The sequence below is a fragment of the Salarias fasciatus genome, chromosome 12 (assembly GCF_902148845.1).
Source record: "Salarias fasciatus chromosome 12, fSalaFa1.1, whole genome shotgun sequence".
NCBI lineage: Eukaryota > Metazoa > Chordata > Actinopteri > Blenniiformes > Blenniidae > Salarias > Salarias fasciatus.
In genome coordinates this window covers 19,917,177-20,147,762 of record NC_043756.1, presented here as the reverse complement: position 1 = coordinate 20,147,762, position 230,586 = coordinate 19,917,177, and the positions used below count along the sequence as shown (strand labels likewise).

Below are 230,586 nucleotides of genomic sequence, written 5' to 3'. Positions count from 1 at the left end.
TACAATAAAAGTATTTGATGGGGGGATGAAGAAATACCTGTGTCAAAGAAACCCCTCGGTGAGGTTATGTCCAGCTTCCTATTGGCTGAGGGGGTCTGGGTTTTCCATGCAAAGAGGAGGAGCCTGCATATCACTACACTTCCGCACATCTGGTGCCCAGTCTGTGAACCTGAAATATTCCTGCCATGCCTATTTTATTTCCATCATTATGCAGATTCTTAAAACAACAGCCACAGTTCGAATGAAATAAAAATAATGTCCAACATACAAATGTAAAAGCCAGCCTTGAAAGTGATCATCCAGAGTAAACACTGTAAAAACCTGCCAAGATACAACACATAAAACACAAAAACAATGCAAATCAGTGAAAATAAGCATTTTATCAGTCATGGGGATGGCTGTTTGGAACTTCAGGCACCAATTCACATCAAAATATCTCATTAAACTGAATTACAATGTAGATGTGGAGATTTATTGTATATTAATCACACTGAAATCAAATTATTACACATTGAAAGCCCTGGATTTTTTTTTCTTCGAGAAAACCTGTTCTGCATGAACGAAATCTTTAAAAATATCACTTTATTGAATCTACACTAAAGCTTTGAGCGTTTTATTACAATAAAATATGTATATCTGCACAACCGCATATTTGTAAAAACACAAATAAAACCACTAAATTCCTCATTTTTAAAATGTGTTGGTGAAAGAACAGTCGAAACCTTCGACTTCAGGACGATTTTTTTATTTTTTGTATTTATCCAGTTGGCACCACATAAGGGTATATTCAGATACTTTTTGCGTTGATCAGTATGTGGCAGCAGGGCTGAGTGGGGGCTGCCGGAGGAAGAAGGCCCTGTTTGGAGACGTCTCTTCCTCTTTCTCTCTGCCATCTTTGCAGGTAAAGTTGCCAGAGGGATCCCGGGCTGAGGGAAGTGGTCGAACCCTCCCACACGGTGTGATGTGTTCTCTGCTGCGCTCCGGGCTGGTTCCTATTCAAATGTGGGTCAGGGGTGAGGAAGCCTAACGTCATAAGCTTGCAACATGGCGTCCCGAAGGCTGTGAGATGAGCAAGAGGATGGTAAAGAACGCTTGAGAGCAGTCCTACCGATGTATTAAGGTATTTATAAGAAATTCCCTCCGGTTTCAGGTGGATTTGTGACCGAGTTACGGAGCGTCCTTCGTGCGCGTTTTGATCGGGTGGTTTTTTTCCTTCCTCTACAGCTGCTGCAGAAACCGCACGGCTTTTCGGTGTTTTTTTTTTCTCCCCTTCTTTCCACGGCGTGCCAACAAAAAAAAAAAAAAGGTGCCTATTCTGGCTCAACCAGCCTGCTGGGCAAGCGGAGAAAGCCCACGTTTTCCGCTCGTGTTCGTCGCGAGTGGCTTTTTGGAACAAACGGCGCGGATCGTTCGCAAATGTTGTGGCGTTTATTTTGGTGTCGCTTAGATTACGAGAGATGCCCCCGCAGGACGAGTGTGTACCAAACGATCACCAGGCTGGCAAAGCACATCAGGCGTGAGAGGGGATCCACGCACGGCTCGTCGCTCCGCGTTCATCCAAATGTCCCCATATTCTTCACATCTCCGGTTTGTAATCCAGTGTGATCGATGGAATTGTTTTGCCACGATGTGAACAGATGAGCGGAGCTTTTTAATTTCAGATCGATTCCTATCGTGTAAGCTCAGTCGACTTTTTTTTTTATTCTCCTTCAAATCGTCATTTAATTGCGCTCATCGTTAATCGAACACGAAGCGATCTTGTGGGTTTTACGCACAGTGTTTGTGCGCTATCACTCGATAATCTGGAAATGTAAGCAAATGCAGTCGCTGCGAACGGTGTAATCTGAATTGTTTATAAATAGGTTAAGCCCCCTTGGTTTTAGGTATAGCTAATTAAACGCGATTTAACCAAAGTGAGTTGTAAACACACCGAGTACAGTGTAGACGCGGTTTATTCGTGGTTTGAAAACGTTTCCACGGCTTATATCGATGCAGCGGATTGTATATGTCTTTTTTAGCCTATAGGTGGACCAGTGCTATACATCGACCATCTTTGTGATCGGCTACAGTGTGGGTGTAACGTTACACTGTGACCTAAAACTGGCGTGTTTTCATAGAAACCGATATGCGGATATCAATGAGGGTCTGGCCAAACCGAACGGGGACACCTCGGCGGCTCGACCCTCCGGTTGTTAGAGGCTGCATTTTCATCAGGCACTTATCACTTGATTGTTTATCAAACAATGCATGTGGTCAGATGTGAAAGCAGCGGCCCTGCTCCTCGGGTGATTAGAGTTGTTAAAGTACCAAGGGGCACGGTGATAATAAGGCTCAGGAATGTCAATAAGGCCTGTTCTTTTGACTGGTTGCTGTTTTTCTTCTTTTTTTTTTCACCCCCACATCTAAATTTCGTGTCTGGTAAAACACTTTTCCACATATTCCTGTTCCACAGTTCGTTGCTTTAACTGAGCAACACTTAGAGTTAAACCACTTGGGTGAAGTGACACTTTAATAACTCTCCAGGTAAACATTTGGTTGTAATTGCATGAATGTTTTGCTTTGTTTAAGCGGTCTTGGTAGGAGCGATGTCATTTAACTATAGAAATGCATGTAAAATAATGTGTGTAAGGGGTTGTGTTTGCACTTGGCACAAATTTTTTCCTCCACAAAGCTTAGGGAAGGTTTCAGTAATGCTGATTTCACGTCATTGTTTTCTAACCTGTTGTGTTGTTCTGTGTGATCCTGCTTTGCAGGGTGCAGCAGCCTATAGTATGTAGATTACAAGGCGTCATTTAGGCCGGTTACACCCAGTCAGAAGTGGTTCCAGTTGTCAGTGGCTCTGCCTGCTTGGCCGTGACTATCCGACTGGTACATCACAACATTCACGCTGACAAGCACTGGATTATCAGGACTAGTTTAGGCACATCTGAATACATTTTACACTTTATCTACATGATCTAATTTGTTCATGCCTCTAAAGCTGGAATAAGACTCTCGGCTTTACGGCCTTAAGCATCTGATCATCTTAATGCTGTATTTGTTGCAGCAGCAAAGCTTGAATACAGTGTTTGTGCGCCCACTGTCTTTCCAATCAGTCTCTCAAATTCTGATTAACTTAAGCATAGAGATAATGTGTGATTAACAAATCCTCTATGTCCAATAGTTAAATAAACACCAACAGTGTATTTTTGTGGTTAAGCGGCAGCTAAGCTGTGATCTGCACCACATTTAATTGTTCACCCTGCCACAGTCTTTTATTGTTTGGTAACTTTTAGAAGTCTGTTATCTAATAGCGTGGGTAAAACAAGTTCATTTACGTCATTAAAGACACCGAGTCATGTCAACTGATCAGTGTGACTATAGTCTTATTGATTACAGTGGTCCACAAGCTCTGGCCTGAAGGGTAAGGCCTGCAATGTGTGTCTGTGTCTGTACGTGTGCCTCATGATCCTCATGATCGGCAGCTTGGTCTTGCCTCACCCTCCTTGTTTCTTCCACTTCTCAACACACACACACACACACGCACACAGACACACACATACAGCATCCTGTGAGCACTGATCGTGGCTTACAGTGGCATGTGTGGGCAGCCAGTGCTCCGCAGTAAGGCTACTTAGGCTATATGTTCTGCTGACGTGCTGGACGAGGACTTATAGATTGTGCTTGGCTACTCAGATCTGCCCGCTCTGTCAGACTGTGCCTTTTTGAGGGCAGTTTGGTTTGCTCAGTGTGGATAAAGCACCTCGGGGCAGGGTTGTTGTTGTTCTTTAAGGAGAAGAATGTGGAATGTCGTACTGATAGCCAGAAGGTTATGCAGTGTCTAAAGGGTAGAGAAGGAGGAGGCGAAGAAGATGAAGAAGAGGAGGGGAGGGGGTGGGTAGGGGCAGCAGCAGTAGCAACTCTGTAAAACTTGAACCATTCGGGACCGTCTCCGTCTCCCTCCTCGCCCGGCATGCCTTGTCCTTTAGCCAAAGCATGATGACCGTGTCATGTGGTCTTCTGCTTTTTTTTTTTTTTCATGTTTATCTCATCAAGTTGATTCTCTCAAGACAGAGGCCACTTTATCACGCCAGTCGTGCGCTCATGTGAGTAAAGGGGTTGATTACTTCAGTTTGGATGAGGGTACACCCCGTGTTACAGTAATGTCGATTTAAGTGCTGCTTTTATTGGCATTGAATGTCCCGAGTTGTTTGTTTTTCAGTCATGTAGCTTTTCCTCAGGTTGTGCTGATGATGAGCTACGAAACACAACACACTCTGTCGTGGCTCTGTGTTTTATTATAATGTAAATCATCAGTTAAAAATCTAATAAATTCCATGCTTTAAGCTTAATTTGACTTCTGTGCACACACTTAAAATGTGTGTCCATACAGGCATGAGACCGTTGACACCAACGTTGTCTGCTGAAACGCCAAAGGAAATATGATATCAGCTAATTTGTCATGATAGAAAACAAATGAGTAAAGTCAAAACATCCATCAGACGTCACTATTCAAGCATGATAGGGTTTGACCTATTTCTTGTCGACGTGTTTAATATTTTGGCTGTCATTGATAATGGAGGGAATATAATACAAAAACACTGAATATTCATTTAAGAGAACTTTAACAGCTTTGTACACAAAAAAGCTGACATGTGCCAGTAAACACAGTATATCAGGAAGGTATTTAGTAAAGGTAGTGTAGTCTGCTCATTCATGACTGATTTTGTGATCTGGCCTCTTGTCTTTAATGCTGAGCTTTTTAATCATAACAGTGAACCATGTCATGTTGATGAATTGTCACAGAGTTACGAGGAGATAACTGGCACACTCCCTGTAGTTCATGCTAAAGAAGGGAAATGCACTCATGAAAGAGAAGCCTTGTTTTTGTTTTTTTGCTCTACTAGATTTAGCTGCAGCATCAGTGATTACCTCCCGCTGACCTCCAGAGCAGGAGAGACGAATCATTCTCCGCTGTTATGATGTAGAGACTCGCACTACCGTTGCTTCGTTATAGAAAGGAAATCATTTGCACTCACTCTTTTGAAAATATCGTCAGGGAAAAAAAAAGCAGTTTCCCTGAGAATTGAGTGTGATTGAAGGTTAAGTTTTTCACAGGGTTGGTGTGTGTCGCCTTTGCGTTCCTTTGCAGTGCGGTACTGGCACATCTGGGGTGTACAGCAATTACTGCCCCCCCTCCTGTGGTGAAATGAGCATGGCTCTTTTCATTCCACTGCACCCTTGGCAGAACTTGTTTGTCTGCAACATGGCTGAGCCGCCTGACAGAAAATGAGTCTTAATTGGAAGGTTTCTTCCCAGACTGCTGCATGCCTGGTGCAAAACGTGCACTCCCTCCTTCACTCTCGCAACAGTATGATCGTGCACCTGTTCACCAGCATTGTGAATTGAGAAATTCATAAAACAATTCAACAGGAATAAGACTTTAATTCTGGTTGCCTTCTTTTTTCTTTTTCTTTTTTTTTTCTTGGCACACGGGTATCTCTCCCGCAGTTTCTCTGAAAAGATTCTTTTCAGAATTGGGTCAGTGTCCAGAATTCAGCAGTTTCTCAGCATCACGGCCATTTAACCGTTTCTCATAAGAGGCATGAGTGTCGACAGGTTTTTATTTGCAGCCAAGACTGCAGCAAGTGGTTTCACTTGTTATTTCGCCCTTGGTAATTTCTGTAGGAAAAAAAAATAGACAAAAGCATTTGGCTCTGCATGGAAGCTGTTCCCTTGATGTATTTGTGAATCTGGTAATGATCGCTTCCATTGTAAAATTGCTTTGGATGCAACGGTAATAGTGTATTTTCTGTGACTAAGTGGCTTGGATTCTGTGTCTGACCAACAAATGCATTGCCTTTTTTGTTAATGAAAAAGGATGGTCGTCCTATTTATTCAAGAGTTGTATAAATCATTGCATTACTCGTTGCTCATGTTCAACAGAAGCCTGACTGACATTGTTTCTCATTTCTAGTCGTTCTAATACAGCCTTCCTCGTGTTTGTGTAGACAAGTGAAAGTGCCTCTGTGACAGAAAATACTGTGTTGTGAATGGAAACAGTCATAGTGATATCATTTTATAAGTAAAATAAGCATTCCAAGTTCCACATCTCAATAGCAGACTATTTGTGAAGAATAATTACATTTTACCTTCCTGCTGCAGAGCTTGCCCATAAACAACCCCACCTTTTAATTGACTTCAACCTTGCGAGGTGAAAACATCGCGTGGAATGTAATTACTTTGTAATTAAATTTGACTGTAGATATTATTTTCAATCGCCCTGTTGTAATTTCATTGTTAAGAGAAACCAGTTGTCTGTTTTTGTTGGCACAATCAAACAGTCACTGTTTAAAAGCGGACTGGTGTCTGAAATCGTGATGCATGTTCGCAGTGAGGTTTGAGGCTTTTCCTTCAGCGGCGCAGATATGACCGTTATGTAAAGGAGCGTGTAGAGTAGTTTGCCGAGAAGTCCAGCTGTTTGGGTTAATCTCCTCATTGTGTTGTGGGCTGTTCTCCTGCTCGCCGCGGTTCTGTACGCCCGACCGTTTCAGTACCCACGAGCCCTGCCTGAATCGGCCTTTACCCATGCAGCAGCGCGAGCCCTGTTGAAATGGCTCAGAGGTGGTTGCTTGGTGTTTGTATTTCAAACTGGCTTTGTACCATCCCCCTAACCCCTCCCCCACTCCCTCTGCCCACCAGCATATTCTGTGTGTGTGTGCTGTGTGTGCATGTGTTTAAGTGCACTGTCCCTCAGTGCATGCTCACAGGGAGGCCGTTTCGCTCCTGTACATGATTGCCTTTCATTGCCTACTTCAGTCTGTCTCTCATCTCTGCCTGCTCTTGCAGACTGTGACAATTCTAAAAATTCTGTCCTTCATTTTCTTCAACCAAGCCACAATGAAAGAATACCCAACAAGAAAGCAAGTGTTTTTCTTTACTTTTTTCTTTTAAACTTGCCCGTTCTTTTGCGCCGGTTGTTAGCAGATGACCTTTCACAGTAGTAGGGTGTGTTTTGTTATTGCGCCACAGGACTTTGCCTCACCTCTGCCCTCTCTCTTGGCTCTCTACCCTCTGTTCAGGAGATTAGTGCCACAGCCCACTGCGCTCTCGGTCACCTTCGCTGCATGAACACCGGCTCTAAACAGTTTACTGACTCAATGTTTAATCTATAAACTCCTTGTTAAAAAAGAACGCACTGACAGGCAGCATTGAAATAGGTCCATCCTGATCATCCTAATTTCTAGTATAACCAGTGAAATCCATTTAAAACCAACATTTATTTACTCCCCAGGGCATTTATGACCCGCAGTAGTTTACATTATCCTGATCATGTCTGTCACTTGTATGTAAACATCCCTGTACTCCTTCATTCATGAGCTGGCATCCGGGAGGAGAAAAAAACTGTCATGGCTGAGACTGAGCAGTAAAGTGTGGTGTTTTTTTTAAATGAGGCTGCCCCCTCTATCATTAAGCCATCGTTTCTGAGAAGGTTAACACTCCCAGCAAGGTAAGCTGATCCTGTGCCTATGTTTGAAGGGCACCGACTACCCTGGTCTGTTACAGTCCCAAGCCCAAGGCTGGCTGTGGATGGTATGTGGTGGTATATTTGGTCGGAGCAAGTCTTGTTTCTTATGACCCTCTTGACCACCTATCATGCCATCCCTCACCCTGCATGCCAACTAACAGAACTGGCTTCAGAATCCAACTCTGCAAGAAACTTTGCTGGCCTACTGTGTAACTTTATAGTCATCTTGCATACTGGAAACGTCTTGCTGTTCCTGTGGGATCATCTTCTTTCGAATGGATCGTCCATCCCTGGATTTACACTGTAACTGTGTAGAACAGCCAAGAGCTAGCACTGGAAACGTTTCCGCAAGGTGCAGCGAGGGCACGCAGAGCCGCTGTGTTGGTACAGGCCTGTCGGTGCCCTGTGTTGTTGTGCCTGTTTTCCTGGGCAGCATCGCTGGAAGGGGAGCCGGGCCTACACGTGTCCCACCCTAGCTGCATATAGATCAGCCGTAATCCATTAGTAGCTCCCTGGAATCCAGCCGGCACAGCACAGCACTGAGGGGAGGGCCAGGGAGCGAGGGTAGCTGGTGGTGGGGGGGGGGGGGGGGGGCGTCGAGAAGAAGAACGAGGGATGAGAAGAGAGGAGGGGGGTGGGGGAAGGTTTTTTTTTTTTTTTTTTTTTTTCCCCCCCTCCTGAGCTGGCTGCTCCGAGCCCAACCCCCTTTTATGTTGGACCTGCTGGAAAAGCCTCTTGAATCCCCCGTAAAGCCCGCAGAGGTGTGTGTGTATGTTAAGAGAGAGACTTGAATGATATATGGCTTCCTGGCTGGCATCGTAGCAGAGGCCCTCCTTTCTCTCGCAGCCCTCTTCTACATTATCGCCTGCGGGGCTGAGCACTGGAGACTCCCGTTGCACAGTTTGCAACAGATCTCAGCTCTCATTCACAGTCAGGGGGGATGGGGGGGGGGGGGGGGGGGGGGGGGGTGTTCCAAAGATGTGTCTGCATGTCCAGTGAGAGGCTGGCGAGGGTGGAGATGTTATAGAGAAAGGTGGAGAGGTGCAGAGAAGGAACGGGGGGAGGGGAAGAAGAGCATGAGGGGAAGTGTCAAACCAGAGGAGGCAAGCCCAGGCCTGGGCCCGAGAGTAATGATCACTTCAGCTGATTGTATCAGCTAGTCTGACTGTGACAGGGTGGGCTTTGATACATCAGCCAGCCATCTCCAGCTCGCATTTTTACTCCAGTTGTTCTTGTACCATTATTGCCTATGACTCACAGTTTTTATAAAGATAAGGGTTGAACAAATTTCATCTTGTCATTTCCTTCATTTTGGCTCTGATTGGATATCGATGGCCAGTTCTTAAGAGATTTCGTTTAAAACTGCGTGATGTTGGATATCACTTAATGCCAATTCAAAATCTTAGTATCCCAATTTAATTAAAAAATTGAAAAGACAGTTGTGAGGATTGTACTTAAATATACTTTGTGCCTATGTAGCCTTCCGTGTCGATTGTTTCCTGTAGAACAAATTAAACTACTAAACAGGTGAGAGATGAATATTGTAGAACTTTATACTTTCTATTTTTGGTCAGTATATATCTTTGAAAAAACATGTCTGCATTGGATTTTTGATCAAACTCAAGTTTGGGATTGACGGCTTTTATGACAGTAAAGTGATTAATGGAACTTTTGATGTCCTTGAAAGGATTTGGGATGCTTTGGTCAGCCGAGCTCAGTTTAGGAACTACTGCTCTCCTTCCTGCTGTGCATTATGGAACATGATTTTCATTAAATCTCCCAGTTGGCATGGGGTTAAAATGGCACATTTGCACATGTATTTACAGCTTGAGTCGAGCATTTCACTGCATTACTGGGTAATCTCTTGTAATGCGGTATACCCTGCTGTGGTCAGGGGCATTAAAGATGTGTGTCCATTTTCCAAGCAAGTCCAAGGGTTTTAAAACACAGGGAACATGAGTCATACACAGGCTGTGCTGCCTCAACCATGGCACACTATTACTTCCCTCCACCCTTCCATGTGGCAGTAAGTTTTTTGTCGTAAACTGTATCTAGTTTCAGAAAAGAAATGGGTTGATGTGGTTGCAGTAGGTCATCGGCATGTAGTTTATCAGTGAATAGCATTCAGCTGTCCTATTTCCATAAATGAGGGCCTCTCTGGGGGATCAAGTGATGCTGTCCTTGTCTTTGAGCCACACCCTCCCCCCTCCTCCTCTGCCCAAGCTCTTGTGTAGTTTTACCTGCTCAGGTGTCACCTAATCCCTACCCCTGGCCCTGCTGTGCCACCGACCCCCACCCCCAGACAATGGGGCAAGGCTGACATTACCATGACCTAATGGAGACGAGAGTGAGCTGAGTTTCCAAAGAGGGCACCCCACTGAAACTAGAGTTACTCTGGTGAGATAGGGAAGAAAAGCTGAGAGGAGGCACCTTAGAAAAGTAGTTACTTTACCCTTTCTTTTTCTCCACCCCTGTGGCTTTTGTACCACAACAGTGGCGATGTGTACAATCAGAACTTGATCCACGCAGGGTTGCAATTTGTTTAAAAAGGAAGATGAGAGGGAAGGAAGGGTTCTGGTTTCTCAGCTTCCGTGTGATTACGTGGCACGCTGTACTGACAGTTTGCCAATTTCCCCGTGAGAGCTAAAAGCTTAGATTGATGTAGTCACAGTGTGGGTGTCAGAAGAGATGCATTTTAATTGTTGCTGTGTAGTTTACCTCTGAGACTCAACTGTGAGTTAAAGTACTCTTACACAAAACGTAACGTTTCTGAGAAATATTTCTGTTTTTGTATGAGAATCTATTCATGCAGCTTTATGTATTTTTGTCGAATTTGTTTATTTTTGGTTTTCTTTAGCATTAGTATATGCAACAACCTGTCATTAATAATCATATTAGGTGAATACTGCTGATTTTCCTCAGATGCAAACCCAACACCATCTTTTTTTTTTCCTTCTTTTTTTCCCCAGGTTTAGGTGGTGCTCGTGTAGGAAGAGAGAGTGAGAGAAGGACAGAAGGAAGGAGGAAATGGAACTGCCAAATCATGCCAAACAACTGCTGCTGCAACTCAACCAGCAGAGAACCAAGGGCTTCCTGTGTGACGTTATCATCGTGGTGGAGAATGCACTCTTCCGTGCCCACAAGAACATCCTGGCTGCGAGCAGCATCTATTTCAAATCTTTGGTCCTCCACGATAACCTCATTAACCTCGACACAGAGATGGTCAACCCCTCTGTATTCAGACAAATTCTGGACTTCATTTACACTGGGAAGCTCCTGTCCTCGTCAGACCAGAGCAGTGAACAGAACTTCAGTGCCCTCTTAACCGCAGCCAGCTACCTCCAGCTCCACGACCTCGCCGCCCTGTGCAGGAAGAAGCTTAAGCGCAGTGGTGGGAAACCCCTCCCAGGTAAACCCTTCACTCCAGGTCCCCTCAGCCGCTTACGCCTCAACAGCCAGCGCCTTTCCTCCTCGACCCCTGCTGGCCCCAACAACCACTATCCTCCGACCCCTTCCGATGCCGACCAACCTCAGCCAGACGAAGGCCTTCGGGACAAACTCTCAGACGATGAGATGTACATCGGCAGCTCTGGGAAGAACGGAAACGGGGAAAAAGGCAGCAGTAACGGTAACCTCAGCAGTGGAGGAAGTGCTGGGGAGCCAGACCTCGGACTGGACCTGTCCAAGAAGAGTCCCACCTCTGCGGGCACAGCCACCGATGCCCTCAGCCCGCACAGCATCTCCCAAGAATCCCCTCAATCTGCCTCAGTATCCACAACCAACAGTGCCTCACTGGATGACTCCTCCACCACCCTCCCAGGTGTCGACACCTGTGTCTCAGAAACCATGGAGCTCAACTCCTCTAAAACCTCAGAGGAAACCCAAAACCAGGCCGATGGGCCTCCGCCGCAGAAAAAATCCCGACAGGGTGCTCGCAAGAATGAGTGGCCTAAGAAAGAGGCGTCGGGTTTGAAGTCTGAAGATCACGACAGGCCGCTGGTTAACGGGGTGATTGTGGGTCCTAAAGATGGCCGCTCTTCTGGGATTGGAGGAGGCGGCGGCAGTGGAAGCTTTGCGTCTGACCAGTCGCTCCCGTGTAAAGATGAGGAAGACGGAGGAGAGAACGGCCGGGACCACAGTGACGAGAGTGGGCAGAGTGACGGAGACAGTGCGGGAGGTGGAGGACGAGGAACCAGAGGGGGACACCACAGCGCCAACTACGTGTACCGGCAGGAAGGTTTTGAGCCAGCATTTGGAGACAACCTCTACGTGTGCATTCCCTGTGGCAAAGGCTTCCCCAGCTCGGAGCAGCTCAACGCTCACGTGGAGACACACACCGAGGATGAGCTCTACATTAAAGAGGAGGGAGGGACCTTTGTGAAAGAAGAAGACGAGGAGGAGGCAGAGGACCTCTCAGCCCCTGTGGGTCCCTCCAACTTTGGCTCTGAAGCCCGTCCGTTCAAGTGTACAGTCTGCAGTAAGAGCTACAAAGATCCGGCAACGCTGAGACAACATGAAAAGAGCCACTGGCTGACCAGGCCCTTCCCCTGCAACATCTGTGGCAAAATGTTCACTCAGAGGGGAACCATGACTCGCCACATGCGTAGCCACCTAGGCCTCAAGCCATTTGCATGTGAAGAGTGCGGCATGCGCTTCACACGCCAGTACCGTCTGACAGAGCACATGCGCGTCCACTCGGGGGAGAAGCCGTATGAATGCCAGCTATGTGGGGGGAAGTTTACCCAGCAACGCAACCTCATCAGTCACCTGAGAATGCACTCCTCGCCCTCTTAGAAATGCATCAAGCCAAAGAACTCTGGGAATAGAAAAAAAACCCGAAACATTGCTCTACCTTTTTCCATCTCAAAAAGCAAAGAAATGCACACATGCACATTCACAACCAGACGCATACACACACACATGACCTCACACGCACACAGACACGCACACAACCACACACACAGTTCTACGAATTGATTCCAGTTTACGATGCCCTGGCTAAGTGAATGATGTAGCTGTTAGCCACACAATGCGCTCGTGGTGATGGTGGGATCTTGTTGATGCAAGGATCAAGTCATCGTTTCTGTCAAATGACTGCTCACCTCTCAGGAGTTCTAAGAGGGACAATTTGCTCCTGTCTCTCTCCAAAGTCACAAAGCCATGGTGGAGTGGCATGACTTCTGGTCTGTTAAATGTGAATGTGGGTACTGATATAATGTCAAGCCCCCCCCCCCACCCCACCTCTCCTTCCCTCACCTCATACCGCTCAGCAGCCTTCCTCTCCTCTACCTTTTGAGCATTGAGTTGTTCAGATGGTTCCTCAAAAAAAGATTAACTCGAGTCCCCTCTGTACTCCAGCGCTATTTTGACCAAAAAAAACCAAACAAACAAGAACCCGTGCAAACAGTACTGGCAATAATTCAGCAAAAAGATTATTTTATCCCAGACAGCTTTATAGCCTGCGTGGTGATGGGTATCTGTATGTAAGAGGAGGGTTAACTGGGTTTGGGACCATCTCCATGCTTTAACTGAAAGTCCTGAAGAAGGTTTATGGTGGGATGGCATTGGATAAAGTTTTTATTTAACTATATACAGCAAGAACTCAAAGTCCTCCTCCTACGGCTGTTTGCGTTCATGTAGAGGAGATTTTCACTGTTTTCAGTTTTGCCTGCTAGTGCCGCCAGGGATGAGTCCTGGTTGGAGAGATGAACCTATTGAGGTACTCGTTTTACTTAAAGAAGTTGTCATGTTTCAGTGAATGTTTAAACTGGAAGGTCTTGGGATTTTTCTTGTGGCGGGGAGGGATATGGGTGGGGCGGGCGGGGTGGGCGTGCTCATGGGGATAGGGAGAGGGGTGTTTTAGACTGAACCTTGGCGTTCACTGGGTACGTTTATTTTTCTGTCTGTATAGCTTTCCTCCCCTCAGAAAAAAGAAAAGTCTATTTATATAGGCTTGTGACCTCGCTACCTCTGATTACTTTTACAAACTCTATGTTGATTAGTTGAAAGCTCTTATGTAATTAATTGTAAAAAGTGTGTAGATTATGGTAACGTTTCACCTAATGCTTTAACCTGCCCATCTCTCAACACAGGTTTTTAATGCTCATAGATTTTACACATTAATATTGTTTGTAGCTGTTGTTTGTACTTGTCAGATATAGCTTTTTGGGCGCCCTGGTCATTGCGGTCCCACTTCAGAGTGTACTGTAGCTTCCTGCCTGGAGCAAATAGTGGCTAGTTGGTTAGTTTAGATATATAGTGTTCCAAAGATCTTATGAATGTTGAGGAGAACAGAGCTAACTAACAGACATTGCTAGACAAGTTCATAACCAAAGTTTTTAAAAAAGATATACTTAAAATATATAGCATACTAAATTATTTCACTTTTGATTTCTTTTTGCTGTATAAAACAAATTATGAATTATATTCTATGTCCAGACAAAGAAATCTTTTCTTTTGATGGAGTTTTGGCCAATGACTCTGAGACAGTTTGCAAGGAAAGCTTGTGCTGATTGGTGGGCTGGTATGATGTAAACTTTGCCACCTGACGTAACTGGTAAAGTTTAAAAACATGTTCCCCTGGACATGTTTTTTTAATTTTTATTTTTTAATTGTTTTTGGTTTATCCAGAGTCCTTATCACTTTATATTCCCTGACTTTAAAAACAGGACTTAATGACATTTTTCTTGTTCTGTTCAGACCAAAAAAAAAAAAGAGATAAAAACTACAAAAAAAAGACAGGAATTATAATCAGAATTTTAATGTGAAGTTGCTTCTTAGGTTTTTTTTTTTTTTTTTTTTTTTTTTTTTTGAGCCAGACTTGTGAAAACTTGTAATAAGAAGGGAGAAGCAAAGATGCACTGGACAGCTGGACAACTCGTTGGTCTCCTGCAGCATCATTTTGTTTCTGATTGTATTCCATTTAATTGCTGAATCATTTTAAATTATTTTAAACTGTTTTGAAGCTTTACCTCATCCGAAGCAGCCACAAGTTGGGAACGGCCCCTCTGTTGTCTGTGGGTTTCACTGAAGCCTGTCCAGTGTATCTCCTCTTAACAGTCCTGCTGTGGAGCACGATCCTTCACTACAAGTTTTTGGTATAGGCATTCCTCTATTATGTTGGTTTAACTGTCCTATTGATTTTATGTTCAAATTCCTCTTTTCATCCTCATAATGTTATAGTCTGTAAAGCGTTTGTCATTGGGATGCAGCTACAGTTACACACACACACCGCTGTCGTTTTGAGGTACCTGCGTCCTGGACTCCCGGAGTTGTTACTTGCTTATGTTGGTGTCTTGCTGTTCAGCAGTTACTGTTTAGTGATTGCATGGTACATCTGTATTTTTCACACTCCCCAGCCCCTCGCCCACAAAACATGTTATTTATCGCCTGATGCATTCTTGCTTGTGACCTCTTCTGACTTAAGAGGGAGTCCACAATGCATTGCCTTCAAACGTTTTTGTACTCGTCAGCACTTCTTGCAACGCAGCGTAACGTCTGTAATGCAAAAGGTCACGTTTGTACAAGAACCTCTAGCCATCTCTGCAAATGATTTTGCATTCGAATGCTTGCTTGTTTGACATTACGAAGAAAAAAAAAAACTACGAACTCCAAACTGTGACCATACTACTACTATTACTACTACTACTACTCGTACTACTACTATTCAAATACTTCAGGGATTGTTCTGTATCTGTGAATGCAGACTCTCAGCTACATTTGTAAGATATTGCATTGTATCAATTTCTCTGTATTTTAATCATGGGGAAAAAGCAAAACACTAGTTTCATATTTAAGACGAACGGGGGGGTACTTTTTCAACTAACACAAAAAGCCTTGACAAAGGCGAGGCAGCTCGAAACAAGTCTACATTTTAGTTAGTAACACAGTATGTTCAAGAAATAGTTGCAAAGTTGTACAAAGAACTAAGAAAGAAGAAGAAGAAGAAAAAAAAAGCTCATACCCAAATCCACAAACTATTTTTTAAACCAAAGCACATTTGAATGATTATGGAACCATGTGTGGCTCTAAAAAGAAACATATGTATTTATCTCATTGTTTACATAAACTTTTACAGTTTTACAGACCTCAGTCGAGACTCGGCCAGTCAGGGATGCAGTTTTGTGTGTGTGTGTGTGTGTGTATGTGTGTGTTTTTATTTTGTCTTTGATGGGGTCTTTTCCACAGAGGTTGCTGCCAAAACAAAAGCATAGCGTTAAAACACGGGGTGAACTACTGCATATTCAATGAAGGGGAGGGTGTGTGGTTAAGGGAGCAAACCAGCCTACCCTACCAGCTGGCTTTGGGGTGACCCTGTGCCCTGATCCCCCCCTCCTCTGCCCTCTGGCCTGTCTTCAGATGGGACCACAGCAAACGGGGGGTGGGCAGTGCGTCCTTGACGTATTAATCAAAAGGCTTTGTTAGTCAGGGTCTTTTAGCTCAATGTTGTGTCTCTGTGTTTACCCAAAATGCACTTGAGGACTGCCTCGGCTGCTTGGGTCTCTTAATATGTAGGAGTGGGTGCGTGATGCTTGAATGGTTTGGGTCGTAGTCTAACATGGTACATCTCTGATGCTGGCAGATCTCGAAACCTATCTGGAGAATGTAGCTTTGACTTGTTCACTGCATGTAAACGGGCTCATCTGGTAGTCTTAACTGTGAATGTTTGTTTTTTTCCCTGCTTTTTGTGATTTTTTTTTTTTTTTTTTTTTTTAAGCTGCCTGTGTTCTGTGGGTAAAAGCAGCACAAACCTCTGGCTGGCCGAGCCTCAAACAAAGTTGGTGCAAACACTTATTGACAGTGTTCTTTTTTATCAAATGTCTATTGTCAGTGATGAATGTATTTATTTCTGGGCCTGCCCTCACCTCTTCAAAGAATTTGCTCAGTGTGTGAGACTGAGGTGGAGGCAGGACCCCCCTTTTTTTGTTTTGTTTTTGTTTTGAGGATTTCAAGCTGAGAATCAAAAATGAGACACAAAACAGCCATTAACCACAATCTGTGAAGTTACATTCTTTTGTGAGAAAAGTGATTTTATTTTTTTTTTTTCTTTCCAACTTAAAGAAAATGGTCTATGGCATTTATCTTCTCAGAAATACCTGGCAGTCTGTAGGGTTTTGATTTCATATAATTCACTTAGGGTGTTTTTTTTTTTTGTTTTGTTTTGACCCATGCGTTCTTGGGTTCTCACTGCATGACTGCACACAAGGGGAGTTGAACTTTAACCCCCCGTGTGTGTGTGTTTGTCTGTGGACACGGGCAGGGCGCCGTCACTGCCTGTGCAGAGCGGAGGCTACTGTATCTTCTCAAGCTTGCTCTCCCTGGGTGTTGCCATGCTGCTGACAAACAGAGAAACTTTCCACACACCTGAAACATGCACAAGAAATACATCTCCACTGAATGATCCATAGTGCTCTCTCTTCACACATGTTCCATTTCTTGTCTTAAACCACTCGCCACTTCTTTTCACATCATGTAGTTCCTTTTCGAGTCTGTTAGTTCCACATGGGAGGATTTTAGAAACGTTGGATGAGATAGCTTTACTAAGTGCACTTTGTATGTTTTTTCAAAAGCCTCTGGGAAGACCTGGATGCTCTCATATCAGTTCCGCTTTTTTTTTAATTGACGGTTTTACTCTTCGTCTCGCTCGTCTTACCTCATCATTGTTGTTTAAGATTTCATATCATTATGCAGTGTTCAAAAAATAATAGCTTTAATATCACATATACAAAGCTGGAAACTCAGCTGAGAGTCTGTGCTTGACTCGAAACGTTGAAGTGTCACCCAAGTCTCTGGTTTATTGTTGCTGCGCTTCTTTACCGTCGTTACTTCTACCATCTTCTCCAGGCATTTTGTAGAGTTGAGGGGCAGGTCTGTCCAGTTATGGAGATGTTCCTTCTTACCTCGGCAGACTAAACCAAAGCCAGTTCTAAAATGGCTGCCAGTGCCGTTAAAACCCTGTTTAAGCTTTATTGTCCCCTTGCTTTATTGCAGGTACACCTGACCCCCTGCTTCAGCCCTTTGGCCCCTTTGTAATCTGTTACTGGGTTGGAAACTGTGTTCTCCACTCTGCTGCGTTTTTCAGTATTTGCTGTACCTCCACTGACATTGTGCAGTAAATGTCTTAAAACAAAAAAGATACACCAAATTACCTCAAACTTTCAGTGTTTACAGAAATGTGCTCTCTTGCCATTGCATTTCTACTTCTTTTTGCCGTCCATCTGTAACCAAAATATCCTTTTTGAAATGGAGTTCACAGCAGCATACTTTCATATGTGACTTTTCATTTTCATATGTATATGGATTTTTTTTTTTTTTTGATGGCACAGTTTCACCTTGATGTGCACTACATGAAAAGAAAGACCATGATTAGCTGCTAAAGAAAACGGAGTACTTGAAGAGTTGATCAGTGGAGCTGCGCATGAAGTGAGTGTATCGAGCTTCCCCTCTGGTTTTCTTCAGGAGCAGCTTCTCAATAATGTATCAGGATCCATAGGTTGAGAAGCTCTGGAATGGACATGTAGGGTCCATGTTGATGAATAATTAAAGGCAGAGAAGCCCGCCCCTTTGGCAAATACACTTTGCATGCAAAGGTGTGCACACCCAGGTGCATGCCTGCTGGCATGCATATGCACAAACTTCCAACAGTGCAAACACGGATACCATCAACTCGGCTTTAAACACTACCTTACATGCACAAACCACAGTATTTGAGGTGAGACTCTGACCCCTTTTTTGTGGCTTTTGGCAGCACCCAGGCTGGGCTCTCTTTATCTCCACTCCTCAGAGAGCTCGTATTCAGGTCAGGGCCACCGCCGTGCATTGCGATGGGGCTCGAAAACTCAAAGTGTCATAAAAGTGTAATACAGCTGACCTCAGCACTCACAACCTTGCAGTCTTAATGTACAGCAGTGAGGAAAATAAACTGTTATTTTATGATCTTTTCATTAAAAGCTTGATTGAAAACCACCACTGGACCTGACTCTTTTTAGTTGTGTGTCTGTCTCTGGAGAAAACCTCTCATTGTGTTGAACTGGTGTAAGAGATCCTGTTTGCAGATCAAATCTGATGACAAACGTTTCCCACCCAGGGAGGCCACGCTTTCGTGTCTCATCCCTTGTACTGCTTCTATTCTCACTCTGGGTGCATTCATGTACACAATATGGATGTTATGTTATATTATGATATGTTGACTTGATTTATAATTAGAATTTGAATAAATTCTGTCGGTGCACATAGAAAATATGCTGATCACCCAAACCTGAAGAACAAAATGGCACTTCTCAGCCAAGAAATTTAGTAAAGCTGAATGTTGGTATGTATTGTTTGACATTGTCACTGACTACCAAACTAGGATTTTTTTTAAGTCAGTTAAAAGGTACTTTCATGTGAATGTGGTTTTCTTGAACTTTGTCTCCTGAAGGGTTTCTTTGTGCCACATAACACTTTTTATTTTGTGTTCACCTCTGCAGTGCACACACGCACATTGTGTCTTAGGGCCTTTGTAGTTGATCCTGTCAGACCATTTCATATCTCTCTTTAAAAATTAATTATTCTCAACTTGTCACGCATTGTTTATTGGCATAGCGTCTTTGTGTTGCCACCTTTTGTAGTTATTTATTGCCTTGGGTGATTCAGAAACAGACTTCAAGAGGTACTGTGGTAACAAAGAAAACCACACAGATGCCAAAGATGGCATCTGGCTATTCCAGCACGACTCGTTCTTGGAAGCAGCTCTCCTCTCCTGGAAATCAATGTGTCTATTATTTGGCCCACCGCTCTCGGTCACCTGTAATTGTTAGATGCTTCTGCTACCATCCCCACCTCCCGTATAGGTTAAAGCCAACTCTGGTAAACACTGGGCCATTTCCAGCCGCTTCCCAGCCCCCTTCCCCCACTGTCTCTGTCTCATATTCCTTTGATGCCATGGCAGGAATGCCCACGGCCATGGGCTGTTGACCCGTCAATCACTTGCAATCAGCACACACTTGCATAGATCACACATACTTGTTCAATGACACACCCTCCTTGAGTATGTATATGAGTCTCTTCAACCATCTTGCCTGTCTCTCGTCGTCACTTCTCACTGCTTTCCCTTCCATTTTGTGCTCGCTCTGTTTCTGTCCTCTATCGGGTGCTTGGTCTATAATCTCGCTCTTCCTTCTGCCGCCGTCTCTCCCCATCTTTTATCTGTGGTATTTCCCATCGTCGCCCTGGTTCGGGTCAGAGTGTAGGGAGCTGGCACATTTATTTCGGCTTTGTGCCATTAGTATTGCTCTGTGCCCCTAGAGGTGTCACATGCTAAATGACCCTGAATGGGGGTCGCTGAGAAACAATGGCCTTGGTGTCGATGGCCCTACCCTGCCCTCCCCCACTCGAGCCAAGCAAACACAATAGTGAGAGTGGAAGGGGAGTGGGTGGGTACAACATGGACATCAGGTCTGAAGTGCCTGTTTGCCAGTCAGGGGCTACCACTTCTTACAAACATGCAGGAACCCCAGTACATCCAAATCTGACTTTTGGAGGCTTTTCAGTGTTATCCAAGGAAGAAAGGCATTTCTGGAAATGCCCCCCACTTCTCCCCAGCTTCTTTTGTACCGGTGGGTCTGTGAGCACGAGTGGAATTTACCAGGGTCTGCCCAGGTGGATCCAGGCTTGCCTCTGCTCGTCTGAGATGGCTCTCTATAATCTGAGGAATGTGGATGAGGTGCCTGGCCTGCCCATATTGGGCGAGGGAGATGGACAGCGTCTGTTATAAGTGATACACACAAAACCAACGCCCTCCTTTATCTCCCATGCCAGATGACCTTCTTGTCTCAGAGCTGATATTAAGCAGATGGAGCACAGCCTTGTCATGGACAAGGGCTTTGTTTGAACTTCTGAGAGAAGTTTGGCATTTTTGCCAAAGCACTACCTCAGATTCATCCACACATTTCATTTGTGTTTGCTCTAACTATAATGCTGCAGAAGAGTGGACAAATAAGACAGCATGTTACCCAGAAAAATGGTGGTTTTTACCAAGAGAATCAGACCATTGGAGGTAAAATGAACTTTTGACATAATGTTAAACTGGATGTTACCTTCACACTGAGACAAGATTGTAATCTCATAAAATTATCATAAAAATTATGATTGAAAACAATCACATCATCTGCAAAACATGACAGAGGCGGTATGATGTCTGGCATTGCGTGGCTGCCAGTGGCGCTGCGTTGCTGTTTATTGACGTTGGCACACATTACAGAAGCAGCCAGACGAATTCTGAGGCGTTCAGAGATTTATTGCCTGCTGAAATTCAGCCAAGTTGATTAAGCAATGTTTCATAATACGGATGAACAATGACTCAAAACACTGAGCCAAAACAATCCAGGTGTTTAATAAAGCAAAGAAGTGGAATATTAATGTAAATATGAGTTGGCAATAAGTCACCAGATCTGAACCCAACTGAACTGTTTAAAATTCATTTTGGTAATGTACAGAACTGAAATTATAAAGACTTTGTCCAACTATTTAGGGCTCCAGCTGTATACAATTGGACTGATTAAATTAATATCACCTTTATATTTTCATTAAAAAAAGTTAATACTATTAAAATACAAAACATTTTTATGTGAGATGTGCTGTTTATTGAATTCGTGCATTCTTTATATAAAAGTTCTCTGCAGTCAGGGATTATCCATGATTTAAAACAGAAGGGAAAACTGTAAGGACTACATATGCAGAAACTGCAAGCAAATACTTCTATTAGTTCAAAGTTGATGTAATTGGAGAAAGAATCTACCAGCTACCTCCAAACCCACCCCCAGGAGACGGTGGATCACCCACAAGTAGAATTTATGCATTCTGATCATGTGTGCATACACCTTCAATGTTTTGATGCACATTAAATATTTATAGTGTGTTGAATTAATGCTTTGGAGGCCCGGGTTGTCTGTACAGCCGTTATAAGAGGCTCCTGCTATAGAGCAGGTGGAGAACCGGTGAAATGTTGATTCACTGCTGCTTCCCCTCTGATACAAAGCTCTGTCCTCTCAGTCCCCGAGTTTCAGCGCTTCTTCTCTTTTCCATAGTTGCATCTTTTCATCTTCCCGCCTCTGCCTGTGGGGCCAATGCTTCCATCCATGCAGTTAACTAAGCCCTCCTCCATTCTTCTTCTTCTTCCTCGGGGAAGAGGGCAGTGGATCCTGTCCCAGTGGGAAGACGTGTCTTGGCACAAATGTGCAACGCTGCAGGCAATGTATACATCTCCATTTGTGTGGGATTTCATTGATTTTTCTTTTTCTTTCCGCGGTGTGAGTGTGCACTCGTGTATATATGTGACAACACCTTGCCTCAGCGTTATCTCATTATTTCATCAGACGCACAGATGTTTCTCTGAAAGAACCGGTCTCATGATGGTGCAGTACAAGGATACACTCACTCCTTCATCAATAACCCATCAGTATTGATGGAGGCTGAGCACACTCTGAGCATCAATACCTGATCTTAAATTCACTGGGTCTGTTTATGGCGCACAGGGAGGATGTCCAAGGCCTGTCTTGCAGCTATGTGAAGAGCACAAGGCCAAAACCGTGGCTGTTGCTTCCCACTGTTTCAGCCACCGAAGCGGTTTGGTCACCGTCTTCTGGAAATTGTGCTGATATTTTGGTTGGAAGTTAAGTTTACCTCATCCTTGTTGAAATCCTCTTGAAATCCAGGTGCAGCTTCAGGCTTCACTTTCACTGCAAAACAAAATACAGTACCTACTGCATGTATCTGTATGCTTCTTTTCTCCCCTTTTCTTTCACCACTCAAGAAATTAATCTTTTTCTCTCTTTTTGTGGCCTTCCTTTTTTTTTTTTTTTTTTTTTTTTTTTTTTTTTTTTTTACTCTTTATTTTATGAGGCCTCAGCCTGAATTGAACCTGGAGTGCTGAGTCACGGAGCGCTTGGCGGTGAAAGGCAGAGAAAGAGAGCAGGGAGCGAGGGAGAGATGAAGGAGAAAGGGCTCGGCAGGTGGTGGGCACCGCCGCAGCTTCAGCCCGCGGAGTCTTTTCAGCTGGCACACAACTGCTAGGCTGCCACAGAGGCCCTGCTTTCCATCAGAATATTCCCCCTCTCTTCCCCCTCTTTAAACGATAAACGAGGAGAACAGGCTTGGGCCGGAATAATAGGATCCTTTCTTTCTGCCTCTGCCATGTGTGAGGACAGGAACAATGGCCGGGACCGGGAGGGGAAATGATTCAAAGTGAGATTTTCACCTGCTGCCTTCAACCCCAGCTCTGCTCCTTTCAGAGGATGCTAATGCCAGTTCATTTACAGAGTAGTACTGTAAGCTGTAACACACACACACACACACACACACACACACACACACACAGAAAATACACAGTCCTTTTTTCTCTTTGTGATGGACAGTTTAGATTATTGTGCTCCAAGACGACCATTTCAGTAATCATGCTCATTATCATCATTATCCCATTTTCAGAGCTAAATAAGAATTAGAGACGGGCTTACCTGCTTTACAGTGTCGTCCTTTTCTCTCTTTTGGTGTTTTGTTCAGTCAGAATGGTTTTTCTTTTATTTATTTTCTCAGGTTTTAGTTTGGCTTTCTTCAGAGAAAAGTGTTAAGCCTTTAACTCAGCTTTTTGTGTCACCCATGAATCAGGAAATCTTGTTTTGGAAAAGTTACTTTAAAGAACTTTTAAAAAAAAAACAAGCTTGCCATTTGTTTTTATTTTTATGTCAGTTCAATTTAAGTTTGTGATATCTTGGCAAAAGATGGGTCATAGCATTCTTTTTTTTCATGTTAGCCAAGTTTTAATTAACCATTAAAACATGAATCATAATGATTTTACAAAATAAGGGGTAAAAATTGATCATTAATTCAACCAGCGTCTACTAGCTCCAGCAGTGGATTTTACTGAGGATGCATGATAAAAATAAATGTATTGTTTTAAATTGTAATTCACAAAAAATCGGTGATACCTTACAGTTCGTAATGATAGATTGCAATTGTTAATTCTGCGTATTTTGACTTTGACTCACCTTTAATGTCTTCAAGGAGATTATGTAGAGTGGGCTTTGACTTGTAAGCAACACAGTAATTTCTTGAAAATGATCCTATATAATATTTTAACATAATAAGCGTCTCTCGGCAGAGATGCAATTAACAGCTGGTAATTGCATCTTGTAACCAATAATGGCTGGTAATTGCAACTTGTTTAATTCAGTGAAGAGGATTGTGTTGAAAATATCAAAGCTGTCCTCATGATGCTCTGCTTTGATTATGAGGTCTTCCACTATTTCTTTTTGACTTTATAATAATGCAGCACCTTCAAGTGATCGGTGGTGACAAGGTATCATGAGGACAAAGATATTTTTTTTCAGAAAACAATCACTGTCAATGTGTATGGGTAAATTCATTTGCCCTCTCATTTTCCCCTTTTTGTAATGATGTGCGTGTTTTTTTTTTTTTTATAAAGGCCATTCCTCTTTCCTGGCAAGTGAATTAAAATTTGCTCTAATTTATCATTTGCGCTCCTACTTTGAGTGTTAATTAGAGTGTGTGCATAAACACTCTAATCTCACATTGAACAGAGACAATCAGCACAGATAACCTTGAGTGGAAAAATGCAGCAATTACATTTCGGGTCGCTGCAGCAGTGAAACAGAAATGCTCATTAAATTACAGGAGTTGAACCATAACATACTTCTGTATCATGAAGTCATTCAACAAACCAAGTTAAAACAGATCCGAGCAGCCGCAATAACACTATAGGTGCTGTGTGATGTGCTCAACATGCCAGTTTTAATGGTTGCTTTATTCTTTAATTAGTAGTTGTTTCTGACCTGATACAAATATCAAAGGCATCCATGTGAAAGAAGAAAAAAAACATGAAATTTCAGGGTAGAATACATTAAAGGGAACAATGACGACAGCATGAAAGATCCTTGGGAGATCAGGTACTGTTAGGAGATCAAGCAGAGGCTCTGTGAAGAGACACATGATTCACTTTCAAAGAAATTCCTCTTTTTCCTTTTTACTTCCCCATTAAAGTAAACTTAATGCTTTGCACAAGGCCGTCTGTTCAAAGGCACAAAAACAGATTGTGCATGCTTATTTCGGGAGGTTCAATCATAAATTTTGTCCTTTAAGATGAAAATCTATTCAGGGTAGCTGTCGCTAATGTGGTGGGAAATGTTAGATGTTGCAGACCTATGGATGCACTGATATGCAGCTTATATGCAGTGACAGCCACAATGGAATAAATGACTGACATAAATGGTGACAGTGGAGTATCGGTGACGACACGTTCTCACTGTGTGTGAGTGGGCTTCACCCTACTGGTAAAAAACACACATTTGAGGTTAATTTGTGTCTCTAAAATCATCATTTGGTGTGAATGTGAGTGTGTTTTTCCTGTGATCGACGGCGACCTGTCCAGAGTCAGCTGTGATTAGATCCCGTGACCCCCGTGACCCTGAGTTTGATAAACCCCTATTTAAGATGAATGAAAATGATTAAAGCTTTATTAACAATCAAGTGAAATATTCTCATGATGAAAGACACCTACTCTGTAAAATATATTGTATTTGAACAGTATGAAGGAACTGGAGCACCCAAAGGTGAAAACATGCAAACTCTACACTGAAACGCCTGAACTGAATCAGGGATATTAACACTATGATGTATCTTTTGTTTGCATTACTCTCATTTTGCTTTAGTGTTTTTGGATCCATTGTCTCCTCTTCCTTTCCTCGTTTCGTCTCTTCCACACTGTGTGATTACATCAGGAAAGCCAGGATCCCTCCTTCTTCCACTAACCACTTTACTTCATGCCCCAGCTCCTGCTGTAATTGGACACAATTTGATAGGCTTCTTTCTTTCTTGTTTTTTTTTTTGTTCTGTCCTCTTTATTGTTTCTTTCTCCATCTTGACATTCTTCCCCATTTTGTAATATATTCTGTATCTCTAAATCTTTGTTGCCCTCTCTTGAGCCTTTCTCCTCGGCTCCCTGTTGTGTCTTTACTCTGCGTTCAAAGGCGGATGAAGAACAGGGACAGACGAGAAGGGAGGATTCAGAGACAGGTAAAGGCTGAGTGTTCCAGGGTGGGAGGGAAGCTCCCTGGCGGCATACAACTACACCCTTTGCCCTAAAGCCACCAGAGTGCATTGTGGGAAAGAGGTCAGTCGCAGACTGACTCAAGGGACGCTTGCTCTGTTCCAAACAACAATAAGTGATCTTCACGCTATGCGAGCTGCCACTTCGTTTTGGATTTGAACTTAATATTTTTAATGTAGGATAGTCTAATCTCATATTGGGTAGATTAAGACATTTAAAATATAAAGGTGGTGACAGAAAGTAGAGCATCTGTACAATGATGTTTGTTTGTTTGTGGTTTCTATCAAGAGGGAAACTGAAGGCAGAGGAATGGGTCCAGAGCTCAATGTAATTTCCAGATTTTTACCAAAAACTATCATTCTAATCATAACCTCAGAAAGTATATTAGATAGCTTTTACAAACCCTAAAGTCAGTGACCACACTCCGACAGGATGCCCATCTGCTGAAAGCAGCATTTGACTCACTGTTATAGCGTATCAGAAATGCACTAAAAGTCATTATGCCTTTGTTCTTTACTTTATTGTAGCAAATTATGCTGTGTTTGCTCAGGCATGACAACCTGCTTTCAGGAGAAGTGGTTGTTAACGGCTGCCTGCGCAGTGGCGTAGTGGTTTGCACTCATGCATCATAGCGAGAAGGTGCCAGATTTCTTTGCTGGGTTTGTTCACCCTCCCTGCGTGTGCATGAGATTTATGCTTAACAGCAATCAGTGGGACGAGGCTTTCATGGTCACCAAAATCAGTATTTTTTTTTTTTTTTGTAGAGTGTTTAGTTTTTATAATACGATGTGGATGGAGAACACTCGGCTTTTACCTTAACATCAGCATAAGATATTTGACTCAGCAGAGAGGAAATTAGTGAAATTTTGAAATGCTCAGATGGATCGGTGTGTCAGCCAGTTATTTTTTTTATCGAAACGTTTGCCCCCTCACCTATTATATACTCCAGTTAGCCCCCTTCATGCACAGTTGCATAAAATCCGCAAATATTACCGCAGCCTCACAAAGAAGGTTGCACCTACATGTAAAACGAGCGAGCTCTCTCGGCTGAATAGGGTCATTTTTAGATTGAGCGAACATGAAACGGGTCTAATAACCTAAGAGCAGCGCCTGACCCTGTAGTCAACACACTATTACTATGCTAATGCTTACACAGCAATCGTGGCGGTATTGTCTGTTGAAGGCTTCCTTTAGTGTGTGCATTAGAGTGGGGGGTGAGCGAGAGAGGCTGCTGGATGTAATGAGTGTACATGTGTACATGCGTGTGCATCACAGCGCTGGTTTGCTCTCGTGGAATCAGATACTTCCGCGTCTGATACCTTCCAGGAGATAATGGATCCCACGGTGGACGAGTGAGTGGCAGCTTCTTGCAGATCTCACGGATTCATCAGCACCGCCTTGGCTCCCAAGTTTCTCCATGCCCTCCCCCAAGCATCCTCTCCTCATCCTCGGGCCTGTAGTGATTGGCTGGGAGCGGGAGAAGATGTTATAGTGTATGAATAATTGAGTAGAAGGAGAGGAGGAATGATAGAGGGATATGTAAACTGACCCTGAGCAGGCCTCACCCGCAGCCAGCCCTGCCAAGGAAACCACCTTCTGCTACGCCAAATATACACGCCACTTATTAGAAGGGGATGGCGATGCTGGATTTCCCTTTGAAACATGGCGCTGGATTCCTTTTAGAGCGTGCGTGGGTGTGCACGAATGCATGCACCTTCATTCAGCCAAGGGTCATTGTGAGGTTGCATTGCACTTACCCTTCCTTTCCCATGAGACCATCACACACTGCAACTGTACATGTCCACGCGTGAGCGAAACAGAGGGAAAAGGCTGTGTGTGTGTGTGGGTGTGTGTGTGTGTGTGTGTGTGTGTACGCACGTGCAAGAGAGTGGGTGAGCAATGAATGAGTTTTATGCCCTCCTGGTTTCTTTTAAGGATCCCAGAAAGCCACAAAGGAAAAAGAGATTGTTGCCATGCAGGCTTGACCCTATTCAGCTCCTGAAAGATGTGGAGTGGCTCCAGCGAGGGCCGGCGCAGTCAGTCAGACTGTTTGAGGCTGATGGGCACTGGAGACCCTTAAAGGCAAGTAAACACACCACACACGCTCTCACCGTACCTTGTGAGGTTGCCATGGTTTCTGGGGAATGTCGTTGGGCAAGTCGAAGCACATCTCTGGTAATTCCACCCTGCCTGGCAGCGATGTTTGTGTGTGTGTGTGAGAGAGAGGGAGAGAGAGAAGGGGGGGTGGGGGGGGGCGGGGAAGCTGTGTGGCATGCAGGCAGGCAGGCAGGAGGGAGGGTAAATATATGCTGTGGCTTGCAACCTGCGAGTGGATTTCAGATCTCACTTGGGTGGAGGACGATGAGCTGATCTATTTAGTGTTAATATGTGCTCCTGCAGCTCGATCAGTTCTCCTCAGATGAGCATAAACCAAGTGTGGATGACAAAGCACGTCATACGAGGGACTTTGCGCAATTGATTACAGCAAATATTTCAGCTTCTCCTCAGTGTGACTGGTTGTAATGTCATGTATGGAATTAACATTACAGGGCTGCAGTGTTAATGATTATCGATCTGGCGTGGCAGTGAGACTGCCGGTCATAAGACCCTCCACTGTGCTTCATCTGCTGGTCACTTCTTCTCGAGTGGCCTCTGATGGCTCTTATTCAGGAAAAAAAAGGAAAAAAAACAGCTACTCCTGGCTTCTCTCTCTGCAGCTCATTACTCCACAGTCATCTGGTGACGGCCCAGCTCTGCTGAAGTCTTGAATGTTTCAGCCTATCGCATGAAGTGCTGTTTATGTTGTGTAACTTTTAGATATTGTATTTTCGATCAGTTGAATCGTCTTGCCAGCTATTCTTTAATTTTGATCTTTTTTCCAACTACAATTAGTAGACTACCTTTTTGGGTTCATCTACAATCATGTTTGTACCATTATTATTATCAAACCGCTGCTGACTTTCCAAATGTCTCTGCACTTAAAAGATCAGTGGAAATGCAGTGGATTAAGAGATCAAGCCTAATGCAGCAGACATGTATTGCATCTGTACTCTGACTGGAGTTATCACAGCAACTTTTACACCTTTCTAGTTTACAGAGGTTGAGTTCGGTTTATTTGTATCACTGTGGGATTATTTGCGTTGTTTGTGTTCAAGTGGCAAATGTCCTGAGATAGTTTACTTAACTAGAAGGACAGATGTGTAAACAGATGGATTCACTGATTTAAATCAACGGCTTTTGACGGTGGGTTTGACGGACATGCATGTTTGTCACAGAGGGATCTTCAGTGTTATTCATTGTCAATGAAACAATTGTTTCATTAGTGACCGTTTTGAGTATGGCATAGTATAATAAACGTAGGACAAAATGAAAGCTATAAACTAGAGTTTAAATAAAAACCTTAACTGACAAGCTAAATAAAGTATTATGCAAACAAACTTGTGAAACTATGTCCCTGTTATGTTTCTTCCCTTCAATCAGCCACTCAAGGCCTCTTCTCGACAGCTGACTTCACCTCTCTGTGTTACCTTTATTATGTCGATTCTTTTTTATAGCGGTTACAACAGGTCACGAGCCAGTGTGAAGAATGTGAGGAGCAGGGAGGACAAATATTAGTGTTGAAATGTTGGGACTACAGGTGAAAAATTGTCCGAAAAATTCTAAAGTTATTTACAAAGATGTGAATTATCTAGTACATTACAATAACAAAGAATTTACACTCAGTCATGTAAGTATGTAAGTTATGTCCTAACTGTGTGATTTTCTTTATTTAACAAGAGCAGTGATCAAAGACACATGGCGTTTTGGCTTATTGAATGAAACACCCCTATAAGCTGAATTACACCACAATACTCTATTGTTTGCAGATGGCATCAAGATGGCAGGAATGAAAGCGGGCAAGAGTGAAATATACAGATGATCCATGGTATTAGTCAAATGGCAACACCTAATGGGGAAAATTCCCAAGAAGCGTTGTGGCTCTTTGAGTCATGCGAGCCTTTTACTCTTTGCCATCAGTGATAGAATCTGGAGAAACATGGAGTTCCACAACTTTTTTTTTCTTTTTTTTAATTGGGGCCATGGAAACAAGCTCATTTTAGTTTTCCATAAATATGCTGTTTTACAAGAAGGCTTCATTTCACATCTGAATGCAATTAAATACACAAATTAGGCAGCTGACAAAGTCCTCCCAGGACATCATGCATATGTAGATACAATTTGTTCTCAGTATTTTGGTTTCTCTCTCTCTTTTTCTCTCTCTCCGTTCTTCAGCTGTGTGTTTATGCAGCATGCTAATTGATTTTCATAACACAGACCTCAATCTGTAAGACTTGCTGACTGGAATATTAAGAGGAATACACAGAAATGTTAAAACTGCACAGTGTTTTGAAAGCATCAAAAGTCTTTCTGTAACAAAGAGACTAAAAACACATCAGTGTTAAAGCCAAAGCTTTAAAGTCTCAAAGTGTTGTTGCTTGTATTTGATGTTGTATGTACCTACAAGGCGACTATATCTCCCTTCAAATATATACCAGCATATAGCAGATGAAGTGGTATGTGTGCTCTAAACACACACACACACACACACACACAAAACGATGCATAAAATCAAGCTGGGAAGTGGCCTCTTGACTTTCAATGTTGAGCCAATAAAAGGCAACTTCATTATGGTCTCACCCCGAGCAATTGGACAGTTACACTGTAGCAATAAGTCGACGGGCAATAAAATCATGGGCCATACCTCAAGGGGACAACTGAATGCACACACCGTATATGAACACACACACGCACACACACACACGCACACACACATACTCAGACATGTTTAAGGCTAAACTCAGCATTTTTGGAGTGTTTCTTGAACTGAAGCATTTTTCCTTTTTGTGTTTCTTCGGGAGTGTGTTGAACCTCTTACCCTCAAGCCTGGACTCCATGACCCTACACCACATACTGACAGGGTTTGCTCCAGGCTTTTTTGTGGCCCCTTTTTGTTTCAGTGTTTAAAAGGGGTCCAGCTCTGTATCTGTGACATTACGCTCTAAACACAGACTGCGCTCACGCCAACTCCCTGAAGCACTGATCCAAAAATTGCAGTTGTTAAATAGTGATGTAATTTTTTTTTTTTTTTTTTTTTTTTTTTTTGTGCTTTCTACCCTCAAGTGAACAGTCCCTCAGTGACTTTTCCTGTGAGTTTATGCAGACAAGCAGGATGCAGAAAGAGGAGGGAGATGGGTTTTCCTGTAATGACCCCACTCAGTCCATCTCAGCAGTTCTCTCTCCTGGTGGGGTCTCAGTGGCCCTGCTCCCTCCAATCCACAGCACCCACCCTCGCTTTCCTTAATCATAGTGACCCAGCCCACCTTGAGCCTATGTGCTTTAGCATACTCAGCAGTACTGTGGTAAGCAGTAATCAGCCTATGGGTCTAAGCCTCTGTCCACACCGGCCGCCTGCTCTGTTCTGTCAACTCATGCCAGTCAGAGGGATGAGAGCTCATCATCGCTGGATCTGCCTCTTTCCCTTTACGCACATTTAATGAAATGCCAATAAATACTGCAGATTTTTTTTCAAGACAGACGATGAGCCACGTCGTTTAACACTCTCACCCTGCAGATAAACTGAGTGTACAGGATGACGGTGTTTGCAGAGCGGCACCACCATGAGTGTGAAGACGGAGTGAGACGTCTGCGCACGTGGCTCTGCAAACACACAGAGGAAGACATCAATTTGCACAAAGCTTGAAACCGGTAGAACAATTGCAAACTGCAGCATTGTTGTTGAAAAGCTCTCTTAAATGTCTCTCTTGAATGGGTTCACATCACAAACTCCTAAAATCTAAGCAGAAAACTGTTTTTTTTTTCCTTCAAACATCAAATACCTGTTCACCTGACAACTAATACAAGCTAGTTTCACTGACTCAAACTTTTAGCTTGTTCCTTCCAAACTAATTGTCTTTATAGTTGTTCACGCTCCCTGACCGTGTGATGACGACATGCTACGTGCCTTCAAGCGCTCTGCTTTCTGCCCACTGATGTTGCAGTTTCTTTCACTGTTTAATTGAATCAAATCTATCACATTGTTGGCACTCGTGTTTCAAACATTTGGCAACGGCCTGCTCAAGGTTGCAAGTTCGAACCGTGGGAGGGGGGAAAATAACATCTCTTTGTGTAGATTTTTTTTTCTCTCTCGAGATATCAAACATAAAAACACATGCGTGCATTTTTTTTTTTTTTTTCCATTAGTGTTTGCACCACCAACCTTGGCACAAGCTACAATTACACGGTATCTTGAGGAAAGAACCTGCACACAAAGACAGTGGGGGTGGGTGTCATTAGTGTTGCCACAGCAACCTCCATCAACCCCCTTCCTCATTTTATGAATTTCTCCCGCTAATCTAGCCCAGATACAGGGAAGCGGCGGTAAATGATTTATTAACAAGCTGATGGAATTACTCCTGATCATCATTCATGGACATTAATTCTCAAAGTGCTCAAATGTGACATTGGACATGCACTCATTTGCTGTACAAATAGGCATTTACTGGTTGGGTATTTACAGGGGTCATCATTACCATCTTACGTTGGTTCACTTTCATTTAGCACACAGGATAAAGGAGCACAGCAGCTGCAGTGTTATCAGATTTAATCATCTTGTGCTCACTGTGTCACTCAAGGCTGAAAGCAGCACTGAACTGTATTTACTGTACAGTGTGTTTAGTTGATGTGGAATATGTTTTAAAAATAACGATCCAAACAAAGCCTCTGCAGGTCTTTAACAGGACTTTGAAATCTCAGCATTGTGTGTTATTTGCTATGAATACTAATAACAGAGTTCGTGTAAAATGGGTTTGGAGCAATTTGGCTATCAGGCTCAAGCAGCAGGTGTCTCCAGGAAATTATACCGCTGCCCGATCCATATTTACGTAAACGATGCTCAAAAATACACTGTAGCTCTTTTTACCTGCAGTAGTCAAACTCATAGATACAATAAAAACAATGCCTTATTGCCATTGTGGGGATACAATAATATCAGAACCATATCAGAATATAAAGCAAGACGGACCAATTTCTTTACCTATAAACAGGCTCCAGATTAAATATAGGTTATTTCACTATGGTTGCTTTGAAGCTATACGCGATCAGCCTCAGAAAAAGCACTTCCTTGCTCTGTAAAAAAAAATAAACAAAAAACAAAACACAAAACAGTTAAGCAAACTTCCACATTGAAAATTCAAACTGTATTTTATTAGGTCACGATTTTGTGCACTGTCATGTTATCTGACCCATATTAATCACCAACATGTTCATTGATAAGTTAGTGCAAATTCAGTGCTGAATTCATGCTTGACGGCCTGTAACATATTGATTCCATTTCATTATAGGAGGATGAGGATGATAATGATGACACCTTTTTGCATCTGAGAGCAAGGCACCTTCATTTACTGTGTGAAGATTTGTTCTTCCTCCTGTCACGATAAAAGTGTATTGCTGCAAGTTCTGATGGCTGATGTGGTAAATTGACATTCCCTCTGATCGTCCTCCTCTCCCTGTCCGTCTCACTTCATTCCCCCACTAACATCCTTCCACATATCAGGTGATCTCCTTCTTATTCCATCTCTTTCATAACCATCACCACCCCCTCACTCTCTCTCTCTCTCTCTCTCTCTCTCTCTTTATCCCCTCCTGCTCTTACCCCTTTCTCTCCCTTTGCTTTCTGGCTTGTTCATTAGCCTGACAGGAGAGTGCTGTTAATCGTGGTGAGCGGAGGAGGAAGGTGAGAGAGCCCCAGGTCCATAATGGGAACCAGCATGGTGCATATGGTACATAAACACATCAATGCTGCCACCTCGGACGCCCTATAGAAAAGGGAAGAAGAACTGTATATGTGTGTGTGTGTGTGTGTGTGTGTGTGTGTGTGTGTGTGTGTCCTCTGCAAAACAGCTATTATCATGACCATAATGGGCATGGGGTGCAGACATGACTGAGAGCTGATCCATCAGATATCTGGAGAGAAAAAAACAACAATGATCAGCACCTGGACACATGTTCACTGTACTGTACACTGCATGTCTTCGCTTTGGATGCTCTGCAGCTGTTCCATAATATGCACTAAACATATCATTAAGGCAAACAGTATATCGGAAATCATGAACTGATCCTTGCATGCACTTAGCAACACATGCATGTGAGGTTAATTGGTGACCTTAAATTGCTGGTCGGTGTTAATGGGAGCATGTGTGACTGTCTCTCTGTGTTTTTGTGACACTTTGTCTTGGCTGTACCTTGTCTTCACCTATTGCTAGATGGCATCAGCTCCCTGTGACCCTGGTGGTTAAATTGATGGCTGCATGAAAGCATTTAGTGAGCTGGAGCTGCACAAACTCATTTCGGTTTTACAAACGGACATAAACCACATGGTGACATTGTAACGAACCTCAACTTAATTATCAAGGATTAATATTGCTATCAGCACACCATCAATATTGGCTGTTGTTAACTTGGAAATAAATTGTTATTATCTACTTCAAATTTCTACCTATGTGACAGCTTATTTGAAGGTAAGGGCCTATTAAATCTTAAAATATCTGATGGGTAAAGACTACATTACAAAGAAGATGCTTTATACTGGTTGCTGCAGTCTGATGGATGGATGGATGGATTGTTATTATTAGGGTTATAAATTGTGATACTCAAAGTCAAATCAACAAACACAATGAGTGACTGTAAAGATGAAATGTATGGCTTTTAAATATTGCCTAGACCGTTGCCAGGTAGAGCTCACACTTTTTTGCAGAGCTGTGTCTGCTAACAAACACACAACCCCCGATGTACCAGATGTAATCAGGTTTGAAAGGGAGTCTGAACAGAAACAGGCCTCTATGTAGTAGAAACCCAGGCAGCAATTACTAATATGAGGTTCTGTTTTATCTTCCTGGTCGTATCATTGTAAAGCATCACTCCTTCTGAGACAGATATCAGCTGAAGCTAGGTAACAGATAACGCTGTGGCTCCCCAGCTGTGGTGTGAATATGTGACAATGACACCATGGAGAGAGATCATGAATAACCTTTCTTATGAAGCCTTCATTAGGACGTGTCAGGGCTGTTTGATTAACATTAATGGGAGCGGTCTTGATTTCTCAACCCGTTTCTTTGGCTCCCTCGTCCCTCTCTTTTCTCTCCCTCCCTGCTCTCATCACCACTCCTCCCTCTCTGGTCCATCATGCGCATCATTCTTCTTTAACATAAAGTCATAGCTTATTTTGTCTCTTTTCGGTCCTGTCACTCCTGTCTTCGCTGAGCTCTTACCTTAATGATCCTCACCATCCACTCCAGGAGCAATGCCAATGCAGAGCTGCATGCAACCCCCTTCCCCCTTCACTCTCAGTCAAACACCTGCACCCCCCTCCACTCCTTCATTTCCTATCTGCTTCTCTCACTCACACCTCTGTACTCCATTCTTCCACTTCCCTCTGTCCTCACCTACATCGCTCTCCAATCCCTCCTTCTTTTTGCCTTAATATGCAGATAAGTCCCTCCACTCTCCGCTCTCTAGACCCCTGGTTGCTGAAAACCGTGTGGTCCACCTCCATTCATCTCTGTCAGACTGCATTAGCGCCATTAGAAGCACGTACGTACACACAGTCCCCTGGTTTGGTCTGGTAGGGGGGTTGGGGAGGCCATAACAGCAGGCCTCTCGAAAGTTGGCCAATGAATATAGATCACCTAGCTATTCTCAAGCACTGGGGCCCTGAGACCCTCGCTGGCCCTCTGGGACTCTGAGCCCTCAGCCTGGGTCAGACCTGCTCTATGTGGCCATGTAGACAGAGCTTTCACCAACACAGGCACAGCGCACAGCTGAATTTGCATGTGTGACTTTGCATTTAATTAACAGTTAATTTTACAAAGTATATGTTATTGATCAAAAGCACATCTCATTTTAAGGGTTTTATTGATGTGATAGATGATGGTATAATTCTGGCAGGAAACAGGAGTCTGTGGAAGAGGCCAGCAGCTCCGGGTTTGTTTTTCCTTCAACAGAGCAGATGGCAAAGGGTCAAATAAATCAACACTGGTGAAAATCTTTGGACACTGGTGAAAATCCCCACAAGGACTTTTGTTTAGTTTATTCTATTTTGTTTTTTGTTTTTATAACTCTGTACACTGAAAACTGTATCTCATTCTCTTCATGTCATGTGGTTTAAATGGAAATAAAAAGAGTTTGAGTCTGAAATGGAAGTGTCCTATCCGGTAACTTTCCCAGTCCACAATTGCATGAACGCAGCTTTAGTCTGTGTTCAATTCGCTCAGTGACAAAGAAAATATCTGTGATAAAAGGGCATGCAAAGCTTCCACAGTCTTTCTTTCTTTTTCTCTTTCAAATTCAGAAATATGTCCAACCAATGATTATTGATATCAAATTATGTTCAATTCCTACAAACACTAAAGACTTATTGGATGCTTATTTAGTGATGTAAACATTTGTTTATCCTGTTTTATTAAAAATTACAAACAGGAATTGGAAATGTGTTTTCTGTCATTCTGTTTCAAATAATTCAGTGGTCATAAAAAGGAGATTTCATATGTGACTAATTCCTCAGTGAGAGCAGGCTACCAGCATGCACTGCAGCATTGGAGACAGCCTCTGTCTCCATTTGAATAAGTGCTGTGGCCCTCACATTCTCTCTCTCCTCTCTGTATAGTACTGTAGCAGCTGCTTTTACCTGCTCTCCACATGTATGCAGCCCACAAATAAATGGAAGGAGTGCTCTGCAGGTTGCTAACAGGCACTTTGGGATATGCGGGGAATGAAAAACAGACACAACAGCTTGCAGGATGCACTGTACAAAGCCAGAGGTTGTCTCCCTTTAAATGAACACAGAGGATAATCCCTGGATGTGAAAACAAACCCTGCATTTACATGCTCACACAATTATATTTGTAGATAATACCATGTATTGTTGAATGTAATGTGACCTCTGTACATACAGAAGAGATCAACACCAGATGATCAGGCTCAAGTGCTTGGGTACTGCTTGTGTGCATGTGCATGTGCATGCGTGCCTGCGTGCATGTGCTTGTACGTGTGCATTTAGTTCTTGTCTTGTACTGTTTACCAGGAGAGACTTGCATGGCGCTAGGCTATGAGCAACTGTATAAGAATGCAAGGCTGCGTGTGCGAGAGAAATCAGGAGTAAGTCTTCCCTCTGTACTACAGCTCTGCTCAGCCATGTGCCACTGTGGACAGGTAATCTGTCTTTCTGTATTGTTGGACTTCGTGCTCGTGTGCCCAATCCCCTGCAAGCATGCAGTAGGCATCCCAATCTGCTTGGAGAATTACTAAACCAGCTCTAAGCTCAATGCTGCTGTTCCTTGGAAACACCCACAGAAACAAAGAGGAAGGGTGTTCTGGGCCTCATGTTCAGCCAACTGTTATAATACAAATATACTCAGTTGAGACATTGTCTTTTTCTTGGAATAAACAAGTATTGTGATGTTAAATTCACTCTTTAATCAAATTTACATTTTATACCTAATACAAATTTAGCCTAAAATATCAGAAAGCATGTGTTTATGTACTATAAAATGGTGTTGTTGCTGTGATCTTGAGCTAAAAGCATTGGATCACCCTCCCTTGATCTCATTAGGTGCAAATGACCCAGTTGGTATAAGCAGCTTGCTGATGAGTTTCCCGCTCTGAGCACTAAATGCCACCAGTGTGGAAGAGGGATCAAGTTAGAAGAACCAGTACTGAGTGGCCATAGTCTGAGCATGGCAAATAAATATATGATTTATTTTCATTAATTTAGGAGTTGTTTAAAGCATATGTGAGGTGTGCAATGTACCCTGAGATTACAGATTGCATGCGTCTGCAGATTGGCAACTGCAAAACATCCGAAACAGTGCAAGAAAAAGAAAGCAAGTCAATGATTTAAGATTGATATACACAAATCAATGTTTTTAAAAGGGAAAAGAAAGGTCATACAGTTTGACAAAATAGACAGCAAACCTGAGTTCACTGAATCTCATGTTACTTGTTCAAAGTTTAGGTCACTTGGGTCAAAACAAGGCTGTTATCATGTTTGTCTCTGTGTTATTGCTGTTTGTTTTGAATGAATTATGAAAGGCTATTTGCAACAATGAGAACTTGAGTTCATGATAAATTTCTAATCTGATGACTGCGTTCATTTCTAGAGTGAAGTTAGAAGTGGGGCAAAACAGACTGAAACCGAGGACAACACATGCACCACTCAGCCTCCAGGTTGTCTTTCCTATTTGTTCAGACATAGGCGCATATTTGCTGACACACAAGTAGGCACGCACAAATAACCCGAAACCCACCGCACGCAATCATTAGAAGAGGCAATGCTGAGCCTGCAGCAGTTGATAAAAAAACACACAATGTCACTAACCAGCAACGTGAATATTATCTCTTTAACACTGCAACATGGTAATTGTGTTTGGTCAGACCCCGAGGTAGACGGTGCCACAGTTGAAGGCGTTTCATCGTTTCTTCAAGAGGCAAGGTTGCCATCCAGCGATGACTGGTGTGTCCCAGGGCTGTTTGAGATTCAAACATAGACAGTTGGACTGCTCACACACCCACTCCGAACATGCAAATATAAAGGGAATGGCCCCAAGGCCCTCAGGGGGAAGTGCAGAGGGTAGCTATTAGAGAGAAAGAGAGAGAGAGAGACTGAAAAGGAATAACACATTGCAGAGAAAACGTAGCAGGAGGGAGAAAATGAGTCACATTCCTCCATGCCAGGGGACTCATTGCTGCAAAGACAATTACTTCCCTATAGTTGACAGTGTGAACAATGCAAAGCAGCAGATTCAAACCTGTGCTACAGGTTGTCCTGCTGAGAGCTGTGAGCTGTAGATTATGCCTCCAGTGAAAATAACTGCTGAAGCCATTCAGAGATTTTTATGAACGTATAGGTCTGCATGCATGTGTGCACATCAAAGTGTATGGCGCGTTGTGTTTACATGCACTGTGTTCTGTCGTTCTGCCTCAGCACGGACGGCCTCGCAAAAAAACAGCTGGCACATGAAACAGTGATCGTTGTGAGCTTACATTAAAAACAGCCGTCCTGCTCAGGTATATGTGACACTCCCAAAGAAAATGCAGAGAATCTGTTACTTCACATGTGCCAACTTCACTCAAGGCATCGTGAAATACTACCGGCCTGACAGGTGCAGTCGCAAGATGCAAATGATCTAAACTATGTTAAAGAGTATATTTGCTTCCTACAGAACAGAATGGGTCTGGTGTCCATGACAGTTTAGCTGACACGTCATGCACACACACATATATTTATATATATGTATAATAATAATAATGCATTGGTTTTATATAGCGCTTTTCAGGACACTCAAAGACGCTTTACATTGCATTATTCATTCACACCATACTGGGTGGTGGTAAACTACTATTGTAGCCACAGCTGCCCTGGGGTAGACTGACGGAAGCGAGGCTGCCAGTCTGCGCCATCGGCCCCTCCGACCACCACCAACCATTCACTCTCACAACTTTCATACTAGGCAAGGTGGGTGAAGTGTCTTGCCCAAGGACACAACGACAGTTTTACACCTGCGGGAGCGGGGATCGAACCGCCAACCTTCCGGTTATAAGATATATATATATATATATGTATATATATGTATATATATGTATATATGTATATGTATATATATATATATATATATATATATATATATATATATATATATATATATATATATATATATATATATATATATATATATATATATATATATATATATATATATATATATATATATATATATATATATGGGCCGCACGGTGGCGCGGTGGTTAGCGCTCTTGCCTCACAGCAAGAAGGTCCTGGGTTCAAATACTGGCCGGGGCTCGGGGCCTTTCTGTGTGGAGTTTGCATGTTCTCCCCGTGTGTGCGTGGGTTCTCTCCGGGTACTCCGGCTTCCTCCCACGGTCCAAAAACATGCATGGTAGGTTAATTGGTCACCCTGAAATTGTCCTTAGGTATGAATGTGTGAGTGAATGGTTGTCTGTCTCTACATGTCAGCCCTGCGACAGACTGGCGATCTGTCCAGGGTGTACCCCGCCTTCGCCCACAGCAGCTGGGATCGGCTCCAGCCACCCGCGACCCCAAAAGGGATAAAGCGGCAGTGAATGAATGAATATATATATATATTATATATATATCAATCATGCGTGGAGAGTTAACCGATAATACTTTTAGCATGCAATTCCATGATTTGTCCATGCATTGCATCTGTGCGTGTGTGTGTGTGTGCGTGCGTACGTGCGTGCGTGCGTGTGTACGTACGTACGTGCATGATGAGAAAGAGAGAGTTGTTGCCTGCTCCCTGACCTCTCTCGTGTAAACACGGACACACTCCGACGAGGTTCTGAATGGCAGTGATTATGAGAGAAAGCTCTGTGCCACACACACACACACACACACACACACACACACACACACACACACACACACATTGGGAACTCTGCCAAGGAGGGAAGACCTATGGAGCAAGGCTTTCCCTGGCTTGCTGCCAAAGCTCCGCTGACAGAAGGAAGAGGGGAAGGAGAGGAAAGGATTGAGAGGAAGTGTGGACAAGCGGAATCGAAAAGGAGGGAAGAATGGAATTAAATGGTAAACAGAAACCGGGGGAAGAGAAATGGAATGAAATATGCTGCACAGTAAAAGTACGAGAGAAAAAAACTATGCCATACTGCTGAATTAACAAGACACGGTTGATGGAGCTTTCCCCTTTAATATGATTAAACCAAGCTCAAAAAATGCAAACTCCTTTATTGATATATAACACCAAGGGGAAAAAGAGGTTTTTTTTATTCAGGCACGCTTAAAACAGCGAATGTTTGAATTTGCATCCCCCTTTCTCACTTGCTTTATCCCACTTGGGGTCACAGGATGCTGCCGCAAATTAAAATGAAAGAGCGTCACCGATTGATGTTACATGCATGTTTTTGGAATGTTGGATGACCACAGAAAGTCAGAGCATCCAAGGAAAATGTGAAAACTCCACACAGAAAGACCTGATCTGGAATCAGGTCGCAGTGTGAGGTGAGAGTGCCGATCAGTATACCACCATGGAAGCTTTCATGATCTGTACATTATGATTTTTATGCTGAAAGAAGCACAGAAAATTGTAGATTTAGCAACATGTAAATAGATTTTAAACCGCAGAGAAAAGAAAACTCGAAAATGTGTTTTATATCAGGGACAATATGTTTCTTTTATATATATATATATATATATATATATATATATATATATATATATATATATATATATATATATACACATATATATGGGAAATTTTTTTCAGAAGCACTGGAATAGTGTGACACAAAACCAGAAGATGAATGGCCGTCACGAGGAATTTTCAAAAAGTGAAAACAAGCAAACACCTCCGCAGTGCTTGGCCTTAACGTGGCGAGACATGCGAGCAGCTGATGACTGGGAGCCGAGCATGAGACGCTTCAAAGGTGAGGGATGGGACGAGGAGCTTCGGAGAGGGTAGAAAGGGGACAAACAAGGACAAACAGGCAAAGATGTTTGTCAGGGTCACGCGCTGTTTGCCAGGTCACGCTTTCCCTGTCCTTTGCCCGTCTGGTTCTTTATCAGAGACTGGCTCAGCTTGTCCGCTGACTGCAGATGACCACCGGCTGACCCCCGTAACCTCCAATCAAATCATGTGATGGCTGTATTTGCCCCAGGACCACGCTCAGCTGGACACACTCATCTTCCAACACAGGAGAACTTTATGAGTTCCCCTCAAACAGCTGAGTCACGGTAACGCCATCCGACGAGGACGCTTCAGGTCACCGCCTTATCAAGAGACAGTAAATAATTGACAAGAATTGTGGGTTTTACCCTCATCGCTGTCGTTTTTCGGTACCTTCAAAGCCATGTATATTGTTGTGCGCTCCAGTGAGATATGGACTTCAAAGTCTTACCCTCCACTCTGATCCTATTAAGTTTCATACTCCCTGTATCCAATTGACAGAAGTCACGATTAGTCTTAAGTCATCTTCCATCAATGTGACCTTGACAACCTTAGAGCTATTAATAGAAAAGGTTTCCTGAGATTTAAAATCCGGACTATGACCTGCCGATAAAGTGAGTGCAGGTTCAGTCTGAACACACACACAGATGGATGTTACCATCAGCTTTAGGTCATGTGAGTTTCTGACAAATACCTGTATTTTCAGGCTTGAACTGACGTGTAAACAGCTAAGATAGTGGAGTTGGATCAAAACAATACACACTGTGACTATGTCGAACTCTGCAGGTCACATAAACTCTCTGATCACTTCGTGATGTGTTCTGATATCAAACAAGAATTTCATTATCTCCTATTTTCTGTTACTTCTTTCAGATCCACTTTGAATGGTTTAATTTAATTTACTATAAGCGCAAACTTTATTCTTTATTGAATTAACATATTGCTAAAATGTTGAATGTGCTCAATATAAATGCATTTCGAGCAGGTGTCCCCTCCCAGACTGAGTTCAGGTTTCTGTGGAAGCCAGTTAAATGGTGGCCTTCCCGGGTCTGCAGCTTCAGCTGTGTGTGTGTGTGTGTGTGTGTGTGTGTGTGTGTGTGCGTTCTTGTATTTCTATCCTTGTCGGGGCCAAATGTCCCCACAAGGATAGCAAAACGTGGAACGACGTGCCTTGTGGGGACCTTTTTCTGGTCCTAAGTAGGAGAAACAGTGTTTTCTTGACCATGTTGTTGTTACTGAAAAAAGTAAAAGTGCAAAAACATTTCTTTAGGGTAACGCTTTGTTGTGGTGTGGGTTAGGGTTAGGGTAAGGGTCAGGGTTAGGGGCTAGACATGAATGGGAGTCAATGGATGGTCCCCACAAGGATAGAAATACAAGACTGAGCGTGTGTGTGTGTGTGTGTGTGCGCGGGTGGATTCAAAGCACACTTCTTCTTTGATGCTGCAGAGCCACACAGACATCCTGCAAAATGGGGTTTGATCCATGTAATGTCTTTTTTAATCAGAGGTAATTGACACAGATACACCTTCATCATGAATGCATATGCCCTTGGCAGGATTCCCGCAGAGCAGAGCCTCCATGAGTCTCTTCTCTCACAGCAGATTGACGAAATACATTTCTGCACAGGAGGAAGAGTCACCAGCCATTTAACTCAGAAAATAACTCACAATTATATTGTAATTTTAACCTGGAGAAATTCTCTTTTAGGACTGAATCGGTCTGTAAAAGGTTAAGGAGAATCCTTCAGTGAACTTCTTCAGTATGAAACTGTGTTCTGATTCTCTCTGAGCTCCTTTTATTGTTAGTCTTTCATAGTTATGTGGGAACTTTGTGCTACTGGATGGTTCAATTAATATACAGTAACCAGTTTCTCCTTTTTACCCTCCAATCTTCTCCCTCCCCTGCTGAGGGGAAAAATGTGTCTCATTCCAATTTAATGCATGGCCAATTCCCACCTCGACAGAGCAGTAATTAAAATCCACACGCAAACCCCCATTCATCAGTGGAGATGACAGAAAGAGAGAGAGAGGGGAGGCGGGGGAACGGGGCTCTGTCACTGTACCCTTGAATTTAGGAATTCAAACCAGCTTGTGAAGAACGATAAAAGGAGAGTAGAGTTCAGGTTGATTTGATACATGCTTTCATTCTATCAACTCGTGTCTTGAAACAATCCCATATTTAGAGTGTGCCACACACACATAAATACATCACACACTTCTCAGTAATTGCAGCGCTGCTTACCTGCAGCGATATCGTCTCATTAGCAGAGCATCCACCACTTTAAGCACCTCCCTTTTTATTAGGCTTTTTTCTTTCCACCCCCTCAGTTATTACAACCCCCCCTCTATTGCACCCTGTGGCAGATTTTCTGTTTTGACAGAGGCCCTGCTGTGCTCTCTTGGCTTCACACACACACACACAAATGCACATGCACACAAAATACACACACAAAAACCCGCTGTATGACCATGACCCCCAGAGAGACCTGTGCGCAGCCACAATATCTTTCAGGGGTGCGGGGACACCAGAGGGGCTGTGGGAGGTTGGCGGGTGCGTGTGTGTGTCATTGTTTGCTGTCTGTGATTACGCGTGTTGCCACCAAGCAGCTGTTTGCATGTTTTATCCCGCTGTCCATTTACACATGGATGAGGCCCGTGTCTGGCGCCTCACTGACATCACATAACTCATGAGTTTGATTAAATTTCACAAAAAATGTACAAGAAAGAGTCAAGTCAGGACACCTGCTGCTCCAATAAATCCATTTTTTTGTCTTCTTTTTGGCTAAGAAAATGAAATCATACAGTTGGAATGAAGCTTGAGATGGCAGTTTTTTTATTGCGGCACGTCATCTTTTTCACCTCCACAGGTTTTCTGGCATCATTGTATTGGAAGAGAAGTGTCAAACTGAAGGAAAAAGCAGCATTTTGAAATGAAACGGGAATGCAATGCAGTCCTCGGTGCAGCCTCTCCAGCTCCAGTGTTGGTGGCATATGTCCAAGGCTTCTCACCCCCTCACCATCCACCCCTCGGAGCCCCAGTCCTCTCTCTCTCTCCCTCTCTCTCTCTCTCTCTCTCTCTCCCTGCAGTGGACTACACTTGAGCTTGAATGGACAGAGCAGGACTGGCAGCTGCCTGGGCCCTGTGCACCAGAAGCCCAGAGGAGGAAAGGGAGGGAGGTGCGCACGGCTTTTAATGAGATGCACAGTGTCAATGGCCACTCTCTCTGAAGAGGGCAAGAAGAAAAGAGTGCTCTCTCTTTCGCTCCACTCCCCACTCTTGTGTGCCCCTTCCTCCGGCTCCCTCTCTCTGGATCTTCTGCCCTCCTCCCCAGCTGGCGAGGGGCTTTGTTAGGCGCCAGATGATACCCCAGATGCCCCAGCCCAGCCGCCCCTTTCAGCTACATTCACCAGCCTCCCCTCAGGTCAGAGGTCACCACCGGGCATCTGAATGGGTCTCCGTGGCAACAGCGGCCATGGCGGTTGAGAGTGGCAGAGGCTTTTTGTTGCTGGCTGGTTGCTATGGATGGTGCTTAATTAATCTGGTTCATTCCAATGAAGAAAACTGAAAAAAGTATGAAAAATGTGCAACTTTTCTGCCTAAAGTGACCACAGGGCATAGATGTTCAGTATATTTTGTTGCATAATTTCACTCATAGGATTCAAAATGGAAATATCTTAAAGTGGGAGAACGAATATGGAGTCAGAAGGAAAGCTAATAACACCTGACAGAAGTCGGGCAGATATTTCGAGCACTTGTCCTGCGCCTGTTTGGGATGTTGAATTTTATCTGATCATTCAGCAGCTTGGTGATACTCTGGCCCTCTGCTGGACAGACACAGAACTGCATGATGCCCATAGCAGCCTTTAATAATGAACCAAAACTTCACACAAAAGTCATGTTTTAACATTTGGACAAGCTTTGTAAAATACTGTTTCACTTCACAGGTTTTGCTCTGTTTATTTATTTATTCCCCTGTCAGAAGGTGCAAATAACATTTTGAATTTAAGTCCAGAAAGAGAGTAAACCAAAGCGAACCAAAGAGTGTCCATAGGTTTGTACGGTCTGTATACATTCAAAGAGTTTAGTATGACTTCAGTGACAAAAATGCAGGAACTATGGCAGCGCAGTAGAAAGAGGAAGAACGGGAGCAGCAGACACAGCCAGGTGAAAGGTGAAAGGACAGTTGGAGGACAGCAGGGACATAGATCGATCATCACAAATCCATTAATATAGTTGTTTTGCCCTCAAGAGCCGTAATACTATCTAAATTCAGGCAAATAAAATCACGATGTTCCACCTAAAATGAGGGGGAAAAAAGTGTTTTTTGTCTCATTTTTCTGAAAGGAAATGAATTTCTTGTACATTTACATGTCTGCTTTTTTTTCTTTTTTTTTTGCTGTTGTTTTTTTGTAATCCTGTATCAAAGTGCAAGGTCAAACTTTGACTGATCCAAGAATTTCAGATCAATTTCAGGATTTCAAAGAAACACTGTGCAGTTCCTTGTTTTTTTCTCCATATACTGTTCTAAAGGTGATTTTTAAAACACAGAACAAAGTTGGGGTCTCTTTTCCCCAGAATCGGCTCCAACTGAATTGTGGCGATTTTTCTCTGCACTGATTTGAATCTCTCCTGGCTCGCTCTTCTTCCTGCAGCCTGTGTTGGTCACGCTGTCCAAACAGATCAAAGGTCACACGATAAGGAGAGGGCGAGCACTGGGGGCCCATTCAGCAGCCCGACCAATAGCATATTGCATGTGGGCATCGGAAGGAAAAAAAAGAGTGAAAGAAAGTGGAAAAGAGAGTGCTTTAGTCCCAGTGTGTGTCTTGACAAGCCCTCGCTGGGTTGTGGGAATGTCCTTTCTTTAAAGCTGCCCCAGAGGAGCTTTTTATAAGATTGATTTGTTATGCTAATACTGTATTTTCAGTTGAATGCGGTGAAATACATAACTGTGATGGACTTATTCTAACTGCTATGATGACAAGTGCTCGTGTTTGCCCTTTGTGAATACACTCATGTGTTTGCATTTACAAATGTACCCGTGTTTGTTACCCATTGGCCTTTAGCTTGCAGGTAAACATTGACTCTATGCTGGTTAAGCCTGCAGCACCAACCCCTCCCTAAAGTCATCACAGCATCAGATAAGGCGGCCCAGGGTCTCAACCTACTCGTGGATTCTTGGCATATGCAAATTCAAGTAGAGCAAAATGTCACCCGCCAACTGAAGGGATATTTTGTATCTTAAAAAAGTTACTGTTGCTTTTTTTGTGATTTCACAGCTCTCTTTTTAAGACTCAGTATAACTCTCTGATTCCTTGGCTGTCCGAATTGCCTACAGGTCTTTCTTTATCATGTGTTAATCTAATGTTGGCAACATCAGAGCAGCCGAAGCTTCAGCCCCTCCCTGTGATCTCTGGCGCCTCCCCAAGTGGCTCCAGGACCCCGAACTATTGATCGAACTAATGCAGTGTCACACATCATTTAATGCAATACATCTCCCATTTTGTAAAGCATAAGACAGTCAGAGAACTGAATTTTCCAGTCATTTTTATTATTTATTTTGAGGTTTTAGTTCAAATGAGAAAACTGTCAGAAAGACCAGTTGTCCATCTTGGATGAACTATTTTGTCTCTAAAGAAGCCTAAAAAAACTGAAGTCACTGTTCACTATGACAGAGAGAAACTTCCACGTGAGACGCCATGACTTTTAACTGCCTGCTGAGTCGGATTTCAACAACAAAATAGACCGATCACTGTGCGCTCCTGCCTTCAGGATGGCCCTGTGTTCTAAGATGACCAACCCAGAGACCCCGGAGCTGCGTTAATCACATGGGAATGATGCAGACCGGTTAGATAATGCAGCTGTTTTCAAGGTGACTGGTAATGTAGTGGTTAACATGACTCACTCTGCCAGTGGAGACGGATGCTGGATGCACGAGTTCATTCTACATTATTACAAGGCCTTTTTATGTTTGCCTTATCTCCTGTTGGTACAGTAACGTGGATGACTGAACATGTTTGAAAAATATAGAAGCAGGTCCCAAAATAAATCAGGACTCAAGGTGAAGGTACTTCAGTTTGAGAGCTGGTGACTCTCTGGTTCGCTGGTTTGACACTCTCTCTTCAAATACGTAGATATTTCGTGAATTGCTCTTTAAATCAAATGCATGAGTGCAATAGTGTGCTGTTATTGATCTTTGTGTGCTTAAACCTGCGATCTGTGATATTAGATCTCACATGAAGTTGGATAATGCAGGTGTAAAGATGGATGTATCTCCAAAGGCATTTGTACCAGAGCACGTTTTGTTCACATTAATGTCATTTATTATCGGTGCATAAATATTAGTGTCTCATGTTTTCTCCTGTAGCCGATCATATAAAGTACATTTATCAGCAAAATAAATGAATAAATAAATAAAAGTTGCAGTTTAACTGCTTGTTGTTTCTTCGCAATTGGATCAAGTTTGGTGTCCCTAATATTTTTTCGTATTCTTCACTATGCTGATGAAAAAGCTTTTTTCCTAATTGGCCTCTTTTAGCATCATCATCAAGTTTCAAGTGAAATGTGTGGTCATATTTATTAGATGGCATCTCTATTATCTCAAGACACTGTCACAGATCAAACTCAAAGCACAATTGTTGGTGGTAAAAGACAAGCCCATCCTCAACATTAATGTAATAATGAAAGATCACCCTGAAGGGAGCGACTCACTCGAACAAACTGGATCCACAACAACAAAACTCCAACTTACTTATAAGTTTAGAAATACTTGAAACATTTGAGTTCCAACTGCAACAATTCATGAAATCCATGAAATTAATGGAAATATTTTAGCCAAAACATGCGGGTGGCTTTTCAGTGAAGTCTTCTCGTGGTTTTGGAGGTATTTTCAGAAATATACATGTTTGTTGATATCATTGTAAGAATGTGTGATCAGAGATTGGATTTGGAGGCTTGTTTCTGGCCAATTTTATGTTTTTGTAAGCAATGTAATCAGTTATTTAATTTATATGTAAATTACAGCGTTTGCATTCGCTGCAGCTGCCATCTATTGCTGGAGAAATATGAGAGGAAGGCATCCCAAAGTTGGACTCCGTGAGGAAAACATCCTCTTTTTTTTTTCAAATGACCTAATCTACTCCTACATCTTTGCAGAGTTTTTTTTTTTTTCTTGAAAAGATACGACTTTATTCATCTCACATGAAGGATTTCAGCAGAATTCGTCTCATTACACTGCAGATGCAGGCGCTCTGATGCAGGTATACCTGGCAGTTATAAGCCAAAGAGCACACACATTCACAGTCATTTATGAGAGAGAGGGAGAAAAAAAAAGAGAAACCTCTGGCAGCAGCGACGAGAGGGACAGCCTGACTTTTGTGTGGCACTCGCTTTTCCCTTCTCCCACAAGAAATACACATCAAGGCTGCTATTCAGGGCACAGCAACCACTATTCCTGATTAGCTCCAGCAACTCATCAATAGGCCTGACTGTCTGCTCTGCTCCTTCGGACAAATGGCCCTTTCTGCTCAGCTGCGCTCCTTACAGCTTTAATGGCTGGAACAGTTCAGAGAACACTTCATTATTGCGCAGCACATGGCTGGCATACAGGGCTGCGGCCGCTCCACTTCAAGGAGCATGAAAGTGTCACAAGATGCCCTGCAGTTTAATACATGTGATGAACACAAACATATGATCTGGAGCTGAGCTGCATGTCTCTGTGGAGAGACACAGGAAGGAAAAAACATGTTTTCTTTGGTTTTCTTCCTCAAAACTTAAGGGAGTTAAAAAAAACAAAAAAAACTAAAATGCCTCAAAATGCAGATGTTGGATAATCACTCACATGTGCCGCCTGCTCAAATTGACAACCACCCACATGGATGCATGCACCATATTAGCAGATAATTCTTCCCACCATGGCTACATCTTTGTAAGCTGTGTGAATCTGACAACTTTAATCCACAGCTTTCAAAATCCCAGTTTATCTTCAACACAAATGTCAGGCTTCATGCAGCAAACCAATTGTGTATGATGTGTATTTCTTCTTCTATTGTAGTGTCTTGGTTGAGAGTTTTTATGATGTTGGTGTCTGTCTTTCTTTAACTCATCATTTGCCCTCTGTCAATGTGAAACAAAAAAGAACACATACTGCTCTTCAATGTAAGGACAGGGTGTGTATATTATTTTCAAATTTTAAGAAACTCAGCCTATATATCCGCTCTATATGACTGCTCCAGTGTAGTGCCTGGGGTGGAGCGAGGGCCTTGCTCAAGGAGCCACAGTGGTAACCTGTTGGCAGTGGAATTCAAACCTGCAAACCTTGGATCTCGTTATCGTCCCTGACTCCCTAAATGAGCTGGGGTTTTAGTCTTTACTATATATTTTAGCAAGTCGGAATCATTTCACAGCTCAAATAACCAGTCTGCTGCTACACACACACACACACACACACACACACACACACACACACACACACACACACACACACACAGTCAAATGTTGAATTTTAAACTCCGGGATCAGACTAGTACACCTGCATGACCACGGGGAGAAGCCACGACAGTCAGTGATCTGATCTCATCAAAAATACATCAAGGCGCTCCCCTCTGGATATCTGTATGCAATGAAATATTAACCAAATGGAGTGTTGAGAGTACACCCTCGTGTGACCATCAACATCTTTTTTTTTTTTCTTTAATTAGATATGTAGGCTTTTGATTGAAACCAGCGGCGTGCCAGCAGTGAGAAAACTAAAAGCAAGCTCAGCTCAGTGTGCTGTCATGGGATATGCATCCATCTCTCCTCGCCGCCCTCACTCACTCCATTTCTGACTAATTGTTTGGCCTCCGGTTTGTTGACTTGAGCTCTGACGGCTCTTTCCCGCAGGCTCTGCCTCTCCACTGCTGACGCATCCATCAGCCCATCCCCACAAACCTGAACATACTTTAAGTTCAGTCAAGTACACTGCTGAAGCTGTTTCTCCTTTTAAAGGCATATCAGTTCATCAATCACACATAATGGTTGTTGAATTTGTAGGTTGTAAATTTGATGAATTACTGGGGAGTTTTTCCACCCATGCCACTCCTGGATGTGGCTGTACCATCACGGCACACCCAACCTGCTTTCCCGTTAAGGTATCATTTCACATCCACGTCTCACGGCAGCAGAAACAGGCGAGAACATGCCGGCCTGAGCTTAAAGTGCTGCTCCTGTCAGAGGAGGGGATATCTTCAAACGCTCAGACTCTCAGGCCATGTCTGACCGCTCGCAGGCATGCACGGGGTCACACTCATTATTTGAGAGGGAAACATTTCCACAGCTTTGATGGCTGAACTCTGTCAGACATGGTCACTCAGTCACCCTCTCACTGTGGGAGCTGATGGCTCTTCAAGCCAGTCCTGCACAGTTCAGTCACTTTCAGGAGGCTTGGAAACATATTTAAATAGTCTCTGCTGCCTCCTGGTGGACACATACTGCAAACACAATGAAGAAGTGTGCATGAGGAATGTGCAACACAATGGAATAATTGTAGGTGAGTCAAATTTGATGAGAGTAATTATTTAATAACTGATATAATTATAGTACATTTGTAAATAATTAGTTTCACTTATTCATACTGCACCCCATCCTTACTGAAGAAAGGAGTTTCAGAGAAAGCCTGACAGATAAAATTTCATAAGTGCGATGGATCTGAAGTGATCAACTAATCAATCTGCATGGAGCTCAATGAACATCCTAGTAAATGATTGTTTTTCAGTGTTTCATATTTTTTATATTTTTGTCAAAATCTTTGAGAAATGTCCAACACTGAAGAAAAAAAAGGCACATTGCATGATGACCAATCCATTTGTAGCTACCCTGGATATAAATAAGAGGGGTTGTAGCTGTGCTTGCAATCCAAGCACATGTAAACGAATCGTGTGAAGATAAGCCTGTCTCGATTTAGTTTAAAGCTCTGCAGAGATCCATCCATCCATCTTCTGTCCCACCTAATCCTGAACTGGGTCGCTGGAGCCAATCCCAGCTTACTGTGGGTGAGGGCAGGATTCACCCCAGACGGGTCGCCTCTGAATCACAGGACGAACACTGAGACTCAGAGAAACAGAGGGGGAAATTAAGGTCGTCAATTAACCTCATGCATATATGGAAAGGTGTTTGAACCCTGACCTTAGGCAAGAGCGCTAACCACTGCACCATATTTAAAAAACAATACGCAATACTGCTGTCTTTGTTAAATAAATCTCTTTTATGCATTTTAAGCTATAAATCATTAAATATGTGCACATTAAAGTCCTTCAGATTGGAAATCTCAGGTGATCTGTAAAGTGTTACTGAACTTTTAAAGCAGCAAGACAACAGGCAGCTTATCTTTAAGTTAATAGATCTTTATTTGATTTTATATCTTTTGCATTCTCATTCAAAAGGCATGGAGATAGAAAAAGAGACAGAAAATGGTTCATGAATATAAATATACAAAGAGAGGCCAGATTTTTTTACAACCAGTAACATTACATGAAGGCTTAAGCGAGTCATATGAACAAAGGGGCACAGCACTTTGGATTACTGAAGTGATTTTCACCAAAAAAGCCACATTGGACACAGGCTACATGGTCGTCAACACTTAACTTCATGCAACTGCCCGACATCGAAGCTGTGCCTGACTGCCACCCACAAACAATAGAAAAAAGTTGAATTTATGTGCATTAGTTTTTTCCCCTCCCCCCCCCCTTTGGCAATGCAAAGCATAACATCAGTGTTTTCCCCTGAACTCCTGTGCAACACGTTTCCCCCACCCCCCGCCACTGAAACCAGAAATATGAAAACCCAAAAATCACAGACAGGTCTTTACAGGCAAGTGTCACTGTTACATACGAGACGGGTACCATGCCACTGACGGGAGCACGCCCACTGGTCCATTTAAAAGAGACGCACAGCAGTACAGTCAAGTACAAGATGACAGAATAGGCCACATTGGTCAGAACTGAAACTGGTCTACTTCGGCTACTTCAAGTATCCAATCACATTTCAAACCCCATCGAAACTCAACCGGATCCACATTCAAGGACAGTAAAATCATTTAAAATTGGCAACAAACTCTGATAAAAGTATTTACAGAACGTGCAGATTACCCAGAGTTTTTTTTTTTTTTCTCAAAGTACACAGAAGTCCAGATTCTAGTGCAAGATCATAAAATTGATTTTAATAAAAGAAAATAAATAAAAAAATTTTCAAGAAAATAGATTTCAAGAGGAAACAAAGCAGCTCGAGCTAAAAACATCCAACAATCTGCAGGAACAATGAGCCACAATCTTCAATGGAGAATATTAACACACACACACACACGCACGCACGCACGCACGCAAACACACACACACACACACATACAGTCAACAGAAGCTCATGCTCAGGCAGCAATGTTTAATATGGAATCTGGTTCTGATAATACTGGATCATGTCGTAGGTTCTGCTCCTGTAAGGGGAAACAAGAGAAGCCATCAGAGAAAGTCTTCTGGAAAGTCATGAAAAAATATAAGTGAGCAATGAGGAAAAACTCCACTGACCTGTTGCTGAGGAAGCAGTTCTGGATGACTTTGATGATGAAGGAAGCTGCGTCTTTCTCGCTCAGGCCCGGGTTGAATCGCTGCCTGCATGAGAGGAACAGGATGGAAGTGTGAGCCACAACATCGACTCACACTCCAGCCGCTCATTTGCACATTTAGACATATGAAAACAAACCCACTGGTATGTGTGAGTGTGTGCGTGTGCGTGTGTGTGTGTGTGTGAGGGTCTCACTTGAGCAGTTTGATGGTCTGCCCTCTGAAGCAGGGAAGTCCAGTGTCCAGCATGAGGTTGACTAGGGAGACCACTCCGTCCATATAGGGCCTGTTCACAAGACATCTGATCAATATCCTTAAATCAGTCATCAACTGTTATATCCCTCCTACACACACACACTCACCTGACAGCCAGGTATCCCCTCACACACATCTCCATGAACCACTTGAAGGGCGTCGCCTCCATTTTGCCGCCCATGATCATCACCATCTCGTCGGTCAGCTTGATGTCCGGCTCCCAGCCCAGGTTGCCACCGGGGGAGCTTTCAAACATGAAGCCAAAGTCTGGAAACACACACACACACAAACATGATGTTTAACAATGTATTTAAGATTCTGTCAGTATCACACAGGCACATGAAGATAGAAGGAAAACCTGTACTGCTGCTTATTTTGACACTCAACACATGAAATGCACTTTCAAGCATTTTTAAAACTTGATTTGTGGCAATTTCACCTCTGTAATATATAATATTTTGATATATCACCTGTAGGATCTTCTTGATTTGATGAAACAAAAAATATTTAAGTTGAACTGTAACAAATTTTAAATGTAAGGAACGTTTCCACAATATCGGAGATTGACCTGCATCACTTTATATTTCGGTACTCTCTTTCCTGGTATAGACTGTTAAACATTATATTCCATGTTTGCTACTATTGCTGCTTTTGAGCATTACTGCCATCTCATGGATGGAACAGGAACGATGTTTCATTGATCAAAAGCCCAGAAGCAACCAGGAAGTGAAAACTATGAAACTCCAAGCTGTAACGCCTCCATTTTCATGAAAAAAGTCATCTATAGAGAGAAAACACACAACTTCATCAAAGTAATTAGTTAAAACTTTCTCAAGAACTATAGGCAAGATGACACAAACTTTACAAAGGTTTTGGTGTCTTTTCTATTGCCAAAAACTTTCAAAAAGCTTTTCTCCTCGACTGATTTGCCTTTTTGAATGAGCAGATTTCTTTTAGTGGATGAATTAAGCCATTATGAATATCTTGAGACACTTTTATCATAGTGATAAAGTTAATTCAAGTTTAAAAAATATTTTTTTTCTTCACCATAATAAAATTTTGAATGTAGATTTACAGAAACAAATCCCCATATTTTCAGTTAATGATCAGACAGCAAATGAAGACTGGCCCTGAACGTACTGACCGATGTGGATGAGGTGGCCCTGGCTGTCCAGCATGATGTTGCCGTTGTGTCGGTCCTTTATTTGCAGCAGAAACAGCAGCAGGCTGTAAGCTGCCATACTGCGGATGAAGTTGTATCGCGCCTGATCGGAAGAAAATAAACATTCAGCTGAAACTGGAAGTGGATGCAACACTGTTGACTGACCCTTGAACAGAAAAGCCCTGATGAGGCTGTGAGAGCGAGTGTTTTCACCTTCTGGAAGGCCAGAGTGGATTCGTCACCGTACTGATTCCTGAAATAGTCGTACATGCCGAAGTCCGTCTGCCGGCCCAGCTGGTCCCGGGACTTGCAGTCAGGGATGCATTCGATCACGCCGCACTGTGGCGGAACGCCAGAAAGATGGGACAAAAAAAAAAACAGTTAATTAGAACAGTCAAGTAGCTCCTCGCAGGAAAACGAGGACATGGAAACATGAACTCACTCCAGGAGCCGTGGCGACAACCCTGTATGGAAAGACGTAGAGATCCAGGCCCACCAGCTGGAAGATGTTCTTGAACAGGCTGATGATCTGAAGAGCCAGCATGTCCTGTCAACACAGAGGAAGTGAAGGTGAGGAGAAGGTCGCTCTGGTAGGCTAGCGGTGGGTCAGTCGTCCGGCTTCTGAAAGTGACACCTGTCTGCAGTCATCTCCGACTTTAAAGATGGCCGCCTGCCAGCAGATCCTCTTGGCCTCCTCTTCGCTTTTGTCCTCATCCAGAGAGTTGGAGCGACACAGCAGACCTGCGGAGGAGAGGTTAAAGGATATTTACTTGTAAATCGCTTGAGTTGTTTGGGACACAAGTGGACCAGAGGTGGTTTAAGTAACAGTTCAACATCTTTCAGCACGTCTTCTTTGTTTTGGTTTGTTTTCATATTTACTATGGTGAATATATGATATATCTAAAAAAAACTACAGTTTATGGGTGGATTTGAAGTAAAGAAATATGTACAGCCAGGTAAAAAGGTTAAAAGCTGTAAAATTTAGACAGATGTAAAATGGTTATAAAGGGTAAAATGTTTCTCAGCAATAAAGACAGAACTAAAGCTACTTTAGTTCATTCAAATGAGTACCAACTGTAAAGTTCAAACCCACTTAAAGACTATTTTATCTCTCTTTCTTTTTCTTTTATTTGAAAAATAAGAGTTGCTGTTCATACATTTTTTGTTTTCATACGTTTTTTGTGTGACAAACTCTAAAGAGTTCCCATCTTTTCCAAGTGCTTGCACTTCATTAATTACCACCTTGAATGACTGCAACTGAAGTCTCCCTGAGTTGAAAAAACTTTACTTTTAGTTAACAAATGTAAGATTCATTCTAGGTTCTCTTGAGTTCGACTTCAGTTGAAGATACCTTCTTTTTCCAGCTCGCTGACGCCACACCGTCTCACTTTGAACTTGGCCAGGTAGGGAGCTTTGGCAGCACTGGACAGAGGCACGAAAGGGTTAAAAACTTTTACTTATCTGAAGATTAATGCATTTATTAAGACAGTAACACGAGCTTTATTGTTTTTTTCCACAGCCCACCTTTGCATGGGCGTCCCGGACTTGTAGTCTATGTCCAGCACTATGGCCTCGGGGTTGCTGGGCAGGTAGCAGCCCGGCTGGACTTTAATCTGGGACATGGCTTCCAGGCAGGCCCTCTTCCTCTCCTCCCCTTTGGGGAAAGGTCTGGCAGAAACAAACACAAGACGACAGAGGTTCCACACTGAAACACCTCCGTGACTGGGGATCACGTCGTGCATGGGTATCTCGCTGACTGCAGGTGACAGCCGCCGTTTAGTTAAGTCACTGGGGTAGAAGAGGAAAAACTCAAGGTTTCTCCCTCCGGTGTGTAATTAGCGCTCTAATGATGGCAGAGGGGAATTTGTGACCCTCTGGTGGGAAGAGGAAACGCTCTCTGTATGCAAGTTGTCAGACAAGCGTGAACGCCGGCGAGGTGATAGTCGGGGGCTGCGGCGGCACGGCGGGAGGGTTTTCCAGGACGGCGAATAATCGCAGTGACAGTGGAGAAAACATCGACTGAATAAATGAACAACAAAGGGATCAAGAGAGCAAAGCTCTGAGGGCAGGGAAAAGAAGAAAACAGCCCGTCTCGGGGGGAGAGACTTGTTATCACTTCATTAACACCTCTGAGATCGTCTAAACGTCCCGTTGAGCAGCCAGAAGTCCAGAACTTCAGCCTTTCCACTGCTGCTACTTCACTCCTGTCAAGATGATTTAACGTACAGTGGTCATCTTTCAATCAGACGACTGCAGGTTTGATTCCCCCCCCCCCGTTTTATGTGAAATCAGTTTACCATTGTTCAAAATATAAAGTTAAATCATGACTGAAGTGAGAATCTCATTGTAAAACAGTAAAGAGGATCAAATATGAAACAGAAATCAGGCTTTAAGTTACCACTATATATAACCTCCGACAGTGTCTTCTATTATCTTAACTACTGAAGTCCAAAAGACTTACTGAACTTTTCAGTTTCACTGTGAAAGTGAAACATTGACGTAGATAATCTGAGACTTCTTTTTTTATTGAGGTGAAAATGTATTCATACTTAATGATCGCCGACACGTTGGTGATCTTGTTGAAGAAGTCAAACTCTCTCTGGTAAAAGTCTTTGGCGGGACCCGACAGCGACCCCGTGATCTCCTCCACCATCTGCTCCAGCAGCTCACCGATGTCCGCTGCAAACACACACACACACACACACAGACAGACAAAGAAAGGAGAAACGCTACGTTCATCTCCATGTGTGAGTTCGGGTGTTGTCATGTGGAGCGCAGTGCGGCTGGAATCTCTCACGATCTTTCTGGCTTCCCTCCTCGTCCAGGTAAATGTTGGTCTTCATGTTCCAGATGAACTGGTGAGCCAGCAGCTGGGATTTCTGAGCGGCCCACAAGATGTACTCTCTCACATAGCCCATCTACACACACACAGCGGGAAAGAGAGAGCGTGAAGCTGTGTTCACGGCACTGAGGCGGATTTAAATCCACATTAAATATCTGATGTTCACCTTGTCGTAGCGAAGTGCCTGGACGATTTGAGGGATGTAGAACAAGATGGCGTCCTGCAAGCACAAGGAGAAATGCTTAAAAACTGACAATCAGCAACTAATCATAGTCCTAAATACAAATGTGTGTGTGTGTGTGTGTGCATACAGGAGGGAAGGAGCGGAGCACTTTGACCCCGTACTGAGCTGTGAGGGGGTGAGGAGGGTACATGGAGGAGAAGTATGACAGTCCTGTTGGCGGATCTGCCGGTGCCCAGCACAGGATGTGGCTGAGCTCCGGAGAGTCGGCGTCGATGGTGTGCCACGTCACCAGAAACTGAAGAAACAAAGACCAGAAGTAAGAATTTAATTTCACTAAAATCACACCAGACTGCTTCTACTCAATACACACATCGGTAATCAGATCTGATGGCGAGTCAACAACTGGCCTCTGAGGAAACTTTGTCGGTAGAGCGACTGAAGAAAACAAGTGTGAGACGTCAGAGAGGATCATCAGATAGCTGATGGAAGTCTTTGGGGATGGCGGCACGCTGCCTCAGTTGTTTTTTGTTTAGTTAACCATGAGACTCATTAAGAGTTCAACCAGGCAGAACTAAACAAAAAGAACTAAATGAAGCTGGAGGGAAGCAGTTTCTTTACGAGTAATTATTTCTCCAGTGATTAAACCGACGCCTCAAACCAAAACACAAACTACAAGTTAACAGATACAGAAGTCACAGGAACTTCAAGAGCTAAAGAATGATTACTTTAAAGGTACAGGAGATGTGGGATGATCAATGAAAATCTAAAAAACTTTGTTGTGATGAGATCACATCAGTGGATCTGCAGGATCAAAAGAGTTCATGTTTTCTCTTGTAGCCGACTTCCTCACCTTGACTGCCTCAGGAACGTCACACACTGCAGCGGGATCCATTCGCACAAGACGAGTCACCTCCGTCACGATCGCCTCTGTGTTTTTAAACCTGAAACATTAAAACATTGGAATTCAAAAGGTTCTCAATCGTTTCCTCAGAAGGAGACCACATGCTGCCATTCTATAGTCAATGTGTGCAGAAACTGATTTTCTCGGTTTTGATGACCTGGTTTTAATCTTAATGTAAAGCAATGCACATTATGTTCCTCTTAGATTTTTATGTTATTCTTGACAATTAATGTATGTATTCATCATATAGACAGATAGACAGGCCTACAAATAGATATTGATTATAAATTTTTGGATAGTTGCTTTTATATATTCTTAAAATAATGCAAATACAGAAATATCATTACAGAATAATATTAAGACACTGTCATATGTTGACATTTTCTATATTATTATGTCAAATATTATAGTTGTTCTTTTTGTCTTTCCTTTATTACCTTGTTAGTATTAAAACAGAAATTATTGCTATTCCTACTAAAGTTTTGTACTATTAATATATGCTTATTGCACTACTGGGACACAACAATAAAAAAACCTAACCTATTTTCGCACACTGGATCAATAAAGTCTATCTATCTATATCTTTTAGTCCCTCCACAAATTTGCGATCACAACAACTAATCTAAATTCAACGAATATCAATTAATTCTGCACCATCTTTCAATTTTAACAAGTTGTGGTAACTGGACAAAATTTCTGGAGTTTGGTTGAATTTAAATTAATCGTTGCGATCACTACATCACAAATTCCTGGAGGGTCTGATCTATCACTGACTTATGACTTAAGTGTTCATTCATTGTAAAACTGTATTTGCAAGACAGACAGCAAGTTCTGAATAATTTTAGACAAAATTAAAAAAACTCCACAAAAAGATTTTAGAGTGTTTTCAGCAGGTTTGGATGAGGTTTGTTCAGAAAATAAATAGGAAACGTTGATGTTGATGTGTACTGGTTTCCCTGGTGTACCTGGCGGGCAGCTGCAGGGCGAGGTAAGGCGCGATGCTCCAGGCCAGGTTGACGTTGTCCTTCCACTGTTTTTCAGTCAGACTGATGTATTTGGACCTCCAGTTGGCGATGCTGGTCTCCACCGACTGCTCGGTCGATATGGCGAGTTCCTGAGTGGATAGCGGGTTGTACCACGTCGTCAGCCTCTCAATCTCACTGGCCTGCAGAGAAATAACAGGTCAGTCAAAGCAAAATAAGAGCACAAAACATAAGTTTTTCATGTATAAATACAGTAAATACCAGCAAAGCCAGCAGAAGAGTCCTGCGTTTCATGTAGTATTTGTGCAGTTGAGAGCCTCTGTTGCTTTGCTTAGAAAGCCCTGAAACAGTGAAGCATGAGAGGAGTGTGAGCAGACGTCAGCCTACAATGTCCTGCTGTGGCCGTCTTGGCCACACTCGATAGAAACGGTGTGTTTTACCTGACTTCTTGGATATGGTGGACATCCCTGAGGACAGAGGGTAGGTGTTGATCCATCCCTGAGCCACCTGCTGCCTCTGGCCCACTGCTGCATCCAGACTGCTGCGGCTGTCCGTCACCGTCACCACGGACAGGCTGTTCACCGACATGTCCTGGGGATCTGCACCAAATGAAGACCCAGCCATCATTCTTATAGCTCCAGAAAAATAAGATGGAAACACTCAGAGATCACGTTCATGTTAAAATGTTAGTGAGACGAGCTCATGTTGACTTGAGTTTCAGTAAAACGTACATAAATATTTGTTCTTTGGGTTTGATGACCTACTTGTTGCTGCTCTGAACCAGTCACGAAGCTCTCTGAGTTCTTGGTCTAGAATTTGTGAATCAAATTGTAATGCTTGACGTCTTTCCTTCAAAAAAGCAGACAAACTCACCTACAGATTCAGAAAATCAATACCTAGACGACCATGTCTCAGTGAAACCTCTACATTCTAAATTCATCCTCTTATTCGTAATATAAGTGACATGACGATGTGGCTCAGCTACAAAAAAAATGACGCAGCCATCTTTAAAATTAAAGCCCACACAAACGGTGTGACGTCTGAAAATGAAAGAAGAGTTTCCTGAGCGTTGTACCTAGAGGAACCAGTTGACTGGCGGTCAGGTACTTCTTGTCGGACAGCAGGCTGGCGTAGAACTTGATCATGATGCTGATGTCTTCTCTCAGCCTCTTATCTGTTTGGGTGGGAAACTTGGGCGTGATGCTACAAAAAGACAGAAGATGAAGGTGTTAGTGAACAGTCGATCGCCTTAAACTCATGTTTTAATTATTATTAAAAAAAATCCACCTGAAGTAGTCAAAAGCCGTGGAATAGATCTTCTCTCTCAGCACGTTTCTGATGGTCGCGTTCGTCACAACATCAGCATGAAGGAGAGTCAAACCCAGAGTAAGGAGCCTGAAATGAAGTCATGACACAAGAATCGCAGATTTGTTATTGTTGCACTGAAAGACTGAACCATCTGGAGGCTGTGATAGAGGGACACAGTACCTGAATCTGGGCCCGATGGCAGCGACGTGCCGGTTCAGGCTGCTTTTGGCTCCTCCGACACTCAGAGAAAGAGACCGTTGCAAAATAGTGGTGAAGATCTCCACCTGGTCGGCACTGCTGTACTTGGCAATCTCAAACCGCTGGACAAGAAACTATAACAAGAAAAAGGAATAAAACACATTTAAACTCACATAAATTGAAATTCTCTGCACAAAAATCAAGAAAAGCTGTTAAACGAGAATGATGTCGAATATTTCCAACTTAACGACTGTCAAAAGCAATAAAGAGGAGTGTGTGGGGTGTGTGAACGACCTCTATCCAGAGGAAGTGAGGGATGACATCGGGAGCGCAGGGAGCAGGCTGACTCTCCTCTGAAACAGCCAGAGGCCCGGTCTCAACTTGAGTCTCTGAAAACAAGCCCATCTTACGCTCCACCGTCATCTGCCAGGCTCCTGCCATCTCACGCATGAACTGCAAAGATGGAGGGGAAGACAATAAGAACCAGGACACCCTGCAGCATGTGTCAGATGTATTTGAATGATTAAAGAAAACACATACTGGCACTTCGACTCCGTTGTGAGCAGCCAGGAGCCACTCCCAGCAGGCGATGGCCGTTTCCATGCCGTGCTCTGTGAACATCTTCAGAGGAGACCAGCACAGATGGTGAAGCAGCTGCGGATCACAGTCTGGAGGACAGAACACACACAATATAGAAACCTCCACTGCTCCCACTGTGGCTGGAAAGAATGATACACAATATTGAATGAGAAACGCAGAGTGGGTTACTTTTGGTGGTGATAAGCAGGGCAGCCATCTTGAACATGGCCTGGGTGAAGGCCTCTGGGTGCTTTTTGTCCAGAGCGCTGGTCATCTGATGGATCATCAGCTTGTTCAGATCCGACTGGCTGTGCGTGGCCTCCGAGAACTGGATCATGCCGGCCACCTGCACAACGCAAACAGGTGAGCTGCATGCTCAGCAGAACCCTTCAGCCAGAAGGAGAGGATTTCCCACTGTGGTTTACCTCTCCTGTGTAGCGGTTTCTCAGATTCAGTGACGCCATGAAGTTGGAGTAATCCTTCTTCACACACGCCGGCCTCTCCGTCAGCTGGGTCGTCTAATGAAAACACACGGCTTTAGCGTCACCGACGAGCAAAAAAGAGTCACAATCCAGAAAAGTAAAGTGCAAACTGCGACTGAGGTGATCGTGTCTGAGCCCTGTCTCTCTGTGTTTATTGTTCAGACCAACCTGGGGGAAAGCGGCCTACGGTTGTCCACATGGAGGAGGACAGCACCAGCAAAACCAGTTAGCCAAATGGGCAACCAGCCAACCAACCCACCCGTCCATTGCAGGTAAGTAACCAGGCAACCAGCAAATCCGTAAACCAGCCAAGCAACCAGGTAGGCAGTTCGGTGCGGTTTAATAAAGACAAAATACAACAAATGAAGCAAATGAAAAGACAGCTATAGCAGAAAGCAAGCCAGAGAACACGTAAAAACAGCATTGCAAGCAAAATAATGTCACACGGACCGGTAAAGCATGCACACGTACAGTACTGAAAACAACTAGACGGCTAGACTTCTGCTGTTGGCAGAGCTGAGGAACGCATTAAAACACAGTAACTGAAGGTGCACATAAGATACATCTCTGCCTAATATTAACCCAACAGATCGAAAGCAGCTAAAAGACAAATAGTTATCATGTTAAAAAGCCACTAATCTTGGACAAATGTTAATAAGCGACAAAAAACATGATATTTAGTTCACTTTCAGATTTATTTTTTAAGGTATGTTGTATATTCCAAGTTCACTATGCACCCAAAATATTCTTGCAACTTATTTATTCAAGATTTAATGTATCTTTTGTGCCCTTTAAGAGTAGGTTAAAATAATAATTTAAAAAAAATACATTCTTCACAAGACTGTAAAAAGTCATCATCCTGTTAGAAATGTTAATCTCTACAATGTTCAAGAGCAAATATGTAATACTGTTAATGTCCCTGCTGTAGAATAAGAGCTTCGGTGTGAAACATGAACAGGTGTGTGTTTGCGACTCACGCCCAGCGTGGTGCTCTGTCGGTTGTAGCCCGCGAAGTGCAGGATGCTCTCTGTGGCCATGGCCAGGCCAGTGTGCTGCGACAGCCCCGACACCCAGTTGTGATGTTTGTTCAGGTATTCCTGCGTTCATGTAGGAGTCATCAGAATGAAGAAAAGAAAAAACTCAGTTAAAAATAAAAAGTTTGTATGTCAATCATTATGTCAATGCAGATTTATTCGATCCCAGTAAGATCGACTGCAGTTTGCAGTTTGAACTCTGCAGTTCAATGCTTAAAGATGAGAACTGAAACTGACCTGCAGGTGAGACTTTGTGACAGAAGGAGCCCACTTCATCGCCTCTTTCAGGATCTCACCACAACGAGCAGCAAAGTCTTTCACTATGCTCTAGAATCAAGCAATTAAATACGGATTTAACTCAACTTTATTGAAAACAGGAGTGAAAAAAAAAAAAATATATATATATACATATACATACACATATATATACACACAGACACACAAAACAACAAATTCACTGAATAAAATTTTACGTTTTTTTCCCCAAAGCTTTTATCCATGTTTGGATAAAAGGGTCTCCATTCTCAATGGAACAAAATGAAAACTACTGCCTTAACACAGTGTTATGCTGCCCTCCGGTGGTCACTGCAGGAACACCAGCCTGAGCTCACCTCTCTGGCCTCGTACGTGTCGGGTACAGTGATCCTGTACGGGGTGTCGGGTATATCGTAGTACGGCTGATCCTTGTGGATGTCCTGAGCGAACAGAGGGAAAGAGATGCTGTTGATTAGTTTATATGCAAAGTTTATGACTACATTTGTTTAAGCACTCCCTATAATAATGCTAGCGTTTTTCCTCCCACATGGAAACAGGAGTAAATATTTGCTGGCTGTGTGTCACGCGGTAACAATGCTGTCAGCGCTCTGTGTTTACTTACAGCACTCAGAGACAGAGAGAGCGTCTGCAGAATGTCCAACATGGTCTTCAACACACGGCCGCTCCAGAGCAAATGGGGGAATCTAATTTAGACAAAGAGACATAAATACAAATACGCATCCAGGTCTGAATTATTATTATTTCATTGTAAACTGTGCAACCTCCCTCACACACACACACACACATTTGATTGGGAAGTAATTACTCTTGAATGGAAGCTGAAAGTTTGTATTTAAAGTACATCTTGATTGTGAAAAACAAATAAAGCAGACGCTGACGGATCAGGACTCACGTCTCAGCCAAACCAGAGAGGTATTTGTCCGCCACCCTGCGGATCCTCTTGTGTGTGTGGTTAAAGTTGACCAATAGGAACTGGGCGTGCCGCTCCAATTCCTCCTCATGCTCTTTGGTCTTCGGCTGGAAGCGCAAGAAACACATCAACTTTAAAAATAGAGGAGGTAAATAATATCCTGAATTCTTAGTGAAGAGGTTATATCTTCAGCTGTTTGCTTTTATTTGAAGACATCACTCAACTCACCTTCTCAGCCATCATCTGGAGGAAGACGTCAAACACTTTATCGCCAACGCAGATAATGCACTGCATCATGCCTGGAAATATTAGAAGGGGGATTCAGAAAACGGACTCCTTTTGTTTATAAATTGGTTCTCTAACTGAGGACACGGGCCTCACCGGATTTGTCTTTCTGAATGGCTTTGTCTTCAAAGTACCGAAACATGACCTGAAACCTGTCGGCGTCATTCGATCGCAGCATCCTGAGTGAGCGCAAAAAGAAGGGTGGTGTTACAACGCGGCCTCTTCACTTTGAAGGATCGGTGATGACAAAGTAAAACGTGAGCCGGCTCGTGGTCGCGGCTGAGCTGACCTCATGTATTCCAACCGGTACACGGAGAGCAGGTATGTCGACATGGCAAAGTCCAGCTTGTTGATGAGGGCAGATCCTTCAGGAGGAGGGTCGAGGAGGTTGCTGATGGTCGCCCGCAGCTCACTCAACTCGGCCTTCAGAACAGAAATTCACATTTTAGAACAGAAAAAGAAATAAAACCAGGCCTGCTGTGGCCACTTTACAACTATGAAAGTGCAGAGCAGGAACTGGAGGCTGTACCGGCGTCACTGTGTCGTTTTTCAGAGCGGAGTTGTATTGTAGCTCAGAGCGAAGCGGTTCTCCGCTTGGGAAGGTGAGAAGGGGAGACTTGGTAGCAATCTCACACACACCCTCATACCACTCCTCTGGCCAAAGCCCTGAATAAACCCAAACATAAACATCAAGTCATACATGTTAGAATACCAGCATCTCTCCGATTATTGCTTAATCTGCATTCATAATGGAGATAAAAGCAGCAATGTCTCCCTCTTCATGGTACTTTGAAAAGAAATCAAAGATCTAAGGCTAAAAGGACATCTCGTGCCATCCTGTCTAATCATGTCTGACAAAATGATTATGATCTCTAAACTATTACAAGACACAACAGGACATTTTTAAATTCCTCACATGCCACAGCTGAGCTTCAAGACATCAAATCGAATGTCTCAATATTGTGACTCAGCTTATGAGTCACCCGCTCAAGTATTAGTTCATTAAATTGTGAAACACAGAATTGAGGAACCAGCGTGACATCCACTAAAAGCAGTGTTTTCCTGGCTCACCTGAACCTTCCACAGCGAAGCCCATGACCACAGAGTACAGCCAGAAGTCTCTGAACAGCTTCTGGAGGCGGGGCTTCGCCTCTTTGATCGGCGGAAGCCGTCTGGTCAGCTGTGAAGTCGAAAAAGAAGGGAAGAATATAAGATATATTGGGTGTTTAATGCTGCCGTACTCAAAGGAACACGGTGCAATAAGTGCTCATAAAGACAAAGCGTCTTTGAAATAAACAGTAAAAAACTTTTTGTCTGCACACAAATACAGTGAAAACATTAAAAAAAGGAACAAATCAGCACATTATCTATAGACACACGACGTCGCAGTTTCACTGTTAATTATAAACTGCGTCAAAAGAAGAGCTGAATTGTGAAGAGTTAAAGATTTCTGTCAGTCAATGGACTTTTTGGTCTGTTTGATCTGGTCTATTTGTTCAAGAGAAGCCCACATCAAAGTTCAGGTTTGGATTCAATTCTGTGCTCTTCGTCCCACAAACAGACGCAACACAACAATCCGCACCAGAACACGGCGAAGGTAAGACAGAAGGAGTCTGCCGCTGATGAAACCAACGGAAAACAGCTCGAATTGTTGAATGTTGTTTCTTTACTTTTGGTATGTTTAACTAAATCATCCTGAACCCATGCTTCCTTCTGCCTCAGCCATCGCTATGTGGATCGCCGCTGCCGTCTCCGTGGTCTTTCTCCTGACCAGTCCAGTTCAAGCTGGAATAAAAGACCTCAGTTCCCACTTCCAGGATCCTAGCCCAGATCCCAGAGGATTCCAGCAGGGCGATGCAGTGGATATAGAGGCCATTCCACTGGAGTTCCACAAAGAGAACACGGTCACCAACGACCTTGTTTTCGAAGGCTTTGAGGATGATGATTACATTGATTTTGATAAGATCCTGGCTGCGGGCAGCGACGACTACATGTGAGTTTCACTCTTTTTCTTTTATTGGTGGTGGATCGCAAGAACTTCACATCACAAGCAAAAACTGATGAGTAAAGAGCTTCTTTCTTTCAAGTAGCGTATAGTGAACCCAGCAGAGTTTCATATCAAGTCACCCCAGGCTCTAATTCAGGGTTAAAGACCTTTGGGTAAGGAGTTTGCATGTTGTCAGTGTGTCCAAAGTTTCCTCTGGGTACTCTGGTTTGTCTCTCATTATCCAGAGAGGTTTTTGAGGTTAGTTGGTGACTTTAAAAATGCCCTGCCTTCTCCCTGTTTGTCCTGTGAGGGCCTCAGGACCACAAGTGAGGTGAAGCAATGGATGGAAATCTGTTAAATCGAGGGCAAATCCGCATCAAAATAGTTGGTTATGAAACATAGCAAGCTGGAAGAGTGTAAATAAGAAGGCAGCTATGAGGCCAAATGCGAAAATAAGGAAAGGATGATTTCCCATATTCATGATTGTGACTGATGATAAATTAATGGATGTTTTATAGCGAAGGCGACGAGATAGACGAAATCGCCACGCCAGCCCCGGACATCGACATCTTTGCCGAGCCTTCCGACCCAAAGACCCGCAGAGCAAGACTCCTGCGGCTCTTCCACGGTCGCTCTCGCCTCCAGCGCCTCAACATCGTCAACGCCCACTTTGGCTTCAACCTCTACCGAAGTCTCCGTAACGACGTCAATCAGACCGACAACATCCTGCTGGCGCCCGCCGGGATCTCCATCGCGATGGGGATGATGTCTTTGGGTGCGGGATCCGGGACTCACGATCAGATCTACAAAGCTCTGGGGTTTGCGGAGTTCGTCAACGCCAGCCACCACTACGACAACACAACGGTGCACAAGCTCTTCAGGAAGCTCACACACCGCCTGTTCAGGAGGAACTTTGGCTACACGCTGCGCTCCGTAAACGACGTCTACGTGAAGAAAGACGTCTCGGTGAAAGACGCGTTCCGCGCCGAGACGAAGGCCTTTTACTTTGCCGAGCCTCAGTCAGTCGACTTCAAAGATCCTGCCTTCCTGGACAAAGCAAACCGCCGCATCCAAAAGCTGACCAAGGGCCTGATCAAGGAGCCGCTGAAGAGCGTCGATCCAAACATGGTGCTGATGCTGCTGAACTACTTGTACTTCAAAGGTGAGAGAAAAAAGAAAAAAAAAAAGCACTTCTAAAAGTACTTTATAAAAATGCCAAATGACTTCTGTTTGCATAAACAGGGACGTGGGAACAGAAATTCCCCAAAGAAATGACTCACTATCGCAACTTTAGAGTCAATGAAAAGACAAACGTTCGCGTGCCAATGATGACCAACAAAGGGAACTATCTGGCTGCCGCTGACCACGAACTGGACTGTGACGTCCTGCAGGTGGGCGACCGCATGCCGACTGTGACAGTATCCAGATTTATAAGCAAGGAACCAATGCAGCGTATCAATAATGTTAATGTTTGCAGCTCCCGTACGCAGGAAACATCAGCATGCTTATTGTACTGCCCAGAAAGATCACTGGCATGAGGACCTTGGAGCAGGAGATCTCACCCACTGTCGTCGACAAGTGGCTCAAAAACATGACAAACAGGTCAGGAGGATCACGTTCTCAATACTTTTATCAGCAGACGTCTCGGTGTGGTTAATGGTTTATGCAGAAACGAAGATTTGACTGAAGAAGAAACGTTTACGTTTCCATTCAGAACTCGTGAGGTTGTGTTACCTCGGTTTAAACTGGAGCAGAACTACGACCTGATTGAGAACATGAAGGAGATGGGCCTCGTTGACATCTTCCAGGAGAGCGGGGATTTCACCAGAATGACCACAGATAAGGTCGCCATGAACTGGGTAAGTCAGAAGCAGCACGCATCTCTGAGTCACTCAGTAAACTGGACCAAATGAACCATTTCATAACGACGCTCTCCCTCTGCAGCTGAAGCACCAGGGGATCATCAAGGTCAATGAGGAGGGGACAGAGGCTGCTGCTCTGACCCAGGTGGGCTTCATGCCCCTGTCGTCTCAGATCCGCTTCACCGTGGATCACCCGTTCCTGTTCCTGATCTACGAGCACCGCACAGACTGCCTGGTGTTCATGGGTCGGGTGGTCAACCCTTCCCAGAGTTAGACAAAGAGTCCTGCTAAAGAGCTAAGAGGAAGATTCAAGAGCGCAGTATTGCACCTCAGACACTTCACTGATTTCAAGAGCAAAGGACTTTAAGCACAATATGCAAATATAACACCAAGTAACGAGGTTTCATGTGTATGTAGACGAATACTGAACATTCAAACTTCTCCTTTGTATTGCTCAAAGTGTCTTGAGTTAATGTTGATGAATATTTGTTATTCCTTTGTTAATTTTTTTTTATTGTTGCAATGAGGATTGAAGAAAAGTGGTCCCATTTATTTTCTGTTATTCCAACTGTAATAATATTACGTACATAAAAATCAATGAACACAAAATGCTCAAATAAAAAAAAACAGAAATTTTAACTGACCTTGCATTGTCACTCTTGAAAGAAATTGTTGCAATAAGGATACGTGATTGGTACTGCATGAATAACTACCTTAATGTATGAATCTATCGCTTGAAAGCAGTACACATACTGTGTGTTGTAGGTTTCTTTCTATGCTATAAGTCCTGAATGCACCACAACGCCAGCAATGATTCTATTGACCTGAACTTTACCTTCAGTGAAAATACGACTTGAAAAACTGCCTGTGCTTTCAACAGGGAACTGGCTGTGCAGATGTTTCCACTGCAGCTGACTGGGTAAATATTTGCTCATGGAGTTAAAACCTAACTAACACTTTGGATCCATCTGGAAGAACTTGCGCAAATGATTCAGCTGTACTCCCCGCTGTGTCCGAACAATAATAAACAGAAGATTCTTAAAAACTCACCACAGCAATCACTGGGATAAGGACTCCAAGATTTCCGGCACTGCTCGATGCCTGGGGAAATAGGGAGCTATTACCGACCCAGCAGAGCTTCTTATTGACTTCCTGTTGTGTTTAGATGTCTGTGGGTACCTTCAGCGCCGGCCCCTTGTCCGAGGCCCTCTCGCTGGCTCTCTTCCCCTCCAGGCCCAGTTGGACAAACAGCTCTAAGAGGTTCACCATGAGTTCATCCACCAGCTGCTCCCCCTGCAGGTTGGCGGCGATGTTGGCCAGAGCGTTGATGACGGCCAGGGAGCAGTGTCTTTTGGAGAAAGTCACAGAAACAGAGTAAAGAGTTGCACAAACAAAAGTGTTCACAATGGGCTGCAAAGCCTAATCCTGTGGCTTTGAGAAACAGATGTAGGGAATTACAGTTAAAATCTCCTTCAAAAACATGGCAGCAGTGAGAAGCAGTAACATAGCAGGTGATATTGAAGACTTTTCAAGAGACGCTTACGCCAATACAAAAGGGCAATTATCAAAAAAACATTTCAACCACAAGTTGCTATTGAAAGATGGAAAGCAGGATGTGGTGAGGAGTGCAATGCTCATCAGGAACACACTTTTCACCAATCATAACAAGGTTGTAAAATCCAGTCTGCACATCCTCTTCACTACTCTTTGTTCTCAACAAATAATGTGTCAAAAAAGTGCTCTCGAAGTGATTTACAGGACGCACTTTTGTGCATAGCAGAATAACTTTAAATAATCAACAAGAACAGTTTTAACTTCATCTCAACAGTATCTGTACATTGATCTGTAAGGAATCAAATGATTCCAGAGTCACAATACTATTTTGTACCACAAGGCGGTGTAGTGAGTCACGCTAGAAGCAGTCGTTACAAACGCTGGGAAATACCATATCCTTACCATATACCATCCATTATACAGAGGCTGAATCTCTTATTTTGCACCTTTAATGCATTTAATTGGTTTGTATTTTTTATGCAACTGCTAATTTCCCTTTGAGAGCTTGAGAGCAGACGCTGACCTGTAGCCGTGGTCTCGGTGGTCTTTAGTGGCCGAGTAGACCACGGAGCTGGCCTTCACACTGATCTGCTGGAACAGATTCCACACCTCCTGGTAGATGTATTGCTGTGAGGAAAAACAGTATCAGAATAAGAGAAACATTGTAGCTGAGAGTAATGGTACTGACAACATTCACTGTTTTATTAAAATAAATGATTAACATTATTAGAGAAAAGATCTGCCAATGTGAAGGATCGATATCAGGGCACAGGGGATGGTTATGTAAGTGATTTGGATCAGATGCATTCTCAGTCCTTTGTTAATTGCAACCTATCACAGTGTGGGTTGGCCGCCTGTCAAGAACACCTCATTACAGTCCAGTGGCGTGTCAGCTCTAATCTATTCTTAAGGCGCTGAGCAACTTAACAACAGCCAGCTAGTTTACAGTAATTACAATGTGTCGGCACCTCTGGCACAAGGATTTTGTTAAAGAGTGCAGTGGTTTTGAACAATCTAAATTCACTGAGTATATAAAGACTGTATATCTCTGAATGATCTAAACTTTAAGTAAAAGTGGAGGAAAATGCTTGACCGATGCTTGGCTTTGGTGACTCTGTGCTTACGTTTCCTGTGATGACCATGCAGCCGAGCTGGTCGACAATAAGAACGTCCAGCTGTGATGGAGGCTGGCAGAACTTCTGCTGAAGGATTTGTAAGATGTGCTCCATGACTTTAGGAGTGTCTCTCAGAGCCACGGCGATGTGGCCCAGAGCTCGAATGGTGTGGTCGGGGATGAGATGAGCATCTCTGGCAGAAAGACAAGTTACATTTTTGAAGCAGTTCAGAGAGAGGAATGTCATCTGGTTGACTTTTGTCTAGTTTGTTTATTTCTTAGTAGGAAATGTTTCTCACTTCTCATTCTCTTGTGAAATGTATAAGCGGTTGGAGAGACTGGCCAGAAAGGCTTCGACTATCACCTGATCCATTGTTAAACCGGCTTTGAGACATCTGTCAAAACAAGAGGAGCCAGAAAAAAAAAACATGACAATGAATATTTTAATAAATGTACATTTAAAAAAAAGTGAGAGTGTTTGGATCTGACCTGCAGATGTTGTCGATGGAGATGTCTCTGAGCTGCTCGTACATGGAGGGCTGGTCCTTTCTGTTTGCCAGCATGTTGAATGTGGACTGAGAATGCTCATTGGTCACATTGATCCTAATTTCTCCAGTGCCTTAAAAAAAAAATTGAGAGACGCAGTTAACTGAAAGCTGAGCACGCTGATGTGGAACAGCACATGAACCCAGCAGACTATTTTAAGTCTCCACTTGTCTGTATGCAGCTGCTTATCAATGACGGCTCTGTTCAGATCAATAACGAATGAGAGCTGTGTCCAACAATGACACCAGTATTGATGTATATTTAACATTGTGTGAGGCATGGTGCTCTTGTGCCCCTTAAACCAATCAGCTATGCTGTACTCAGATATGTTGAACATATGATATATTATCGTTTGAGATTATTCAGTATTTGATGCTGCTATAGCCAGAATTCAGATTTATACTACATGATGTTGTTCTCTATCTCTCTTTTATATCACTAGAGGTCTGTAACTTTTGAAATGAATCATTATCTGCAGTACATGAGTCATATACTATATACTGTATGCTGATAAATGTGGAACTCCTGAGCCCCGGCACTTTAGCAGGTATGGGGAAGAAATGATATGTATGTACCCGAGCTGTACTGGCTGTGATACTTGTAGAGTTTTATGAGGACAGGTGAAGGAACCACCAAGAAATCCCTGAGAGAAGTCGTGGCAGAGTGAGCAACTACTGGAAACCTCTCGCAGAGACGGCCCAGGCCCTGCAACGAGGGAAATAATGCTCATCAGCACTGAAACAAAACGAAATGATGATTTATATCATGTAACAGTTTCAAGGCCCAGATCTCTAACAAGCTCTCGTCTCATGACCAGCCTAATATTTAACTTTTATGGTTCCCTTTTCTCTCTGTGTTTCCACCTCTCAGTGTTATACCTGCAGGCAGCAGATGAGCAGGGGCATGTGAGCGATGATGACTTTACTGGAGGTTTTCGACTGTAGCTTCTCCGACAGTTTGGTGCATAAATTTTCAGCTCCTAAAAAAAAAACATAAAAATGCAGAAGAAAAAACATCAGTAAGTTGGAATAAAAACCTCCAGTGAAAATCAACACCCCCAGCATCCCTCGGATTGTGACGTGCGGCCACACTGAACTGCTGCTCACCCACTGCCACAATTGATTACCTTGCTCATCTTTGACGGCCCACACCATGAGGTCCACGCAGGCGGCGTTGGCTTGGCAACGCAGTTTGAGGGGGCTCTGTTCTCCCGGCAACCCCCCCGTGTCATGAAGAACCCGCTGCAGCTCTGACTGGCTGCTGCTGAACTGCTCCAGCACGAAGTCGTGCACTTCACGCACAAAGGTCGGCTGCAGGGCTGAGAAACAAGAGGCGAGCGGTGCGTTATATACACTATAGAAAGGGTCAAGCAGATGATCGATACATGTGGTGTTAATGGATCATCAGTAGTTTTGTAAGAGGCTTCACCTTTCATGTAATAAAGTGTGTCCCGCAGCATTTTGAACACACAGACGTAGAGAGGGTCACTGAAGGCTTTGTAATAAAGGTTGAGTCCAGGATTAGACTAAAAAACAAAGAAGACAACAACAGATGCAATTATTTAACTGATAAAAGCTTATCTTCCAATATGCATTTATGAGTCTTTGTGTGGCCAGCGGGTCTATAGTCACCTCTATGACTTCTGTCAGAGTTGTGTCAAGTGTTTTCAAAAAGGATTCAGAAACAAAGTTTTTAACCTGCGAATCATTGCACACAAAGAGAATCAGTGTAAATAAAGGAAGCTGACAAACAGCGTTTCGGTGAATGGACAGTCGGCTACTGCACCATGCTGAGGAGCTGTCGGAGCAGATCAATGGGCACCTCCACCTCGTTCTCTCCCGCTTCCATGAAGAGAGGAGACACTGAGAAACTGGAACTGACAGTGGAGAAATAATAGTCGGGGTCCACGGAGCTGCTGTCTGGAAGATAAGCACCTGTGGTCCAAGGGACAAAAAAAGAATGTTTGCCTGGGGATTTTTACAAACAATAGGCCTAAAATGAATATGTACACACATGGGTTCATACAGACAGTTTTACAATGCGTGTCAGTCTAGAAATGTTTACACATGAAAATATAGATATTTGAGCCCTCACTGTTAATTTAAGCTCGCTGCTGTCACCAATACGCCAGGCAGACTCGAGAGGATGAAGAATCAAAGTGACAAACTCGAAATAATAAAAGCACCCAGTGTTTCTTAAGGATTACCTTCAAAGTAATGTGGTCCCGGAGCTGTAGGAGAGCACGGTGAATGAACCCCCGGATCGGTAAAGACCTGCACAGGACATCAAATCAATCCGTTTGTTTCAAACTATCTGTCAAATACAACACACCACCACTGGAAATGTCTTACTCTCTAGCAGACATTAGAAATCTAATGATATTTTAGATCCACATTATCCTCTTGTTGAGCATGTCCAATTCCTCTGAAACCAAAACATTTGCTGACCGGTGCAGAGGAGTCCAGGTTGGTCCCGGTGCGTCGGCGCAGGGTGTCACTTTGGCACACTGTGAGCAGCGAGGACGGCAGAATCGAACGAAAGTCATTGAAAGATCTGCGACGCACGCCCTCCGTTTCCTCTGCGACGCACTGGGTCTGAGGTGAGTTTCTGGGGAACAGCTTGGACAGCAGTGCTTCGTCGGTGTTGCTGTAGCGGCCGAAGGCTCGAGTCATCCCAAGCAAGGTGGGGACAATATACCTGCATAGGAAAACTGCAGAGAGGAGCTATGAAGCCTTTTCATCTTGAGGAGACGGCTACATCACAGTGTAGTTTGAGTGTATATACCTTTGTCGTGATTATCAGGTATTTGGCACATCTCCTGTAAAGCCTGGATGACCTCCATTACAGTCTTTAAAATCTGTTGGGCAAACAGGAAAGTTGGTGTAGTATAGCAATGTATGCCAACCAGTGAAAAATTTACTTTCAATGTTTTTTTTCAGATGACCTCTTGTCGTGAGTCTGGGTCCCTCTGAGCCACGTCTGCCAGCAGGGTCACCAGACAGAAGCTGAAGTTTTCTGCTACAGGGAGGAATTCTAAACAGGGGAAAGGATGGAGACATGCAAAAAAAGGTATTAAAAGGAGCAATGATATGATGCAAAGACAAAAATAACAGGAGGAACAAAGGTAGGTCTGAAGTCTTATCTGGCTAATAATATTGGATAAGAGTGCTGTATGTGAGCTCAGTTTAGGAATGGACATCAGAAATATATGAGAATAGCTTTGTGACTACAAGTGAAAGCGGAGCACACAGCTACAGCTAATAAACAGAGGCCTTTGTCAACAGAGGAATGCCACCATAAGAGGATTCTTCTTACCCTTTCCCTTTTTCCCAGAGTTTTCTTCAATCCATTGGACCCGTGGCAGCCCTCTCAACAGGCTCAGCAAGTAGGAAACAAGCATGTCTTTGTGCTGCCCGAGTAAAGCAAATCATTACACGCTGGAGACAATGGCACTTGGCGGTATTGCACTTGGCCTAACAAAGGCTGATAAATCATAAATGGGATTTGTTGTTATTTCTGGAAGAAACAAATCTCTGTCAAAGAGAATGTATCGTTGCTCTGACACAGAACGGCCCACTACGATCTGACAGCAGAGAAGCTTTGCTCACCGTGTCTCACTGTGATGAGGTTATAGGCTTACATGGCGAATTGCGTGTCTAATCGCCATCTTAATCAGATTATGGAAATAAGCTTATCGTGTTGATATATGTGGAGTACTATGAGGGACTTCCTGCAAAAAATGGCATTATAGGAGTAATTAGATATTACTAACGAATCGCAATGCCATGATTTAAACTGTGGAATGTCTGGATCATCTTGAGTCCGTCATGTTGTCAACAACTGTCAAAACTGGATGTTATGAAACAAAACCAGCATGTAAAAAAAAAAAATAATAATAATAACTTTTCCCACACCACTCACCACCCACCTGTAAACCAGATTCCACCAGAAACACCGCCAACCCAATGACGGCATCTCTGCGGCGCACGTCTAAAGTGAACACTCCACGGACCTCCACTGGACACATGCATTGCAGCTTCTGGACCTGAGGGAGCACATTTTCGTAAACACACAAACACAACTTCAACCCTTTCATACAGCACAGATATCTGACAGCTGGGACTGATAAAATGCACATATGTCAAATGATCTTACTCAGGGGTCTATTATGTCTCTTTGCAGATAGTGGCACCAGAGAAAATGCCACAGATATACGTATATTGTTTTCTCTAGTTGCAGCACCATTATCTATTCAGTGCTCCAGCTGGCTGGGAGAAGGCAGGGTGCACCATGGACAGCTCAACACAGAGATTGTGTTACAACCATAGCTCTCATTTCTCTTTAAATGTATCAAGAACACACAAATGCCCAACAGATATGTCGCCAATCATGAACGGCAAATCCTCTGAGGGAAAAAAAGACTGCCAACCACTCCACACTGAGCATGCCAACTTTATGACATTTTTATTTGATCTGTTAACATTTGTTACTGTTTTATCAATATCATTGGGGTTTACTGTGGTGTAAATAAAAATCCAGCCGCACTGACAGTTCGTCCAGTTGCAACAGGTTAGGGACAGCCGTGTCCAGCAGGGAGCTGCTGTATGCCTCCTCTCCGTGTAAACCTGTTTGACTGCAGTGCTGATCGAGCCTGACTACTCTGATGCAGTAACAGGCGGCTCGCTCGCACGCAGCAGAACAAACTGCTTCCCTGACAGGGAAAACACACTCACACACACATACTCACACACACATACACAGCTGTCAAACGTCAAGTTGGGCTAACATATCAGAGTGAAGCCCTCGCCTGTGCGGAAGCGGAGCGACACCCTGAACAATCTTACTCAACATTGGCTAATTAACGTAATTGTATGTTATCTCGGGGCGCGCTTGGTTTCCTCACCGTTTCCACGGGCGCGGGGCGTTGGGCAGCCAAAGAGCGAGCCAGCGACAGTACAGTGTTGAAATAAAACCCTCTCGTACCACCTCCTATTGCAGACATGTTGACGCTCACATTAAACCAGCGATCGGAGAGCGCAGGGAGAGCGGGAGGAGGAAACCAACAGCAGCAGCAGCTAGCAACGGGAAGCCGCAGTACGGCAGCCCAGCAGGGACAGTCCTCCTCGACACACCTGGCAGCCTCCTTCTGAAAACTTTAAACTTTGTGTTCAACATCTCCATACCAAGAGAGCATCTTTCAGACAAAATAAAAATCTTCATAATGACACACAAATGGCCAAATGTGAACTCTTTATTGGACAAGTGACCACATTTGGCATTTCTTCCGGTTTCTTCCAGCCTAACTAAACTAAAAAGTCATGCAAAACGTTTGGACATGTCCCACTGGGTGTAGGATTTCTATGATTTCAGAAAATAATATTGGAAAAAAAATCACGTAAACTTTACACCTTACGTCAAATGCTGCAGGGGTGAGCAATTATTTTTTTTCAATCGCCACATTTTACTTACACATAACATAAGTTGACATGCATTTTGCTCAAAAGGATATACACCTTGATTTAAAAAAAAAGTCTGATTGTTTTCATGATTTCCTTGAGTTACTGTTGCCCCGCGTCCCTTTTTTCTCAGTGTTAATTTTTTTCCCATCTTTATTTTTCTTACTTCTTCTTCTTAACCACCAAATTTGTCAGGTAACAATTATTTTTTTTGGGGGGGAGGGGGCTAGTGTACAAGTATTTGAATCCATCGTACTTTTGAAAACGCAAAACGTAGCTTTTTACGCGATGACGTCACCACATCTGACCGGAAGTGTTGCGTTTCACAGTCAGCTGACAGAACCACAGACGGAGGTTTCTGCCACCGCGGTTAAAGGTTTGTTCGTTTGTTTGATCCACCCTGAATTTTTACAGTCTTAATTCAGATATCGTTTATTCCACGACAAGCAAATCGTAGCTGTTAGTCCTGCGTGGTTGTGTCGTTTGAGGGTAGTTATCGGGTTGGCTAACGCTCTTTACTAATGAGCTAGCCATTAACAAACTCGCCAACACCCCTTTGGTTAATAAAAACAACTCATAAAAGTAATGATATTTGCTGTGTTTATGTCTTTATGATATGACTGCCTCGTATTATTGGCTGTTACGTTTGTGAGACTTCGTGACAGGCTTGAATCATCACTTAGGACCTTTTCTGATGTGTGCGAGTTGTAGCTAGGTGAGGCTAACAATCTGCAGAAAAACAAACCGTCTGAGTAGCACGAGCAATGTCACTCTCATTGTTCTGTTTAAATTGTTCAGTGTACGGAAATCCACTGTCGGAGATACTATTGTAAAAAAATTAAAAGGATTCGTTTTGATCAAATCAGTTGTATACCACAAACTTGAATTCGCAATGAGCGAGCCTCTAAACTTTTTGCATATTTTACAAACTTCTGTTGGACATACGAGATCAGCCTGTAAAATACCACAGATCTGTATTTATAGTTTGCATAAGCGACTGATGACTTGCTTGGCCGCAAGAAAAGCAGAAGTTGTGTAACGATTAAAAAGTGGTAAAGTCACTTTTCGATCTACTGCAACTAATTGCAATGAACTAATGTTATTTTGTACCAGATATTAAAACGTTATGTGTTTGCTTTGCAGATGGCCTATCCTACGTCCCACAACCCCTTTGCAGATGATGACGATGAGGAAGATTTTAAGCCTAAGAGCCGGGGATTCGATGATGAACCGGATGATGGGATGAGTGATGCAGAGAGGAGGCAGAAGTACCTCCAGCAGGAAGTCATGCGTACTGCTCAGTCCGCTGTGGACAGCACTCATCGTTCCCTTGGCCTCATCTATCAGTCAGAGAAAATGGGTGTGGAAACTGCGGAGGTATGTTAAACTAATCGGGTATAATCTAACACACATTGTAGACATTGTCTCTTACTCCCAATGACTTTCTATTCACCGATCTGTGTGTTATTGTTTCTCTAGGAGCTAATGCGGCAGGGTGAGGCGCTGAAGAGGACGGACAAGATGCTGGACAACATGGATCAGGACCTGAAGACCAGCCAGAGGCACATTACCAGCATCAAGAGTGTTTGGGGAGGCATTGTCAATTATTTTAAGGGGAAACCAGAAACAAAACCACCACCTGAAGAGCCAAAGGCCTACCAGGCCAGTGATAGGTAAGTATCTGCTCTCTGTTCTCTGAATCAATGATGCGGATATTGTTGTTGTTGTTGTTTTTTAAAGTCTTTGAATAAATTATGTTACTGATTAACAAAGTTTGTAAGAGCATTCTTAATACGTTCATTGTCAGTTCACCTTTTTTCACAGTCACAGGGGTTGTATAAGTATTTTAAACATTTCAATTATAATTAGATGTTATTTGAATTGTCATTCATAAAACAGTATTTAAGTGCTGATTTATCAGCTCATTAAATTATTAAGACAATTTTATTATAACATTCAAATCTGAAACAAAAATAGAAAAAGAGAGCAGGGAGTGCATTTTCAATTTCCTTCCATTGACTGATTGTATAAATTGTAACAATTTTCAATTGAAATCAATTCTTCATGTATTTCAAACAAGTTATTGTATATATTTATAGTTAATATGAATGAGGTTAAGAATAACCTGACATTGCACAAGTCTTCTGACATATAGGATTTGCATATTTGCTTTTTAAGCAACTGCATTGTCATTAATAATGAGATAGTGCTTTGATATTTATTATTTTCTTAAGGTCACCTTTCACCTTGACTGTACCCCCAACATCACAACCAGACAGAAAACACAACATAGGATTCATTCGCCTTAGTTTTATCTATTATCCTTTACTGTAACATTTGCACCTGGGGATGCCTGTCTTTACATCACATACGTGATGGTTGTATGTATTTTGAGATTTTATCGAATGAAGTTGAAATAAGTACTCAGAATTAGTGTTTTTGCAAGACAGGAACAAGTCTTTAATGATTATTGCGCTTTTCATTGACTGGCTCTCACAGGCTTGTTGCTTATCTGACTCTCCCAGATTACAGAGTGCCATGTCCAGTAGCAGAGAACATGAGGATAAGTATCAAGCGAGCCACCCAAACCTAAGAAAACTGGATACAGAAGGTAAAGAGTTTGCAGTCGAACCTAAGTTTGACTTTTTGTTTGACATGTTCACTCCACAAACTGGCTGCCATCTTCTCTAATGTCTCTGTTCCAGGGTTTGGAGCGGCTGTGTCGACGGACAGACAGAACGGATATTCTCAGAACAGTTACCTCAAACAGGCTCACCAAACGCTTGACAACAACTTGGGTAAATAATACTTGTTTTTCCCTTCCTGGACTGTGGCTGAAGGGCTCGCGTGGTCTGGTGATCTCCAGAGCGATGGGGCTCAGGAGGGGTTGGAGGTGTCAGCCTCAAGCTGTGCTCGGCACGAGTGGACAGCCTCTGATCTCGAATGAGATCGTCCATTCCACTGGTGGAGGTCATGAGAGTCGACAAGGAATGGACGAGATCCATCCAGAGCTGCTGAGGTTCCTGGATGTTGTGGGGCTGTCCTGGTTGACACACCTCTACAGTATCACCTGAGGCAGTGACTATAATTGATAACTTGCCAATTTTTCCCTCAGTCTCCCTAAATTTGCACTTTAAATGGTTAGGAATAGAAGAATATATAGTTATAGAGGTACCAGTATGTTGCCACTGTCGTGTAAATTGTCTTTTCACACTTAACCTAATGTCTCCCTTTCTGATTGACCCATAGACGAGATGTCTGATGGCTTGGCAAGACTGAAGAACCTTGGACTTGGTCTCCAGTCGGAGATCGAATCCCAGGACGACTCCATCGATGCTCTCCTGAATAAAGCCGATAAGATGGATGTCAAAATCCGCAACACAAATCAGCAGATTAAAAACCTGAAATGAAAAGAACAATTCGAACCCAACATTTCTGGAAAGAAACTGGCAAAAGATCATTCTTTCACTCGCCCACACATGTTGCCCAGTGAACAAACTTTTCACTTGTTTCTTTTTAGGTTTTCAACAGATTCCTCTGCCTCTAATAAAACCGGGGCTTTTTTGTATTTGTATGTTGTGAAGAGATGATTTCCTCCCGTGTGTATCCGATGCAGCAGGCTGTCACTGTTGGCTTCCTCCTCTACTGCACTTCTTTCCAAATGTCCTCTTTGAATTTTCACTGTTTGGGTTTATTAAAGGTTTTCACGGCTGCCAAAAGGCTACTAGAGTGTTAATCCTTTGAGCAAAATGGATTCATGATAAAATTATATTGAAGTCACTAAATTGTCAAAATAGACAAAAAAAGAAAAAGATTTTTTTTGCATATTATTCAAATGTCAGTGCAAACTCCAACATTGTACCTTGCACTATATCTGTTTGTAGACACAAACAAGCCTAACTCAAGCACATTTGCCTTACATGTAATATGTATGTACAGTAGACATACGTTTAGTTTCTGCTTCATTTTGTTTATGTGTTCAGTCTTCAGTGCTCAAGAGCTTTGCATAAATCTTTTATATGTATTCACTGCAGATTGGTTTAATTATTGTACAGCATGGATAATGTGAATAAGTGAGCTGTGAATATATTAAAAAGTAAGAAACAGAAGGAGTTTTTCCATTCTTCTAATCAGTATTTCACATCTTCAGTTACGAGTTGAGCCACTGTGACAGGTTTTGTTGGAGCCTTTTTTCCGAGGTAATCGACAGCAAAAGAATCTTTCATGGTTACGTTGTTATTTTGACATGTAATCCATGTATTGTAATCAGGCCCAATAAAGTCTTCTGTCTGGGGATCTTCACCTCTCTGAGAAATGATTTCCTCTGTGTAGCAGGGAGCCAAAAGCACCACAACGTGGCGCCAGAGGAGCGAACTTGCAAAACCAACTGATAATCATTAAATAGTTTCCATGTTACATTCCAATGTAGCCAATGTGTTTTTAATGAACAATAAAATTTTTATATGAGAATCTAAAACGGGGGTCACTGGGAACACATGAACACAAGTGTCATTTCAAGTCTCTGTTTTCCTCCAACATGTTTCTGGATTTATGTGTTTTGCTCTCTGTATGCTGGAGAGATGCAACATTATTTGTACTGAAAGCCACTGGTATATTAAGTTTTTTTTTATGTTAATCTTTTAATTATCCCAATCAGCAGCACAAGTCCATTCAGAGGAGTGTCTGCTGAGCATCAGCTTTCAAATATCATTAACTTACTTTTAGCTAAAAAGCCACTCCTGAGTGGGTGAATATTGTTTGTTGGGACAGTATTAAGTTCATTTTGTCCAGAACCGAGAAAGGTTTTTGTTTGACTTTCCCCACACTGAAAGCCCTTTAATAATCTGTGTTCCAATGTTGCATGACTATCATAAACTGATGCATTTTTCCTCTTAAATGAGCATGCATGAGCGTTTACAACAGCAAGTGTGTTGTGTACCATCTGTGCTACTGTGTGTCCGTCAGGTCCTCGTGTTGAGGCGACCATTCATTATCATTCCTCTGGACCGGACCAGCTGCTCCGACACAGCCGACAAGCAGTCATTAGGAAGACTTGCTAATTACAGTACAAGTCTCCCAGAAGCAATGGGGTGGCCAAAAAGAGGGGTACCCAAACTGAGAGAGGCCTCTACATGTCTGAGCCAAAATCCATTTTTGTGATCCTTTATGTTTAACTCTTTCTTTTGTGGTCAACAAACAAATGATCAATAGTAAGATATGAATCGTCATATGGATGAATGGGGATTCCCAGAGTCCAAGGTTCCTTGAAGAAAGCCTCTCCCCTCTTCAATCTGAGCTGCAGAAACATTAAAGTCAAGACAAACACTGGTGGACACACCCACTCTCTCCAACACAAGTATCAACAAAAAGAACTGTTGAGTTGCTCCAGTCTGCTCTGGACAGGAAGTGTCTTTTTGTGGTTTTCTCTGACTTGTGCAAATCTATTTTTAACAACTCCAGAGCAGACAAAACCTCTGGCCCCTGCTGTGATCTCTGGTGCCCTCCTTTTTAAGCCTCAGACCCCAGCATGGAAACCAGTGACTTTTGACCGTCTGAGCAGATTTTACAGATCATATTTCATCCTTTAATCATCTATGTCTTTATTTGGATGAAAGAAAGTGAAACCTATTACCCAAGCTGAAATTTACTGGAACAATACTGAATGTTTGACTCACAGCATGTGTGAGTTGCACAGTTTCAGCCAGCCGGAGGTCACGCTTGTTTTTGCTGAAGATGGGACCTGAGGCTGAGGTGTCAACCACACACCCACCGACGCCGCCGCTAAACGGAAGTCACCTCTGGATCCCTTCCCTTCATGCGAGGGGGCCGGGGCGGGCTTTGAACAGCTGTCTTGTCAAAAGCAAACAGCGGTCGTGCTGTGACAAAAGCCCGCCAGGGTTTGGAATGCCCCCCTTTTCAGAGGCCGTAATCCCAGAACACACTGCTGTCGGAGCCCATCAGGCACCGGGCCAGGGACGGGCCTTCCTGCCCTTTGGAAAGCGGGTTAGCAGCAGCAAGCAGGGCAGCGGAGGGGACGGGCCGTCAGGCTGACAGCGGTCTATTGCCACTGTTGTAGTCAGAGAAAATAAAGAGTTGTGCTGACGAAGGGGAGTTTGGCGGCGAGCCGGGGGAGAGGAAGGAGGGCGGAGAGCGGAGGAGCAAGGGGAGGGAGGCTGAGGAGATTCAGCGAGGAGGTGAAGTTCAAGTTGAGGAGAAAACAAACAGCCGTGTATGAATCTCTGGGGACTGAAGTTTTACGTGCTGATTTCTGAGAACTGCTAAAACTCACCTTAAGCCTTTACATACGTTGATGACTTCCGTCTCCAAACCTAACAAGAGCGTGCATTTTCTTTGACTAACACAGTGTTTTTGTTTGTTTTTTTTTAATTCAAGGTCAAGCCACATGGCCTCTGTAAATTGTGCAACCTGAAAAGAATCTTTAATCTTCCACAGTTCACTCACTGAAATATTTGGAAAACGAATGTTCCCTGAGGTGTTTCAACAAGACTATTTTTTTAACTTTTGGAATGTTTCAAAACCTTTTCAAGTCAGTAAAATACCCATATGTCTTGTTTTGATATGTAAAAATGTGTCAGAATGTATTAAACTGAATAAAACCACATTTCTTTTTACTTTTTACAGCTTAAACATATGACTTTTCTACACTGCAATGAATTTTCATGATTCTCAAATTTCTGTAAATGTGTTTTTACTAAGCACATGTTAAAATTTGAATTACTGTGAAGGTTTTTGTGTAAAATGTGTCATCACAGATTAATAATCTCATGAGAGGTGTAAACCAGATGTGCCATGCCAAAGTGTTAGAAATCTACAAAGGTAGGAACATATTGTAATATTTATCAAAACTGTGAAATACTGCATTATGTGGCTGCCAATCTGCTATTGTTAGGAAGCACTTGGATAAAATGTGCAGGTTACCCAATACATTCCCCCCAGCCAAGAAAGGGTTAGATCACCCTCCCTCTTTTTAGCTCTCTGGTTACACAATCTGTTATTGAAGAGAAGACAGTTTGCTAAAAACCTGACAAATCCAAAATAAATTTAGAAATACATTTTGCAAATCACAACATATGAAGAGCAGAAGATGCCTCTAATTTGTGTTTCGAGTCACGGTCCCAGTATCTCCAGGTAACCTACAGCCACAGGTATTTCTGGCTCTCTGCCGATTAAACCTAAACACATCCTGGCAGGAGATGTTCTCGCACGAGGTGTGAGCTGTCCGGTGTGTCCGTGGCCTCGTGTTCGCTCTGTTTACATGTGGTTTCTGCAGGTTACATCACGGGTACAGTCCTCAAATTACAGGAGAATGCGACTCAAAAGCATGATTATACACATCAGTGACATTTTGTTTGTCGTCATCCCGTTTATACATTCTGAGAAAAATGCCAAGAATGCAACAGAAGCATGTTAATGGTCACATGTTTGAAACTATAAAATACTGCATGTGAACGCTGTGGGATGTACTTGTCAGTTTGGTAGTCATTGCACAAGTTAAATATTTGATTTTTTTTGTTATTATTATTGGTGAAGAAGAGATTTTCTTCCTCTGAAATTTAAAAAGCTGAAAACCTGACAAGCCGATGGTATAGTAGTTTATTTGCTCTAATGGACAAGGTACAGATTACGCTGTGTTGCACTAATAAAGTCATCACCAGTTTTTATAATAAATAAACACACAAACACAGACACGGGAGAGAAGAAGTAACCGCCCCTCACTGGGACTGCACAGTGGTAAGAATAAAAAAAAGTGTGTGAAATGTGCCATTCAGTCAATTCCTCCTTTTGGGTTTCGGAAGGCACCGCTGTGGTTAATCTGTGATCTTACTTCAAGAAAACATGGAGTCAGCTGGGGCTACAGGAACAGAGAACGAAAGGAAGTGGAGCTGTGGGGAGTTTCTGTTAATTAATAAGATAGGAGTAAGTTGGCTGCGTGTGATATTTATATTGGATGATGGTCTGCTGATAAAACTCCCCTCTGAGCGGAGCCGACAGGGAGGGTCACGTAGCTTTCTTCTTTCAGTCTCAGACTCAGAGGACAGAGAGAACCAAGCTGAAAATCTCTTATATGGCTCTGTTTCCTCTCTTACAATTTTACATCTAAACGAGTGATACTGCTAAAATAAAAACATCAGAAGAGGCTAACATGAAGGGGGAACGGTCGTGGAAACACAAAGACACAAATCTTAAGACCTGAGAATCATTTCCTGATATTTACTTACTCTGGCTGGTGGAGTTACTTTTACTGAAAAGAAATATCGTTTGGGGAGAAAAGTTCAGGACATGACTAAAGGTTTTTGGGAGTGGATACAACTTGGACAAATCAATTCTGAGCATTTCCAACCTTCGGTCCTTTTGGATTGGAGCTCAAACTGGGTGTTCAGAAGCTTGTGTTTGATGCAAATAAATGTAGCAATAACGATACATATACATTACACATAGACAATCATAAGTAGAAAATGTATAAAGCAAAAATAATATATTTATATATTTATATATTATGCATTAGCAAATGCACTTGCATTGATGGAGGTAGATAGCAAAGATTCGGAGGTAAAAAGGCATACAGATGCTGCTGTGCTTTGGAGGAGAAAGTTACGTGGCTGTAAAAATCTGAAGTGAAATGCAAGGGTTTCTGCGTGCTCAGGAAGAGGGTGTACAGTGCAGAGTGTGAGGTGAGAGGGAAACGTGGCCGGATGCTGCTGATCTCCTTGAGTTACCCATCCAGCATTCTGGATCGGAGGGTCTGGATGGCTGGCAGGTCTCTCCACATCTAGCAAGAGGATGTGAGGGGGGGAAGTCTTGTTTCTGGGCAGGAGCGAGGGTCGCATGTCGGCTCACACGAAGAGCACAGAGTAGGGAGGACACCGGCAGCGCTCGGAGGACGACTCCCGCACCCAGGAGCCGTGACAGCCAGGGACCGACGCCGCTGCCCAGAACGTTCTGGAAAACACGAGGAAGCACATGCAGGATTGTAACAGTTACAACAAAGCAAAAGTCATCATTTCAATTTAAGGTTCTTTTCACTATATATTGATGAAAATTATTTTATTTCAAGCAGTGTGAAAATTGTTTGCTCTCCAATCAATTGTGAATGTCTTTGTTTAGCCATCATGCATTCTCATTGTTTTCTTCACCTGGTGGTCTCGAGTCCGTCGCCTCCGCAGCGATCCGTCTTCGACATGGCGGCACTCTGACACTCGGCACAGACCAGCCTCTCTCTCACCAGGTGAGCGCTCCACAGTTTGAGTTTACACGCTGTGCTGGCCTGCTTCACCCGCAGGTACACGCAGTAACTGCAAGCATGGAATAAAGAAGGCGAGAGAAAGAGACGATATCAGATCATTGATTTAGTGCAATTTCTGTCATAATTAGTTGATAAATCAGGAAAAAATGTAGGAGTCCAAATATGAAATGACACAATTCTGGGCTAAATATTATGCAAACACTAAAGCTCCAAAACTTTGTTCTTTGGAGTGGTCAGTCATTGGTTCAGAAATGCCAGTGCATCTTAAAATAAACAACAGAATGGAAAATGTCCAAAGAAAGATTACGAGGCACAGTGCAGATTCAGACAATCCCACCAAGGCCTCTCTCCTCCTCTCTCTCGCCTAAAACGATACAGCACAGCTTGGGCGAAAGCCAAGTCACAATCCAAACCGGCGAGTACTATAACAAGGCAAAAATACAAACTTGCCAATAAGAGATTTGCTCCGTTTGAAGGTGATCCAGCCGAATCAGTCACCTGCACTACCCTAACATCAACACAGCTCAGGCTGCACAATGGCAACAACAATAAAGTCCTCATTTTATCATCACTGTGTTCTCTGGCAGCCACTTTGAACTTCACTCCACTATTTATTTGGTCTCTGATTCAGTCAGCTGTGGCAAAACAGAATCCCCACTGGGCCGGTTTGTCAGAGAAAACATGAAGCTTCAGTTTCTTTTCTCTGTTTGGATTTGACTTTTCAAAGGAATCAAAGACAGAAATGAAGGACAGATTTTTCTTGCCTTTTTTTATGCAATGAAATCAAGAATTGATAATTATAAGAAAATGACTGTGTGGGATTTCCACAGACATTTACCTTTGGGATTATTTCAGTATGACAATGGGGCTTGTGGAACTGTGCACACATGCTCTTGTTTAAGGGGGATTTGATTTATTCCCTCCCCTAATTAGGCTGGAGGTTATCCAGTCTGCAAAACCTAATCTCAAATGCTTTAAATCCTTGTTCATTCCACTAAAAATGCCGTGTTATTAATTCCTCAAAGATATTCCCATTGGTTCATGTTAAGCCTCTGTAAATGAACTGCATGAGGCTAAAGGACAACTTCCATTTGTTTAACCTTAACATGGAGTATAACTCATTCAGATTTTCACTATGACGCTCGCATGCTGCACACAAAAAGATATTAAATGTGACTGTAAGCCCTGAATTCACAGGTCAGTTCCCATGACTCCGCCATCAAGACACCAGATGTTAGTCTGATATCGCTCTCTCTCCAACCTTTTAACATTTATGAGTCATGTGTCTCAGGTCCCCTGATGCTTTGTGTTTCAGTCAAAACAAAAAGATCCCATGTCCATTTTAATCAGTGTGGAGAAGAGTGTGGCCTGTCTGGAAAGCAGCCACGATTTTCTTCTCTCATCTCTAAATTTTCCAACTCTGGAAACATCTGCAATCAGCTGAGGTTAAAGATGACGTCTGTGCGGGGGGCGGGGTCACATCTTACACTGAGTATGGTTGCCTTATCAGTAAAGGTCAGCAAATGATCCGCATATTCAAAGAACAAGTTCAGGTTACACGGGCCATGCGGCTTCGAGGCTTTGCATGCTGGAGCAACCTTGACCATGATCTGCACTATAATCCTGTGGAGGATGAGGTGAAATCTGACCTTTAAGCTCAATAAAGAGGAACTGAGCTTCAAGTTAGATCCAGTTGGATCGGAGCTTGGAGAGACTGAAAGAGGTTTTTGCCAGAGCTGGAATGAGTTTGAGCATTATTTGAGATGTTGTCATCGAGTCTCAGGTTCAAGTTTTCTGGACATATTCTCCCTGGGCAGGCATTAGTGCTTTAACTGTTTCCTTTAATGAGGCTTTTCGGGTTATTTGGTGGCTCTGATTGCCCCAAAGATCGGTGGAGGATTGTCAGTCTGTCTGGAAGACACATGGATGGAAAGATTTCATAGATGGCACTTCTAATATTAAACTGCAATCTAAAGTATTTGTAGCAATGGACACAAACACACTCGTTCAGTGGTACACACACTTCAGCTGCAGCCCCCCTCCCACCTGCGCTGACAGCCGTCACTGCAGATGAAAACAAAGCTGGTGGCTGGCAGTCGGGTGTTGTGGATTTACCTGGCCTTCTCCTCCTTCATCAGCATGTGTGGTCGCCTCCAAGGGTCCTTGAAATTCCTCTTGAAAGAATCGGGCAGGATCTTTGCCACCTCTTATGTCAGGATGGGGACAGACAGTAAAATACAAACCAGAGAAGTGCATCAGTCCCTTTCCTTTTAAATACACATCCACAATTCATCTGTTGCAGCTTATCCTGTGACTCAGTCTGAATCAAAGTTCAGTTTTCCTGGGAACTCTTTTCCTTGGAAATCTTATTTTATTATCGTTATGAACAGAGAAGTGACTCAACAGTAAGACCTGTAACAGAGGTGTTGAAACAGTGCAGCTGGACAGATAATGCCTCGCAACAGATGTGTGCAAACGTGCTGTTTAAAGTAAAGCAGTTAACCGGAGGAATGCCAGAGAATGTAGAAACACCGAGTTAATATGTAACACAGTTCTGAGGAGTGCACGCATGCATAAATCCACGCGTGCAGAGGCACGCAGGACAAAGTAAGGGTCTCACCTTTCGCTGTACTGCAAATAGCATTGTTACCAAAGCAACCGCGACGCTGTTTGAGATCAGGACAGGGCGCGCCGCCGTTTCTAGGGGGAACGGATACTTGGCGACTCCTCTCTGTGCTGCCGACCCCGCATGGAGACGTACATGGCGACCAGGGACCCCAAGACCCCACCACACAGTCAATGGCTGCTGGGGAGGCAAGGGAATTGAGAGATCAGCAGAAGGCAAACATCGAGAACATAAGTTGTGTCACAAGAAAAATACCAGGCGAGGTCTCCCGAGCTGTGCTGGAGTAACAACCATTCTAATTAGGATAATGAATTACTCTTTAACCCAGAGGAAGTGGGAAACTTTCCCCTAATCTTTGCTGTCATGCTGAAGTGCACAGCTTCAAGTGTGAGCTGCAGCACACACCCTGATACAGGCTTGCATAATGATGCACGGAGCATTTACCCAGGTGGGCAGGTGGAAACAAGCGGCTGGGTCATTACCATCTACTTATGTCAGATCAAACTAAACCCCAGACTCAGGAAGTCCAAAACATGGGGTGTGTGTGTGTGTGTGTGTGTGTGTGTGTGTGTGTGTGTGTGTGTGTGTGTGTGTGTGTGTGTGTGTGTGTGTGTGTGTGTGTGTGTGTGTGTGTGTGTGTGTGTGTGTGTGTGCCTGTGTGTGTGAGTAGGGGGGGCGGCTTTTAAATAAGAGGCTAATTCTGCATCCTGTTCTCTCTGGTTTCCATTTACACCACACTCAAACTCTCACACACACACACAAACACACCCATGAGCACAGCACACCACATAAACACAGCAGTAGCCGTAATCAGGCTTCCCCCTTCAGCGTGCTGATTTAGCCAATTACATCAGAGTGAGAGGAAGCCGTATTACTGAGATGGCTGCTCAGATCAAAGTCAAGAGACTCCAGTGGTAATCAAGCCCTGTCCAACACACAGATCTAATAGTGATAGATATTTAACAGGGAGGAAGTGCACACTTCATAAACACGATAAACAGAAAGCAGCAAGGCTCTGTAATTAATGAAAACATGCACAGAAGAAGCTTTGATGTGATGTTTGTGGTGTGTTACTTCTTTCTTCTATTATAGTTCTGGTTTTTGTAGAAAATAAAAGCAGACCACAAGAGGAGCATAATAAGACAGACTGAAACTATAAGTCAATAACAAATGAGGGGGAAACGGAGATAAAAATACCATAAGTGAATCTAAACCCCCGCCATTCAGTCTACCTCACTCTATCTTCATCATGCACACTTATATCACACACTGTGTGTATGTGTGTGTGTGTGAGTCTGGCGAGTGTGTGAACCGGAGAAAGAGGGAGAGAAGGCTTTCAAGGTGCCGCCTGTTCGATTTCATTCCCATGGTCCAGTTGGGGTTTCAGAGGGGGGCCTGGCAGCATCAGTGACACAGCCGATCCACAAAGCCACTGTGGAATCTCTGCATTCCTGCACATTAGTGCTGCCCACCTGACACTCGCCTTTCCCAGATCACCACACACACACACACACACACACACACACACACACACACACACACACACACACACACACACAGAAAACTGTTTCAGCTGGATAAACCCTCCAAGTCGGGCTTGTTCCACCCTTGGCCGTCACCCTAAAACACACAGACGTGCACATTTGGCTCTGCGAGCGTGTCTCGAGACGCGGCCTTTCTTGAAAGATTACTTCAGGCATGTGATGGAATCAGACACTACCACCCTACAGACTTCCTACCGCCGCTTCCTCCGCCTCCTCTTATCCCTGTCCTGTCTGCTCGCCTTTCCTTCCCTCCTAAACATCCTCTGACGTTCACTGGGAAGTTTCTGAGCTGCTGTTTTCTGGTTTCTGAGGGGAAAAACACAAGTGAGCGGTGAAGCCTGGAGGGTCGGCCGGTTCCCGCACCCAAAGGGAACGGATCAGCCTCTTTGATGGACACTGACTCTCTCTCTCTCTCTCGCACACACACACAGGGCTGAAACCCTGTCTGGCAGTCTCAGCCTGTTGACCTTAAGCCACCAGAGGTCAAAAAGCAATTACCAAACAGTGGCGGCCCCCCACTGTGCTTCTGGCACCACCAGTGCAGCAGTCCCACCACCCACATGATAACTCCTCCGACAGGCTAGCACACTCGCCGTCATTTGCATTGTGGGCGAGAAAGGCGAAAGCCATGCCACCACCTTTGACCTTTGACCCCAATACAGGAAACAAATGGCGCTCGATGTCAGCATGTTGTGTTTTTGATACACAGATCTGTCTGCATGGTAATATATATAAAATATACATATATACAGTAGGTCCTCTTAAATTATCTTAATTTTCCAACTGTTCGTTATGTAATGTTACACAAATCACAATTCACATTTCTCTTTGCTTTTTAAATTAATCTGTGCTCATTTGCTCCACAAGAACTGAAAGGAGCTCAACTGGAAAAAAAATAAAGTCAGACAAAACTAATATTTCAGGGTGCAAGTTTACATTCTTTGTGCTTTCTTGTAAATATCTGTTCAACAAGGTATGCAGAAAATGTTCCACACTGTGATAGAAACATCCTACAATGTAGCTATGGTTTAAAAACTGTATACAGTGGAAGCATTCAGACATTGGAAAGTTTGTGCCAGGCAGGATAATTTTCCTGGCCGCTGGCAGAGCTTCATACACTGACTGTGAATCCGTTATCGTCACTTTTATCTCCCAGCTTCGCAGCCAATCTGCAGTCTCTCTTGTTACAGTGAGATAATGGTCCACCGTCTTGCTTCTCAGAACGGCATTCCTCTGCTTTTCCTGTCAGCCTCCCTGATTTGTGATCCCGTTTTAGGGTTCCACAACAAAAGAGCTATCAGACCCACTCACCCAAATTGTTTTATCTTCCTCTTTCATTATCACTTTGTCTCCTACTCTCACTTGTTCTCAAAACCCACATCTGTCCCTTTTTTTGAATCCTTTTTAACTCCATTCACCCCCCTCATCCCTCTTCTCTGATGAGACCCAGATGTCCAGCTGCTCAATAAGACCGCCGCACCTCAAAACCTCCAGTCATCCTCCCTCTTCTCAGTCAGTGCGCTGGGTCTCAGTCCCATCAGACAAGCTTTATAATGCCGCACAGCGCAAGGAGAACCACGAGCCTGTTAAAAGACGGTGAAGGACTGGTTCCTGATAACAGGCAGCGCTTAAATCTTTCCTGATGAGACTTTAAAAAGGGCTCCACAAAAACTAATAAACTGAAGGTTTTATTATAAACACAGCTGAGACTCAATTTATATTGAGGTCACATGACATTACAGAAGTGCCAACAAAGAAAAATAATTTAATTGTACTAATTTTTTTACTTAGAATAAAAGACAGCAAACAACAAGAACCTGAGCTCTTGTTGAGGTTCAACAGTGTGTGTTCATGTTGTTGGAAGATAAAAGAGAAATTTTATTCAGGAAAAAAGTAGGCAGGGGGCAGGTGTAGCAATGAAAAGATACGTTTTGTCCTCATACAAAAGTTTGGCGTAAACTCTCCAGAGGCCATTGTGGTTGAATATTTTAAGTTGGTTTGACTTAAAGTTTTACCCCCAAAACATACAGCTGCAGGAAATTAAAATCTGGATTTTATATTATAAGAAATTAACAAGTAATTGAGCGTTTTTGTAGAAGTGTGAGCAAAACTCCATCCATCCCTCTGAGGGTGGGGCTTTGATCCCAGCTGAATGTGGACAGAGGTGCATCTAAACCGGTTGTCCATCAGGGGTCAAACACATAGACAGTCACACGCACACACATTCACACACAAGCTATTATGTTTGATTCATACTGGTAACGTTTATAGACAGTTAAAGGTTTACACTGAAGCTCCAGTGAGAGGTCAGGAACCTTCTATATTCTGATTTCTTCATTCTGGTCACGAACCAGTCAGGTGCACAAGCATCAAATTGACAACCATCAGTATATTAGTGTGTGCAGAATGTGAGTGTCAGAAAAAAAACTGAGCATGTTTGTCCCAAGAATTTCAACAGCTGGCTCATCTCAGCCTTATGGGTTCAAAACATTTGCCACTCATATAAGTTAGAGGAAGAAGAGAAAAAGGGAGTGAACGAAGGTGGAATGAAGCAAACCTCGTGGCATGACAACACACAGTGCCCCAGAGGAGAGGGAGGGAAGCAGAGCTGCCTGAAGAAAAGATTAATAATGAACACAGATCCTGACGTAGCCGGATCGCAGTCAACACTACGTCTTCCTGTTGGGGTGAGAAGTACCAGACGCCACAGAGGGAGAGGAGAGCAGCTGCCCCCGTCAGCCTCCTGTAGATGATCATGATCTCCAGGGTGTATGAAGAAGAGCATGGATCTTAATGAGGAACAAGTTGTGAATATGAGCTGTATAAAAATAACTTCAGGCAGTGTTTCATTCATCCATCCTTCCTCTGATTTATCCAGTTCAGAGTCATGGGGTCTATCACAGGGCAAACACAACGAGAAGCAAACAAACTCTCACACTTCTGGGCAATTTAAGGTCACCAATTAACCTCTGATACACATTTGTGGACTGTGGGAGGAAGCAAGTGGAACATGCCCCCCCTCCCCCTGCACAGGTAGAACATGCAAACAGTCTCATACTTAAACCCATTGAGTTTGTCATTAAGATACAAAACTTCTAAACACTACGCCGCCGTGAAGGCCCAAGATAGCATTTTCACATGTGAATATTCTTTAGGACTTCATACCTTCATCAGGACCTGTCATTAGGGTTTCCAGAGTTTGGCCTGAGGGAGGGGAATTAGCAATGCTGGGTAAGTAAAAGTCAGTGTAGATTCAAAGCAGATTATTGGAATTGTTTGCAAAAGATGATGTAGCTGGAGAAAATCCATGAACGCCGGCACAGGGATAACATGAAGTCTCACTGAAGAAAGAGCATGTTAGCCAAAAGATTTAAACCAGCTCTCATACTGCAGGGTGACAGTCTTTACCACCACACCTAGACTGCACGTGACTTTCAGGCAAGTCTTTTTCTACCACTGACATTTATCAACATTTACTCACTAAAGCCCTTGAATACAATACAATCTGTCAATGCCTACTGCTCTTTTGCAGCTGTACAAGCTGTTTGCACACATCATACATTTCTGTTCTACACTGAACGTGACGTCTGTGGAGAGGCTGGTGTCGCTCTCTGAAGAGCTACAAGTGCTGGTGTCCAAGTGGTGCAAAGAGTGCGCCAGTTTTCCTGTCTGTCCTCTAAAGTCACCCACTCTAAGCTCTTTGCTCAGCTGACATGAGTTAATTACAGACCGTGACAGACAGTAGACAGACTGAGTCCTTGATGCGTCGCAGAGCCGCGGGATCAGATAAAGTCTGTGGTGGGATGTGGGTGTGAAAATATCAGGGTGCTTTGAAGGAAGCCACAAGGTGCATGGAAGTGTTTACACTGTACGGCTGCTCAGGTTGCACAGACAGGAAGTTGGGGTGTTTTTCTCAGCATTACCCAAAACTGAGTGATCCCCCAGGGTTCGAAGGTCACCGCTGAACTCACATCACTTAGATTTATCTCTGTCAAGCTTGTAGAATAATAAAAAACTACCCTCAGAAAGTTTTTTTTTCCCACCCCATGACTGCTTCATAAAACATGAGAACTGAGCAGACCCATCCTGATTTACGGTTGTTCTGTGTGGGGAAACATGGTCGTCTGCAGATCGTTATCCAGCCGTCCACACCTGCACCCCGCCACCGTGAGGCTGTTGTGTTTCACATCAGCAGTGAGCTGTCAGAGTAACGCACTGCGTTGAATACCATTGTGTGACACGTGAGTGAACCGGCGCACATGGCAGCTGCGACCTCTGAGGGAGCAGAGGCTGCGATGACTCAACGTTAACCTGGCTGCTCGCCCTCCGCTCGATCTGTTCACTTTCACTTTTGAACACATCCAGGATGGGTGAAGTTTGGCTTTGGGTCCTCTCAGCATGCTGCTGCGTAGCAAACAGTTTTCTGCCTCTTTCGCTCACGAGGTGGTTCATTTGAACTTTTTTGAAAATATAATGTGAGAGCACGGTTCCTCCCCAGGGGTCCAAACACACACAATTAAACTTGCACAATGCGCAAATACGACCTGTTGCATGGAAAACATTGTGAGTAGGAGGCATTTATTCTGTCTTTTTAGTGAACAGTGGGGTCTAATGTATCACATCCTCAACTTCTCACTGAATGACTCAGGTCTGCGGCAGCCTGTTTACATCCCAGCACACCTCTCAAACAAAGGCTCACTGTGTATCCACTTAAGGAGCCTAAATAGAGGGATCTCTGCAGCGCTTTGAAAGCCCTTTGACTGGTTGGGCTGACCGTGCAGGTGCTTGTTAGTGTGCACTTAAGCCAATGGTCACACACACACTGAGCCTATCTATGCGCAGATAATCACTCCTTGTGAACTTGAGTTGTTTCAACACACTTGAAGAGTTGCCTCAGTTACAGGTCAGAGTGCTTCCTGTCTGTCACATCTCTCTGGCACAGCTCTACTGTAATCCTGACCATCTTTGGCAGTCTGTTCCCATGTTGCACATTCCCCAATTTGTCCTTATATAGCAACACTGAGGCTTATGAGGGGAGAGGTTACCTAGGTTTTAATTAGTGGACACTCAGTCTTGATTTTATGAAGCAAACTGAATTCCTCTTTGTTGGGGTTAAACTGCTGTTTCTTTTGGAACCACTCACACCCCTTTCCAACCACGGGATGGTGAGGTTGTGCAATTTGAAGCTGTAACGTGAAGGCCAAGGGTCAACACTACAAACCTAAAAAGCATTGCACACAATGTTGCTTTTGAAGAACACACCACTCGAAACAAACAGCCATAATGGGGCACCGGAGACAGCTATGTGTAGTATGTCTCACTGTGTCCATGTCACCTCAATGCCAGGCAGGCATCCCCGCTCCAAACTCAACAGGCAGCTCTGGTTCAGTCCCAGAACCAATAAAATTGTACAAAAAGCAAATTCAATCAAGTTTTTACATCACCAAACATCCAAAAAGTTTGTGTGTTTTTAGTAATAACACCAAACTTCAGTGATCACAAGGTCTAAACGTGCTGCTCACCAGATATTTGGCACACGCGCTGGTAGTCCTCGCAGCAGTCCCTGGTTTTCTGACAGTAGGTATCGCAGTAGCACATGGTTTTCCTCTTGGTGTATTCGAAACACTCGTTATTCCTGCCGGTGCAGCAGTTCGGGCTCTCTCTCTCCCTGCACCCCGCTTCAGCCTGCGGGACAAACTGCCCGCAGAAAAACGCCAAATAGCCGCAGACGACAAAACCGAGACGCGCCGAGCTCCATCCATGCGCCCCCATGACGGACATTTTTCTGAAAACACTTGCTCCACGCACACGTTGGACTCCGCTTTTTCTTCAGATGGCGAAATAATCTGTGGAAAACAGTCAAAAGAAGAAAAATAAAGGGAAAAAGGTAGCTCGCGTATTTCTATTTAAAATCTAAGCGCAACATTGTCTTGTTCAAAAGAAAACGAGGTAACTTCTGTTTGTGACACCTGATACAAGAACAACTGACGCGTAAAAGTGGAGTCTTGTGCGCACAAGCGCTCCTCTATTTGAGTGTGGGACACCGCCCCTCGGCCAGACTGCTGGTTATTGGGAAAGACGCGCAGTTCCAGCCTCTGCAGCTTCCCACCTCATGTTTGCTTATTTGTGAAGGCTGAAATACATTTAAAAAATCAGTGGAATTAATGATGTTTCTCTAAAAGTACACAATTTCTTTTAAAGTTTAAGTGGGCATTTAGAGCGTTTCTGCTGCATTGCAACTCAACTTCAACTCAAAACTTTCCTGCTTATCCAAAACAGCTCCATACAAGAGAAAATAAGTCCTCGTGTCAAGGGTTTCCATTTGATTCCGATACATTAAACTGCGTATGAAACGCATCTGAACGCGTTCACGTTTGTTGGGGTTCAGATTACAAAATCACATTCAGCACCATGGACAGCGACGCGCTCGTTTCATAAACTGTTAATAAGTAAATAAAAGGGGAAAACGGAAATGTCACTGCATGTGGGAAATGACAGGTTTTTGGAGGGGCTGCAGTCACACAACCCTCCCCAGTCATCCTGTATACGAAGAGCTTGACCCCCATGCAGAGAAAGAGCGCAGAACAATAACGTTACTCACCCTCGACTGCTCCCCACTGAATGGGGAATGTACATCCAATGGCGGATGCCGTCTCCAATCGATCCATATGTCTCCTGGTTATTTATTTATTTATTTATTTATTTATTTATTTATTTATTTATTCACAAGAGTTAAAACTCCACAAAGAAATCTACCTATTTCAATCTACTGCGTCTCGTGTTCAAAATTGGAGTAAAAGCGTTCGCACATTTTTTATAAATTGTCCCTCATTAAATGTACTCTATTCCCTTTCACCTCAGATGCTGAGGACATGCCAGAAAAAAAAGAAAAAGAAAGAAAGAAAGAAAGAAAGAAAGAAAGAAAGAAAGAGAAAGAGGCAGAGAGAGAGCTTAACTTTATTCGGAGTTCAAAGATGATCTTAAGACCTGAGCTGTACGCTTGACGTCTGTGAAGATGATGAGAGAATTTTGGAGGCAATTTCGTTCCAATCCAGTCTTTCCAGTAAAGGGGGAGAAGGGAGTGAGTGATGATGTTAGGATGAAGGGGGGTTGGTGGGCGCTTTGACGCTCCTTATAAAGCCTTATTGTACAGATATGAAGAGAGGGGATGCGTCACTCATCAGTGTGTGTGTGTGTGTGTGTGTGTGTGTGTGTGTGTGTGTGTGTGTGTGTGTGTGTGTGTGTGTGTGTGTGTGTGTGTGTGTGTGTGTCAGTCAGACTAACACACGACTTTGAACAATAGCTCCCTCTAGAGTGCAAAATGAGCTCTGCAGGATATGTTGTATTTCATGAACCGAGTTTAATCATTATCGTTAGTTCAGATGTTCAAGTTATTCCACTGCAGATATATGAAAAACCAAATGTTACCTACTGAGATTACCAAACATCGAGCTGCAACGATTACATTTCAATAACAATAAAGTTATAAGGATATGAGAGTTTTTTTTGGAAATATGATACATTTCTGTGTGGGACTCAAAATACATTTTCTAAAATAATTACACAGCCCAAAAGATTTTTGATCATTCTAAACAGCAGAACTGATAAAGTAGGTTGAAATTATTATAAAAAAAGATGTAAATAATGGCACCTCACTTAAGTTTCTGGAAAATCTTCCAAAATTGGTGCTGATGATTTCACAAGTTCTCTCTTTCTTTCTCTCTTTTTTTTAATCACTAAAAGTATTTCTAGTTCAGCACCACATGGGCAAACCCACCGAGTATTTCTTTTATTTCCCCATTCAGGCCAAAATGTCCTTACATGCCATCCTCACTCCCTTCGTCTACAAAGGTCTGTACATTCCTTTGCAGAACAGAACACCGAGGCTCCAGAGATCTGAAGTGTGTGAGGGTGAACCAACGTGAAAATGAGGGAGAGATGGATAGTTAATTCACCCGACATGAAAATCAGCCAAAACTGGAACAATGGCTTCCCTGTCCAGTTCCTCCCCTACCTGCCCCCCACGGATTGTCCCAGCGCGATCCACTGAAACCAAAAGGCCGGAACAACAGTGGAATGAGGGAGGGTGGAAACAACAGAGAGTCTGCACATTTTCAAAGTTTCAGATGCTTTTTTTTAATGAGTTTTTGTCATCCTCCCTACAACAAAGGACCTTACATTAAGCACCAACAAGTAGGGGGGGGCAAGTTTATTGCACGAGCCTCATCATAGAGAAACACAGAGCCACACACCCAGACATACACAGCATTGGAATACATTAGTTTACAGTCACAGAAAACGGTCTTTAGGGATTTGGTAGTAAATTATAATGTGTATAGTGAAAGAGAAAAACTATCCATTAGTTTTTTTTAATACAATCATCACAGTGATGCTTCTGGATTATGGCTACTTTCATATTACGGATTATGCCAAAGATGAGAGGCAAGGAAGGAGAGATTATGAAAAATCAGATTCAGATACATGACATATCTTCTCGTTTACCAGCAAGCATTTACCAAAAGGCACATGAGTGAAAAGTAAAACCCTGAATGAAACATGGCACTGAAAATGGATGTGAGCAGACTGAGAACTTCCCTCATTTGTTTAAATGATAATGAAGGATTCATATCACAAATTTGACTTTAGCAATAAGATCAATGAGCAATGCACATGTTTATATTTATCTGTTTTATATTGATTTATCCTAACAATCAGCAGACTTTATCCAAACTACCAGGTTGAAGTGATTTGTTGCACGAATCTTCGAAGGAATGAGAAAAAAAGAATGGAAATCTGCTCTTTATGTAAAACAAAGACAAATAAACCGTGGCGTGGCAGGTGCGTGGTGAGAGGATATGACCTGATGAACAGTCAGGCTTCAGCTGAAAGGAGAGGGAAGTCACATGGACGGTCATCCACGTGATTCAACATCAAGTCAATTCGACTCACAGCGAAATACGGCCATTAATTTGTTTTCTAGTACCATAAAAATACTTTTACACCTGATCACAGAGAAAATCTCAGCACAAGTTGCACAGATTAACATTAATAGTCTCTCAACTACTTATTAGACATTCAACTTTTTAATAAATACGTAACACACATCACAATATGACTCTTATTTGCTCTCATCCAAATCATTTCCACCTTCCTACGGTCAACAGGCTCTCATTGCAATTTACTTTTGGCATTTGGCACATAAGACATACTGCACAAAACACTATAATCCGGATAATAAACTAAATTAGAATCTACATTGTAAAAAAATAATTGGCATATCATAATCATAAAATCAAATGAATTGAAGGCCAAGCTATGGAAGTTGCTGCAGTTGCATGGGAATGTAAACTGTTAGCTGCAGTCTGGCTCCTCTGGGCTAAAATCTTTTTTTTTTTTTTTTTTAGGCACAAGAAGAGAAATAGAACAGAACGCAGAAATGCAAGAAAATGAAACCTGCAAACTCGCAGTGGACATCAGCCAGAATGAGGAGAAGGGATGTTCTTCACTAGAGGGTGTTTCACAAAGCAGGCTTATAAAAACAGTGAGCCGCGTAAAGTGATCACAAGTAGAGGAGGATGAAGCATGTTTCTGTGAGTTCACATTTAGAAAGAGGTGAAGTATCTCTAGAACAATGCCTTTTTTCATAATTACATGGCTGACTTTATAATCCCACTTTGTGAAAGACTCGTGGCTCTTCTTATTGTCACTTCCACTGCTGCTGTGCAGATATAGGTGACATGTTCACTGCGTTTATTTTCAGGCTTTTATTTTTCTCTGAAGCCTCTAGTGTGAGGTCTCTGACTTCCTGCTCTGTATATGACACAGATCTGAGCTCATCTCTCTGTATCACCTGAACTCAGGTCTGCACCCGGTGCCGCCCCGTCTGTTCATTCTGTCTTCCAGACGGTATTCAGGACCTTCACGACCTCCTCGTAAATGATGAAAACTATGGCCACATCCAGACACACGCGACCCAGCCGGGGAACGGTCCCTTTGTAGAAACTGGAGAAAAACAACAAGAGAGAAGAGCAAACTCAAGACATCAGTTTAACTACAGTTTTGAAGTCTCTAAAATTTAGCCATTTAATAATAATTCACTGTCTTCAACACTGAACGCTGCATTTTTCAGTAAATCATAAAGTGTATTTGGTGCTTTTTGTTTGTTCTCAAGAAAATGTTCCAAAATATGTTTGATAAAAGTGACAGATCAGATATTGCTTTCATAGCTTAAATGCAGAACTTGTGTGCTGAGTAAGAAAAAAAGGTATTTTGTGTTTGAATAGATCACATCTACAACTTCTCAAAATGATAAACTAAAGTTGTACTAGGCCATCCATCCCTCTTCAATACTGCTTCATCCAACTTAAGGTAGCAGTTTGCTGAAGCAGATCCCCGCTGACTAGAGCAGAAGACATGGTTCAGGTCCATCAGAAGGCAAACACACAGAGACAGACGACCACAAAGTCACCAATTACCTCAAACAAACTGTTTTTGGATTGTGAGAGGAATCTAGACTAATCTGAAAACACCCACACAGAGAAAAGCAGAGAAAAACACGAAAACACCCAGACTGTGAGGGATAACTGAACTCACGCTGTCAAGCCCTCGTATCTCAGGATCTTCATGGCACAGTCCAGTGTGCTTTTATATTTATGTGCTTCCAGACCCTTGAGAGAGACATTAAAAGCAGAGTTACATCTGACTGACGCTGTGACACAGTGTACGGCCACCACAATGAAGCACCTGCATCCTCGTCTTGATGACGTCCAGTGGAGTGTTCCCGAACACACTGGCTGCTCCTGCAATGGCTCCGAAGACTCCCGTTATCAGGGGGTTGATGTGCTTGTTGGGGTCGTCACCTGGTGAAAGGGCCGACATACGAATCAGTGAGAGTGAGGTTATGAATGATGGGTTCACAATTAGTCCCGAACACAGACACTTCCTGAAACGCTGCAGGCAGATTGCCAAAGTTTTGGACCTCAGACAAAGGCTGTGTCCTCGTTCCACACAATGTACAGCACAGATATACTCTTTGTTCTCGTCATCGTTTGAGTCTGCGTCCTCGTTCCACACTGTACGCTCCGAGGACTTGAAATCAGCGCACAAAAGAGCAAAACCGGTCTCTCAGACCCCCGGACAGCTTGCTTCTATATGTTTTATAATAGTGACAGACGAAAGCAAACAGCGTGTGTTTTCCTGCAGACTGACCTTTGTACCAGTTCTTGAGAGAGGTCATGACGAAGAAGCGGATGGCCTGGTTGGAGCCTTGTTTGAGCACCGTGGCAGTCAAGCCCTGATACGTCCCCCTTAAACCTGCTCAGGCGGGAAGAAATGGGGTCATTTCGAAGATCTTCTTTGATTTATTTCAAGTTAACATCATCCTGGATGACAGAGAATGGAGCGAGCTGTTCTCAGCTGTATTACCCTGAACAACCACTAGGGGTCAGGTGAGGGACATGCATGAGGGGCGACCTTTTACCTTGAGCTCTGACTATCTCTCTAACTCCGTGGAAGAAGCCTTTGTATTTGGGTTTGGCTGAAGTCTGGTCGTGAATGAATTTCACCTTGGGAGATAAAAAAAAAAAAAAAAAAAAAAAAAAGAACATGGATCATCCGGATCATCCAGAGCAGAAAATGTTGCTTTTCTGGGAATAATGACAAATAACAGAGATAAAACTGCACAGATGTGTATTGTAGCTCTCCTTCAAGGACACAGAGATCAGTTAATGTAACAGGATACACTGTTAGACAGATTTACTACAGATACGATGAGTTGTAACAAATGTTTTCACAGGGAAAATGTTTTGCTTGCATAATTACTGATGCGGTGACATTTTTCAGAGTAACAAATGTTTCACTAGTTGTATTTAAATGAGCCCTGAAAAAATACAGAAAGAGGTTCGGTCTGAGGATTAAACATCATTGAAACATTTTATAAAAGTTCAAGGAGGAAACGTGCGTGATGCTGAAAAAGTGTCAAAAAACACTGATGCTAAAGCATTTAGGTCAACCTGACGCATGATACTAATTATCAAAGATATTTACGAAGGCATCCGATCGGAGGTAAGCCGTGACGGACCTTGACAGTTTCCATGGGGCAGACCACCAGCACGGCCTCCATGACCCCCGCTCCGAGGCCGCACAGCAGCCCTCTGGTGCTGTCCAGCCGGCCAGACTCATCTTTTGCATAATTACTGAGGAATTCAAACACACCGAACCTGACAAGAAAAGGAGAATCAGCAGTGAATTGTGGGAAACGTAAATCATATGAAAGTCATATCAACAAGAATACTGGAGACAAAGGGTTTTTTTCTTTAATTCAATTATTAGAGATGTTAGCCGTTATACTTCATTCAAGATAATCAAGGAAAACATTGTAGAATTAAGTAAACAGTCATTTTGCAAATTTAAGTAGTCTTCAGTCTGACTTTTACAGCGATTTGCAAAAATATTCATACTGCTTTAATCTGATACCCCTAAAATAAAATTCTGTGCCTTCAGAAGTAGAAGAAACATGTCCAGTGTTACAACGGACAAGTCAAGTCTAGATCTTAATCCAGCAAAAAATCTCTGGCTTGACTTGAAAAGTGCTGTTTACAGATGCTCTTCATCCAATCTGACTGAGCTTGAGATATTTTGCAAAGAGGAATAAGCAAAAAAAAAAAAACAAAAAACAAAACATCAGTCAGATTGGCCTGTCACATGAAATCCAAAATACAAATGTATATTTGTGGTTTAATGTGACAAAACATGGGAAAGGTGAAGGAGTATGAATGCTTTTGTAAGCCTCTGTAAGTAGTGCTTTATAATCTATAGTTTCAGAGCTTCATTTTGATTTCATTGTTTTATTTGTGTTTTAGCCACATCAGCAGCATTTGATGCTTCCGGTTAATATTCATCATTATCTAATTTAACAACATCATAAGTGTACTGTCTTTTATTAGCTTTATGGCCCACTTTAATTTGTTTTGTTTAACCACTGTAATTATGAACTAGAACTTACATATAAGTCTATATATAGCTCTGTGTCTTTGTATGACAGCAAAGAAGTGTGTGTGTGTGTGTGTGTGTGTGTGTGTGTGTGTGTGTGTTCTTGTATTTCTATCCTTGTCGGGGCCAAATGTCCCCACAAGGATAGCAAAACGTGGAACGACGTGCCTTGTGGGGACCTTTTTCCGGTCCTAAGTAGGAGAAACAGTGTTTTCTTGACCATGTTGTTGTTACTGAAAAAAGTAAAAGTGCAAAAACATTTCTTTAGGGTTAGGCTTTGTTGTGGTGTGGGTTAGGGTTAGGGTAAGGGTCAGGGTTAGGGGCTAGACATGAATGGGAGTCAATGGACGGTCCCCACAAGGATAGAAATACGAGACTGTGTGTGTGTGTGTGTGTGTGTGTGTGTTTCTGTGCATACGTAAGTGTATATTTGTCTTACTAATAAGAAAAGTGCTGTATAATTGAAAAACCGTAAATTGAGGAAGGATCATTTTACTTCATAAACATACTGAAGTAAGGAATTTCTTTTTTTTTACAAAAAATAGTAAAAACAAGGCCTCTTGGGAAATATAATGAGGTTCCATGCATCACATATGAAAATGCCTTTTAATAAATGTCTCATCTGCAGAAAACAGAAAGCTGAGGAGGACATTTGAGCGGATATAATATCGGTTTCTTCTCTGTATCTTCCACAGCCAACGGAACTTTGTTCCAGCTCAGATTTTTAGTGAGGACAATCTGCTGAAAGTGCAGATTGTGTGGAGGGCTTTTACTTTATTGTCCTCCCTGCTTCCTCATTAAAAGATGCTGCAATAAAAGCAGACTCCGTGATCAACACAAGACAAGCAACAGCTGCCATTGCAAGCCAGCCGGAGGAGGAAGAGAGGTGTGGTCTGTATCTCTGCAATCACCAAATGCTGTGCCAGCCAGTCCTTTACAAGAAAGGTTATTTATAGATGGAATTGAATTGTGGTGACGGTAGGACACTGTCCGGTACATTTAGCAAAGGGGCGGGGGAGGACAGACAGGGAGCCTTGATGAATGCCTCGTTTTCTTCTGTCTTTTCTCCGTCTGAGCTGTTTTCACCGTCGTCACAGGTCTGACGAAATCCATCTCTTCCACTTGGCTCCAGTGGTTTTCACTTCCTTCACCATCTGCCTTCATGTTGCAGGGTTTTTTTTTTTTCTCTGCTCATTACCTTCCACATCTGCTCCTCTGCCTCGCGCGTCACACACATTCAGTTTGCTTTGAAAATCAGGCTCCTCGCAATTATCGGACTTCGACTGTCAAGCAGGTAGAAACAAAGAAGCAAAATAATTTGATCCCTCTTACAGTAACGCCTGAAAACAACTTCTAGCTGTGCATAAAGTAAAAATAAGGTGTTATTCCACAGAGCAGGCTCAGACCGCTCAGAGATGGCAGAACACTTAATGATTAACTCCCTGAAACAAATTCTATTCATTAAAGGCTGTCAGAGAGAAATATGGCACTCGCCAAGACAGCTCCTTCGTCAATTTTCCCTCCTAAATCCCCCTTTCCGTTTAACGAGGGGAGCAAAGTTTCCAGTGACAATGCGACACGTCTCCTGGCCGACGTCCACAGTGAGCCGTGAGTCATGCTGGACGCTGGAGTGGCCAATCTTCATTAGCGGGACTTCGTACAAGGTCGGCTCTTCAGCCGAGGACAGAAAGTGAAGAGGAGATGAAAAGGCTGCAAGTGGAGGGAAAATGGTAAAGAAGAAGGGATGGAGAAGATGGGAAAGAAGGTGGAGAAAGCTGCTGATAGGAATGAAGGGTTAAGTGGAAGAAGAGGTAAAAGGTTCTTCTTCATATATCTGTGATACTTCCCTGACATCCCTCCAGCATCGTGTGGTGCATAATGGTGCGCAGGCAATCAGTTAATGGGATGGGGGGGGGGGGGGGGATGGGGGGGGGGGGGAGGAGCAGGAGAACAGGGGAAGGGGGATGGATGGAGGAAATAAGGAGAAAAACGGATCGAAATCAGACTTACACCAAGAAGGGGGAGAAGATAAAAAGCTCCATAAATCAAAACTCTCTCACTCCCTTTTTTCATCTCTCCATCACTGGATTTCTACAGTCTGTGGTTTCTAGCCTCTAGTTTAAGGGAAATAAATCTATTTCAAAGAGAAAAAACATTTTACAATTGAAAAGTAGAAAATACTTTACCCAGTACAAAAAGTGCATCTTTTGGCCCATAATCTTTGTTTTGTTTTTTGTTTGAGTGTGTGTGTGTGTGTGTGTGTGTGTGTGTGTGTGTGTGTGTGTGTGTGTGTGTGTGTGTGTGTGTGTGTTTATGATTTAATGTATTATTCTCCTGCATTTTGGTTTGCAGTTTCGTTCACATTTTTTAAATGATTGGAAAATAATGGATCGATATCCACAGTCAACAGGTTGCATATTATTTCATGAATAATGTAGTAAGGGATATGTTTTGTTTTATTGGAAAGAGTGGGAGCTATATTTAGGTCGCACAATACAAGTTTTAAAAAAATATTCTAAAAGCACTAAAAGCAACCAAGCAAACCCTTTTCTCCAACATGCTCTGTTCCCTCAAAGAGCATTTGCCTCTGAATTGACACAAAACAATTTAGCCTCCCCCTTGAAATTCTCCTGAAGACTGACACACACACACACACAAACACAAACACGCACACACACACAGCTCCCAGTACCAGAGCCTCAACACAAGTCCCCCTCTCTGTACCTCCTTTGAGACCCTGTCTGACTTTGAGTGGCATCTTTGCTCCGCCTGGCTGGGCCTGTCTATCCATCCAACAGAAAAACCCTCCAGCCTCTCTCACACACACACACAAAAACACAAACATACACACAGCACAAAACCATTCGCACAAAAACAAACAATAAAAACATCCAGGGTTTGTACACTGTGTGAATGTGTGTGTGTATGGAAAAGTGTGTTCATGCGGACAAACTACACAGCACACACTTGTCTGAAGATAAATGTCACAGCTGAGAAAGAATAACATAATTATACTGAAGGCTAGTGTGGCATTTATGCCGAGCCTTGTGGGTAATGGACTAGAATAATTGGAGTGTGTGAGTTAGTGGTTCCAGGTAGAAGATCACAATGACTTGAGCTAAATGAGCTTTTATATGATGGTGCTTTGCCACACACACACACGCACACGCGCACACACACACACACACACACACACACACACACACACACACACACACACACACACACACACACACACGCTACTCCTTTTGAAATATATATTATATTTTCATGAACAGCGTGGAAAAGTGTCAAAATATTCCTTCTCTCTAAACGTCCACAGACTCTCTCCATCTTTACCTTCACCAGAGGAACATTTTTCACCTTTCTCTCACCTGAGTCCATTTATTAATCAACACATGGTTTACCTGACTGCAGACTTGGGGATGGATCCATACAGCAGCGAGCTGAGTCCTCGGTAAAGTCCTCGGACGCCGTGACTCTGTACTGTCTGCTTGACACAGTCGCCTGTCGGAAGACAAACACACAACATCAAGCAAAGGAGAAGAAGGGAACAATATGGATCTATGATCCACATGGATCACGATCGTGCGTTGTCTAAACCCTTCATGCAGTCATCATCACACATACAAACGGCATTATTTAAAGGTTTATGAGAGCAATACTCCCTTAGACAATAATAAAGAATACATCAAATATTACATCTGAAACTTCTGTTGATGGTTGATCAATCAACACCGCAAACATCAAAACAGCCACTGACGACAGTGTGTTGCCCTCATCAGCCATATATCACTGGTTAAGTTGGACCCCAAGGCTTGTTTACTCAGAACTTTTCCTCTTTCTTCTTCTTTGAACTTGCCTCGGGCTCTTGGAGACATCAGTCCAACAATCTGTGTTTTTGCTGTCAAGCCAAACGCACAAGTGAGCAGGAGAACGCAACAGCTGTCTCCGCCGCTCATTAGCATCGTCTCCAGTCCTCGGAGCCCCGGCTGGTGTTAAACACATCCTGGGTGTGTTTGCGTGCGCCGGCACGCATGTACGGCGAGTGTGCGCGTGTGCATTGGTCTGTTGTAAGTCATATAAACAAGCACGGTGACAGCCTGCCAGAATCACTAATGTACCTGAGGATGATGGGTAATTAGATAATGAGCTCCTGAGAGAGATGGGATGAAGAGCGATAGATAGATAGATAGATAGATAGATAGATAGATAGATAGATAGATAGATAGACAGATAGATAGATATTTAGACTTTTTTTCCATACCACATGGAATTCCAGTTAATTAATATTGACAGTTCATGTATATTCAGTGAGTTATGCTGGCAGCATAGTTTAGATTAAAAATGAAACACCGTTCAAAATGTTCACAGAGACTTGACGCTCACCTATTCCTCTGAATTTTGGTGGATTGGCCTTCTCATCCAGCTGCAGCTGGGTCTTGACGTACTCTGTGGGGAAGGTGATGCAGATTTCAATGCCACCTGCAATTCCACCTGCAAATACGGAAAGCCAGAGGGATTAGTCGTTATTTCAGAAAAAAAAAAAAGCCAAGATTTAAAAAAAAAACAGAACTGAGGAACTGCATAAAAAGGGAGCACTGAGGATGAAAAATAAACATGATGTGTTCACATGTTGTCTGAATTTGGCCAGCCGTACCGTATGGGTATATCTCCAGCTTCAGCGCCCGCAGCCCTCCCTCATGAACTGAACTAAGGAGGCACCATTACATCATGGATCATTACAGTGACTCCACAAATGGCTCTCAGTCCATAAACATTAAAACCACCGCTGCCAGTGGAGGAAGAGTAACGAGCCGGGCAGGGATGAATCAAACGCTCCGGCTGCAGTTAAACTGGGCTAAACAAGGTTAGGCGAGGACGTGGAGATACGTCTCGCATGCTTATCAATCGCCTCCAGTAACATTTGCACATACGGAACATGAAGTAAAGTCGGTGAATGAATGTCTTTCTTTCAGGGTTCCGCAGCCGATTAGCTGAGTGTTCGAGGACAAGTGTCCAAATGCAAAAGAGAATGCTCGACACAGATGAGTCACAATGGGAGGAGTATGGATGGAGAGAGGCCTGACATTAATTAAATTATCCAGTCGGCCTGCAGGGAGGGGCTCCATTACCCAGACCAAGACCCTCCATTAACTCAATGACACAGACTCACACACCGCACACTGTGCAAAAGGAGGAAACACACACACACACACACACACACACACGCAAACATCAAGTAAGGGCAGACAAAACAAATCCTCAGTCTAAAAAACCCCACAGGTCTCTCTCTCTTTTTTTTTTTTTTTTTTTAACTGAACCAAATGTGCACTTCCACAGTGATGTGCTGATATTTTTGTGGCAGGCCGGCGAGTGAGGCACAGACTCTTAGGAGAGGGTCATTTCTGTAGTATAAGTATAAAGTGCAGGGAGTGGGTGGTCTTGTCTTTTGCTGTCAACTCGCTCAGCACTACAGTAAAGTAGGAGTACCACTTATCTCCCCACCTGCTCTTAATGGTGAATTAAAGGTGCAGATTGATGTAATGTCACTTTTGACCGAATGGTGGCAGCGCTGAGCTCGACTCACACAGGTTTCTTAGTTTTAGTTAGATGAAATAATGTCATACACTGTAATGTTTGTCCTCTTGATAAGGCAAAGAATCCTTAATTCTCTCTTACTGCGCATAACTGATGAATTCATCATATAAATATAAGAAAATGTGAAAAAAACTGTGCTTAAACATGTATTGTATGCACATATATAACACAGGTAAGTCAAATGTAGTGTACTTTTTGTAAATAACACATTGAGGATGGTAATAAATAATGTGGAGCTGATCTTTAGGGGGTAAAATATCCATTGAATTTAATGCAATGTCATATCAGCAAGACTAAATATCCTTCCAACATGCAGGAAACTCTTTAAACAGGAGAAATAATTGAGGCAACAAACACTGCACTGATGAAATACAGCAACAACACAATATACACTCTGTGTGTCATCAGTATTTGATCAGGAAACATTAAAGATTAAAGATGTTTATGGTAAAATCATCGAATTAGTTGGAATTTGACACTTGGCGTGCTTCACATATTTGCAAATAAATGACAGCATGTCCACGTGCTTGTTTCATTGCAGGCAACAAAAAGCAATTTCCTTAAAATCATAGGTGATAACACAGAACAGGAAGCTCTCATTTCTGCTGTAATGGTCCAATGATTTGACTGAGAGAGTGGCAGATTCAACAGAGAGACATTATCTTTAGTCTTTATCTGAATGATCAGCAAATGAATTCACTGGAATAAAAAACCCTGCGCAACTGTTACAACAAATACGGTGATTCATGCCGACTTGTTTTTGCCAAACTCTGTACTGTGGAGTTCAGTAGCAGAACAGGAGACTTGTTTGTGGTGCGGTTCTTTCTTTGGGGCAGTATTCTGTCTTGTTCCCGCTAAACACAAGGACAGCTCACTGGCACTCTTCATGCGTCGCCCCTGCTGACCTTTATCACAGCGGCCTCTTTAAGTGTCACCTCCACCACTGATAAAAATGTATAATTAACCCACGGCCGACGAGGACGGACACTGAATGTTTCCATATACGCAAGTAAACAATGTTGGGAAGAGACTGGATTTTTCATTCCTTAAAAAAGAAAAAGAGAAGACGTGCCGAAGTCCTACAAAGTGTGTTCAGCAGAAAAATCTCAACTGAACACTGGACTTAATGCTAAAACTAAGTCAGAGTACATTTCCAAAGATACAAACTGCAGAGGGGTCGCTCCAAACACAAAGAAATAAGTCTTCTAATCCTGCTGGAGCAATAAATGTGAATGAGAACCAGCTGAGACGGAGCAGGAATCACATGATCCGTACAACGCTCCGTCCCAGCCTCCTCACTGGGTCACTGTGCCTCCAGAAAGAAACAATGAGCCTCATTCATCTGTTTTCTGCCACAACGCCGCACGGGAAAAACCAGCCGGCCGGCCGTCAGAGGAAGCAGCTCAGCAACAAACACAAACACCTTATCAATCCTCATCGCACAGCAGCGCTGCACGAGAGGCAGCCTGTTTGTCTTCAGCTTCATTTTGCAGACTACATCAAAGCCAAACACACACAGACACACACACACACACACACACACACATGTGTTTGGGTCCCAGTTACAGATGACACCCTAAATGACTCCTGTGTAGCTGCCAAACGTGGGTTAAATGAACAAAATGGCCATTAATCTTTATCTTCGCAGACTCGCTCACCTCTCCTGTCCCTATTTTTTTTCCCTCGGCGGCGTTTTCCTTCCTCTCTCCTCATACTCCGACTACCACTCTTCTCCACCGCGTGTCGTAAAATCAATGGATTCACATAGATCTCTGACACTTACTGCTACACAAATAGAAATTGAAATGACACTTGAGTGATAACCTGAACCCAGAGACGGTGAGGAACGGCGCAGTGGCCGATACAAATCGGCTCTTAAAAACCTGGAGTTTCCACAAGCTAAGCAGCAGTTTAATAAATCAGACTCAGACTGCCTGAGTAGATGTACTGTTTAAAGGCCCTGCTGTCGCTGCCTGGCCAGACAAGGTAAATTTATACCTCAAACAACACTCCTCGGACTTCACAGCAGCGTGCCGGCGCATGTTCATACCATGCACCGCAGAGTCAAAATTATGGGAAGAAAATCTGACAATTATCCAAATGCAGCTGAGCCGCATCTCATATCAGAAAAAAACACAGTTATAAGATTGGTCTGGAAAATGTTCCCCTGCAAATATAGAGCCTGGGTGCACAGATTTGCTTCTATTTAGTGAAACAATGGACTTGGAGTGGGAACCATTGTGCTGTAATGAGGCCCAGGCTGGGTTATGCAGTCAAGTTCATTCCAGATTCAGTCTGTACAGAACCGGAACCACATCTGTGGGGAACATGTTAGTATGAAAACCAGATCTGCTGGTGGCGTGAGGTGAACACTGAAATTACCAACATTTGTAACTTTATGCATATAACTCTTCGCCCCAGTTGTTTAGGTTTGGCAGAGGAAAAAAAAGCAAGTCGTCCTCTAATCCTGAGGTTCGAACCATGACTCCACCTGGCGAGATGTTTATCCTCGGCCAAGACACCGAACCCAGAATTATCCCTGATAGAGGGCTATAGCTCGCTGCACAGCTGCTCTGTCATCACTGCTACACGTGATTTCATGCAGGGAAACGTGTATCTGTGAGGAGCAGCGCAGGCTGTAGAAAACTGTTAGATTAGAAACAGCTTTTCAGGTTTTTCTTACAGTTTGAATTTCAGAAGGATAAAGGTGAAGTGGTTAATGCAGTCAAATAAATTAATGCTAAAAAGATTACGGATAAACAAAAGTTATGTTATTTCAAATTTACTCTAGAAGTTGCTCTTACTTTTTTCTGTTTGTTTTCTGATATTTCTATTACTCATTACAAACAATCTGTTTTTTTATGACCTTTTTCCTCAAACACACTAGGAGTGTAAATCCTGGTTCTCATAAATGATGCTACTGAATAAAGCCCATCACATTATGCTGTTTACATGATCGCTTCAATTTCACTGTGCAAGTAAACGGGCTCAGTTTAAAGTCAATCAGAGATGAGATGCATTCTGGGTGGTTCGTAATGAAATGGTTGGGATAAAGGTGGTGTTTGGGACATGGAGAAAAAAGTACTGAAAACAGTCATCAGTCTTTTGGTATGACTGTGTGTTTGATAACTGTGGGAAAATCAGTGCTCAGTTTCGATGCAAAAACAGTCATTATTTCAGATGAACTTCTATTTAAATACCATCGGTTGTGTTAGATTCCCTGGAGGTCTGAGAATATGAGGGAGTGTGAGGAGGGAAAACATGATTATGACCATATCTCCAGTCCAAATGGAGAAGATAGCCAGAGGACAGATGCACTTCAAACATGAGGTGCCCTATTAACAGAGAAGAAGCAGCATTTTTTCCTTTGCCTGGCTTGAAAGATGAAAAGAATTATTCATCTGACGTCTGGCCTTTTAGGCTTCCTCTGTCCTAAACAACACTCCCTAATTCTCCACTGATGTTTAATTACAAGAGGATGTGGATTAATTTTACATGGGAAGTGTTTTAATTGCTCGGGAGCCTGCAGCATGCAGAAAGTACAGTGAGCAACGCGATTACACACAGGTTGTCTGGATGTGTGCACAACGGGAAACAACTACAAGACTTTTTACCGCTGAGGGATGAAACCAGCTGGTTTTTCATTTCAATTGTTCATATAATTCGCTTTTTAATTAGAGGCAGAGATTGGTGAGTCAGAAAATAATCATATTTCCCGCTACCTGACTCATGGTGATTCTCAGATTGTGTTTTTCTGCAAAAAGTAATGATGTTACATGAGTGCCTCCTTAAAACACTTTATTCCAACACTGGTGCTCGGAGATCAATTCATCACATTTGCTCTTTTTAACAGTGTTTGTGAAGATTCGAACCATTCATCGACAGCTTCAACACTGGAGTCTATGAAAGCCTGTGTCACAGTGTTTTCAGTCTGGTTCAGGTTAAAAAAAGCCCTCTGTGCTCTGCCTTACCAGGACAAACCCCCGATAAAGGTTAGGGGATTTGATCGCCACATAAAGCAGCAGGTACCGAGCCAGATATTTCCCTCAGGCCTATAGAGCTGCTAATAGGAGGGAAAAAAAGATTGTTTTAGGAGACCGTATTTCAAGCAGAAAATGTCAGAGTGATTCCAGATCTAACAGGGTAATTACTTGAAAACTCATTAAACTGCTGTGATTACATAAGTTTGGTTAAAAATTGTAGCAACACTCTCATTGAGTAATTATCTCGAGCAATTTTCAAGCCTCTGCAAATTAATTTTCACACAGTGATATGGATGAGAGTACGTGGCTGACAGTTTCAAAAAGAACCAATCAATTTAAACTGGAACAATTAAGCATGCATGATCTCCAAATTCCATAAATCATAAAATAGCATGACGAATACATGACTGAGACCAAATGAAAGAAGCATTTCATCAAGCTGAAAATCCTTCCGAGCTACAGTTTTCTTTCTTTCTTTTTTTTTTGAAACCCCAGCACTAATTGGCCTGCTGCTGTTTGTTTGTTTGTGTCTGTGGCAGCGCTACACCAACATCTCGCTGACAAGCTGTTGCGGTGGGGGTTGGATGGAGGAGCGCACTGTGATTTATGATCCGGCCTCCTGCTCCTCCAGGTCTGCGAGCGGCGGGGACAGCGAGTGGAAGTGGACTGTGTGCGCTGGCTGTGACACCAGGAAACGGGGAGTGAGCCGCGGTTTGACGAGCCCTCTGCGCCCGTGAGGAGACAGCCACTCAGAAAAAAAAGCCTAACCAGCTGCCCCCAGGCTGGAGAGGGAGGGGGGGGGGGAGATCGAAGAAATGAAATGAAAGGAAAGAAAATCATGGCAGAAAAACAAGATTGTCACAGAAAAAAAAGAAACTTGATGATTTTCCACCTTGTGTCTCTGAATCCAGGTCTACGGCGCAGAAAACTGCCACAGTGTATGAAAGCATATGAGCGGCGGCCCCATTTAGACCACTCGCTGCCCCCCGGGCCAGGCACAGATAAAACTCTCCCTCCTTCGTGTCTCAACTTCAGTCATTACTACTGACTGTTGAGAGAGGACCTAAAGGAACCAACGGGAGCAGAAAGAGAGCCGAGCCTCCCTCCCCCAAGCCACCGTCTATCTGGGCTCTCTAAGCCATTAAGCTCTGACCTTCCACTTCTTGCTTTGTCTGGTTCGAGCCTTCGGGCATGTTCAAGTGACTCTCTCCGTCTACAAGGAGGCGTGCTGCTAAATGTAACAGAAACATAGGAAAATTACACCGAGAGAAGTGTCGGCTATGAACAGAGAAGACTTTGCATCCTGACGGTGTTAAAACCGGCAGCTGTGGCTTTTGACGGACGATTGCCGAGGTCAGACTGGCATATCCAGTGCATCTGGACGCCGCATTTCCATCTCTAAAGACGGTCATCGAGCACAGGTTTCCTCAATAGGAAGAAACTCGGAAGGTGCAGAAACTGAGGAGTTGATATGCAAGTGTTGCAGAACAGGACAGACAGGCCTGACACAAAAAAAAAAAAAAAAAAAAAACGGCTGACGGAGGGATGAGGGTGCAACGCTAGGCCACATCCAGTCAATCAGGCTGATGGGGACAGTCTCAATGCAGCTACCGCAACATTTTTCAGGAGTTGACAAGCAAGCATAAGTCCAGAGAGGATTCTCCCGCCTCCTCTCACTCCTTAAACCACAGAGTCAATAACTCTTCAGTTAAATCCTCGCCTGCTTTTAAATGCTATTATTGAATTTGGGTCTTTTGTTATGTTTTTCTGTATTCATCAAAAGCACTGAAACAAAAGTGGATGGGCTTCAAAGCATGTCAAAGTGATATTTTCATGTCAAACAACCTTATTTGAAGACAATACTCACGGGGTGCATGGACCTTTGTGATTTTGAAATGAAAACACAAATAAACAGACGGTCTTTTAAAGAAAACCTCAACCATTTGGGAGAAAAAAAGGCTACAAGTAGAAATGCTCACACTATCAAAACTACCCTCAATGTAAAAATGGCTGTTTGATATTCCTGCTGAGTTTCAGTCTTGTATTGTTCACTAAGGTCTCCGGCCAAACACCAGCGATTGAACTCAGTTTTCAAACAACACGATGAATTGATTAATTGTTTCTGTGACTTTTCAAGAAAAAAAAAATCACCTTTAGTTCCTAAGTCTTGTTAAATTCAAGCATTTCATGCTATACTCTATGATTTTTAACATTTCTAATGCTAACCCATGCATGAGTTATTTAAAGAAAGCGATCGGCAATGGAATTCAATAACACGGCCTCTTCAGTTTTCACTGTTTTTAATCTTCAATCAAAAGGATAGAAATTCTGAACAATGAAATATTCAGCACGTACAGCGGTTGCCAGAGCACAAGAATGAAATCAGTGTGAGTGCTGCCAAATATCAGCATGCAGTCCTAATACAGGAGCACCTCAGAGAGGCTCTTCATCAAGCAGAGCCGCTGCAGCCTGATCACCATCACACATGGAGGTCGAGGGGCTTTGGAGGAGGGGGCAACAGGGAGACGAGGGCAAAGATGTTGTCTTTATTTATTTATGTTTAAGTGACAAATATATTTTATTTATTACAGTTTATTACATTAGTGTGATCGCTTTAATATTTTTTGTTTGACTTTATAGTAAATCAGTTTGACAAATCAACAGATATACAGCAGGTCTAGGGATGAATGCATGCTCAGTGTCCTACTCTCTATTCCTTCATGTAAATATCTCGTTTACATTCATCCAACTGTTTCGACTTTTTAGTCTAGTAGTATACATAATCCGTTTGTTTAACATTTGTAAACATTGAGTTATTTTTTCTTATCTGTGTGTGATTAACATTTGTCATGTCTGCAAGCTTACTGTGATCTTTAATTTTCTGTAAATATGGTTAATATAATTATAAATTTCATTGTTATTTGGAGTGTTGTAGGAGCAGATGGAGTCTTTCCAGGCTAAAAACAAGAACAGGTCACCAGTCCAGTCCATTACAGGGCAAACACAGACACATTCACATCTAGAGCAATTTATGGAGAGCATGAAAACTTCACACAGCTGAACTAACAGTACCAACTATTACACTGGAAAAAAAAAAATATTTTTATGTATTTGTCTATCTAAACAGATAAGATATTCTACCACTATGGCAAAATGGAAATATGTTGGAGATAGTATTCTTAATATGATTCTGTCGTACAGCACTGATCACCATCATGTAAACCTTCAGTGGGAGACATGAACGTCCTCCACACCACTGCATGCATCACTCTGCTCTAACAGCATTAACCAGAGTGCACTGAAGGTGATCTTCAGGTCAGTGAGATTAAATCAAATTACAGCAGGAGATAGGACAGGACAGGGGGACAAGAAGAAGGGGGTGAAACAAACAAAAACTGCTTTCTTCTAAGGAATTAAACTCCAAACATTTTTTTTTAAAGCATTCAACACTGGTGTTTCACACACACTTGGATGAGGCAGCTACTGGATATTGTGACTAACTTAAAAAAGATTAGATTTGTGAGCTCACTGTTCATCTTTGGAAAGAAATACTGGCGCTCCCACACATGCTCAGCTTTCAGCCAACAAAGCTGAAGTGACACGTGTCTTTACACAGAATGATGCTTTGTGGTGAAACTTAAATATAAATTAAAAAGAAATTCACCGTGGAGTTGTGCAGCAGCAGTTTAACTGGTGCAGCTTCACCCCATGTGTCAACACTGGCTTGAGAAATAGCTCTGGAGCCGCACATATTTGAATAAAATCAGGCGTGGCTTGGCTAAATACAGTGACTCAGTCTTTCTTGTGTTGTGACTGTAAAAAAAAATAACAAAAAAAACTTTTAAGTGATTTATAGTTTATAGCTGCTGCATAAGTCATTACTTTATTCATTACAGCGTTGCAAATACTGAGCAAAACCAGAACGAAGCTGTTTCAAAGTGTATAAAACTGTCACTGCGTGACTTTACCGCTGCGCACAGAACAAATCTTGTTTTTCCTACCTGCCAGGATCGCTTTCCCCGGATGAGTGAGTTTGGCTTTTCCAGCCGGCGCCGCCGCCGCCAGACACCGAGGTCTGACGAAGGGGCTGATAAACACGCCTTTATCCATATTTACAGCAAAAAAACACTCAATAAAACTGCGCCCTGGTGGAGTTTGTCTTCAGTCTGCGGCGCTGTCAGTTTGTTTTGGTCCAAGTGGAGAGTGGAGCGCGCAACACATGGACGGCCGCCGCCTGGTGCGCTCCTCCTGCCCGCAGGTGATCCGTGCGCCGTCCGGAGACTCCGCTGTTGACTGTGGGCGGTCACCCGGACTGTCAGGGAAGTTGGGCTCCTCTATATCCACTGGATGTTATTTGTAACCATAGGAACACCTTATCGCGAGGGTTCGTGCGTAAGAGCGCAAAGCAAACCGGAAGTTGCGCACCCAGTCCCGATGCCGTGCGCAACTTTCTCTGGAAAGCTTGAAGTCAAAACCAACGCGGATCCTGCTGGGTGACTTCAGCTGGTTCCACTGGAGAACGCAGAGTGACTACTTTTTATGCGAAAACAGAAAAAGGGTGGGGCGCCTCTCTCCCTCCTTCTCTCCCTATTATCATAAAAACAGCTCTGCGCCCTTGACCTTAAATCATTTACTGCCTTTAAACCACACATTTACCCAGCCGGAGCTGGCAATTGGGTGAAGCAATGCAGCCACACCCTCTCCAGAGACTGCTGCTCCCGCAGAGACACACACATCAATCAGGTCCAGGCCGAGGCAGCACGCGCACCGAAATGTCACCGGAGACCGGCAGAGGATGGAAATCAAAGCTGAAAAAAACGGGAGGGCAAAAATCACACTCGCCGCTTGTGAACTAAAAACCTACCTCCATCCATCCACCCATCTTGTTTACCCACTAGGATCCCAGGGGCTGGATGGGGAATGGAAAAAAAAAAAAATGGGTGAAGGACAACATGGACCCTGGACAGTCAGAAAAACACAGAATATACAAACATTCACAGCCACATGAGAAGCGAAGATGTGACTCTTAACTGATGGAAGGACTCTGTAAAATCCAGGCCTACAGAAATAAAAACCCTGGATGACGGGGCGACACCTATCTATTGTAGACAGAGGGAGAAAATGCAAACTCCACACAGAAAAGACTTATCCTTAAATTAAATCTGGGATGTTCTGCTGTTGAGCAACAGTCGGAATCACCTCACTGCCAATACCAGCTGACTGTGGGTGAAGGCAGCGTACACCCTGAACTGGTCGGCCGTCCATCACCGTGAGACAGATTCACAAACCCATGTAGAATTTACAATAACCGGTTTCAAATAAAAAATAATAGCGGTAGAAACCCCTCGAACCACTCCGTGTTGCTCCTCACCTCCTTCCTCATCAACAAAAACAAAGAAAAAAAAAATACACTGTAGAAAAACTGGACAAACATCCGCTGTGTGTAAACTTTATTCCTCGTTCTGGATGCATGACTTGTGCAGATAAAGGGAGTGCTTTGTACGCAGCTCAGATTTTTTTTTGCGCTTAAATCTAAAGCTGAGACCACAACGGGACAGAGGTCAGGGGGGGGGGGGGGGGGTCAGGGGGAGGTCAGACAGCACAGTGAACAATAACTGATCTGTCACCACTTTGAGCAGCTCTGCCTCGCAAGACTTTGCCGTTTTTATTAACCTGCTGTTTTTGCATTTTTGTCATTTTCTTACAAAAATCATTATACTTTTCAAGACTACAACAACACACTATAGACAATACATACGGTTTTCCATAATATTTGACTTCTTTGATTAGTTAGGTATTTCAATATATTTAAATTATACACTGTTTTCAGAACAATATTCATTTTTACCAGCTGGCACCAGGAAGTGAGCTCAAGTCCCCCTGCAGTTTCCAACTAGACCCCCCAAAAGTCTGCTGGAGCTTCGTCACCACATTTTGTTAGTCTGGTGAGAAAGTTTCACTTAGTTTTGGACACAACATTAGTAATACTTGATATACTCGAGTGTAACATGAAAATTGTGCTCCTGGTTGCAGCATTATAGTTTGGCGGCACATGCACAGTCTACAGCGTTTACCATTTCCTCTGCGTTCGCTATTTCTTTTGTCTTCTTGTCACAACCGTCCCGATGCTCCAGAAGTGCGACGCCGGGGGCCCAGAGAGTCGACTGACCAGATCAACCACTCAGAAAAATGCGGCTGAAAAATCTCTTGAGTTTCTGTGACGCATCCGACGAAGGCACACAGCCACACACACACACACACGCACAAGCAGACCTCATGAAACAAGTGTTCTTAGGCTGTAATACCACAAACACTCCGTACCTGTAGTGGATGGGGCAAAACAACAACAAAAAAAAGGAAACTATTGCACAATCACTGTCTTTCTAATCAGAGCACGAGACAGTTGTGAGATCAAACATGAAGAAATGAGTCCGTTTCCGTCGCCTCGGCAGAGAATGTAAGGCCTTAACAGTGCTTCAGGAGGAACGGGGCGACACCCCGTCCACTCCTCAGGAAAGTCTCTTCGTCAGTGCTGAAAGGAAAACGGAAAAACAAAGAGGAAAGGAGACTCTACGCTTAACAAAGCCTACGTGGGAACATTGCCAGGAGAGTGGTTGGGTGCAGCTAACGCTATCTTCCACATGTTGATTCTTCTAGGACTTCATGCTGTGGAACACTGGTGATGCAGGAATAAAGTCCTCATGAAAAAGGCAGAGAGAACAGCCTTGATGGACGCCGCCCTTCTAAAGTAGCTGTGGACGAGGGGGGGGGGGTTCTGTAGCAGTTTCAGTGAACTAGAGTGGAGCCTCGCTGGTAAATGATGACCCGGGGGAGAATTGGGGGGAGGTCTGTCCGTGCAGTCACTTAGCCAGCAGAGACCCAGAGCAGCATGTTAAAGTGTGGTTCAGGTCCGGGTGAGCGTGAGCAAGGGAGGGGGGCGGGGGGGGGGGGGGGGGGGGGGGGGGGGACGGGAGCTCTACATGTTGAAGCCGTAAGCGGGCTGAGCGGGAAAGCCTGCAGCAGTAGCTGGGTATCCGTAGCCGGGGTACGCTGGCTGGGGAGCCACTTGACTGGGAGAGGCAGTCAACATCAGCTGCTGGCCTGATCACAAAGAAACAGACAGTCACTCGTCACGGAAAAAAAAAACATAAAATAGACCTTTTTACCTCTTGTTGTCTAGAAAAATCAATTCATGAAAGTGTCTAAATAAACCTACCGAACACCATCGGCTGAGGCTCTGCCACCTCCTCTTCTGTTTTCCTTTGGCTTTCTGCCTCTTCCAGTTTATCCACCTGTAAACAACAACAAAAACAGCACAAATCAGACAATGCTCACGTGTGATTGAACCACGTTAACGACAGGCTGAGTTCATACATTGTAGGTATCCTGTAGAAGTGGTTTTTTTTTTCAATAATTTTATATAGGAGAACATTAAAAATTAGTCATGTTCACTGGACACCTACAATGTAGTTAACTTCAAATTTGTACAACTTTTAATCAAAAAACTTCGACCTCATTGGTTTATAACAACAGATCAAAACATCTAATGTTCTGTTTGTACTGCCACACTGCAGCTTTCCTTTTGTATCAAATAAATAAATTCCTGGTGGAAGTGCACAATACACAAATCTACGCATTCTTCACAGTGCAGCTAAGGTTATTCCAAGAGAAAGTGCCATGCAGGTCTGGTGAGAAATTCTAGTACAGCGTCTAGTACAAGGGTTAAGTCGACAAAATAAGGGTCAGTTCATCCAAATCACACAGAATCCCACTTAACCTTTTCACACCTGGCAGTGTCTCATCATGCTGATTGCTGAGCCTCCGACTGCCACTCCAATGCAACCCAGAATTACTTTACACTGCTGGAAGCATCAAAAACGACACCAAGCGACTCTGTATAATTGCCTCTTTCCAGACACAATTGTCCATGTCTGCAATCAGGAGTTCACTGACCTCAGTATTTACAGAAGTCACTGTCAGATCCAGAAAACACTCTTATGAAATCAGTCAACAGCAAGAACTGCGGATTACACAACAGCAAGGACTTTTATATCTGAAAAGGTGTAGTCGTTGCGAGCTAATTAAAGAATGAAAAGCAGAGCTCGATCCCATTTGAGTGATTATTCATGTGATGCATGTAAACTGACCCTTCAAAGGCAGAATCGTAGCAAGAATTAAGGTTAAAAGAATATTTTAACACATGTTAAGTCGAGAAGGGGCTGAAGGGTTCATGCTTGTTTCCCGATGCAAAAAATCTCCAGCCGGTTCATCACATGTTACGGCAATCATAGCTTTCACATGCATCCCACTGAAATCAGGATTTACTCTACACATCAGGGACTTGTGGGTTAGGCTTGCCAGGCACACAGCAGTTGCAGAGTTGGTTGCACCACTATCTTGTTTTTTTTCTTCCTAATAAAAGGCAAAAACTAATCAGGCAATGTGCTTAAACTGTGAAGACAGCTGAGTGCAGAGGGTTTCTGATGTAAGTGGAGATCGGCTTAAAACTGTGGTTCTGATCCATCAGTGAGGATTTGGATTGAGGCACAATTTCAAGGAATTACAAAAAAAAAAAAAAGCTTGAAAGGAAGACTGAAAAAGTTCAAAAACACGGACAAAGAATTTCACTATAAAAGCAAAATACTACACTTCAATAGTCAAAAAAATGTCTAAATTGCAGATTAAAATCACATTATGCATCCAATGTAAGTAAATAAACTTTAGATTAATGGAAGAAATAACATCAGCATACAGCCTTATGGGAGTGAAATGTGAAATAAAAAGGAGGAAGACGACTTAAGCTGGATAATTTCATTCCTTCTGTCCGGACCTGTAATTTCTGGAACAACAATCTCACTCTGTAGGAATGAATTATTAACCTGACCATAACAGAGAGTTCAAAGTGAACTCCGCAGCTTTCGAAGCCCTGCGTTAATCCAACAATTTAAAAAACTAGGACCGGTTAACCTGCAGTTAGAAAGATGGGGATGCATCCAACAAACGTAAAGACAGATTCTTTGGTTTTCAGGTTGTCCTTACTTAGCCTGAAGAGAAAATCACAGTGTGTCTAACGCGACACTATCTTATCCAGACTGTGAGAAAATGCCACTTAATATTAGATGCAGCCCCAAGAGGAAAGAGTTAGAAGGTGAGAGGTATCCATGAGGCCAGGGCAGGCTAATCCTCATCCTCAAGAAACAAGAGCGTGCGCAGGCTTTAGTTCCAGCTAACAACACGATGTGTAAAGGTCACATCTTCAGATATAATGGTAGCCTGTCCTCTTGAATTTTCGGATTTAAAACAAAGGATAACCTCCTAGTGTAGAGTACACACTGACTGTCGTAATCTGATTGATTGGGGCCATTTACTGCAGCATGTTCGCTCTAAACCTAGAGCTGTTTATACTGTGAAACAGGCCACAGACATGTCGTCTCCTAAATGATGCATTTTTCAGTGTTTAATTGAAAATTTTAATAAATATAGGTGCACAGCTTTGTGGTTGACCTCAAACAATTTTGCGCACCATTTTTACTGAATGCATATTTCTAATCTTGTGATAGCACTCAGTAGTTAGAAAAAATACTCACGTTTTAACACAACTAATGGTTTTCTTGCTCGTAAACTTGAAGCTCCAGAAATGTTTATTGACTATGTTTGATCTGTAGTGGACCAAAAGCCTGCACACACTACTACAGTTCTCTCGGACCAGGGCTAGTTGGGCCACAGTCAATCTACAGTCCATGCTAGGTTCCTACATCAGAAACCTAAGAGATGAGTTACAACATAAACAGACAGGAACACAGAGGAGAAATAAAAGAGGGCCAGAGACCGTCACCTTCGCTGCACACTCATCAACCTGGAAAAGAACCCAAAGAGATGACCTCAAGCGACCTCACACAACTGCAGGTCAGCATTTTAGGAAATCATGATGCCCAAATTATCAATACTGAGATAAAACCTTCATGTCTTAGCGTCTCTCTGTTCAACCGATTTCTATAGAGAAGCTACAGATTACCATTCACCTCTCCTTTGACAGGACAGGTGTTCACAGCGAAATAAAACAATCTAAAAGAGAAGCAAATCAAATATAACATGCAGAAACAAATACTGAATTTCAAACGTGTCAATAATTGAGCCTTCTTCTCGAGGTTCTAGAAAAACTACAACCTATCTTTAGGCACCGACCTTGGTGAGGTACTCTCTCATGACTTGGATGAAGTATGGCATGGCGAAGTCCATGATGTTGTGCCTCCAGGCCAGCTCCAGCACCACGTCGGGGTGCAGCAGGTCATAGGAGGCAAACAGGCAGGCCGCGAAGCACTCCTTCCTGTCCTCCTCCAGGAACCACTGCAGCAGCGTCTCGGCCAGCTCAGCCTCTTTAGACTCCGCAGCATACAGCATGGCATCCTGACAGGAACAGATATAGAAATACACACAGTGTAAACTATTCAACCATCATATGAAAAGATGCAATCAGTAGATCATGCTGCATATGGAGTTTATTTCCTTTCTTCTGTGATTGTTTTTCTTAACTTACCTTGTAGAGTTTGTCCTTCTTGCAGAGCTCCACACTCTGTCTCCATCGGTTGTTTCCCTTATACAGATAAGCAGCAATGCGCCTGAACTCAATCAGTTCATGTTTCTCCAACCTCTGAGCCAGGCCGATCGTGTCAAAGTTATCATAAGCGTCAATGGAGGCTCTCAGACCCTGCGGACAAGACAAGAACATCAAATTGCATTGAAGACCAGAGGAAAAAGTGCTTCAGGAGCAAACTGGAGATGAATCTCAGGAGTACGCCGCCCTCTAGTGACCAGATAAGAACCTCTGCATGGTCAAAATGTAATAACTTGCTACAACCTCATAACATGGCAAATAAACAATACATTAATTTACTTAGAAGGTATTTAACCCTGGAATGAGCTGGGATTGGATCCAGCACCCCACAATCCTGAGCCGCAGTGCAGAACGTAATAATGAATTATACTCACAGCAATGAGTATAATTCCATCTAGTTTCCAAACATAAAAATGCTGTTAAACCTCACAAAGAAACACAAAAGGTGCATCTCAGCAAGTACTTTTGATATGAAGGTGAAGGATGTAAGCTATCGTGAACATACATGAACCGTTTGGCACTTTACATGACTGGCTAAAAGGAACAGAGTCAGACACCTGGTAGTCCTCCTCCTCTGTCAGCAGGTTGTTGAGAGCTTCGTTGACCGACTTGTTGTTGTGGTTCTGGACAGACCTCAGGTACGGCTTCACCAGCTTCAGCTGGTTCACCTGCTCAGACGAAAAGCAAAACGTGGAAAACTGTGGAGGCGAGATAGAAATACCTGCCGTTTCCACAGCAAGGTAGTGGACCTCACTTTTAGTTACCTTGGTAAAGTAGGAGACGGCTCGGCTGTGGTCCAACCGAGGGGACAAGATGGTCAGCAGGTCATTCAGTAGGAGGGGTTTGTAATCCAGGTAGAATGAAAGAGATTTATAATACAACTCCACATTAGCAACCTGGAGGCGGAAAAAGAGAAAGTTAAGATTGTTAAAATGTTTGAAAAGCAAATAAACTGTTAAGAAAAAAATCCTTAAGTTTACCTTCGCGATGATGTCCTTGAAGAGCCCTTCTTTCCACGCGTCTGTTGGATGAGTCATCATCGTGATCGCGGCGTTGTCGTACTCCTCGTATTTGTCGTACAGGAAAACCAACTCTGCCCATAAATGAGACTGCTCTGCTGCACGGAGGACCTGTGAACACACACACACACACAAAAATGTTCTTTTTTAAAAGTCTGTTTGAACAATTTATTGAATTTCATGCGCTTCTTTTTCTGACTTTTCAATTTTTCTGAAGTGCTAAAGAAATTTAAGAATTCACTTTCTGAATGAAAGACTAAGATTTCCGAGGCCAAGAGAGCAGCTATGAATGGATGAATGGATGTTGAATGAATGTAAAACATTATGTTAATAGATCATTTCAAGGAAAGCGTGCTTCAGACAGAGCCACTCTACCTTGGGGATGTTGACTCGGGACCAGAAGAGCTCCAGGTGCTCCCGCATCTTCTGGGGTTTGAACTTCGAGTAGAGGATGGCGAGCTCGGTGAACATACCCATGTGAGCCCGCTCCAGGCCCAACGCGGCCTCAAGCAGAGCAATGAGCTCCTCGAAGTACCCGCGGTCCTGGTAGTAGCTGATCAAGTCCTCCAGCTCGTCGGCGTGAATCACGATGTGAAGGCCGCAGATCTGCGCCAGCCGAAACTCCTCTCCGTCAACACAGGCGAAACACACCTGGGGAACAGAGGGTCAGAACAGATTATCGTACTTGATTTTATCTGGACTACTTATGTCTAGTTGTTGTTTATAAGCTGTTTTAAACAAAAAAATTACCCTGATCTGATCAGATTTGATGCATCAAAATATATATATATCCAAATCCAACATGCTTCTGAACCTAAAGGCCATTACCTCCTTCCATGTGCGTGTGCTGTTGGCCTTCCTGGCGCTGTCCACGGCCGCCTGGTACTCTCCCAGGTGGACCAATGTGGATGCAAGTCGGGCGAAGTTGGACACGTTGTTGTACAAGAGTTTCGCCGCCTCGTACATGCCTTCCTCGTAGCACCTATCGCCCACCTGCGTCGGCAAGCAGAGAGATGAGCAGCAGGTTTCCGGCGATGAACTCTGGCCGCGTCATCAGTGCGACCTGTGAGTCTTTCTTACCTGCTGGATGTGAGCATTGTTGGGTCCACTGACGAATTCTTCCAGTTCTGCAAGACGGTTGGTTTTAGCCAAAGCGAAGATGAGCTCCGTCTCCACATACGACTCTCTGGCTTTCTTTCGAGCCATCTGGAGGAATTTCACCAAGTCCTCCCAGTTATCTAAAAAAAAACAAAACAAAAAAAAAAACAAATTGAAGCAAGGAATCAGGTCAAACAAACAGTGGTTTCTTTGGGTAGTTGTGCTGATGAGTTAAGTTTCAAAGAGAAGTCTCACTGTTTTTGCTGGCAGCGTTGACCACCTCCATGTACGCCGACGGGTCCACGGCTTTAATGTAGGAGTCAATAGCCTCCTTGACCAGGTCTCTCTGTAGCTGAGCTCTGGCTAACTGGCTCCACACCGCAGGCTCATTGCAGCGCTCGGCAAACTCGTAGGCACGATCCAAGTTCCCAATGTGCTCGATCAGTACCTGAGGGGACGACGTCACACAGTCGCAGGAGGAAAATGAGATTAAACAACAGCTTAACACCAGCAATAGAATCTGTAGCATCAAGTGCAGAAATGAAACCCCGAACCTATAGACTGGGAAGACATGTAAGATTTAAATAAAAAAAGGGGTCTGGTGATTGAATACGGATGCCTCTTTGTGCATCCATATCAAATATCAGACTAAACCTGGAGCTACACCTTAAGACAATTTGGTAACAAACACGCTTAACGATCACCGTTACCTGTATGGCTGAGGTGTTGACGTCAAACTTTTTGAAAATGGCAAATGCTTCTTCGAAAAGCTCGTTGCTGATTGCAATGTTTGCGATGTCTGGAGCATCGTAGTTGTCCAGTCTATTGATGTATTCCATCACACGAGTGCGGTCTGCTTTGATGGCTGTCAAAATAAGGAGATTCTGGAGGTTTCTGGAAAAGCACACACAAGAGACGCATTTATTTAAAATGGAAAGGAACCACACCTAAATGGCGGGGTTTGAAACCAGCAGCTCAGGAGCAATCTGCGGCTCTTTAGCACTGTTGCAATACCTGAATGAAACTGATTTATGTGTAAAAAAAACATATCTAATAATCTTATTTTATTTAAATACCTGATTCATTCAATAAAAGAGCCAAAAAAAGTAAATTAAAAATAAAACGGCATTAAAAAAAAAGTAAAATAGTAAAATGGATACAACAGCTAAAATTGTGCAAACATGGCTAAAATTGCAAAAACCAATATAATGTGAAATAATTGAAATGGCTAAAAAAGTACAACAGCTCAGATGACTAAAACTTGATAAAATGTTGACTTTTTTCAATTAAAAATTGCAGAAACTTCATGGGATGCAGTATCTGTATGGGTAATTAAACTATACAAACATAAGCTGTTTTCTTCATTTTAAAGGATAAACATATTTTGCACCTTCAGACAAATTTCATTTGCTTTTTAAAGGGTCAGAAATGGCTCTTTCTATCATAATGGAGACCTAAATGACCTAAATCATCAGTGTAGAAAAGACGCTGCGGTACCTGTGTTCGCTGAAGACGGAGTTATCCAGTACGATCTTCTCCAGCAGCTCGATCAGCTCGTTGGGCAGGTCAGCAGTCATGAAGGCCTTCACAGTGACCGACACTTCTTCTGGGTCCTGCGTCTCAGACAGTGCAGTCTGGACCACCTGAGGGGAGACGTGATGAAGGGAAAATTAATATAGAGAAACTAACTTCTGTTCGCAGTTTGCATTTCTTCCACAGTGGAGCCGGAGAGAGTCCGACCTGGTCGATGAGGGGACGCCTGAAAGGATTGTTTTCTTCCAACACATTCGCCCACAGCTCTGGATCTTTCCGTCGTACCAGATACCGAGCTTCACTCTTGAATAATGAATTCTCATTACACACCTTGAAAAGAAAAAAGGAAGGAACACCAGGTGAATAAAAGTATTTTTGCACATTTCATAAAAAAAGCTGGAGATGTTCCCCGTCCTCCACACACTTTGATGAGCTCCAGGTCACACTGTCCTCTCTCGTAGGCCACGCAGGCCAGGTGGGGATCTCTCTTCTCACAGTAGCGTCCCACCACGGCGCTGTCGTAGAACGGGTTCTCCTTCAAGAAGCGCTCGGGCGTGTTGTTGCTGTCTATGTAGATCTTGGCCAGGGCATTGTGGGTAGCTGGCTCCTCGCATCCTTCATGGATACGAGACTCCAGCCATGGCAGCAGAAGTTTCAACCTGATAAGATATCGGAAAAAGCTGTCAACTCACGTGTCTAATCAGATTATGGCATTTATATTGCAATGCACAGTCATGCCATGAGGTGGCAGTGTTGCTCATTCAGCATTGACCCTCAATTACACTAAAGCCATCTTGTATGGTATAGATTTTCAAGAGGAAACCGTCTTTACATTCATAGAACTCAGCATGTATTTTCAGCTGTGCATCCAAGCGAATTGGTACAAGTCTGACCTGTTCCTCTTCTCTACCTCCTCCACCAGCTCGTCTGTAGAAAACTGCCCTCTGACCACCATGATCAGGTTCTTGATCACATCCTCTGAACAATCCACATCCAGCAAGCCGCCTATCACCACCGGTAAACGACTGGGGTTCACCTGGACGGCAGGGAAAGAAATTCAGAATGCAGACTCAAAATCAGCAGATTTTGATTCAGGAGTATGCAGCTATGAGTAAAATATTCACAGTAATCATACCTTCTGTACGTAGATTTCAATGTATTTCTGCAGATTGTTGCGGTACAAGTAAAGCACCAAGTCATGGACGAAGTCAAAGCGATCGCACACGATGATGAGAGGCAGCTGGTCTGTGAGCTTCGCCTCCTATGAAAAAGAATAAACAAGAGATTTAGGTGTGACTCAACTATATAAACACAGTATTACTAACACTGATGAATGCATTTTTATACCTTGAGGAAGTTTTTGACCCTCTCCGGGTCGTAACAGTTGCTCTCCCTGCAGATTCTCTCCACTTCCTTGATCTGGCCGGTCTTACAGGCAGCCTGGATGTATTTAAAGTGAACATCAGGCTCCTGGCTGAAATTTACGATTGACCCGAGGAAGTAAAACAAGCCTTGAATGGAAATAACAGGAAGAGGAACAACAGAAAATTAGTATCATTGGTTATGACTTATAATTTGACCCAAGGCCTGCATGTTTGACTCCTCTGATTTACCACTTTAATTCAGAATGTGGAAGAACCACAGCACCTACCCTCGTAACTCTTGAAGGACTCGAAGAGCTCCACTAATGCCTGAGTTCCCAGCTGTTCGTGATACTTGGACGCTACCTGAACACACAGCTGCAGGTTCTGCCTGATATTCGCCGACAGCATCGCCCTCAAGCACTCCAGAGAGTCTTCCACCGACAGGGAGCCGAAGAAGTTCACCAACCACTACATGACCAAAAAAAAAAAAGTTTTGACCTACAAATGCAATTACAAGAATGGTATTCACAGGCATGGCTGCACTTCTACATGCGTACCTCAGTGTTGAGCAGATGTGTGTGCACCACTGCTCGTTTGATATCATACAGGTCGGTGTAGTGTTCCAGAGCTCTTTGCAGCAGTCCTGCTTTCTCGCACAACTGAGCAACATGAGCACGGTCATAGTGTGTAAACATCTGGTTCCCCAGGATCGCATCTGCCACCTAAAAAGACATGAACACAAAAGCAGTGTTTTACATTATCAGAGGAATTTTTTTTTTTAAATAGCAGAAAGCGGTTATTCTGCCTGAATGCTCACCTGGGGGGCATGTATGAGGTTCATCTCAAGCAAACGTGTCTGTAGATGTCCTTCTGCGGGGCGGTTGTTCTTTAAAGCGTCTAATAGGAAGGAGGTGCACTGCTGGATCAGGCTGCCCTCCATAAACACATCTACAATCTACCAGAGAGAAATAAGAAGAGCAAAGTTAGAAAACGCTTAATCTCCTAGCATCTTTGAACCATAAGTTAAGCTGGTATCCAAGCTAAAAGTCATTAAATGTCTCACGGTAAGCAGCCAGATGCTTCAATTTTACATATTTAATGACATCCATGGAGGAGAGGGGGAATCATCTTAAACATGCAAGGAGCCGTCCACATCTGAGGCTGGGACTAAGCGGGACTAAGCACAGTGATGATGTGGCTTTAAAGGAGGGAGGGGGTCACTGACTCAGTGAATTCCTGGCATTGCTGGCACATCTGGAATAACACAGATGTCGGCTCCCACACTGGGCACTTTGTGTGTCTGCGTGCATGTGTGGAGTAAACACGCGCATGAGTTGTAAAAGGTGGGAACGAGCAGGCGTGAGGCTGTGTGTTCCTCATGGGTGAGGCGGGCACGTCAGCAAACGTGTTACCTGGTTTATGTTGGCCAGCGGCTCCTCGTCCTGGACCAGCATCTGAGCGAACTGCAGCCCCTGGTCTGGATTGACACGCATCACATTCCTCAGCAAAAACACCCAGTCTGGGGTGTAGCCAACCTACAGAAGGGCAGGGGGGGGATGAAAATGTAATTTTGTCTGAAAGCTAAAAGCGGAAAAGAGGTCTGGAAGGAATCTTTCTACCTTTTTAGCATACAGTACAATCTTCTGAAACTGGCCAGTCTCTGCGAAGCACTGGATGACCTTGTTGGGGACATTGGCTCTGAGATACACACTCAGAGCCAGGGTGGGGTCGGACGCCTTCACCAAGTCTCCCAGCTCCTCCGAGCATTCCAGCTACAACACAACCACACAAACACATGCAGTTTGAAAAAAAAGAAAAGATTCAAATGTTTTGCAGGCAGCTCCCTCAACTTTCACCATTTCTTCGAGACGCTTCAGTCGACACTTGTTGACCCTGCTGATGCTCAATAAAGCAGCTCAGTCCTTCTAACCTACCTTGTCCTCCTTCAACCATTTCTCCAGAAGCTGTTTGCGGCCCTGTTGCAGGACGGGCCTGCACAGCTCCAGAGACTCGAACTTGTTGAGTTGGCCCTGGTCCAAAAGAATGCCGAAGTACTGCAAGAGCGGGGAGGCTTGACCCGGCTGGGCGGGAACACTCTGAAATTTACGAATAGTTTCTGCGGTCCGGAGGATACCCTGAGAAAAAGACACGAAGCATGAGGGGGATTTTGGCGAAGGGGAAAAAAGACAAAAAAAGAATTCAATCATTGCAGGCTGTCAAAATCATTTTAATTTAGGGGGCTGGACCAGTAAAATTATAGAAGAAAAAATAAAAATAATCCCAAATAAGTTTACCCCTTTCATTCTCTTTTTACAAAATCAGTGATAAACCTGGGATTTTTATATTTCAGAAGGTCATTATGAAATCTTCTAGCCCATGGTGACTTTGCAAACCAATGTTGGGGTAAAAAGGTGTCATTTCTCAAGCTGCACAGGCTCTGTAGCCTATAGCATGAAATAATGGTGAATATAATTTCACTAGAAAAATGATGGCCTGTTTTCACTGCAGCTTCTTGCTGTGGTCAGCAGTTCAGCTCTGGGTCTTCATGTTCTGTTTTCTAATCTTACAAAATCAGTGCGACCCACATGTACAAAATAAAAATAGTTGCTTTTATTAAATAAATAACTGCTGATTTCTTTTTTGCAGTGCCATCTTACAGGCCAGACTAAACCCTCTCTCACACTGTGTTTGGTCTCTGGACTGTATGTTTGACACTCCTGTTATTTCCAGAGACGTGGTCATTTTCGCAATGGCCCATTTGTAAGTCAGTAAGTGATACCTGTATGTCTGGTGTGAATCGGTGTGTGAAAACACTGCTCTGCTGCTGCACAGACGGCGTACCTTAGGTGCTGATGCTGCAACCTTTGCGGCCTCTGAATAACTTCCCTGGGCAAACAGAGTGTTGAATTTTCTGCCAAAAAGTTCCTCCGCTCCGGCCAAGTTTGACCTCACAGCCATCCTCAAAGCCAGATCGGGGTTCTGCAGGACGTTGGTGGCATAGTTGACAATGTTTTCCTCTTCCACACACACGGACAACACCTACAGAGAAAAAAAAAAAATTAAACTATTGGCATGAGTCACTAAAGCCAAAAAGAGAAACAGTTGCTGCTGCTCACCTGTCCCTTCTTATTGACACCGATGATTCCTGAGGTGGCCTCGTGAGGGGCAGTGACAAAGATGGTTTCTGCACTGATTCGGTTCATGTAGATACACACTCCAGACTCCAGGTCATACAGGTGAATGTAACCGTACTTTGTAATCAAATATATTACACCGTGTTTGTTGCCAATCTAACGTGAGAGACAGAGAGAGGCTTTAGGCACTGAGCAGTGACCCATATTTTGATGGGAAACATCTGAGGAATAAGGCTTGGTGGTGGTAACCTGCATCGCTACAGGAAAGTCTGTCTGGGCCTCTGGTGGGAAGAACACATCGACTGCTTTCTTAGCAAATGGCTGGTTTCCCGTAGCTGGCTGGCCAACTTCTATGATGTGTAACTGGAAGAAGAAAATCCACAAAAAAAATAATTATCACAATAAATATAAACATGAAAAAGAAAAATGGGAAATCCGTGTCCTTCCCAGAGAGGATGGAGATTTAAGGTTTGACAGAGTTCAGAGCTGCTCATTCTGAGAATAACACAGTGTGACAACATCAGGAGCGTGATTTAGTGGCCCTCACCTTTCCCCCAGCCTGTGAGCGCACGGCGAAGCAGAAGAGAGTGGAGGGCTTGGCATTTCCCTCCACTTTGAACTCCCCAAAGGCAGCAGCATGGCCTTCAATGGGTTGGGAAACTTTCCTGTCAACAGAATACAGCTGCATCGCCCCAACAACACGGTTTTGCTGCAGGACAAAGAGACAAAGGAGATTGTTGACAAGGTTGTTTGTCCATTTAATTATGGTGAAAAAACAGTCTGAAATGTTCATGTTAAGTACTTTTTTCCCCTCATTTTTTGCAAAAAAAGTTTGCAAAAAAGTATTGAGTCAAAGTCACTAACTAACTGAAACAAAAGCAGGTTTATTAACCACCAGCTACACGAAAATGTGAATTATCCCCCCCAAAAAAATAGACAAAAAAGTGGCACACATAAGAACAGAACTACATATTTGTAGGATTTAAGCCAGCTGTGTTATAAAAGGTCAGGGATAAACTAAAGGGGGACAGATAAGTGAAAAAGCACAATAATGCAAAAAAGCCCACAAATCCAAATATTTCAGAGCAAATAAATTGTATACTTGCATGAGAATGTAATGTCTTCAATATAAGTGTAGTTGCAGCATCATCCCAATGTCAGACTTCTCTGGTGTCTCTTTCAATTTTTAAAAATGCAACAACGACTCTACTATAAGCAGTCACCTAACAGGCCGGACTGGGCCCTCTAGTGTCCCGGCTTTGGCCCCTGGACTATATGTTTGACAGAGCTGACCACAATAGGAAACGTCCAGGAAATGCTCGTTCCCCATCAGAGGCACACAGCCCTGAAGGAGGTGGAAGTTTTGATTGAAAAATGTTTGTTGCATTCTCTGCAGATTGCATTTTTCTGCATAATGTCAGATGGGTAAAATCACCAGCTCATCTGTAAAGTGCTTTTGGGTGACTTGTGCCATCGGGCAACAATTTGCGCACTAAGGATCCAATCAGTATACCGCACCCATCACCCAAAAAGCGACGGACACCTCCTCCCTTATTTGTCCGTCGCTATGTTGAATCTGTCTGCAAACTTGAGATGTGAGCAGGGCGAGCATGAAGGGAGGGGCGGGGCCGCGAGATCAGCGCACTCGGAGTGAGAGAGGCCGCAAGCAGGCCAGAAATAGGGAAAAGCAGAAACTCTTAAAACTAATATTTTAACACTAAAAGTCATATTGAAAAACTGTCACACATTCTCAAACTTACTGCGCCCCACCTGCTGCTGTTCAGGTGTGATTCACTAATCATACAAATGCTGTAGGTCAAAACTGACAGTGGATATATCAACCTTTAATTCAAACAGACCAGCAAATCCAGACACCCATCAAGTCACTTGCTCTCAAAGACATGTTTTTTACCTAAACATGAGTGAATTGCGTCCATGTGTCTCCATACCTGAGCAGAAATCCCGATCAGCAGTAACCACTTCTGCTGGTCGTCAGTTCTGTAGTTTATGATCTGACATCCCACCAAGCTGGCGTGCCGGTCGAACACTTTGATCGGTTGGGAATCTCCCTCCATGCTCCAGTGATAGACGGCTGTGTCCGTCACCAAGGCAACGGTGTTGACCGATATCCACTTCCAGAACATGACCTCGTCCGTCATGGTGTGGGCCTTCATCTTACTCTTCATCTCAATGTTGAAGATCTGCAGCGTCTTGGCAGCTGGGGGTGGGCACACACACATGGCAGGACAGGAGTGAACGACGGAGTGAGACAAATACCGCTGACGTATACGAAGATCTCCAGATGAAAACGTTGGAATGGGATTACGATGGAAACAAATTTTTTTGGAGACAATTATGAGAAGTATTTGTTTAAACTTGATTGACCCAAAGTACCAGTTTCTGCTTAATGTATGTGCACTGAATTTATCATACGAATGTAAAGAATTGGTGAACTGTGTGGAAACCAAGATATTAAATAGTTCCATTTCCGACAAGTATTATGCAAGGAATGTCTGCAGTGACAATTCCATTAAGTTAATGTAGAAGCCCCTAATTTTGGCTTTTATATTAAAATAGTTTTTGACTCTGTATTATATTTATGTTCTGTTATTTTAAATTGTTGCTCAAATAAATGAAAATATACAAATTAGCGGCTATTAATGCAAACCTACAATAACTTTCTTTCTCTAATATGAACATGGCTGACATTTTTATAAACAAATATTTCCCACCTTGTGCAAATAAAATACTATTTGAAAAGCTTCACTTGATTCATCACCCATGAAAAACCAGTTGTGCAACCGCACCTCTGACTATATGAGGGAATTTCACAAAGATCGACATACTGAAGACAGATACTCAGACTACGGCTGAGCTGTAATGCCGTTTCTGCGATCTATAATATCATTGCTAGTCTACATTTGACAAGCAACAATTTAAAAGAAAAGCTCGGTGAGGTAATTCAGGTGAGTGTTGGAGCTGCTGCAGCAGCAGCTCAGACTGGAAGCAAGAAAAGATTTTAATTTTGATGAGAAATCTTTGTACACATGCATGCAAAGATACACACGGTGCTCCAACTTTATTCAGTGTGTAACATCTGATGATAGATACCACACACACAATGTCCCAGCACACAAGTCATGCTAACACATGTGTAGATCTCATAAAAGTAAAGTGAATGCCAGAGGGTTTGATGAGAGTAGAGGTGACTGGCAGGAAATTTCAGGGTAGTGAAGCTTCTGAACAGTTGATGGCATTTTAATGAATTAGTGATCAAAATAGCTCTGCATTCTTTAGATAGATATGTGGGGGAAGCTTTTATGAGAGAGACATGGCTACTTCATCATCACAAATGAGTGCCACACAGACAGAAAGAAACTCACCGTCTGAGAAATAACAGAAAGCAAGGGAGAAAAAAAAGCAAAGTGTCAATCAGGTAAGAAGGAGAGGACAAAGATAGACCAGAGGGAAAAGGGCAACTGCAGCGCATTATCCTCAGAATGACGGGGGAGGAGGGAGAGAGAGGGAGAGCATTATAGTCAAATCATCCCGATCAGCGCTCGCGGTTTTGCTCTCAGGGCCAGATTTAGTGCCAGACAATCAATTTTCACATCCAATTTAGTACATTCGGGCAATAGAAGTGAGTGCACTCCACATATTTACAGCACTGATAGAGCATTAGTCATCGCATGACCATGACGTTCTCACAGCGTTTCCAATGGACGTCTAAATCTGTGAAAACTAGAGACAAACAAACAGCACGAAGGCCATGCAGACTTCACTCTGGGAATTTAAGCTACAATAATAACCTCGGCGTTTGGGAGGAAGCCACCAATAATAAAAGCAGGCTGTTTTTTTCTCACAGCAACACAGTATTTCTCATCTATCAGCCACCGCTGTGGCTTTCTGAATGTGTTGCAATGCTGCTATATGCATCACCGGCTTACCTTTCAGGGCGATGACCTTGCTGGCGGGGTTCATGATGGCACTGTCGGCAGAGATGGGCCTCCTGATGGGATTGGTGGGGTCGGACAAGTCCACTATCACCACTTGGTTCTGCTCGCCCACCTTCTCCCTGATGCAGATGAACTTGTCCGACTCCAGGGTCAGATAGCTGAAGCCGATGTTGGCTGGGTTCACCCCCAGGTTCTGCAACTGGAAACAAAGGAAGAAAAACAATGAGAAGCATGACTCAAACCTCGGCTGAGTTTATTTTAACAGTAAAGTGGCATCCAAAACATTTAAGATTAGTGAGAAGAAATAGTTACAATACTTTGAGAAATACACAGCTTGAGATGAAAAGAACTGAAACAATATAAATTAAGAGATAAATAATGCTGGACTGCTTGTTGTCAGTTCTCAACTTTAGACTCAAAAGCCTGCCTGAGACCCTAGCCCTGCATCTGCTGCAGTGACTTTCCAAACACTCAGCACTGATGAACTGGACCAGGCACTGTTTAACATATTTTAATGCATCCCACACACTCAGCTAAACAGTGCCCTGCTCAAGGACACAACGCAAACCACTGAATTAAAAGTCAAATGGATTTTTATTTGCACGATCAGTCACATTCACGCCGCTGGTGCTCATGCACCACTGGCATCAACTTGAGGTCCAGAATCTTGACCACAGACACTTTGACACGTGGATAGCGTGCTCGAACCAATAACCTTGGAATTGGAGGATGAATCTCATCTCTGGAGGATGAGAGTCCTCACTTAAACACACACGCTTTGTAAAACTACTGAGTTCAGTTGTACTACAGCTGGAGAGACTCCTAAAACTCTGCTTTAGACTTGAAAGCAAAACAAAAAAATGTCATGGGAAAGTATAGATGGCAGCATCTGATGTTTGCCTAGCAGGAATAAAAAAATAAATAAGCAGCCAGTGGTGGATCAGAACACCGTTTTCTTATTAAAACAGCAGCAGGTCTGCTCCAGTTTTCCAGGAATGTTTTTAAAGGTCGTTTTCCAGACAGGAGGTCTGGGGGCACCGATGTTCTTCATCTCAGCAAAGCCTGGAGTTTGCTGTAAAAAGGTTTAACTACAACTAAACCACTCTGAAAACTAAGAATAAATTAGAATTAATACATTTTATTATTCAGCAGTTTGTGTTTTCTGATGAGAACAAGTCACAAAACAAAATACAAAGACTGAATTGATGTCAATTTCTGCTGTGTCAAATTCAAGCTGCAACAAACAACGCAGACTAACAAACATGAAACACCCCGGCGAGACGGCCGAACAGAGAAATGATTGTGCATGTTGTCAAACTAACTGTGAGGAGAGAGGACAGTCCAAAACATGCACTCTCCCCACTGATGACTGAACTGACTGCATTATGCAGTCTGAAGCAAGCGGAAAGGAATCCTTACGCTCATCACAAGGACTGTACTATCTCACAGTTTGCTGGCAGGGTGGGTCGACAAATCATGGCTGCTGAGCCATTTAAATCATCTGCAAAACAGGAAGGATGAAGCTCTCAGCAGTCGGGTCGGACACTGAAGCTAAAGCAAGAGGAAAAGTCCTTCATGGCGAGTGCTTTGAGTCATGAAAATAGCTCGTTGCTTGCTTGGTCGATATTAATCAGTTTCAAATGGTCTTTTACCAAGCAAGATACACATTTATTATTATACGAGGGAATATCCGTCTTGATACTTTAATATTGGCTTGAACTATGCTATAAAGCTTCTCCTCCACGTACAGCTGGTTTCTAGGACGGCTCTGAGACATACGAGACAACGGTGCCTCGAAAAGGCCACAGAAGAGAAGACCTGAGGGAGGATTGGAGCCATATGCTGCATCTCCTGAAGACTGCCAAAACTATCTCTGGGAGGAAAAGGGAGGGGAAACCACAATAAAGATGGTGGGGGCAGAGATAAGAAAGGGAGTGAAAGGCGGTCCTGACAACAGTCCGGCATCCTGCTAAAAAGCTAGACAGAATGTGAATCAGGAGAAAAGCAGTGGGAGGAAGAGAAAAAGCCAGCGTGATGTATGTATATACATGTGCTTCTTACAGTGGATGAGAGCCGGGTATGTCGGTGGACTGTAGTTCCAGTAACACAAGGCTTTGGCAATTTACAGCTCAGGGTGGGGTGACTGACTCACCGGAAGAAACCACCTCCCAGTGGAACATTCCAGACTGAAATCATACTTTGGCTTCAGCCTAATGTCTCCGACGACCCATTAACTACCTGTAGTAATGTATCACACGCCGTCATACCTCATCTTCCCGTAACAGCTGAGATCAGACATGACAAAAACAGCAGGATGTTTCAATCCAAAGGCAGCAGAATTTCATTGATGAAACGAGATCCATGAAACTGGGCTGCATGAACCGAGGTTCCTACACTTTAAATCAGCAGCTAAATACTTGGTGTTCATGAGAAGAGTACCTAAATAATAAATGGACAATTAAATGTACTCATATAGCACATTTTGCCACATCTTACCATCGAATTCACACACACACACACACACACACACACGCACACAGGCACCAAAGACAACAGCTGCCCTGGAAGTGGTTCCACATCATTGGGAGCAGTGAAGCACTTCACCAAAAAAAGAAATGACATGTATCCACTGAAATGGTGCAAAATAAACTACTGATTAACAAATCAAACCTTTTTGCTGGTACATCTAAATAAATTTGCAGGCAATGTAATTGTATTATCAAGAAAATCATCAGCAAATAAACTGGTAATGAGAATCGCTGTCTGCCTGAAATCACTTACTGCAAGTTTAACAGTTCATGACTCATTTAACATTACAGAGATGCACAATGTGAGCATTGTATTTGTGAATGACCGCTCTTCCAAAGCATCCACGATTGAGTTTCTGCGACTGAACACAGGCGTTCATCACCATCACCACCAGCCACTGCGGCCGAGGTCACAGATGTGATCTGTTCCCCTGTTCTGTCATCCGGCTTCATATCCTGATGTGATTTGCCAGACAGAAAGAGGGCCTGCTTCCCTCATCTGTGTTTCAAGACACATCCGCTGGCATCACTTCATGGGGAGAGACACGAGGACCAACAGCCGCAGAGAGGCCACAAGTCTGATTGTCCCAACGAGACAATGTTCAGGCGTCTCGGAAGTGCTGGACATTTTTTTGCAACAGTACGAAACTGCGGCACAGACGCATACACACAAAATGACTCTCACTTTGCTGCTCACATAATTAAACAGATCCCATTCATTTTGCCTTTACAACAATCAACAGAACCGAAGTGAACTGAACTCCTTCAACAAGTTCAAAGGTCCATTTAACAAGTTACAAATATGCCAGGGTTTACTCAAATCAGCACGGACCTTGCATCATTAAACATACTTATATGAAAACAACATTTATAGAGAAAAAAAGGTTGGTTTTCAGTTCAATAGCTGCAGGTGAGAACAGCTCTGAAATGAAAGCTCCATCTCTGCACTGCAAACCGAAGTAATGTTTCAAAAGAGTTTAGAGAGGAAACACTCAAGTATTTGCTGAACTTTTACGCTCTCATGCAACTCCTGGTTCAACAAGCCGGTACTTCATCAAGTGGCGAGATCCATGTTACACTCATGAACTCCCGCCCAGACTGTAGACATTGAGCTGTAAATACCAGGTCAAGATAGAAAAAAGTTAAACAACTTGAGGCCCGAAGTCCTGGTTTGCAAATTCCAAGCATTTTTCACTCTGCTGGAGCCACCTAGATTCACAGGGGGATACGACTGGGGCAGAGTGGGGATTTCACGGTAGAGGTGGAACAAAAAGCAGTCTGCTGCTTATCACTGTCTCAAGGCAAGATTTTCTGAGGAGATGCATGAAGGGAAAGGTATGCGCCGTCAGGAACACTTTGAACTAATAACCCAGACGTTGCCAGGTACAGTACTTTGATTCGTCAGTGTGCAGCAGCGCACAGCGAGTGCCGGTGAGGAGAAGAGCCCGCGAGCCCGCAAGCTCTCTTGGCCAGCACAGCTTTTGGTGGATAAAGGATCTTTGGCTGAGAAAAGTGGGGCTACTAGCCAGAGGAAGAGAGCAGAGGGGGAGAGAGGGGGTGGGGACTCTGGGCTTTTTCCCTTTTTTGTGAAAGGCCATTTCACTGCCTGGTGTTACCATAACAACAGGGCACGGACCAGGGGAGGTTCGAGGGGTGCGTCACAAAGTTTCTTTTAGGCTGCAAGACAATGAATTAAAGTCCAAAACAGGGGAACGAGGAAGCATAGTGGAATCCATTCAGCTCACCCGAGGAAGACCAGATACCTTGCTGGCTGCTTCCTCTTCTGATCACATTTAGCAGAAAAGCATTTTGGGTAACATTTTCCAACCAGGGCTGCACAATGCTGTCATGGTTGGGACTCTCACCTAATTGAATTAATGTCTGCAGTTCTGCATGGAGTTTGCATGTTCTTCCTTTCCGCCTGTCTCTGTGTTTGCCCTGCAATGAACTGGCAACCTATTCAGGTTCATGGTCAGCTGGAATCGGTCACAGCAACCAGCCCACCCTGGGCTGGACAAAGCTGGAAAGAAGATGGATGCATGCATTATCCCACCAGAGACACATGCAACTCTTAAATGCTGATCATTTCGGAAATGCAACTGGCCACTCTGCTCGAAGACACAATCAATCAATCTATTGATGCAGTAAGATGAAACTGGACGGATGGTGCACGACGCCCTTTCACCGGCGTCTACAAAGTGGGGGTATGCGGCTTCGGGGCATGACAACAACATGCTAGCAACAAAGCCGGAGAGCAAGTGCCTTTCAGGTCTCAGTTACAATGTTGCCACCAACAGCTGAGCTCAGTTGTCGCCAACACAGAAAGTGTCAAAACACCGCAGTTCGCCTGGCCGCGGGGCTGAAAATGACAGAGAGACAGAGAGAGAGAGAGAGAGAGAGAGAGAGACAGAGGGAGGGAAGCGGCGATGTATCCACACACCGGTCCGCATTGGAGCTGTGTACTATCCCACTGTTCAATTTTTACAAGTCATCATCTGCCCGGCAGGAGAGAACTAGGCCTGTAGCTATATTGAGCACCACCCTGCAGCCCTGCTTCAGATCCCTTTTAAATGCGACATGTGCGGTGTGTGCGTGTGGAGCCTGACGGGCGAGGAGTGGCGCAAAAAAGGAGGCAGCTCAACATCATTTTCGGGGGGTTTTTCCGTGTCCGCTTACCTGCAGATGTTCCTGAAACCGTATCGGTAATATCTGAGCCATGTCTGGGTGATTTCTCTGTCTGGAGAATCCGTGAGGAAGGAAAGGGGAAGGGGACAGCCGCAGGAGAGAGGGGGTCTTTTCTCCTGTGTGTGCCCAAAACGTCCCAAAAAAAAAAAAAAAAGAAAAAAAGTCAAAAAGATGGACAGTGGTAGGTAGTCTGGGTGGCCTGCGTTGGTCTCACACGAATCCAGTTACTGCTCCCATTCAGCGGCTCCTCCACGCCAGTCCTGAGTCACAAACTCCGCACCTCCGCTAAGAAAACTAGTCCACCTTAACTACTACTGAGCCAAACCTCCTCCTCGGGGGGGCTGGCGGCCCCACAGAGCCGCTCTAAAATTCACCCCTGACTTATTTTCTCTGAGGAATTCACCGAAGTGGCCGGACGATGTTGTTCTGATCTGGAACACAGATATCAATAAAAGTAGTCGGATGTGCAGCGTGTAGCCCTCCGCCGCAGCCCCCTTCCCCCTTCCTCTCCACCAACTTCGAAATCAGGGCTCGTGACATGCGCCCCACCTTTTATTCCCATTCACGCACAGTTGTACAGCCTTATTTCAAACATCTGCCCAAGCGTGGCACAAAAAAAAAAGCAAAGGGGGCGTTTTTCTTCAACCCTCCATCCTCAGGCAGGACCTCCTCAGTGTGCCTCATCATGAACATCACTCCGGTGAGCTGAGCACCAATTAAACATTATAAGAGAAAGAAATCTCTAAAAATAACTAAAATTAAAACACCATCTATTCATGTTGGTCCAGTATCTTAATGTTTGTGCTTTGTTGTGATAGAGGTGGGATTAACACTTATATTACAATGCATGCATGTTATTATTCCATTATTTAGGTCTACATATATTGCATGTATTCAATCAGCAGCCACGTCATTATTGCTATTAATGGCTATTAATAGGTTGAACCCCCATACAGCTTCTAACTCCATTCCTCTCACTTTACCAACACTGTTCCAGTGGTGTTCTCATTCTTAATGCTGCCACCTCCACTTCTGCTATTTACAAAACCAAGGCCTCACTGTGTGCAGAGTTTTCTCTTCAACCTTGAACCCCTCCATCACAAATCACTCATGGCACTACTCAGTGATTGTTTTATTAATTTTTTTCTTAATGATCCCATGCACAGTTTTAAAGTGTAGGTACAGTGAGGTGATCACAAAAGGTTACATTTATTTCACACAGAATTGGATAATGATAATGTTTTTATTCCTTCACAAGTATTATCACATATTTATTTTTCTGCCAGGTGGTGCTCAAGCCTCAGGATTTATGGTTTGGGTCACAGAGATGGCAGTTTGAGCCTGACAGGAAGCAGGTGTAACCACCAGTGTCTGGTCAGCAGCTGCAGGCCGGCAGCCCACAGCCACACATAAACAGCTCCCAGTAACCCTCCCTGATGAGGAGCGCTCATAATGCACTTAATCCTTTAGACACCACAGAAACCCCGAATAAAATAAAACAAGACTAAATATTCATGAGGATACACAATAAAATCCTTTCTTTTTTGTGCTTTCTTGTGCTGAATTTTTACAACATGAAATAGAGAACACCATTTATTCACAATCATAGTAAATAAAGTCATGTGCATAATGTTGATATTGATTAGAAAGAGTAAAAAGTAATGTAAATGACTTCATGTATGTTGCACATTTTACCTCTTCAGCAGTCTCAACATACTTCACATTCTCCATCTGTCACACCCCATGGCTCGACCAGCCAGCTGAAGTTATAGTAAAATGGTTTCATACATCGTAACGTGCAGAAGTTTACTGTTTTGTTTACATTTCTAATGTCAGTTCAATAGAATCGTCAGCAAAGTAACCATTTCTTTATCCAAACAAGAAAACTGGATGCCTGTTTGTGTAACAAGGTGAAAGGACAGTCAGCTTTGTGCAATATGTAAAAATTACGACAAATATGAGACATGGCAAGAAAACATCCCCATAAAAACACTGTGTGACTCTTTGTTAAATAGTGTTTCTGACATGTCATGCGGTTGGTGTCAAGCATTTTCAGCATCCCTCACAGCATTGTTTTTTTCCCCCCACTTAATATTACACTGCCCCAAGACTGTTTTCATTAAGTTGTAATTGCACTCTCAAGTAAATCTCCCTAAAGCATCATTTTTACTCAGGATTCATGGGAACATGATGTAGAAGAGACTTGTCATGTTGTATTTTTAAGGGCGCACAGGGTGAATTAAATGTGCTGTGTGCTTGGCCTGGCTCTTGCTGTCAATCAGAAGCAGTTGGTTAATTTCATGATGAGAAACCATCTCATCCAGGCTGGGAAAAATCTGAAAGACAGAGAGGAACAATGCGTATTCCTTAAAAAAAAAAAACTAAAAAAAAAAACTGATTTGGGTACCAGAGGCTGTGCACTTCCTCTCCGTCCTCACCTCTTCACTCTTTTTCCCTTCTTTCCCGAGAGCGTAGCCTTGTGCATCCTCCAGAAAGCGGATGGGAACGTTGTACACCTTCTGCTGGTAGAGCACAGCGAGGGTGTACGGCTGGCGGACGCTCTGGGCCGAGCTGTGTCGGATGAGGAAAGCTCCATCCTACAAAAACAGCAAAAAGAGCCAAGTTGATGAATTAAAAAAAAAAAAAAAGGTGGAGATGAAAACTTTAAATAGATGAAGCTTCAACATATAAATGAGATTACTGAGGTTCAAATACACGTGAGGGATAAAATAACCCCAGGAACAAGTGACTGTCACACAGAGTGAGTGGAGGAATTGGAAAACAAGTTGCAGACGCAGAGCCCTGAAGGTGTCTGAGTCAGGGCTCGATGTGATTAGTTTCACATTTAACTGCATTGTAATGGAGACTCAGCAGATTTCCCTATTGACTCTGTAACACACCTCCCTCGAGGCCTCGTGTTTCTGTGCGGTTTACCTTGTTGACTTTCTCCAAGAGATCCTCGGCTGTTTTTCTGCTGCAGTTTCCAGCAAACCACTCTCTGTTCTGTAATAAACATTCCCCAATATAGAAAACAGTGATCAAGAGGCAGAGTGCAAGGTGTCAAGTACATAACTTACAGTTAAATTAAAGCAGTATTTCTGATACGTAATTATTCCTCAGAGGAGAATTAGCTTCAACACAAACACTTTTTGGAGTATTGTGTTACTATTACACCTTCTTTTTGTCAAGTTTATTATTTGTAAATTCTTACTAAGTATAAATGGGATGTTAATCATTACTTTTTGCTGTGTGCCGTCTACTTGTCGTGATCGGTGTCTTACCTCATATCCGGATTGTTTGGTCATCCTCATACCGTTGGGGAAGACTTTAAACAGACAATAAATCATGTTAGAGGACAAGTTGGTGGGAAACAACCTGATGGTGTAAAAAGTTTCATTCTAACAAAGTTGTGCTTCAAAGCGAGTTCCAAGTGATCGCATTCATCCCTCTGGGATTTAAAGGGGAACTTTTTTAACGCGAGCTTACCCACAGGCTTAGCGTCTGGCATAGGAGGATTTGGATTGCTAGAGGGAGGAAAAAAAAAAAGATATCTGATGTTATTCACTCCGGTTTAATTCTGATGTATGAATTTAGACGAACACTTGGGGTCAGTGACAAAAAGTGGCCTAGAAATTAATGCAAATTACTGTTTTACTATTTTAAACATCAGTTTCGACTGTGTGATAGAACGTTGCCTTCCTCTCTGTATTCATCAGCTCTTACCCGAGTTTAACTTCCCTCTGGTTTGCAGAGAGAGCGGGCTTAACGCTGATCACCGGAGGGTGTTTGATGGGAAAAGCTGCTCGTTTCTCTTGTACCGCAGGGGCTGCAGAGACAATGTCCATACTCTTCATATTTATAGCTATTTTCTTCACATGCAATTAAAAATCAGTGAAGAAAATGAGATTCTGACCTGTTTTAAGGTCCATCGTGGATGGCAAGAACGAATTCTGAAAGGGAGGAAGTAAATATTACCGCGGTGTCATTGTGCTGAGTTTAATATCCCGTGGAGGAAACAGAGCTATAGGGTTGGAATGAAAACTTCTGATAAAACTTTCTGATAGTCCAACTATGAATTCGTAGGAAGCTCAGCTTGAGAGAATTATGAGACGGAACACTGAGATGAATAGACACACTTACAGACGTAGCTCGGGGAACTGGAGGCTTCATTCTGCAGGCAGTGAGCTTATATCATTTCATGGCATGTTTAGGAGCAGACGTTTATTATTTAATGCCACTACTGTAGCTATCATATATGCATTTTACTGATGAATATTAAACAAATGGGAGTCATTGTCTTAAAGACATGTACTCACATGGGTTTAGGAGCAGACAAAGCTGTTGTATTAGGAGGCAGAGGCATTCTCTTGGGTCCAGGAGGGGGAGGAGTACATGCTGAGCACCACATAGAAAGGAAATTTTGATTTTTAAACCAGATTTTACATAATCTATAAATAAAATTTTGAGATTTTTTTGAGAGTTCTGTCAATCGTTTAATCTCTCGTTGAACAGTGATGTTCAAAATACAATGTAACCTACCTTCTGTTGGCTCTAAATAAACATCATCGTTGTTTTCCTGAAAGATAGAATCATAAACACCATGGTGACAAGTACAGTTGTGTGTTTAATAAACACACAACTCGCTCCATGTTCTAGGCCTCAACATCCACCACAATAAAGCCAGAGAGGAAGATAGTCACACACACTCACATTCACACCTGTGGACAATTTAGAATCCCTGGTTAGCCTCAAATGCATTAGCACTGGATCACCCAGTGAAAACACATATGAGCACATGAAAAACATGTAAACTCCCGTGCTAACCTCTACATGACTGTGCAGCCCTCAGTCTCCACAGTAGCTTTAAGATATCTTTATATTTACAGTGAGTTATGTATTATGCACTGCTTAAACAGGCCTTTTGAAACAATTTAGACTGTAGCCGAGCCAGAGTGGGGGCAAGGGGGCGGTCGGCCCAGGGCCCACGAGGTCATAGGGCCCGTTTTATGTGATGTGTTCACATTTAATCGGAAATGAATTATTATAATAAGATGTGCAGTGTGTGCGAGAAGGTATACGCATATAAGTGTGGGCTCCAATTTGCCAATTCTTACATTACGACTGTCCATGAATGCATCAGAGCTGTAAGCCAGCGCTGATTGGCTGTGCGGCATTAACAAGTTTTTTCTTTGCTCTTTGAAGGGAAGTTAAACAGCTCAACACTATACTAGCCGCTAGCGGTACTACCCAAACCTAACATGGGAGCCACTGGTGAGTCAGTGAAACCTTCCAAAATATTGTCTTCATCAGAATGCTGTGGTCTTAAACACCTGCCTATTTGAATGTGCCTTGTGTTGCTTTAAACTACAAGAGACCTCTATTTTTTTCTAATATACGTGAATTCCAAAAGATATAGATAGCTGTTTCTATATCTATCTGAAAAGATTGTGTAATTTTAGACCAGCTGTGTTTATTTTATATTTAAGCTGTATCAAAGATGGTACAGATGTAGCCCGTTTTTTTTTTTTCTTCTGAGCTTTCAGCACCATGGACAGCGGACGCTCTGAGATTGACGCCTGTCAGTCTGCATTTGTTTGTATGTATGTGTGTGTGCGTGTTTGTGCGTGCATATGTGTATTTGTTCTTCAGAACAAGTTTGTGAACTGGTTTGTGACTTTATTCTGCTTTCTGAGGCATAGAGGTTTGCTTGGCTCAATAAAAGTGAGCATTAGTGTGTTGTTTGATGGTAGCATGAGGGATTGTTTGAATGGTAAAATTACTATCATGAGGGCCCGTCGAGAATGCTCCGCCCCCTCTGTACTGAGACCCACGCTCCATCTCTGAATTTAGACCACAGATTAAAGGCACGTTAAATCTCCAGCTTGGGAGTGAAAGAACTATTCACTGCTTTTATTCCAGTGTAATTCTGCAAGATACTGAATATTAAAATCAATAGAAGTTAAAAAAAAATATATATATATATAAAAAAACCATCAAGTATGTATATATTTGATATAAAACAAGCTCTGCAACTTTTAAAATCATAACCTTTAATGGTCCCTAACAGAAGATTCGCATATCCAGTTCTGCTCTCCTTCTAATTTTGTTCTACTTATAAACATGTTTGCCAACAGAAAGGTCTCCCCAGATAAAGTCTGTCCTTTGCCCCATTCACAACAGCAAAAAGAAATAGAATAAGAAAAAAAACTACAATTTAAAATCACCTCTTCTACATTGGGATCCAGGTAAACATCTGAAATGTAGAAAGAAAACACGACTAGTTATCTGTGGCAGGGATCACATGCATAGACTGAGGTTCACACTGTCATGCAGAATCAGCCCCATTTTCATGTCCCTCATGAATTAATTAGTGAAATGAGAAAAAAAAAAAGGAAATTTCTCATCTATTTTTTCAGCATAACTTCAACTATTTACTTTTGTATATAAACTGTATTTCTAACATATATCACCAGCCAATAGCGTCTACTATTTCCACCGTATTACATTATCAGTTTGCATATAACTCAAAATATATTATCTCTCAGTTATAATTAGCTCCACCATCACTATTTGTAATATCCAGCGTGATATAGCCGTTATGAATGGGCCATTATGCTTAATAATTCAGGGCCTTTTCTTCTCTAAATGTTTAAAAAGCAGAACTTACACTTGGAGCAAAGCCAATAGGCAAACAAAACGACATTCAACATGTCAGAACTGGGAAAGGTCAAACAAGAAAATGTTCCACCTTTAAATAATGGCAACATTTTAAGTAATACCGCTATTATAATGCAGTGTGAATGATTTTTCCTTTGCACAACAGTTTACTAAAAAACGTATTGATGATTATAATCCCATTATTATAAAGAAAATGTAGCTGATTGCCGAATACTTATATCACAGCACACTGAGTTCAGGAGGTTTACTCAGGTCTAGGGTGCAGCTCAGTGGAGCTACAGCAGGTGGTGCTGTCTCATTTGTTTCAGTGTCAGCTGCAGTCAGTGCCACCTTCAAGCAGACCAAAGTTCGAGTTTGTGTTCCTGAAGATTTGTGGAATTTTCCCCAACCTGACTGAAACATTTCTACTATACAGTACAATGGCTAGGAAACTCTACACAACCACGTCCATAGTAATTCACAGCAAAAAAATGTAGAAAAGAAATTCAGACACATTTTTTGGAATTTGTGTCTTTTCATGAATTTGTGATACACAGTTGTTCGGACAGTTTTTCATGAATTTACTTTTCCCAAACCATTTTTTTCCTGAGAGACACAAATGAAACTGCAGGTGTTGTGTATCTTGTCAAATGGTCATTTTCAACAGAAACTGTAAAATCAAATCTTTTTAGTTTTGTATTCAGTCACTTTATCACCTCATGCAGAAGAACAAAGTATCAGAGGCCTCTCTGTGTCTGTAGATTTGATAACTCACCTTCCTCAGACACAGGAACTGGAACAGGAGGGACTTTCTTCCTCCCCGGCTTTTCATTTCTGTCAATCTTCGGCGCTGGATGAGAGAAGGAGGTGTAGCATAAAGGGAAACAGCATTGCACAATAAATTAACCAAATCATGAAAAAAATACACAAACTTACGTTTTTTAGTGTTGGGTTCAAAAGGGAAATCGCTGCGTGGTTGAGGTTTCTAGATAACACAGATGAAATTAGTTTACAGAAAATCCAAACTTCATTTCTAGTTAATTCCTTAAAAAAAGCTATTGGGATTACCTACTTGTCACCGAAAAAAAACTATTAATTTGTGAAAGTAGATAGAAGCATGTATGCACAACCCTCCCCTAACCTGCCAGAAGTAAAGTTGTTACAGAAACATGCTCCTTTATACTCAACAGACACAGTTTACCGGGGGTTTGCTTGGTCTGGATGGATGAGCGCATTCAGACATTCTCCCTGCAAAGCAGAGCACAGATTAACAGAGTTTTAAGGAAGGGTTGGGTTGAAGTTTTCCTGAATAGTTTGTGCCGAGCAGTGGGTTTAAAACTGTTTTACTTGATTCTTTTGCGCCGTTAACACTCAGCACGGCGTTGTTACCCAGGTATGGGTTCTCCTCCACTTGTCTCTGCGGGATATTCACACCCGGCGGACATGGAGGGACTTCATACATGTCACCATCATCATCGTCCTGCCACGAGGACAGATAGGTCAGAAACAGTTCAATAACTGGCACATTATTATTGCACGGTGATTGATTGTATCCCACCTTATCTCATGATCAGCTGTGGAAACATGGAGTGTAGATATGGAGTAATTACAACATTATTGTTAAGTAGATGGATAGTGAGGATGTTATCAGTTCTGTGATGCATGGCTGTGGTTTGGAGAACAACATAATCCACGAAACTACTGAAAAACCAATGAAACCTTTGCCGATGTGAAGAATTTGTACTTACAAATTCATCCTGTGGCCACCCAAAGTCTGCATTGTTATCTGAAATATATAAATTCAATTTATAATACAAAAAAACAAGCTTGAAGATTATTTTTTTCACACAGAATGTAAGTTCCACCTGTCCTTCTAGGGGGGGCTGGAGGTCCACTGTGCCTGAGAAGAAGTAGAGAAACAAGGGTCACAAAATATCTGCTGCAGTACATCACATTTTGTATATCATACTTGAATGGCAAAGACATGAAGCTTTTTTTGTTTTTTGTTTTTAGTTTTTTTATATTTTGTTGTGTACTCACAGGTTCTTGAGTTTTCCAAAGAAGCTCTGAAAGACAAAAGAATGTGTAAAAGTTGGTGAGGTCGTGGAAGGGACGGGAACACTGATGACCACAAACCAGCCACTGTCTCACTGTATGTCTGTTTAGCAATGATTTACTTCCAGTTAACCATCAGCTTCATCTGTCAGTCTGAGTCAGAGGCGGCTCTTTCAGTAGAGCTTCACTTTTTACAAGAGAGCTTTATTTGGTGAGGAACAGTAAAAACTTTATAAACTCCTCAGTAACACTGCATCACTGCAGAGGACCGAAGCAACAGAAGCAAAGCAGAAGCAAATACACAGAATAATTATTTCTGTTTTTTTTATTGACAGCCCAGTAGGGAAGAAAAAAAAACAGAATTTGAGACTTTGTGGGAAATTCAGTAACTGTTAAAATCGCCTGCTCTGATCTTTTCACTGGGCCAGTTTTAAGGAGGAGAAGGTTCAGATGGGTGTGTGTAGAGATATCAGTAAAAGTGAAATGTCATCAGAAATAAAGACTAATGAGAAAACCAAGTTAAGTGCACTAGCAAAGTAAAAATACCTCATCACATGTCACAATCACAAGAGACAGTTTGCGCTGTCTTTATGATAATTAAAAAAATGACCATATGATGTAAGGTAGCAGTAGAAGTAACTCAAAAGTGATGTTTTGATTTCACTGAACTAACTAACAGAAGAATATGTTGTTATGTGTTTAACGTTTTTTCACTATTGTTATGGAGAAAGTTTTACCATTGCAAATCCTGTTTATTTCTTTTTTTTTAATGCTGTCACATCTGTAAGCACCCATGAAAATGTGTTTAGATGTGACAACAGTTCTAAAAATTAGCTTTTGATTATGTTAAGTATTTATTTTAATGTTCACCAATTTCTTTTTTCTTGTGAATAATGGAGTATATAATTTATGCGGGACAGAGAAACATCCTCCCAAACTTTGTTTATTGAAATATCAATTGTAAATGACACATTTGAGTTTCTTGATCACAGACTTACAGACTTGGACATAAAATAAAACTGGTATTCATTTCAGCACATCACAGAGAGATGCACATTGCTGTGATGTGAGTGATTCTTTAGGGTATTAGAAGTATGACCTCAAATACTTCACTCTTTTACCCACTGATTGTTTGGGTTTTTGTTCTCCAGATAATCTCTGATGCTTAAACACCACTATGATAAAGTTAAAAAAAAAATTGCAAGCAAAACTCAATTGAAAAAGCACATGAAACAACAGCGCAGTTCCAGTGCAGTGATGCAACAGAAGCAGATTAATGTGCACGTCAAACGAAACCAGGAAGTAGAATTGACTTTATCAGGTGGCCGTAGAGGAAGTGTTGATATGAAGTAAATGATTATGGACCGACAGACAGCAGTGGGGGGAGGGTTTGTTTTCAGCCTCACATATTGGGTAACAACATGCCAGTTAACAGTTGCTGCACTGTTGATAAATGAGCAGCAGGTGAGAGGCGATGAGACAAAGAGCCCACATTACTCCCCCCAGCTATTTATGGATTTTTCCACCTGCAGCAGTTCTGAAAATCGGTATATTTCAGAGTCAGGTCAGGCTACTGTGACAGTGCTCTGCTTTGTGTCAGCTGCAGCGTTGAATTGTGGACTGCTGTTGTAACATTTCTCTGGTGTAAATGTTTAGTCACAGCCACAAAGGAAAGTGCTATCAGTGGCTCAGACAGCCAACCGCAGGAAAACGGAAGAGTCACGCAGCGGTGGAGTAAAATCTGATGCAAAACAGGACAAAAAATGTAGCAGTCAAATATGTCACCTGAGAGAGAGGGATTATCTGTAATATCAATAACACCTGCAACTATACCATACCTGGTCAATGGACGTATAAAGTATTTTTTAAGAGTCTATAAGTAAACCAAATTCTAAAATTATGATCGTTGTTGGGAATGGTTTTGGAGTATTGCAAGACCTGATCTTCATCCATCTATTCATTCTCTACACCCTCAACAGGTTATCAATCTATAATGGGGCAAATATGTTTCTGAACTGTGGGAGGAAAAACCATACACATACGGGGAGAACATGCAAACTCCACACAGAAAGAAAAACATTCAACTGGACCTGAACGTTGTGAAGCGACAGCTCTTACCGCTTTCATTGTGCCACTGGTTGGATCTTATCTTTGCTTTTCAGTGTTTGTTCTCAATAACAAAACTTCTTGTTTGCATGAATTTTTAGCTGTGTGCAACAGGAACTTTAACTTAGTTTTTCTTTTCAAGATCTGTGTTATAGAATTATGACAAGTTTTTTCCTTTTTTAAACTGGAATGACTGAGTTTTTCCAGAAAGAATAATAATGAATAACTTTTTCTCAATGTAAAAAGCAAACAGAAAGCTTAATGAAATCATTTCATATTTTACAGGACATTTCTAGCATATTCTAAACTGATTGAGGGTAAACATTTGGCCTTGAGTTATCTATAAACCCAGGTTCTCTGAGATATCTTTTTTCTGTTTGCTTTCACACTCCGATATAACCTCAACATCGCCAGTCTAGTTTCTATCATATCTTTCCCATTATTCACAACTCGATAAGAAAAACATTGATGGAATAAATATATTCACACAACAGGTTGACAGAAAGCTTGAAAAACATTTGCACACTTCCTCCCGACTCCACCCAATGTGATCGGTGTAAACTACAGTAGATTAGAAAGATACTGAAACAGTTTACCATTCTGAGCAGATGAAGTCAAGCCTCGGCTGCAGGAATCTTTTGGTATCAGCTGCGGTGTGTGAGTAGCTCCAGACACCGAAAGCTTGTGATAGAGTGAGAACCTGAAGCGGCTCTAACTCAGCTCATTTGCATTTCCTACCTGTATCACAAACTCAGGCTCACCTGCCCCTCCGCTGTTTGCTTTCAGACAAGCGGCTGCACTGCTCATGTGCTGCTCCGAATGTCCCTGCTTTCACGCAGATGTGGCCTCCTGCAACTCATTACTGCTCACATTTTACTGATCACCCCTTCAAACTGAAATTGTAAGCAGTTCAGAAAATGAGAAAATGAATGGTTTCAGTGAACTCAGTGTGAACTATTTGTAACTTGCCGTCACACCATTTGGCTAAAAGTCCCTCTGAAAAGCGTTTAATGGACATGTATGTGACTGAGCATTAAAAAAAAAAAATTGAAACTCAAAAGTATGAAACGATTTGTTTCAAATCACTTTATTGAAAAAGGAGGATGTTGTATTATGGGGTTACAATGGTATTGACAATAAATTATTAGGTTGCAGTACACAGACTTAACATATTCTACAAAACAGTGTAAAACGCACATAAATATTAACTTAGTATAAAACATCTAGAACACAGTGTCCCTCCAGAATCTATCACAGAGTGAAGCAAGCTTGTTATAAAGTTGCAATCAATATGCAGTTTAATGAAAAACTGATGAAAAAAAAACAACGTTTCAATATAAAGTCAATGATCAGAGAATATGCAGGGTACACACATGCTGGGGTCAACCCAGGTGTCAGGTGAAGGAGAACTCGGGTATAAAGCATGAAGAGAACAAATTACTTCAGCTCTCCTGTTGAGCCTTTTTTTGGATGCTTCCTGTTCCTATCTGTCCAACTATACGCTCATCTATGAGGTGGCAGTGAGCTTAAGTATGAAACTTGCTAAAAAAAAAAGCTGAATCTGAACCAGCAGATACATTTTGTGGTTTGGATGAAGCCCTAATGAGTATTTGCAGAGCATTTCCCATTGAACTCATTAAGCAATACAGCCTTAAATCTTAATTCTGTCACTCAACGTACAGGAATGCCCTTTGGAAGAGCACAGCCATGTGATTTACTGCCCTGTGCACATCAAACACCTCTGTAGAGGAGGGATATTCCCCTGTGACAATGTTGTAAAAACCAGCTTATAGCCAGCCTCAAAGAAACAAAGCATCAACGTATAATTCTTATTCAAACTACCTGAGCCTGCCTGAGAAAACAGACCTCGTAGGCTGTAAAAGACACAGAAAATACTATCAAATTCATAAAATGGCCCAGAAGGAGGAAAACTAGTGGGTTCCCTGTTTCTGCCCTCAGATACTGTCACATTCAACACAGTAAGAAATAAGACACTTGAGAATGTAGAGCTACGGTGAGTATGTAAACTCGTGGTTGAGGTTCTTCCTGTGTGTCTCAGCGGGAGTGGACCCGCCGGAGGAAAGCTCCCATCTGCCTGGACGTAGATCCACTGAAGCTCTGTGCAGGACCGCACCCCTGTGGACCTCTCTGTCTATCTTCTGAATGATAAACCATTCGCTTCAAACACCATGTTTATAGTGATGGCCACTCAACACCTTCTTTGGGATTTTTTTTCTTCATTTAAACGGGATTTGCCTTGATTTTGCTGTTGATCCAGTCGATGTACTGCGTGACTCGGGTGTAAACGCCGGGCGTTTCCTTCTGGCCGCACCCGACGCCCCAGCTGATCACACCCATCAGAGTCATCCTGTCGTTGTTTCGACAGACGAGGGGACCGCCGGAGTCTCCCTGTGAGTGAGGGAAAATAAAAACCGGATCAAGAAATGTTCCCAGCAGTGATAGAATAAGGAGATTTATGGCTAAAAGCGGGTTTTCTCACCTTGCAGGCATCGTCCAGTCCCCGAGTGTCGCCTGCACACAGCATGTTAGCGGTGACTTTGCGTCCTGACAGCACATCAGGGACGCAGCGCTCTTTGGGCCACAGGCGCACGTATCCTCTCTTCACTCGCTCAGAGAACATTGGAGAAACTGTATATAGAGAGAGTTTCAAATCAGTGATTCTGTATAATGCCTCTGCTGCCCTCTGGAGGACAATATAGAACAGTAACAGCTACATTCCTTGTAAAATGCGGTGAAATAGGTGTCATGTTTGCTTACATTCTGCGTCCTTTCCATAGCCTGAGATCTCACACTCCGTCCAGTCAGGCAGCGCCAGCCCGCGTTCAGGCAAACACGCCGGGAAAACCTCCGGAGAGTTTACAGCACACATGCCAATATCCGTCTCCAGCTTCAAAATAGCTGCAAGTGGAGAGCGACCAAAGGAAAGTCACTGTAATGCACTGGGAAAATGTCTGATGCTGCCCACTTAAACTTCCATATCATCACTGCTGGGGGAAAAAGAAAATCTGTGACAAAAGAGTCACACTCTGGTTTAATGCTGGTGCATGACAAAGCTCACGATGAGGCTCATTAGAATTTGACATATTTATGACAGTGAGGCAATCTGGCTTTTTCACAGCAAGATGGAAATGTACTGGCTTGCATCAAAATAAGTTTTATAGCAGGGTTGTTCTGTTGGCCTTTGCAAGATGGCACAGTTCTTCTGAATGAAGTGTTTGCTGAGTGTATATCAAACGGCTGTCTCACCGATGTCGTTGTCATACGATTCGCTGTCAAAGCCCTCGTGGATCCAGTATTTCTCCACTTTGAAAATCTGCTCGCTGCTGGAGTTCTGTTTCCGAAACGTCCTTCCCAAGACCACTTGCAATTTTTCCGCTTTTTCTCTGAAATTATAAAAGAGAACATAACTTTTCTCCTCTGGCCGTTCAGCACAGTCCCGACAGAATCAGGAGACGTGTTAATCATCCCAACCTGTCCTCAAAGCAGTGAGCGGCAGACAGGACCCAGCAGGAGTCGATGAGGATCCCTCCGCATCTGAAGAAGTGCTGTTTGTGCCGGGCCTGGTACACGTTGATGGCCGCCTGCCACGGCTGCTCTGTGATGTCGCTCACCCGCCCGCCGTACAGGCGGAACGTTGGCCGGTTCAGGGTGTTGTCCAAACGCTGGCCACACGTCGCTACAGACGCCACAGTTTGCACGGTTAGAAATCGTAGCAAATAGCAAGTGGATGAGTCGTGGCTATATGGGAAGTGATTTTCACTCCATAAGAAGGTGGCCTACCTCCGTTATTGTTCGTGATCGGAGCTCGTGGACCGAGAGTGGTGATGATGGAGGGACGTCTTGCTGCAATAACAAAAAGTATGTTATCTCATATGTCGTCTCAACCTTTCTATCATTGGTGGTGTCACACTCAGCCAAACTATTTGATGTGGAGAAAAAACAAAAGATGAGGAAATGAGGGGTACTCACCACATTTGGGGATGCTGCAGAGTTCCCAGGTCAGCTGCATGTTTTTGTAGGTGTGGCACCACGGACCCACGTCTCCGTCTGGATTCCTTTTGGATGAACAAAGAAAATACTCTGGCATTTTATTCGGCACAAAGGGGGACATTCACCACATGTGTCCTCCTGGCAGCCAAACCTGCAGAAACTGTGGCTGCCCAGGCCCAGCTCCAGTGCATCCGATCTCCAAGCGTTGTTGTTCTTGTGCCTGACAGCTGGCGAGTCCCACGGCAGACAGCGAGAGCCGCTCTTCGTGACGGACGTCGTGCCTCTGTACAACTCACCGGAACCGGTCACACAATCTTTGTACTGATCTGCTCCAAAAACCAAATGAAAACATGACAGAATGAATATTTCAATGATGGCGTCTCGGGTTTTCATATTTTTCTGTTTGAAATCTAAATCTGTACCTTCGGGGCATTTGGGCAGGGAGCAGAACTCCCAGACGATCTGGGTGCCTTTATAGACGTAACACCAGGGTGTGTCGTCATTGTCGGGGTTCCTGGGGGCAAAATGGGAGATAATGCTGATCAGTAAACATGATAAAGGCTCATATAGAAACCAGACAGTACCTACTAAGTAAATTAAAAATAATAATTTTCCACATTGTCCACTCCTATTTCAAGGGTGCAGAAGTGCAGACACATTACAGTGCTATGGGGAGCTGATGGGGGTTAAGGGTCATGCTCAGGGAAACACATCAGCTGTGTGATTTCAACACATAAACTCTGGATCCCGAGTACTTCTCTAAGCTCCCGGCCACCACATGTCTCCGCCTGACAAGCTCCAGCGAAATGAGATTTCTGGGAAGAACCTTCCGGATGGATGGGATAGCCGATGGCAGGACAGGAAATGAGAAGAGGGAGCTGGGGAGCGTTGTGGCCAGATCATTTACTACAAGCTAAACTTTTGGGATGCTGTTTGCTCTCATGTTGATTTTTTTGTATGTTCCCTCTTCAGTCGTTGATGAGGATGACGGTTTGTAAACTTTGCTTTATTTTGACAAACAATTCAGCTTGTGTCCTTCCGAGTGACTCCGGTTTTCTAATTAGACTACAATTAGCATGCTGAGAATTAAAAACTACTTCACATACGCACCTGCAGAAGTTGTGGTTGCCCAGTCCGAGGCTGCTGGCGTCTATTTTCCTCGCCGTGAACCTCCTTCCTCTGAGAGACGTGGAGTTCCAGTTGATGCACTCGGCTCCAGAATGGCTGATGCTCCATGTGCCGCGGTAGCCTTCGCCCTGCCCCACAATGCACTTCTCATTCGTGTCTGGAGAAACAAACAAACGAGAGACTGGATCAAGATCTTTATATAGCAGACTGATATCATCCTAATAACTGACATCAGCTTTTTACTCCAACACAATAAAGCATGTTTATTAGATGTTTAAAATCTTAGACTGTTCATTTTAGACAAACTATGAAAACATTTTAATTTCCTATAAAATATGTGTAGTTTCAGCTAATAGTACTCATGACATAACTCCATTAGTGGTTTCAAAGAATGACCAAAAATATACTGTAATGATCGTAAACAACACGTTCAGATTTATAGTCTGGCGACATTATTTGTCGTTGTTTGGCGAAGGTCACTTGGCTGTGGCCACTGGGGTTCAGATAATTATCCCACTGAGAGGGTGGGGTGTCCCAAAGGTTGACCGCAGAAACAAAAACATTCATATCCCAGAATGTATTTCCATAGTTTATGATCCTCTCTTCTTCTCCTCTCCAAACCGCAGGCCCGAGGCAGAGACGGGATGAGTCACAGTCAGACTGTGACCTTATCAGGAGTCACTCAGTTTTAATCAGTGTTGTGTTACGGGCCACGCGTTCGAGGATTTACTGCTGCTTTAGTGCTGATCAGCAAGCAGAAGTTGATATCTTTGTAAAATATCAGTGGCATAACCATAGCTGGCAGTGACAACATGATAAAACGGTTTCACTTACTTTAATGTGAAAGTTGTGCTTATTTTCTGTATACGTATTTGCATTCTAAAATATGATTGCAGTTTTGAAACTCTCTGACACGATAAGAGTTTCCACACTAAAAGTGTGCAAAACGTGCAAACTGCAGAAGGTCAGACATCAAACTATCATCTTCCTCACATTTCAGCAACAAAAATGATCACTTACTGATCTCACACTGAGTCCCGGTGAAGCCGGGCGGACACTGGCAGATGTAGTCTGAGGTGTACACGGCCTCCTTACATGTCCCTCCGTTGTAGCACTGAGACACAAAACACTCTGGAAAAAGCAGTGATTTAGTCAGATACAGTTCTTCGACACATGATCAGTCTGATTGATCAGAATACATTTGATTGTCTATGAACACTTGCGCAGAAAGAGGATTAGAATTGTGACATTTCAAAATAAAACCCTCAGGAATATGCAGAAGTTTGTACATAGTTGAGCCTGACTCTCTTCTAACTAATACTATCGTCAAAACTTTACATTTGAAATATTTTCATGCTAACAGAGCCCTTCCAGAGGCAAACTGGTTTCACGCCATCTGCAATGGGTTTTCTATTTATTATTTCAACATTTCCTTGAGGCTCGAGCTCAGAATAACACTCCCAGCAGTATGAGCTCACAGAGGTCGGCGAACGCAAAATGTGGTTGTAATTTGTCTGTGGGAGAGTAATTGTGCTTTGCAGCGTTCGTCAATGGGGGTGAAAGTGCATGCAAGGGCTGCTCTGGCAGGAGCATTTCAAATTATCTCAGACTAAACTACGCCCACTCAAAAAGACAGAAACGTAAGAGCTCCACGTTAGGATGCACTGCAATAACAAAGGTTTGGAAACATGAGCGAAGCAGGCCAACAAGAAAATAATCTTCAGAGATTGCAACAGCGGGTTAGAGGTAAAGAGGAGTTATAATGAAAGAGGGAGAGGTCAGGAAGGGCAGGCAGGCAGACTGACGGCTACACAAGCAGAGGGACGTAGTGTGCTCATTGAAATTATTATTATTATGATTTCACAGAGAAAACAACGTGACATTCTGATTGTGTTTGTGCGTCTGTGTGTCCACACTCACTGGTGACAGGTACAACATGACAAAGCTCTCGTCCTCTCAACGCACAACGGCAATACTCCACACGCGGCCCCCTCCATCGCAGCCAAGTGTCTCCGAAACTACGCACGGCTGACGTCTCACTATCCACACACAGTACTGAGGAAACATGCACACACACATATACAGATACAAACATTAAGTATGCAGTCAATCAAACACAAATAAATACAAAAAGAATTTTTTTCCAAATGTTGCAATCATGCAGACAAACAGACATACGAGCAGAAAGCCTGGTAATCGTGCTCATGATGATTGTGATGGTGTGATGAAGCGAGACAAACAAATGAGTGGTGAGGCTCACAGGAGGTGTCAAGGGAGGGTGACGACTTCTCGACATGAATAATCAAAAGCGTCCGTCTAGCTGGCTGCCTGCCGGGCTCACCTCTGTAAAAACGGGTCCCTCTCTTAGTGCGGAGCAGTTCCACCTGCAGCAGAGCAAGCCAGTAAATCACAGGGCAGCAGACACGGGGACTGGTTTCACGCTGCTGGTTTGCAAACCCGTGCAGCCAGTATCCTTCTATAAACTTTAACATCCACATAGAGTAGGAAATCCCTCATTTTGGCCAAATATAATACTGCTGCTGGAGACAGTGATGTAAGTTTGAAATGCTTCCTCATAATTACACAAGAAGCTGCTCGCTCTTTCAAGGTAGGATAGCTGAGAGACAGATGTTCTCATAATCATGAAAACATTCTCAGAACGATTAAAAATAAATTCTTCAGTTCTCCATAAGTTACTTTTCACTCAAAAATTAATCAATTACATTTTTTAAAGTGTGTTTTAAAACATGCATTATCATGCAAGTTAAACTGCACTGAAGCAAAAACATTAAAGTTTTGCTTATGTACATCATAAACCACCTTCTGTATTTATATCAACTGTGCAGGTATTTTGCATGGTCTTACTCACATTGCCCGCTAGGCAGCAGCAGAGAGCACAGAGGAGAATTAATGGCTCAAGTGATCTTGTCATGGCTCAGTTGCTCTCTATCTCAAGTGGTCTTCAGTTTTCTGGAAGAGAAATAGGAATAGATGTTACAAACATACATCAAAATGATTCTGTAGGGAGGATATCTCATCACTGACAATCTAATAAACCGAGAGAAGATCCTACAATCACCAAGCTTCTTCTTTTAGGAAAATGATGTAGTGACATATGGCCCTACGTAGGTGAATCATGCATTGCTCCTTATGATTTAATTAAGTGTTCCTTGCTTGTCATGATACGAAAACACACACACACAAGCAATCAATATGAAAACACAGCCAACAATGACAAGAGGAAACACCCCTCCTTGTCTTGTAAAGCTTTCGGCCCAGTGAAGTGATTTGAAAAGTTCAAGCATTGAGCTCATTGTTTATGTAAATCCGTCTTTATAAATCTGTCCTCAGCGGTGAGTCGACAATTACAGGAAAAAGTTCTACACTGGTCATCTTCTCCCGGTCGTACTGTTTCTCTGTTCAGCTTCCTTCCTCTGAGCCTGCGCCTGCCGGAGAGTGAGGCCTGTGGAGAGGAAAGGGTGGAGGAAACCGTGGGGTGGCGGTGGGAACCTGAAGGTCGCGAAGCTGAAGAAACTTCTTGAGTCAGACGGGAAGTTTTACCACCCTGCACCAGGATAATCTCATAGGAAGCTCGATGAGTTCAAAAGGGCTGCTTGTCACGGTTCCCCCCTACAAGTTCCGCCCTTGTATTTATTTACGTGTACATACCACTGGAACAAGCCGTTTATCATAATTCAACTTTTTCTCTCCTACTTTCCTAAACAGGAAGTAGCTTATCATTGCCCTCAGTTCAAACTCAGATAACGAGCGCCACATCAGACAACACAATCTGAACCATCCTGGAGCGATAAAAGGCATCCCACACAGAGAAGAGAGAGTCTGCACAATCCTGACAGCTCTGACAAAGCGACACAGCAGCTGGATGAGACAAAAAAAGGAAGTTTTAAAGATAGTAAGAGGAAACGGGAAAGCCCAGACAGAGAGAGAAAAATACACAACTTCTGTTTTGGTTTTTAATTCCTAACAAAGAAGTTATACACCAGGCTCGTTCCTCTATAGTAATAAACGAGTGCAGAAAAGAGTTCAGGAGTCAACCGTCTGCTCCTCCTCAATCAAGGGTGAGTAAACATGAGTCACAAACAAAGGATTGGAGCAGAAAGGAAAAATGGGAAAAAGCAGACACACAGAAGAGTAAAACTAATCTCTATATAAAGGACTACATTTAAAAATAACAAAAAGGAACTTCCCCAACAGACACACGCATGCATTGACCCAGACACGCAGCAGTAAACGGCAAACCATCGACACACTTGCCACTTCTGTCGGCTCCTCTCCTCCAGCTGGATCTCCACTGACTCACACTCTGTGGCTCGCTGAGCTCATAGAAAGCTGTGTTTTTACACTTCAGAGGGGTAGAAGAGGTATGCTGGCAGCCACACACACACACACACACACACACACACACACCAACACACTTTCCATCAATTTAGGGGAATTTTACACTGAGCTACATTAATTTCTCTGTGAGTTTACTAAGTGTAAACTTAATAACTGCTGCTTGGTTAAGAGATTTAAGTGTTCAAAGTGTAGGAAAAACTCACAATCTTCTCCCATCCCACACACACATAAAGTCACACAAAGTGCTCAGGAACGTGGAGCTAATCAACCCAAAGATTTACTGTTCATTCAGCTCATTCTTCATATATGAACAGAGTGTCCCGCCCTGGATTTCACTTTGGAAAGATAAACTCACCACTGAGAGCACCGCTCTCTTTGAAGCTGCTCTCACTCCAAACAAATGGAAACCCTGTTGTCCTATGCTGTTACCCCCCAAACCGAGCCTCACCGGCTGGACGACAACAACACGCCAGTCTTCTTTCTGTTCATTGGGCAGCTGTTCAGCTCCTTTCAGTCGCCCCTCTCTGAAGCCCTGTCAGCTGAAAACATGTGTTTCCTGCTAACATGCAGCCAGCGCCGACCCCGGAAAAGCGTGTGCATATCAACACAAAAACACACACCAACATGCGCACATCAGACGTGAACACATGTTCATCCCACCCCTTTTTTAAAGTCTATCTCACATGCGGAGGCCCCACTTTGGGTACTTTCAGTGTTCAGCAGCATCCTGCCGGCACGGACAGGGTTAATGCGTTTCTCTGTTACACCCAATCTGCTCATAGTTCAAACACGTACCACCAAGTTTGCAGCCGGAGTTATTGGGTCAAATATGAATGGAAGAAATTAAAGCGTTGTTGGCACGAGAGCGGTCAGACTGTGAGTCACAGAAGATGCTGCACTTTGCTTCAGTATGCAGATGTCAGGACACACAGACACACACAGATTTTTGTGCCACGTCCAAGCAACTAGAGTGAAGCGCTAACCAGAGGTTTTGACATCTTGAGGTGAGCTGAGCCATTAGCATGGACTTGTAATGATGATGAAGCAGCTGACAAGATTCTCCATTTTCGTTTGAAAAGACTGTCAAGGTGAGAAATGTCAGAAGAGGTCAGGACGAGAGCTGACTACAAAATCTAAACTGCGACAGCTGTACAATTTTAAACTTCACTTCTTGTCTGACAATACCATTCCTGTCAGTCATTTTTGTCATTTCCAAAATTGATACTTAATAAAGAAGCTGTGGTGGGCAGACTGCCCACAGTGTCTCTCAATAGGGAATTGAAAGAGGAAACACCTTGACTGCAGACATTGTTCCATCTTTACAAATTTCCTTTAGCCCTTAAGTTGTTATTTAAAGAGTATTTCTTGGAGAGTTTGGGGATTTTAAACATGCTGTGTATTCTTGTTCCTGACATGTTTTAACCTGGCATGTATCCCTGGTATTCACAAACCTCTGCAGGAGCTTCAGGTCGGGTATTTATGATGCCTTCACAGGAATTTCTGACGATGTTTAATGACACGTGATCTCGTGTTGGTAAGTAAGCTACTTAAAAAGGCATTATGCATTGGTTTCTTGGGGGGGTTTCAGTCAAGCTTCAGTGCACCAGCTGTGATCTGGCTCTGTAAAATCCCTCCAAGCACAGAGAGCTCTATTGTTTCCCTCCAGCTTCTCCCCTGTGTGCAACATGACACCACAAATTCCTTATCAGACAGGGCCGAACAGCTACACAGTTAAAAGGGGGCAGGTGAGACATAGCAGGACATGAGAGGTGAGGATGAATTAAAAGAGAGCATGAAGGATGAAAGAATGGATAGATCGGAGAAAGAAAAAGGAGAGAGAGAAAGAGCATAAAGAAGGAGAGAGGAAATAAAATCTCAGCGGTCAGCAGAAAGAGAATGACTACGACTGAGTCATCCGGCTCCCAGGGCTGCAGGGACAGAGGAAGGCACTGATGTGTTTTCAAACACTGATATTAATCAATGCTATAGAAAATGTATGCAGCTCAAACTTGTTGTCAGATATAAAGACGAGGAGATTAAAGAGGTTAAATTGAAGTCTACAAATTAGAAGTCTAGAATTCTGTTTTGTATGTGTCAGCTTGTGGTCAGTTTTTCCCACCATCTACTAACCCCCGTCTGGACCACTCTGAACTTAAAGCTTTAACATGCGAGATGCTGAGCCTGTGAGTCACAAACATCAGTGAGAAGCAGAAACCCAGCTCACCACACTGCCAGGAATGCAGATAATAGATACAAACTTGACTTTCTCTCAGCGGCACAGAGTATCAGCGTAATGTAGAACGTCAGCGGCGCTGACAGACAGACTCCAGGGGGAAGGTTCCCGAACTAATGAACCTGATAAGAACCCGAACCTCAGATATGAGCAGCCTGGCTCGAGGTGGTACACATAACAGAAGCAATACTCACACAACTATTACCTACAAAATCATCATTATTTTACCATTTCAAGAAGCAGACACTCAAAGTACCAGCACTTTCAGTCATGCACAGTAAACTTAGCGAGGAGTGGGCATGAATGGAAAGCAAGTATCTGTCAAGGAATTCAGATTCCTGTCAGATCTAACAGGTGGAGGTGGATGCAGAGAGGTCTGTTGAAGCCAGAGTGAGAAAGTGTTGGGATGCCACATGAGTGAGACACACAAGGTAATAATCAGTCTCCTCTAATCACAGAAAGCACTCTTGTAAAATATGCAGTAACAGTAGATAGATAGATAGATAGATAGATAGATAGATAGATAGATAGATAGATAGATAGATAGATAGAGACACGCACAAACAGCAAAAATAATGTAATCTCTCAAACAAAACAACTCTGACAACAACATGAGTAAATACATACAATTCCTTATTTTGATAACTAGTCGTGTGCAATATGAAATACTAATATAATTGTTACTTAACCTAAAATATTGATAACAGTCAGACTGAGGTGTCAGACACGGAGAAACCTGCAGCTGTTGCAGGAAAAAAAAAGCATCCTTGTGCGCAAAAACCTGTATTATGACAGCTTCCAGAGAGACTGAAATGAAATGAACCGATCTTACCGAACAGAAAGCCTTTGTCGATCGTCGGTGAGGATTCAGAGTCCGTGTGATTTTCGGGACTGAGCTCGTTATCCCTCTGTTTCCAGCTTTTATCCGCGCGCCGCTGTGCGTAAAAGGGGAGGGCTGATCTGAGCGCGGACGCGCAGCCGGATGAGGATGATGAGGATGAGGATGATGGCAGCCGTGATGCAGCGCGCTGGGCGGCTCCTTCCGAACTGTCCCAATGGGGGGAAATTCGTTAGAAAGTTTAGTTTCAGGGAGTTGGTTTTTTGGGGGGTAAAATCCCCCAAACCCTGCTGTGATGCTCGTGTGATTCATGAGGTTCAAGTCTGGAAAACAGTTATTCAAAACTCACGTAATGAAAAGGAAATTAAAGAGCTGTGACGAAAATATTAATCAGTGTGATAGCTCTGGGAAAGATATTAAAATATAGAATAACAGAAGCTTAGATTACGTTCACAAATACCCATTTATTTGTTTCTAACATGTAATTCTTATCAACTCAGGCAAGATCCAGGTTACAAAATCTATACTGTGTTAATGACTGAGATAAATATGGAATTGAATACAGATCTGGATCTAGATCTAAAAGGATGGAATAGAAGTCAACATAATAAAAGATTACAATGCTCGAAATGAGAATTTCTAGCATTAAGCATTTTCACTATTCAAACTAAAATAATAAACCTAAAAAAACATATATCAGTTTTGTTTCTAAGTACATAAAAATATTATCTATGTATTGATGAAGGTGACATGTATACTGTATACATATACTGACAATTGAGGAGTTGACAAACTGGCCAACAGGAAGATAAAACAGTCATAAATAAATTACAAAGGTAAACAAATTAAAATAACCTAATATATTCAAACCATCCTGTCTGTTTTCTTTCTTTTAACAATATCATTTTATATTGTAACATCTATAAACATCGAGTATTGAGCTCTAAGCTACCACAAGTGATGATAAATATCAGAATGAGTAGGTGGTTTTGGATGCTATAAACTCTCTTATAACATTGATTATTCACAGAATGCTCAGGAAGTCTCTGATGTGTCTGCGGGCGACACTGTTTAACCAGCTGGCACCAGCAGTCATTTGTAACAACTGTGGGTCCCACTCCTCTAACCCAACCCTCCCACAGAAAATCAGTCTCACAACCTCAAAAACAGCCAAACCCCATCTTTTCTGAGAGCCACATTGAATGCATTTGGTTAGAATAATGCTTGTTAATTGTTTTTACTGGCTGACGAACTCCACATTTAACAGACGAGCGCACGGCTCTTTGGGGTATAATAGTCAGGGGCTGTTAGTTTGGCGTCAGTCCACTTTCTCCTCATCTGTTTTAGATCAGCGCACGCCTTCCCTGCACAGGACAATAAGCATTACACATGTTTATCTTTAAAAAAATCTGATATTGCCGAGATGACTCCATTTGAAAGTTGTGTGATATATCAGTTGCCTCAGCACATGTAACAGTCTTATCAATTTGAGCAATATTGACATGTGTGAAGCAAAACTGAGCCTCTTCGCCAGGAAAGACATTTTATGTTGTTTTAGATATCTCTGGAACATCGTGGTAATTCTGTTGAGAAATAAGATTAATTAAACAGACCGCATTGTTTTCTGTCCTATTTTCAAAAATCTTTGAGGTCAGGCTTTCCAACAGGGGTGAATGTCAGGGTTTCATGTGTGATGTCGACGTTCAAGATCTGAGATACAGGAAAGAACTGCAGCCTTCAGCAGGTTTTAGACAAGTTCAGACTCACTTGGAGAATGAAAGCACTGGAGACAGGGTAGTACAAGTTTAAACAAACACGCTCTTCTTCTACTTGGTCTTTTTTAATTTGGGTTTTTCACATTTATCTCCACTCACAGTTGCATAAAGAAGACCAGTTTTCTTTGGGTTTAACAAACTGTTGCATTACTACTTACAAAAAATTTAAATTAACCTCACACAGCTACTGTGGCTTGAATGGTTGTTACTATATAGGAGAACCTATTCAACAAATATTGCACATTAAATTCACAGAGGTAATGATTGTGGTAGTAAAACGAAATGAAAGTCAGTGATATTTCATGACTCAAACTACTGGTGGCGCAAGTGAGAAATAGACATTAAACAAACAGCATTCAATTTATTTCCACAGTCCAGGAATTTTCTGACTAAATGATGCTGAATGGAACAACAATGGTCTGTTATTATAAGTTTCAGGTTCTCTCCCATGGACTGGCACCCGCTGCGTCGAGCTTTATCCTCATGGAAGAAGTTTGAAAGTAGCATCGTGCGCCGTTTATAAACAGGAAAAACATTTCTCTTAAAAAGCATTCCTACTTTTGATAACTGAGATGTTACACAGTCAGACGTCACGTAAGACACACGTCAAATAGGCCTTTATTAGAGAGTACAGGTTTTCTGATTTTTGGATTCGCAGCTCACATTAAAACCATCCAAAAATAACTGGTGATGGTATGAAAACAAAACTCCTGTACTCCGGTAGTAGGGTACATCCTCTTCAAAAACAACATTGAATGAATCATTAGCACAGCAAATAATGCGTTTAAGTAAATGAATACAAGCTCATGCAAGTTTTGGCAGTCAAAAGGCATTCTTTAAAATAACATGAGCTGATCAGAAATACTTCTGAATCCACTCAAACGTCACCTCATCTGTATTGCAAAAACACAGTAATGAACACCAAACGCTGAAGTCATCTTCAACAGAAAGACTGAGTATTAAAATGTCATCCTGTTTACTCCTAACATGGCTACGTTGACGTACGTAAGAGAAACAGACGAAGAAGCACACAAGGGAATAAAAAAGTTTGATTTTTGTTTTTTAAAACAACTGCACTACAAGTAATCTACGAGTTGTTGCGTCATGAAAACTGATAAAGGGGTGACTAAAGGGTTTTGAGACTACAGTCTTATCGCTCTGCCCGTCTCACATGCATTCTTTGAATTTTAGTCAGTATTTTTACCATGTTAAACTGATGGGAATGGTGAGGCCTTAACTGACTTGACCCACTGAGTTTTAAGATTGAGAAGTAACAAGTGTACAAGTGTACAAAATTGAACTGGCTCAGCTTATAAGAAAAGATGAGATCAGAAGTGACAATGTTGTGAAAATACAGCCAGGTGAATATTTAATAACAAGCCCTCTATCGAAAATGTTATTTTTAAAGTGCAACATTGTATTAACGGGATTACTCCCCTTATTTATAGCAGTGTAGGCCCAATTTTAGAGCATCCACAAATAACAGAATAGAGTGTGATAGGAAAAAAAATAAGAAACTTTAGGTCTGAATTAAAAGCTGCAAAACCTCTTTCAGTCTGTGGTGAGGGTGTGATGGGCCCCTGATGATATGTGAGACTCACGGAGCTCTTAGGTGTCAAGTTCTGAACAGAGGGAAGATCTCCCAATGTCGTCTTTTTCCACTTTGCAAATGGTTCATAAATTACCCATCTATAAACTTACATACAGTGAATACAGATTGGGTGACCAGTACTGGAGAATCGAGAAACAAACTCAAGTTCACATTTCCCAGACTCAAATTGGGATCTTCTTACTGTGAGGTGAGATCATTTACATTACCCTTTCACAGTTTTCCTTTCTTTCTGTTATGCATAATGCAAATAGTCCATTTCATTATAATAAATAACAGCACTTCCTGTGTTTTGAAAGCTATTCTTGCACAGAGGGGCAATTTTTTTTACAAAATCTTGAAAGCACTGAAATTGAAATGATGCAATGCAAAAATGACAAAACATGATGTCACTGTTGATGTGATTTAATATTGAAAATTGAGATTGTATCAAACATTTGTTTAAAACACGTGCAGCCGAGCTGAGCTTCAATGTAAAAAGTGAATGGCTGAACGGTAATAATTTCTAAAACAGTCACCCGGCAGAAATTAAAAACAAAAGTTTTGGAACCACTGAACCACAGCATTGTTGTCTCAAATAAGTGAAACCCAAGCACCATAAGATTTTGAATGAAAGTTTAGCCTCTTCAAGTCATTCTGCGCTACTCATGCTTGACACCCACGTTACTGGATATTAGATATGTTGAAATAATATGAATTGTTTCCATTTATGAAAGTTTTCCGAGTATCAGGTGTGGCTAATGGCCCGCAGGACTGAAACCTGTCCCGATGAGTCTTGATGGGTGATGAAGGGGGAAAGCCCCACGAGCCTGTCTGTGTGCGCGCGCGAGTGTGGGCGGACCCGCGCGCTCTGGACAAGTTTACAGGAAGCACGGGTATCAGGAAGTAGAGAGAGAGAGGGAGAAGTTAGAGGTTTGTTTAGTCGCAAAAGTCGCTGCAGTGTTGTCCAAAGTTTATCTGGGTTAAAGACAGAGTGTTTCTGAGAGAAAGTGGCGTTAAGGAGTGTGAGCGCAACTCCGAGAAGTCGAAGGTAGGATTATTATTATGAAATGATGCGACGGCTGAGGCGCGTTTCTGCATGGAAATAAAGCCACAACACAGACACAGAGCGATAAAAAAAAAAAAAAAACCTCATGTTATTTGTGTGATTAATAGGATTTTATGTTATGAGGCCTAAGTTAAGGTTGATATTCATAAATAAAATCACAGCACAAGTTGAATCAAGGGTTTTAACAGCCTCCCTGCACGTGAACAGGCCTGGAAGTTCTTTGTAACTTTGGATCCCTTCAGATCAATACCACCTGTGTTGTGTAACTAGCTGCTGTGAAAAAGGACTCACTTAAAGTTTGTAGAGTTCCTCAGTGAAAAATAATCTCACTAAATGAATACATGTCCGAATCAAAATACTCATTGATCCGCTCTCCATGAGTTGAATTGTTTTATACAAGTAAACAGAAAACAGAGTTAAAGACAATAACAGACATGAATAAAGATGGATACATTTGGCACAAATCACAGCACAATCAACTCGGTATGGGTTTTATGTGGTGGAAATCATAATCCTACTTTAAAAAGCTACATTTGAAAATAGATTTTATATATGTATATGTAAAACAAAATGCTTCTCAGCATTTAAAGGCTTGTTTACTTCCCAGTTCAATGGTTTCACCTTTGTCAGAAACATGTATTCAGCAGAGCTGAGTATGTAGCTTACACCTAAAACTTACTGATCTTCCCTTCTGTTTATGATGAGATGTTGACATTGTTCCCAACTACTTGAAATGGCAAAGATGCAAGTTTTGAAAGTGTTTAGATTGTTTACATGTTCTCTCAAGATGCTTCAGTTTCCTCATATTTTCAGCCTGGGAGTTTAATCTCTACAGATGGTTGTCTTTCTTGGCTGCTTTCTTTTTCCCTCTGTGTCTACATTAACCAAAGTTTAGGTGCCAGCATCTGTAGTATCAACACTCTAAAACACTGGTTAATTACAATACAGCCATTGTTAGTCTCATTGTTTAATTCAGTGTTTATTATCTTGTTGACCAGCATCCTTCTACACCAACATGTCTCAGTCATGACATGTTTTTTCAGATCCCAATTTTTAAGCACCAAGGCCAGTTACTCCATCCGTAACGTATGTTAACCTGTTATCTGTTTGAGTGTTAATATTTATTATAGATCATTTAGCTATCATGGTCTAAAACACATTTTGTTTTATTGCAAGTTCACCCATTATTGTACTGTCACAGTTAAAATAGAGAGAAGGATTATCACACACTCACACGAGCCACCAATGATCCCAACCTAATCTAACACAGGATCCTTCAGTGCCTGAAGCACTTGTAGGATCCTGAACTTACATATAAAGACAAATAAATATGTAATATTTATAAATCTGAAGTCTTCATGCTGTGAGGTGAAAACGTTAACCACTTCATCGCTGTGTGGCCAGAAATTCGCATTTGTTCATTCATACATAAAACACATGACCTATTCTGAAGTTTGAGAGGCTTAAAAGCTTTGGTTTTTTTTTTTTTTGGTTTTTTTTTGCATAAATGATTGTTGATCAGTGATCACCCTCATTAAAAATCTGGGATTTATTCATTGATTAATTGTTGAAATTGAGGTTTCCAAATTATCAAATTACAAATTCAATTCTCTTTGATGCCGTCCTCATAATCACACATTTTTTTTGAGCATCACAGAGGCAGGAGCTGACCGGAGGACTGAACTCAGCTTGTTGTCGTCTGGGCCGCAGGTGAAGGGGCCATGAATCGAGTCCCATTGCAGCAGCCTCAGAGCTGCGGGCCCTGGGAGCTGAAGGAGCGGCTCGGCACCGGAGGCTTCGGAAACGTCACAAGATGGCAAAACAAGGTAAACACTCGATGTGTCTGCAGCACAGTTTTGTGATATTTTTGGTGATGTTCTGGGGAAATGAGACTTGTGCCTTTGTTAAGTCCTGACAGCGGACTGAATTACTGGAACGCTCTCTGGAAGGAGGATGTTTAAACAAGATGTTACTATACTGAGCGTTTTAATGGACTGAGATGGAAGATAACTGAAACTGTCTAGTTGCTGTTTCCCAGCAGACATCAGAAACATCACCATTAGTGCAACTCACATTTTTGTCCACACAGCGATATTACTGAACTGTTCCCATATGAAAGAAGAGAGACAATTTTTACCTGCATCTTTATTTAGAGTAACATGACATCAGTTCAGGAAACTGTTCGCTTTTGTCTCAATCAAATAGTCATTGTGTCGGTAGTAATGATTTCACTCTAAGTCACAGGATAAAGGGTTTGTCGCATTGCATCATGAGAAGAGGACGGCGGGGAATATATAAAGACGTCCGGTTGGCAAAGCTTCCTCTTCCTCTCCTGAAAAACCACTCCATTTATTAGTCACGTTCACTTGAAGGCAAATTTAGATCAAGCGTACAGTCTGGTTCTATCGTCACGTCAATATTTGATTTGAGAATCGACCTGTGGCGGTTTATTTATGAAACATTGCTGTTCCTTGTGAAACAGTAATATGAAGGCAGCATCTGTGACCATTCTCTATCTATACTCAGTTTACATGCAGACAAAAAGTCAGATAATAGTTGGATTTCTGGAGTTGTGAGATGAAGTTATCAAGTAAAAAGAGTGATTTGATATCCTTTATCCAACAGACATCGACTTAACACACCTGGATTTTGTCTGATCCTCCACTTCTTTTGTGCATCTGTGCGCGTTTCCCTAATTTATCTTCATCTTTTACACTTGTGTGAAAAACAAAAATGTAGAAAATACTGGCACTGTACTCACAACAATAACAGAGGAGTTCACACAGCTAACATCAAGAGGCCAGATGTTTTGAAAATTACAGTAATTTTAATCTCCTGACAGAAACACATAAACCTGGGTTTTTAAGTTTTGCATTTCTAAAGTACATGTAAACACACCAGCTACAGTTATCAGAGTTTTGTGGTTCTGTAAATGAGTTCAAAATGGTATTAGTTTGAAATAAACCCCTTTCGTTTTAAATAGACCATGTCAGGTGCTTTAGTTTCTCTTCTGTTGTCAGGAATCAAGGAAGTAAGATTTAAAAAGAAGAAGAAGCTGATGGTTTTTTTAACTTTAGTGTATTGTCTCCGTCAGCAGTGGTTAACTTGTGGTAGTTTGCTGTCTGTGATGTGTGACTGAAGTCCGTGCAGGAACTGAACTTGAAAGAGGAAGAATGTAACGCAGGTGTGCCTCATGTGAACGTACAGATGTGAGCTGAGCAGCCGTGCAGTGAGAGGTATCCTATATTTGAGACATACAACCTAAGTATATGTCTTATAATAATTAATGCTGAAATAAATTCTACTAAAACAAGACTTTTTAATGTATGACTGAGTCCATGTGCATGGGAAACACTACTGGCGCTGTAGATAATCAGTTTTACTGCAAATTAAGACTGAGGAGGTAATGGAAAGTTTGTTGGCAGTGGAGGACTCTGCTGGCACTGCTGTGATGATTAAACTTCCTTTATAGGAAATACACTGTCCTCTTGGGTCTTTGGCATGACTGTGATTTATTATGACCACACTAACACCAGTACAGGAGGCTGAATGGTTCAAACTTCCTTGAAATGGCTGGTAAGATATATTTATATTGCTCATCATTTTTGGAACGCGAGGAAGAATGTAATTGAATTAGGAGACAGAGGTGTCATCGTGCAACCATGCATGTTCAGTATTTAGAGGCAGGCCACGTTCTTTCTTCCACTCCATCAGGGTTTTACTGTAACCATGTCCCCGTGTCCCACATTAGTTAGCTTTAGGGCAGAGGTGAAGATAAATTAGGTGTGTAAAACAGGTAAGGAACAAATCAGATATTTTTCAGACTGCACTCTGAAATTTCCAGATTATCATTGATAGATTTGTTGTGGTGACAAAAAAAAAAAAAAAAAAAAAGGTGTTGTAATCGATTGTTAACTCACCAAAACTTCTATGCAGAAATGCAACAATAGTGAAGCCACTCATCATCATCAAAATTATTGTTAGTTTAAAAAAATACCTGTCAATGTTTAGCAGTTCTAGCTGGCAATGCCACATAAATAACAAATATATTCAAATTGAATAAAGAGTGCAAAACACAATTCTGGGACACTCATTCATTAAAAAAATGTTTATTTTATAGAAAACAGTATTTTATTTGATTAAATTAATGTTAAAAAACAGTGTAGGCATATGAGGAGTGGAGCAGATGTGGAACAAAGCGAACAAAAGTCTGAGACAGTCCAGAGGATTTTAGGCAGGAGTGAGTTGTTAGTTCTGGTAAGACTCTAGGAAATGAATGTAAATCAGTGTAACATTGGCTGAATTGATGGATATCCGTGTGTGTGTGTGTGCGTGTGTGTGTGTTTTCAGGATACGGAGGAACAGATTGCTATAAAGCAATGCCGACAGGAGCTGAGCGAGAAGAACAAAGAGCGGTGGTGTCTGGAGATCCAGATCATGAAGAGGTCAGTTCAGATCAGCGCTCTTCAGTATTGTCTTGAAGACTGTCTGCCAGGCGTCGCCTCCAGTCAGATTTTATTATCGGCCTCAGACAACGAGGAAGTGGAGCTCACCTGCACCTGACGGGATTTAAAGGGGATGTTATGTTTCCTACTTGTGTTGCTTTTGAGAAGGACTCAATGCACCATCCTGCGGTGCAAGCTTGTTTTGCAAAACTAAACAGGAAAGAGTATTCACTGACTTCAGATAGATATAGCCAGCAACAAATCACAAAATCTTTTTTTAGATAACATCATGCATCTGATAATATTCCATTTTGTACTTTTGATTTGAATCTGTTTGAAGTGGACGAGTTTTTATGACAGAAAGCAGCATCTTCAATGAACTTTCCTATAACCCCAACAGGATTTGGCTTTTTTCATTAATTCACCTCATGTCACACATTTGTGACTTCTATGACCTTAGAAAAAGAAGCTGAAATATTCATTTAATTTTTCATTAGAATCAATTTGTGTTATACGTTGTCTGTATATGAGGGTCAAAGCTAACCACTTACCTGTGGCCCATCCAATCTGTGCTGGAGCATTGCTTTGACGCTTTGCACCACTAGATGGATTACTGTGTGTTTGTGAAAAAAAACTAGTGATATTACTATCCTCTGCATAGAAGAAATTAAAAGTTATGAGATATTAAAGAGAATTTTATTCATTGGTTGAAATTAAGTAGGAGACTTAAGTAGGGACTGAGGTTTCTCAAGCTTGTACGCTTATTTATGCAAAATTCCAGCCGTCTCTCTTTTTCCATGATGCATTTCAGTGTGTGACGTACCAGTTTCTAACTTATCCTAACAAACGAGTAGGTTTCCGCTTTATTTTTTTTACCGAGCTGTTTTGATGTTGCCTGACCAGATTTGGCTCAACATTTTAGTGACTCACCGTGCTTCAGCCCTCTGACGGGCCGGGTGCTTACGGGTCTGATGTTTCGCTTTTACAACCTCATCTGTCGCTCAGATAACCTCAAACTATTATAAAAGACTAATTTTTGCACTGAAAGTGGTTGAAAATAAATAAATAAATAAAAATAGCACATTTGGTAATTAGAGCAGCATGGAAGTTGGGGCTATTTCAGTGACTTTAGCTATTTCGGGCAGTCTAATTTGCCGCCTCCTCATTCTGCTTTGTGATGTTATTCCCACACAGGCCTGTTACCCGCTTTTTGGGGTCAGGTCAGCGGGGACGCATGCCAGCTTATGTAGGTTTTAATTGTGCGTGTTTGTTTGGTCTTCTCTGGACACCAAAGTAAGAAAAAAAAAAAAAATCTTCCTTTTCTTGTCCCACTTTTAACTAGAATGTTGTTTTCAGACAGACGCGGTCTCAGCCGCAGCCCTCCACTGCGCCCACGCTCAACCGGTGGAAAAACCACAGGGCAAAGGACACATAGATGGAAACCTAGCATTATATTATTACTGCTACTTAACACACATTTACGTACACACATATGCAGAAAAACACATCGCTTTGTTTTCTTCAGCTATGATGAGTTTATAGAGCTTGTATTGGCACATTTTGGCATCTGCTGAGAGTTTTATTGGGGGGGGGGGGAAACGAAAAACAATATAATTTAGCCCACAATGTGATGCGGGATTCATCTCACGCTTCCTCTTCATTACGCTCCTCTTTACTGTGGGAGTCAGAACAAAGATCGAGTCTAATTCTCACATTTTTAACTATTCGTGGTTAGTTTTTATTGATTATTTATCAATTTAACCAAGAAATATAGGTCCTCAAAAAGCAGAAAAGGGGGTATTGTCTGATCATGACAGCTTTTTTTTTTTTTTTTTGTCATGACGCTTGTGGCCGTTGGAGCACTGAATACATGTCGCACACTGTTATGGTTATAGTGCAAGTCAATTTCCTGGTCAACCTGGCATGAGTTTTAAATTTGTTATTTAAGTCTTCACAGCACAGAAAAAGTGTCCAGCCCTGGAAACTATCAGGAACACATTGTTTCGCGTTGTGTTACGAAACGAGCAAGAAATGAGAAACAGGAGGGGAAGTGAGGCAGGCAAGTCAAGGTCAGACAGCAAGGTGTGAATGGTGGACGATGATGTGTGGCGAAGAAATCCAGTCCTACCACTCCTTTTTGTCACATTTATTCTGAAAAATAATGCACTGTGTGGTTGTTGGACGTGTGTATGATGAGGCCGTTACAGACTTGATGGAGATTTTCAGAAAGTAACAGCACTGATGGTCTTTTATCGCCTCTACTTTCTCTGACGGGAGGGAGGGGCTCTGTTTTTAACATCTAAAGCGCTTTGTGCTACATTTTGTCTTATGAGGACTGCCCTATAAAAAGTCACTCCTTTAACAAGTGTGTCAATCTCAGATGATTACGTTATGAAAGACTTGTCATTTGTTTCTACATTCTTAGCATTTCAGCAAAAAAAAGCTCCAAACGTTTAATAAATTGTTCTTGTATTATATATACCAGAGATTTTGTATTGATCTTCGTTTCTTACAGGCCTAAAACATTTAATTTTCTTAGTAATAATTATAAGATACATGCAAGTTTTGCTGTTTAATTTGCAGAAGAAACAGAAAGTTCACTAACATTTTCCATTACTTTCAAAGTTTTTTTTAGTAGCATTTGTATCTGCCAACAGCAAAAAGTTGGTAACAGCTTGCATAGGTCTACAACTGCAAGATATTGGATATTATTTTGCCATAACAATAATTTATTAAACCGAAAGCTTGCGATCTAGACTCTTCCGTTGGGCACTGCGCCTGACGCCGACTGATCTCTCCTCTCTCCTTTAGACTGGATCATGTCAACGTGGTGGCGGCTCGAGAAGTTCCTCCGGGAATGTATAAAGTCATGACCACCAACGACATGCCGCTGCTGGCCATGGAGTACTGTCAGGGCGGAGATCTCAGAAAGGTATAGTCGTGCACACGATGAGGTTTTCGGTTCCTGGATTAAAGCTCATAGACTTATGAGTCAACAAGCTGACTCACAATGAAATAACAAAGAAGCGTAATCTTCTTTGGCCGACTTTTTATGACTCTTTCTTTCTTTGCAGAAGTCCCAAATACGCTTTGACTTTGCATGCAGTTACTGTCACTTTTACATTTGCATGTTCCAGATGAAAATGAGAACACACAGGTGCTCAAAAGCTGAAGCCAGGGATGTGACTTGTAGTCGTGTCCGGTTTGATGGTTTTAGTTCCACAGCTAGCTGTTATTGAATGTTCATTCTGGAGGTTAAATCTCGGGACGGGGTCAGTGCGAAGGCAGCTGAGAGGGCAGTCTGAGTCGAGCAGAAGAGGAAAATGCCAACCGTTATGGGGCGGTTAGTTGAGAAATAAAACAGAACCACGCTCCTTTTCTCAGGCCTGCCTTCTTTACTTTCCAGATGTGGAAATGCTTTAAATGCATTGTTGAAAGTAAAACAAATCAAAGCCTTTACAGCCAAAGTGTTCATTTGTCAATTTGCAGAACTTCTCAAGTTTAATAAAATTACTAATTGGAGCGAAGAAACCAGCTGTGAAAAGGTTTGGTGCTGGAATCCGAGTCTCTGTCTCAGCCATTGTAAAGCCAAAGTGCTTAATGGAAGGAAAGTAGTTTTTTTTTAATAGAAGAACAAAAGAATAGATGAATTTAAGAGGCTACTAATAAAAAAGACAGATTAATGGTCTTTTTCCTCTGTGTGTGTGTGTGTGTGTGTTTGTGCGTTGCTTTCTTCCCATGGTTCATGTTATTCTTGTCTGAAATGTTTGCGCTATCTGCAGTATCTGAACCTCCTGGAGAACTGCTGTGGCATGAGGGAGGGCTCCGTTCTCATTCTGTTACGCGATATCTGTGAGTATTTGCGTCAGCGTCCAGCTTCAGTGGTCCCATTCAGACATTTCAACGCGCGTGCATGTGAGGGTGGTCTTTGATCGCTGCATGAGCTGGCAGTGTGATCCGTTTCCTTGAATTAGGGGGAAATGGTCTTTAGTGAGTAGTATCATGTCACCATTAACCCCCAAACCGCCAACCTGTTAGTCACCGTGGCAACGGTTCACGTTCAGCGATCGAACCATCGGCACTGAGCGCTCCAAATATTATGGACCATCACTAACATCAACAAACTGTGTATGTCAGCTGCTGCTAAACCACAACCGAGACAGGACACAGATGGTGACACACACACATACACACACACACACACACACACACACACACACACACACACACACACACACGCACACCCACCCTTTCCTGTTAACCATAGGGGTGGACATTTCCTAATAATGACCAACCTCCTTTAACCTTTTTCATGGGGGCATGTAAGCACATACACACCCAATAAACGCACTCTCTCTGTCTCTGTCTCACACACACACACACACACACACACACACAGGTGTCCAGCAGTCGTAAGTTCCGCTTCATGTAATGTATTTTGTCAGCTCACACACTAGTCATGCTCTGACGCACATGTAAAGTCACAACACGGTTTCGGTCTTACAGTGAGACAAAACCTTCCGGTCTTCACCTCAGACAGCAGATTGAATATTAAGTGAAATGGATACAGCACTCACACACACCTGCGGGAGTTCTTGCTCTTTCTGGCGTCCCGTGGTTTAACTTTTTACATCCGTAAATGCGCAAGTGGTCTTGCTATCGACATATGGCTTACAGCTGCAGGCCAGCGTTTGATCTTGCATTGAGCTGATTAAATAGTCCGCTGCAGAAATCTCCCGACGTGGAGATAAGTGAACAAATGATTGGTTTTAGACGCAGCCAAGATTTCACTGACTGTGTGGATTCTCAGAAGCTCGCAGTCGTTGTGATGTCACTAACAGTTTATCTGCTTCCCAAACTTTTTCCCTTCGAAGTTTTTTTAACTAACGCCTGATTTTTCTTCTCTTTCTTCCTTTTCTGTGAATCAGCTTCGGCTCTCACCTACCTCCATTACAAGAGGATCATTCACAGAGATCTGAAGCCGGAGAACATTGTGCTGCAGCAGGGAGAGAAAAGAGTGAGTTAAAAGAAAAAAAAAGTGAACCATTTGTAGTGGCAAATACACCCAAACCACAACAAAAGAGGCTGTTTGTCTCTTTTTTTTTTTTTTTTTTGTTCTGTGGTCTAAATACAAGAGGATCGTTGCTCTTTTTCACATGTTTTCACTTAATGCGAGTGTTTCATTTGGAAAACTCAAGATTTAAACCACGACTCGCAGTTATTATTAACTTTCAGGATGGCCCGGCTCCTACCTTCCGTCGTGGGCCTCCCCAAAGTTTGTCCGTTATGCAATAAATCATATTGTGTCCTCCTTCAAGCTTCAAAAGGATAAATGGCAATACAAAGCATTATATAACCGAGTTCAGACTTATTAAAGAGGTTATATATCCGTGCTTACGCTGACAATGCTGTGTTTATAGAAACTGAGCCAAGCTTTATCTGTCTTCCGTTTACAGTTTGTTGGAACGCTTGTTGTTCTCCAGCAGAACCGTAAATCCCATGCACAGACGTGGTCACTGGTGTGGGAGGTTATTGAGACAGATGTTGTGCAGCAGAGAAGGCATTAAAAGTTGATTTACTCCCATTCAGACTCTTGTATAACGGAGTGGTCTGAATATGTTTGCTTTCTCCCTGGCAGGCAGTTTGATGAAGCACATTTAATGTGAAGCTGCAGCGGCCGCTTCGCAAAAACAGCTCGTCTGATTAAACGGCGACAAAATCAGCGGCCAGCACCTCAAGGGCTCATTGGGAAAATATCAGCGTGCGTTTATTTCTTTAAATAATTCATTTTCGATGAAACATTTTGCGATTATGTTCGCTCAAAAATCAAACTCTGGCTTCAACGAGATTTACAGTGTATTTTTTTCACCTCCAGAAATGAGTTGGTTACAGTGAGCAACCTCAACACCAGATGTCACTATTGGTCAGACGCTTAATGTATAGAGCCTCTTTGAAATTAAAATATTTCTCCAGTTTTAAACATTATCAGTTGGGTATTTTGACATATTTTGTTGGTTTATACAGAAGTTAACATTTGTAACTTGTTGGATATTTCCTTCCAGCTGATCTCCCTCCCTCTCTTTGTTTCTCCTCCTCCCTCTCAATCACAGTTAATCCACAAAATTATCGACCTGGGTTATGCTAAAGAGTTGGACCAGAGCAGCCTTTGCGTTTCATTTGTGGGAACGCTGCAGTACCTCGTAAGTGGTTCCACTTCACGCCACTCCGCCTCTCTGCCTCTCATTAGAGATTATAACAAGCGTCTGATTGTGACAACATTTCTGCCTCCTCTCAGGCTCCAGAGCTCATCGAGAGGCAGAAGTACACAGTCACTGTGGACTACTGGAGTTTCGGGACATTGGTGTTTGAGTGCATCACAGGATTTCGCCCTTTCTTACCCACCTGGCAGCCCGTTCCCTGGTAGCGCCTCATTTCATAATGTTGTACATCTGAACCTGTTAAACCATAACAGAGCTCATCAGCGAGAGAGTGGTTTTCCAAAACTATTTTAAAATTTCCATCCTTTTCACCAGGTTTATTACGTTGAACAATGATGTTTTTCTTCTTAAGCAATGATAAGATTTATTTTGGGAAAATATTGTTGTTTCTGACTGGGTGTTAGGACACGTCGAATATACACACAAAGTGGAGTTTCCAAAGAATTGCAGGATATGTGCGTTGTGCCAACATCAATGCCCCGTTGTTCCTCATTTATTTGATGACTGACTGATAAGAAGCTCAGGGGATGTCTGCTTTAGAAACACAGCTCTCTCGCTGTATTGCAGAAACCGACTCACAGGGTTGCACAGTTTCAAAGCTGATTTATCACAGTGGTTATTTTTCATTGTGTCTCTAATTTTTTTTAAAGGCACCATAAAGTGAGCCTGAAGCAGAATGATGATATTGTTGTTTACGAGGACCTTTCGGGGGAAATCCGCTTCTCCAAACATCTGCCGCAGCCCAACGACCTCAACAGGTGATTTTTTTATGTGCAACAGACACACACAACAAATACACATGGAGTATTGTCTCACAGTGGTGTGATGACTGTCATTTGGTAGTCTCCTACTAGAGAAGCTGGAGAAGTGGCTGCAGCTGATGTTGATGTGGTCTCCTCAGGAGAGAGGCAAAACCCGAGGCGCCACGGCCCCCGACTGCTTCTCCCAGCTGGGGCTCATACTGCAACTCAAGGTTTGCTGGAGATTTCACTTTCTTTTAATGCAATTTTATCTAATGTGGGACAACTGAAAAGACAAAGTTTATTCTTTAATCCTTCACTTCAGTTAATAAACAAATATCACTATAAACATCTTGGATTCCATGAAAAACGGTGCATGAGTTCACACTGCCGACTCCCTTCATGGTTTTGCTCTTTTTTTTTTTTTCCACCTCAGCTGGTTCATGTCCTCAACATGATGTCTGCTAAGATCCTGACTTATTCAGTGTCTGATGATGAGACTGTGGCCAACCTCCAGCTGAGAATAGAAAAAGACACCAACATCCCTGCAGCCAATCAGGAGCTGCTGCTGGAGGCGGGGATCGCCCTGGAGCCTCATGGACTTGTCACGCAGTGCGCCATCGATTATGCAGTAATGTCCTCAAGAACACGCACACACATACACACACATTGTTCTAACGATATCCTGAGGGAGTGAACGTGACCATAGCTTTATTTATGTTATGTGTGTGCAGGAGGTGGACGGCCGGCGGACAGACCTGCCTCTGGTGTTTTTGTTTGACCGCTCCTCTTGCACTTATGAACCCCAGTTCGCTCCTCGAGTGCTTCCTGAAAACATCCGCTTTGTTAGTAAGTGCTGTTTGTTTTTGTTCCCTCTCTATTAAGGATATTAAGAGCATCTTTTTTTTGATATTTTTGTCTGTTTATTCATTGGTCAGGTAGTTGTTATCTCCCCCAAGAGAGTCCAAAACGTCTTCTGCTCTTAGGATTGCACCTGCTCGACTCATGCCTCTGTGTTTCTGTCTCTTTCTTCCTCACAGAGAATGACCCAAAGCATCAGCTGAGTTACAGTCCTCTAAGAAGAACTTGTGGCCAAGCATGGCAGACCATCCGTGCTCTGAAAGAAGACTGGCAAAGATTGCAACAGGGGCAGAAAGCCGCCATGTAGGAAGCTCTCTGATGTACACACACACACACAGACGTGCAGGTACTCGAGCACTCCTGAGGGGAAACTAACTGAAAATGTTTCCCGTCTCTTTCAGCATGAGCCTGCTCAGACACAACTCATCGCTGTCCAAACAGAGGATTGAGATGGTGTCCAAGCACCAAAGACTCACGGCGAAGCTGGAATTCTTGACTGCCAGCCTTCACATCGACATGGAGAAATACCAGGAACAGGCAGCCACGGGCATTGGTATTATTTTAAAGATGGCCTCCTGTTTACGTCTGTAATCTAGGTCTGATATGTGTGAAACAGTTATAAAATACTGGCTTGTTTATTTGATTGTCGTCATTTCAGCATCAGACAAACTTCTGGCTGTGTGGCGGGAGATGGAGCAAACCGCCGCCAGCTGTGGTCAGGTACGCCCGAGTGCGTCTCTTTAGTGTTGGGAAGCATCGTGTGTCGTTAAAAAGGCTAACAACGTGTGTGTTTTCAGGCCAAGGTGAATGAGCTGGAGGAGGAGATGATGCTGCTGCAGCCAGACATAGTGGATGTTCAGAGGCAGCCGTGGAGGAGCGGAGAGGCTTTGGACACTCTGTAAGTCTGAACCGAAATCCACTGGAAAAACAACGCCAACAGCCAGACTGTGACCTCTTTTCCCCTCTTCAATCGCCAGAGAGGGAAAGGCCATGGAGCTGTTCCGCAAACTCAGGGAGAAACCCAAAGGTTTGAGTTCTTCATGCATCAGTGTACTTCTGATTTAGCATTAGTCACGGTGACTGCGCGTGAAAATAAACCTCATTTGATATTGGATTTCCGTCCTTCTCCTGGCTCAGACCAGAGAGGCTCAGGAGACAGTCAGGAAATGGTGCGTCTGGTGGTTCAGGCCATGCTGTTCTACGAGAAGAAGCTCAAAGATTTCTACACACACCTCAGGTACCCACACACACACACACAGGCACACACACACACACACACAGGCACACACACACACACACACACACACACACACACACACACACACACACACACACACACACACACACACACACACACACACGCACACAGTATATTTATGTCTCAACTATTGTTTGGTAAAATAGATAAAATTACTCACTGTCCTGGTTGTGTTTCTATAAACATTTGGCTGTAAGTGAAAAGTTAATCGTTTCATTCTGTTTCAGTCATTTTATAAGTTTCAGTTGTGAAAATGTTGGATTCTAGTTAAACAAAAGGAGAATAACCTGTTTTGTAAAATACTGTAAAATTTATATATTTTTTTTATTTCAATTTTCACTACTAAGTTAAATTTATTTATGAAGAATAAATCAAAAACACTTGAATTATCTCAGTTTGCAATTGCTTCACAGAACATTTGGTAAAAGTGAAATTATGTTTTTCTTGAGCAGTTTGTTCATGTTTAGGCTCAGAGTCAAGTTCAAATAAAGTTTTAAATTATTTGTGAACTATTTTAACAGGCTTCATTTAAAAGTGGAGAAAGGAAACATTTGCTTACTGAATAAAACAGAAATGTCAGTGTGCACTCACCTGCGTAAAGCGATGAGAATCAGCTCCTGGAACAACAGTATATATGTAAAACTCAATATTGTTTTACATGTTTATGATGATATTCTGAAACTGGTCTGCAATGGAGGAGAGAAAACATCTTGAAAGCTGTGTAAACTGAACAATGAAACGGAGTGTTATAATGTGTTATGATTCTGATCGGCAGTAAGACAGCAGTGTGCAGACAGCGAGTGATGGAGCTGCTGCCAAAGGTGGAGGGCGTGGTTCAGAAAATGGCGGAGAGCGAACAAGTGCTGATGAATCTGCAGGAGAAACGACAGTGGGCTCTGTGGCACCTGCTGAGAGTGGCCTGCGTGAGTGTCTCCCAACTCTGCCTCTATAAGACTCGTAATGTTGCTTACTGTTAACTCACACAACACTGTGCTTAAACTCTTGTAGCTAAAAATCTGCACGTGTAAAAGGTTTAGTGCCAGCTTGACCGTAAGAATGAAGTTTGTAGTATTTGTGAGTAACTCCATGTGAAGTGCGTCATCTTCTCTTGATCAGAGTAAAGTTCGCAGCCCGGTGAGTGGGAGTCCTGACGGATTGCGAACCCCTTCATCAGTGCCCCCCCTTCTGACCCCGAGACACAGTTTACAGCAGCTGTAAGTGCTCTGACTCACAAACACGACACTGGATGGACGAGGCTCTCCTTTTAGGGTCAAACATAAATCTAATCTCAGCCTGACGCGGACAACATCACACTGTTGCAAATGTTTCAAAATGTGCACTCAACTTGTTTTTCATCTATTTATTTATTTTTTCCCTCTTTTTCCTGAATGCCATTCCTCTGAGAATCACTCAGGTTCTTTTTTGGGGACCTGTCTTGTGATACCTGTAAACTCACTGTCAACATTTACTCTTCGAGATTCCTAAACTGTCCTTTTTTTCTGTAAATACAGCCTCAAAGTCTCCGACAGTCCCTGCTAAACATTGTAATCTTATCGAAGCTGTGGGTAGCATGCGGGTGAGTCACTCTGGCTGTGTGTGTGTGTGTGTGTGTGTGTGTGTGTGTGTGTGCAGTGACGAGTCTCTGGTGGAGGAGAGCAGGACGTTTGAGACTCGCCTCCAGAGTCTGCTGCAAGACACCATCCAGGAGTCGGAGAACAGCATGGAGGTAAGCGCCGCTGCCAAACCTGCATGACTCTTCAAATGACGATTACTGTTTGTGGAGAGGTTTTAAAACGAGCCCATTGCTGCGTTTTGTCCCAGATGCTGAGGGAGTGGACGTGGCTCAACGACGGTCAGAGTTATTCCAGTGACCTCTCCTGAACTGAGCGGTGCTCTGCCGCCTCCGTGTGGAGGCGGCGTCAAACTGCCAGCTGTTCAGCCTGACATTATGAATGGAGCTGTCGCTCCAGACATGTTTGGAACCTTTGTGAGGATCGTTAGTACCTGCCGGGACCGCGCTGAAGCAAGCTGGAATTTTGATTTATGAGATTCAATTCAAAGTGTGTTTGTTTCTATATTTGATCAGTCATGTAGCTTTAACAGTGCATTTAAGGTTGAAATAGCAGTAACGGTGATTCTGGAACTGTTTTTAATAGCCGTGTTATTCCTTATGTTTTACAGTGGAAAGCAATTTTCCAGCTTGAATTTGCTACATTTAACTACATTTGTTTCAGATGGTACTTAAGATTAATATACATTGTTGTGCTTCACCAATCTAGACTGTTATTATTTCCAGTGGCTTTTGTTTTTTCATTCATTCATTAGACTATCGTCAGGGAGTTTTTTTCCAAACTGTTAAAAAAAAGTTTGCTGAATGATAGCCTGCAGATGATTACTTTGTACATTTGTTGTTGCCTCCATAACTGAAACGCCTGTAGCACATGGTGTTGAATGTGTTTTGGAGTCATTTGTGTGTGCATCAGAAGGGTACTGCAAATGGAAAAAAAATGTGACTGAATGTTTCTGTGAAAATGAAAAAAAAGGGAGACAGAAAATGCTTACATTTTATTCCTCATAAGGATATTGATCTGTATTATGTTTAAACTGTGTCTTCTCCTTCAACTTGAGCCCATCCTGATTTCAACAGTTGGAGGTCGTGCTGTATATAAACCATATTGTCACTTTTTTTTTATCTTGTTTTATCTTATATGTACAGATGTCGTATTGTTGAGATTTTTGACCAAAAATATCTATCATGTATGAAGTTTCTTGCTTTCTCAGTGGTGTTTGCAAAATTAAATTTCCAAATTCCAATAAGTGGTGATACTGTTCCTTTTTTTTTTCTTTTTACACGACCCATTGACACTGTAGGGTTTGTAATTCTTTATTCCACTTATTCAGTAAAATCAATTTGAGGTCCTAACTTTTCCTATACAAAGCACAGCACAGATAAAGTGAAATGTAGTGGTAAAGGTTGAACAGTTAAAGGACACGACGAACGACAAGACAAAGAGGTGACGTAGAGATCCAAACTGCCATCGGCCCCTTTTTAAACAAACAGGACCTGAAAAATAGACATTTAGGCAACTGAGGGTTCACAGTTTCTTGTTGTGTTACTGAGGTCAAACGGTGAAGCCCAAAGTCAGTCTGAGCAGTGTGTCTCGCCGCTTTCTGCTTAATTCCGTCCGGCTGGTATTGCATTTGATGGTCGCGGCTGTACTTGTCAATATGAAAAGTACAATGAAAAGTCTCACAACTTCCCTCAAGCATCAAAAGCATGCAACAAACCCCCGATAAGTCGACGCAAGCATTCTCCTATGTGATCGCACTAACATGTAAAACCCAGAGTAAATTAGAATAAAAATTCAGCTGGTCACACATTCGGAGTAAAAAGGTGCTTCCAATCTTATTTCAGAGATAATACGGATACGTCTGAGACAAATAGTCCAATCAAAGTCTGCTTTGTTTAGTCAAACCTGTTTTAAGTATCACGTTTTGGAGAATGGTGATTTTGCATAAATATCCAGCTGTATGTTCACTTGTTGTAATGTATAATTCTGTAAATGTTCTGCTTGATCTTGATAACATTACAGTACTGCTGGAGGTCCTGGAGGCTGCTCAGGGTTTCAGGGTTAAGGCCAAAGAACGTGTGTGTCTGCGCGTTTGTGTGTGTCAGGATTCAGAGGGACGATGTGTTTGTGTTCGCTGAGCAGGCCGTGGCGTCGTCACTTTTGGGCTCTGTCCTTCCCTCTCTGCCCGTCCGTCCCGTTGAGTCGTTACGCCTCCAGCTCGAAGCCCATGCCCACTTTGTGTCCGCCGCCGTTCACGTTCTTCCCGTCGATCAGAGCTGACAGAGTGAGCTTCACTCCTGCAGGACAGGTGGTCAGATAATGTAACATGAATGTGATGTGGCTGAGGCTGAGGATCATTTCACGGAAAGACATTTTACATGTAAATCTGAAAGATCTCACCTGGCCTGAGAGTTTGTGTGTATCCAACTCCAACGAGGCAGGCATTGTTGACCTTGGTCTGCGAGGAGAAACATACCAAGGACGGGTTGGATCATCACAGATGCACGAGCACACAGATGGTAACTGGGTTACATAATCTACAGTATATCACCGAGTAGAAACAGATTAATCAGCTTCAGATGATGTGGGAGTCTGTCAGGTACGGAGGCTGAGTTTTTGCCTCTAGTGATGTTAGCCTGTTTAGCTGGACTGAAGTTTACTCCGACAAGCTGAAATCTTTTTGAAGCAAAATTTAAAACCCTCTAATCTGGTGATTAAATAATATAAAGTCACCCTCTCAACAGACAGTGGTTCAGTCCTTCTGACTGATATGTGAAGTGTTTATGTCTTCTTTACATGGTTGAGGCTCGTTCTTACAGACAGGGAGGCGTCCTTATCCAGCTGGTATTTAGCTCCGATTCCAAAGCGCGTGTTGTTGCTGCCTGCGGTCCAGGCCAGGTGGACGGCTGTCTCCATGTTACTGTTCACCTTTTGGTAAATGGAGCCGCCGAACTCGATGCCATCGTTACTGAAACACCGCACCAAAACAGAAACGAGGCAAATAACATAAACGTGCACTGCTTTCACTGCTTGCTTCTCTGCACAAGGACGGAGGGACTCACACGTTGGTGTGGAGCTGGAAGTCGCCGGTCTTGTATCCAAGGGCGAAGTTGTTCTGGGTCAGCTTGGATTTGGCGGTGTCGAAGGCCAGCTGGTAGCCGGCCAGCCAGCCTTCGTAGCCCAGCACAGCAGCTGCGTGGACGGTGGGGCCGGCCATGTCGAAGTCCAGGTCACAGCCCACGTTCACGAAATCCCGCTTGTAGCCGGTCTTCAGTTTGGCACTCTTCTTGCTGAACGAAGTTTTGAGCCCACCATTAATATCTTTCTGACATTTTGTCTGGATGATCTACTCGGTTCATTGATCTTACCCAGTGTTGGGCACGAACGACGTGTCCAGACCGAGCTTCAGGCCCTGAGCCAGCTGCAGACGGAACACAGATAGAAGCCATGAGCTGTCTGTGAAGCGTGTTTGTCTCACTGCGTCACAAGAACAACCGGATTTCTTAGCTTCACCCAGAGTGTATAACTTCTTCAAGAAACCACATGAAGCTTTCTGATACAATAAAACAAACAATAAACTGGTATTCTGTTTAAATGTAAATATATCAATGGTTTGAACATTTTCCGTGTGCCTCACCTGGTCCTCCATGGTGATCTCTGTGGTGAGCGTGTTGTCTGTGTTCCATTTCTGGTTGAAGCTGAGGCCCAGCTCTTTCACTTTGTACTTGGTCTCCAGATGGCCTCCCGACTTCCCGGTGTCCGTGTTGTTGGAGCCAGAGGTGGCGAACTCCTGCAGAGCAGAGCGGGAAGGAATCATGGGGGGGGGGGGGGGGGGGGGGTGAGATGGAACGTGAGGTGGAGAAAAGAAGAGGACGGGCATGTTAAAGCACAGCTACAGAAGTCAGAAGCAGGCTGGGAGGAAAACAGTAAATCAAAGAAGAGGCAAGCTTTTCCTCTGCTACAGCGTCCCTCTCAGGTTCGTATTGAGTGGTTATGTAACAGAAAAGGTGCGCCTTTAGAGGATGGAGACATAAGATGGGAAGGAAACTGAAAATACAGGCAGAGCTGTGAGGGACATGTTGGTTTGAGGACCGGTGCTGTTATGGCTGCAGTCAGAGGGATGGGGCCATTTAGACCATCTACGGCTGCGTAGGAACAGCTGGCACAGAGCGTGCGCACACACACACACACACACACACACACACACACACACACACACACACAACTGGTATCCTTCGCTCATACCCTGCAGTGCCTGTTTAATCTTTACACAAACACACACGCACACACTCTCTCTCTCTCTCTCTTACCATCTGACAGGAGTGTCCAAAGAAGGAGCAGAAAAAAGAGAAAAGAGAGGAAGTTAGGGAAACCCACACAGTTATAGGCAGGAGGAGAAAGATTCACGGCAATGCCAAGGAGACAGAAGAATCAATAAAGAGCGAGTGTATTTTTAAAATTCATTTCTTTACTTATTTATTTAGCGTGTGTGAGCTCCACTTATGTGACTCGTCTGTTCACAGTGTAAATTGAAATCAGCACTGCAGAAGGTGGAAGTTTGGAAAACAGAAGGAAAGAATTGAGAAGGTTTTTTTCAGTGAGGTTTTCATGGCATGCAGAAGGCGCTCATTTATAGTTTTACTATGCCAAAAGGTTTAAAGACCGAAGCAGGGCTGAACATTTAAAGAAGCGTTGTTGCATTGTGTTACATGGCGTTGCTTGTGAGATGGGTGGGTTTAATGCGCAGACTGTCGTTCTCTGCTGACAGTGTACGCAGCATATGTCAGGCACACTCCTACGTCGAGAGTCTTGAGTTGTCTATTTGATCCATGCCTGGGGGCCTGGAGAGAGACCTGCACTTCATATTTAAACACATGAGGCTCATGGACTATACTTACAACACCGCTCTGGGACTTGGTCTTCACGTCCAGCTTCAGCACTCCATATCCTGAAAAAACAAAACAAAACAGGAAATCAGGGAGCTCAAATAGACTTCAAAGACAGCCTGAAAAAAATAAACTTTACGGGACTGCACAGCATGGATTTGACATAAAAAAAACAGCCAAAGATTGAACAAATGTGTCTTTGCATCTATTGGAGATTGTGGCCCAAACAGTGAGACAATGAGAAAGCAACAGTTGCATTGCAGCTGTAAAATCTGTTGACTTACCATAGCCCTTGTTGAAGATGTCTTTGGCAGACTTTCCCAGGTCTGAGTACGCAGGAGGGACGGCCATTGTGCCTGTGTAAACCAACATGGTTCTTTTTCACAACCGTAAAACAAACACGCACATTCTACTGCATTAACCTCACAGGCGCATCGCCAGTCTGAAGAGCAACACCGCTCATGAGGGAAGCTTTGAAAATTCAACAGCAGCAGAGTTGGAATATCCCATAAAATACAGGTAAAGAAGTGGCTTGATACAGATATCTTTTCTGAAACTATTTCAACCTGAACATTACACGTTCAAATAGCTCTTTTGTAAATTCCTACGGTTCATAGCTGAGCTCCAGGTAACCCGGCCACGTAACACATGAACATCGTCACTATCACGCAGATTATGCAGAACAGACTGAGCTGTGCTGCTTTTAGAGACCGTACTGTTCTTACAAAATAATAGGCGTGCCCTTTAATAAAATTATGCAAAAACCCTCCAAACTCATACTGCTTAGGAACCATCAGATCTCAGCATGTATGTGAAAGTACAGCAGCGCAGAAAAACAGCACTTTTAAGGGAACAGAGTCAAAGCCACATGCATGCTAGCAGCTACTGCAGATTGCTTTTTTTTTTTTTTTTCCAGGAGATATTTACTTGCAAATAGTCAGCACACATCAGTATTGGCTGATGGAAGGGGGCCTGTCTGGGTGCTGGTGAAAGCCAGCATCTCTCCACCCCCTCCTCCTTCCATGTAGAGCATATTGATGGCCTGGCATTCGTCCATTACAGCAAGCAGCAGCGCTTTGCAAACTAAGGGAACTAATCCTTCATAATCGGGACAGATAGAAAAGGTGCAGAAACCAATACTTCCACAGACCACAAAAGCTACTAGAGGTGTTTGACAAACGTATGGAGATAGTGGCACACTATGTATGATAGGCGGAGATGCTGTAAAGGCCGCTGCAGCAGAGCTAACGTAAGCAGTCGCTGGATTGGTTAGTCAGCAACTACCACTCCCACACACTACTGCACTGCACCGTGCTGCCTCACACAGTCATCAGGGCCCCCTGGGTCAGCATGTGTGCATGATCCTTCAGTGTGTGAACAAGACATTTTTGACAAGGTGACTTTTCCGGAGCATTTATGATGCCCTGCATTTTGCTGACAGCCATAAGCCAGCTTAATATTTAACCGCTGGCTTGCCTTCACTCCTGTGTCTCTGTCCAGCGTCTCCCTCCTGACCGTTAATCTTGCTTATCGCGCCTGCTTTGCAGGGGAAGGAGACTTCGCTCAGAGAAGAGCAGACCCCATTAACTAATGCATCCATAACAGAGCCAGTGCAGACCATCAAAGCCTGTCAGTGGAAGAGGCCGTGTTGGGATCTCGCTTCAAACAGAAACGTAGCTAAATTGCAAATCCAGGGACCCTGATGAGAGCACATCTCCCTCTATAAGCACACCCCCTCACTCACCATGTCCCTTGGGTGCGTTGTGGTGACACGTCACACAGTGGTCTTTGTTCTCAGCCTGCTTGCCTTTTGCTGTCTTGTCCTGCTGCACCACAATCCCCACTTTCTCTGCCATGTCTCTTCAGACAAGGGGAGTGTAAGGAGGGACAATAGAAAACTTCTGGCAGGCAGCATCACGGCACAGTAAACGGGTTTGTGATACAGTTTATTTTGATTGGTTTTTTCCTTCCTTATTGCATGGCTGCGGTGGCTGTTGCATCACATTTTACAGTGTGTGTGCTGGTGAACAGAGGATGAACACATGTACTTTGTGCACTGAGAACATGATAAGGACTGTATACACATGAAGGACAATGATCCTGTCAAATATTCTTTCTCAGTGTTCATATGTAAGAAGAATTATCCTCTGGAATTAACATATTTCTATTCTATTCTATTCTATTCTACAATGTCACTGATTTATTGCGCAATCAATTTTCTCACAATACGCGCTTTCTAAACTCTAACATAATGTAGTGATTCAAGCTCCTAAATTATGGTTTAGAGGGTTTCCATCTAACAGTGAGTATTTTTTTATTATGGTGAGGATGTTGACTAAATTGTGTGTTTTATTCATCTCAAAAAGAAAGTATCGAAATTATTGAATTAGCATCTTAAAATCATTGAACTTTGTGCAGCCAAAATTGTCTGGAGAGAGATGAAATCTTTGTGACAACAAAGATCTAGCTTAATAATTATTGAAAATCTAGTAAAAAAAAATATTCAGAAATCTCTAAGAAGAACAATAAGAAACCAAAGCTGACCTGCAGGGAGTTTCTGTTCTCGTGGGCTCCAGGTCGTTGCACTTAGAGCCTAACAGATGTCCATCTTTCTGTCCTGTCCATCATTCCCTCTTCATTTATCAAACTCTCAGCAGCTACTTGACAGCTGACTTGCATCTTGCTGACAACGCGCTATTCCCGACCTGTTGTTGTCATTTCACCAAAGAGACAGACGCGCCACCTTGACTCTGTGTCCCACTTCTCGCCACTGTCCATGTTTGACCCTTTCCGTCTCTGCACTGGGCGCTCGGTCTCATCTCCAAATTTAGAACAGGTGAACCTGATACTGCAACACATGTGACTTGGCTTTCAACAAGTGTCCTCATCCAGGTTCATCCTCATAAAAAAATCCACTAAAAGTAAAAATGCATTTGTCTGCATTGCGCTGTGTTTACATACAAGCAACACCCTGCCAGTCACCACCATGCCTTCATGAGCTACAGCCGATGACAACTGACACTCAGCTGAACAGGCCAAGAGGACAGCAATATTAAAATGAAAGTGAGAGGAGAAATACAAACAAGGTAGCAGTGTTCAACAATCAAGCATAAATATACCCACATATTGTATCTTTAAACGTCTGTCAGCTACATATTTTGATATTTGTTCTTTTGATATTGTGCAATTTCAATAAGAAAAATGCTTGAATGTGACATTTTATATTTTAAAGACAATGTGTGGATGTTTAAAGCATGAAAATCAGGCAGATTTTACAAAATTACCAAACCTTTTGTCTACATGACAACAAACTTTCATGAATGCACCTGTGAAAGTGAAAGAGAAAAGGCCACAAACTTCTCAGGTTATGCTAATGTCCCAAATATAGCTGCCAAATGAAGTACATGACTGTTTGATACAAGCTGACATTATTTAACATTTTAAACGATGGAAATACTGCTGGCACTGATTCAACGGCCAGAACTGAGAAAAATAACACACTGAGGATGAAAGACCCCATAGCTCTTGTGAGAAATTGTGTAAACATGCAGTTTCTCAACACTGGCCTTTAACCTCCAGATAACATAACACCAAGGCAACTGTCTATGTGCGTTGTGTGTGCGTGTGTATACGTGTGTGAGTGTGTGTAAGGGAAGGAGATAAGGTCAAATGGAGGCCGGTTAAACTTAGACAGTTTCGAGCTTGCTTGGTGCTGTATTTGCTTCATACTCTGATCACTTCCATCCACTGGGTTTCATTGTGTACAGTGACAACACCAAGGCTGCTGTTGTGCCCAAGCAGGTGTTCACCTGTGGGTCTTGGACATTTGATGCTTTGTTGCATCACTCATGCTGTTATTAATGTATCTTTAATGCGTGGAGCACTGGATGGAAACTTTTCTTTATGAAAAAACAAAAAACAAACTGAATTTAAATCTGACAACAGATTATAAACACTTAAGCTTTTACTTTCACTTACACCTACAATAGCTTAATTGCCTACTACAACCTGTGTAGGTCATTACTAGTAATTCTCACAACACTGTGCATGTTGTATAAGCACATAGAAAGGAGTGTGTAAGCATGTGGGAGAGTCCAAGGATAACTGGCTTTGGAAAACAGTGGTGCCTCCTAACAATCAGATAATACGTTTTGAGAAGATTTATGGCATTATGTCGCATTGTCCCACATATCATGCGCTTTATAGCAAGATGGGTCTGTTGCTTGCTTCCTTTGTTCCAGATCCGTGCATTGGTGGCACTACAACATCTCAATTTGTGTAATAGAATCGACACAACGTATAGGCTTAATACACTGTAACACAGCAGTAAGCTGTGTCACTTTGGAGGATCAGGGAATAAAGATAATGAAGCTGTTACATTCCTGCATGAATCATCACTTACCATCGAAAGGAAGGTGGAGGCATAATATTACATTTATAATGGTTTGTCAAGCAGTTTGCAGTTGCACATTTCAGTAATCTAAAGGGGCAAAGCAGGCCTCAACTAGTATTAAAACCTTGACATGTCTGCGGCTCCTCCACGCCTTTCTGTGAGTCACATCTCCCTGGCAGTCAGACCACTGCTGGAAACATCCACATGCAATTGCAAAGAAATCAGCGCAGAATAAACGCGTTATAGAAAAGAAAACAGACATTTCTCACCTTTATTGATCGGGCGGAGCGCGCAGAGTGCCTCGGAGCTGGTCGCTGCTGCGGGACACGGTGAAGGATAAAGCGGAGGCAAATAAACTGGGCAGGCGCGAGTCAGACCTCCAGCCGAGGGCGGGGCCGTTGTGCAATTGACATTGAGAAGAGAATAAATAACTTCTTATGTTCCATTTATAAATGCTTTACAGGTGTTTACGTGGTGCCGTGCTATATTACGGATGGTAAACAGATCCGAGGGCCTCTGCAGATGTTTTGATTTGACAGACAAGAATTAGAAATAACTCCGTTACAATGTTTAGGAAAAAGGGGGTGTGGTTTTCCTCTCCTGTGATAAAAATAAATACAATGTTGTGGTTGTGTATGAGAACTTCTAAACTTGAGATCATATATACAGCAAACAGTTCCACAATTTATCAAAATCTTTCCCAGTGTTTATTTTAGGGATAATAAAAGCTCAAATTCCAACTTTAAAATATGCTTCTTCTTTTTTTTTTGCCTAAAGTGCTCATTCGTCACTGCCATTATGAAATCACGGAGGGAATCTCCTATGAGGATGTTTTGTTTGTTTTGATGTAATTAGACTGAGGATCAATGACCTCTATGCGAATACGAATACATGACTTATTTGTTTGCCCTGAGTGTTGTCTGACAGGCAAACCTCGTACAAACACTCTATGATCGCAGTGCGCGTTTTCAGCTCAGGGTTTATACGCCCGGGAGTTTTAGCTGAGGTCGGTAATGTTAAACATTGAGCTTTATTTGGATTTATATTCGGAATTTTTGGTTAAATAAAGCCTGAAAGGTAAAACTCGGATAATAGAACCCTCGGTGGAATAAACGGGATTACAGAGAGATAGACCAGATAGAACTGAATCACTCGACGTAACAGTACGTTTAAACCCAGACGTATGTCGCAATACTATGAAGGTTTGAAGAATGCATAATGACTAACTATGTACCATTAATAGGCTGTGCTTGTTGTTTTTTAAATCCTTGAAAATCCCTGTCAGCATCCCAACCGCCTCAGTATTCTATTGATTCTAGTTCTATGTCCGTGTGCCCCGTTGCCGTGGTGACAACAGCGCAACAAGTGTTTATTACCGGCGTCATCAGTCCGCGTGAAGCTCTTCAATCGATAAACAAGACCATTAGAAAAGGTAAAAAACTCATTATCTCACCTTTGGGGTTGTTCTGTCGAGCTCTGTGATAACATGTGTGGCCAAACGTTTGCTAATGTTTTGTCGGAAGACAGGGGTGCGTCGAACAGCCTGTACTTCTTATGTACTTTATTACAAGCTAATTAAGAACAGCTATTGTTAGCTCCTAATAAGACTATTAGAAATGTAAACAACGGGTGCAGCTAATTTCTCATTCATTCATTCATTCATTCATTCATTCATCCATCCATTCAGTTATGTTTACTTTGTACTCAACATGCATAATGAATGACTATTCGTCAAAAATATACATTAATAAGAAAAAGAATAACAAGAATAAGGTTATTCACATAGCCAAATCAGTTGCTGATTTATTTTATGAATATTTAAGACTTATCTGTTGTTTGTGCAACGCAATAAATGCAGTTACCCTCATAAACATCAGAAAAGCAGTCATCATCTGTCAAACTTCTCTTTATAGAAATAAAAATCTCTTCATCTCATAAGACTTTTGTGTTCTTTGTAGGTTCAGATGTGTGAGGGGCCTTCATCAATATCAGGGCCAATCCCGCCGGACCCCTCTCTGTTTCCACAGTACTACAAACGGCCTGCTTCAGGTTAGATGCAACTACAATACATCTGCACCTTTGAATTCCAGTCAATACACAATTTACTTTATGACTGTGTGTGTTTGCACCAGAAAATAAAATGTTTGCTGAGTTAAAATTAATGCTTTGTACTGTGTGAGGCTGCAACAATAATGTTTGAATTGTTGACTTTGTGGCAAATGGAGGCACAATCAGTTCTGTTATTTCAATTTTGTATTTGTAATCTTCAAAATCCATCTGCATGTTTTTGAAAACATTGACAAAATCATTTAATTAAATACATTTTGACTTACAGGTAAATAATTTCATGTTCTTTCCTCTTCAAGCGCGTGGCCGTATAGAGGGAAATCAGGATGGGACCTTGGCCTTGCTGTCAGGGCCACTAGCTCCAGATCCTGTGCTGCACCCCGGCTGCTACAGTGCTCGTGTCCCAGCACCTCGCCCTCGAATTAGTCCTAATGCCACGCATATTCTTGAGCGAGGACGCAAAGGCATTGTGGGAGATCTACTCAAACTTGAGGGCTTGTCTATAACCCCAGTTCCCAGACAGAGTAAGAACTATGTATCTTTATTCGTTATAGCATAATTTACATTCTGAAAGAAGCCCACAGCTTTCTCATACATGCCATTGGACTGGATCTTGCTGAGCTGCTCTGTTAGTGAAACAGCTTCTGATAAAGAAATAAATGAGCGTGCTTTTCATCAGTATTGTTTTTTCACTATATTAGAACTTATTTTTTACATCAATAAAATACATTTGACAGATTTTGTGATTCTGCTTTTTAGAACAGAGAGTGCATGACTTTGGTAAAGAGAATGTCCGTCGACTTCGTGAGATCCAGAAACGCTGCAAAGAGCAAGAGGCCAAGAGAGCACAGTCTCATCCTGAGCCAGTCAAAGCCCTCTGGACCTCCTCAAAATACCAGAATGTTCCGTCCAGGGTGATGGCCCAACTACAGGCAAGAAGCAGAAAAAACGTTAGTGAGTTCTGTGTTTTTCCTCATCAAGAATTAATCAATCTGTTTATTCCATGTAGGTTTGTAGTCCAAGTGTTAGGCCACAGTGTCAAAACTTCCTGAAGGCCCACTCATATGGTGTGCCAAGACAACAATCCAGAACTTCATCCGAAGCTCCGCAACGCCGGGCCTCCCTCAGCTCAACAAATGACCAAGAGTTAAAAGTAAGACATACTATTGTTTTTATTCTCACAAAAAGTCACTTACTAGTCCACAGCAGTGTGAAATGGTGACCTGATCTGATGCCCACTTAAGAGTTGTAATGTAAAATTGCCTTTTCTCTATAAATGTAGAAATTAGATATCTTTGCAAATGTTCCACAAATGTTTCTGTGATAAATAATATGATTTATTTTCCTTTCTTCTCTTGATTATAGTTGCAAGTTCAAGGTCAGGCAATTGACTTTATAAAACATAATGCCAGGGCTGCAGGAAAAACTGTGTTCCGCCGCTCACAGTCACTGACCAACCTCAAAGACATGCCTGTTCCCAGTGCAGTCATAGGCCAGGTGCCTCACTAGTGAGTGTTATTTCCTGCACATTTCAATCCAGAAACTTTTCCTCATGTGACTCACCATCATTTCCACTGCTATTTTTTTTTTCATTCTCAATGATACTCAAACATTCCCAACCACACCCATGCAGCCTTGAAGAAAGGAAGGAACAATGGCGTAAAGAGGCAGAGGAGAGGAGAAAAAATAGGCCAGATCCTACGATCCCACCTGGTCACACCCTGATGCCTGAGAGTGAGAGACAGGGAACACTGAAGACCCTGAACGAGGGTACGCCTCTTTATTTCTGACTTTCAAGCACGCTATGCAATAGAGATGTTGGTGAAAACAACTTGCGTCACTAATTACGTTGTTCTTTTGTTTCCTCAGCTCATCGCTCCTTGGTGACTGAGCTGCTTTCGCTGCCCCTCAAAGCTGACAATCTGAGTGTCCGCTCGCGTCGTGCTCACCTCGATTGTCGGCTTTCTGAAATTGAAGAGGCCATAAAAATTTTCTCCCGAGACAAAGTTTACATAAAAATAGATTCCTAACAAATCTGTAAGAAGAGAAGATGAAACAACCATAAAGGGAAGAAATCCTGTTGATCCACTGCTTTGGAGATTCATTTTAATTGAATTAAGATGACACTGAAATTTTTGTAAGATGAGTGTTTTGATGTTATGGATGCAATTTATAAAGTTTAAAGTCTATATTTGTAAAAACAGTGATTTTTACATGAAGTCTGATGGCATGGGTGACGTACGCAAAATAACACACAACCCGCTAACCGCAATGAAGAAGCGCTTTGCACTGACACACAGCTTGCACAGGGTCAGATAGAGTAGCAGAGCTTGAAAAGAATACAAAAAAACAACACATGATTAATTGTATTTCATGCACAATTACTGATGTACATCTGAGGTTTCCCATGCTCACGCTCAAGATAACACGGAAATCTGTGGGATTTTTATTTTAGTTTATTTTTATAACTTGGTTGATTCTGGGACGGTGAATTGGATGTTGATCCTGGTAATAGAAGAAAGCTTTCCATGTCCACTGAGATGCGACATGTTCTTATTGTCTAAACTTTGCCCGATGACTCTGATTGACTGACAGTCGATGATCAAACTGGAGATGGTGCTCACATCAACCGCAAATTTAAAACTTCAGACCCAGTGATGCACTGTGCATACAGGACGTGATGTTGACTATGAACAATGTTTTTTTCCAGGACTTTGACAGTGATTTGACTATATCAACATTTTTTTGACAGGACTCAGTGCGCAGCGTCTGTATGTCTGTCTACTGTCCAGATGTCTTTGTTTAATGTTTCAGGTTCTCACAAATATTTCCAAAGTTCCCTTGCCAAATCCCGCGATGGGCAATGGAATGATTTGGGACGGTTCGTGCGACAACGCGTGATTTCAGCCGACTGCTGATCCAACCCTCCAATATTCGCCATCTCTCAGCATATCGTAAGACCTCCGCTGAAGTACATGTTCCAATGAGCATGCTCGAATAACCACGTATGCAAATTGTGTTTTCAAGAACAAACGGAACAAAAGTTCACTTTGTTAGGATCAGAATGTAAAACCTTATTAATTTAATCTTGAGAGGGTTTTTTTTTTTATTTCAGACCCTCCAAAGCGAACTGTAAAACAAACAGTTCATTCAGTAGCTGCATCTTTATCAGCTGAGGAGCTGAGGACAGTTGAATATAAAACAATTGCAGAGGCCTGAGAGACAGCATCACACACACAGCCTAGTGAGCTGATGATGTGAGGTTGAAGATGCACCGATCAGATAGTTTAGTACAAAATAATATACTAATGTGTTTTTGTTTTGTTTTTGTCTGGGAAGCATTTGTTTGTTTTGTTAGAAAATTCCTGCAGGTACCCCCATCGCTCCGATCCACAATCCCGATCCTCCATTGCCAGCCGCGCCGCGCTGACCTGAGGGGAGCAGCTTCACAGCAGCGGGAAGTACAGACACACACACACACACAACTAGAGGGACTCAGATTGACACAGATTTAGGGAGAAATTGGTTTTTCCTGAGCCTGTGAGGACATGTGCGGTGATTCTGTTCTTCTCTTTCTGCTGAGACTTTTTTTAATGCAGGAGAGAAGGAGAAACTGTTGTGGCTGTGGAAGTAGTGGACACAATAATGGAGGGAGCTGCTCCAGAGGCTGGAGGCGGGGCGGCTGGCGGTTGAGGAGGTTGTGGAGGCGATGGGGTTTTGATTACGAACGTGGAAACTTCCGACGTGATGACGACATGTCGACTGCTGGCTGATCGCCGAGGTCAGAGCATGAACACACACACACACACACACACACACACACACACACACACACACACACACACACACGGACACTTACAAAACCACACAGACAGAGAAAAAGAGAGGTAATTGGAATTCCCAAAGTTATTTATCAACTTTCAAATGGTGATGCATTTATTTATATCGTCATCTTCAAGGGAGAAATATTAGTGGGTCAACAGAACTGATCAATCCTGTAAAGGGAGAAAGAAGAGGCAGCAGGCTGCCTCCCTTATGGGTCACTCACTCTCCCCCACAGCGCTGTGGCTCTGACCACAGGCTGTGAGGCTCATCGTCTTAGTGAAATTATTAAGATGTCAGGCTTTAATATTGTGAACTTTATGTTATCTGTACGTATTATGGGGAAAATATACCAATGCTAAACACACAAGAGAACTTATTTAAAGGTATAATACACGATTTTGATTTCGGGTGGATCACCTGGGTCTTTTGTCAATCATTTGACGAGCTGCTTTCGTAAGGCGGTTCTACGTGCTTGCGCCAATCAGCTTCTCCCTTTTGCGCATTCAGAGTGTTTATGTAGCCGTGAGCTTCTGAGCTAGTACTTACCGATGGCGAGTCTGACATAATGAAACTGTAACTGTTTCGGGAAAAAAGCTTTATTTATGAGCGAGGCGGATCGCAGAAACTGTAAACAGAGCCGTGCAGTCGGGAGAGGAGATCGCACTCGTACACTTCCGCGTTTCCTGGGAGAAGCAGGAGAGCCGGGCGGATGGTCTGGCGCATGGCGTTGTTCAAAAAGTGAGTAACAGACTTGGGGCTTCGTCTTTTCGAGAAAATCGTGTATTGGACCTTTAAGTGAAGGTTTGTTTGTGATTGGCTACAAGAACCCTCAATCAAATGTCAGTTTCAAGATCCACTGACACAGATGGAACTTCCACCTCCATCTGATTTAGCTGGAATATTGTGGACTGAACAAAGATTATGTAGCTTAATAGGCTCGGCTAAACCTTGCTGAGTAACACTGAGGCCAAGTGTCACATTAGCAAGTCCTGGATGATGACAGTGGTTACAGGTATTGGATGTTATGGCGTGAATAACTGCTGAAGGTGTTTAGTTGAGAGGACGGTCCATATGATACACTGATTTCACACCAAATCGCTCACCAGGAAACAGGTTGTCTCTTTCCTGGGAATGTATTCCTGCTGTCGACAGTTTATACCAAATGATTTTGATTTATTGCTCCCATTAGGTCTCTGACTGCATGTTTGCAGGTTTCCTGGACTCCAGATGCACTGGAAGCGTCCGGGCCCTGCAGTCTTCTTCATTTTCTGTCTCGACCTGTCATTTCGTTGTTTTGATATTGAGCAAACTGTGATGTTATGGTTCTGATAGTTCTGGTAAAATGATAAGTTCCTTCTATTTAGCAGCTGCTTCACGATGCGCTGTTTTGACCGACGCGGCTCAGGTTGTTTGGGATTCGCGCCGGGGGAATGGACGGCGTTGAAGGACATGTTGATAACATGCAGCTTGTGTTTGAGGTTGTTTTCATTGAGCTGTCTCTTCAGACTGCTCAGCCCTCCTTTACACTCTCACCACACTTTTGGGGAATGAGGACAGTTTTTTTTCTCGCTCGCGGAGCTTCGATTAACAGACTAACCCATTCTGATGTGATATATTCTTGGTGTACATGGTGGTCTGAGGGGGGAATGGTACATCAGGCCTTATCATTCCACCAGGTTACATCATTGTGGTTTTCTGGGAAGTTCTCAGTGGTGGCAGAACAGCACTATAGAGTGTTTGGTGTGTGCAGCTCACAAGGCAGGCGAGGGAGGCCATGGGGAATGCTGCTCACCGCCACCTGGTACCCTGTGACCACCTGATGGTGGACTTTGTGGAGCTGCTGTTTCAGATCAGACAGCCATCACAGGGCCCTCCCTCCTGGCTGAAGGGCCTCTCCACTCGAACAAAGGTTGTTGAGTGATAAATGAATGCCACTGAAAAATATGCAGTTGTCTGGAGGATAAAATACACATGTTCTATCAAGTTAAGAGTAGAAATGATGGTCTTATGCCATTCATCATCTGGACCATATGATGAGTTGTGAAACTAGCCAGTCTTCTTCCTTCAGTGTTTTTTCTGTTCAAGGTTGCAATAGTGTATCATTATAGTCTAATCCCATCTCCTTTATTTTTTCTTAATTACACACTTTTTTACCAAGATTGTAGCTTTGTCCACTCCATCCATGAACCTCCTACCCTTCCTTTCTCTTCTTCTTCTGCCTAGCAGCCCTTCCTTCACCCTTGTTTTGTACTACCATACATGATCAAACTTTAACCTGTCTCTCTCCTTCCTACCAAAGTCTCCAGCAGGTTTCAGGCTATTCAAAAATGTATATTTTTTGTGAAGTGAATTGTTTTGAACAATAAAAACATTTATGCTGCTCCCAAGTTATGCCCATTTTAAATCGAGCTCGTGACTTTTTTAAAGTGGTGTCGTCATCCTGCGTCTTTACGTCATACTACGCACGCCACGCCCCTCCCTCTCGACGTGGTTCGGTCATTGTTCGACGTGAACTAGCCTCTGCTAATGTGCTAATCAGAGGCTAGCTGAGATTCAAAGAAGTTTTAACTTTCTCTGCATACATATAAGTCAGAGTTAGAAACTTAATTGGTGCACAATGAGCAAAAGGAAAGCGCCACAGGAATCTCTAAATGAGGGAATAACGGACTTTCTTGTAGGTACGTTACCAGTTGGACGCTCGAGGTTAGCTACTTTTAGCTCGCTTGACAGTCGGGTTTGTTTTTGAATAAAATAGCTAATATCACACATATTTGGCAGAATATCTTCAGATACATGGCTACTTCCTTGCAGATTAGTTCGGATGTCTTCAAAGAGTAGTAAAGCATTACGCTAGGCGTATATCGTGGTCATTTAAATGTCCTCAGCTGGATCAACTGTAATGCAACTTGAAGCACATTGCTTTCTTCCTTCTGTTTCCAGAGCTGGCTAACTATGAGAAAAATGTCAACAGGGCAATACACAAGTACAACGCGTACAGGTAAGCTGTGAAGCCTGGCCAGTGAGCTGGAGCTGAGCTGCGATCAATTTCGAAGTTATTCGCAATCAATTATGCACACATTAACAACCATGGTTCATAGGAAACCAATTGTTTGCAGAGGTTGTGGAAGGAAAACATTAAAGTTAAGAATTTAATCATCAGCTACGTTGTGATATGGAATATACCACTCCTGCATTGCAGCATTTCCCATTATGTCAGGTTTTATTCAAAACAGTTTTAGGTTTTGATTCCGCTCAATAATTGTGAATTATCCTGTTAAAAGTCAGACTTCTACTTTTGTTTTTGAATCAGCTTCTTTGTGAAGCAGTATTCTAACTGATATTAATAAAATTAACTAAAAGTAACACAAATGATTGCAGCCTTTCATAAATGACAGATGTTTTTCTTGTCTTGCCTCATGTGCTGAAAAACAAAAGTAGTTCTGACTCTATTAATGAAACTACATTTAAACATGTGGATATAATTCAAGTAGACCATTCTAAATACCCTTATTTTCTTTGGTGCTTTGTTTAGGAAAGCAGCTTCTACCATTTCTAAGTACCCCAACAAGATCAAAAGTGGAGAAGAAGCCAAAAAACTGGTATGTTCACCGCATACAATTTCAGTGCTTTCATTTATTACAAAATCATATTTTTGTCAGTGGCAGTGATGCATATTCACCATGTAATTTTCCTACATTGTTTTATTCCAAGACTCAACAGTCTAGTATTAAGTACTGTGACGAGTCCTTCACTTGTTTGTTAATGTCGTTTTGCTCTGAGCTCATAGTTTATATTAGAGCATACTGGTGCTGATATGCTTGCATGGACTGTGCTATTTGTTTTTCAACATACAGGGCTGATTTAATGCTCATGTCAACATCTATATTGATACATTGCTCCACATAGATTGAAAGGGAAACATAGCTCAAATATTTCCCGCTATAAAGATAGACACACAGTATTGTCTCACTTTATAAATTGTAGTCATATTTGCTTTGTTTTATTAATTTAATGGCTTGGATTCACTTTGTGTTTGACTGAAGGCTTTTTAACATGAGTCTCTGTTGACCTTCACTGGGGCAGATGACTCTTTGTACTGCTGTTGGCACTTGTTTCCAGTATAATGCCCTCTGCCATTAAATATCAGTGCTCGTGTTGCCGTGTTTGTGTGTTATGTGATGCCCTCTGTTGTAGCCTAAGAACATTTGTCAACAACTGCTCGGCGCATCTTACGTAACCGCTGCAGATCACACGATTCAGAATCTTCAGCCTCATGTTTCTTGTTACATTTCAACAGGATGGTGTTGGAGCTAAAATAGCAGAGAAGATTGATGAGTTTCTTCAAACTGGCAAACTACGGAAGCTGGAAAAGGTTAGCCTTGTAGTCTGACAATATATAATGTCTATTATGTGCTTAATGATCTTAACACGTGTTGCATATTCAGACAAAAAAACCAAACTGATGTGCCGTTTTTACATTGTCCCCCAGATCCGCAATGACGACACAAGCTCCTCCATCAATTTCCTCACCAGAGTTACTGGAATTGGGTACTTTATTGCTATTAACAGTCCACATTTAAAGGTTTAACAGCTTACAAAGACATCCTCCATGTAAAGCATCATTTTTGGTGAAACTGAGAACTGGGCTGAGTGACCCTCATTGGCTGATGTCTGGAGCACATTTTATTTATATTATCTGAGCTTCATGTAGCTGAATGTTTCTCTTGTGTTGACTTCAGGCCTGCTGCTGCCAGGAAGTTTTTTGATGAAGGGGTGAAGACATTAGAAGGTTTGAATGAAATCCTAGAACTTTTTTGTTTGTTTTATTGACTATTTTCTCATGAAAAATGAATTGAATATATGTTTAGTTTTTGTAAGCATAGATTCTAATAATTTCTTTTCTTAGATCTGAAAAAGATAGAGCACAAGCTCAACCACCATCAGCAGATTGGTCTGAAGTAAGTTTGAACATCTTTTAAACCATCTTGAGCTGTTTCCTATAGTGTGTCTAAACTGTTATTTATTTTAGGTACTTTGAAGAGTTTGAGAAAAGAATTCCACGAGCTGAAATGGAAAAGATGGAGGTAATTATCTGTCTGATTGCATATGTTAGATTTGAAAAGCTGTTTATGTAACTCTCACCCCTGGATAACTGTTTCTGTTTTTTTTTTAGACTCTTATTCTTGAAGAGTTGGAGAAGATTGATGCAGATTATATTGGAACAATCTGTGGAAGCTACAGAAGAGGTAAATTTTACTGTTACTCTCTAGTTTATTATCAGGTGAACTTGTGCCAAATCAAACATGCAGGTAATGTGATTCACTGCAGCACGCACTGTTGCTCTGTATTTTACGAGGACACTTCAGCCTCTCATAATATTGTTCACAATTTCCAGGTGCAGCATCGAGTGGTGATATTGATATTCTGCTGACCCACCCAAACTACACCTCTGAGACAGAGAAGCAGGTAGAAAGGTTTTCTCCATTCCTGCAGCTCACATCCTCTCCTAAATATAGAACATTGGAGCATGTTTTGGTTTCTGCTTCACAGCCCAAACTCCTCCATGCTGTGGTCGACCATCTGGAGTCCATCGGGTTTGTGACCGACACTCTGTCCAAAGGAGACACAAAGTTCATGGTGAGGCCTCTGATTAATTTGTCATGAGCGCTAACAAGGTTACAATAGTAACTACATCCAGCGTTCATGGCACATGACTGTGACCTTTTTTTCAGGGCGTCTGCCAGCTGCAGCAGAGTGAGGATGATGAGGAAGAATACCTTCACAGGCGTATTGATATTAGGTGCTTCACTTTATATTGTTCAATTTAAAAAAAAAAATGGCAATATGTTTATGGGTTTATGGTTTATTTTCTTTTTCGTTCCAATCTGCACTTTATTTCTGCTTTCTAACACCTTTTTTTCCATCTCTCTGCCAAAGGCTAATTCCCAAGGATCAGTACTACTGCGGAGTTCTGTACTTCACTGGAAGTGACATCTTCAATAAGAATATGAGGACTCACGCTCTGGAAAAAGGCTTCACTCTCAACGAATACACCATACGACCACTTGGGGTCACTGGTGAGTCTCACTCAGTGCAGCCTGGCATTTGAAGCCCCCTGACATCTGTTCCAGCTGTGTGACTTCTGTCTCCTGTTGTTAATGAATTATTCATGCTTTCAGCTTTTAATACCTGCTAATTTCCTCTGTCGCAGGCGTGGCAGGAGAGCCTCTGTTGGTGGATAGTGAGAGAGACATCTTTGAATACATCCAGTATAAATACAGAGAACCGAAGGACCGCAGCGAGTGATCCGACGACGGCATGCAGTTACATCTGTGTTTAAAGATACAGCTTGATGCAAAAAAAAAAAAATCTGAACGTGTGCGCGTGTGTATTTTGTGTGGTTTTTGATGAAGAAATGCAGCATTTCAATTGTTTTAAACGTCTTATGAAAAGCCGACATATTTTAAACTGAACACTTTCATGCTTGAAAGAAAATATTGGTTTTGTTTTGGATGTAAGTCAGTTATTGTCACCCTCTTTTCTTGCTTCAATTCGTAAGTAGGTGTATCAGTCATGCTCCAGTCAATAGTAATTTATTTTTTTACTTGATTTGTACAAAGATTTAAAAACATCAAACTGTCGAAGGAAAACCTCAGAAGTACAAGCTATTTGCTTAACAATAGTCCCCTTAAAAATTTTAATGACGTGTGGGTTTTGTGGCAGCTCCTGGCTGTGGATATTACTGTAGATCATAATAGCGTTCACTTTCTATAGTATAGATCAATGGGTGTATGTGAACATCCTGGTAGACTTGAATCTGAAGCATGTGTCAAAATGTGTGCGTGCGGCATTAGGTCAGGACATCTTAGAGGGTTCGGTGTGTTTTATAGGGCCGTTTTAAATGTGGGAAATATTACTGCATTTTAATTGAAATATTAGCATTGTGTTACTGTTGCTGTGTAGATACCAACAAATGTATCAGAAAATGATGTAACTAAAAAAAAAGCTTCATATGTGGGGTTGTTCATGTCAATTTGATGTGCATGTGTGAGTGAAATAAATGGGTAAAGTTGAACCAACTGTAGTTGTATTCATTTTACACAATAAAAAGAATCATTTACAGAACTGTCATGCACTCATTAATAGATTTATGGAACAACAGGACCATAAAAACAGTTGTGTAATGGCTCCTTTATTGCTCAAGATTTTCTATACACGTAGAATACAAGATATAAATATACCTCAAACCATTCAGAATGTTGGGCCATGCAGGGTCAGGTCGCTTCTTCATAGATCACAGGGAGTGAGAGAGACCTACACGGTAATTTAGTCGAACAAATTAGCCTGACGAGCACATCTTTCTTTCCAGAGAAATTCAAAACATTCACAGAAGATTGGAGGGAAAAACTGAGCATAACCGGAAATCAAAGTAAGTAAGCGCTAAATACTTCACCAGCTGTATTTAGCCTACGTGCAATTAATTTATGAATATTATAATTCATTCAGTCAATAAACTATTGATTTATCAGTCAGTTTTTTCATTGTCAGCAGTTGCAAGTTCATAATGTACAATATGTACTTTTATTAATATTTCTTTTTTCATTATCACCATGCATTTTGCTTTTTTAACGGAATCAACTCACCTGATAGTCGACTTATGTGGTATTTGGGGGGAAAATTGATTTAATATTTTTTCACATGAGCTCCTTTAAAATAAAAACATGGTTTTTAATTGTTAACCATGTACATATTGATATTCTTTTATTTAATTTCTAATCTGACTCTTTCCATAGTTTAGTGTTCCATATTTACTACACACTATTCTGCATGGAATTCTGCATCCCTCTAGGATTAATAAAGTAGTTTGGTTAAACTTAATGAAATCTAAATATTTTATCAGAGCATAATTAGCAGATGAATTTGAAACATTGAAAGCTTGCGGAAGAAAATCTAAATTTTCTTTAAATCTATTTTTCCATTCTCGGTATTTTGGCCGGAGTCAGCCATGAGCGGAATTGTTTACACGGGTTGCCGCGGCAACCGCTGCGTCGCAAGGCATTGTGGGCTGAAATAAAATGCTAGCAGAAACACCGGGGAGATATGCCTGGTCCTGCCAATGACAGCGCTCTTTACATTAATACCAGCCAGTAGAAACGCTCCGAGGCAGCAGACTCCAGCAGCCACACACCCACATTACTTTTGTGTCAACCACTTCGCGGGAGTTGTCACCTCCGGAGCAGTCGTCTCTTTAAAACTAGACAAGCAGCGTACGGGACACTTGTAGGTAAACCAACAACTTTGCATGCATGTGATTGTAGTTAATTTGTTTTCTTTAAAATATTATTGAGATTGTGGTATTTCGCTGACTGTAATATGGTGTTTTCTTTTCGGTTTATTTTGCTATGAATGAGTTATTATGCTTTAGCTAATCAACAGCCCATCGTGGCTGATGAATGACCAGACGGTCAGGCGTTGCTAAAGATTCTTCTTCTTCCCGTGACTCTCTGTCTTCTAATTCAGTGTCTTGTTAAAAAAACAAACGTTATATTACGTTGAAAATCTAGTGCGTTTGTTACGGAGCACTGCGCGATGGAGCGGATGCCGCATGCTTTTTCTGCTCCCTCCTTTCCACCGCGAGGTAGTTGCAGCAGATCAGCCTCGTTTTTTCAGCTCGATTCTCGGCGAAACCTCGGAAAATCTGAGAGGATAATCTCGAATGTCTTGCGTATCCATAGAAACTACGCAGAGCGCGCTTCCAGCGAGCCTGCTGCTGATGGAAGTTGTTATGCAACACTTTGTAGAAATGAACAGTTTATACCTCACGCCTCAGCTATTATGTAATAACCAAAAAATGGTCACTAACCAGGCTTCGTGTGCCTTTTGCTGGTTTGTGGCCAAAATGCAATACATTTTTTAATCATCCAAGTCACTCGATTAAAGGACTTGCTTGTGGTATGTAGTCATTTGCTGTGTGCGCGCGTGTGTGTGTGTGTGAGAGAGAGAGAGAAAGAGTGCACGCGCGTGTGTCTCGATGCGCCTCTGAGGATGATGAATTCTCCGCTGTGTTTTGGTTTCCCAGGGCAACCATGTGTGAGAGAAAGGCAGTGATCAAAAATGCTGACATGTCGGAGGACATGCAGCAGGACGCCGTGGAGTGCGCCACGCAGGCCCTGGAGAAGTACAACATTGAAAAAGACATCGCTGCATACATCAAGAAGGTAAAGAAAACACAGTGATGTTCTTCTGGCGTCTTCCTTATCGCCGAACCAAGTAGGAGATATTTAACTTCATCGCACTGGCATGCAGACCCTGCAGACAGGGTCTCATCAATTGACTGATCCTGATGGTCTCAGTTCTCTTGTGCATCATCAGTGTAACACACACACACACACACCCAGTCTGGTATTTGCAATTGTTTCTGCTCTTCCTGAGGAAACCTGTTCCTCTTGGACTGAGTGTCCTTTACAACCCACATTTTTGTATTTCCATGCCAGCATTCCCAACACACCTTTAAAAAAACCTGTACCACTGTGCAGATGCAGTCTATAATCTATATAGCTCTATACTGCAAATCATTTACCTCAAAACTGTATAATCATTTTACTAATATATGATGCTTGTGTTTTATCAGAACTGACATCTTGCTGTTTGAGTTTAACAGGAATGGTTGTGACAAAGGTCTCTCAATTTACTGGAATCTTGTCAATCAGAGATGTAACCTGCAGAGACAAATACTTCATTACTGTATATTTACTGTTTTATTCTGTCCCACACAGGAGTTTGACAAGAAATACAACCCGACCTGGCACTGCATTGTTGGGAGGAACTTCGGCAGCTACGTGACTCACGAGACCAAGCATTTCATTTATTTCTACTTGGGTCAGGTGGCCATCCTGCTGTTCAAGTCGGGCTGAGGGAACGCCGATTCTCCACACGGACCGACCACATACAGTACTGACTGACTCCACTAAAGGCACTTATCATTCCTTGGCAAGGGGCCGCTGCCTTTTTCTGTGCTGCTTTCTACTTTTGTTTTTGATTTAAAAAAAAAAAGTGGCCATGTTAAAGAGATGAAATACTTGTATTTATTTTTGTCTTGTTACACTAGACATGTCATTTTTTTAATTAAAGCGTAGCTGCTAAGCTGTCTGGGTCCAATGTGTGCTGCGATCATTTGTATTGCATGTTAAGCCAATAAAGCTGGAATCCTCACGCCTGCAATATTAAGGGTTTAAACTGATCATACTGCAGTTGCCATGTTGGCCAGATTATTGCTCGAGTGTGACAGAATTTGAGAGCAGCCATCACACATATAACCGCAACAGTATTTTGACAGCGTAGAATGCAGTAATGCACACCAAGGGACTGAAGTCAAAGGAGCTCATAAAAATTTAAAAGGTGCAAAGTGAGACTCCTTCATTCACAATTCTATCAACATTTGACTGCAGTTAATGCACTGTAGAAAAAGGCTGGATAGAGTCCTTTCTTCACACTTGTGTACATTACAATACAGGAGTATTTGAGCCACTCGTTACACAAACTAAACTGAAATAGCACATTGTAACCGTGGAAACACTTTTTTTTTTTTACTTCTCAAAATGGCTCCAAGCCATATACGCTGAGAATGTGAGAACAAACCAGTCAGAAGATGGCAGAAGACGGTGGTATTCTTTATTACAACACATTTTAGAAAACCAGCTTGTGTGGGTAGACACCATTAGACAGGCAGAAAGAGGAGCGCAGGTAGCCCTTCATCTGGGGGATTTGTTTGATGAGGGGCAGGAGCTGGGCATCGACTTTCTTCTGATCGGCTTTCCTCTGCGCTGTCAGCTGGTACTTCTGCAAAGGGAACACAAATCTACAGGTCAGCCAACGAAAGAAAGAAATTAAAAAGGACGAAGAGAATAATAGACGAATAAGACATGCTCCATGTCACCTCTTTTTCTGTATCAAAGATCTCTCCCTCCTGATGACGGGGCCTCCTCAGCTTCTTCTTCTTGAAGTAGGTGTCCTTCAGGGTTTTGGGGATCTTAACACCAGAGATGTCGATTTTGGTGTTGGTAGCAATGACAAACTTCTGGTGGGCTCTGCGCAAAGGAACCCTGTTCACGGCAAGAGGACCTGAAAGCAAAGAAAACATCTTAAAGATTCCGCCAGTTGTTTTTTTTAAATGGTACCACTATTATACACATTGATGACTAAACTAAAATCATCTCCAATTAGACAGCAGTTAGCCTTACCAGTGACAAGCAGGAGACCAGTTGCGAGCTGCTTCAGGAACACCACGCGCTAAACAAGACGAAACAAGCAGGGTCAGTGTCAGAAGCTGCTTTTTCAAGTCCAACCCTACAATATCGTACCACAACAAATGTCAATTCTATAAACAATATTTAGTAAAATCTCATGTATTTGGGTTCTGCTATTTGAAAAAAAAAGGGGGGTGGGGGGCTCGATAGAGACGATAGCACTCCTAATTTTCAGTTCTTCGTAAGAAACAATATTTAGGTCAGTGGCAGATCCAATTGTGCGTGGGCACACTTGCTTCCATAACTTGCCCATGCAGCGTTTGAGCGTAGGAGAGCAGGACAACGTCTGTGCTGCTGAGCATGTGATCGAGAAGTGATGTGTCCAAAATGTGTACGATCTCGGGCCGACTGTCAATGCAACTTAAGAATCTATGATTCAGGGTGTTCGAACAGGCAGAAAACCTGTCAAAATTTCTACGTCTTTTATAAAAAAATGAAAGAATCCGGTCACAGATCGAAACCATTTTTTGTGTGTTTCAGACTACGCCGAGCACATTGGTTAAAGCAGTCATTTGTCATTTCAAGTAATCATCTTTGTGCATCAACAGATAAATCGTTTGAGCCCACCTTTATGAACAATTTATGCTTTAAGTCGGCGCTATGTCACGAGCTATGTCACATGATCACTTTTTTCTTCTGATACATTTAAACTGCTGCAGCATTTCTTTCACACCAGTTTTATGAGGCTGCTCTGTGTGCGTCAATCATTTCTTCTATTCAAGTCATTATCGCAGCATGTGCCAGAATCCGTTCTCACCTTTCCACGGTGGCGACCAGTGAGCAGAATGAGGACCGTTCCGGGTGTGATGGACTTGCGCAGCTTCCTCCTGTGCTGGCTGAAGGGCTTGTTCCCATGGCTCTTCAGTTTGCGGGGAACATCCTCCGTGGGGTAGTAACGGGGCTACAACAGGGGAACATCAAAATATTTAAATTTTGTTCTGACACTCCAAAGAAAATATACAAAATTCTAAAACTGAAAGCACTCTCTTACATTGGTACTGTTTAACCCATTAGTGTGCAAGTGAAGGGTTAAATTCATTTGTTTATCACAGGAAATACTTGTGCTTCAGCTTTGAGAGCTGGATGCTTCACATTTGGATCGTTTCTGTTATGTACATCAGAAAATCACATTGCATATAATTATTTACAAGCACCAGCAGCTGCATATAAATGATATGCAAAACATATTCACTCTACACCAGGCTCCACAGGAGCGATTAGGTCGCAAATGACAGAAATTCAACAGCAAAGCACCATTTCAAGAGCTGTGAAGAGAAATTACCAAGCTGTACAAAGTGTGCAGTAATTTCAGCAACTAGATCAGCTGGATATTGACTTCTTCCACTTTGGTTGAGGACTAATGGCAATGCTAAATTTTACAATTCTGTAGCTTAAATCAGCATTTTATCCAAGAAATATTTTCTCAAAAAGGTGAATTCACCCGTCACTCACCATCTTGCGCAGCTTGACGACACGAGTGCCTCCATTCTTGTCTCCTCCGACAGTCTTTACAACTGTGGCCTGGGGTCTAACTTTGATTTTTTTCTCCACCTAAAACAAGGAATACCATGATCAACAGCAGTTGCAACTTAGAATCACTGTTTATTTACTTTTGTGTTTCAATTGAGTCTGGGATGAGAGTGTTGCCCTCACCTTGGTCTCAGTGGTCTTGGTCTTCCTCTTGTACATGGCCCTGCGGGCAAACATGGCAGATCGGGAGTAGCGCCCGATATTCCGGGCAAGAGCCGGGTTCCGGCTCCCGTGCTTCTTCTTGGCAGGCTTTTTTTTGTCTCCCTCTGCCATCTACAAAAAAAAAGTCGATATTAATATACCAATATATGATCATACATATTTGACTATAAGAGTAATTATCTAAATAATATTAGTGTAATAAGTTATAATAAATGACATACAGCTCATTGTCAGGGTAACTTAGCAATATCATAATGAACATGCAACATTAAGGTGAAATACCAATTTATTGGGCACAAAATGACAAAACATAATCAGTTAGGAAGGCTAAATGCCAGCCCAATTATATAATGTACCAAAAAGCTCCTCAAACTTTGCAGACTCCTGTCAATCTAAAATGCTAGGCGGCTAACAAGCAACCATTCCCAGTACAGGGAGCATGACATGTATGGCTAGCTACATGTTAGCAACACACTTTAATGGCAAACTCGCCACTTTTCTCCTGAAACGCAGAATACTCTGTATGACAGAAAACTATTTTAAACTCCCCTAGGTGTCAGAAGAGACCACGGCCATACAACAAGTTTATATTTAGCTACGTGGGGAGCAGTGGAAACAGCACGACCGCTAGCCGGCGGCCTAGCACTGTCGACACATTCAAACCTTCGTTATAACAGCACCATCAGGGACAAATCGTTTCAATAAAGACATTAAACGTATCATCTGAATGTGTCGATTCAATACATGATATGAGTTTACTGCAGTTTTCACTTAAATTCCCAGATGAATGCGGATTTTCATTCCTACAGCAGCACGAAGACAGCACTCTTACCTTTGCTATGAAAAAAAGACCGATATCCGGGCACGTGACGTATATATTGACGCTGGTGACGACACGTGCGTAATTACGTCATGATAAAATTAGCCTGACGGTCAATGTAGTCCAAATGGCATTTCTCTCATTTTAGTTAAATTTCTAATAAAATGATGAGAAATCGGGACAAAGATCGACGGTGTGTGAAGAAGAGATACCGCAGGTCTTTCCTTCCTGCTGCCATCTTTTTTACTGCTCCAATTTACTAAAGATCTGCCAATTGCTGCTTAGTTTGTAAATATCTGTGTGACTGTCCATTATGCTGCTGTGACAGTGCAATTTCTGACTTGTGGGATAATAATAAAGGTTTATCTAATTACTACAGTGAGTAAAGTATCAATACACAAACTTAATGCAAATGAAATATGCAACCCTGACACAAATATGTAAAAAGCCTCTAATTAATTTATTGAAGAAGAGAAAATATCACTTATTACAACTAGATCAACATTTATATTTATTTCAGTCTAAATTATTCATCTTTGTCACATATGTGCTGAGCTGAGCCTGTCCCAGAGATTTAAACCATTGATTTTGCCTGCATAGTTCCATTCATAAATCATCTGTACCACTGAGTACTGTACTCTGGATAGATCACCTGTTGACTTCATGATACACATTTGCTCCAACATGCAATGTGAGTTACAAGGTCTCATGTAGACAGATGTGTGCCTTTAGTAATTAGGGCCAATCATTATAATTAAACACAGCTGGACTCAAATATGATCATAAGAAATGAACAACACCTGCGTTAAATAAACAAGTGTCACAACAATGTGTCTGAATGCTTATGGCTTGTGACATTTCAGTTTTTGTCCTATAAAAAAAATCTGCAAAAATGTCTACAATTGTGTTTTACTGTCAATATGGGGTGTTGAGTGTACATTGAGGGAAAAAATTAACTTCAAGGATTGTAGTAAAGGGATGTAATCTCACAAGGAGTAAAAAATTTAGGGGGTCTTAACGCTTTCCAATATATGAAGAGTGAAGAATAAACAGTTTTGTGAACCACCTGATTTGTAATTAGGACTTGATCTTACAATACAGCTTTATTGGGTGTTCAGGGCCTTTATTACAATACACCCACTATTTAGGAAGGCCCACCACAGGCTGATCAGACCTGGGTGTATATCAATAGATTGGTTCCTCCTCCCATTAGCTTGGGGCTCCTATAGGATCTTTCCTCTTTATCCACAGCCACTAACTGCTTCTTTCTACTGTACTGTCCAAGGCTTTGATAGATTTCCTCTGAACCTACACACCAATCCTAAAGTCTTAAAGGAGTTTTGTGATGGAATGGGCTACCAAGCCTCTGCAGCCTACTCCGACTGGCTGCACCTCAGCCTTCCACCCACTTGCTACAACTTCAGCCACTAGGTCAGCATAACAAGGCTTTCTCCGGTCAAAGGTCTCCTCCATGGCATCCTCCCAAGAGACAGTGAGCTCTATGAGAAAAGCACACTGCCGGGACTTCGACCAGATCTGGTCGTAGACTGAATGTTGCAATCTCAGGTGGAAATATGACACAATGATCCAAGTCAGCATGCATTTCCCAGTCCCTGGCTCCCTGTAGTTGTTTGGGCTCAGGAGGGAAAGAGTTTGACTCTTGTTTGTTTCCCTCCCGGGCAAACAATATGGTCCGTTGGAACTTGTGTTGGGTATGGTGAGGATGGTGTTGATCTCAGATGACAAATGTTTTGAAGTACCCTCTAGTTTTGTTGAGGTAAACTTTCATGCATACACACAGAAAATAATGAAAACATCAAAAAGAGATCTTCTTTTATTCAATTTTTTTTAGATTGTTTGACACAGCAGTAAAAAAATGTGTTGTTGGAGCCACCACAGGTCAGTCACATTATTTATGCTGATGGAGAGATAAGAGTACATTCTGTGGCAAGCATCAGCATACCCTACTCTACAACCATCAAACAACCTAACAATCTGTCAGGCAGGTACGTGGACATATCTCTTGCATCAAAGAGCACGTGACTTGTGAGTCGAAGGCAAGTTGTTTATCATCACAAGTTTTCCGGCGATGCTCTACTGAAAAACTGAAATAATTCACTAAGAAAAAAGTTAAAGTGTACAGATGAGTTCAGTTTCTTCGAAGCCAGAGAAAACTGTGCAGCTGTGGACAACTGTGAACAAAAACATCCCTTCTAGTATTATTTTTTCAACAGATTAGAGATATGCGCAGGGCATTCTTTTGACAACTGCAGTTTCTTCAATCAGCACTTCTCAAGGATGATGGCGATGCCCTGGCCACCGCCGATACAGGCGGAGCCAACGGCGTACTTGCCTCCTCGCCGTCTGCCATAAAGAAAGTTAGTCATTAGACTCGTAAACAACTGTGTGTGTAATGTGCAATATTAATAAAGACAAGGCTACCTGAGTTCATGCACCAAGTGAGCAGTGATGCGTGCTCCAGAAGCTCCGAGTGGATGTCCGATGGCGATAGCTCCGCCATTGACATTGGTTTTCTCTGGGTTCAGTCCGAGAGACTTGGACACAGCCAGGAACTGAGGGGCGAACGCTTCATTCACCTGGGAAAAGTAAAATAGAGCAGCAGGATTAAACTTTTTTTTAGCAAAGTATAATAATCCCAGTAATGTAGACAATGTAATCAGGTGCTTTTTTGTGAAAAAGGAGTGTCAGCATCATGACGGCTGCATTTACAAGATGAGACAGAAAAAAAGCCAGGCGACACAGAACATAAAGGATGAATAGGATTTTCTGAAAAGAAAGCATTTCTGTCTGAATTAGTATTTGTGTTGGCTGAAGGATCTGAGCAGCCGTTCCATGCTGAGAGAAAATGTTTTACAAAAATTCAACCACACGTCACACAATTTTGTTTGTCGTTCTTTAACAAACCTCCACAAGATCCATGTCATTGAGAGTGAGGCCAGCTTTTTTAAGAGCTTCTGTGATTGCAGGAACAGGACCTAAGATTAATAAAAGGACATCACAATTCTTATTACAAAAGTTTTGGTCATAGGTCATTTCGACATCTTTTTCTTGTGCTTCGGTGTTGAATTATATCTTGAGTGGAATCACTCACCGATTCCCATGATGCTCGGGTCACAGCCAGAAACATGATAGGCTACAATTCTGGCCAATGGAGTGAGCTTGTGTTCCTTCAGGGCGTCCTCGCTTGCAATTACCACAGCAGCAGCACCGTCAGATACACCCTGCAGATCAATAAAGTTAGCACCATTTCGCCATAATACCATGAACTACATGTCACTGTTTTTAAACTGTGAGAAAAGTCACAAAAAAACTCAGTAAGTGCATTAAAAAAAAAATCAACCATCACTAAAAAATGAGTAAAAATGAATTTTACTCAACAAATGAAAAGTATCGAAGGAATACTGAGATCCTTTTGGCAAAAAATGTACAACTTTTCAGAAAATAAAGAACATCAGATTTGTAACACTACTGCACAAATGTTACTTTGTCAGACAAGTTTTAAATGACAGGACAGCTTTGAACTTCCTTATAGCTCAAAGCTTGAAAATGCATCAAAATAAAAACATACAAATCTAAAATGGAAGTTATTAAACTCCTCAGCTTATACCAATTGTAGGTTTTGACTTTAAGATGATGTACACCCCTAATTTAGTCCTTCACTGCAGTTCTTGAGAAACAGGCAACACTTTCAAAGTAAACTCACAGATGCATTGGCAGCAGTAACAGTTCCTCCCTTCTTGAAGACGGTCGGCAGTTTGGCCATCTGTTCCAGTGTGGTCTGAGGGCGGGGGTGCTCATCCTGAGCCATGGGCACCTTGCCTTTCTTAGCTTTCACATCGATGGGAGCGATTTCAGCAGTGTAGTATCCACCCTCATGGGCTGTAAACAGAAGAAGAGGTTCATGTTTATTTGTTTGGAATGAGAATATCAGTTTTTCTCGAGCAGACTGTGAAATATAACAAAAACCAAACCATGGCTCACCTGCCTTCCACTTTTGTTGCGTCTGGTATGCGTAGTTGTCACAGTCTTCTCGTGTAATCTGGTATTTCTCCGCCAGGTTTTCTGCCGTGATGCCCATTGGGATTTTGACGTGCAGGTCTGTCAGTCCTGCCCATAAGGTGTCCTCGAGCTGTCAAGTAAACACACATTTTATGTTACTGTTAGAATATATGATTAGACTTTAATATTGCCACAATAGCTTGTGATTCTTTCATATGGACTGTTCAGATATCTGCGCATGAGGAAAAGACAAGCAAAAACCAACCTTGAGATCGAATCCAAACTTTGTTCCAAATCGGATGTTGCGAACTGCATATGGGGCTTGGCTCATGCTCTCTGACCCTCCACAGAGCACCACCTCTGATTCCTTGAGACAGATCTCCTAGAAAAAGAAAAAGAATTTGAGAATAAAACCAAACACACTGATGTTTATTGCATGTTAACTATTGTTTTGTTATTTTCTGCTTTAGTGTGATACCCAAATCTCTGACGACCAGTTTTCCTGAACTCATCATTCAGGTTTTTTTTTTTTTTAATTTTTTTTTTTATTACATTTTGAAAAATACAGGAATCATTGCATAGTTAACAGTGAATTGTGTTTGAAAGCAAAGTGTATATTTGGTAATTACAGAATGGAAACCAAAAATATGGAACAAAATGAAATTGGATAATCGTTAGATTATCCAGGTGTTTAATTATAACACAGTTCTGCTCCATCAAGAAAGCTTACTTGAGCACCATTGATGATGGACTGGAAACCAGATCCACACAGTCTGTTGACAGTGAGAGCAGGCACTGGGATGGGAACGCCACACCTCAGGCCTACATGACGGGCAATGTAGGCTGCATCAGCCGAGCTCTGACGCAGGACATAAGTAATAATGTTAGACTGACTGAACCTACAACAAATTTACTGCTTTTCTTACCCGTGTAATGTTTCTCATGATCAGAATATGCTCAGTGTGAATGATCTCAGGTACCTGCATGACATTTCCCACGATCACGCTGTTGACCAGCTCGGGAGCCACGCCCCCTGCAGCGAGGGCGGCTTTAGCTGCGTGCTCAGCCAGGTCTGTTGCACTGTGATCCTTCAGGACACCGCCATAGGTACCGAACGGAGTGCGCTTGGCACCTACAATAAATACCCCTAAACAAGAGAAGTTATTTTTGAGTTAACATACATGCGAAAGCATAAGTAATTTTTACAAATGTGACTTGTTCACTCTTGCTACAGATAGTGGATTGTTAACAAGCTTTGCAGAAGCCTGTTGCCGTCTTGTCAGCCTGCATTTTGGCATATCCAGAGCACTTCAGGTTATCATTTATAAATGTCAACTCCGAACACTTTGCACTCTTGCATCATCACACTCCTACCTTTATGCTTCACTGTTGTAGTCCTGGAGCAAAACAAAATGATCTCCGCGCGAGATGCACAAATGTAACCAGGTGTCATCCTAATACATGACATGCTTTAAATATTTATCAGGCTATTTCTGTATTATTTAACCACAATTAAACTATTTCACCTAAAGGTCAAGCAGGGATTTTGTTGGAAGCCTTTCATAGAGGTCAGCATGATGCAATCTATTTCACCTTGTTTGAGCTTTTCTGATAACCTGAAACTTTGTGAGAGATAACCTCATCTCTAAAGTAAATAATACACTTTTGGTTATTTCCGGTAGGACACACAGTACTTGCAGCTGTTAATATTAAATTATGTAGCCCTGGATACTTGAGACAACATGTCAATTAAGTAGTCTTAAAGTCCACAAATCTTTATCTGACCTTTGCCATCTCAGTGACGTCTGGAGAATAACAAACTTTTTGTCAATTCGTTTTCAAGTGGATCCATATTGCAAAGATATGTTCACAGACAAGTGCATTATAGATTCATACTTTACATACAGTCCTCGTGCTCACAAGTCAGTTTTATCGAGACCTGGCTTGTTGTTTGTTTTGATTTTCAGTAATCAAGGGGTGTTGACATCCTGAACTGAGGAAGGATCTTCTTGAATTATTTTTCTTGACTTTGTAATCATGTTTTCGATGTGATGATTGAGAAATCAATATAGAAACAAGATGACCCCGTATCAGTCAGCACCTGAGTGTTGAGACTTTGTTGGGGGGGTTGACAGTAAATGACTTACTTATAAAGTGTCTATTGAGACTCAATAGACACATAAATGGATGGACATATAGATAAGTGATCAACTATCGACGGATCAGCAACAGCTGTCTTTAAATTATTCAAACAGGACACCAAAAACCTGATCCATATCTTGACCTGATCTTGTCACCTTTTGCCTACATTTTCGTAACACTAGTATGTGCAAACCTTCCTAGCACAATAATAAATTAGAAAACGAAAACAATACAGTGCCATTATTTGATTTAATCATAATTTAACGGCAAAAAGAACAATCAGGGAAGATCAGTCCTCACAAAAAGCATTTTAAAGCACGACAGTGCAGTCGTAGTTTTCATGCTGAAATGAAATATATAGTTACCTCTGAGCAGTGACATGATGGTGATTCCACAGATGATCCAACAGATTCAAACGAAGTCAGGATCGAACTTCTGTCTCGCTGTCTGTCAAGGCTGGTGCAGAAAATCTGGGGCAGCGGCGCCCTTTCACCCACATCCAGCACACACATCCAACCTTTTACACCCTCACTTAGATTCAACACAAAAGTAAAAATTCGATGTTTTTTTTAATTCTCATAAATATCAATATAATGTAATGTTGAAATGTTATTTATTTGCTTTCACCAAATCACTATGTTTCAATGTTACAAATATTTTATTTTATTTTGTTGTGGCCCCAAATATCCGCGAAAGTGCGACATTTGAGGTGAGGACGCGTGTTGAATACGTCATCTGTCCGCGACATGTCTATTACATCTCCGCGGTGTCATTTCTTCGAGGCGACATGTGAATGAATATTTTTGTGAATTTTTTTGTTTGCTTTTCCCCGGTATGAGATTAAAGTGAGACGAGGCGAGGTGAAGACATGTCTGCGGCCATTTCCCGTTGTCTTTGCAGGGGTTTGCCCCAACATGCCGTTCCTTGGAGGTCAGTATTGATGTGAGCTTTCTGTGTTTGAAGGTTACAGGGGAGAGATGATGCGCATATAGCTGTCACAATAACATACATTTAGTTGGTCGGGTCTTTATAACTTTTTATTTCTTTGCAGCTTCTTGTCAGGGCGAACTCGACATGTTGTGCAGCCTCTTTGGTGTACGCCAGTGATGACACTGAAGACATCTGCCCCTCTGAGGTACGATCCCAAGCCGGATTAATCCCAGCGACTGCTTCTTTGTTCATTTTTGGCATTATGATGACGTCCAAATGATCGATATATGGTTGTTCGCTCACTGTTTGATTTTTTTTCTGTGAAAGGGTTTACAATCTTACCTCAAACTATAATCAGTGTACTACATCATGTGTGATGAGCCAAAAAGTCTCTTGATTCAGACTTGCACTGGGCATACATCTTAAAAAAGACAGACTGCAGTTTTATTTGCACAAAGCTTCTTTTCCTCCTTCCCGTTTTCCTCCTATTTTCGAATTGAACATACCATTGAACTGTCCCCATAGCTGAACGATTTGCTTTTTTGTTAGCAAAAAGAAAAATAAAAGCAATACCATCAAATATTTTCTGTAATGCTGTAAAATGCTACACAAAAACACACCATCTATCACCATCTAGCACAGCTATCTAATGTTATTTTCTGATTGGCTTTGTTAAACATACCTCAGAATTCCTATTACAGATAAATAAAGGGCAGTGCATAGGTTTGAAAGTTTTTGAAGTGTTTTTGCAGCTCATTATATCAACAATAGAAAGTATATACTTTCCACCTGTCTTCTCACTGATTATACTGAAATTGAGCTTTTGTTTGTATAATTTAAGAGCGGAGCCAAAAAAGAAGAAGAAAGTGGACCCGCGAAGGGAGCAGATGATGAAAGAGCGACTGAAGAAAAAGCTGAAGAAGCTGGAGAAAGTCGCACCCGAGCTCATCCCGATAGAGGATTTCATCACTCCCAGCAAATGCCTGGATGAAACAAGGTGCAACAATTTTACTGAGTCAGATGCAGCAATTGGTTTGGATTCACACTGAAATGCTAAGCTTTTGACTGTGTCCAGTTTGTGGTAACAAACAATCTTGGACTCATTCATTATATTTCATTCAGCTCACATTGTGTTTTCTTCACACTTTGAATCTTTGTTAAATATATACTGTATATTATAATTTAACTGCATGTAAGTAGTCTTTACATGTTCGTATATCCATTAACAGTGAGTGTTGTTGAGCCAGTTTAAAGAACACCTCATTTCTTCACCCAACATTCAACAAGAGGTTAAAAATCAGCTCTTATACTATAAAACTGCATCAAACATCTGATGATTTAACATTGGAAAAAGGTCATTTCAATATATTTAAAGATCTGCTATGTATCAAGTAGTTTTCCCTTGCTATGCAAGTGTTTGTTCATATCTGGCTTTAATTTCTATAAATTGTTCAATATTCTCTTAAAAGGGAACGCAGCATGCCAAGGCTTTCATTTGAAGAAAGTGAGGGTCGAGCCCTGCTGCTGAAGGAGTGGAGCCGATACAAACGGGTCAGCACTTAACATTGCTCCTCAATCTATGCTGCTTTTACAGACATTATTTCTGACCTCTGCGTCCCGCACAGTTAAAAGTGCCACATTTTCTTTTTGTCCTTGCAGAAGCAGCACATGGCTGAAATGAAGTCTGTTGAACTTGCTTTAGAAGCACAGAGGGAGGCGCTACAGGAGCTCAAGTTAGAGTCTGAGGAGCTGTACCAGGCAGCACTGGCACCGGACCCACTTCTCTTTCCATTTGTTCATGAAGGCCCCTCATATACACCACCGATACCCAAGTACCAAGCACCTGATGGAAAATTCAATGATGTCACCAAAGTATATACACAGTGATGGACAGGGACCACATGGCATTGTTCCAGTGTCTCCTTGTTTCCACATTCAGATCAGAAGCATCCTTACAGTATACATGTGTATGAGGCATACAGATACTTCAGTTCCTGTCACAATATCCATGGAGATCATGCATTGATTTTCAAATTTTTGTACAAAGAAATAATCATCAAACAACTTAAAAATAAACTTTTTTTTTTTAATTGACTGGGTTCATTTGTGTTATACAAATTATAAGAAAGGCAGAAAAACAGTCATTGATGGAGTGAAACTTGATAAAGTCCTGTTGTATCTTTTAATAAATAAAACTTCACGGCACAATATAATTAAGTAGAGCAAATGTAGCATGAAAAACAGCACATTTACTGCAGGTGAAGACCAGAAAATAGTAAGAAATTAACAGTTCATTATCCGTGAACGCAAGCTGCTCCAGTGGAGCTTTGTGTAGTGAGCCTCTCAACTGGATCAGTTAAATCCAAAAGGACTGTATGTGCACATACTGGATTGAACTCATGGGTTGAGAACGAGAATTTACACATTTCTCTCAGAAATCCTCTGTAATAGCAAGTGAGTAAAGGCCTATTTGTCCAACAGTTGGTTCCAAAGGCTGTGATGCACATGAAATTAAACATGAGTGATTGGAATATGTCATGAAGCGGTGACAGCAGAGTAACACGAGTAGTTTAGGAATCCTGAGGCCTTTCCTGGTTCAGAGGCATGTGCCAGTCTGTTGGGGGCTCTTTCCTGAGCTCCCACACAGGGATAAAATTTTTTTGCTCTGCCACACGATTTCTCTCACTTCTTTGCAACGCCTCCTGCAACACAGACAGTATTTATTCGTAATGGTGCTCAGGCATTTTCACAGGGAAGAATGCTGTCAGGGTTTAAATACTGATGCCTCAAACCTTTGCCTCTGAGCTTTTGTATTTTTCCCACTCTCTGCAGCTCTTGTAGTCCTCCTCCCACTGCAGGCAGGATGGGGAGGTACCATGTGCATAGTAATGGTGAAAACGGTTCTTTAAACTTTTGCAGTGCCTGAACTCACTCCAGTAGTCGTCACAGACCCTCGGCGGCTGCGTGGAAAAAGACAGAATCATTTACAAACAGGCAGGAATCTATCTGGGGGTCTGGACCCCATATCCTAGGACACATAGCTATGTTTCCTGAAGTATATCATTGGCTCAAAATCCTAAGGAGATTTTTGGTTTACAGTTCCCCCAACTCTAATTTCAACCATTAGTTTAGTAAATACTGTGGAATAATTGACTGTGAGCGCCACCTCGCGGTAGCTTTAGTAAATAAATACCAGTCATGTTAAGGTGCTCATCAAATAAAAAATACCACAACATAAAAACAGTTTTAAAATGCAGCGGGTACAGTGAGATTTTAAAGCAGATCGTGAATAAATTTCCCATCTGAAGTCTCCTCGGATCTCCTGTGACATTGCTTTCAGCGGAGCTGACTTTGGTGGGTTAGCAGCAAAGGGCTAACTTGCTAAACATTTCATTCATATTTGGCGTTATTTTAATGATTTCAAACAGTCCTGAAAACAGAACATGCATCATTAGGTCGGCAAAATTTGGCACCAACATGAATAAGAATAACGTTTCGTTTAAATACCCTCCACGTTGATTCTTCTCTCCCAGACATCGTTAGCCAGGTTAGCTTTAGCGATGTTACTTCCGGTGTTTCGGATTAACTGGTTTCCATGTTATCTGGTGTACGCCGTTACTGCCGCTGACACAAGATATTAAAGAGACATCCCAACGGTAAGACACTTAAGACACACAAATTGATAGTAAATGTGGGAAAACAGCCGTCATCAGGAGAACTACGGGTTTCTCTGTGATTTAAATATCACAGCAACACGCGACGCTAAAGGAAGTTGGTCACCAGTTGAGAGGGAAACCAGTTAATCCGAAACACCGATTCAGGGACATGCTCTTTTTAATTAATTTAAAAATGATGGGAATTTTGTTATTGGTTGGTTTTCGGTCAAGTGTTATTTTGAAAATTGAAAACAAATGTGGTTTGGAAAAAAAATAAAAATTATGGAAATTCCACTTAATTGTATCAGCAAACTGGGAAATTGAAGAGTCTTTCAATGGAATGTCAAAACCAAATTATGGACGATGACCAAAACACAAAAATTATTTACATTACTTCAATGATTATACAAACATTTGTTGAATTTCAACTGCGGCTTATCTATTTTTTTCAACTCAACAAAAAAAACTCAAGTGCATCTTTCATTAAATAGTATCATTGCAATGTTTTTGTACGATACAATATAAAATTGGAATTTTTGCTGTAGTTTGTCTCCTGAGGTACCCATTTGTAATCAAAAGGGCATTTTCCATAGCGTTTGATGTACCATCACTATCATTTAACATAATCTGACATTGTTGAAGTTGTCATTGTGAAAATAATCACTTATTCTTACATAAACAAGAAGTAAAGTCTCATTTGTTCATATTTGAATTAAAAAATTGAAAAAACTACAAAAAAATCAAGACAGTCCTTTATTTGTCTTTAAATAAGCAAAGTAAAAGCAAAAACTCAAATTATCAATGTAACTCAGAAAAAACTTAAAACATAATAAAGCAAATGTAGCTCCATTTCGTCATAACAACGGCATTCAGGATGACAGCATTTTTTAGCTGAATAGCATGAGAGGGACAACTGTGGAAAGGTCAGAAGTAATTTAAATCTGATTTTATCAGCACAATAATTTTAAATGTGAAATAGCCACCCTCCAATTCATTTAAGAAAAATACTACAGTCGGAGGTTTTATTACAAACTATAAACAAAGTCAACAGCAAAAGTCCAGTTTCAAAGGGACCAAGAGCCAAAAATTTCAACGCAGTTGAAGAACACTTCTCTTTAATTTGCTGCTGAGGATAACAAAAGATTTGGTAGATAAGTACACCAGAGCACGACTTTCCATCCTTTGTTGTTCAAGGCTTATGGCCCTTCTTGCGTAGTGATTGTCCTTGTCCTGAGAAGGCAATAAATCGGTTCATGGCATCGTCCTACAAAAAAAAAACAAAAAACAAAAAAAAACAGAGAAGTCAGAAATGTCAGCTTATAAGCACAACATAATTTAATGTATCTTTATCTACTATTAAGCAAAGAAATTTGAAAATATCAAAATATCAACATTTAAGTGCTTTGAAAAGAGAAGAGCTGCAAAAACACCTTGATCTTAATAAAATGTTCATCATACTCACATCGTCCAAAATTTTCCTGGGCTGAGGCCTGGAGTTTCGGATGAAGGTAATCTTGCCAACTTTAAAGTCGTAGTTGGGAATTCCTCTGTGTGATGAAAAATTGGACAATTAGCCTTATTCGTTTATGCTGTAGCTTCTACATTTCTTCCTGTAATTCCAAAATTAAGAATGTTAAGTTGTTTAAAGTAAGGTGCTGAGATAGGTATAGCTTGTGCTGAATATGAAAACTTTGTCAGACAAGTGTGGAAAAAAAAATCACTTCACTATTCTTATAACATTTTAAGTTCATTTTTTGTTTCATTTTTTGCAAATAACCCATTTTAAGACATTAGCATTCACTTGTATGAGAATGCGAGAAAAGTAATGAATAACTTTTCACCAATCTCCATAGATCATTTGTATCTAGCCAAAAACTACCTCTGAAGTAGAGTATAGAGGTGCACCATTGCATTGCCATGTGTGTGCAAGTATCTAGCACTCATGGGTTTTAGTGTGTACACAGGAAAACTTCTCTTCACCTTTTGATGTCACTTGCAGTGAGAGGGGCCGGGCTCGGTTCAATTCCTTTTGTTTTGCCGTCCAAACGATTTCCAGAGCCGGTAAATGCCTGACCAAGGAAACAGATTAGAAGTTTCATCAGAATCTGCCACTACCTCTATTTATAGTGTGAAATCCTAACTAATCATGCTTTATATTTTATTTTCTTAATTCCTTCTGACACATCAGCTTTGGGATTCAATCTCGCTAATATAACCTCGAGGCCCCCCACTTCCATCCAATAGTGTGAAATCCAAAGCAAACATGTACTCACTCTGAATCCTGTGTCCATGTCAGCGTAGCTGCTGGGATCGGCTTCTTCCTCCTGTGAAGACATGGTTTTTATCACATTGTTCAGACTACAAAATGTAAATGCATATATAACTGTAAGTCCTTACTGCTGGTTCCTCATGATACTGAGGTCGTCGTTCAGGCTCCTTATAACCCAACGGAGCATCAAAATCCACCTGAGATGCCAAGTTACAACACATCAGAGGAAAAATCACAAAGCACTTTATCTGTCTGTGGAAAAAAAGCCAAGGTACGTACATTCATGTCACACTCGATGATGGACACTGCTTTATCTGGCTTGGTCTCCATCACTCTCAGCTCATAAATCTGAAACACATAAATGTCATTAACAATAGTCTGCAGCAAAAATGAAATTAAACAAAAGGTATTTACATATCGGCCCATTACTAATGTCAATCAATTATCTACCTTTTCATTGTAGTTGATCGCGATGACATCACCAGTGGTCAAGCACGCAAAGTTTCTCAGAGCATTTTCCAATCTGCAATAAGACAATCACTTAGTGGAAACACTTTGGTGAGGTACTAATACTACTACTAAAAGTAATAACAAAAAAAGAAAATGATCCTGAGTGATAGGTCTTACACAGCTTTGGGGTTCGTGATGTCCAGGAAGTCTGGACTCTGAGGCTGAAACTTGGAGTAAGTGGCCACCATAAGGTTGACGCTTTCCACTTGGACCAGACCACCTTCCTCCAGCAGCAGATTCTGCATCATCTGCAGCCACCAAAACACACAAAACATCAGATAGATTTTACCAGAATTAAATTAAAACAAACTACACCAAACAATTAATGGAGGGTAAAGACAAACTTCTACTTACTATTTATGCGTAACATATTAATGTCCAAATAGGAAGAGCAAGTTAAACTTTTACTTATTACAAAAAGTTCTCTCTTAAACAAATCAAACATTTAAGTCTTGGTGACCCAGCAAAAAACCTCATCACTGTTCCTCACCCAGTGTGGCAGGTAGCAGATTCCCTCATCTGCCACAAACTCCAGGACACCGCAGTGTGTCATTCTGTCCGAGTTCTTGTTCGTCAATTTGAACAGCATTGGATAAGTTATGTTAAGCCTGCCTAGGAAGTTAAAAGAAGTTAAAATGAAGACCATCCAGATACACAAACATTTAGATTTATTTATGATGCATGGTTTAACTTGCACTTACTGAGCTGGTCAAGGGCTGAAGGCGGCATTATTACTGGGGAAGAAAAAACAACATTCAATCAAGACAAATTGACAAACATTTAAACTGATGAATAGAAATGTTTACATTGTGATATAACAATCATGCCTGTTTAGAAGCATTCCGAAATAGATCATATTTGGTGCCGACAATGTGATCCGTGGTAAAAATGTGTATTTTAGTGAGGAATATGTCTCACTTTTGCCTCCTTTCTCCACGTCGGAACGGTCGTTGGGGCCAGCCAGCATCGACACCGAGTAACATCGGTACTGAGTGGAGAAGCGGTTCTGAAAGCCCCGGGGTATTGTGTGATCAAACACCTGGAAAGAAAACTGGAGAAATCCCGACCCGATTAACAACAAACATTCTTTTCAGCGGTTTAGTTGCGTTTCGATGGTGCTGATGACGGCGCATATTTCAGCTCCGTCGCAGCGGTTGTTGTTGTTAGCCGCTTTGCTAACTACACCGCAGCAACAAAGCCGCTGATTTCGACACAAATGAGTCGACAACGGTAAAAACGGACAGGATGATACTCACCATGTTGACAGTTTGGGTCTGTGCGGATTAAACGACTGGAAATAGGATTAAATTTCTGTAAACTGCAGATGTACGCAGGTATCTTTCGACTGTTGTTTTCAGCTTTTTCCGGCTGTGAACCGGAAGTCCAAATGAGGAAGTGACGACACGGGTTCTAAATTATAAAATAAAATAAAATATAACATGATTTTTAAAAAAACACATTAAATAAATACACCGTTTTCAAGCGAAAGCTGTCAAATAAGGGGTAACTTAAAGGATATAAACAAATTTACTTATGGTGCTAATAAAGCAATCTATTAAAAATATGCCAAAGATAGACAAATGACAACATCAATAAGAGTTGGGAAATTTCATGATGAAATAGTGAAATTAATTCAGTATAAACGTTATAAATATATGATTACATTTTACAACACCTATAGAGCAGAGCAGTGGAGGCATGTTAGGGCCATAACCCAGAAGTCGATGAATTGAAACCATACTCAGCTATGAAGTTGATATGAAGATACGACACAAACACAAGATTTGCTTTACTTTTTCCGCTACCTTGTTTGGGACATTGTGATTTCATGCTTTTCTCAGAGAAGTGAATGTCTCATCACCAAATGCTGGCAAACAAATCCTGCCCCCTGACTAAATGGATTATTTATGTAAAAATAGAAGCACAAAAAAATAATCAGGAAAAAAATAACCGTACCTTATGAAGAAAAATGAAAATTTAAAAGACTACATTTTTAGAAATGTATGTTGTAATATTACATTTTCAAGGAACAGCTTAAAATCTTATGCAAATCTTATATTAAAATAAAATACTCACTGTAGTGAAGGAGTTTTACAGGAAAAGCAATCTAACAGATATTGAGCCACAGGGACAGAACTGCAGCAGCCAGACACACATACGTATGAAACAATCAGAGAATCCAACTATGTTAATTTCTGCTGGAATTAAATAAGACTATCGAGAAGTTAAAATGAAAGGAATTAGAAGATGCTCCATAGTTTCGATTGTTTATGATAGCTTGTTTTTGGGGCAGATCCAGCTGTTTGCTTTCTTTGCCTCAATAATAGAAACTGATCTCACACAGCATCTTGGACGTTCACTGGATTTTAGAAACAGTTCAATTAATTTTTTTTCTAGTTTCATACATAAAATAGTTGTGAGTTAGTTGTAGTTTATCTAGCCTAATATGTATATTCAGACATACAGTATTCATTGCACCTTGTTTGCTAATTCACTGCACAAGAAATAAAACTCAATTTGTTTAGAAACAATGAGCTGTTTATTTACAAATTGCAGATGCTTTACTGTCCAAGTGTTCCATGGGAGGACATTTAGTTCTGCCATGGTACAGTACCATGTGGCGACTGAAAGAAAGCTGTTAAATCACTCCTCACAGCCATTGCAGCTTTGGTAGGTTGGTCTCCGGTCATTCGAGAGTTATCAACAGGATCCACAAAGTTCGAGTGTCCTTCCACCACTCTTCGCCAGTCGCCAGGCTGAATGGATCCAGCACAGCCATCAGTGTCAGCAAATCCTTGTGGTATGTAGCAACTCTCTGGGCTGTTCGCCTCATCAGTGTATGTGAGGTAGTTGTGTAGGACCACACAGGCCCTCAACACATCAATTGATTTGTTTGACTGAAACTCAAAAGGTCTTCCAAGAATTCTCCATCTTGCTGCCATGATGCCGAAGGCGTTCTCGATGACCCGCTTGGCTCTGGAGTGGCGGTAGTTGTACACCTGCTTGTCTCTAGTCAGATCCGCTCCTGACAAAAAGATCAACAACAAATCATTGGTTATACTGTTTCACTGGGATCACAGAAAGTGTTGAATACAATCTGTAGCCTACCTGGAAACGGCCGCATGAGGTTGCTGAGCAGGGGGAAGGCAGCGTCACCAACCAGCACATGGGGAGTCTTGACAGTGGTCCCGGGAAGGTCAGCTGGTGGGGGCAGGTTCCGCTTGTGCTCGAGCAGCATCGACCCAAATCCGCTCTCATCGAAAGCCCCGTCGTTGCTTCCACTGGCTCCCACGTGCACTGCGGTGAAGCGATACCTGGCATCGCACGTAGCAGTCAAAATAAGAGGGTGCGGCGCCCTGATGGTTACCTTCCTCCCCTCGAGGCTTCCGACGCAGTTCGGGAAATCCCATATCTTCCAATAATCGGTTGCTATGTCCGTCCACATGCTCGTTGACGGAGAGGGCAGAAACTGTGGCTGCAGAGCCTTCCACAGCGCTTTGCACACCTCCGTGAAGACTGCGGACACCGTGCTGGAAGCCAGCTGGTAGCTCGCCGCCACAGTCTTTTGGCTTAAACCTGAAGTTAGAAGTCTCAGACTCACCGCCAGTCTCTGCTCTAACTCAACGGGCATGTTGTGCGTCATCTGATGCCGGATGAAAGGTCGCAAGCGGCTGACCAGGTCGTCGAACCGAGCGACCGACATCCCGAAATACCTGAAGTGCTTCTCGCTCCCGCCAGGCTCCCGCAGCGGTTGAGCGAGTGTGGCGAACTCGCCCGTCTCCTGCCTGGACTCGTTCAGAGGCCGAACACTCCACCTCCTACGAATCCTCTTTCGTCTGCGTTGCAACATTTCTATCAAAAGCATTTGCTGTTCAATATCGAGCAGCTCCATCTCTATCAGAATCCTCTCTCGCGGAGTCGCTGTCGGTACCTGATCCGTACCCGGAACACGATCCGTACCAGACGCCTCTGCGCATGCGTCAGCACCCCGCACATGCGCAGAAGTGGGCGTATTTTACGACACTCTGCGGTGGTAATTAACTATAAAAATATATATTTTAATTGCGGCCAACTGTCACACATTGGCCGGATTCACACGCTCCCGCGCCACATCCTCCATTTCTCCCGCTGAAATGTCTTTTCAGGGACTTTGTTTTCGATTTCGGCTCAAAAGTGATCTGTGATCTACCTGTTCAGCCTGTGAACTCGCGATCGTTTAGTTTGGTCTCAGAGGCCGTGCAGAGATGAACTAACGCCGTCAGGTATGTGTGTTTTCAGTATTTATGCTCTTAAAGTTATAATTACATTTTCTAATTAGTTTATGTCTGTTGTGAGAACATTTTAAGGCGTTTTGAGCGCTTTGTGGGCCCCATTCGGAGGGTTACATGCTTAATTAGTGAAGCTGCTTCACTCCGTCCTCCCAGCCGCTGCTCCTTGTGACCATCTGGTTTGTATCGATGCTGATCAATCAGGGACTCCAGAGCAGGATTCACTGTTGTTTATCAGTTTTGGGATACACCTGTTGTTCTTATGAGTTCGTTTGCAAGCTGAAATGTGATCAAATAAAA

The 230,586-nt window shown here is 42.5% G+C and overlaps 20 protein-coding genes across 40 annotated transcripts; 8 read left to right on the top strand and 12 right to left on the bottom strand.

The window, feature by feature from the left end:
• The first annotated feature begins 1,024 nt into the window (after positions 1-1,024).
• Positions 1,025-12,341, top strand: hic2 (hypermethylated in cancer 2). Its single transcript, XM_030105447.1, has 2 exons — positions 1,025-1,120; positions 10,477-12,341. The coding sequence occupies exon 2, from the start codon at positions 10,535-10,537 to the stop codon at positions 12,299-12,301; it is 1,767 nt and encodes a 588-aa protein (XP_029961307.1). The 5' UTR covers positions 1,025-1,120; positions 10,477-10,534; the 3' UTR covers positions 12,302-12,341.
• A 37,250-nt stretch (positions 12,342-49,591) lies between these two features.
• pi4kab (phosphatidylinositol 4-kinase, catalytic, alpha b) lies at positions 49,592-76,236 on the bottom strand. Of its 3 annotated transcripts, XM_030104371.1 has the most exons (56): positions 76,097-76,236; positions 75,122-75,238; positions 74,509-74,602; positions 74,138-74,226; positions 73,978-74,050; positions 73,641-73,903; positions 73,400-73,466; positions 72,979-73,127; positions 72,825-72,890; positions 72,622-72,718; positions 72,320-72,511; positions 72,072-72,172; positions 71,769-71,898; positions 71,137-71,266; positions 70,947-71,042; positions 70,658-70,841; positions 70,057-70,160; positions 69,159-69,327; positions 69,030-69,080; positions 65,202-65,310; positions 64,660-64,796; positions 64,420-64,553; positions 64,227-64,309; positions 64,074-64,144; positions 63,828-63,952; positions 63,537-63,618; positions 63,271-63,354; positions 62,897-62,986; positions 62,603-62,722; positions 61,794-61,808; positions 61,569-61,661; positions 61,333-61,489; positions 61,105-61,232; positions 60,859-61,017; positions 60,547-60,698; positions 60,346-60,453; positions 60,134-60,261; positions 59,499-59,657; positions 59,320-59,399; positions 59,041-59,240; positions 58,025-58,115; positions 57,302-57,469; positions 57,157-57,210; positions 56,946-57,066; positions 56,698-56,827; positions 55,673-55,816; positions 55,500-55,570; positions 54,783-54,889; positions 54,591-54,695; positions 54,362-54,487; positions 54,131-54,251; positions 53,094-53,253; positions 52,928-53,017; positions 52,696-52,779; positions 52,537-52,604; positions 49,592-49,625 (listed from the first exon to the last, which is right to left on the bottom strand). In XM_030104371.1, exons 1-55 carry the CDS (start codon positions 76,193-76,195, stop codon positions 52,553-52,555), a joined length of 6,309 nt encoding a protein of 2,102 aa, XP_029960231.1. In that variant the 5' UTR covers positions 76,196-76,236; the 3' UTR covers positions 49,592-49,625; positions 52,537-52,552. The 3 variants fall into 3 exon arrangements, with proteins under 3 accessions (XP_029960231.1, XP_029960229.1, XP_029960232.1); XM_030104369.1 differs by lacking the exon at positions 49,592-49,625 and having other exon boundaries at positions 52,200-52,604; XM_030104372.1 differs by lacking the exons at positions 49,592-49,625; positions 61,794-61,808 and having other exon boundaries at positions 52,200-52,604.
• serpind1 (serpin peptidase inhibitor, clade D (heparin cofactor), member 1) lies at positions 65,861-68,473 on the top strand. The gene is made up of 6 exons (XM_030104373.1): positions 65,861-66,123; positions 66,636-67,279; positions 67,360-67,508; positions 67,595-67,719; positions 67,832-67,976; positions 68,062-68,473. The coding sequence occupies exons 1-6, from the start codon at positions 65,861-65,863 to the stop codon at positions 68,251-68,253; spliced, it is 1,518 nt and encodes a 505-aa protein (XP_029960233.1). The 3' UTR covers positions 68,254-68,473.
• A 702-nt stretch (positions 76,237-76,938) lies between the features above and the next one.
• Positions 76,939-81,013, top strand: snap29 (synaptosome associated protein 29). Its single transcript, XM_030104759.1, has 6 exons — positions 76,939-77,025; positions 77,793-78,026; positions 78,129-78,322; positions 79,175-79,260; positions 79,355-79,447; positions 79,899-81,013. Exons 2-6 carry the CDS (start codon positions 77,793-77,795, stop codon positions 80,057-80,059), a joined length of 768 nt encoding a protein of 255 aa, XP_029960619.1. The 5' UTR covers positions 76,939-77,025; the 3' UTR covers positions 80,060-81,013.
• Positions 81,014-84,246: 3,233 nt separating this feature from the next.
• On the bottom strand, positions 84,247-96,112 carry LOC115398701 (somatomedin-B and thrombospondin type-1 domain-containing protein). Of its 2 annotated transcripts, none has more exons than XM_030105606.1 (5): positions 95,607-96,112; positions 88,535-88,720; positions 88,030-88,120; positions 85,805-85,963; positions 84,247-85,610 (listed from the first exon to the last, which is right to left on the bottom strand). In XM_030105606.1, the coding sequence occupies exons 1-5, from the start codon at positions 95,863-95,865 to the stop codon at positions 85,505-85,507; spliced, it is 801 nt and encodes a 266-aa protein (XP_029961466.1). In that variant the 5' UTR covers positions 95,866-96,112; the 3' UTR covers positions 84,247-85,504. The 2 variants fall into 2 exon arrangements, with proteins under 2 accessions (XP_029961466.1, XP_029961467.1); XM_030105607.1 differs by having other exon boundaries at positions 88,535-88,717.
• A 3,308-nt stretch (positions 96,113-99,420) lies between these two features.
• LOC115397562 (tricarboxylate transport protein B, mitochondrial) lies at positions 99,421-117,145 on the bottom strand. The gene is made up of 9 exons (XM_030103917.1): positions 116,660-117,145; positions 107,464-107,571; positions 106,482-106,581; positions 102,164-102,302; positions 101,564-101,648; positions 101,293-101,397; positions 100,828-100,943; positions 100,678-100,751; positions 99,421-100,086 (listed from the first exon to the last, which is right to left on the bottom strand). The coding sequence occupies exons 1-9, from the start codon at positions 116,766-116,768 to the stop codon at positions 99,972-99,974; spliced, it is 951 nt and encodes a 316-aa protein (XP_029959777.1). The 5' UTR covers positions 116,769-117,145; the 3' UTR covers positions 99,421-99,971.
• Positions 117,146-118,095: 950 nt separating this feature from the next.
• Positions 118,096-140,946, bottom strand: cltcl1 (clathrin, heavy chain-like 1). 4 transcript variants are annotated; one of them, XM_030103912.1, is made up of 33 exons: positions 140,582-140,946; positions 135,369-135,576; positions 134,805-134,807; positions 133,371-133,639; positions 131,969-132,130; positions 131,671-131,784; positions 131,404-131,577; positions 131,129-131,326; positions 130,222-130,422; positions 129,907-130,059; positions 129,700-129,822; positions 129,105-129,242; positions 128,845-129,009; positions 128,575-128,755; positions 128,271-128,434; positions 128,059-128,184; positions 127,817-127,959; positions 127,348-127,582; positions 127,131-127,253; positions 126,888-127,033; positions 126,101-126,284; positions 125,646-125,838; positions 125,373-125,530; positions 125,121-125,285; positions 124,668-124,943; positions 124,254-124,403; positions 124,038-124,169; positions 123,831-123,941; positions 123,196-123,366; positions 122,844-123,065; positions 122,488-122,514; positions 119,875-119,950; positions 118,096-119,759 (listed from the first exon to the last, which is right to left on the bottom strand). In XM_030103912.1, the coding sequence occupies exons 1-33, from the start codon at positions 140,621-140,623 to the stop codon at positions 119,635-119,637; spliced, it is 5,058 nt and encodes a 1,685-aa protein (XP_029959772.1). In that variant the 5' UTR covers positions 140,624-140,946; the 3' UTR covers positions 118,096-119,634. The 4 variants fall into 4 exon arrangements, with proteins under 4 accessions (XP_029959772.1, XP_029959774.1, XP_029959775.1 ...); XM_030103914.1 differs by lacking the exon at positions 134,805-134,807; XM_030103915.1 differs by lacking the exon at positions 122,488-122,514 and having other exon boundaries at positions 140,582-140,945.
• Positions 140,947-141,715: 769 nt separating this feature from the next.
• On the bottom strand, positions 141,716-152,100 carry LOC115398820 (B-cell linker protein). 5 transcript variants are annotated; one of them, XM_030105789.1, is made up of 19 exons: positions 152,005-152,100; positions 149,288-149,313; positions 149,113-149,147; positions 148,996-149,033; positions 148,595-148,727; positions 148,449-148,495; positions 148,184-148,232; positions 148,023-148,097; positions 146,815-146,843; positions 145,130-145,166; positions 144,907-144,985; positions 144,731-144,761; positions 144,504-144,540; positions 144,314-144,416; positions 144,077-144,114; positions 143,872-143,915; positions 143,525-143,593; positions 143,029-143,187; positions 141,716-142,926 (listed from the first exon to the last, which is right to left on the bottom strand). In XM_030105789.1, exons 1-19 carry the CDS (start codon positions 152,005-152,007, stop codon positions 142,810-142,812), a joined length of 1,149 nt encoding a protein of 382 aa, XP_029961649.1. In that variant the 5' UTR covers positions 152,008-152,100; the 3' UTR covers positions 141,716-142,809. The 5 variants fall into 5 exon arrangements, with proteins under 5 accessions (XP_029961649.1, XP_029961650.1, XP_029961648.1 ...); XM_030105790.1 differs by lacking the exon at positions 152,005-152,100 and adding an exon at positions 151,421-151,490 and having other exon boundaries at positions 148,637-148,727; XM_030105788.1 differs by lacking the exon at positions 152,005-152,100 and adding an exon at positions 151,421-151,489.
• A 377-nt stretch (positions 152,101-152,477) lies between these two features.
• On the bottom strand, positions 152,478-164,086 carry plat (plasminogen activator, tissue). Of its 4 annotated transcripts, none has more exons than XM_030105336.1 (15): positions 163,972-164,086; positions 159,417-159,517; positions 158,808-158,931; positions 158,468-158,602; positions 157,568-157,678; positions 156,530-156,704; positions 155,842-155,933; positions 155,571-155,745; positions 155,399-155,484; positions 155,210-155,272; positions 154,901-155,105; positions 154,676-154,812; positions 154,187-154,327; positions 153,909-154,057; positions 152,478-153,817 (listed from the first exon to the last, which is right to left on the bottom strand). In XM_030105336.1, the coding sequence occupies exons 2-15, from the start codon at positions 159,477-159,479 to the stop codon at positions 153,650-153,652; spliced, it is 1,824 nt and encodes a 607-aa protein (XP_029961196.1). In that variant the 5' UTR covers positions 159,480-159,517; positions 163,972-164,086; the 3' UTR covers positions 152,478-153,649. The 4 variants fall into 4 exon arrangements, with proteins under 4 accessions (XP_029961196.1, XP_029961199.1, XP_029961198.1 ...); XM_030105339.1 differs by having other exon boundaries at positions 158,889-158,931; XM_030105338.1 differs by lacking the exon at positions 163,972-164,086 and adding an exon at positions 161,355-161,466.
• A 4,146-nt stretch (positions 164,087-168,232) lies between these two features.
• ikbkb (inhibitor of nuclear factor kappa B kinase subunit beta) lies at positions 168,233-184,740 on the top strand. 4 transcript variants are annotated; one of them, XM_030104506.1, is made up of 22 exons: positions 168,233-168,391; positions 170,120-170,235; positions 172,760-172,854; positions 175,666-175,786; positions 176,637-176,706; positions 177,783-177,871; positions 178,965-179,054; positions 179,150-179,274; positions 179,723-179,830; positions 179,916-180,045; positions 180,249-180,443; positions 180,547-180,661; positions 180,853-180,976; positions 181,075-181,226; positions 181,332-181,393; positions 181,471-181,571; positions 181,651-181,700; positions 181,811-181,910; positions 182,707-182,854; positions 183,048-183,145; positions 183,564-183,657; positions 183,753-184,740. In XM_030104506.1, the coding sequence occupies exons 2-22, from the start codon at positions 170,131-170,133 to the stop codon at positions 183,810-183,812; spliced, it is 2,232 nt and encodes a 743-aa protein (XP_029960366.1). In that variant the 5' UTR covers positions 168,233-168,391; positions 170,120-170,130; the 3' UTR covers positions 183,813-184,740. The 4 variants fall into 4 exon arrangements, with proteins under 4 accessions (XP_029960366.1, XP_029960367.1, XP_029960365.1 ...); XM_030104507.1 differs by having other exon boundaries at positions 170,067-170,235; XM_030104505.1 differs by having other exon boundaries at positions 170,059-170,235.
• A 59-nt stretch (positions 184,741-184,799) lies between these two features.
• On the bottom strand, positions 184,800-193,141 carry vdac3 (voltage-dependent anion channel 3). 4 transcript variants are annotated; one of them, XM_030104509.1, is made up of 11 exons: positions 193,051-193,091; positions 190,133-190,246; positions 188,673-188,744; positions 188,401-188,450; positions 187,813-187,815; positions 187,140-187,292; positions 186,871-186,923; positions 186,565-186,792; positions 186,320-186,470; positions 185,903-185,960; positions 184,800-185,799 (listed from the first exon to the last, which is right to left on the bottom strand). In XM_030104509.1, the coding sequence occupies exons 2-11, from the start codon at positions 190,242-190,244 to the stop codon at positions 185,708-185,710; spliced, it is 972 nt and encodes a 323-aa protein (XP_029960369.1). In that variant the 5' UTR covers positions 190,245-190,246; positions 193,051-193,091; the 3' UTR covers positions 184,800-185,707. The 4 variants fall into 4 exon arrangements, with proteins under 4 accessions (XP_029960369.1, XP_029960371.1, XP_029960370.1 ...); XM_030104511.1 differs by lacking the exon at positions 190,133-190,246 and having other exon boundaries at positions 193,051-193,141; XM_030104510.1 differs by lacking the exon at positions 187,813-187,815 and having other exon boundaries at positions 190,133-190,248; positions 193,051-193,089.
• Positions 193,142-194,163: 1,022 nt separating this feature from the next.
• enkd1 (enkurin domain containing 1) lies at positions 194,164-197,025 on the top strand. The gene is made up of 8 exons (XM_030104962.1): positions 194,164-194,213; positions 194,740-194,830; positions 195,148-195,372; positions 195,608-195,780; positions 195,858-196,001; positions 196,214-196,356; positions 196,482-196,618; positions 196,718-197,025. The coding sequence occupies exons 2-8, from the start codon at positions 194,746-194,748 to the stop codon at positions 196,876-196,878; spliced, it is 1,068 nt and encodes a 355-aa protein (XP_029960822.1). The 5' UTR covers positions 194,164-194,213; positions 194,740-194,745; the 3' UTR covers positions 196,879-197,025.
• Positions 197,026-201,127: 4,102 nt separating this feature from the next.
• polb (polymerase (DNA directed), beta) lies at positions 201,128-205,089 on the top strand. Its single transcript, XM_030104687.1, has 14 exons — positions 201,128-201,351; positions 201,614-201,671; positions 202,206-202,272; positions 202,971-203,045; positions 203,163-203,221; positions 203,413-203,462; positions 203,580-203,631; positions 203,703-203,757; positions 203,847-203,919; positions 204,069-204,139; positions 204,224-204,310; positions 204,406-204,473; positions 204,611-204,750; positions 204,885-205,089. The coding sequence occupies exons 1-14, from the start codon at positions 201,291-201,293 to the stop codon at positions 204,977-204,979; spliced, it is 1,011 nt and encodes a 336-aa protein (XP_029960547.1). The 5' UTR covers positions 201,128-201,290; the 3' UTR covers positions 204,980-205,089.
• A 1,774-nt stretch (positions 205,090-206,863) lies between these two features.
• On the top strand, positions 206,864-208,712 carry dynll1 (dynein, light chain, LC8-type 1). 2 transcript variants are annotated; one of them, XM_030104690.1, is made up of 3 exons: positions 206,864-206,953; positions 207,753-207,891; positions 208,450-208,712. In XM_030104690.1, the coding sequence occupies exons 2-3, from the start codon at positions 207,760-207,762 to the stop codon at positions 208,585-208,587; spliced, it is 270 nt and encodes an 89-aa protein (XP_029960550.1). In that variant the 5' UTR covers positions 206,864-206,953; positions 207,753-207,759; the 3' UTR covers positions 208,588-208,712. The 2 variants fall into 2 exon arrangements, with proteins under 2 accessions (XP_029960550.1, XP_029960549.1); XM_030104689.1 differs by having other exon boundaries at positions 206,864-206,956; positions 207,751-207,891.
• Positions 208,713-209,330: 618 nt separating this feature from the next.
• Positions 209,331-211,803, bottom strand: rpl6 (ribosomal protein L6). Its single transcript, XM_030104688.1, has 6 exons — positions 211,633-211,803; positions 211,432-211,530; positions 210,737-210,880; positions 209,914-209,962; positions 209,610-209,794; positions 209,331-209,512 (listed from the first exon to the last, which is right to left on the bottom strand). Exons 1-6 carry the CDS (start codon positions 211,780-211,782, stop codon positions 209,360-209,362), a joined length of 780 nt encoding a protein of 259 aa, XP_029960548.1. The 5' UTR covers positions 211,783-211,803; the 3' UTR covers positions 209,331-209,359.
• A 2,507-nt stretch (positions 211,804-214,310) lies between these two features.
• Positions 214,311-219,175, bottom strand: acaa2 (acetyl-CoA acyltransferase 2). Its single transcript, XM_030105537.1, has 10 exons — positions 219,019-219,175; positions 217,492-217,658; positions 217,242-217,370; positions 216,777-216,893; positions 216,494-216,641; positions 216,216-216,391; positions 215,604-215,733; positions 215,417-215,487; positions 214,934-215,088; positions 214,311-214,855 (listed from the first exon to the last, which is right to left on the bottom strand). Exons 1-10 carry the CDS (start codon positions 219,032-219,034, stop codon positions 214,774-214,776), a joined length of 1,191 nt encoding a protein of 396 aa, XP_029961397.1. The 5' UTR covers positions 219,035-219,175; the 3' UTR covers positions 214,311-214,773.
• A 221-nt stretch (positions 219,176-219,396) lies between these two features.
• On the top strand, positions 219,397-221,673 carry mrpl40 (mitochondrial ribosomal protein L40). Its single transcript, XM_030104792.1, has 5 exons — positions 219,397-219,583; positions 219,705-219,788; positions 220,425-220,580; positions 221,053-221,134; positions 221,243-221,673. Exons 1-5 carry the CDS (start codon positions 219,522-219,524, stop codon positions 221,468-221,470), a joined length of 612 nt encoding a protein of 203 aa, XP_029960652.1. The 5' UTR covers positions 219,397-219,521; the 3' UTR covers positions 221,471-221,673.
• Positions 221,470-223,185, bottom strand: c12h22orf39 (chromosome 12 C22orf39 homolog). The gene is made up of 3 exons (XM_030104793.1): positions 223,091-223,185; positions 222,376-222,543; positions 221,470-222,285 (listed from the first exon to the last, which is right to left on the bottom strand). The coding sequence occupies exons 1-3, from the start codon at positions 223,118-223,120 to the stop codon at positions 222,154-222,156; spliced, it is 330 nt and encodes a 109-aa protein (XP_029960653.1). The 5' UTR covers positions 223,121-223,185; the 3' UTR covers positions 221,470-222,153.
• A 794-nt stretch (positions 223,186-223,979) lies between these two features.
• Positions 223,980-227,406, bottom strand: ufd1l (ubiquitin recognition factor in ER associated degradation 1). The gene is made up of 12 exons (XM_030104693.1): positions 227,275-227,406; positions 226,937-227,069; positions 226,720-226,752; positions 226,509-226,630; positions 226,136-226,266; positions 225,959-226,031; positions 225,788-225,856; positions 225,637-225,705; positions 225,513-225,563; positions 225,220-225,308; positions 224,702-224,786; positions 223,980-224,503 (listed from the first exon to the last, which is right to left on the bottom strand). The coding sequence occupies exons 1-12, from the start codon at positions 227,275-227,277 to the stop codon at positions 224,429-224,431; spliced, it is 933 nt and encodes a 310-aa protein (XP_029960553.1). The 5' UTR covers positions 227,278-227,406; the 3' UTR covers positions 223,980-224,428.
• Positions 227,407-227,905: 499 nt separating this feature from the next.
• On the bottom strand, positions 227,906-229,975 carry LOC115398337 (protein ALP1-like). The gene is made up of 2 exons (XM_030105045.1): positions 229,127-229,975; positions 227,906-229,043 (listed from the first exon to the last, which is right to left on the bottom strand). The coding sequence occupies exons 1-2, from the start codon at positions 229,908-229,910 to the stop codon at positions 228,610-228,612; spliced, it is 1,218 nt and encodes a 405-aa protein (XP_029960905.1). The 5' UTR covers positions 229,911-229,975; the 3' UTR covers positions 227,906-228,609.
• Positions 229,976-230,586: the final 611 nt, after the last annotated feature.

Excerpts from the sequence above, each read along its gene's own strand:
- serpind1 (XM_030104373.1), top strand. The coding sequence starts at position 65,861 with ATGTGGATCGCCGCTGCCGTCTCCGTGGTCTTTCTCCTGACCAGTCCA. Across the intron at positions 67,509-67,594 it reads TGGACTGTGACGTCCTGCAG|CTCCCGTACGCAGGAAACAT; the intron begins GTGGGCGACCGC and ends TAATGTTTGCAG. Across the intron at positions 67,720-67,831 it reads CTCAAAAACATGACAAACAG|AACTCGTGAGGTTGTGTTAC; the intron begins GTCAGGAGGATC and ends GTTTCCATTCAG.
- pi4kab (XM_030104371.1), bottom strand. The coding sequence starts at position 76,195 with ATGTCTGCAATAGGAGGTGGTACGAGAGGGTTTTATTTCAACACTGTA. Across the intron at positions 73,128-73,399 it reads GGGACCACATTACTTTGAAG|GTGCTTATCTTCCAGACAGC; the intron begins GTAATCCTTAAG and ends CTTGGACCACAG. Across the intron at positions 61,233-61,332 it reads CCTGCTTATCACCACCAAAA|ACTGTGATCCGCAGCTGCTT; the intron begins GTAACCCACTCT and ends TCTGTCCTCCAG.
- LOC115398337 (XM_030105045.1), bottom strand. The coding sequence starts at position 229,910 with ATGGAGCTGCTCGATATTGAACAGCAAATGCTTTTGATAGAAATGTTG. Across the intron at positions 229,044-229,126 it reads CCTCATGCGGCCGTTTCCAG|GAGCGGATCTGACTAGAGAC; the intron begins GTAGGCTACAGA and ends TCTTTTTGTCAG.
- ufd1l (XM_030104693.1), bottom strand. Across the intron at positions 226,753-226,936 it reads CGTGGAGAAAGGAGGCAAAA|TAATAATGCCGCCTTCAGCC; the intron begins GTGAGACATATT and ends TTTCTTCCCCAG. Across the intron at positions 225,706-225,787 it reads TCATCGAGTGTGACATGAAT|GTGGATTTTGATGCTCCGTT; the intron begins GTACGTACCTTG and ends TTGGCATCTCAG.
- LOC115397562 (XM_030103917.1), bottom strand. The coding sequence starts at position 116,768 with ATGGATAAAGGCGTGTTTATCAGCCCCTTCGTCAGACCTCGGTGTCTG. Across the intron at positions 102,303-106,481 it reads ATCCCCAAGTCTGCAGTCAG|GTTCGGTGTGTTTGAATTCC; the intron begins GTAAACCATGTG and ends TTTTCTTGTCAG. Across the intron at positions 101,649-102,163 it reads GCCCCATGGAAACTGTCAAG|GTGAAATTCATTCACGACCA; the intron begins GTCCGTCACGGC and ends TTATCTCCCAAG.
- acaa2 (XM_030105537.1), bottom strand. Across the intron at positions 215,734-216,215 it reads TTACTGCTGCCAATGCATCT|GGTGTATCTGACGGTGCTGC; the intron begins GTGAGTTTACTT and ends ATTGATCTGCAG. Across the intron at positions 215,488-215,603 it reads CCCGAGCATCATGGGAATCG|GTCCTGTTCCTGCAATCACA; the intron begins GTGAGTGATTCC and ends TATTAATCTTAG.
- snap29 (XM_030104759.1), top strand. The coding sequence starts at position 77,793 with ATGGCCTATCCTACGTCCCACAACCCCTTTGCAGATGATGACGATGAG. Across the intron at positions 78,027-78,128 it reads TGGGTGTGGAAACTGCGGAG|GAGCTAATGCGGCAGGGTGA; the intron begins GTATGTTAAACT and ends TTGTTTCTCTAG. Across the intron at positions 79,261-79,354 it reads AAGAAAACTGGATACAGAAG|GGTTTGGAGCGGCTGTGTCG; the intron begins GTAAAGAGTTTG and ends TCTCTGTTCCAG.
- LOC115398701 (XM_030105606.1), bottom strand. The coding sequence starts at position 95,865 with ATGTCCGTCATGGGGGCGCATGGATGGAGCTCGGCGCGTCTCGGTTTT. Across the intron at positions 88,121-88,534 it reads TATTTGCAGTACAGCGAAAG|AGGTGGCAAAGATCCTGCCC; the intron begins GTGAGACCCTTA and ends TCCTGACATAAG. Across the intron at positions 85,611-85,804 it reads GACGGACTCGAGACCACCAG|AACGTTCTGGGCAGCGGCGT; the intron begins GTGAAGAAAACA and ends CGTGTTTTCCAG.
- c12h22orf39 (XM_030104793.1), bottom strand. The coding sequence starts at position 223,120 with ATGTCTGGGAGAGAAGAATCAACGTGGAGG. Across the intron at positions 222,544-223,090 it reads GAGAAGAATCAACGTGGAGG|CCGCCGAGGGTCTGTGACGA; the intron begins GTATTTAAACGA and ends TTTTCCACGCAG. Across the intron at positions 222,286-222,375 it reads ACAAAAGCTCAGAGGCAAAG|GAGGCGTTGCAAAGAAGTGA; the intron begins GTTTGAGGCATC and ends TCTGTGTTGCAG.
- hic2 (XM_030105447.1), top strand. The coding sequence starts at position 10,535 with ATGGAACTGCCAAATCATGCCAAACAACTGCTGCTGCAACTCAACCAG.
- polb (XM_030104687.1), top strand. The coding sequence starts at position 201,291 with ATGAGCAAAAGGAAAGCGCCACAGGAATCTCTAAATGAGGGAATAACG. Across the intron at positions 202,273-202,970 it reads GAGAAGAAGCCAAAAAACTG|GATGGTGTTGGAGCTAAAAT; the intron begins GTATGTTCACCG and ends ACATTTCAACAG. Across the intron at positions 204,140-204,223 it reads CCTCTGAGACAGAGAAGCAG|CCCAAACTCCTCCATGCTGT; the intron begins GTAGAAAGGTTT and ends TCTGCTTCACAG.
- vdac3 (XM_030104509.1), bottom strand. The coding sequence starts at position 190,244 with ATGGCAGAGAAAGTGGGGATTGTGGTGCAGCAGGACAAGACAGCAAAA. Across the intron at positions 188,451-188,672 it reads CATCTTCAACAAGGGCTATG|GATATGGAGTGCTGAAGCTG; the intron begins GTAAGTCAACAG and ends TTGTTTTTTCAG. Across the intron at positions 185,800-185,902 it reads CACACAAACTCTCAGGCCAG|GAGTGAAGCTCACTCTGTCA; the intron begins GTGAGATCTTTC and ends CCTGTCCTGCAG.
- LOC115398820 (XM_030105788.1), bottom strand. Across the intron at positions 144,986-145,129 it reads TTATTTAGAGCCAACAGAAG|CATGTACTCCTCCCCCTCCT; the intron begins GTAGGTTACATT and ends TGTGGTGCTCAG. Across the intron at positions 144,115-144,313 it reads CAGAGGGAAGTTAAACTCGG|CAATCCAAATCCTCCTATGC; the intron begins GTAAGAGCTGAT and ends TCCTCCCTCTAG.
- rpl6 (XM_030104688.1), bottom strand. The coding sequence starts at position 211,782 with ATGGCAGAGGGAGACAAAAAAAAGCCTGCCAAGAAGAAGCACGGGAGC. Across the intron at positions 209,963-210,736 it reads CTGGTCGCCACCGTGGAAAG|CGCGTGGTGTTCCTGAAGCA; the intron begins GTGAGAACGGAT and ends CGTCTTGTTTAG. Across the intron at positions 209,513-209,609 it reads TCTTTGATACAGAAAAAGAG|AAGTACCAGCTGACAGCGCA; the intron begins GTGACATGGAGC and ends TTCCCTTTGCAG.
- dynll1 (XM_030104690.1), top strand. The coding sequence starts at position 207,760 with ATGTGTGAGAGAAAGGCAGTGATCAAAAATGCTGACATGTCGGAGGAC. Across the intron at positions 207,892-208,449 it reads TCGCTGCATACATCAAGAAG|GAGTTTGACAAGAAATACAA; the intron begins GTAAAGAAAACA and ends TGTCCCACACAG.
- ikbkb (XM_030104506.1), top strand. The coding sequence starts at position 170,131 with ATGAATCGAGTCCCATTGCAGCAGCCTCAGAGCTGCGGGCCCTGGGAG. Across the intron at positions 179,275-179,722 it reads ACCTGGCAGCCCGTTCCCTG|GCACCATAAAGTGAGCCTGA; the intron begins GTAGCGCCTCAT and ends TTTTTTTTAAAG. Across the intron at positions 180,444-180,546 it reads AGTGCGCCATCGATTATGCA|GAGGTGGACGGCCGGCGGAC; the intron begins GTAATGTCCTCA and ends ATGTGTGTGCAG.
- plat (XM_030105336.1), bottom strand. The coding sequence starts at position 159,479 with ATGACAAGATCACTTGAGCCATTAATTCTCCTCTGTGCTCTCTGCTGC. Across the intron at positions 158,932-159,416 it reads GCTGCTGCCTAGCGGGCAAT|GTGGAACTGCTCCGCACTAA; the intron begins GTGAGTAAGACC and ends GCTCTGCTGCAG. Across the intron at positions 158,603-158,807 it reads ACCCTCCCTTGACACCTCCT|TACTGTGTGTGGATAGTGAG; the intron begins GTGAGCCTCACC and ends ATGTTTCCTCAG.
- mrpl40 (XM_030104792.1), top strand. The coding sequence starts at position 219,522 with ATGTCTGCGGCCATTTCCCGTTGTCTTTGCAGGGGTTTGCCCCAACAT. Across the intron at positions 220,581-221,052 it reads AAATGCCTGGATGAAACAAG|GGAACGCAGCATGCCAAGGC; the intron begins GTGCAACAATTT and ends TTCTCTTAAAAG. Across the intron at positions 221,135-221,242 it reads AGTGGAGCCGATACAAACGG|AAGCAGCACATGGCTGAAAT; the intron begins GTCAGCACTTAA and ends TTGTCCTTGCAG.
- cltcl1 (XM_030103912.1), bottom strand. The coding sequence starts at position 140,623 with ATGGCTCAGATATTACCGATACGGTTTCAGGAACATCTGCAG. Across the intron at positions 130,060-130,221 it reads AATGGTTGAAGGAGGACAAG|CTGGAATGCTCGGAGGAGCT; the intron begins GTAGGTTAGAAG and ends GTTGTGTTGTAG. Across the intron at positions 125,286-125,372 it reads ACAATGCTCACATCCAGCAG|GTGGGCGATAGGTGCTACGA; the intron begins GTAAGAAAGACT and ends TTGCCGACGCAG.
- enkd1 (XM_030104962.1), top strand. The coding sequence starts at position 194,746 with ATGTGTGAGGGGCCTTCATCAATATCAGGGCCAATCCCGCCGGACCCC. Across the intron at positions 196,002-196,213 it reads CAAATGACCAAGAGTTAAAA|TTGCAAGTTCAAGGTCAGGC; the intron begins GTAAGACATACT and ends TCTTGATTATAG. Across the intron at positions 196,619-196,717 it reads ACTGAAGACCCTGAACGAGG|CTCATCGCTCCTTGGTGACT; the intron begins GTACGCCTCTTT and ends TTGTTTCCTCAG.